General features: G+C 41.6%; 1 protein-coding gene across 1 annotated transcript; it reads left to right on the forward strand.

Annotated features, from left to right (window-relative positions):
* The first annotated feature begins 93,956 nt into the window (after positions 1 to 93,956).
* LOC124786866 (ATP-dependent DNA helicase Q4) lies at positions 93,957 to 239,481 on the forward strand. Its single transcript, XM_047254296.1, has 14 exons — positions 93,957 to 94,328; positions 107,734 to 109,549; positions 113,539 to 113,675; positions 131,430 to 131,565; positions 158,189 to 158,418; positions 158,642 to 158,911; positions 185,849 to 186,148; positions 211,438 to 211,555; positions 218,820 to 218,995; positions 221,387 to 221,830; positions 227,341 to 227,500; positions 236,755 to 236,941; positions 237,121 to 237,250; positions 237,420 to 239,481. Exons 1-14 carry the CDS (start codon positions 94,218 to 94,220, stop codon positions 237,648 to 237,650), a joined length of 4,446 nt encoding a protein of 1,481 aa, XP_047110252.1. The 5' UTR covers positions 93,957 to 94,217; the 3' UTR covers positions 237,651 to 239,481.
* Positions 239,482 to 269,905: the final 30,424 nt, after the last annotated feature.

Below are 269,905 nucleotides of genomic sequence, written 5' to 3' on the forward strand. Positions count from 1 at the left end.
AGTTTCGCACAGAAGCGTCAAGAATCAATGACAAGTACCGATAACGGTCGAATTCTCTCGAGGATCTATGATCTACAGATGACTAATGGCAGAATTCGGCTTAGGCTGGAGGACCCCAGAAACAAGTTTCCGAGAACGCCTGCGTATCACATACTAGCAACAGCACCAGACTGAAACCAAAAATGGCAGGCCAAGTGGCTAAGGTACATAGTGTCAGGATTTCGATTCGAATGCCGAATGTCAGTGTCCAGATACATTCTAGATACATTGGACATTGACTGGAGTAATTTGTATGCAGAATCTGCTTCAAGATGAAGTGGGTACCTGTTCTATACGCTGTACCACTTTACTCTGTGAATGTCGTACACTACTGGAAAATGAGAATTTAATACTTCTGAAGATAAGTCTGATAAAAACCATTTTTGTAAGGAGGCATAAATCGAGGACCGTAAATGCAGTGACTCGAAGTGCCGTAATGCGGAAGGACTAGGAATCGCGCTGGGCACGTAAATATTCTCAGATGTTTTGATTTGCTAAAAGTGTGGTTTTATGTCTGAAATAATAACACTGCACATGTGATATCACTGCGTCGGATATCACAATCTGTGCACTTAAATGTATTTCAGCGAGGTCGTAATGTGGAAGCTTCAATGCCCAACACCGAAGTTGGGAGGTGTCCCAAAGGCATCTATGCTGGCAGGTGTCGGCCAAAGAAGTTGCACAAGTTTCGTCGGTCTGCTTCAGTATGGCAGCGCTTGCTGTCAGCTGACACAAGCATGACTGTCGTTTGTCGGTTTTCCTATCTCATCCAATCGTTATGTAGCCCGCTTCCATGCTGTAGGCACGAATGGCGAAGTGATCAGAGCAGCGTCTGCCAGTGTGAAAAATAACGGTGCCATGACTAGAATCTGGAAAACAAATCCCCTTCGCGATTTGATGCGTGTCCACCAAAAAGTGTTTTGTGTTCAGAAGAAGATCAAATAAACACGGAAATGGTTTAACACAGGATCGCCGTAGAAAGGTGGTGTTACACAAACCCAGATATGAACGGCGCTCCTGAAAGAACAGTGTGTCCGAAGCAGAAATCTAAATGAAGTCAGGCGAACCCAAGAATGCCTGGGAAGAGCTGTGGCAAAGAGCAGCAGCCGCCTCCGGACTGACTGGAAGCGCTTAAGGCCGCCAGCGCGAGGCAGCAGTGAGAGAAGCCTGCGTCGCTGGTTCACGCAGAGCAGCGAATATCGATGCGACACGACCCGGCAACTAGCTGTAGCCCGCTAATGGCTAACGGCCCCTTCTGAAGGACGCACTCGCGGCGACAAGCGGTGCTGCGACCCCAACACAGTGGCAAGAGAGTTAACCTGAAAAAGTAAGTTTCCCACGGCGCCGAAATACAGGGTGTACATAATGTCCGGGAACACTTTCAATTATTTATTGCACAAGAACTAAACATTGTACAGATGTCATACATATTGCATTTAGAAAAGAAACTGATGAAAGTTTTCAAACATTCGATATGCGAACCATGAGTGACCCGGCAGCCGTAAATACGGTAATCGAATTCTTGCCATACCCGTCCCAGAACGGCATCGTCGACTGTGGCAGTCGCTTCCCGTATTCTCTCCCGCAGCTCTGCTGCATCACGTAGTAGAGGCGGTACATACATCAGATCTTTAATATAGCCCCACAGAAAAAAGTCACACGGAGTGAGATCTGGTGATCGGGTAGGCCATTTCATGAAACTGCTGTCGCCTTCTGTAGCACGGCCGTCCATCGATGCGGCTGCTCCGTGTTCAGGCACCCACGAACTTCACGACGAAAATGGGGTGGAGCCCCATCCTGCTGAGAGATACACGGAGAGTCCGATTGCATTTGAGGCATCAGCCATTGTTGCAAGTAGGAATATCCAGTAACAGTGCTCTCGGCAAAGAAGAATGGCTCGTACAGTTTGCGATGTGAAAAAAAAAACACCAATTACCTTTGGGGAATCACGTTCAAATTCAATACATGCGTGTGCATGCTTTGTACCCTAGATTCGACGATTATACCTGTTCACTTTCCAATTAGTGTGAAAAGTGGCTTCGTTGCTAAAAATTGAGCGATCAACAATGCCATCCCTATCCTAATTCAATTGTTGCAACTGCGAACGAAATTCGAAACGCTTGTCTTTGTTGTCGTCATTGCGTTTCTGCACTAGCTCCAATTTGAGTGGTTTCATAGAATCCACAGTCACTTCGCTCAAACTGGGACGTCCGCTTCTCTTTGCCGGGCACACACAACCCGTCGTAACGAATTTGTTCTGCCAGTGGTAAATAACCTTCCTTTTTGGTGGCTTCTTACCGTACTTGGTTCCAAACACCCGTTGAACAGCTGTAGTACACTTGTTTTTGTCGAACACACAGAAAGCTCGCTCCGCAACTGAACTCGCCATGTTTGCGAATAGCGCGGACTACCTGGACGACAGCTGAACGGAATGGACAGTGTCTTGAAAGGAGGATATAAGATGAACGTCAACAAAAGCAAAACGAGGATAATGGAATGTAGTCTAATGAAGTCGGGTGATGCTGAGGGAATTAGATTAGGAAATAAGACACTTAAAATAGTAAAGGAGTTTTGCTATTTGGGGAGCAAAATAACTGATGATGGTCGAAGTAGAGAGGATATAAAATGTAGACTGGCTGTGGCAAGGAAAGCGTTTCTGAAGAAGAGAAATTTGTTAACATCGAGAATAGATTTAAGTGTCTGGAAGTCGTTTCTGAAAGTATTTGTATGGAGTGTGGCCTTGTATGGAAGTGAAACGTGGACGATAAATAGTTTGGACAAGGAGAGAATAGAAGCTTTCGAAATGTGGTGCTACAGAAGAATGCTGAATATTAGGTGGGTAGATCACGTAACTAATGAGGTATTGGATAGAATTGGGGCGAAGAGAAGTTTGTGGCACAACTTGACTAGAAGAAGGGATCGCTTGGTAGGACATGTTCTGAGGCATCAAGGAATCACCGATTTAGTTTTGGAGGGCAGCGTGGAGGGTAAAAATCGTAGAGGGAGACCAAGAGACGAATACACTAAGCAGATTCAGAAGGATGTAGATTGCAGTAGGTACTGGGAGATGAAGAACCTTTCACAGGATAGAGTAGCATGGAGAACCACATCAAACCAGTCTCTGGACTGAAGACCACAACAACAACATCGGCAGATTACCAAACTAGGCTGTGGCGCTAGATATTAAAAAAAAAAAGAAAAAAATTTAAGGACCTCTCTTCAAAATGACGGAAGTATGATATCTGTATAATGTCTGATTCTTGTGCTATAAATAATTGAAAGTGTTCCCGGACTTTTTGAACTTGACTGATGTAATGGACAGATCTCTATCACTCCCGGAAGTCCTCTTCTAATACTTCCGGCAATTATCTTGAAAAACTCTATGATATGTTTCTTCATCCGCACAATCTTATCATCCATGGGACAAGTATGTTGTCTGTCAGACGATACGATGATTGAAAGAGAGATTAAGTGCAAGTTTTAAATGTGCCCTTACGCTTTCGCAGGGTTTATCAAAACCGATTATCTCAGTGACAGTGCCCAAATAATTTACTACAGACCTTTTCCTGCGAGCCGGAGAAAGGCAAAAAGCAGCTGGAGATTTTTCGCAGCGAAGGAAGAAATGCACAGAAATATTCTGAACAGAGGAAGAAACAACTGCAGATCACCGTGGGTTCAAATGGATTCTACTTTAAAGAAGATGGTAGATTACTACCAGTGCGACGTACGAATTTATTTACAGAAGTTTGCAGCCAAAACACTCTTTACGTTTGTAAGACCTCTTATTTCGTGGCTGATAAGAACATGTTTGTAGTAAATGACCCGTTCAGTGCCACTGAACTCTGTGTAAACTGCAGCAAAAAAGGGAAGAAGGAAGGAAGATTAGGATTTAACGTCCCGTCGACATCGAAGTAATTACAGACAAAGTTGGATTGTTTCAAGGATAGGGTAGGAAACTGGATGTGGATTTGAACTCTCGTCCTCCCGAATCGGAGTCTAGTGTGCAAATCATTGCGCCACATCGCTCGGTGGAAGTTGTCAAGCGTAAGGCAGAGTTAATCGGAAATAACACACACTAATACAGCATGTCAAATAATTCTAGCTTATGCTCGAAATGAAGTTAATTCACTTCTCGGCCATGCGGTGTTCTTACGACTAGTTCGTGCACCACTTATACGTATCGACTAGTCACGTGTTGACAGCTGGGCCGTGATGGCGCCGTCTTCTAATGTTGATTACTTCCCCTAGATTGCAGAGAACTTTTCCTTCCCAAGATGCCATTACCGGGAAGCATATGAGTTTTACCTAACTCAAAGTGAACTCTGACAAAGACCTGTAGTTAAACCTACAATACTAAACCCTCATCAAACTTAACGATTGCAGTTGGTACCAATTCGCGGTTTCCGTCAAACTGGTATTGTCGGTACAGGGAGTAAAACAGGGCATTTTGCATGTGACATACCATTGGAGACCTGCAATTAACTCATGCGTAAACTATAAATTATGACACCCTTTGAATAAACTATGCAATAGTAAAATTCACGATGGTTTCGTATCAATGTAACATTTTCGCTCCTTTATTGTTCTAGGGTTAACAATCATGTGCATGACGCCAAAAGTCAGGATCTACACCAGTTGTGGAAATAAAATAACTGAAACCACAAGCTATTGCCATCTCGAAACACTGTTTAGTGGTGTGGATGATTGGTATCTTGTCTTAAGAACAATAAGATGTATGACGTTATGCAGAATTAAAAGTCAAACAACACTGGGTATCACTTTAACATAAATTCCGTAGCAGCTGATCAATTAAAGATCGTTAAGTGAGCCGAAATCAGCCACAAACGCTTTTAGAAGAGCGTTATTTCGCGCCATTATGGCCATCTTTAGATGGCTAAAATCGATTTATTTGACTGAAGGTATCGTCAGCAGCAAGTTTTCTGTTCTCATAATGCATGAGAATGTACTGTACGTATGACTTACGTACGTAAAAATACCCTAATGTGTGTACTACGGAAAGCACACAAAGGGAATTCGTTGCGATCGCCCTCATCAAGTCAGTGTCCTACAAATTACAAATGTAGTCGTATTTTTAGGATTCCGTAACTCAGCCGGTAAAAACGGAACCATTATAGGATCCCTTTGTTGTCCGTCCGTCCGTCCGCCGACCGTCCGTCCGTCCGTCTGTCTGTCTGTCCAACCCTTTCAAACCTTTTTTTCTAATTAACTAGTACACGTAACACACCGAAATTTGTGTCACATACTGAGATCTATGGGTCCTTGGCGGTGTAAAAAGTTGAAACTTCTAAGTCAATCAAAAGATGCGACTATATATGTCATATGTTTTGACACTCGCAAACTCCCTCATTAAATCCTACAGGGTACTTCACTTTGGCCTAGAATCATGAAATTTGCCCGGAAACAAGATTTGATGAAACAAGAAAAATATCACAAAATTGATAATTTGCAATTATGTCACATACAAAAAATTTATTTTGTTCTTTTTTATCCGACTTCAGGCTTAAAATTAAAACACACTCTAAATTATTTGAGTTTCCAGACCGATATCTTGCCAGCATCAAAGTCGATAACAGGCAAAAATCATCGGGATTCTCGATTTCCGGGATGGATTAACTATCTATATACCTAATTAGGCTTGTACGGAACCCTCAGAGCGCTAATACAAGTAGGAGCAATTATTACTGTTTCTGTACAGTGGTTGCAGTAGCTGGTGCAACTGACGCATATGGGTCGACGACTGACTACATGGCGCAACGGCCGATCGAAGCAGGTCATTCCAATCCGCTCTATTTCAGGAATGCCATTAAACTTTGAGGGGGGTTTCGCTACGTCGGGCTTAATGCGACCGTTGCCTGCAGAGCACTGTTCCCCACGCCGCTACGGATTTAGCCCACCTCCGGAATGATTGCGTCATCCGTATCGCTTCAAAGAAGTCGACGGTACACGTAAATATGTGGAGACGGTTGAGAAAGGAAAAGAGGTAAAAGGACAGTATTAACGTTTAACCTCCGGGTCGACTACGAGGTCGTCAAAGACAGACTGCAGCAACTCGTCGCAAGCAAATGGCGCACACTTATTGAGAATGTTGAGTCTTGCAAATCGTTGTTATACACTTCACAATGGCTACACGATTATTACTCGTTACAGCGTTATAGTGAGAACATTTCAGAATAACAGCGTTACAGGACACTGCAGTAGCGGCGCTAAGACGCTGATAAATGCCTAAGTACGTCATGGTGAAAACTAAACTCGGTATCATTACAAAACTGATTAGCACACTGCAAAACGGGACTCGAGCCTGGATTTCCAGCTTAAGGGGAGCCGGAGGTGGTCAAATCCAAAAAATTACGATTTTTTTTTGCTACCGAAAATTAATTGGAACATTCCTCTTTAATGTAAACTTTGAATTATTGTTCTACTCGCCCTAGAAGTGGGGTTATTCCCATTTTCCCTCACGCCTGCAGAGGAAATGGGCGGCCGCTGAATGCATCTATCACCCTCTCGTGACTTCCTCGCGAACTCCTTGGGATTTTCTCGGCCTGTTACGCATACAGCGCCTTATGTTACGCATACAGCGAGTGTGCAAGGGTTGGCTACATTGTTTTCTGTGACAAATGAAGCGCTAAGAGGGCGGAACATCGTCTCTTTGCTGTTTACCGTTTCGAATTGGTTCAGTGTTGCGCCTGTTGTTGGTAGTATTATACTTCTTGTGTAAAGCGTTGTCCTGGTTACGATGCCACGTTTTAGTAACCGTGTATATAAGAAGAGGAAGAACGTAGGGAAAAGAAAATTAACACTAATACCAAGTTGTGATACTACAATTACTGAAACAGTGCGTTCTTCTGCTAAGCAACACATGGCCGGCCATAGCCCTGTGACATCTTCTAGCAAGAAGCTGACTGGTGGAAGTGACAGATTTCATGAATATGTTAGTGACAGTGATGGTATTAACGAAGCACTGAATATTGGGTTATTATCTTCTGTGCTGAAAGAAAGTGTTCTGTGCAAAATGTGTTCAAGTGTAGGAGTGGGACCAGAGATAACAAAGCACTTTGGTTTGGCTTGTGAGATGAAGATAATCTGTGCATGTTGCAAGTATCAAGTGACTTTCTACAATTCACATGCCAGTCTCTTTGGTGAAAATGGACGATCTAGAGTGTTTGATGTGAATGTTCGACTTGTATATGGTCTTCGATCCATTGGAAAAGGGTCTGCTGCTGGTAAACTGTTTTGTGGTATTATGAACTTGCCATCGCCTCCAAGCAAATTTGGGTACTACTGTGAACTGGTAGGATCCTCTGTTGAAGATGTGGCTTTGAAAACCATGAAGGAAGCAGTGGAGGAATCTGTAGAAATGAACGGTGGTTCTAGGGATTTGGTAGTGGCATTAGATGGCTCCTGGCAAAAGAGGGGTCATAAATCCCTGAATGGGGTTGTAACTGCTACTTGTGGTGATAGTGCAAAAGTGGTAGATGTTGCAATATTATCAAAACATTGTAGGTGCAAAAATAAAATCAAAGGAGAGCACAGTGGAACCTGTGAGGCAAATTTTAGTGGATGGAGTGAAACAAATTTTTGAACGTTCAGTTCCCAGATACAGCGTTAGGTACAAATACTACCTTGGGGATGGTGACTCCAAAGGTTTCAAGACTATAGAGGAACTGAAACCATATGGAAATAAATTTGTAGTTGAAAAGTTGGAATGCATTGGGCATGTGCAAAAGCGTATGGGTGCACGGCTTCGAAGGCTCAAACAAACTTTGGGTTCAAGTAAGCTCGGTGATGGAAAGACAATAGGAGGGAGAGGCAAGCTTACTGATGAGGTGATTGAACGTCTACAGAGATACTATGGGTATGCTATAAGGCAAAATACTAGTAATGTTAGTGACATGCGAAAAGCAGGTGATTGAACGTCTACAGAGATACTATGGGTATGCTATAAGGCAAAATACTAGTAATGTTAGTGACATGCGAAAATCAGTGTGGGCATTGTTCCTTCTTACTGCCTCTTCCAATGAATACCCTCAACACAGCCTGTGCCCAAAAGATTCCTGGTGCAAATATAATGCAAAAAAGGACTATGATCACAAACATGGTTTGCCAGCAGCTGTGATAAATGCAATAAAACCAATTTTTCATGACTTAGCACAGCCAGAATTGTTACACAAATGTCTACACGGAAAGACGCAGAATCCTAATGAGAGCGTAAACAATTTGATTTGGAAAGTGATTCCTAAAAGGGTGTTTGTAAGCATAAAAACACTGCACTTTGGCATTTATGATGCAATAGCAACCTACAACCAAGGGAACAGTGTGAAGTGTGAAGTTCTGAAGGCATTAGGATTTACAGCTGGGGAGAACACTGTACGAGCACTAAGAAATATTGACAGAGAAAGGATAAGAGGAGCAGAAAGAAGAGAAAGGCATATATGATGGAACAACAGGCCAGAAAAGAAGACAGAAGAGGAAGCTTTTGGAGGATGAAGAAGAAGACCCTGATAATCCATCCTATAGTGCAGGAATGTATTGAGAAACTTTGATAGCCATTTCCCGTAAATTAGAATTTTTCGAATATAAGGAACATTTTCTCAAAATCCACTCACGCTAGAGAGGTGAAATTTTTATACAGCACTCCTAGTGGTCAAACTTACATTGTAACACAGCCATTTGGCAATATGTTCAGTAGTTTCATTTCAGTTTAATTATAAAACAATTATCTGTAAAAAATGTGGGTCATTAATAAATAAATAATTGGAAGGAAACTAGAAAAGATACTCCAAAATCCCTGTGTCATAACTGCAATACTAAACCACTCTATATGTAAAAAAAAATTCAAAATTTTCTATTTGGTAGTTTATTCATAAATGTTCCTCAAACTTAGTGATTTTAACATGAGCAGCATAAGCACCTCCGGCTCCACTTAACGCGAGTGGTCTCCACAAGAAATTCGGCTATCATTGCACGCAGCCTCGACTAATCCAAACCTCCAACCTGCGAGTAAGTTGCGTAATATTTATTGTAGCTGTGGATCGTCACAGCTGTAAAGCATGTCTGAAGGACATTGCATAACAACATATTGGCGCTGTAACACAATATTGTAATCTAAAATGTATAATGGTGAGACTGTCATTGAAAAGCGTCGAAAATGCGTTTTGGTTTTTTTTTTTATCGAGTGCTGAGGAACGCATATTGGAGTCCGAATGAAACGAAAGAAGCAGCATTTACAAGTCGGAGATCTCGACAGACTAAAGAATTACACGTATGCCCAACAAAAGGTGCATGCACAAAAGAGTTTGCAGTAGACATTTTAGTGATAAAAACATTCCTGTAACAAGCTTACTTCCTTGTGGAATTACAGTCCGTGTCTGCTGTCCGAACTAAGGAAGAAACGAGGCCGGTAAAGAGAAAGACGGAGAGGAATAGGGATGGGGATGGGAGAGGGAGAGAATTTCTAGTATTTGGAGAGAGTCAAGGAAATGAAGTCATGCCATACTCCGAGGTGACGAAAGTCGACGGATAGCTATATCAACATATACGGAAGGCGGTAATATCACGTGCACAAGGTATAAAAATGCAGTGCATTGGCAGAGCTGTCATTTGAATTCAAGTGATTTATAAGAAGGTTTCCGACGTGATTACGACTGTATGGCGAGAATTAACAGAATCTGACTGCGGAATGCTACATGGAGCTAGACACATGAGACATTCCATTTCGTAAATTGTTCAGGAATTCGGTATTCCGAGATCCACCGTGTCAAGATTGTGCCAAGAATACAAAATTTCAGGCATTACCTCTATCACAGACAACATAGTAGCCGATGGCCTTCACTTAACGTCCGACAGCAGCGGCAATTGTGTAGAGTTGTCAGTGCTAACGGCCAAGCAACACTAAGCGCACTAAGCGAAATAACCCCAGAAATCAATGTGGGACGTATGACGAACGTATCTTTTAGGGCAGTGCGGCGAAATTTGGTAGTGGTAATGACTATGGGACCAAATTGTTGAGGTCATCGATCCCTAGGCTTACACACTACATAATCTAATTTAAACTAACTTACGCTAAGGACAACACACACACACACACGCGCGCCCGAGCGAAGACTCTAAACTCCGACGGAGGAAGCCGCGCGGACCATGACAGAACGCCTGAGACCGTGCGGCTAGCCCGCGAGGCGAAATTTGTTGTTGAGGAGCTATGGCAGCTGACGACCCAGGCGAGGGCCTTTGTTCACAGCACACATCGCCTGCAGCGCCTCTCCTACACTTGCGACCACATCGGATGGACCGTACACAACTAGAAAAACGTGGGTTGATCAGCTGTATCCTGATTTCAAATGGAAAGAGCTGATGGTAAGGTTCGAGTGTGGCGCAGACCTCACGAAGCCACGGGCCCAACTTTTCAACAAGGCACAGTGCACGCTGATTGGTAGCTCCATAGTGGTGTGGGTTGTGTTTACATGGAATACACTGCGTTCTCTGCTTCAACTGAATCGGTCATTGACTGGAAATGGTTATGTTTGGCTACTTGGACACCATTTGCAGCCATTCATGGACTTCATGTTCCCAAACAACTACGGAATTCTTGTAAGTACTATGTGTCATGTCACCGTGTCACAACTGTTCGTAGCTAGTTAGAAAAACATTTTGGACAAGTCAAGCGAGTGATCTGGGCACCCAGATCGCCCTTCCTGAACCCCATAGAACATTTATGGGACATAATTGAGATGTCAGTCAGATCCTGCACCGGCAACACTTTTGCAATTATGGACGGCTACAGGGGCATCATGGCTCAATATTTTTGCAAGGGACTTGCAACGACTTGTTTAGTCCATGCCACGTCGAGTTGCTGCGCTAAGCCGGGCAAAAGGAGGTCCGACACGATATTAAGAGGTATCCCATGACTTGTCACCTGTGAGTATATTGTATGGCATGTTTAAACAAACAAATGTTTTCGATTTATGTCATTTTCAGTTTGCCAGTGTCGACATTGTTTCGTTTCCTTTGGTTTCTCATTTATTACCACGAAGTGAATTGTCGGGCTTTTAAGGTTGACCTGGGGACACGGCTGCCACCTACTGACAAGAATATGCCTTTTAACGAGGGGGATACAGCCATATTTCACAGGAACGTCTATTACGGCACAGAAATGCTCCCGGTGACAGCAATAAAATACTACACAGAACACGGCACTCAAAGTAGTACCATCGCTCCTAAGCGCAACAAATTGTTGTAATTTACAACACAAAAATAATACGGCGTGTCTTCCTTTGGCTTGTAACATTGGACTGTAACCAGTAATTCTCAATACTTGCAGAACTACTCTTGTCTTTTTTTTTATCGTGCTTTAAATTCGGGACGGCGGAAGTTAATGCAGCAACTATCGATCTACTTGAAATGGACTTATTGGTGAGTTTCCAGACTCTTCTAACAGCAGGATGAATCACATTCATTTCCCGTTTAAACTTTAGTATTCACAGTGTGCTCTGGTGTAGTCACAATTCTGAAAAATGATCCGCAAGTCAGAAGCACGTATGTAGTCACACCTTCATAACAGATTAAATTAATCCATAGCAATAACGAAGACAAGGAATCTACATTTTACAGGTTATACTACGACAAGTACAGGCAATATTAACACTTTTTATGAATTGTTGAATGTTTTGAAACTGTTTTTGACAAGTGAATGTATACAACGGTCATAGTTTGGTATTTCACCGCACATGTAATGCTCGTGTTTTCTATCTCCTTGAATACAACGGCAAACAAGGTTCTTTTTACAACTGCCGGGGATGAAAGAAATAATAAGTGCAGAGAAAGTCCTACGACTTGTAACCTCCGCCTTCCTAATCGGCCTACTCGATATAACTGACCGTGACCGCATATGCCTAATGAAATTTTACAGTGAGTAAGGCTGTCTCTGGGAAAGACTAATTCGGAAACAGTACACAACACTCAGTCTTCTTTCCATTTGTAAAAGTAGGTAGAAAAACTTATTCTGCATATACTTTGGTCTGTAACAGGCACATCAACGCTCCCTCTGTGGCGGACGAATGTGACGTCACACAGTGGGTGGTGATGTAACTGCTCGAACAACCAAAGAATTCACCAGTGCTGCGTTCAGCAGCCATGAACCATGGACCTTGCCGTCGGTGGGTGCTTGCATGCCCTCAGCGATACATAGTCATATTGCAGGACCTACTGAAATGGAGGAGTATCCGTGAGAGGCCAGACAAACGGGTGGTTCCTGAAGATGGGCAGCAGTCTTTTCAGTAGTTCCAGGATGACTGACTGATCTGGCTTTGTAATGTCAATCAAAATGGCCTTACTGTGCTGGCACTGCAAACGTTTGAAAGCAAGGGGAAATTACAGTCGTAATTTTCACCGAGGGTATGCAGCTCTACTGTATGGTTAAATGATGGTATCGCTTTGGATAAAATATTCCGGAGGTAAAATAGTCCCCTACTCGGATCTCCGGCCGAGAAGTACTCAGGAGCATATCGTCATCAGGAGAAGCAAGACTATCATTCTACGGATCGGAGCGTGGAATTTTAGCTCGTTTCATCGGGCAGGTACATTAGAAAATTTAAAAAAGAAAACGCATATTTTGAAGTTAGATTTAATGAAGTTCGGTGGCAGGAGGAACAGAACTTCTGGTCAGGTGAATGCAGGATTATCAATACAAGATCAATTACGGGTAATGCAGGAGTGGGTTTAATAATGAATATGAAAATAGAAATGCGGGTAAGCTACTGTGAAAAGCAAACTGAACGCATTATTGTAGCCAAGATAGACACGAAGCCCACGCATACCACAGTAGTACAAGAAGAGACTGAAGAAATGTATGATGTGTTAAGAGAAATTATTCAGATAGTTAAGGGAGATGAAATTTTAATAGTGATGGGAGACTGTAATTCGATATATGGAAAGGAAGAGAAGGAAAAATAGTATGTGAATATGGACTGGGGAAAGGAATGAAAGAGGAAGCCGCCTGGTAGAATTTTCCACAGAGCAAATTTAATGACCAACACTTGGTGTAAGAATCATCAAAGAAGGCTGCATACGTAGAAGAGACCTGGCGATAGTGGAAGGTTTCAAATTAGTTATATAAATGTAAGAAAGATTTCAGAACCAGATTTTAAATTATAGGACATTTCCAGGTTATGTACTGCAGATTAAAACTGAAGAAACCGCAAAAGGTAGGAAATTAATGACTTGGGACCTGTATAAGTTGAAAGAACCAGACGTTGTTGGAAGTTTCAGAGAGAGCCTTGGGCAACGATTAATAAGAGTAGGAGGAAGGAATACAGCGGAAGACGAATGGGTAGCTTTGAGAGACTAGTGTGAACAGGAGAGGACGAAATACGTAAAAAGACAAGGCCTAATAGAAATCATTGAGTAACAGGTGATACTGAATTAATTGATGAAAAGAGAACATATGAAAATGCAATATATGAACCAGGTGGAAGGGAATACAGATGTCCAAAAAGTGGAATTGTGAGAAAGTGCAAAATGATTAAGCAAGAACAGCAGGAGGACAAATGTAACGGTTTATACGCATATATCACTACCGGAAAGATAGATACTGCCTACAGGAAAATTAGAAAGGCCTTTGGACAAAAGAGAAGCAGCTGTATGAATATCAAGGACTCAGATGAAAACCAGTAGTAAGCAATGGAGGGAGAGCTGAAAGATGAAAGGAGTATATAGAGGGTCTATACAAGGGAAATGTATTTGAGGGCAATATTATAGAATTGGAACAGGATGTAGATGAAGATGAGATAGTAGATATGATACTGCGATGAGAATTTGAGAGCACAGAAGAACCTGAAACGAAACAAGGCCCAGAGAATAGAGGACATTCTGTCAGAGCTACTGATAGCCTTCGGAGAACCAGTCATGACAAAACTATTCTGGTATACGAAATGTACGAGACAAACGAAATACCCTCAGACTTCAAGAAGAATATAATAATTCCAATTCCAAAGAAAGCAGTTGCTGACTAGTGTGAAAATTACGTGACTATCAGTTCAATAAGTCATTGTTGCAAAATACTTACACGAATTCTTTACAAACAAAAAGGGGGAAACTGATAGAAGCCTAACTCGGAAAACATCTGTCTGGATTCTGGAGAAATACAGCAACAGGTGAGGCAATAATGACGCGACGATTTTAGAAGGAGTGTTAAGCAATGGAAAACGTACTTTCTAGCATTTATAGACTCAGAGGAAGGTTTTGACGATGTTGACTGGAATACTCTCTTTGAAATTCGGAAGGTAGTAGGTTAAAATACAGGAAGTGAAATCCTGTTTACAACTTGTACAGAAATAAGACGGCAGTTGTAAGAGACGAGGGGCATGAAAGGGAAGCATGCAGTGGCTGAACAGGGAGAGAGACAGGGTTGCAGCCCATCGCCGATGTTACCTCTCAATACGTACATTAAGCAAGCAGTAAAGTAAACAAAAAAAAAAAAAGTTTGGAGTAGGAATTGATGTTCAGGGAGAAGAAATAAAAACGTCGAGGTTTGCCGATGACACCGTACTTCTTTCAATGAAAGAACTTGGAAGAGAAATTTAACGGAATGGACAGGGTCCTGAAAGGAAGATACAAGATGAACATCAACAAAAGCAAAACAAGGGTAATGAAATGTAATCTAACTGGCGCAGGAGATGCTGAGGGAACTAGATTAGGAAACGAAGCAAAGTAGTAGATTAGCTTTGTTATTTGGACAGCAAAATAAATGATGATGGCCCAAGTAGAGTGGATATAAAATGTAGACTGGCAATGCACGAAAATCGTTTCTGAAGAGGAGAAACTTATCGACATCAAGTAAGTTTTTAAGTGTTAGGAAGTCTCATCTGAACGTATTTGTATGCTTTTGAAATGTGGTGCTATACAAGAATGCTGAAGAATAGAAGGATGGATCACTAGCTAATGAGGTGGTAATGACTTTAAATGGAGATGAAGAAGTCTGTGACACAATTTGACTAGAAGAAGGGATCGGTTGATAGGATACATTCTGTGACATCAAGGGATCACCAACTTGGTCATGGAGGGAGGTATGGGGGATAACAATCGCAGAGCCAGATCAAGAGATGAATACATTAAGCGGATTCAGAAGGATGTAGGTTACAGTAGTTACTCGGAGATGAAGAGGCTTTGACAGGAAAGAGCAGCATGGAGTGATACATCAAACCAGGACTGAAGACTACAACAGCGAATGGGACTTTACTGGACATATAAGGGCAGTTTATCATCGAGGACGTTAAAGTATTTTTCCTGCCCTTATTTTAAAAATTTTGATTAACATCATAACCCGACACTGTCTTACGGAAGTCCAGGGTACGAGTAAGTTCCATATATCTAACACAGAAAAAAACGACTCTCGCGGAAGCTGTGCCGACTGATGAAAAGCATTTGGAACACACTCGGTGAATATGAGTGATGGCTCTTTTCTATTGTGTGCTGTACAGCGGGCCGGCGGCGCCCGCGGCTATTCCGGCGCCGCCAATCGCCGGCAGCATTTCCGCAGCGGTGGTAATGGCTGGCGGTAACGAGCTCCGCCCGCCGGAAGCGAACAGTGGCAGTCGGTCCGTCCGCCCCGTCACGCGATCGCCGCCGATTTGCGCTTCAAGCCAGTCGTTTTGCGCCGCCATAACAATTGGATCACATCGTTCACAGAAACATTTCACCATTTATGAGCCCCGCTGTCGAATGTTTTTCAGGATAATGCCTTGAGTACTTTCCTATGACCTGAAAACGAATTCACCCAAATTCACCCAAGACCGAGACGTTACTTACAACCAGCTGGTATTTCTACTGTGTTCTGCATTCAAGGAAAAATAGTACAAAAATATTATAGCAATATTCTGTGTGATGAAAGGTCAAAGTGTAGCACGCGCACACGCACACGCACACGAAAGAAAGGAAAATAAAATACCCGGAAATAAGGACAGAGATATGGGACTTACGCTGCAACGTAGAAAATACTATTCTGCAGTTGAGTGGTCTGGGTTCTGGGCGGATGACTGAGATGCGGGGGACCCGGGTTCGAGGCCCGTTACAGTCAGGGACACTCTTTTTCTAGGGGGAAGGACTGGAATAGTGTGCACTAAGCCTTGTGAGAACTATCTGACCGTATGGTAGCGGTTCGAGATCACGAAAACTGACGACGTCCGGGAGAGTGGTGAGCTGACTCCGCCCCCCCCCCCTTTTGCCATCCAATGAAACCACTGGCGTAGGATGACGTGGCGGTCGGTCGGTGCTGTTGGGTCCACCAATATCCGTGGACGGCGTTTACGCTACATAAAGGTGGAAGCCTGTATTACTATAGGTTTACGTCTGCGAAATTTTACGATGATGTGTTGTCGCAGCAGTGTTGCCATCAATACTTCCGCTATGTTGCCGCGATACGTGGTTATGTTACAGGATTGGCGGTAATATTACAGATGAAGCTAGATGTTGCATTTAGTTACCTATGTGTGGCACAGGTCTGCTGGTGGTGTGAACAAGGGTCGAGATTACTCTGTATGGTCGTAGGGCCAGGTCGTATCTACCACTGTCCTTGTCTACAGGCTTCCTACGTCAACAACGCCGCAGTGCGAAGTCACGTACTGTGAAACATTAATTCGCCGTAATTCGAAATTTAGCGCGCGGACGTAAAGGGATTCTATTTGTTTGTTGTCTACAAGAATACATAACATGGCAAACAAGAAAGCCACGAATTTCATAAATGTTATTCGTCAATTTACATCCAGAGTTCTGGAACACAGAAAGTTGTACATAGACTTTCAAACAGGTTATTTTCGCTCCGACCGTCGTTGAAGATCTGCAGTGAACTATAATCTTATTCTACATACACTATGTGATCGAAAGTATCCAGACACACCCAAAAACATACTTTCGTCATATTAGGTGCAGTGTGCTTTCATCTACTACCAGGTATTCCGTATCAGCGACCTCCGTAGTCATTAGGCATCGTGAGAGACCAGAATGGGGCGCTCCGCGGAACTCACGGACTTTGAATGTGGTCAGGTGATTGGCGTCACTTGTGTCACACGTCTGTACGCGAGATTTCCACACTCCTCAACATCCCTACGTCCACTGTTTCCGATGTGATAGTAAAGTGGAAACGTGAAGGGACACGTACAGCACAAAAGCGTACAGGCCGACCTCGTCTGTGACTGTCAGAGACCGCCGACAGTTGAAGAGGGTCGTAATGTGTAATAGGCAGACATCTCTCAGACCATCACACAGCAATTCCAAACTGCATCAGGATCCACTGCAACTACTATGGCAGTTAGGCGGGAGGTGAGACAACTTGGATTTCATGGCCGAGCGGCTGCTCATAAGCCACACACCACGCCGGTAAATGCCAAACGACGCCTCGCTTGGTGTAAGGAGCGTAAACATTGGACGATTGAACAATCGAAAAACGTTGTGTGGAGTGACAATTACGGTACACAATGTGGCGATCCGATGGCAGGGTGTGGGTATGGCGAATGCCAGCGTGTGTAGTGCCGACATTAAAATTCGGAGGCGATGGTGTTATGGTGTGGTCGTGTTTTTCATGGAGGGGTCTTGCACCCCTTGTTGTTTTGCGTCGCACTATCACAGCACAGGCCTACATTGATGTTTTAAGCACCTTCTTGCTTCCCACTGTTGAAGAGCAATTCGCGGATGGTGATTGCATCTTTCAATATGATCGAGGACCTGGGTTCATAATGCACGGTCTATGGCGGAGTGGTTACACGACAATAACATCCCTGCAATGGACTGGCCTGCACAGGGTCCTGACCTGAATCCTATAGAACACCTTTGGAACGCTGACTTCGTGTCAGGCTTTTCCGACCGACATCGATACCTCTCCTCAGTGCAGCTCTCCGTGAAGAATGGGCTGCCATTCCCCAAGAAACCTTCCAGCACCTGATCGAACGTATATCTGTGAGAGTGGAAGCTGTCATCAAGGCTAAGGGTGGGCCAACACCATACTGATTTCCAGCATTACCGATGGAAGGCACCACGAACTTATATGTAATTTCCAGCCAGATGTCCGGATACTTTTGATCACATAGTGTACGTTCTCGACACTGAACTATTCTAAAGCTTCATCTTACCTCTTTCCGTGTTCATGGACAATAACTTTCCAACTGTCTCTTCGTCACGGCCATCATGTGACAGTATAGAAGAAAGGGCTGGTTGGTTTTTAGGAGTAAAAGGGACCAGACTGAGAAGTCATCAGTTCGTTTATTCTATATGTATCGAACAACGAATAATCTTCACAGGAAGGATGCAGAAGGCAAATCCTTGGAAGCCCTATTGTAACCAAGCTGCAATAAGACATAAAAACAAGTAGAAGGACAGGAGTAAGATCTAAGATGGGCGAGTCGCTCAGTCCAGAATGCAGTGGGTCTCTGGTGGATGGTATACGGTGGGAGATCCACCTTCCCTCTACATCTGACCAGCACTACGTCGCCCCCTATTTCGCCAAGGAAACGAACAGCACACACGAGATAGTAAAATGTTATGGAAGATAAAACATTAAAAACAACAAATATAAAAGAATAATGAAATAACAAAAATGAAAAGGGTAGAAGCCAGGTCGGACCATCGAGCAAAGGCTGCCGTTGGTGCGCTGGGCAAGAGCCGGTTAGGGGTGCCCCTGCACCCCTCTGGCGGTCAACGAGGCCGAAGTGCCCCACGCAAAGACGAGTAGAAACAGCCTACCCGGGTGAAATGTAGAACCAAGTAAGCCGCTTTGGCGTCGTCCGCGAGCACCAGGGGTAACGTCTGAAGAAGTTTAACGCATCACCGCAAAGCAGTCGAATTTGGGCAGTCTAGTAGGACGTGGGCCACTGTCAAGCGGGCACCACACCGGCATAAGGTAAGTACTCACATCGGAGAACGTGGTCATGGATAGCCAAGTGTGGCCAGCGTGTAGCCGACGAAGGACGGTGGATCGCCTGCAAGAAGGGCGAAGGGAAGGTTGCCACATGGTCTTGTTCTCTTTTATAGCCTTTAGTTTGTTTGGGGAATCCAGGGCAGACCATTACGAGAGCGAGACTTCAAACAACTGATGGCGTAGAGTCGACCGAAAGTCCACTTCTGGAACCCCCCCCCCCCCCCTTTTTCCAAAATCGGCATCCTGTTAGACACCTTTGCCAACCGGTCAGCAACCTCTTAACACATCCATTCGGCAAATAAAATGTTCAAATGTGTGTGAAATCTTATGGGACTTAACTGCTAAGGTCATCCAGTCCCTAAGCTTACACACTACTTAACCTAAACTATCCTAAGAACAAACACACACACACACACACACACACACACACACACACACACACACACACACACACACACACACACACAACACACACACACACACACGAGGGAGGACTCGAACCTTCGCCGTGACCAACCGCACAGTTCATGACTGCAGCGCCTCAGACCGCTCGGCTAATCCCGCGCGGCCGTCCATTCGGCAGTTAGCGTAGTCCACTGCATCTTGCATGTGTGTATGCAAAATCGGTTCAGTCACAGACAAGGGCTGTTACAAGCGTGTTTGATATTTACTAGTAATGACTGTTATGCATGGCTAACAATATTAAGAACCGAACATTTTAAGGTTCATTGGGTATTGCAGTTGTGTAACGCATTTCTGAAAACCTTTTTTATGACCTGAAGACGGTCAGTTCTACGACCTTGTCGCTTTTAATAAAAATACAGTTGTATATTATATGATGCAATTTTTAACCTTTATCAAACCTCTCCAGCAGCGCCTAAGCAAAATATTGCATTTGATTCTTATTTCATACTACCTTAACGAATTCCTGGAGCCCTTCCAAGCCCTGCAACATCTGGTTCCTATAGTACATCAAACTTCAGTGCGAATCACCAGTGGCCAAAAATCTGAAGGGTTATCGCCTATCTGCTTCTTACCTGATACACAGTCCTTGATCTTGGAATTGTTCTTATAAATTTTCGAGTCAATGCTTTAGCAAAATTTTCAAAATCGTGTCTCAACTTTCTCGAATAGGCGTGTATCCAGCATCCGTACATGAATTGTAAGTTTCGGAAGCAGTTAGCTAACTTAAAAAAGAACACATCCACAAAGATCGATTTCCCTTTTTCTTACTAACTTTTTTCCTTGTGGAGCGCAAATGCAGGAAGCCGCACTCACTTCCACTATATGGCTAGATTTCGTGTATTTCTCGGCCATAGCGTGTCCCAAATAAACACATAGCTGATAGCAACGGAAATACTAATACAAATGTGACATGCAACTTCTGATGTTAATTGTAGCATAAACTTTCGAAGAGTTTTGTAAAACAAATGGGCGAAATTAGTTACATGACAAAAGGATTTTGACAATATGTCTGCCTCAACGCCTTCAAAATGATATTTAAGGAATGCAAACACTGAACAAACGCAACCTTGAGAAAGATGCGGCGAAGTCTGCAGTTCGTATCATTATCAGCAGATCGTGATGTGATGGAACCATGGCCAAACGCTGAATATGACAGCTACACGTAGTTGTATCTTTGAGGAAGGATAAAATACTTCATTCAGGGAAAAGTATGTTTTACTGAAAACAGCAAAGGCATGATGCAAATATGTGCTTGTTACATTTCAGTGACAATTTCCCATACACAGATAAAAATGGTGAATAATAGTTTGGCGGAAGCAACTGCAAGATAATTACAATATGGGCACATTACAGTATGTAGCAATCTTCGATACCGACCCAACGTAGAATTTCTGACAAAATTTCCACGGCAACTCAAGAAAAAATCTCATCACTAAAATAACACTGAAAGAATAGTTTGCCACAAGGGTGTAAAATACAGGACTCTAAGACGATATACAGTAGATTCTTCTACAATACAGGAAGAGGGGATGTAAACAACTAGCGTTATTGTTTATGCTATCTTGTCGAAAACTATACATAATCATGGTTGAGTGAAAGTACATGTAGTCCGCTCTATTCATTTTAAGGAAATAGAAGACTAATAAACATGTACTGCAGCTAATGAATCTCGAGGTTCAGAATGATAAAACGTCCTAAAAAATGAGTGAATGATAGTGGCTGGTTGCTAACTTACTGTCAACCTGTAGTCCATATTTGTAACGTGTAAAATTTTGAAGTTCTTGTCATATCGTAAGACAGGTTACTGTAGTAATAAGGTAACGTCGCTCGGGAGGAGAAGGCTCGAAGCACTTTCATTCCGAGGCTCCTCCTTCCCAACGACACATTGCATAGTGTTTAAAGTATATTGTACACAAGCAGCAATGTACTGTTCGTCTTATTGTGTGTAGACAGAAGTATATTCTCTTCTCTATTCAAAGCTACAATCAATAAATGTTATTTATCAAATGTATTCTCTGTATAATGTATGTATAAAACTAAAAATGTAATGCATTAAGTTATTTAAAGAGTAAGGCATTCAAATAGCGATGAACTACAATATATTTTCACTAACAAATTTACGAACATAAGTGTATTTCTTATGTAAAGCTAAAATTCATGTATTCCATGTATCAAATGCTCAATCAGTATTTAATCTGTATAATACCAGGTGTTTGTATCTAAGCTATCACAGAGAATATACCACAACTACCAACAACAGAACGGACAAACAGCTTCTGAATATCCTGTAGTGTCCTGACTTGCAACACTCCCAGTTATATGCCAACACACATAAACACAGTAAACATACGTAAGCACAAACCATTTCAGATGATAATAGCTCGAGGTTATAACGAGAACTCACCTGAAAATGGTAGAAATAAGCCATTATCAACCAACATGCTAGTACATAGACTGTTTTACGCATCTAAATACAGTGTATCACTTCCCTCTACATACTGCCGAATTATTTTCACCACACTCATTCTATTACATTTTCTTTTTTATTTTTCTTTGAAATTTGCATTATATAAATTATATTATCATCAACTAGGCAGAGACAAATTATATCGACCCATTTTAACAATTGTTAAGCATTCAATTCGCTGCAACCTTTGAGAAATCTTTATATACGTTTCATGTTCTTTACAGCCTTTAAAGAAAAGCATTAACAACTGTATACCAAGAAGACTGTAACAATCAGAAGTCTCTGCTGTTAGATTTAGAAGCACCCACCTTAAATTTCAAGGTGGTGGATTACTCTGTAGTGATAATGAAATAAATAAATGTAGATTGTCTCAGGAGAGGAAACAGTAGTTTAGTAAGTGGAAGCAGAGTTCATGTTGTACACACGTTAATAAGTTAATCTTCTCCGGATGCTGCTTATACGCTTACATTGCACTGTGTGAAGCAGCCTTCGGAAGAGCTGACATCTGGCCGTCTGCAAGTCTCGCAAGTGCGCCCGCGTCGTGAAAGAGGCACGCTGTAGTATACGCGTGTCTGACAAGCCTTAACGAGCCGTCGACGGAAACAACGTCGTTCCAGAGAGGCACACTTGAGACTCTTAACCGGAGGCAGTCAGAAATATCGCCCGCAATGTGAACGCTTCCTTTTGTAGGCAGCGTGAAATACCAGCGAGTTACAGGAACGCAAGGTAGCATTTAACGTCGCCGCGAAACAAACGCGCGCCCGATCCGGAAGCGTCCTGTCACACTGCGCCGGCCGCCGGACTCTGGCGGAGAAACAGAAATAAACACCAGAGCCGGGCGGCAGGACTGGAAACGTCACCCGGCAAGCAGTGGCGAAACAGCGGTCAATTTGAGACGCGGGCTGCGGTCCCAACGAGCTTCCTGTAAGTGCACAGAAAAAATACAGTCTGCCGGACGCAACAAAAGTGTGTGTGTGGGGGGGGGGGGGGGGGGGAGTAAATAAATCTCGCTAAACCATTTCAGACTCCAGCGCTCTCTCGCGGCAACTGTCCGCTACATGTGACAATATTCACACAGTTTGTTTACAAAAATGGACGAGTGTAAAATTCCTACGTCATTTCTATTAAAACGCACTCTCTTGTCCATATGCTAATCATGCTGTTCTGTCTGTAGTATATATAAATAAAAACTTCAGTATGCATGAACACGTTATAAGTTTCACATGTCCATTCAGCAAAGACAGCAGTTATTAAACGTTTGATTCCAAACACGCCGATACGAATTTACACAGTCTTCCACATAACACTGAATTTTTTTTTTTACAAAACAGCCATTGTCCACTGTCAGCAATTTTTCTGAAGATACAAAAATACCATCTAGCAACTCACAGTTTCCATATAGTTAAATTATCTCCGATTATACTCTAACTAGGCTATCAAATCTATATTCTGACCTGTGAATAGATTTATTCTTACTTTATTACGATGAAGATATACTACAGTAAACGCAACTACTACGCAAGGATATGGGCTGTTTTTGTACGAAAACCGTGGAACGAATGTTCTTTTTTGAATGAGAATGAAGTTATATTACTAGTTTAGTTCACTTGTATTAATTTTTAATAGTAGAACATAAATGATTTACTTACAGCTTTCTTTGTGTTAATTTTTAGTAACAAAACATAACTGAGTAATGTTAAAACAACGAAATTTGCTTCCTATACTTTTCCTCCAGGCTTCAGTTCATTGGACTTCGCCGCTACTATTATTATCTGACTGTCCAGAGAAAATTTAGTCCCTTCTCTGTCAATATGGGATATGGCTTTGCGTCATCCATTTTTGCAGCACCAATACGAACTGGTCCTGTATACAGACAGGGAAAGTGAAGTTCTGGTGTCTGTTCCTTGTTTCGTATGATGCATGCCCTCCATGTCCCAGTACAAGTGTCACGCACCACCACAAATGGATTATGCCTGTCAACCCTGTACATTCTGAGCTCGTTCAGCACAAGAGGTGGTTTTGGAGTTTCCAGAAGCGAAGGATCTACAGATTTCTTTATGCTGAAAATATTTTCTTGTGCAACGCTTACAAATGTAAATGGGCTTCTTTTTCGACTTTTGCTATTACGTCATTCCACTGGAGACGAGTGCAGTCTTAATATGACTTCGTCCCCTTAATTTCGCATCTCTAATACTTTCTTCTTTGCATGCTTCTAAACGTCCCTTGCACCATTCGCCTCATTATCCATACTGAAAAGGATGTATGCACATACAATGCACAACAGAATAATGTAACAAAACAATGGAACTAACTCTTGAAATGGAAGTCAGAATAACCAACATTTCCACAAAAAAACAGCCCCGGACAAGGGGCACTCTTGTAGACAAAGAATGTAAAAGGGCTGTTTTTGTAGATTATGGAATTATTTGAACAAGTATTTCGTAGCGTGGGTTTGTTTTGCCAAAATTAATACTAAACGTACGTAGCTCATCGTTATTTCTATAAATTCTGCAAATATCGTAATTTTTGTAAATTTTGGACAAGCGCCGTTTTTGTAAGAAACCCTTCAACTATTTGATCATACTCACTTTTTTGTAAAACCCTAAGTTTATACTCAATTAGATCAGTACTTCTGTTCAATAGCAGCATTTTTAGATCTGTGAAGCACAAGACTTGAACAAGAAAGCGCAAATATCCTGAATTCCGTATCCAAAAATCTAGACCTTTTATGGACAAAAAAATAAATGCTGTTTTGTGATAGAGTCAGGTAGAAAGTAATCTTGCAGATCACTGACCTTTGTTCCTAGACATGTTCACAAAATCGAACAAACTCTCTCTATAAAGACTTACATTTGCGTAACATCGAATATTACAGGATATTATTCTATTAAAGTAAGACGAAGTATTCCATATCTTTCAGATGCGAAGTTATTTTATTACAGCAAATCGTATAAATAACGAAGTGCTTTCCAGAGATAATCAATATGTTGCTGCTGCTTCCAAACAGCAATATTTGTAAGACGTGAAGTCATAATGTAAAAACGCCAAATATGAGCAGCTTAATTTATTGAAATAGTTTGTATTTATTGCAAATTTATGCATTTTAAACATTCTTGCATTCCGATGTGATTATAATGAGCAATATTCCATGTTAGTGAAAAATGTTGTAAAAAAATGTTACCTTCTGAACGTTAATTTTTGTTAAAACAAGGCTGACTATTGTGGCATTTCGAATTACACTATATGGAAGACGATTTACACAAACATTTGTTAGTTGAGCACTTTTTTAAGCAATTGCACTTGTTGAACCCCTGTCCCCCAACAAAATATTGTTTGCCAACCACTCCCTATTGACTAATTTCTTCTCTTGATACTTCTTCGACGTTGATAAAATTTTCCTTGCAAAACGTAAATTGGTTTCTAGTGTACCATGACTTCAGTTTGCCAGCTTTGTCACGAAGTTGATAAAATTCATCATCCTGAATATTTATCACTACTGCTATTATAGAGCTTGCATCAATTTTTGCCCTTTCTACATCCGGTACTTTCTAACATTCTGTCCAACTGAAGGTTTTGGAATTTTGTTACATGAGGCTGCTTTCATTTTCTTTGCCTGCAATTGAAACCTTTAGGAATGGAGTGTAGTAACATATTGCACAAATATATGTGTCGAAACATGAGGGAAAATGTCATTTTTTGCTGTTTTCCGTCGTTCCTTAGTTGCTTCAAAATTCATGGAGGTATGTTCCGTCTATATAACTAACATGAAGGCAGTTTCTTTACTGTCATACGGGTTTCGCTTTTATTTATGAGACATCAAACTGCCTTCAGAGAGTGTCAAAGAATAAAAACATGCATAGAATGTGATTGTGCCTCGTTCCTAGAGATCCAAATGATGAAGTAGCTTACTTCCCTGTATGATACACCACCGTTTTGGTTCATAAAAACGAAATTTTTTTTAAAAAAGAAAACGTCTTTTCGAGAGCGTGTGGCGAGCGCAGCTATAGAAGTTCGTAGTAGTTTAGAACATGCCTCTGAAGAATCAAAATGTTTCATATATGGTGGTACAGTCTAAAAATATTTGGGCGGGAATCTTTCATCTCTGTCTATAGTTTGTTAAGGATTCAATCACAGAAATACTTTTGACAAGCTAAAGTATAAAGACTGCTACTTTCATTCGCAATAATTTGTGCTCTTAGATTCCTGTCTGACCACACACTCGGAAATCACTATATATTCAGAAAAAAAAGGTGAATTATTTGTGACAAGAAAAAGTATAAATGTCACACTCAGTTGTTTCACGCACAGCAATTTCATCTTTCATTTCTTAAACATATGGAAGTCACGAAATCGAAGATACTCATTACTCAGAAAGCGCGCTCTTGCGTGTAAATAACAAAGAATATATCACAGAAAAATGCTTAACTTTGACGATTAACGAAGTCTCAGAATGTGTTACAAACACGAGGAGGAGAAAAAATATTTTGGTATCCGGCGGTATGCAAACATACGACCTATGACATAGAAGTTCGTTGCCATATCCACTGTGCTACAACATTGTGCCGCACTTTGTTTCATATAATTCCAGTTGAGAGACACGTAGGCTGACTTCGTTGCCGAATGATGCTGGCTGGTGTAAGCCGTAAATGCACGAAATTTTGGAAGGTTTCCTCTATCAGGCTTCACAAAATTCCTTTGCATTGTTACTTAAAAGTTTTAAACGTATTTCGATGATTAATACGTAAACCATTTGCCGAAAAGAGTACGCGAATTCACTAGTGGTATACGTAAGCTGAGCTGACCTTTTGAAATTTAATGACTTTTTAAACTCTTAATTGCGTAAAAATAACAGGTATTTTGTGAAAATATTGACCGAAACTGTTTTTTTATGTTATAATAATTCACAGTAACAACAATACAAACCATATTTCTAACAAAGGAAAATAGTCTATTATGAAGTCACTTTCCACCTGGACACGTCCTGGTGATTGTTCGCCGGCCGGTGTGGCCGTGCGGTTCTAGGCGCTTCAGTCTGGAAGCGCGTGACCGCTACGGTCGCAGGTTCGAATCCTGCCTCAGGCATGGATGTGTGTGCTGTCCTTAGGTTAGTTAGGTTTAAGTAGTTCTAAGTTCTAGGGGACTGATGACCACAGATGTTAAGTCCCATAGTGCTCCGAGCCTTTTTTTTTTTTGGTGATTCTTCAGTGACACAATACACTAAATCCGAAGCTAAAACCGCTCAATATGTTTAAAATAAATTCTAGGTGTAAAGAAACCACACTGGACCGAACTAGAGGGCCATACCGAAATCCCTGTGTGGAGTTGTCAAAAAATAGGCAGGAGGACCGATCGGTAACAGGTCTCAGCAGCTTACTGAATAGCAACTTTGGATAAAGAACCGAAAACGACGTCACTACCGAGGCTGAGCCACTGCACCGATCGGTACGAACGATACAGAATAGGACACCTGCTGTCCGTGCCCGCTGACGCCGGCGCTGATGCCCAGGGAGGGATCCAGCGTCACGACGCCAGCCTCCGCACGCCGCCTGACCGAGGGGCGCGGGTCATGACCCGCACACAGCTGCCTCCGCCACGGCAGAGCGAAGAGCAGCGGGTCCACCGCCTGGCCTGTCACTCTGCCGGGAAGCGCTGCTGTCGCAACTGGCCGTGGCCTTGCCTTCGCCGCCGAGCCGCAGTCCTGACGCAGCATCGCTGGGCGCTGTTGGTTGGTTGACTTGGGGAGGGGATCAAACAGCGAGGTCATCGGTCTCATCGGGGTAGGGAAGGATGGGAAAGGAAATTGGCCGTGTCCCTTGGAAGGAATCATCTTGGCATTTGCCTCAAGCGATTTAGGGAAACTACGGAAAAATATCAGGATGTCCGAACGCGAGTTGGCGGGTCGTCGTCCTGAATGCGAGTCCAGTGTGCTAACCACTGCGCCACCTCGCTCGGTGCCGGGGGCTGTCCTAGCAGTCGTGGCCAGATGCACCGTCCAGAGCTCAGGCATGCCTGCCCCATGTAGAACTAAAGATATAATATCGCTATATTGCTGAATTGTCCCCACTACTCACTGCAGCACCACACACGTACTATCCCCTACAGAGGTGCCACTACAGAGTGGTCCATACACAATGTTTCGGAGCGGTGTTAGGCCTGTTTTATACTGTCAATCTTCTTTGACTGACAAACAGTAGCTAGAACCACGCTCAAACTTTTATAAAAAATATGAAAAAAAGAATCCGCCGCTCGTGGTCTCGCGGTAGCGTTCTCGCTTCCCGAGCACGGGGTCCCGGGTTCGAGTCCCGGCGGGGTCAGGGATTTTCACCTGACGGGGATTACTGGGTGTTTTGTCGTCTTCATCATCATTATTATTCATCCCCATTACGGTCGGAGGAAGGCAACGGCAAACCACCTCTATTCGGACCTTGCCTAGTACGGCGGTGCGGGTCTCCCGCATCGTTCCCCTACGCTGTGTCAAGAAGCATAGTTCTTCATTTCATTTCATGAAAATAGATTTTAAAGAAGTTGATTAGAAACATCTTTTGCGCTGTAATACGGGCATTACTTCTGGCGTCATGGTGTGACGAGCCATCGGGTATTACTTCAGTTCAAAACTGGTAGTAGTTGTGGGATTCTTGACGTCACAATGGTGCGTCAAGGACATCCTACGTCCTCGTGTGTTACCTCTAATGTGACGGTATCGTGATGCCATTTTTCAACTGGACAATGATCGTCCACACATGGCACACATGAACTATGAACTGTTTGCGTGATGTTGAGGTACTTCCGTGACCAGCGAGATTCCCGTATCTGTCCTTGGTAGAACGTGTGGGACCAACTCAACGTCAACTCCCTCCCAGTGCAATTATGCAGGCTATCAGGGACCATTTGCAGCAGCTGTGGGCCACCTTGCCTCGTGAGAGAATACCACGTCTTTATGACACCGTACCCAACCGAGTGAGTTCATGCATCCAGATTAAAGGGAGGTGGGGGGGAGGGGGGGGGGGGGGGACTGCAACTTCCTACCAGTAACTGTGCTCAGACAGCAAAGTTATTTGTAATTGGACTCGATTTTGTTATCACTGAAATAATATCACATACCCTCCCGTTCTAGGGTGTGTCACTTCTTTTTTGTAAAGCAGGGTAGTTCCAAAGCCCTGTAAGTTAAGATGAACGTATATAGTCGTCGTAGGAATAATCCAACTAGTTCACAGTGGATTGTAATAGGTGATATTCACTAACGAAATGGGTCTCAGCAGCTCCGTAGCACTTCTTAGTCGACAAACATGCAGCAAACATCAAAGCGTAGGGAGTTGAGTTGAGCCGATAGGGACGGCCCAGCAATTAGGTCGTTCCAGATAACGATACAAACCCACGAGATCCTCTTCTGAGGGCATATCCGGGTCCGTGTAGCTATCTGTGCTACGTAGTTCACCTACAGTGGTGGTTTATATGAATTCCTGGTACCGTCTACAAGAAACTACTGTCTGTGATATCCAACGGCGTATCTCAATCACTACCAAAGGCACTGCACAAGTACTTTTTCCTGTACTTCGTCCCCACAACCAAAATTCACATTGCGCGCTGCATCGTCTATCCTCTATGTTAAAATGGGAGCGCTGATTCCCATGCTAAATAGTTAGCTGTAACGTTTTGGCTGAACAGTTTTGCGGAAAGGAATTCCCAAAGTTTAAAAACAGCATACACTCCGCTGCAGAGTGAAACATTCGTTCTGATTAAAATATCGTTTTTCACTCTGGAACTGTATTTTTGTATATTTTAGTTTAGTCTGTACACAGTGGCTTCTACTGGTCACTAACTTGGGGAAATGCTGCGTTTCCAGGAAGTCTTCGCAGAAAATTTTAAATAATTAGACTTTAATGTAGTACCAAGACGAGACAGATACCACAACAAGCGTAAATGTTTGTATAATTGTTTACTACTGTAATAACTATCCGGATATGTTCCAAATTTTTGAGGTCATATACGTCACATTATGTTGGCTGATCGAAGCGAGGATTATTATTACTGGACGGATGTCCAAAAACTTGTGAAATTTCAAATAAAAATGCGTAATGTTAAGGAACTGATCTCCCACTCACGGGTGTTAACGAAAGCATAACTCGTTTACGTCTATAAAAATAAGAAGAAACAATTATCTTACATTTTAACAAGGAGGCTTAACGAGTAATTTTAGGCCGACTATACACTTACGTTCCGAAGAGCAACGAGATACGTAGTGTTGGAGATTGGCAACTGAACGGTGTAGTGGTGCCACGTAAAACTTGAACGAAAGGACGTTGAACAGCACTGAATAAGAAATCGAAAGTACTTTGCTACTTTGTGGCCAACACAAAAAAAACAACATAATGGTAACAACAGAACGGATTCGAAATCTTTTCCTTTAACGATCAAAAGCTATAAACAAAAATACGACAAAAAATTAAAAAATAGCTCTAATATGTTCGAGGAGACAGCTTTTGTGAACATTCCACGATAGCTCCCGTTTATTAGAAATACAAAGAAAGAGACGAAAAAATTACGCTTTGTCAGTTGATAATTTCACTTTTTGTTTAACAATATATTTTCAGGCATCAAAAATTGCTAACCAGGTATAGAACGAGGGGTTGTGTCACGCTTGTGTCCATGCCGCGCATTTACATATTTCGCAAGAGACTACGTGAGCGCATTTGCTGTAAGAACCGGCTCCTTTGTAGAACCTGCACAAGTTATCGGCAGGTCGGTCAACACGCAAACTGACGCAATGCAAGCGACGAGGGAATTCATTTGCAACCCGCAGTTTCTATTCTATCTAGCACTACAGTATTCGCACATAAAATATCAGACTAAACAAGAACTCGTACGAAACAGCTCTGAACGGGAAAGCAGTACAGTTATTATACTTTATATCATCGCAAGCGAACACGTTGTTGAAGTTGCTATAAACTATTCCAATGTTAGCTCTTTTCTAGCTGAAGGTAAAAAAATACCATGACGCCAGCTTTTTGAAATATCATCGCTTACTATTCAACTGGAGCAAAACTTCCGCCTCTGGAAAAACCGTTCCGTGAGGAGAGCTAAAGTAGATGTACATAATACGTGATGCTAACGACGCTACCCGTTAAGAGCGTTGGTACAAACCAGGTGGTCGAACTGTTAAGCCCACTGCCGGGCTGTTCTTGGCTCGTGCAGCTGCGGCCAGCCGAGCAAGTGTTTTCGTGGTGAAAGTGATGCTCGGGCGCCACATGGTACCAGCTGGCTAAGCCGCTCAGCCGCAGGGGGAGGCGCCGCACACCGGCGCCATCTCGTTCTTCCCGCTGGAGGATTTACTACACGGTGGCCTATCGTATAACCTACACATTGCAATAGAATAATGGCGCTCAAACCTGCTCTCTGCCTAACACGCAAACACTTTTTTTGTGTGTGTGTATGGGGGGTGGGGGGGGGGAGGGAGTGAGGGAGAAAGAGCTCATGACACCCTGCTTTTACATGTCTTGTGTCTACTGTGGCTGGAGCAGCGTGATGATGCCACTGTAGAACGATTTTATCACTCCGAATACCTGTTCAAGAGTTTAATCATTTGCAGACAGAAATACAGTACGGATGTAGGCGAACTTTTGCGTGTATTTCTTTCACGTTAATTTTCCTTAACGTCAATAAAAGGATAATTTTTAAGTCGAATCTGCAGCGATGGCTGTTGCATTAAACGTTCACGCCAATTTTTGTAAACTGAATTTTGATGGTGGTGGTGGTTGTGGTGGTGGTTAGTGTTTAACGTCCCGTCGACAACGAGGTCATTAGGGACGGAGCGCAAGCTCGGGTTAGGGAGGGATTGGGAAGGAAATCGGCCGTGCCCTTTCAAAGGAACCATCTCGGCATTCGCCTGAAACGATTTAGGGAAATCACGATTGAGGATGGATTTAATGAATGTAACTAATATAAGGCGTAAGTAATTTTAATGGGCAATAAAGGGTATTCCATATTGTTCCACCATTGGGTGTAAAAATTATGGTGACAGTGGCTAACATTTCTGAAAAATTAGGGAAGACAAAATAAAAATCAACAACATTCTTTTTACCTATTATTGTTTCAAGATATTCAGTGTTGCAGTGTAGAATTTAAAAGTTGCGAGCACAAGCTCAAATAGTAAGACCACATTGTCACTACCAAAGAGTTGTCCCACAATGATTTTAGTAGTTGGCCTAAAACATTATTAAAATTATTCATTTAGGGCACAACACACAGTGTCTGTAAGTATTTAATCATTTTCTGTGTGTCTTGGTGGCTAAGTGACATAACATTGGAATACGAGTCTAAGGACCTAGGGTTCAGTCCTCAGTCAGTTACATTTTATACTAAGGAGTGCTGAAAAGTAACGCCTCCCATTTTCTATGTGAAAACGTTTGTTCTATTTAAAAACCTACATCTTTATTCTTAATGTCTATATATCTGCAACCCCCTGCCGCTAGAAGGCTATGAATTGTAGCATGCAACAAGGCAGTGTAACATCAACAATCCGACACCTTGGTTTCACTCTGATCAGTCATCCTCCATACAGTCCTGACTTGGCCCAATCAGATTTTCACTTGTTTCCAGAGCGAAAAAGAACACTTCCGAGGACTTCACTTTGTGATGAAGCGGTACAAGCAGAAGTAAGGTTGTGGCTCCGTCAACGAAGATTTTCTGCAGTGACGGTATCAGCTAACATATCTCTCGTTGCGAAAAACGTGTTCGTCGCCAGGGTGTCTACGTTGAGAAACGAATATGGAAATACGAAGAATAAAGATGTAGAATGTTAATAACGTTTGTTTTATTTAAAAAGCTGTAAGAGTTTCCAAATAAATTCTGAGCCATTTTGGTACTGATTTTTTAATGTGAAACATTCGACTTCCACGCTATGGGTGATGAGACTTGGGGTTATCAATACGAATCAGTCACAAAACGACAACGTGCAGAAAATGACGCGAAAGGTCAACGCTTTGACGACATAACCGACATTCAAAGTCAATGTAACGCGGAAGAAGACTTTTCTAACAATTTCGTTCCGTGCGTTGTACTCAAGTGGGGGTAGACTGTATAACACCAGAAGCACGAAAGTAACGATGTAAACTTTTTTCTATTTTTTATGAACACAGTATTGAAACTTTTTGCACTGCACTTCAAATGTATAACCACACAGGAATGATATTCGCTTTAGTCACGTAACAAATAACAAGCGAGAAGAACTGCTTTGGTTTCACTTGACAGATCGATGTCTCGTTATAGCCAATAGACGAGTGCATTTCACCTCTAGTGGGAACAAAGTAACCATGTTTTGCCAACTTTCGGACGAATAATGTCACGCGTAGTTTAACTTCCAAATTTCGAGAATTCTACACAGATTATAGAGTGTCGCTCTGTGGCTAAGTGTGTGTCAGATTGAAAATCTAAACTTCGGAGCTCGATGTATAGTCAATTCTGGAACTTACTTTCCGTCACTTGTCGTTTCTTTTGTCTTTCGCAATGATTTTTATACGTGTCAAACATCAAGCTGCACCATGGTCTGGGATTCACATTAAGTTGGACGTCTCCCTAACAATGGCTGGGTACGTCAGTTCGGAAGACGGCCAAGCCATACCACCACCAATCCAACCACGGCTCTGCAGCCAAGTGTGCGCTGGTTTGAAACTTCCTGGCAGAATGAAAGCTGCATTCGTCCTGGATACTTTCCTCTGGGCTGTGTCTATACCATTTCTCCGCGGTATTCTTTCTTCCACTCCAGAAGCGCTAGCGCAAAGGCATGGAGGAGAGCTTCTATGAATTTTGAGAAGTAGGAGAGAGGTACTAGCAGAAGTGTAGTTGTTCAAGCGAGTCGTGAGTCGTGCCCGGATAGATCAGTCGGCAAGATAGTGGCTTGCGATACCCGGTTCTACAAACAGTTTTAATCTGTCAGAAAGTTGCGGGGCTACTACCAGTAAAGCAGTGTCGTGTTCCAACCACCCATAAGGTTGAGAACAGTTTGGCTTTAAAACTGGTCAATACGCCGACACTGCCAGGCATTGTATTAGTTGCGTATGTGTCTGAGGGCTTTTACACCACTTTACAGCTTTGTGTGATTACCAAGTATTGCTTACAAGTACTGGCACAGAACTGTTCGCGCTTTGCATTTCCATCAAGTTGCAGCAGGCGTCCATGCGTCGTTTGTGTTCAGGGGTCAAGGGGTGAGGGACGCACTTCGCACACACATCTTTCTTCTTCGAAACATCCTGGGGGGTTTCTTGAACAATTGACTTAGAAATGTTGCTCCACTGCGATTTGTAACACAACAATGTTGACACAATGGTCGCACGTCCAGTACTTGACACTGCCAGCTTACAATCAACTGGCCGAACGCACATTTGTTGTTTACAGTTGTTAGTTCAAGCTGCCACTGCAATTAGTGCGCGGACGCCCACGACAATGTATTCGACAGAGGGCAGTTATAACTAGCCGTTAATATAGGTAAGCTACCACACCAAACACGACAGAAGCACCACCTGGTATCTCGTAGCAATGGTGATACAGTAACTTCAAGTCGCACAGGACAGTGACGTGGGCTGTTTCTCACAGTTCTTTGTCAGTATTTCGCCTTCATCTTCCAAGTACATAACCGTTCTGGAAAACTCAAATTTTCTTCGAACAACACTGACCAAACGGCGCTTTCAATAAGAATCAAATAACGGTCTAAAGCGAACAGAGAGTTGCAGGGCAGTCTGTACAATGGGTGCGGATCCACCGGACCAGTGTAGTGTCGGCAGGTAGAGCAGGCGTTCCATGGATAACGGGCCTAACCGGCCCCTTTGTAATGCACAACCCAACTCTCGGGCCCGTACGCACAACCGCTCGCTCGGGTCTCTGCAACAGCAGAACAGTCCGTTATATTTGGAGTGTTTTTCTTTTTATTACTGCCAACTACATTCGTGCGTGATGGTGTAACAACATATTCGAACAATATGCGCATATATTCGCAGGCATTTAGTTCTCACGATGATTTGTAACGGTATTATTCACAATTCTACATTGTGCAACAACTCTACATATGCGTGACACTATTTTGTGGCAAGACAGAGAATTCGAAATCACAGATGCAGCCTCACATGGGACGTCTCAATATCAACGTTCAATTTATCACTGTCGTTTTCCTTTAATATCCACATTAATATCCTTCTAAGGTCTATTACAATGCTAACTTAAGAACGTAGTATAAAGGTTGTAGACACGAGACAGTCTGTGAGGATGATTCCTCTATCGAGGCAAGCAAGCAGTCGCTTTCACAACTTCAAAAAAGTATGGTATTAATATGTACCATCGGCTAGTACCCATTGCTTATATTTTTCTTGTAGGAATACTTATAACTGTTTAGTTTTGTTTTGCTTTAGGGTGCAAAAAACAACTGGGGTCATACGCGACCAAGTCAGAACTATAGAAAACGAAGACAGGGAGGACTTAAAAAACGACTTATATGTTACTCTCAATTGACGTAAGAGACGACAGGTGAAAGCAGGCACGTGGAGAAACAGCTAAAATGGACACCGTACATAAACGGAGGTCCAAAACTAAAAATTACATGCCCTTCGCCATATTGCTTTGGCGGATAAAAAATAAAACGAGTTCGACAGCACGCGCGTCATTTGCTAAAACGGCTGATACTCAGACGGTAAACCCAAGCGGGAACGTAAACGGTTAAAAAAAAAAAAGGCATTCCTTCAGGAAGTGGCGGACAGTTAAAACTTGCACGCAATGGGTAGCGCCACTTATCACATGACAATGGCTAAAATGGCAGTGCCTAGTTAAAATAACCTCCTCCAGCCGGGAGGCAACAGAGAGATCGTCGGAAGGAATATATGAACTAGCGTGCTAAGGCACGAAGACAGCAGCCTTGGCAGCAGCGTCACAGCCTTGTTTCCTGGCAGACCGACATGACCAGGAACCCACATAAACATCAGAGTGGCTCCATCAAGAGTGAGCAAGTGACAGTTTTCCTGGACCCGCTGCACTAAGGAGTGGGCGGTGAACAGCGCACATAGACTTTGAAGGGCGCTAAATGAATATGAGCAGAGGACACAATTGAAAAGGCTATGTCGCCGGATGTACTCCGTGCCCTGATACAGGGCGAAGAGCTCGGCTGTAAATACTGAGCTGTATGCCAGACGCCGATACTGAGAGACAAGGGCGCCAATAACGAAGGCACTCCCGACAGCCATCAGTGTATACGAAGGTACTGTAGCGAAGTTCCATGCGAAGGTCGTGAAACTGGAGGCGATAGAGCGCGGCTGGAGTAGTATCCTTAGGAAGCGAATGAAGGCCAGGGTTAACATGGGCCGCTTCACGAAGCCTAGTTGGGAAGGCTTCACACCCACCGTGAGAGTTGCAGCTAGTGAGAAGTTAAGCCGCCGTAATAAGAGTCGAAAGCGGACTCCAGGAGGTAACAGAGATAAGGGACGCGCCCGATACTGGCGATCAAAGAAATCATCGAAGAGGGAGACGTAAGATGGTTGGCCACGCATGGCAGACAAACGGCATGCATACCAGCTGGGGAGAAAGTGACGGCGGTGGGGCAGTGGTAGTTCAGCAGCTTTAGGATACAGACTGTCACCTGCGCTAGAGTAAAATGCACCAATGGCCAAATGAATGCCACGATGGTGGATAGTGTTGAGACGGCGTTAAGAGGAATGGACGTGCAGACGCAGAAACAAAGCACCCATAGTCGAGTTTCGAAGGACAAGGGACCAGTACAAACAGAGGAGGGTGGTTCGATCGGCACCCCAGGAAGTACTATTAGGACACGTAGTAGGGCATTGAGGAACCGTGTACAGCGGGCTGCCATGTAAGACACATGGGAGAACCAAGAGTGTTTCCTATCGAGCCCCAGGAGTTTCGTAGTTTCAACGAACGGAAGGGCAACGAGCCAAGATGTTAAGATGGTGGGAGAAACCATTTGCGCCGCCAGAAATTCATACAAACGGTTTTGTCAATGGAGAAATTAAAGCCATTGTCGATGCTCTAGTAGTGAAGATCAAGACATCGCTGAAGACCGCTCAGTGAGACAGGCCCGTGGAGAACTGCAATAGATGCCAAAATCGTCAACAAAATAGGAGCCGGAGGTGCCTGGCGGGAAACAGGCCGTTATACAGTTAATGGCGATAGCAAAGAGAACGACGCTCAGGACAGAAGCCTCAGGCACACCGTTTTCCTGGATAAAGGTGTCCATCAAGACAGAACCAACACGCATCTTGAAAACCCGATCTTTTAAAAATTCCTTAAGGAAACAGTGCAGGCGCCCATGGAAGCTCCACGTGTGAAGAGTACGGATGATACCAGTTCTCCAGCACGTGTCTGAAGCCTTCTCCTAATGAAAAACATGGCAACAGTCTGGGATTTCCGCACAAAACCATTCATGACCTGGGTGGACAAAGTAACGAGATGGTCAACTTCAGAACGCCGTGCTCGAAATCCACACTGTACATTCATTAGTATATTGTGAGACTCGAGCCACCATACGAGCCGGACATGAGTCATACGTTCCATCACCTTGCGACCGCAGCTGGCGAGAGAGATGGCGCGGTAGTTAGGAGGAAGGTTTTTGCCCTTACCGCCTTACCGGCATTATGTATAAGTATGACGGTGGCTTCAAGCCAACATCCGGTAAATGTGCCCTCTGTCTAGATGCGGTTGTACGTGTTCAGCAGAAAGATCTTGCCCACAAGAGAGGCGCTGCAACATCTGAAGGTGGACAGCGTCTGGCCCTGGGGTGGACGATTGGGATGAACTGAGAGCATGATCTAGCTCCCTCATAGTGAAGGCGGTATTATAGCACTCCCGATTCTGAGAAGAGAAGGGTATTGCCCGAGCCTCCTTTGCTCCTTGGAGGAAGGCAAGGCGATAGCGGGAAGAGCTCGAAATGTCCGCAAAATGGCAGCCCAAGGTGTTGGAGATAGCAACAGGGTTCACGACATTGTCTGCTACTGACAGGCCGGAAATTGGAAAATGGACCTTGGTCCCAGAGAGCCGTCGAAGGTTGGCCCACAAGACAGAGGAAGGGGTGGAACTGTTAAAAGAACTAGTGAATGAGATCCAGCTAGCTCTTTTGCTATCCCGAAGAACGCGACGACACTTTGCACGCATCTGTTAATAATGAATACAGCTCGCCATCGTAGGGTGACTGTTAAAAACGCAGAGCATGTGCAAATTGTGTTGCGGCATGCCACAGTCCACCGAAGGGCTGGGACACGACGTGCTAAGGAGGAATTGCGAGGAATGGAACATTCTGCAGCAGTAATGGTAAGGTTTGTGAGATATTCCACCTGGTTATCACAACTGTGGGGAAATATTGTTCTTCGAAGGTTGCCAGAGAGGAGTAAAGCTGTCAGTCAGCCTTAGTAAGCTGCCATTTGGGTGTGCACACAGATGGGGTAGAGTCAGCTAACTGATTGCACACGGGAAATGGTCGCTCGAGTAGGTGTCAGAAAGAAAGGATCACTCAAGATGATGGGCAACATGGATAGTGCAGAAGGATAGGTCCAAATGGGGATAGGTGTGCGAGAAGTCGGAAAGGCAAGTGGGTACCCCAGTGTTAAGGCAGACGAGGTTAAGTTGGTTAAGAAGGTCAGCCAAGAGGGCACTCCTCTGACAGGTCCTGGCAGAAGCTCAAAGGGGATGACGTGCATTAAAGTCACCGAGTAGCAGAAATGGGGGAGGTAGCTGCCCAATAAGCTGAAGGAAGTCTGCCCTGGTGACATCGAATGATGGAAGGACATAAATGGTACACAGGGAAAAAGTCAGGTGGGGAAGGAAAAGCCGAACTGCAACAACTTGAAGATGGGCAGTCAGTGAGATGGGCTGACTATGAATGTCATGGCGTATGAGCAGCATGACGCCCCGATGAGATGAAATGCTGACCTCTGGGGTAAGGTCAAAACAAACCGGTAAGAAATGTGGAAGCTCAAAGCAGCCCTGAGGGCGCAATTTCTTTTCCTGAAGGCAGAGTACAAGGGAACGCTGCGATGCTAAAAGCAGCCATTAATCCTCTTTGTGGGACCGAAGGCCGCGTAAGTTCCATTGAAGGAGAGTCATGATGAGGAAGAGATGTTCGGGTGTCACCTCAGCAGCTGCCGAGGGACAGCCTATGAAGAGTCGTTACTACAGGGCACAGAAGCAGGAGGATCCTGCTCCATGGGGTCCACAGAAGCATTGGCTTGCTTGTGCAGTCAGCCTGTGGAGTCCAACAGCGAAAAATGGTTGGTGGTGTGCACTAGTGACACAGAGGCCGGCCGGGCTAAGGTAGTACGTGGCAACACCGTCGAAAAGGATCTTTGAGTCAGTGAAGGAGAAGACCGTTTGCCTTTGGTGGACTTCTTTGAGCCTTTCCGGTTAGAGGAAGACTCGGGAGTTGTTTGGCTTGGGGGATACCAGTTGTGTAGTTGGTGGCGTCACCCCTTGAGGCGAGAGTTTGATGGTTTGTTACACAGCTGGACGGGGGGATGGCGATGCTACCTTGACACTGGGCGATTTCACAACGTCGGAGCTAAATTGGAGGTCGCATGTCTGTGTGGCCATGTCCTTCATGGAGCGAGCTGTAACAAGAAGAGAACTATAGGTGGCAGACGGGAGAACACAGGGTTTGCGACTAGCCAATAACTTGTGAGCAACTGAGTAAGGCACTTTTTCCTTTATCCACACCTCTTGGACAGCCCGCTCGTCAAGATACACGAGACAATCCCGAGAGGAGGCGGCATGGCCGCCATTGCAGTTGATACAATGGGGAGGAGGAGGAAGGAGGTGGCAGACAATCGCCTTCGTTTGCATCCCTACCACAGGTTACACATGTGACTGGATGTCAGCAAGACTTTCTAGTACAGCTGAAACCATCACACTGGTAGCAGTGCATTGGGTTCAGAATGTAAGGCCGGATTGTGATAATTTCATAGCCTGCTTTAATCTTGGACAGAAGCACCACTCTATTAAAGGTGAGAAAAAAGAGTGTGGGTGGGCACTAAGGAGGAATCTATTTTTTCATTATACGATGGACGGTAATGACATCCTGATCAGAGGGGTACGACTGGATTTCGGCCTCTGTTAGACCATCGAGCAGCCTAGTGTAAATAACGCCACGAGAATTCAAAGTTCCATTGGCCTCGACATGAACAAGGTAGCCGTGGAGAAGCGAGGTGGCAAGCATTTGTTGTGCTTGAGAATCAGAAGTAGTCTCCAAAAACGAAGTGTCATTCCGTAAACGAGAACAGGATTTCACAGGGCCGGCAATTACATCAAAACGTTTCTGAATAATAAACGGATTTACTGTGGCAAAAGACTGACTGACTTCAGTACGTGTGACCACAAGGAATCGTGGTGCAGCGGGAAGGGTCTTTGAATCGTTAGGCTCATTAAGTTTACGTTTTGTAGACGTTGATTGTGAAGATGATTGAGTCATTGCGAGAAAATCCCCCACGACTGCCAGCGTCTCTGATGGCGCGCTCCTTCGAACAGGGAGTCCCCCTTCACAAGGGGGCACACCCGCCTTAAGTGATTGTTCACGCCTCCGAAACACCAGACAGAGGGACCAACTGGCAATTTGCGAAGGTTACAGCTCAGGCAATCACCCTCCCCCATGGGCCTTGCCTGTGCCAGGGGGAATGTGCGAACCGCACCTGTCGACCCAGGACCGGGAATTACGTGTTACCCAGTCACCTGTTACGCGTCAGACGGCCTTCAGGAGCGCACAGGGAGAAAGAAGATAAAGAGGTATCTCAAACGCCGAAGCGGAGGAACGAGAGGAGAAGGGAAACAAAGGAAGGGAAAGGCAGTGAAAAAACAGTGGCGAGACTGTTCTTACGACAGCGACAGCGACAGACAATGCAGAACATCCCAATAACGCCGGCCGCGGTGGCCGTGTTGTTCTAGGCGCTCCAGTCCGGAGCCGCGCTGCTGCTACGGTCGCAGGTTCGAATCCTGCCTCGGGCATGGACGTGTGTGATGTCCTTAGGTTAGTTAGGTTTAAGTAGTTCTAAGTTCTAGGGGACTGATGACCTCAGATGTTAAGTCCCATAGTGCTCAGAGCCATTTGAACCATCCCAATAACACCCCAGACATGTTCCCCAAGGCAAGGGAAAAACAATACCAAGAGGATAGACATGCAGCACGGAAGAGAAAAAATGCTGCTAAGGCTGGGGCCCCGTGGTAGCCAAGCACGAACCCGCCAGAGTGCCGAGCCCCCTGGGGGGACTTCTAACTGTGAACTTCATAATACTCATATCTTTACTATCTTAACTAGCTTTCTTTACGTGTCTTAAAGCAATGAGAACTGATGAGAATACTGATCTTTATCAAAAGTGTTTCCGAATCGAAATGTTCGCTGGAGAACAAGGCAACTCAGTCTTTCCCACCTAGTAACTACACTCCTGGAAATTGAAATAAGAACACCGTGAATTCATTGTCCCAGGAAGGGGAAACTTTATTGACACATTCCTGGGGTCAGATACATCACATGATCACACTGACAGAACCACAGGCACATAGACACAGGCAACAGAGCATGCACAATGTCGGCACTAGTACAGTGTATATCCACCTTTCGCAGCAATGCAGGCTGCTATTCTCCCATGGAGACGATCGTAGAGATGCTGGATGTAGTCCTGTGGAACGGCTTGCCATGCCATTTCCACCTGGCGCCTCAGTTGGACCAGCGTTCGTGCTGGACGTGCAGACCGCGTGAGACGACGCTTCATCCAGTCCCAAACATGCTCAATGGAGGACAGATCCGGAGATCTTGCTGGCCAGGGTAGTTGACTTACACCTTCTAGAGCACGTTGGGTGGCACGGGATACATGCGGACGTGCATTGTCCTGTTGGAACAGCAAGTTCCCTTGCCGGTCTAGGAATGGTAGAACGATGGGTTCGATGACGGTTTGGATGTACCGTGCACTATTCAGTGTCCCCTCGACGATCACCAGTGGTGTACGGCCAGTGTAGGAGATCGCTCCCCACACCATGATGCCGGGTGTTGGCCCTGTGTGCCTCGGTCGTATGCAGTCCTGATTGTGGCGCTCACCTGCACGACGCCAAACACGTATACGACCATCATTGGCACCAAGGCAGAAGCGACTCTCATCGCTGAAGACGACACGTCTCCATTCGTCCCTCCATTCACGCCTGTCGCGACACCACTGGAGGCGGGCTGCACGATGTTGGGGCGTGAGCGGAAGACGGCCTAACGGTGTGCGGGACCGTAGCCCAGCTTCATGGAGACGGTTGCGAATGGTCCTCGCCGATACCCCAGGAGCAACAGTGTCCCTAATTTGCTGGGAAGTGGCGGTGCGGTCCCCTACGGCACTGCGTAGGATCCTACGGTCTTGTCGTGCATCCGTGCGTCGCTGCGGTCCGGTCCCAGGTCGACGGGCACGTGCACCTTCCGCCGACCACTGGCAACAACATCGATGTACTGTGGAGACCTCACGCCCCACGTGTTGAGCAATTCGGCGGTACGTCCACCCGGCCTCCCGCATGCCCACTATACGCCCTCGCTCAAAGTCCGTCAACTGCACATACGGTTCACGTCCACGCTGTCGCGGCATGCTACCAGTGTTAAAGACTGCGATGGAGCTCCGTATGCCACGGCAAACTGGCTGACACTGACGGCGGCGGTGCACAAATGCTGCGCAGCTAGCGCCATTCGACGGCCAACACCGCGGTTCCTGGTGTGTCCGCTGTGCCGTGCGTGTGATCATTGCTTGTACAGCCCTCTCGCAGTGTCCGGAGCAAGTATGGTGGGTCTGACACACCGGTGTCAATGTGTTCTTTTTTCCATTTCCAGGAGTGTATTTTGCAAAAATGGTTCAAATGGCTCTGAGCACTGTGGGACTTAACTTCTGACGTCATCAGTCCCTAGAACTTAGAACTACCTAAACCTAACTAACCTAAGGACATCACACAAATCCATGCCCGAGGCAGGATTCGAACCCGCGACCGTAGCGGTCACACGGTTCCAGACTAAAGCGCCTAGAACCGCACGGCCACACCGGCCGGCACTATTTTGCAAATATACTGCCAAGTGGTAACTGTACTTCCTGTGCTTTGCTCGCTTTGTGCACGTTTCTGAGGCTTATTCTTTTCCTAATATTGATAGGACATTTTGTTTCGGGTCCATAAAACATTTTCACCTAATAGGAGGATATCATGTGTAAGTGACGTGACGGATGGAACTCAAATAAAAACTATCTGAGCTTTGCTTTGTTTCTGTATGGCATTGTCGAATATACTCATCCCGTTTGGTATGTGTATTATTCTCACTTTTACATGTGTGTTTCTTTACGCCGTTACACTGTGTATTTTATAATTGTTCAACATCAAAATTAGCCAATAGTGGAAATCAGTTACGCAGTTCTATTTGGCAAAAATATAAAAAATAAACTTAATATATCTTTTTGCAAGGCCATCTTCCGCAGCGGCTGTTAAACCTATTTTTATTGAACGCCCTGTCTGAAGCTTACTGCACTTACTTAAAGGTAGTTTTACACCAGACTCGTTTCGGTTTTATTTACAAATCATCTGTGGTCATTTTGAAAATACGGACACCTGGTAGACACTGCGCCCACACGAGGCGAATTCTATCGTTTTATGTCACCAACGTGGGCAGACGCACTTTTGTCACGGCACGGGACAGAGGGTGGAAAAGGAGGTGGGGTTTACGGGGCTGGGTGTACGCATGGTGACGGATTCACCGCTTCCGCCCGTCGCAGCACCTCAAAGCGACTAGCGTTGGAACGCCGCACATATATAGAACGGCCACAAGTGTTCCTTGCCACACCAGTTCGCGGATCCTGTTCAAACAACTTAAGGAACTGCAACCGGGTGACGTCTTCGACAACGCCGATATTTCGACAGGTAGACGATCAGTCATTTTCAAGGCCCTAATGCAACGACAGAACCTTGCGCAAGGCGATATTGAACCTTGACAGGCGGTTCTACGGCGACCAAGAAACATATTGGGGCTGACTGTTGTCACCATCTGGCTCAACACGAAGGGGTACTTCGTACCTTGGTTCATGGGGCCCAAGTCATCTCAGACTGTAAAAGTCCTTCAGATGAGTTAGCCCACTTTGAAGTCATCTTTTGTCAGAATGATTACAGTGAAAGACATACCAGACGCGCATTGCGCAATCAACCAACCGTAGTCGGACAAGTGATGAAAATAATGACGTAGCTTCTAAGTCTACGGCTTTTTTGCTTGACGTAGGTAGCATTTCCAACAGGTTTCGTCGTATTCAGTGGAAATACGGTGTGAAGTGTGTTTACCGACAACCATCCATCATTACGGCCTTTTAGTCTGTCAGGGATGAACTTGATATCCTTATTATCCGTGTAGATGGCAGTTGCGGCAATGTTGCACAGCTGAGCAGACGAGAAGGACTGTGGGAGTGAGATGTACTGGAGCATAAACGTCACACCTATTTACAACAACCGAGCAAACTCCTATCGCACAACACTGCCTTGGTACGGGTCATTCTATGGCGTATAACTACAAAGAGATCCTGGCGTGCACTTCCAGCTATTGGAATATCATTAAGGAAGCAGTTCACATTAAATTAACAAGTGACCTTATTAATACGAACAAGTTTTCGCTTAAATTCTGCTTGGAATTTTGCTCTCCCCCATGTGCAAACGACAGAGGGACAGAGTTCGTGCTGCTGCTCACCCGTTGGTAATTAATATTCACTACGGCAGTGTCTGTGTAGTTCGATGCAATGTTCCTTATACTGCATCGAACTTTACACTGGAAAATACAGACACTTCCCTACTGCATTTCCTGCCAAAGCAAGGCAATCTGACGAGCGAAAACAATGTTTCTCACGGTGCGGGAATCATACGAATTGTGTACGAGCACTATGGGACGTGGCCACTAGGACTTACGGAAGTTTGGGTCTCGCCATGAATCATGCACGGATATCCAAAGCGGTTAAGGCGACAGCTTGCGTAAAACGGGGAATCCGGGTTCTAGTCCCAGTCCGGCACATATTTTCATATGTTGCTAGTAATTCTTATGGCCGGTGTATTTGACATACAGAAATTCTTCTATGGAGTAAAAGGATTGTCAAGCAGATGTGATTCCAATTTGTGTTTGAAGTTGATTTTATTACATTATTTACATCGCTGGGTAAATGACCAACGATTTTTCGCCTTTTACCTCACTCATTTCTCAAACACGCTAATGTTAACAAGGAAATCAGACGCCGAACAGGTAGCGGATTTGATCTTCCACACTACTTTAGTACCTGTTTACATGTCATAAATGTTACACTAGTACGGGTGTTCTTTCTTAAGTATTTTCGAGTAGACCAGGCTCAAAGGCTGATTTTCTTTTTCCTTTACGCTTCTTTCAATATGAAAAATGGTAGCACAGCGATATGGGTACAACGTTAAAATGGGTGACTGTTCCAAATTTGGAAGGTAGGGGCGACAGGACCATGCACACTAAAGCACTGTAGCGCTAAACCAACCTTCAGGACGACAACTTCTCTTTTTTAGGTCAAGGATTTGGGAAGGATTTGTCTTAACAGTGGAGAATTCAATAGCAATCTTCATCCAGTTCCATACCAATATGACAGTTTCGTCCACTTAGAAAACAGAACTTATAATTATATGTTCTACTAAACCTAAAGCTAGTTCTGAACGCAATTAGTGAGCCACACCACCTTTGCAGAGGTAACACTCAGTATTGGGTTGGTGCATAAGTTCGTACCGTTTTTGTTTTACATGTTGTTGATCCAGTTGGTATGAGCTTATTCATCGATTGTCATTTTTTATCTGTAGTTCACTGTTGCTATTGGAGTTTACGTACTGTCATTTTGTCATTTGAAGATAGTGAGTGGAGCTGTGGACGCTAGAAAATTAAGTTCCAAGTGGAAAAATCGCAACATTTCCGATAAAATCTTCTGTCAGAGTTCAATAGAGTGGTGACAGCAGCGGAGGCTGCCAGTAACATTTGCGCTGTGTATGGCTGTAATGCTATTGTACAGAGCACGGAAATAAAATGGTTTTCTCGTTTTAATAAGGATCGTTTTGACATTAGTGACTCTCCGGATCATTGCACCAACGTGCGACATTTGCACGCAATGGGGGAGGTTAAAAAATCGGGTGTATTGGTACCGCATGCTCTAAGCCAAAATCACAAAAATCTGAGGGTGGCCAAATGTGCATCTTGTACCGTTACTGCTAACAAGACGTGTGCTAACTTAAGGGGGAAAAAAAAGGAATGGTTGAGGCCAAACAAAGCAGCAGCTCTCCATACGAAGACCTGTGTGCATCCACGAAAAATAATCCTAAGCATCTGGTTGAAAAGCGACGGTGTGGTGTACTACTAATTGCTTCCTTTAGGTGTAGCTAACAGTGCTGAAGTTTATTGTTAAGAACTGAGACGTCTTGCAGACGCAGTCTAAGAACAACGACCAGAAAAACTGCGTGAAGTGATGCTACTCCACCATAACACCCGCCCGCACTCTGCTAGACTATCAAGAAACTCTATACAAGAGTTGAGCTGGGAAGTCATTCCGCACCCACCTTATTGACCCGATCTTGTTCCCTCAGATTTTAACGTTTTCCGCTCTCTATTGAACAACCTTAAAGGAACTCTCTTTCCGGATGAAAGTGCGCTCCGAACATGGCTCGACGAGTTCGTTGTCTCAAAACCACGTGATTTCTCCAGTTATGGACTGCAAAAGTCATCCCAGCGATGGCAGAATATTGTAAATAGTGAAAGAGAATATATTATTGGTGACTGAAGTCTCTGTTATGGGTATCTCTTATGTTTAATAAACATAAACTCGTGGAAAAACGCTACGAACGTATGCACCAGCCCAATATCTATGGCCGGACGACTTGTTTATACGATGTGATCTACACTATCTATCAGTGCAAACAGTATCAAAACCCCAACAGTAGTTTCTGATCTAACATTTTACACAACGGCATAAAAATGCGGTGGGAGACTTTAAATTATAAAACATCGATTAGCTGGTATGAATTTGGACGTTTTATTCCGATGCCATCAAAAGATAGCAGTATATGTTGTGAACGTCGTAACTGAAGGTTACTATTAATTCAGTTCGACATCCACAGTAGCAGAAAATGGTTTCGTTGCTATTATTCTATAATAGGAGCCCTTGCACCCTATTATTATCAAACACTTCTCTTACAAGGCACTTCGTAACAAAAAAGGTGACGAGAAAATAAGAAATAACAAACAGCACGTATTTAGCGTACGTTACAAAACAGTACTTAATTTGATGCGTAGTACTTGACGTCTTAAGCTAATACCTCTTGGCAGTCCTATCACCTATAACTGATAGTAATGTTGCAGACACTACGTACAGTCCAAGTTCTCCATAAATAGGGACTGTCGAGTTGGAAGATAGTGTTCACAATACTGTGCTGAGAGAGTTAGAGACGCTGAACTAAACCGAGTGTCCACGGCGCGTCGTCTTCTGGTGCTTGCAGGCGGATGGATTCCCAGGTCCGCCAGTACAAGGCGGAAGCATGTAGTCCGCGGTTGACAGCACTTCCTATGGCGGCTGTCAGCACTGTCGGCGGACATAGACGACGCCCTGGAGGAAGCGGTGCGGAAGCAGGAAGAGTTTTGGCACTGTGAGCTGCACGGAACTGAGAGATGCCAGGAGAGGCAGTTCTGTTGTGGCGGTCTATCGCGGTATTTGTTGTGTACCTCTTGCTTGGTACACAACAGAGTATTCTGATCCTCTGCACCTCTTTTTCCTTTGAAGCACACACAAATACGGCAATTTCTGAAGATTTTTGTGTTCAAACTTCTCACGAAAACTCAAGGCCGGCAAGATCGATCCAGCGATTTGAACTTCCCGCATTTCCTTTATCACGTCAGAGTCTCTCAAAGAAGTGGCGTGAAAGCTCCTGCTCCGGGAAACTCGTTCCATGGCCAGCGATAGGTGGTTTTCGGACCACATGTCGATTCCTACATAGGTGGTTTTCAGTCTCCAGGAATGTCATCATATGGGAGCATTAAACGTGCTCCAAAATTCTACAACAGATCGACATCGGAGAGACCGATATTTCTCCTACATGGTGACAATTAGTGAACTATATTAAATAAAATCGTCATACTTTCTGAACGGTTTTCTTTCAGACGTTCAAACTGGACGGCTGGCAGCCGGCATGATGGGAATTAGCAAGCGCATTATGGTTTGGCTTAGTGACGACGCCCATTTTCATTTCGATGGGTTCGTCAATAAGCAAAGTTGGGGCCTTTGGGGGACTGAGAACAGGCGACCGCGTAGGCCCCACCTGTGCATAGTGCGGAGGATACCTCCTCTCCAACAGGTATCATAAGCCTTCTCCAAATCGAAGAACACGGCTACCGTTTGGCGCCTTCGCAAAAAGTTGTTCATGATGAATGTCGACAAGGTCACAAGGTGGTCAACAGCGGAGCGGCGGCGACGAAAGCCGCATTGGACATTGGTAAGTAGCCGTCGAGATTCAAGAATCCAAACTAACCGAGCATGAACCATGCGCTCCATCACCTTACAGACACAGCTTGTAAGAGAAATGGGGCGGTAACTAGAAGGAAGGTGTCTATCCTTCCCGGGTTTGGGTATAGGAACAACGACGGCGTCACGCCAACGCATGGGGACCTGACCTTCGGTCCAGACGCGATTGTAGGTACGAAGAAGGAAGCTTTTGCCCGCCGGAGAAAGGTGTGCCAGCATCTGAACGTGAATGGCATCTGGCCCCGGAGCAGAGGACCGGGACAGTGCAAGCGCACGTTCGAGTTCCCGCATAGTAAAGGGGGCATTATAAGTTTCCAGATTCAGCGAGTGGAAGGAAGGTCGCCGAGCCTCTTCTGCCTCTTTCCTGGGAAGGAAGGCAGGGTGGTAATGGGCGGAGCTTGAAACCTCCGCGAAAAACCGGCCGAAGGCGTTGGAGACAGCCACAGGATCAACGAGGACCTCATTACCTGCGGTCAGGCCAGGTACCGAGGAGTGGGCCTTAATGCCCGACGGCCGGCGCAGGCCACCCCATACGACAGAAGAGGGAGTAAAACTGTTAAAGGAGCTGGAGAAAGAGGCCCAACAAGCTTTTTTGCTGTCTTTGATGACTCTACGGCATTGCGCTCGGAGTCGTTTGTATCCAATACAATTCGCCAACGTAGGATGGCGGCGAAAGGTGCGTAAAGCACGTCGTCGAGCACGGATAGCGTCCCTACAAGCCTCGTTCCACCAGGGGACGGAAACGCGACGTGAAGAAGAGGTAGTACGAGGAATGGAACGTTCGGCAGCATTGATGATAACAGCCGTGAGGTATTCGAATGTTCCTCACGAAGAGGACGGCCACAATCGCCGCAAAGGGGCTCAGCCTCACACCGTGACGACGTGTGCCCAAAGCGCAAACACCGAAAACAGCGCATAGGAGGCGGGACGTAAGGTCGCACGTCGCACCGGTAGCACATCACCTTTACCTTCTCCGGGAGAACGTCCCCCTCGAAGGCGAGGATAAAGGCCCCGGTGTCGATGCGACGGTCTTTGGGGCCGCGCTGGACTCGCAGGACGAAATGCACGCCTCGGCGCTCCAGGTTGGCCCTGAGCTCCTCATCAGATTGCAGCATGAGGTCCCGATGAAAAATAACCCCCTGCGTCCTATTTAGTGCCAGATGCGGGACAATGGACACTGGGATGTCCCCTAGGCGGTCGCACGCCTGGAGCGCCGCCGACTGTGTGGCGGAGGTGGTCTTTATAAGAACGGACCCCGAACGCATCTTACTGAGAGCCTCGATTTCCCCGAAGATGTCCTCAATGTGCTGAACAAAGAACATGGGCTTGGAGGTGGCGAACGTCCCCCCATCGGTTCGAGAACAGACCAAATAGCGGGGGAAGTACTTCGCCCCAAGCCGGCGGGCCTGTCCCTCCTCCCAGGGAGTGGCCAAGGGGGAAAGGGCAGGAGAACCAGAACTAGAAACAGTACCTTTCCTTTTGAAAGACTCGGCCGCAGAGCGACCTGATACGTGTTGACGTTTCATCTGCGAAACGTCCGCCCCGATACCACCCACTCCGACCAGGGGCTCTCCCCACTGGCGCCACCCAGACTCAGCAAAGGCCACCTGGCAGGATGACCGTTGCCGGGAGTCCTGATGCCCCAAGGAGACGGGCTTCTACTCCTTGGCCGACGTGGGGAGGGTGCAGTTCAGGTATCGGCAGTACGATCCCAGTGTTGTCAGGGGGCTACAACCTAGAGGGTACATGACGACCCCACCACAACGGGCTGGCTACCGTGCTGGATTTCTGGTGCCATGGAAAGTCCATCATGATCGTAGGTGCAGATGGGGACGCACTATGGGCGTAACTTGTACAACCCATCAGCCGTTTAGGCCCAATGTGAGGAATACTGGGTATGGTTACAACGCCGGTACAATGCTGAGTGCCAAGGTCTTAGTGCACTGAGGACCAGTGGTACACCATGTAAGGCGTCCTTCCCCAAAAGGCTCGTACTTCTGTAGAATTTTGAAAAGTGGAGGTCAAACCCCAAGGGGGACCATCACATGGAAGGTCGAAACGGTTGAAACTCCTTTTAGTCGCCTCTTACGACAGGCAGGAATACCTCGGGCCTATTCTTACCCCGGACCCGCAGGGGGTATCGAGCATGAGTGAGAGGGGTTTTGTTCACAGTTACAAGAAATCAACCCATCGTTCGTCGCGAGAGCTTGGAGTTCCTCTGTCAACTATCAGGAGAGTGTTACGAAAAAGACTGCACCTGAAGCCATACAGACTGTCATTGCCACATAACCACACAGCAGACGCAAATAAGGAGGCACGCAATGCATTTTGTGTCTAAATGTTACGACGAATCGAGGAAGATGAGACATTGCATACTAAGCAGTTTTTAGCGACGAATGAACATTTCTTATTAGTTAAAGGGAGAGTGAAAGTATGGGGTGAAACTTGCAGTATTTCGCTACAAGATGACACCTCTACTACCTGTATAAGCCACCTCAATAATATTGTGTGTGTCGAAAATTTGTGAAGTCCTTTTAGAATCACACATTTCTTCTTCGCGACATTAGGCTCTATTTTACTATCTTTGTTGACTGCCAGCAGAGGTTTTGTCTCGTATACAGTGTGATTCAAAAGTAACAGTACGCATCAAAATAAGTGTAAATGTTAAATAAAGTCTTGTCTAAAACTGCTTAATTTCCGAGTTCTGTTGTAGAGTAGTGCAACACCAACAAGACAAAATTAATTCTTCTCAGAAAGCAACGAAGGGAAGGGACCCAAAATCCGACACAACTACGTACTGTACACTTACCCTAGAATATGTTCCAAATGGTGTCCATGTAGATGAGGACGGTGATGTGCTCGACGTCTTACCGCTCTCGGGAATGTTTCAGGCTCCATTGTCTTATTCTGCACAGTTGCCCAGCCAGTTTTACTTCGCTGCTGTTGTTGTATTATATTCTTAGTTGCCGCGACATACACGAGCTACTTGAGATGACCCCAAAGCTAGTGGTCCAGACGCTTAAGATCTGGAAGTCTGGCGGTCCAAGCAGCTGGTCCTGCTCAGCCCGTCCACTTACTGGGACGAGCAACACACTCTCTCTTGCCTCCACACTGAAATGTGCTGGGGCATCGCCGCGCATAAACCATTAAGTTGCTTCGTGTAGCGAGTGGGACAGCATGAAGAAGACCACCGAATTCATGTTCCAAAAACTGGCGAAACGCTCTGCCAGTCAGGTGCTGTGGAATAACAAGCAGTCCGAGAAACTGACCGTCCACTGTAGTACAACAAGCGTTCACTGCAAAGCGATTTTGATGTCCTACTGTAATTACGCGGGGATTCTCATACGCCCACACGTTCGGGTTACGAGCGTTCACGATACCCGCAGAGAGTATCATCTGTAAACAGTGCCCCTGACGGAACTGTGGATCAGTATCATGCCGCTCAAATAACCACTGACAGAAATTCTGACGTCAGGGTAGTCTACAGGTGTCAGTTCCTCTACCTTTTGCAGGTAAAGTGCGTAAAATTATTGTCTCCGAATCAGGCGCTGTACAGATCACTGAGGGACCCCTACAACGGCAATTATACGAAGGGTAGCTATAATCGGATCTTCATCTACCATTTCCAGGATGTTAACATCAACACCATCCAGTTGAGGCCGACCTGACAGTGGTTGGTTGGTTGTTTGGGGGAAGGAGACCAGGCAGCGTGGTCATCGGTCTCATCGGATTAGGGAAGGAAGTTGGCCGTGCCCTTTCAGAGGAACCATCCCGGCATTTGCCTGACGTGATTTAGGGAAATCACGGAAAACCTAAATAAGGATGGCCGGACGCGGGATTGAACCGTCGTCCTCCCGAATGCGAGTCCAGTGTCTAACCACTGCGCCACCTCGCTCGGTCGACCTGACAGTGGGGTACCACGAATGCCATATCTCCTGAAACGCCTATCCACAGCTATGAAAGTCTGATGGTTTGGTACATTTCCATACACAGTCGTCTTGCTGCAGTGTATTGCCTTCTCCTGCACCGTAAAAGAGGTGCATACCCGCGTGTCCACCTTTTGAGTACGCCATCGAATGGTACACAGCGACTGCAGTCTATGAATTAGCGACAGAATTAATGTACGTAGTATGTCTGGTGCCGCTACACTACAACAGCGCTATAGAGTACAACGGACCACACCCAAGTAAACAAAGGCCAGAACGAACCGAGCAGTGTAGAGGGATGAACAAAGCAAAACCAGTCGATATGCAGGCGAACACGACACGCCAAAAGTCTGTACTGGCCCATGATGTAATGCCTACCACAAATGACATTATGCATCATAGCTGAGAAAAAAGCAATTTAGACAAAGCTTTATTTAACATTTTACTCTTATTTTGATGCATAGCCTAGGTAACATCCACAAAGTACAGTTACTTTTGAATCACCATGTGTATACCAGCAGACCGAGGGACGTTTAATAGTGTGTGATCAACTTGGCGATGACACCAGACGTGGGAGGCTGGGCTGAGTGTTTACGTTAGGGAGGAGCCACAGGTTCCGCGCGCTGCCACCTGTTCCCGATTTAGGCGGGGCTCGGGCCGGCGCCTGCCAGGTGTGCGGCAGATCGCATACCACCACGCCGTTCCTGGCACCCTGCCATTCGCCGCACCAACACAGCCGCCTCGTCACCACACAGCTGCACGCACCACCACCTTGCAACTGGCGCACCCTCGCCCAGCGATGTCTGATGATTACCTGCCAAGAGTGGCGCACTTTTAACATTCACTGGCGGATTCGATGGTAACGCACAATATATTTTTTTTCTCTCCTGGTACTGCTGCTGGAATGTTGGAATCTCCCGACGAAATAGTTTGAATTTTATGCTACAAAAGGTAATTTGTTTTCATGTGCAGCTTTAGTGACGCAAGCCTCAACTACCAAACGAAAATGGAGTGCATGTTACTGTCGCTGACTTGTGAAGAGCAGGGAAGTATATTTGGACATTTGTGGGCCAAAGCGCATAAACCGAGTGCAGTTCATAGGGACATGCGTGGCGCGGATGGAGAAGCTGTACGGACAGTAGCAATGTCTCCAGGCGGTGTGCATTCTTCCAAGAGGGTCGTGAGAATATTAGTGATTCGCCACGCTCCGGTCGGTCGGTAACAGCTGCAACCCCGTAGAATGTTGGGGTCACTGAGGCAACAATTTTGATGACCATGAAACTGCGAACCTTGTCGAGGTGGTTCAACATTTCCTGTGAACGCCTAGCGTTGCAAAGCGACATGAAACGCCAAGCGTACGTTAGATGGAACGTCGGCTTCGGTGTATTGGGAAAATTGAGTTAAGTGTAAGATCATTAACGTAACCCATTCTTGAGTACTACTTCACTGTTTAGGATCCTCCACGAGGTCGGATTAAAGCAGGGTTCACCACACAACAGCTCGCTAGACGGATCAGGACGGCGACATCAGTTCATCCGGTCGGCCGACGGTACTTTAATTTGCTTGATGAGAAGTATGGTACACGAGAGGTACCTACCTTACCCCTGGTGTTACTACGAATACGTTCAGCCGATAAACACGATACTGGAGCTTCGTTTAAGGTGAACCACTTAGATTCCTTTCATGACTTTTAAAGCGATAACATGGCAACCTGCCACGAGAACCTCCGTTACTATTGCAGCAAGTCAGAAGTTGGCTCTCTAAATTTCGCCCGCTGCCTGCATCCCGACACAGAGAGGTGTCTTCATGTCAAGTTGCTTATAGCCCCTGTCAAACCACCGTGTACACTGGTCCTTGTCCCTTATTGTCTAGTATGACATTCGTTCAGAGACATGCACTCAAACCTCAAGGGTTTTCTTGAAGACATTGGTTCTGACTTCTATGACATGCGTTATCACACAGCACCGAGGTGGCCCAGCTGCGGTCAAGTCCTGTTTCGTTTTTACAAGCTCCGAAAAGAAAGAGATATTTTTCTCACTGAAAAACGAAGCTGATCTACAATTGTCAGATACTGTCAAAGTTGTGACTTTTAATCGGCAGCACGTCCCACTTGAATGAACTGAACTTGAAACTTAAAGCAAAGGATAACCTCGCCTGTGCTCTCTACAGAACCATCTAAGGATTTCGGAGAAAGCTGTCATTGTTTGAAGCGTAACTGGAGAAAACTTTTAACGTTTTCATTTCAAAGCCCTTCGTGCTAGAGTCCTCGAAGCCGTCAATCTTGATTTTCGCAAGAAAATTTAATCATGACTTGAAGCATTTTTTCGAAAGTTTTCAGATCTTGACGGAACTGAAAATGACGTTCTTCTGTTCCAGATTGTAATCTGACAGTTGAACTGCAGTTGGAGCGCACTAATTTGCAAGCAAATGGCTTGTTGAAAAGGAAGCACAGAGATGGAATTGATGAATTTTACAGATGCTTACCTGATGTTGGGTTTTCTAAACTGAAGAAATTTGCTGCTCTTGTGACATCAATATTTGGAACTACTTCTATCTGTGAGCAAACATTTTAAAAAATTATCGTTTGACAGCACGTCGAACGAGATTGAATGATGTACGTTTTAAACGGATGCTCTTGACTGCTGTAATACCGAACAAAACACTGATGACGTCTAGAAAACCGAACGTTTGATTCACCAATCTCACTAACGTTTATTGCTGCAACATTGGTGAGATTTGGATATGTGCATATTACATATGAGCTATCTTTTTGCTAACGTCGTCTTCTTTCACAACTTTTTAGTAAATAAATGTGCTAGTCGTCGTCGCTTTCTATGCATAGTATGCCAATCATCCATGATTAACACGGAATGGTGACCTCAGTTTCTCGTCTTTTTTCGCCACAGCTTTCGTGCTCTATTGCAAATACTGTACAACAATGATGATGCGACCCGCGCTCGTAATTTTGTCAGTTGACTGGCCAGCTGTGGAAAACGTTAGCTGACCTCTGAATTGAAGACATAGAAGAAACTCAGCGGTCCAGCGGCAGGTTGTACCAATACGCGACTATTGCAGAGATGTTACATTAACACAAATAGCAATCACTGTGGGAAATAAGATGTTCTTTTCGGAAAACACTCTTGAAATGTTTAGAGAACTATCCTACTGCCACCAACACACATCTTCCGTAAGAAAGAGCGGTGACAAAATACGAGAAATTATGACTTGTACAAAAATATTATAGACAGCTTTTTCCCCCAGCTCCGTTAGCGAGTGGAACTGCAAAAGGGAATGACTAGCTATGGACAGGGTACCCTCCGTCATGCACCTTATGGTGGCTTGCAGGGTATGTTGCTCTATTCTTCTATGAATGTATGCTCTCGGCACCTGGTGTAGGCTGAGCATGTCCGTGACACTTTCGCGCTCACTGAACGTACTTTCGGCGAAGCGCGCTGTTCCTTTTCGTGCTTCTGTTTTTGATGTATTAACCCTATCTCGCACGGCTACCAGATATGTAGTTTCTTCCAATGAATCTAACGCTGCATCTGCCTTCGTACGACTAGTCGTTCGTAGCTGTTCCAGTTTAAATCGCTCTGCACGCGTACTCCTAACAATGTAATGAATATGGCTATTTCCAGTGATTGTTCAGCAACCGTTCGTGACTCTTGACAGTGATTGTTCTGCAACGTTCAAACCGTTCCACACCGAGGCCAGCCGTTATCAGGAAGTGCAAATGGCGCAGTATGACAGCACCAAATGCGTCATTCTGAAAGCCTTGCAACACGGAGCCTTAACATGTAACCACCGAGCTCAGCAGCTCCACGGCAACCTAGCACTGACGTGAAGGCAAACATAAAGGGAACTCAAACTTCCTGGCACATTAAAACTGTGTGCCGGACCGTGACCCGAACCTGGGGGTTTTGCCTTTCGCGGGCAACTCTTCTACCAACCGAGTTACCCAAGCACGACTCACGACCAGGCCTCACAGCTTTACTTCCGCCAGTACCTCGTCTCCTAGCTTCCAAACTTCACAGAAGCTCTCCTGCAAACTTTGCTAAGACTAGCACTTCTGGAGAAAGGATATTGCGGAAACATGGCTTAGCGACAGCCTGAGGGTGTTTCCAGAGTGAAAATTTCACTCTGCAGCGGAGTGTGCGGTCATATGAAACTTCTTGGCAGATTAAGTGTCTCGGTCCGGCACACAGTTTTAATCTGACAGGAAGTTTCACATCAGCTTACAGTCCGCTTCAGAGAGAAAATGTCTTTTTTTTAAAGGGAACCGATAATAACTGAGACAACACTGTGAGGCCAAGTGCGCTGACACCTTCGGATAATGAGGGAAAATAACCGCATTACCGGGTATGATGATGTTATGTCCAGTTTAAATACGAACGTTTCCAAAGCCTCAGGCTCAGTGACTGGTCATCCCATGTACATGCCCCAGTTCCAGGGTAACTTGATTGGGGAATCGTGACGTGCCGCCTGCAGCTGATAGAAGACTTCGCCTACGAGCCAGCTGACTGTAGAAGGACGTAGCCGTTGCAAGCTGCCACTGCTACTTGGCAGCTACCGTGTTTGACGATGATGTGGACGATACGGGGCCTTCCCCTGGTAAAGGGCCATATCAAGTGACTGCAAATTAGTACCTGTAGCCCTTTGGGCGAGACACCTGAGTACTGCCGCCCTGGCTATGCACAGTACCGTCTCCCTGGTTTTACACAGCGTTGCTGATTTAGGTCCTGGGCTTCCGTCTCCACAAAGCCCGCTGACCGTGACATGCTGTTGCCACCCGCTTAAGAGCACGTCCAACCTCGAGAGTGCTGAGGCGGGTCGCACTAGCTCCCAGTGAGCCACAGTAGGCCTGCGCCTACAGACTTCTGTTCCGGCCATCTGGGCATCTCCACCGTGGATCCTCATGCGCACGACGGTAGAAGCCGACACGATGTGTTCGCATTTCTTGTCGCATGCGAGTGTGCGAATCAGCTCGCCTTCCCCCGTACTCGAGAAAACAATCCGTACTCTAAATTACTAATAATAAATATGTTTCAAGGCAGTGCTGTTTCACTGACCCCTGAAGTCGTATGACAGCCACCAGCATCAGCTCCCGAGTTCGGTCTCCTCCACCAGTATCGTCGCCACCTCACCTGCTCAGCTTCCACGCCCACTAAAATCCTGATACGAGGGGTGACTGATAGGCCTTTCCAACTAGTTATGCACAATACATTACATCTGTTTACGCCGATGATCAAGTGCCAATGCTCGCATTAAAGTCAATAGTCTGCAGATTTTCCTGTCCTCTGCTACAATTTTCTAGCGTTGTAATTTATCTGTAGACAACAGTATCATGTGCGAAGTCTTATTTTTATAAGCATTGAACGATAATGATACTGAAACACTGTTGGGTTACGCCCAAAGCTTCTTTTACATCTGATTTCTCTCCGTTAAGAATGATGTTCATAAGCTGTGGCTTACCACAATTATGCAACTGAAACGCGTCCGTGAAGTTTGGAAAGTAGCAGAGACGTACTGGTAGAACAGTAAGTTGTGAATACTGCTTCGACAACTAAGCCAGTAAAAGTAGTGAGTGCGAAAACCAAGGATTGACGTTCCATTCCCAGGCTAGCACACAGTTTAAACTGTCAGGAAATATCATTTCCAGTAATGCACAGCTGCATCTTGAGGAATAATCTATCTACAGTAAAAGCTTTCTCTCAGTATGGATAAAAATAAATTTCTGTATTTTACCAAAGTTAAAGATGAAATAGTAACGCCTGAATACATGGTTAACGTGTCACAACTGCAGTCGTGACATACAAGTTCTTGATTGAAAAAATGTGTGGAGCTGTGGACCGCAAATATCACAATGAACCCGCTGCATGCGAACAATTGTACATCAAAATTCTCATATCGCTCCAGTGCGTGTGATCCACACTGATCAGGAACATCTAGCGTGTATGATGCCGGGCAACGCGATCTGTGTCAGGCTTGTATCATTGCCGCGACTGGGGAAGAAAAACTCGTTTTCATGGCGCAATTCTCTTCAGCCCCAAACAGTACATTCAGGAGAGGCCATGAAGATAAAAATAAATTAGCCTAATAACACCTGACACAGATGTATGTAAGCAATCAATATTTCGAAGCTCCATGCACGAATGGAACTGAAGAGATAATCAATGATACAATAAAACGTACGTTCTGCTATCCTCTTTACAGCGATGGACTATATAATGTACCTGCAAATGTATAAAAAGTGCTAAGAAGGAGATATACCAACGACAATTTTTACGCCCTTCATTAGATTCAATTTGCAACTATGTATGGAAAGTAGTGTAATCATTTTCTGGTCTATTATTTAATTTTTTAACTGTCAGAAATTCAAGTTTCATGGAACGTCACGGATCAGTTCACCGGGCAGGACGTAGTATCGCCTGATAATGGACAGTTGTTCGACTACCGCAAGTGCATAAACCGTCCCGTCATGAGGATTACACTGAAAAATAGGACACAGATCTACGTCCCTGCTGCAAACCACACTTGGACGATACACTTTTATGTGCCCTAACATACTGGGAAAAAATGGAAACGACACCGACTCAGTTTCTTTCTGGGCACCGTTCTTCCAATCACTCGATGCGATGACTAATCCCTGTGAACTTTACAATGGATACGTTGCTTTTTTCAGTCAAAACGACATACTCGCATAAATCGTGCCTGAAGAAACTGATTTCTCTGCCTGGTTCTTGACGCCAAAGTAGTGATTCTTAAGAGATCTAGCAAAATAATTTCTGTAACATTCACTTCTTCCTTGTCGCCTCTTTCACAACAGACAGAGCATTAGTCACGTGTTTCTTTACAAAGGCTCAATTCCACAATTTTGAAATCGCACGAGGTACGCACAGCACGTCTGCCGAAGCAGGAAATAAACCCAGTCTTCCCAAACCAAGTGTAGCGTAGTGACCTCTCCACCGCATCGCACCGTCATTAAAATTTCGGGCAGTACGGTAAAATAAAGTATGTGCACTTCCGGTAAGTGGTCCAAATTAATGGGAGAACATAGACGTCCCCCCGCAATGTTTTATTTACAGGCTCAATTTCCATTGTTGCATTTACCCTCTTCGAAACTATTTGCTTCTCTCCATTAATTGCTATCAACTGTCTCCATCTAGTGCCCCGTTTAATGGCCATTTCTTGTCTACAGCCGTTTGGCAACGAAGTTTAGTTCCGTCGTAAACCTACAGCAGCAGAGAATGAAGTGAATCTTGCAGAAACAAAGACAGGCCTTTGAAGTTCCGTTTTGCCGACAGTACGTGCGCAAAATAAAACCAAAAACACGCTGACAACTGCAGCCATCCGCCTGTGTGACTTAATTGCAATTTATAGCCTCCGAGTGAACTGTCATCTCATTACACTTGTTAGATGAAGTTTCTTGGCACTGACTCGCCGATACATCAACGCAGTAAATCTACAATGATTTACGTTACAACTAAATAAGGAAAATTTGTTCTACTAGGTGTTTCAGAAGTCCTACTACAGGCTTCTGTTATTTGTAGACAATGTTTCAGATAAGGAACCCACGCCTGGAAATGCATCTGTTGGATGTAGAATAAGTTACGACAACGAGAAACTGACGGGTTTGCTACTAATAGCAGGATTGACTGTGGTGCTGCAAGTGCGCCCCACACGTGACTTTGAAGAGGTCGCCCTTCATCACGTACAAGAGAAGTCGACGACAAGAATTCCAAACATGGTATGGATTCCTGTAGAGCACATAGGTCAGAGGGCATTGTCTCCCCTGTGTGCGTACCGTGAAGCGGGAATTCTGAAGGTGGTCCGACCATCAAACCTACTTCAAAATATACTAAGTCGCTTCTACAATTCCTAGAAGCATTGTAAAAATTGCTACATATATTAATACGTGATACAGACAAATCTGCAACGCAGCTAAGCACATCTACAAAAACGGGCACCTAAGGTAAAAAATATGATAACACGCCTCACGTAATAAAAGTTAAACTGTATTAGCCAGGTCCAGCGATTATTTGACAGAATTAGCATGCTTGACTAATAATTTCGATAAACATGTAAGATGCTTATCTATGTTGCAAATAGGAAACTATATCCGCGGAATGCGATCTTTTCTCACAGAATAAGACAAATATGTATAGAACGTGTGGACCTCACTCCCTACATCCCGCTTTACTCTGATTAGACGTAGAAGCTTTTTTATGAAAACACTGACGTTATGTTGCCGCAACGCAACGATACAGACGCACAATAACTGTGCAAAGGAAAATGTCCCGACAGCGACTGACTTTAAGCCGTCGTTGTGTTATTTGCTTTGTTCCGGCAACAATACCGTGGAATGAAGATTACCTCAAGAAGTTTCCTGTCAGGGTACCAGGTTATATCCTCCTTGAAACGAGTGGTCTTTGCCCGTTTGTGTTCAAGTAATATTCGTCAAGTCAACAGTCAAGTGGGATACTTGTTTCACCTTCTGCAGTACAGCGTGCATTAACTGGTACGTTTATTCACGAGCCGTGATGCACAGTGACTAAGCAGCGAATGGATTACCGCAAATCGCACGCCTAATTCAGAACAAGAATTTGTTGACGTTCCTTTACATGCCTGTCGTGTCACTTATAAGTTTGAGGACAAAGTTGTGCTTAAAATATTTAGTGGCTACTTCTAGCTTACTCGATACTGTAAGCGTGTCATGTTTAGATCTTCCGCAGATGCATTTCAGTAGTCTCTGACACTCCTAGCAACGCCTGTTCCTAACTGCTGCCATTACCTTACAGCACTACACATTATGTAGTGTTTCTCGACCTCGGAAACGCATCGGACACGATACCACAATAATACTTGTTATCGAAAGTACTACCTTATGGGGTAGCAAGTGAGATTTGTCACTAGACTATGGATATTTCGGCGGGCAGGACATCATGTTATCTTCGATGGAGAGTACAGATGTATTTCAGATGTGCTGCAGAGAAGTGTGCTGTCTACCTCATTGTTCACGTTGTATATTAAGGACCCTGCAGACAATATTAATAGTCACCCCAGACTTTTCGCAGATGATACAATTACCTACAGTAAAGTACAGTCCGAATGAAGCTGCGCAAATATTTAGTCAGATATTGATGCGATTTACAAGTGGTGCACATATTACACCTAGTTTTAAATGCTCAGAAATATAAAACTGTGCACGTTACTAAACAAATAAATAAATAAATAAAAGCATTCTCCTATGACTATAATAACAGTGAATCACCACTGGAGCTGGTCAAATAATGCAATTACCTAAGTGTAACACTTCGTAGAGACATGAAATCGAATGATAACAGAGGAGTAGTCGTACGTAAAACAGGTAGCAGACTTCGGTTTATTGGTAGAATACTAGAGAGATGCATTAAGTCTACAAAGGAGACTGCTTACAAACCACTTTTGTGACCCATCCTAGAATGGGGGGATCCGTACGAAATATGATTAACAGGGGACATTAAAAGTGTACAAGGAAGGGTAGCGCGAATAGTCACAGGTTTGTTCGAGTTACGGGAGAGCGCTCCATTCCTTTTTGGTTCTGAGATCTATAAAAAAACGTGCAAGAGCTTATCTTATGATTGCAGTTGAGATTTATTATGCCCACTGTAAAAAAACTGTCAAGACTGCAGACGCAAAGTCAGCAGAGAGGAAAGGAAACAATTCTCACGTTTCTGTGAGTCTGCAATGGAGATGGAGAGAGAGAGAGAGAGAGAGAGAGAGAGAGAGAGAGAGAATTTCCAGGAAGGAGCATTAATTGCCTACACGCTCGACGATAAATGGACAATAAACACGTATCAGTACTGACTCATAGCTGATATTAGAACAAAAGACGTTGAGCGCAGAGACAAAGCTGGTATTATACGATGACATATTTCTTTCAGAATTTTACAGGTGATGTCGAAGCCGTCTATTAGAAACGTAATCCGAAAGACGTTCGTGTCAACAAGGAGCAAAATTTGGGGCTAATGTTACTGAAAGTTTTAAATAAGGGTGAAATATTCCAGTTTAACGTCCCGTCGATGACGAGGTCATAATAGTTCGGGATGGAGCTAGCACTGGACGAGTTCTACTAACGAAATCAGAGGTTTGCTCATGGAGGGAACGTTCTGCTTAACAGATTTAAAGGAACCACAGAAAACCCAATTCTGAGCTGCCAGACAGGGATCTGAAGCCCGCTCCTCCTAGATCAGACACCAGTTTCTCGACTATCTTACTCAGTGCGTAGGTGCGAGTGATTTTCTGTTCGAAACTTCCCTGCATCGGCGAGTACAACTTTCAAAGCCAAAAGCGCGATAATTTGGCCCAAGTGTGTGTTATTACTCCTTGGCAGAAGGCTTTTAAGCAGTACGATGAAAACTTGAGATCAGTTATCTGTCATTGTCTTTCTGCCAGGAGAAGATGTAAATTTAGCGAACCCGACTAGAGATTCTTTCGTGTACTTTTGCCATCGTCCCCCCGTCTCGACTAAATGCTGGTTCTTACGTTCACTGAAGCGGAGAGCCCCAAAGACGGTCGGAATGTCGGTTTCGTTATATAGTCGGTTTAAATCTGGAAATGACTTCATTCAAACTGATACTGGCCGTGGAAGCCTGTCGGCTTATTAAGACTCTACGTAAACCACCGCACGTTGCAGTATACTCTCGTGGTCTTCAGGGTCTGATCGAGTTTTTTGTACGTCTGCTCTAGCGTTCTTCCGGGAAAGAGTACCCATTCCTCCGGTCCTCCTCCCCCCCCCCCCCAGGCCCATAACACCGCTTCTCATTCTTGGGCATACCGGCAAACTGCAGTACTTGAAAGTTATAGCATTGTTCGTGTAACAGTACAAATGCTCTGAAAGCGGTAGCCCAGCGGGGCCCCCTGTGTCGCCGGTTCCCCGCCGGAAACGGGGATACCTATCTGAAAAAGTGCGAGGGTGAAGGGTGAGCAGTATCGATCTAACGAGACTCGTCAGAGAGAGGCGGGCAGGCGCCAGTGCGAGGGTGGCGTCCTCTGGCTCTTGTTTACGTCGAGCGTCAGCACACCGCGGCCACAGCCGGCTTAACGCTACCCTAGGGGGTCCGCGACTCTGCTGGCATGCCTCTGCGGCGGTACATCCCAACACACCGGCACCCACATCCCAAGAGCCTGTCGCACGCGGTTCGTGAGTGACAGTTAACATCCCCAATGGTCCCTCTAAAATCTTGGATGAAGCGGCAAGCTGACTTGTAGCCCGTCATCTAAGGTGACACTGACAGACTTGGCCGAGTCAATAAAAGTGGTAAAGACAATACGACTGATCTCTGGCATAACACAAGGTGAACGTTCGCCTCATATTTAAGGGGGGTAGGACGTCTAACGGGCCGACTTGGAGCAGAGGAGGCATCACAGGACATTTTAATTTCCAGTGTCTATACTTTTACAAATAAATTCATAAAACTTTGTCAGCATCACCAAGAAGGATTCAGGATTCACACCCACTGCAGTGGAAGTTCGAAAACATAACAAAATAAATTTTTTTACGTGCGAAATGTCATTTTTTCACTTACTAATGGCTGTATTTGTTGCTATAGGTACACTTTTCTTCATAAGTTAGAGAGATTCTTCGATGAATTTTGCACAGCATACATACCATACTCACAGGTGCATGAAACTCTAGAATTTATTTAATTTATGAAAAAACGAATGAACTGTTATATTTTAAACTTCATGTTTAAAAAAACAATTTTATAGTTAATTACCTCAATTTTTGCCACAGTTTTTAATAGATTTGGAAAATTCTAGAGTTTAATACACCTTTAAGTATGGTTTGTATGCTGTGCAAAATTCATTGAAGAATCTCTCTTACTTATGAAGAAAAGTGTACCTACAACAACAAATGCTGCCATTAGTAAGTGAAAAAAAATGAAGAAATTTCACATGCAAAAAAAAATTCTGAATCCTTCCTGGTCATGCTGACAAAGTTTTATGAATTTATTTGTAAAAGTATAGACACTGGAAATTAAAATGTTCAGTGGTTCCGCTCATGCAGTCACCTGCTGATGCGTCCAGCTCACGCTGGCGACTACGCTTCCCTCCATTCGTTCCGTGGTGCTCCAAGTCGGCCCGTTTGACGTCCTACCCCCTTAATAATGAACGTTGTCTGCCTTTTTCCCATTACCATTATATTCTGCAACTATGTACATTTCGAAGTCACAGTTTCAGCATTAGGATTTCAGCCGTTCATCTACATCTATATCATACTCCACAAGCCACCTCGCGGTGCGTGGCAGAGGGTACTTTTGGTATCACTAACTGACGTTCCTTTACGTGTTCCACTAGAGTATGGTGCGTGGGAAGAATGATTGTTGGTAAGCCTCTGTATTAGCTATGATTTCTCGAATTCTGTAGTAGTAGTTATTTCGTGAGACGTCCGTGGGAGGAAGTTATATGGCGTCCAACTCTTCCCGTAAAGTTCTCCTTCTAAATTTCAATAGCAAATCGATCCTGATGCATCTTTTGTAACTTATGTCACTGGTGTCTACTGAGCGTGTCTCTAACGCTCTTGACCGAGCGAGGTGGCGCAGTGGTTAGCACACTGGACTCGCATTCGGGAGGACGACGGTTCAATCCCGTCTCCGGCCATTCTGATTTAGGTTTTCCGTGATTTCCCTAAATCGTTTCAGGCAAATGCCGGGATGGTTCCTTTGAAAGGGCACGGCCGATTTCCTTCCCAATCCTTCCCTAACCCGAGCTTGCGCTCCGTCTCTAATGACCTCGTTGTCGACGGGACGTTAAACACTAACCACCACCATCTAACGCTCTTGTGCCAGTTAAACGACCCAGTGACGAAACGCACCGTCCTCGTTCGATCTTCCCTGTCCTTTCTATCAGTTCTACATGGTAAGGGACCTTTACTGTTGACCAATACTCAAGAATCGGTAAACAGGCGCCTTATAAGCCACTTCTTTCTTGTATGAGTCACATTTCCTATGAATTTCAGTCTGGCATCTGTTTTTCCCACTATTTGTTTTGTGTAGCCATTCCTCTTGAGGTCGCTCTGGATAGCTACTCCAAAATACTGTACGGTGAGAGAGTTTCCAGAAATTTGTCATCATCAGAGTAGTTGTACAGTAGTGGATTTTTTCCTATGTATGTGCAATATGTTGCATTTATTTGCGTTCAGGGTCAGCTGTCAGAGCTTGCGCCATTCATCAACCTTCTGCAGGTCATTCTGCAAATCGATACTGTCTTCTGCCGTGTATCTCGCTGCCTCCATATTGTAAAGAATAGCCACTACGGCTACAATGAAGGTCCTTTACGTGACAACCTGGGTCCTGATGATGAAGCTGTGACTTCGAAATGCACGTATGTATATCGGTAAGTGAAACAGAAAGGGGCTACTAAGGAGCTTGGGAAGGTGCGCAGATTTGCCTGTCTAGTCGTAACAGGCAGAACTACAGTGCTTTTAGAATGAGTTGCGACTTTTGACAGTTGAGTGCGGAACGAGTGGAGGGAAGCGTAGTCGCCAGCGTGAGCTGGACGCATCAGCAGGTGACTGCACGAGCGGCAAGCCGCGCGAGCTGGCCAATTTGCAATCTTTCTCAAACGATTGTAAAGAAACTATCAGATAAAAACATCTAACTCTCGCACGTCTTAGAGGTTAATTCGTTGTCGGCTTCATGATGAAGTGCTTAGCAGTTCGTTAATTCTCGTCGTTATTGTGATATTTCCATCTTACGTAAACTACTGCAAGAAATTCTTAAAGTTTGCAGCGAACCATATGGGCCGCTATGAATTTGCGTTTCGTGCATGTTGGTCATATAATGCTTCGTATGTAGAAATGTAGAAAACATACTGAATTATTCTTTAAACTTGAAGGGATCTGTCTGCAGTCTCGAGAAAATTGAGCGTATCTAAACCACTCAGTCATGAAAGCACGCGCCAGCGAAAAGGCCAGAAAGAAATTGTCATAAATCTCACGTATCTCATAAACGGTTAGAGGTATCGAAACAAGATTTTGGCAAATGATAGCACACAAAGAGCAGAATATTTTGCCATATGACCAATGTCCGAAACTTTCATATCCGCCGCGATAGTCAAGCAACTACTGATGTTTTTAAATGCAATAATGTAATTTGTAAGGACCATCGATAGCTGGTGAAAGGTGAATTGCTGTGGGTTTTTTGGCAATATAAGTGAAGAATTCCCACGTTTATTTTATTCTGAGAATGGGCTGTTTCATAATTTGTTGCCCTGACTTGCCCCCATTACAAGTTTAATAACACACTATTTCATGATTCTATCGCAATTTCAACTGCAGTGGAATGTTAGTGAGAGGAATATTTGTAACTACGCAAAAGAAGCAGATTTTAACGTGGCAACATGAGAAGTTACGTATCACTCAAAACTCGTCATAGTCCTTTGTGAATCCATCTCTCCTCAACTATTTTCTTGGTATGGCTGACAACTCAAGACCTGTCCTGTGGTGTAACATTTCCAATGGCTTCTTCTTTCAGCATTTTAGCTTCGCTGAGCGTATTCTCAGTCGGATTTAAATTAGCGTGATAAGGACGAAGGCTGATCAAACGAAGTCCTTTAGCGTCAGCCAGTTTGTCGACTTGATACCGGGGGGTTTTTGGCTTGTACAGCACTTCACGCTCCACTAACTTCGCCTTATACATGCTACGTTCAACTTGATCCAGTGGAACATTTCTTTGTACTCAGAACCTAATATCCGCTTGCATCCAGTGCATTGTTGTAGCTTTATCTGTACCAGCAGGGCACAATGTCCATAATTATGGTCGAATTCGCAGGAATATTTTGCTGCAGAACATTATTTTCACAGCCAATGAATGTGTTTCTGAACGCCCACTTTTATTGCGACTCTTGTGTTTTCAGACGTACTGCACTGTTGTTGTTAATGCAGCGCCAACACGAAACACTCGTTCACAATACCTGACGACTGTAGAGCACTTCAACACCAAAAAATACCACTTTACAACGTGACGTAATGTACGCAGGTGCATCTGATGCGCGACACCACGTCGTACAGTTTACACACGGCGTGGCATCAGGGGCGCTTTACCGACCGAACGTGGTAGGGCGTGGGCGTGGTAGGGAAAACTGGCTCGCCATTAGTGTTACATGGGCAACGGCGTCACGTCCCCGCCGTTGAGCCAAACATCAAAAGTCGCAACTTATTTTAAACGAACTACAGTAGAACATCCACTGCTGGAATGGAGCAATGAAGGACATGCCCCCATCACATCGTTGAGTTACAACGGAGGCAGCCGCAGAGCATACAGGTTAAAAACTGGAAAATATTGGAAAACTTTTAGATACTCCAATCCCACACTAATGTAATGAATATGGTAAACATAAAATTGTCGGGGAAATTCTGGCTAATTAAGCAACTTCCAGCAGTTTCACCAAACCTTTTAGTGTCACAACTGGTTGTAGGAAGGAGTGGAAGAGTTAACAAGGATACAGTTCAGGAGACACTGTCTGGTATACTGACGCATCGAAAAGAGATTAAGGTGTTGGGGTCGAGGTATACCTGATACAGCCCAGACTAGAGAGGGCTATCTCTCTAGGAAAGCTGTCAACGGTCTTTCAGGCTGAAGAGAATCTGCGTAGGTCCTACAAGGATCGAGGCATCTACATTCATTCTGACAATCAAGTCGCTCTGAAGTCTTTATCAGCCCCTGCAATTATATCGAAGATCGTCTCAGAATACGATGAATCCCTAGTGAGGCTAGAGGAAAGCAACAGCGGAAACCTCCTGTGGGTCCCTGGGTCACTCAAGAAGGGCGTAGCTGGACCAGGAGGCAACACATAGAATATTGGACTGTGATTCGAAAACAAAAACATGCCAAGCTAATGACGCCGAAACCAGGTTTTAGGGGAAGTTCTGCAATCCTGGGCTTGAACCAGATGCACATTAAACTCATGGTATGTCTGACTGCCTACGGGAACGCCAGGAAACGCCTGCACATGACGGGTATAGAGAAAGAAACCGTTGAGTGTAGGACATATGGTGTGGGGAATGAAACCGTGCCACATTTAATCTTCCCATGTGAAACACTGAAACTAAAAGACAAAAAAAATATGGGTCATTAATTCGTGAAGGGATTGTGTCTAACAAAGACCTAGTAAAGTAAGTATAGTCTGGATTTATTAGGATAACGGAGGAAAAAAAACCTCACAACGAACTTAGTTTTAGTGCGAGCAACTGGGAACCAGGGCCATTGTTGTTTTTTCTTCCTGAGTAAAGAAAACTGATAATTAGTCAATAGGCAAACAGGTGCGAAAAAGATATTGGGAAAATAGTTTATGAATTTTATTATAAAGTCTCAAATTGGCAATGGCTCAGTTTTGCCAAGAATAGTCACTTCGGCTACCTGCTGCTGTTGGATGCTTTCCAGGTGGCCAATCTAGCGTTGCCGATTCTGTTCTCATCCTTCGGCCAATGATCGAGTGTTACCCCTCCAATGATCACGATGTCAACAGAGTGGCAACCTTAAGTCCCGTCCTTCCTCTCTTACTTAGTCTGCATCTTACGATATTGTTTATCAAACTCTTCCTTCTCCCTCATTTTTCTTCTCTTCTTGTTGTTTCAATGCAGTTATAATACGGCGAAAATTGATTTACAAATGAACATGTCGATCCCATATTCCATCAAAAGCGAATTTCGTCCTATGCTAATGAAAGTACACTCCTGGAAATGGAAAAAAGAACAAATTGTTACCGGTGTGTCAGACCCACCATACTTGCTCCGGACACTGCGAGAGGGCTGTACAAGCAATGATCACACGCACGGCACAGCGGACACACCAGGAACCGCGGTGTTGGCCGTCGAATGGCGCTAGCTGCGCAGCATTTGTGCACCGCCGCCGTCAGTGTCAGCCAGTTTGCCGTGGCATACGGAGCTCCATCGCAGTCTTTAACACTGGTAGCATGCCACGGCAGCGTGGACGTGAACCGTATGTGCAGTTGACGGACTTTGAGCGAGGGCGTATAGTGGGCATGCGGGAGGCCGGGTGGACGTACCGCCGAATTGCTCAACACGTGGGGCGTGAGGTCTCCACAGTACATCGATGTTGTCGCCAGTGGTCGGCGGAAGGTGCACGTGCCCGTCGACCTGGGACCGGACCGCAGCGACGCACGGATGCACACCAAGACCGTAGGATCCTACGCAGTGCCGTAGGGGACCGCACCGCCACTTCCCAGCAAATTAGGGACACTGTTGCTCCTGGGGTATCGGCGAGGACCATTCGCAACCATCTCCATGAAGCTGGGCTACGGTCCCGCACACCGTTAGGCCGTTTTCCGCTCACGCCCCAACATCGTGCAGCCCGCCTCCAGTGGTGTCGCGACAGGCGTGAATGGAGGGACGAATGGAGACGTGTCTTCTTCAGCGATGAGAGTCGCTTCTGCCTTGGTGCCAATGACGGTCGTATGCGTGTTTGGCGCCGTGCAGGTGAGCGCCACAATCAGGACTGCATACGACCGAGGCACACAGGGCCAACACCCGGCATCATGGTGCGGGGAGCGATCTCCTACACTGGCCGTACACCACTGGTGATCGTCGAGGGGACACTGAATAGTGCACGGTACATCCAAACCGTCATCGAACCCAGCGTTCTACCATTCCTAGACCGGCAAGGGAACTTGCTGTTCCAACAGGACAATGCACGTCCGCATGTATCCCGTGCCACCCAACGTGCTCTAGAAGGTGTAAGTCAACTACCCTGGCCAGCAAGATCTCCGGATCTGTCCCCCATTGAGCATGTTTGGGACTGGATGAAGCGTCGTCTCACGCGGTCTGCACGTCCAGCACGAACGCTGGTCCAACTGAGGCACCAGGTGGAAATGGCATGGCAAGCCGTTCCACAGGACTACATCCAGCATCTCTACGATCGTCTCCATGGGAGAATAGCAGCCTGCATTGCTGCGAAAGGTGGATATACACTGTACTAGTGCCGACATTGTGCATGCTCTGTTGCCTGTGTCTATGTGCCTGTGGTTCTGTCAGTGTGATCATGTGATGTATCTGACCCCAGGAATGTGTCAATAAAGTTTCCCCTTCCTGGGACAATGAATTCACGGTGTTCTTATTTCAATTTCCAGGAGTGTAATTAGCAATGTCTCCAAGTGTCAAGAACGAAAGAGGCAGGCAGATCAGGTTATCGGCAATCGCGCGCACGCTATATGAAGAAAATATTACCCAGAAGGTCACAAACTAAACAGATCTGATGTCACACCGACATTTCACGGACATTTAGAGAACAAGATTTTCTTATGGACTGGGTTTTTACGGGCAATTTAACGCGGATAATCAAGAGATGGTGTTAAAAAATAGCGAGACAAAAGTTGGTTTTTGTCAATGCGTCAGTGTTTTGCTTCTATCTCCTGAGAATTTCACTAAGTGGGCCGATAAGACACTGGATGCGCATTCGAAAGTAGTGGGATTCAAATCTGCGTCCAGATTCAGGTTTCATGTGATTTGCGTTAACTGCGTACAGTGAATCCATTCGATTCTTCATCATATCTTGTGCTCCGTGCTCAATGACTTCGTCATCGACGGGACGTTAAACCTTAATTACCCCATTTACACCCCCCTCCCCCCCTCGCATCTCTCTCTCTCTCTCTCTCTCACTCTCACACACACACACACACACACACACACACACACACACACAAACTCTCTTTACTACGTCGATATTGTGAGCACTTCCTGTAAAGAGAGCTTAGGTAAACAATGACACGTCACACACCATGATGGTGGCCCAGGTTCCTGAATTATGATCTTCCCTTAATTGTGTAGTGTGGCTTTGCAGCGAAATTTTACGTGGAGCACCTCAGCGTAACACGAGCAGGGTGTCTCTTGGTGAAAACGCACAAAATAGTAATTTTAGATTACAATCCCATGTCAAATCTACAATGGCAGCAAAATCACCGGAGGACAACGAACAGAGTTCATCTTGTTACCTTGATTCATAGAGTACTGAGAGGTTAACGTAGCCACTTCCGAATGTGACAGACGTTCAGGTGTCACTAACTTCGCTTCAAAAAGGCTGCAATTTGCGGTCTTCCATTTTCAATCGAGAGAGTGTTCGCTCTTGCTTTGAGGGAAGTATTCGTCCGCTAACGGTAAGAACAAAGTAGGGTAAAGAAAAAGAACGAGCATGCTGGGTCGCAAGTGAAAGTCGGTTACTCCCGAAGCAAAGCAGTTTGATAGAAATTCGTTTCAACATTGACTAGGAAACAATGGTCTCGAAAAACGCGTGGGACAGGCGGGAAAAGAGAGAGAGAGAGAGAGAGAGAGAGAGAGAGAGACGTGCGGAAGCTTCCTGCCCAGTCAGTTGTCTTGGCTTTCGAAGGTGATCCTCAAATCTGAATGTATGCGAAAGAAAGCAGTAAAAGTTAATCGTAGTGAACGTGTAAAGATAAGCACATGTATCATGTATATAGGCCTGAACCACATGGCAGCCACAAAAAAGAAACATTACAACCTGTATTACAACATCCCGTATGGAGTGTTACTGTCAAGCACAGAGGCGTCCACCACGTCCTAAACAGCAGTTCTTCACGGGTACAGTCGTGCCGAATGTCTTTTCCATCAGAATATCAACGAACATAACTGTTTTACGAGGCATCTGTTTTTAAAAAACAGCTCACGGACGTTTTTGCTAGATTAGAGGATTGATTATCCGAAACAGCTGGAGCCGAGGGTTATTTGGGGTAACCGATTTTTCGAATAAACGATCATTTAACGGAGAACACTGTTTGTTAGAGTTATAGGAATATTAAACGATGAAACACGTAATTCGGCAGAAAACTGTACATATAAAATGGTGTCTAAAACTAAAGCAACAAACCGCTTTTCCCCATCCTGCGTTTAATTCACGATACAATAATACAAACTGTCAACATATGCCCGTACGATCGTGTTCTGCACGGAAGATGACGTTTCGGTCACCAGAAAACCACGCCAACGACGACGTCAGGTCACCTTTCAAACGAAGTAATGTTTGTCGGGCAGTCCCACATCCACAATCGCTGTGTGCACTCACAGACGGTGCAGTATGGCACAGAGAAGACGCCTACCAGACTCCCTACGGTGGAGGGGCAAAGGGAGAATGGAAGCAGAACAGTCGAAAACCCATATGGCCCGATGGCTTAACGTGAATCGTTCTGTTGTTTCTCGGGTGTGGCGACATTTTATAGAGACCGAAACTGTATTCCGAACACCAGGGCACGGCTGACCACGTGTACCGTCAGGAAGAGAGGATCGTTATTTAGTGTTCTTTTTAACATCTGATACTGAGACTCCACATTTCCGAACTGAACTTGTTTCACTAGGACTTATCTTCAACTGGTGTACTACTTCAAAATTAGCGGAAATGCTATGAACAACGAGTTTACATTTAGTCGCTTATGAGAATGGTACAACAATAACAATGATGGTTGACAGGAAGGGTGGAGTGGTGGGGTAGGGGGCGGGGTAAAACGCCGATTGGCCGGTCCAGCGCCAGCGCAAATTTTCTGCAATTATACATGAGGTTTGGTTTGTGAAGCACTCAACTACGCGGTCAGCAGCGCCCGTACAAAGTCACAATGTTTACACAGTCCAATTTTTTTCACAGTCCAATCTAGCCACCGTCATGAATGATTATTATGATGATGAAATGACGAGGACAACACAAACACCCAGTCCCCGGGAAGAGAAAATCCCCACCCAGCTGGGAATCGAACCCGGACCCCGTGATCAAGAGGCAGCAACGCTAGCCACTAGACCACGAGCGGCGGACTGCAATTATTCATGCTGTTCCATGGGAATTGGTCAATATCGAGCGATAGGACAGGAACGATCATTCGAAGTAAAACGTCTAACAAACATGACTCTAAAACGCATGCGGTCTTAACAGTGTTTTCAACCTTTTTTCCTTTGGGGAAGACCAAAGTATTATTTAAACATTCGCGACACCCTTACATTTGATTTTTTTCCCCTAAATGCAAAGCAGCACACAAATTACAAACTTTTGTCATTATCGAACGACTATGACATACAAATTTATTACTCCACGAAATGATGTGGCGATTATTTTTTAATGTTCTAGATATTCGACCTGCGGAAGATTGTAAGACGTTAAAAATCTCGCATTATACCTGCCACGGATTCGCGACGCTCCAGTTTGTCGTGACACAGTGGCTGAGAAAAGCTGCCTTGAGAGCCAGCTATCAGCATCTCTGATTCTGTGGAACGAAACTCTTCTGCTGCAAGGTATGTGCTTTCCATACTCTGAGAGGTGGTATACGACCCAAAACAAGAAAAAACTGTCCAGTGAACAAGAGCTCTAAAGCGCCTACCTTAAGAACTGTGAGCAGTCGTTCCTCTTCGCTACTGTAAAGCACGTCTTCTACTGACCAAGTGATCATAGCTCTTAATGTATCCTTTAAGAGTCCGTGTTTTCTAGACTATTTTTGCTTCGAATGATCGTCCCTGTTCACCAGCGACACCTCGTACATAGTATTTATTTGGTCTCCAGATGTCCAGATATTTATCCCACCAGCGAAACTTCCACATGACACGCGCTAAAATCTAAAATTGCTGATTGCAGTTTCTTCCGTTAACTGTTTCGATCGATCGGGGTTCGGATGCTTTACGGTACACCACTGCTAGTATAAAATTATTTCATGGATACATATCTCCAAACAAAACTCCAATTTCTACTAACATAAATACGATACAACGATCTCTTTTTTTAAAAAGAAAATTCCCACCTGCTTCATTACGATCTGTTTGTACACTAGCTGCAAGGGCAGATTTGGCGCCGTTATAGGGAGTGAGTCGTCGTCCCGAATTTCGGTACACCTTATTCCATCAAGAAAATGCAACATAGTTGGAAGCGCAAGGTCTCGTTAGTCAGCAACGAGCATTTTTCTCCATTGGCACCAACCTTCGAGCGTCGCGATTTAAATTGGGGATCAGCGCGTCTTCTGTGACCACGTTTTTATTTGTCTTAATTATTCGGAATGAAACAGGGATGGTATGATTAAATTGTTTACGTCCAATGAACAAGAGTTAAGCCAAATGAGAATGTTTGCCACCGGTATCGCTGGGTGCCTACCTCTGCGTGAAAGCATTTTTGACGAAGTACGTACAAGGAGTGCTATACAGCATACTCTGATTTTAAAGAGTGTTATATATGGTGTTTAAAAAACATCAATGCGCTAAATAACATGAGGCCTTTTCAGCGCAGCCATGAGTCTGCTGAATTACTCTCTCCTTCCGCTCTCTCTACCTTCTACCTTCCACCTGCCCCCCCCCCCCCCCCCCCCGCCCCACCCATACGCTAAAGATGTAGTAATTACAAAGGAAAATTCATTTCCGACAAGGAAACTAAAGCTTTACGACAATTTCAAACAGTAACCCATGTATGGCTGGCTAATCGCCCACCAGCTCCTCGATAGGATTTTTTTCGAATGACTCCAGTAGAAATTTCAAATCAGCACTACACGCATTTACACTGAGGTGACAAAAGCCATGGGATAGCGTTATGTGCCAAAGGGCACCGCACTGGCAGAGCTGCCATTTGTAATCAGGTGATCCATGTGGAAAGGTTTCCGACGCGATTATAGCCGCACGACGGGAATTAACAGACTTTTCAACGCGGAATGGTACTTGGAGCTAAATGCATGGGACTCTCATCTCGGAAATCATTAAAGATCTCAGTATTCCGAGATCCACAGTGTCACGAGTGTGCCGACAATATCAAATTTCAAGCATTACCTCTTACATCGCACAACGCAGTGTCCGACGGCGTTCCCTTCACGACAGAGTAGTGAGTGCTAACAGACAAGCAACGCTATGTGAAACAGCAGAAATCAATGTGGGACGTACGACGAACGTGTCCATAACGACAGGGCCGCGAAATTTGGAGTTAAACGGCTATAACACCAGACGACCGACGCGAGTGCTTTTGCTTACAAGCAGTGCCTCGCCTGGGCTCGTGACCCTATCGATGGACCCTATACGACTGGAAAACCGTGGCCTCGTCAGATGAATTCCAATTTCAGTTGGTAAGAGTTAATGACAGGGCTCGAGGGTGGCGCAGACCATGGATACAGATTGTCAACAAGGCACTAAGCAAGCTGGTGGTGGCTACATACTGGAGTGGGCTGTGTTTACAAGCAATGGACTGAGTCCTCTGGTACAACTGAACCGATAATTGACTGAAAATGGTTATGTTCAGCTACCTGGAGACTATTTGCCGTCATTCATGGACCTTATGTTCCCAAACAACGATGCCATGTCACCGTGCCACAACTGTTCGCGATTTGTTTGAAGAACACAGCTCGAGTGAATGATTTGGCGACCCGGATCGCCCGAAACGAATCCCATCAAACATTTACGGGGCACAATCGAAAGGCCGGTTCGTGTTCAAAATCCTGCACTGGAAACACTTTCGCAATGATGGACGGCTGTAAAGGCAGCATGACTCAGTATTTCTGCAGGTCGCTTCCACGACTTGTTCAGTCCATGCAACGTCGAGCTGCTGCACTACGCCGGGCAATAGGTCAGACATGGTACTGTGAGGTATCCCATGACCTGTCACCCCAGTGCATAAAATATTTGTAAATAATCTTTCAAAAAAATTTTTCCACCACGACTTGCGAAGTTTACGTTTTTTTGATCAGAAACCCCTTCGGCGATACTCTTGAGCACAAGAATTACGAAGTGTAATCAGGATAAAAGATAATGCACAGTCATATTACACCTCCCTTGTCTGTGACGTAAACTAATCTGTTTGGTTTCAAAATTTACAGTTACGTTCATATTTTTTCGTCTTGGCGGAGGTGAGCCAGTCCCAAATCGAATCCGCCTCGTGGATTGGTAAGGTAGCCAGCCTGGATGTGGTTTTCAGGCGGTTTCCCACATTCACGTACGTAAATACCGAGCTGGTATCCAGGTCCCGCTACAGATACATACTAAGCAAACAATTAGAATACGTTTTGAAACTTGAATTTCCTCTAAACGCAGACAGATGGGGTACACCTGGGGGAAGTGGTGGCTTCAGGAAGGAGATCCGGCCAGCAACTGCCACTAGCATTCCTTCAGTCTCTGAAGAATGTCGACTCGTGGAAGAATGGGAAAAGGTAAAAGAATAAGGTGAACAAGAAGAGATTTAATGATACCATTCCACTTTTACTCTATCCAGAGTCGCGTCGCAGAATGGTTGGTTTAAAACAGGGGGGAAGGGACCAAACTACTAGATTATCGGCACCTTGTTCCTAATAAAACAATGCCACAAGTGTGAGAATAAAAGAAACGAGACATATAACACAAAACGGAAGAAAGGAAAAACCACAAGAACGAAGGAAAGGCAACGAACACTAAAAGAAACAAAAGAGGGCAGGAAAACAACAGAGACGCTAGAAACAGAGAGTAAAACATGAAAGCAGATTACAGTGGCTGGGCGACCACGAGAATAAAAAGGAAAAGCCAGCCACTCTGCAACACATTAAAACTTCCACCCTAAAAGCACTAGGGTGAAGCACACAGAGGGACTAAGGACATTTGATAAAACCTGCATAGAAGAATATAACTCACTCTCACGGATAAAACGTAAAACTAAAGCTGCTGCTGAGGCACTGTCGCCCAACACCGAAGGTAGGGAGCTGGAAAAGTTAAAAGTCCGCCGAAGAGCGGCTAAAAGTGGGGAATCCAGCAAGAAGTGGACGACTGTCATTTGGGAGCCACTGCGACACAGAGGTGGGTCCTCGAAATGGAGTAGGTAACCATGCGTTAGCTATGTATGGCCAATTCGGAGCCGGCGGAGGACAAAATGGCTCTGAGCACTATGGGACTTAACATCTATGGTCATCAGTCCACTAGAACTTAGAACTACTTAAACCTAACTAACCTAAGGACAGCACACAACACCCAGCCATCACGAGGCAGAGAAAATCCCTGACCCCGCCGGGAATCGAACCCGGGAACCCGGGCGTGGGAAGCACGAAGGCTACCGCACGACCACGAGATGCGGGCGGCGGAGGACAACTGACTCCTTGCGAGAGGACCGCATTGAAGACTTCCACACATTCGTCGTCTCCTTAATGATACGCAGCTTTTTCTGCTTACTGTTATGCAATCCTGTCTCCCAAAGCCTGAAAACTCTGCGGCGTAAGACAGAACGCAGGTCAGCTTCGGAGATGCCTATCTCCAGAAGCCACGAATGGTCAATGTGGATCCGACAAAGGACAACTGATTCCCTGAGAAAAGCCTGCAGGGAAGACTTCCACACATTCGCAGTCGCCTTAATGACACACAGTTTATTGTGCGTACCGTGTTTTCACCCCATCTTCCAAATCGAAAAATCCTTGCGGCGTAAGACAGAACGCACCAATGACGGGACCGTTCCAGGGCATAGATGGACCCCTGGATGGACGCTACCAGAGGATGGCGAGAGTACCACTGGTCGATAGCTTGTAGACTGCTCAATGAGTCAGTACACAGGAGAAATGATGCGCCAGCGCATGATCAGATGTGCTCAAGAGCACGAGATACGGCCGTAAGCTCTGTAGTGAAAACACGGCAGCCACCTGGCAAGGAGTGCTGTTCAATATGTCCTCCATGAACAAACGTAAAGCCTACGTGACCATCAGCCATCGAGCCGTCGGTGTAAACCACGTCAGAGCCCCGGAACACGTCAAGAATCGAGGGGAAGTGACAGCGGAGAGCGGCGGTGTTAACGGAGTCCTTAGAGCCATGCAAAAGGTCCAGACGAAGCTGCGGCCGAGGCGTACACCATGGAGGCGTACGTGAACGGACCGCAAGTATAGGTGGTAAAGGGAAGACTCCAGTTTGGAGAGAAGGGACTGCACGCGAACCGCAATCGTTAGCCCCGATCTGGTCCGCTGATGCGGGAGATGAACCGCCGCGCGGGAAAAGGAGACGGTAATTCGGATGCTCGGGAGAACTACGAATGTGTACAGCGTAACTGGCGTTCAGTTGTGCACGTCTGATCTGCAATGGAAGGACCCCAGCCTCCATCAGTACGCTGGTCACCGGACTCGTCCTAAAAGCTCCTGTCGCTAGTCGAACCCCACAGTGGTGCACAGGGTCGAGAAAATGGAACGCTGAGGGCGCTGCCGAACCATAAACCACACTCAATTCGGGAATGGACAAGGGTTCTGTAGAGTTGCAGCAGCGTAGAGAAATCTGCACCCCAACTGGTGTTACTGAGGCAACGGAGGGCATAGAGATACTGCCAGTACTTCTGCTTAAGCTGACGAAGATGAGGAATCCACGTCAATCGAGCGTCGAAAACCAATCCTAAGAATCGATATGTCTCCACTACGGTGAATGGATCGTGATGAAGGTAAAGTTCTGGGTCCGGATGAACGGTACGACGCCGACCGAAGTGCATGGCATACGACTTTGCGGCTGAAAACTGGAAGCCGTGGGCTACAGCCCATGATTGCACCTTTTGGATGGCTCCCTGTAGACGCCACTCAGCAACACCAGTGCTGGAGCAGCAGTACGAAATGCATACAGTGGTCTGACGGAGGGCCCGACAGTTGCTACTAGACCGTTAATGGCCACTAAAAATATACACACTCAATGCAAAGCCCTGCGGGACTCCATTCTCCTGGATATGGATGGAACTATGGGACATGGAAAGTACGGAGCGGCAGGAAGTTTAGCATAAAAATCGGGACCGGGCCCCGGAGACCCCACTCCCAATGTGGCAAGGATATGATGTCGCCAAGTCGTGTCGTATGCTTTACATAAGTCAAAAAAGATGGCAACCAGGTATTGCCGTCTGGAAAAGGCTGTTCGGATGGCAGAATCGAGCGACACAACATTATCAGTGGTAGAGCGACCCAGGCGGAAGCCGCCCTGATATGGAGCCAGTAGGCCACGTGACTCCAGGACCCAACCCAACCGCCGACATACTATTCATTCCAGGAGCTTGCGACTAACGTTGGTGAGGCTGATGGGCCGATAGCTATCCACATCAAGCGGGTTTTTACCGGGTTTGGGCACCAGAATGGTGGTGCTCTCCCGCCATTGCGATGGAAAGACGCCATCGCATCAGATCCGGTTGAAGCTGACGAGGATATGTCGCTTGTAGTCAGATGAGAGATGTTTCATCATCTGGCTGTGGATGCGATCAGGCCCAGGAGCTGTGTCGGGGCAATGTGCAAGGGCACTGAGGAGCTCTCACTCTGTAAATGGGGCGTCATAGGGTTCACTGCTTGGCAATCGCGTTTGCGTCGGTAGATAATACGCCATCTATGTAAGACTGGGAACACCTGTTGGGGTCTGGTACCCGAAAAGACGTTTGCTCTTTGTCCAGACTTGGGACGGTGACATATGGCACCCAATGGTCGAGAGGTATCTCTCCCAACACTTCTGCTTCCGTCGTTTGATAAGTAGGCGAACGCGGGCACGGAGCCGTTTAAAGGCTTAGAGGTACTCCAGAGAAGGGTGCCGCTTATGCCGCTGTAGAGCTCGCCGACGCTCCTTAATTGCTTCAGCGACTTCGGCGACCACCAAGGGACTGCCTTACGCCTCGGGCACGATGAAGAGCGAGGGATCGCGTTTTCTGCAGCAGAACCCATTGTGATAGTCACTTGCTCAACCATCACATCGATGTTACCCTGTGGGGGAGATTCAATGGTGACATCAGAGGTGAAAGTTTCCCAGTCCGCCTTGTTTAAAGACCATGTGGGCAGGCGTCCGTGGGCCTGACGCCGGGGCAGTGACAGGAAGATGGGGAAATGATCGCTACCACACAGGTCGTCATGTGCTCTCCAGTGGACAGATGGGAGAAGTCCTGGGCTGCAAATTGATATCAATGGCCGAGTAACTACCATGAGCCACACTGAAATGTGTGGCGGCCCTAGTATTTAAGAGGCAGAGGTCAAACTGAGAAAGTAAAGTTTCGACATCTCTGTCTCGACCAGTAAGCACGGCGCCACTGCACATGGGGTTATGGACGTTAAAATCTTCTAAAATTAGGAAAGGTTCAGGGAGTTGCTCAATCAGTGCAGCTAATACATTCAGGGTACTGCACCATGTGGAGGAAGATATACATTGCAGACAGTTATTACCTGCGTCGTCGTCATTCTGACAGCCACTGCTTCAAGAAGGGTTTGAAGGGGCACAGTGTCACTACAGACTGAGTTTAGGACATAAACGCAGACTCCACCTGACACTCGCTACGCTTCCCTGTAATATCCCTTATAGCTGTGGAGAGCAGGAGTCCGCATTGCCGGGAACCAGGTTTCCTGGAGGGCAATGCATATAGCAGGTGTAAAGCGTAACAGTTGCCGTAGCTCAGCCAGGCGGTGGAAAAAACCGCCGCAATTCCACTGGAGAATGACGTCATCGTGAAACTGGGAAGGCATGGAACATTCATTGAGGCAGTTTACGCCTCAGGGTCACCTGCTGCCACCGACTTATTGCCTGAGCAGTCTATATCCATTTTTCTGAGAGTCCGGCGAGATCTAAGTCCTCAGCAGACGCCAGAATCTCCACCCTATCCTCAGACGCAGAGCTTGGGTTCCATCGCAATTTCCTTTGCCTCAGAGGTCTTTTTAGATTTCTCTCGCTGCTCCTTGGGTTCCTCTGGCTGGGACGACTTCACTGGCTCAGTCTCCGGAACTGAGGATGAGCATTAAGCCCTAAGACCAGCTGCTTTTGAGCTCTTGAGACCCTGGTGGATATCATCTTTCTCACAAACAGAAACCTGCGAAGCGTGTGACCCAAGGGACCCCTTCCTAGCGAAAGAAGCCGAAGAAGACTTCGAGGCCTATCGCGAACAATACACCGCAACATTGTGGGAGCTCTATCTTTACAAAGCGGAAGGTCATGGTTAAACTTGTGGCTATCCACAATAAACAGACAGACCATTCTCCGTGCGATAGTGAAAAAAAAAGAACGGTTAACAGACTAGTTTGGCGAAAACATTTTAAGTAAAAAAATTCTTTGCGTTTTATTCTACTCACGAGTCTGGTGCAAGTCTATCAAATGGACGCCACTTCGGCGACTAGCCTTAGTAATCAATCATTATGGAAGATACTTCTTAAACGAGGTTTCACTTTCTTTTGATTACGTTGCAAAATACATACAGAATGTGCAGTGATATACTTTTTGTACGGCTTAGAAGTGAGGACATACGTCCCCGACGGTTGGGGGCGGGGGGTGTTGCTCCCGAAGTAGGTGGCGCATGAGCAACAGGGAAGGAAATGCCCCCCACCATCAAGGGGGCAGGTGTAGTACTCCGGCTCTGAGAGGTGACGGGGATTGGCAGAACTGATGGTGTCAGAACTGATGTAGTGGCGGCGTAAGATGTCATACGTAAAGGATGCAGGCGTTCAAATTTTCTCAGCCTCATTGTAGATCAGTCGGTCCAGGGTCTTGTACGCAATGATTTTCCCTTCTTTCTGGAGAATCCTGCAGTCTGGCGAATGGTGCGCTTCGCAGTTGACACAGATGAGAGGTGGGGCACATGGAGTATTTGGATGTGATGGGCGTCCGCAATCTCGACCTGTGACACTGGAAGTACAGCGGGAAGACATATGGCCGAACTTCCAGCAATTAAATGTGGATCTGGGTTCCATGGGGCTTGTGAAAGTAATGGAATGAACCGTGACGGTTTTGGATTACGTTAACGTTATTGCGGATCACTTTCATTCGTTCTCCCTTGATGTCTTCCTCGACGGCGATGGCATCTTCCAGCTGTCCGTGTTAAAAGGCCATAACAGTGTTGCGGTGATTTCAGGAGCGCAATAGTGAACTCATGCTAATGTCTTGAGCATCAAATTCGTCTGCATGGAACGCAATGGGAAATTATCGGGAGCTAACTCCGCGCCCACAAACCGCTGGCTCATATTTCACGGGAATTACGTAAACCGTACGTAGACATCTGGTGTCACATATCGCCGGGACCCTGCCACGGACTTACAGAATCCATACCACGCAGAATCGCTGCTGTACTGCGTTCGAAGGACGGACTAACCCGCTATCAAGCTAATGGTCATAATGTTTTGGCTGTTTAATATATTATCACATGTGATAGGTTACAAAAATATAATTTCTACTGGTAAATTCCCTGCAGACGTGTTGGATGAGACGGTTCTCAGACCAGAGGAAGGCAAGGGCACAAACTTCTGACAGCAGTGCGCCACGTAAAGGCCTGCAGCGTTCCAATTAACCCTCTGGTTGCTAGCAGCTCTACTTAGTTCCCTAAATTCCAATGAAAGTAGTGGAACATGCAACATTCCATCGAGTAAGCAGTCTAGAAGCGCGATAATGCAGCACAAGAGTTGTGGATTCGCAGAGAGGACGCACTGCTTAGCGTGATGTAACAGAGAAATAGCGTCATTCCTGGCGGCAAAACACGGCTGCTCAGCCGTTCCCGCCTTTCTGCCTTTGCGCAGGCGACGTCTCCTCGGTACACTTTAACATCGTCGCCGGAGGCTCATACAACAACTAACTGCCGCTCGTCCGGACTGATAACGTGCATGCGTTGACCAGCACTTGGCTAATTTCCGCCCGCATTTTCTGCCTCATACATTTCCGTCTCCATCCTACACGAGTCCAACACTAATCACACCATTCCCGCAGTTTTGTTTGCAGACGGGGAAGAAATCGCGATAGACTCGAAGGAATCCTCTCGGCATTCCCTATGGCTAGATTTAAAATAGTCGACATTTGAGAGAATACCGGCTGGGCCGTTCGCGCTCCCCACATACCAATGAGAAACTGACACCATCGGCTTTCTCGAGACTGCCGTTTCCATTGCGCAAATAGTTGTGCCTTCTCTTCTCACGTAAGCAAACATTAGTGCGGAAACTTCACCTCTTTCAAAGGACAAACGTTGCTTCAGCACTTAACAACAGATTTTTGACACGCTTCGAGACGTTACAGGTATCTATCTATACCTTGTGTGAATTTGAGAATTTTTACGCGATTTTCTAGGAGATAGAGGCAATATTTCATTTTTGTTACGAATTAAATGTACACAAAAGTAAAAAATGTACCTTTACCGACGCTTATATATAGCAAACGCAGTGCCATACACAACTTCGAAAGATCAGTTGCCAAGCGAAGTATTATTTAAAACAATCAGTGGGTTCAATAGTTTCTGCGATGTGACATGAAAGCTTGAAGCTGTTTTCTCGACGGGAAAATGGCGCAAGTTTTAAAAAAAATTAACAACAATGTCCGCAATTAATAACAGATTTCTGGCATGCTTTGGGACCCTATGGTGATCTATGCTATATATGAATTTCAGAAAGTCTGCGAGATTTTTGTACGATACAGAGATTTTAAAACGATTTTATGACGCCTAGTGATGCAAAGCGCTACGGTGGCTGCCCACAGAAAGGCTTTAGGAGGGTTTGATAAAATTTACTGACTGTAAAATTGAAAGCACTCTGTCTTTCTTCTCCGGAGATTTTCATGTTTACACGATAGTTCGAAGTACAAATCTGAGCACCACCTCCGCCTCTCGGAAAGTATTCAGGTGGTAAGCCCAGAACTTCGGCACAATTGGGCACACTATCAAATTAGAGGCTGTCAGCAGATGCGGTTAACTGACAGATCAGAGACACGGAGCGCTACGCCTCCAGTTATCTACGACAGGGGTCTCCAAACTACGGCCCGCGGGCCGAAACCGGCCCGCGTTAGCTGAACGGACATCCCTGTATCCGGCCGGCCAAATATTTGAGGTGGTACCTATACTGCCAACAATTGAGTTTCGAGGCCTATCGCGAACAATACACCGCGACATTGTGAGAGCTCTATCTTTACAAAGCGGAAGGTCATGGTTAAATTTGTGGCTATCCACAATAAACAGACAGACCATTCTCCGTGCGATAGTGAAAAAAAAAAAAGAACGGTTAACAGACTAGTTTGGCGAAAACATTTTAAGTAAAAAAAATTCTTTGCGTTTTATTCTACTCACGAGTCTGGTGCAAGTCTTTCAAATGGACGCCACTTCGGCGACTAGCCTTAGTAATCAATCATTATGGAAGATACTTCTTAAACGAGGTTTCACTTTTTTTTTGGTTACGTTGCAAAATACATACAGAATGTGCAGTGATATACTTTTTTGTCGGTGAAATTCGGCAGAATAAAATATGCCAGAATTTCGGTCAGGTACGTCCACCAACCAAAATTATGTAATTAAATAAAAATCGTAGTTCGTTTCAGTGCTAGCTATTCCCACAACCTTAGATTTTAGCGATTTCATCTTTCCTTTAGCCTTACATTACGGTGATCATGGAGTGCTAGTGTGCTTTAATCCCACTAGGTAGATCTCGGCCCTTATGATTTCGTGGAGGAGTCAATGTGGCCCGCGGAAAAAAAAGTTTGGAGACACCTGATCTACGATATCGTCGTACTAGACGGTGAGAAAACGGAGGAGGAGGTCGTTTCAGCAAAGACAGCGGGCGGACCTTATGCTGCGGTATATATTGCGTGCACCACAGAAAGCTTTTCCTCTGAGAGCACTGTTACGTTCGCAATCGGAAAAAAAATTGTATGTAGCAAGATGAATGATGTATCGCAGTTTCCCGGAAGAGTGGAGGTCCTAAAACTTCCTTTTTTAGTTTTAATGGCAGTAACCTACTTTTAACAGAAATTACTCAGAACCAATAACATTTTAAATTTTGTATTAGGAAGAAAAAGAAAAATACTACACTGTTCCCAATTTGTTTTGGTGCCTATCACTAGAGTATATTTCCACGTCAAAATTAGCAGTATTACTGTTCGTATCGTGGACAACAGGCTTCCCACAACATTATACACTGCTGGCCACGAAAATTGCTACAACACGAAGATGACGTGCTACAGACGCGAAATTTAACCGACAGAAAGAAGATGCTGTGATATGAAAATGATTAGCTTTTCAGACCATTCACACAAGGTTGGCGCCGGTGGTGGCACCTACAACGTGTTGACATGAGGAAAGTTTCCAACCGAGTTCTCATACACAAACAGCAGTTGACCGGCGTTGCCTGGTGAAGCGTTGTTGTGATGCCTCGTGTAAGGAGAAATGCGTACCATCACGTTTCCGACTTTGATAAAGGTCGGATTGTAGCCTATCGCGATTGCGGTTTATCGTATCGCGACATTGCTGCTCACGTTGGTCGGGATGCAATGATTCTTAGCAGAATATGGAATCGGTGGGTTCAGGAGGGTAATACGGAACGCCGTGCTGGATCCCTACGGCCTCGTATCACTAGCAGTCGAGATGACAGGCATCTTAATCGCATGGCTGTAACGGATCGTGCAGCCACGTCTCGATCCCTGGGTCAACAGATGGGGACGTTTGCAGGACAACAATCATCTGCACGAACAGTTCGACGACGTTTGTAGCAGCATGGACTATCAGCTCGGAGACCATGGCTGCGGTTACCCTTGACGCTGCATCACAGACAGGAGCGCCTGCGATGGTGTACTCAACGACGAACTCGGGTGCACGAATGGGAAAACGTCATTTTTTCGGATGAATCCAGGTTCTGTTTACAGCATCATGATGGTCGCATCCGTGTTTGGCGACATTGCGGTGAACACACACTGGAAGTGTGTATTCATCATCGCCATGCTGGCGTATCACCCGGCGTGATGGTATGGGATGCCATTGGTTACACGTCTCGGTCACCTCTTGTTCGCATTGACGGCACTTTGAACACTGGACGTTACATTTCAGATGTGTTACGACTGGTGGCTCTACCCTTCATTCGATCCCTGCAAAACCCTACATTTCAGCAGGATAATGCACGACTGCATGTTGCAGGTCCTGGATACAGAAAATGTTCGACTGCTGCCCTGGCCAGCACATTCTCCAGATCTCTTACCAATTGAAAACGTCTAGTCAATGGTGGCCGAGCAACTGGCTCGTCGCAATACGCGTCACTAATCTTGATGAACTGTGGTATCGTGCTGAAGCTGCATGGGCAGCTGCACCTGTACACGCCATCCAAGCTCTGTGTGACTCAATGCCCAGGCGTATCAAGGCCGTTATTACTGCCAGAGGTGATTATTCTGGGTACTGATTTCTCAGGATCTATAAACCCAAATTTCGTGAAAATGTAATCACATGTCAGTTTCAGTATAATATATTTGTCCAGTGAATACCGGTTTATCATCTGCATTTCTTCTTGGTGTAGCAATTTTAATGGCCAGTAGTGTAGTAGTTTTATATTCTTGCACATCAGAAGCGTGGGTATATTCTTCTAAATACCGAATGAAATGAAATGATCGCATGGCATTATTGGCCAGGTAGCCCCATCTAGGAGTACTAAATATCAAGCCACTTTTATACATTATTCACTATCATCAATTTGGGCATTCTATTCACACCATTTCTGAAGATATTTAAGGACTCTGAAGTACAAATAAACAAAACTACTTCTGAAGATAGTTGTACGAAAATTGTCAGAACAGCCTGACGGAAACAGAGAAGGCAATCAGCTACGCCCACCTATTTGAAGACACCGCGCTCCCGTGGTCGGACACTACGATCGAAACGGCGCGAATTCTCTTCCTGCGGAAACACCATTCCCTGACCTTCATTTTGGGTTTATTTCTTCATGCGGTTAGCTAAACTCCGGTAGTCAGTGAAAACAGTGCTCCGCTCAACCTAGTCACTTCATCAAACCAAACCCCTTGCAACGGAGGTGCGATGGGCTGCAGAAAACTATTCCATGGCAAATTCTACCACCATCGCCACCAACTGCATGTGGACTCAAGATGTTTGAACAGCTGGCTATCGAGGGAAGACCTAAATGATTCACAGCGATGAGTAAGGATGAGATGCTCCCCACCGAAAAAGCAAACATTTATCCATATAAAGAAAAATTGGACGATTGTTGAAGACGATGTTCCGTCTCCGAAAAAGGAGAAAAAAAAGATTACATCCTTCTGCCAGTTGGTTACTCGCTGACGTATTCTGTACGAACACCAACCATTTGATTAGCTTTCACTTAGGACGAATGGTGCACACAAAAACTAAACAAACTGACGTGATAATTGCTGTTAAACGAATATGCTTTTGAGAATCGAACAAATCCGCAGCAACCGTTGTTCATTCAAATCAGCACAACGAAGTATGCCGCCAAGGAAAAAGGTTTTTTGCTGGAAAGAAAAAGAACTCTGCACTGGAAGTAATAGTAAATGCAAAGTACTTGATAAGTAGACCGCTTGGTACAGCCATTTTTCTGTCCATGCACTACATGTGATTGGAGAAGAGAGCTACTGGTCTTGGCTGTTGTGTTCAATCAACGCTATAGCGTCACGGAAATGGTTAATTGTCTTAAATGGCAGGCAACGAAGGAAAAAAGCCACAGGGAAAACTGAATTGTTAGTCCCCTGAAGAGAAGTGGCTCACCTTGCCACACAGAAACAAATATGAAATGTGAACGTGATGTAAATGGGAACACGTACCGAATTAGATATAGATCGAGGCTGGAGAAATACATATTGCAGGAACCACGTCTCTCTCGCCACTGAAGTGACTAAGGTTGACACAGGAAACGTGTATGGTACGCCCGTTTGCTTGCTGTACAATACTTGTTCTGGTGTTGGTGTGAACAGTGTGGAAAATTCTAATCTGTTTTATAAACAAAAACCGTATTTTCATGCTGAACTGTACTTTACTTCTCCCAGATGCGTTTCGCCTTTTTCACTTTGAGGCATCATGCCTTAAAGTACGCTTTTTATTCACCAAACATATATTTCTGTTTTTGTACTTTCAACATTGCAGCACAGTCAGCAATCGTGATAGTCTAATACATAAGAAACTATCACGCTGTTTTAGTTTTATTTCTAGACCATGCCCTCCTAGACAAATTATAGATTCAGGTGCATTTTCTGAAGAAGGCTCAACTATTTGGGCTGAAACCTAGATAAAGGTTGGTTTAATTACCGAAATCAAGGCTAATCGTTTTTTTATATTATATATTTCTGTGCTCGCTGCGGAGGATGGCCATGCCTACAGTTCTTAATTCATAGAGAGAGAGAGAGGGAGGGGGGGGGGGAGAGAGAGAGAGAGAGAGAGAGAGAGAGAGAGAGAGAGAGAGAGAGAGGGGTGTCGAAATTTAGGCGTCACGTTTTCTTTGCGCACCATTCCATTTGGCAGAAAATATTCCACTTAGTGCTAAGGGTAGATTAAACCTTTCCTCGCACGGTTTATTTAGATACGGCGAAAGCGCTGCTGATGTTCGGCGATAAATCGGAGTTTCCCTTAACATGCAGCAGCATAAGAAATTTAAGGGTCAGCTGAATGAGAATTTCACTCTGCAGCGGAGTGTGCGCTGATATGAAACTTCCTGGCAGATTAAAACTGTGTGCCCGACCGAGACTCGAACTCGGGACCTTTGCCTTTCGCGGGCAAGTGCTCTACCAATTGAGCTACCGAAGCACGACTCACGCCCGGTACTCACAGCTTTACTTCTGCCAGTACCTCGTCTCCTACCTTCCAAACTTTACAGAAGCTCTCCTGCGAACCTTGCAGAACTAGCACTCCTGAAAGAAAGGATATTGCGGAGACATGGCTTAGCCACAGCCTGGGGGATGTTTCCAGAATGAGAATTTCACTCTGCAGCGGAGTGTGCGCTGATATGAAACTTCCTGGCAGATTAAAACTGTGTGCCCGACCGAGACTCGAACTCCCGAGTTCGAGTCTCGGTCGGGCACACAGTTTTAATCTGCCAGGAAGTTTCTTAAGGGTCAGCTGTTTAAGTTACTGCTGCGTCGCAGCTATAAGGTTCTTGACTATTCTCAGTTCACGTGAAAAACGTCGCATTTCATCCAGAAACTCCGATTTCAACTCCCCGGGAATCACTGTTTCACTTTCGTGTCGGCTGTGCCGATCTGTTACGATTCTGGCGATGTCTCTGAATTCATTCAATGTCGCTGGAAAGTCTACTTGATACAGTGAAGTCGTATGACACGAATGGCTGAAAGACCCCGGCGGGCAGGTTCATCAATGTAACTGCAAAGGTTTTCCTTATCTTTCACAAAGTATGACAGCTGTGTGCGTATGGGTATCTTAAGTGTAGGCGAAATGATATATACATATGCCGGGAGCGGCACGTTGCCTACTACTCTCGAAAAGCATCAAAGCGGCCGCCGAGCTTAACGACCACGTCCGACGGAAGTATCATCGTCAGCAATGTCAAATGCCTACACTTCATGGGACACTGTGGAGAGGTTTGGATTTAATCCACGGCATTGGCCCAAAGACTGGTGATAAACTTCACGCCAGAACCTAGTGACGGGGGAAATTTCATTCACCACCAGGACTCTAACCGGCCTACCTTCACGCCGAGCGCCACCCCACAGGCGTGTGTTAGCGACCTCGGCTACGGAGGCTGGTGGTCTGTTTGGCAAGGACTTCCAACGTACTAGAATTATTATCAAGTAAGTCACGCTAGCGTGTTCCCGTAACAGATGTTTTGCATTTTAAAAATTACCTTACATTATTACACATTCAGAGTGGAACGAAATCGGCATAGTGGTGCCAGCAAGCTTGACAGGTACAGGAAAAAGTCTATACAGAAAAACGCTAAAAGTTGTTTAAAAATATTGGTATTTGAACCGATATAAATTCCTAAAATACGTCTTTATGACAGAGATGACTAGTGTGTGAAACTACTAACTGAGGAAAGAGTGATTTTCTGTGACTTCGTTTACCTAAATGAAATTGGGCAACAAATTTTACTTTCTGTTTGCGACTGTTCTTCCTGTGTCTGACTCTACCTTTTCTCCCAAATCAAGAACACGGTTTCAATTCTGGAGAGGGTATTCTATGTTTTTTCATATTTTTCTCAAAATTTGCCAACAAATAAAAGTTGTTTTCTGGAGGCCAAAGGAGTCAGAAAATACTAACGAAACAAAAAAAAGGCTCAACATTTGCGTGTACTGGTTGCTTATCTCGTATCCATATGGGATGCGTACAAGAAAGGAAAATATAATTTGGAAAACTTTGAAGCGGCTTTTTCTTTTGAGTCAACAGTCTTCTGACTGGTTTGGTACGGCCCGCCACAAATTCCACTTCTGTGCCAACCTTTTCATCTCAGAGTAGCGCTTGCAACCTCCGTACTCAGTTATTTGCTGAATATATCCCTCTATCTGTCTTACTTTCGAGTTCTTACCTTCTACTGCTCCCTCTAGTACCATGCAACTTATTCGTATCATCGTGTCCCTTCTTGTCAGTGTTTTCCAGATGTTCCTTTCCTCGCCAATTCTACACAGAACCACCTCATTCCTTACCGTATCAGTCCAGCTAACATTCAACATTCTTCTGTAGCACATCTCAAATGCTTCTATTGTATGCGGCTATAGTTTTAAAAGTAATCAGACTTTTATACATAATATTACAATACTGGTCCTAAAACTTGTTTTAGAATGTAAACTGACAAAAGGGGTGGGTACACTTATAGCTTTTATAGACTTACGGTTACTTATTACTTGTAAAGCAACCAGAATGCAGTTTTTAAGAGTTGAAGGCCATGAAAAGCAAGTAGTGGACGAAAATGGAGTGAGACAGGATTGTAGCCTACTGCCAACGTTATTCAATGTATACAAGGAGCACGCAGTAAAACAAACCGAAGAGAAATTTGCAGATGAGATTAAAGTTTAGGGAGAAGAAATAAAAACCTTTGGGTTTTCCGATTAAATTTTAACTGTCAGGGGCAGCAAAGAACTTTAAGGAGCAGCTGAATGGAAGGATAATGTGTTGAAAAGAGGTTGCAAGATAAACATCATAAGTAAAACAAGGGTCATGGAAAGTAGTCGAATTAAGTCTGGTGATGCTGAAGGAATTAGCTTAGGAAATAAGACACTAAATGTCGCAAATGAGTTTTGCTATTTGGACAGCAAAAAACCGATAATGGCCGAAGTAGATACAATGTAAAGTGTAGACTGGCAATGGCAAGACATGCGTTTCCGAAGAGGAGAAATTTGTTAATATCAAGCATAAAAGTAATTGTTAGGAAATATGAAGTTCTAGGATTAAGTGCAAGAGGTACAAACACAATGCGGTGGTTCAATAAAAGAAAATGAATGGAATCCGTTCCCATATACGATGTAGGATGCTCGAAACACAAATCAACATGTTTCTTTTCCTGATATCCCGCATTCACACCACTATGAAGGTACTTTATTACAGTAACTAAACCAATACCCTCCCAATTACAAACCTACCAACTTTCATTTACAATGCAATAGCTTCCCCTGTCTAAAGTCCAGAAAAAAACCGAAGAATCCAGCAGATAACTGTATGTAATCTCTGGACCACAGCAAGGGTCGCTCACTACCCGGACTACCTGTTATGCCACTTCCATTTGCGGACACGGCGCGGGAGGAATTTGCTTCGTACTGTCTATTGTGCTGTTGCTATTGGACAGTACTGCCGTAGTTCTCCTTACAGTACTGCTGTACAATTTCCAAATTAATGAACACTCAATCTATGCGAGACCGGGACTTTAGCCCGCTATGTTTCATGTTTGGAAAGCACAGGCGTAAACATCAGTGACTATGAAAAGTTCGATTCATGCCCGAAAGCGTAGTTCGTCTAGTGGCTAAGGCGATTCCTTACGATATGCTGTAAATCTGGGTTCAAGTCGAGTCTGGCACAAATTTTCAATTATTACTACGCATTTATCACAATGCACTGAGCAAATTTCGTCATGATACTGCCTCTTCAAGATATCTCCATTTCAATGGATTGTATCTTTTCGCATTTCTTGTTTATAAGCAGTCTCATGTCGTCTGATTACCATGTAAGGAATACGCAAACTATATTCCAGTGTCTGATAAAATACATTTTCAAATGTTTCTCGCACACTATAATGACAAATTTGTATACCACTCTTAAAAATGTATCTTATGAATTCGACTGCAGAGAATACTTTTCAAAACACTTTTTTATTTCTGACGTTTTCTCCAGTAGACGACGTCTTTGACCATGCACAAATAACAGGAGATGATGTAAGCAAGAGGTTTCTCTACAGGGTTGAATGGCAGGGGATGAAGACTGTCTTTCATCGACATCCATGTGAAAGTACTCGATCTACTGAGCGATTTTGTGAACCCGAGTCATGATTGGAGTTGATACAGTATCATCGATGGAACAACCAACAAACTACAGCACGAAGTTATTAAATAAAAATGACTGACGACAGTTTTATCTGTGGTGCATTTGGTCTGCAATTTACCATAAACATGATAGTTTGCCACATGTCTTTCGGAAAGTATGATCCAAAACGCTTTCTAAGCTGATACTGTAAGCTTCTTTAACGAACAAGGAGAAGGCTGACAAGTGGGCGGCAATATGACACGTTGATATACAAACCGTTCCTGATAACGCCACGAGGTGTGTGTTGTGTTGTGTGTGTGTGTGTGTGTTTGCGAAGTCTCGCTGGAATGCCTTGTAAAGTTGCAATCGCAGATACAGAGAGATGTTATGGATGACGCCAGTGTGGAAATCTAACAACATTTGCCGATGCAAGAAAATGTTTGTAATACGCCGGCATGGTTTAACCAAAAAAGAGTGAGCTTCCAGCAACAGTACATTAGGCGTGTTTTTCGCGGCTAATCTTTCCGAATCTACAGTACGTTACACGAGAAAGAAGGGGAGGTAAATTAGCTAATGAGAGCTGTAAATCCCATGTTTAGAAACTTTGTGTACACTGCAAACGAGCATACAAAATAAATATAAAAACTGGTTTAACAGACCATACCAATAAACAGAGAAAAGAAGCCGGCATATGGGCACGAAGTTTATGATAAACGCTCCACCGAAGAACTGCATATTGCAAAGAAATTACACTAAAATCCTGTAAGACGTTCTGTAGAAAAGATGTAGCAGGTGAGCGGGTGCGGCGTCTGTGTATGATTTTCGAATGTTACAGCTTTCATTACTGTCACAGTTTAAGGAGAATAATCGCTCCACATGCCAAAGCAACACATCATCACACACAACAAAAACTATACACTCTGTATATAATCAAACAGAGTATTTTTGAGAAGCAAATAAACAGAAACACACATTGTGTGACTCATAGATGCTACATGCTATTACATTCCTCCAATTTTTTTACAAGTATAAAATTATTCCGACACTAAAACCGAAAATGACAAAGATGCCTGACTTTCGCTATTTTAAAAGGTATCTTCACCGCAAATTTTGCAGCGTGAACATACAAACTATCGATTTGTGATAACTTGTGATAGCACTGCAACATTTAAAACGATGTAAATATACATTACCTTCAGATAGTTCCAAATCCAGCTCTGCTAGTTTGTCCCTGACGTCTTCAGGAAGCTTTGATATGTCTATATTATACTCCGCCATGGTCAATCCATTCAACTACACTCATAAACAATACAAAACCCTCATTGCACACACCACCCTGTAACAACTTTTGCCATCTTGAAATCTCGCGAAGTATTAAACCAGATGTCACTACCTGACAACAACTGAAAATCGATACCTCGAAGCGACTCGTATAACCATGCGACAGTCGACTTTTCAAATCAACGCGGTATATATCGAAAGTTAACAAATTTTGTGCGAAAGTAGTTAACTTAAAACTTTCGCTTCCTGCGAGATACGGGTTTGCATTGTTTTTTATGTTGCAATTCTGCAAATAGGAACGAAGTCAATCAACTACTGCTGCATATTCTTAAGAGTTCTTATTATTATTTAACAGCTGTCAGATGTGCGTGATTACCTGTGCCTCTGTGGCGTGGTGTGAAACGCGGGAAGTGGCGAAGTAACGTAAATAGAATAAGTGTGTACACATGAAAAGTTAGTTGTGTAATAACACATATTAGTACCAGAAAAATGGGTTTATTAGACGATCCAGGCTTCCAGTCAAAATATCAAAAATCAAAGCGGCAAGTGAGGCTCTGGGAAAGTGATTTTGTGAAGAAAAATGGATGTAATCCTACGAAGGTTAGTCCAGCAGTTATGTCAGTTTTCAGTTCTGATTAATTTGTTATAAGTGAAAAGGGTTGCAGTTCTAGAAGGAAGCAGAACTATCAAGCAAGTCATTGTAGGTTTGATAATCCATTTTCATACAATATGTATAGGTTTTTGTACAAATGCCGAAGACTTTAATACTCGTGGGACATTTAAATGTGTTGGTTTGAGTGAAGATGCAATTGAGATACGAACATTGGGGGATTCTATAAATGCGAAAATTTAATTGTAACTCTAGTTCTCAAGTTAGTAGGTGTACCCTCTTTACATTATTTTATGTGAAAATATTTTGCTACATGTGCTGATTAGCCCAAAGCAATTTGATGTTCAAGATGAGTCCTCATCAGTATTAAGTGGAGTGAATGGAATACAACAGCCTCTATCACGTTTGTATCTTAACAGTTTATACTTAAACCTATTGTAATGTTGGATTACAGTGTGGCTTTCTAATACATCGGTGGATGGTAAATAACAACGATGGCCTTCCAATGAGGTTTAGAGCCATAATCTCGTGTAACATGAAGTTACTGCCGTACAGATACCAATGAATTGTTGTCTTATCAGATGTAGAGAGAAACCCTGGTAGCTGCTTCTGATATAGAATTCTTCTCATTACTTTGTGTTCTTTACATTAGGTATCATAGCTTTGTCATATGAAATCTAAGTATTTAATTGCAGGAGATAGATATTCCTTTAACGTATACAATAATATATTGTGATTTACAGCAAAATTTCACTGCTTCTTGCAGCCTACTGGTTTGTATGCGTACTGATCATAATTTCTAGTGAGAAAGATTGTATTGCATCCCTCGAGCCATACCCAGTCACTTAATTATGTTCAAACTAACCTGTATTTACCAGTTCAATTTTTCTTTAGCAATTCACTTTTTCATTGTGTGTGTTTGTGTTACATAGATGCGTGTAGTAGTTAGTCATGATGATAAAAGATGTAATGCAAGGATGTGACTTAAAAAACACACACACAAACACACAGGCATAATCTATGAAAGTGAAGCCTAAGTTACTGATATATATTCCAACAAAGCATGTGTTATTTGGAATAAGTAGACACATTGGTACTTCAAAGTATGATTCTTTGTTGAACTAGCATATAATGCTAATTGTTTCACTGCCTCAACATACCAGTGCATAAATAAAGAAAAGGTCAACTACAATTCATTGGCACCTTCCATTGAAAATAATGAGGAGGGAAGGCTCCATTACATGTTTCAATTTGAAAAGTCTATTGTTCTTTGTTAGGCTTCGGAAGATGATGTGCTGTGCTGTAAAGCCTACATCACTGTTTATCTTTGATATGAAAGAAGAAGTGATCACCATGTGGTGTAGTCAGATAATACAGATGCAAAAAAAATTGTGTTATTTTCTCTTTCTGTTTGCATGTTTACGTTCTGATGTCACATGCCACACTGCCGGTACGTCATGGGATGGCACCAACGTCTGGTATTGTTACATTCATTTGATCTGTGCAGTCAAAATAGACATGGGGGAGGAGGGGGGGGGGTGAGTTTGTGTACATCTGAGGAAGGACTTCATCTGATATCTTAATCTATTACTAAATGTGCCTTTCTGCTGGTCATAATCCAGTTTTACATTGAGATGAAGTGTATTATTGTAATCGGGTCATTCCATGTCAAGTCACCCAGGCCTTGACAACAACCATATCAAATTTTGATGAAACTTGGTACAGTTACTTCTTTTATCATCCTGAAAGCACTTGTAAAATTTTTTTGCTCTGTATCTTATAGTTTTTTTTTATAAATTTTTAAAGTTTTTAGATTTGGCGTTGTTTCAGCAGTCGGAAATCGTAACTTAAACGTGTCCTCACAACTAAAAAAATTTGTATATTAAAAAATACTCAAGATATCAGTATGAAATTTTGGAATAAGTTTGTGTATTATATGTAAATGTTAAAAAAAATTACCATAAAGATATATTAAAATCTTCCAAATGAAAAAAAAAATTTACAAGTTTTTTATTTTTTTTAGCTAGTTTAGTTTTACAAAAACTGCAATATCTAGAGTCTCAGAACTGATAGAAAGCTCAAATTTGTTTTAAAATACTCTTAATTGTATAGGCTATTAGATAAAAGAACAATTATGTTGGCTTTTTAACCTGTTTAATAGTTATCTAATTTTTAAAATAATATTAATTATATTTTAAAAATAAAAAGTACCAAGTGACTTAGACACCGAAAATAAGTTTTTGTCTTCTTGGTGTAACAATGTACGCTTGGATTTTGTTTTGTTACTCCTGTGTTTTGAAGTAAAAACTTATTACAGTGTTAAATAGTGCTTGGATAGTATTTTATTAAGTTTATTCGAACTTTCAGTAAGTACTGTTACTTAGTTTACAGAGATTCTTTTCCGATATCCTATAAAAGTAACCAGAATAGTAGTCAGACCAAAAGTGAAATCAGTATGTCAGATATTCAAACCTGTAACGTAGGGTTATTTAAAAAATCTGACTGTTTTCAAACAACCTACACACCTTCAAAAAGTTACAACCGGTATCTGAATTGAGTGAGGAAGAAAAAGATTTGATCCACTTACGATCTGGAATTAATCTGTGTGAATTTAAGAATATATGTTCACACCACAGCTACTACTTTTTAAATGTTTGGAAAGGTATCAAACAACATGTGTAGACCCACTAAAAAACCAAAAAAAATCCCATCAAACAATCATTGAGAAGTGTAGGCTTGGATCTTTCTAAACAATTATTGACAAAAAATATTAGCCTAAAACCTGGACAAAAGCTTTGCTCAACATGCCGTAACTTTTGTGAGGAAAAATTAAGAGTTGAAGTCAATGAAAGTGAAACAGATGATGAAGTCATGGTTGAATTGGAATCATTGGAATCCAGAAATGAATCCCTTGTACAAACAAACATTGCTCTTGATAATTTAGGTTTAACACCGATAAAGCTTCATGGCTTGTCAGAACAAAGTAAAGGGTCTTATTTTAAAAGGAAGGTTAGCAGTATTGAAAAGACTGCAAAAAAGGTGGTTTCAAAAGCATTAAAATATGATGCACCAAGTTCTGATGATGACGAAGAAGATACAAGTGTGGTTGAGAAAGCAAAGGATTTTGATGTAATGATTTCTCTTATGAAAGAGAAGATTTCATCTGTTGGGAGGTCTAGAAAAATCCAGATTCTGACCTTGGCTCCAGATTCTTGAAGTCGAAATAAAGTGATGAAAGAATTTAATGTGAGTAAGTACATGGTGTGACAAGCTAGAAAGCTAAAATCTGAAAAGGGTATTTTGGAAACTCCTGGTCCAAAAAAATGGTAAAACTCTTTCTGAAAATACAGTAAGACTTGTAGCAGATTTTTATGAAAAAGATGAAAGTTCCAGAGTGCTACCTGGAACAAAAGACAAAGTAAGTGTTCAAAAAAATGTGTACATGCAAAAAAGACTCATTTTGTGTAACTTGAGAGATCTCTATTATTCTTTCAAATAGGAGAATCCCGAGGTAGAAGTAGGATTTTCAAAATTTTGTTTCTTGAGGAGACCTAAATGGTGTATCCTTTCTGGTGCTGCAGGCACACACACTGTATGTGTATGCAGTATCCACCAGAATGTTAAACTATTACTGGATGCTGTGAAAATTGAAGAATCTTATAAAGACCTAATTAAGATGCTTGTGTGCAACATGGAAAACCAAAACTGCATGCTACATCATTGCGACAGCTGTCCTGCAAATACTGCACTAACTGAGTACTTAAGTGAAAAACTAAGTGAAGATTATGATTTAGAAGAAGAAATTGTAATCAGTCGGTGGGTTAACACAGACAGGGCAGAAATGATCAAACAGTCTATCAGTGTTGAAGACTACATTTCTTTATTGGTTAGGTCATTGGAAAAGCTCATCCCGCACTTGTTTATAGCAATATCCCAATCAGCAGCCTTTAAAAGATTGAAAGAAGACCCACCACCCAAAACAGCAATTATTGTGATGGATTTCAGTGAAAATTATTCCTTTGCTATACAAAATGAGATCCAAAGTTACCACTGGAATAGAGGTGGTTGTACTCTACACCCAGTTGGAGTTTTTCTAAGAAATGAGGAAAACAATGTTTTTGTTTCCAACCACTGTTTTATTAGTGATGACCAAGAACATGACACTGGTTTTGTTAACTTTGTACAAAAAGAAATTACAAAGTGGCTGTCATTACATCATACTGACATTGACTCAGTTCACTACTTTACAGATGGTTGTGCTGGGCAGTACAAAAATAGAAACAGTTTTAAAAATTTGACTGAACACTTGAGAAACTTTAATTTGCAGGCCCAACACACTTTTTTTGCAACAAGTCATGGGAAGTCAATTTGTGATGGCCTAGGAGGAACTATTAAAATAATTTTAAGGAAAGCCAGTCTACAGCTTTCAGACGAAGAACAAATAATGACAGCAATCGATGTGTACAAGTTTTGTGAAAAAAAATATTGAAAACATTCATTTTCACTTTATTGACAAAAAAGAAGCTGATTTGCTACGGTTAAAACTAGAAAAACGTTTTTCAGCAACCCGAACCATTCCTGGAACAAGAAGTTTTCATAACTTCAAACCACTTCCAACAAAAAACCTTGAAATTAGGACTACAGATAGTGTAAAACCCTCCTTAGTCTTTTCTTTCCATTCTTCTTCTGATTGAGTTTGTGTTGAACCATCAATAAATAGCTATGTCGGTGCAAATTATGATGGTAACAGGTACTTTGGACTGGTAAAAACAATATTCAATGATAAAGAAGATGCAGAAATTCTATTTCTACATCCTTCAGGACCAGCTGCATCATTTTATTGGCCTGAAAGAGAAGATTCTTGCATAGTGCCTTTGGAGCACACAGTCTGTGTAGTAGACGCACCTCAATCAAGCGGCACTGGAAAAATGTATTACTTCAAAAAGACTGTATCAAAAGAACTAAAAGCTCTTGGATGAAGTGGAAAAACAGTTTGAATCAGCATTAATGTTTATTAAAAAGACAAAATTACTCAAAAAATTCAATGTTTCAAGCAATCAGTTGGGTTATACATAAGTGTCGTAAGTACACTATCTTTGTACATAATTCTAATGTAATCTACTATAGTTAATAAACATGTTAAAAAGCAATCATTATTTTTGTTTTATCAAGTAGCCTATATGTTTGAGTAAATTAAAACAAATTTGAGCATTCTATTGGGTCTGAGACTCTAGATATTGCAATTCTTATAAAACAAAACATCCGTTAAAAAAAAGAAAAAAATACATATATATTTTTTTTCATAGAAAATATTAATATATTTTGATAGTATCATTTTTATCTTCAAATATGTATAATAAATAAACTTGCTGCAAAAATTCATAATGTTACCTAAAAGAGTTTTTAAGATAAGCAATTTTAAAGTTTTGAACACAAATTAAATTTACCATTTCTGAAGGTTCGGAAAACGCAAAACATAAAAACTTTAAAAATTAAAAAAAAAAAGAAAAGAGATACAGCAAAAAAAATTTGCGGGTGTTGTCAGGATGGTATTAGAACCATTTGAGCCAAATTTCATGAAAATCTAAGGAGGTGGGTGTAAAATTTATTTTTTATTGTGTGATTTGATATGGAATGACCCAATCATACTTTTAATAAATAAGATTTTGCAGAATTTCACAAATTTGGGTGATGCGATAGAAATGTGTGGAAAGTAGTTTTGACAGTTACTGTGATGCTGTGAAATGTTTATAATAACCTGCCCACCTAGATTTAACTTTATATTTTTATTAATTACATTTATATTGGCTTACATTTAAGGCATTTCCGAATTTTAATGCTTCTACAGATTTACTGCAGGTTGTTAACTTGAATTGCTGTCTGCTTTTACTTAACATCATAAATAGGGAAAAATCAAAGTTTGTTTTAAGAGCTATCCTTTATGTAGTCTATTAACACTTAATACATCTAAATCTGCATCCATACTCCGCAAGTCAGTGTGAAGTGTGTGGCAGATGGTACGTCCCATTGTATCAGTTATTAGGGCTTTTTGCCGTTAACCTACGGAATGCGGGAAGAATGAGTTTAAATGCCTCTGTGCATGCCGTAATTAATCTAATCAGGTACTCACAATCCCTGTGGGAGTATTATGTAGGGGTTATAGTATATTCATACAGTTGACACTCTCTCACAAGTTAAGAAACGTGTGACCATTTGTTCTGCCCTTGTCTGTATACGTTCAATTTTCCCTGTTATTCCCGTTTCTTAGAAATCCCACACACTTGGGTAATGTTATAGGGCAAGCAGTCTCCTGTGCAGACTAATTGCAATTCCCTAGTATTCTATCAATAAACTGAAGTCTGCTACCTGGTGTATCTATGACTGAGGCTATGTGTTTCTTCCATTTCATGTCCCTACATAGTGCTACACCCAGGAATTTGTATGAGTTGGCCGATTCCATGTGACTTGCTTGTATTGCAGTGACAGAATTATGCTTCTTTATTTATTTATTTTTTAAGTGCACAATTCTACTTGATTCTGAACATTTGAAGCACATTTCCAAATCTGTGCCACTTTGAAATGTTATCAGGATCCGACTGAATATTTGTGCTGATTCTTTCGGACTGTACTTCATTGTAGATAATAGCATCATCTGTCTGAGACTATTGTTAATGTTGCAAGGGACCCAACACACTTCCCTGACACACACACACACACACACACACACACACACACACACACACACACCTGTCCATTAAAGACAAATTGCTGTGTTCTCCATAGCAAAAAATCCCCAGTCCTTCCACAAATTTTGCTTGATACCCATAGGATCATATTTTTGATATTAAGCATAGGGGTGCTACTGAGTCAAAAGCTTTTTTGCAATCGAGAAATACAGCATCTACCGGACTGTCTTGAACCAAGCCTTTCAGCATGTCGTGAGAAAAGTGCAATTTGAGTTTCACATAGTCAATGTTTTCAGAATCCATGCTGTTTGGCATGGAGAGGATTATTCCATTACAGAAATCTTGTTGTGTTTGAGCAAAGAAAATTTGCTAAGAGTCCACAATAAATCTCTGTCAAAGACATGGAGTTGTAGTTTTGTGGGTCACATCTGCTATCATCATGTGTTCTCTGAGACAGATCATTTAAATACAGTGTTCTGCATGGAGAGATGGATATATTCTGCCACGTGGATTTGCCAAGCGGTTTGAAGTGCCATGTCACAGATTGCACTGCCCCTCCTGCTGGAGGTTCAAGTCCTCCCTCGGGCATGAGTGTGTGTGGTGTTCTTAGCGTAAGTTATTTTAAGTACTGTGTAAGTCAAAGGACCTATGCCCTCAGCAGTTTGGTCTCTTAGGATTCACATACATTTGAATATTTTTTGGATTTACCTTTGTTTTCTGGGTATAAATATGTGTCCTGTAGCCTTCAGTCTCAGAACATTTACTTCATTGTAATTTTATTTGGCTTCTTTGGCAAGTGTTCTTTCTGCCTAGTGCGCCACTGTTTTTTCTGCATAGTGCGCCTTTGACTGCTTGTCCCAAATTTTCACTGAGAGGAAAACACGTATGTCACATTTGTAGTTCTGAACTTCATTTTCAAATACTGCTAGGTCACAGTCACAATCACAAAAATTAAATTGTACAATTACTGTCACTATCATCCTTTGTACATTTTATATTTAAAAAACCTAAGCCTTTGATTCTGCTCTTTTCTGCAATTCCTCTTCTGTTTGTTTTTCAGTGTTGAAGGTATCTGTCAAAATTTGGGCGTTTCCTGGTTTTCTTCCTCTGTCCCTAAACTTTCTGCTAGGTTTAATAACTTTGAGAAAAACAACTGAAGGCATTTAAGATGTCAGACCTTCACTAGGCGAAGTATGACATACGGGACTAGTACCAGCTGAAATTCAGTGTGAGGCAGAAGGGTGTACGGTCTATTCAGTTAAACTTACACCTTCTGCTGACTGATAAGGTGAGCCAGAAGGCATGAGAATCTGTGTAGAGGAAGTAGGCCTACAGGTGTCATTTTTGTCAGGGGCTTCTACCACAACTGTACAGTCAATTACATAAGTAAATAATGACAACTTAAAAGAATAAATTCAAGTATTTTAAATACAATTTAATATGTTTTGTGTTGTCATTGATTGGACACTAGTTTTTCTATTGGTTCCAAATGTCTTGAACTTGTTTAGGGTGGCTAGGATTGCTCACTACGAGGGTAATCCCAAAAGTAAGATGTCCTATTTTTTATAAGTACATAGACCTATTTATTTCTACAATGGTTTACATCAGTTTACAGCTTGAACATTTAGCTGTTTTTCAACATAATCACCATTTCTGTCAATGCATTTTAGTAGACGCTGTGGCAGTTTTTGTATGCCCATGTCATACCATCTTGCTGCCATGCTGTTCAGAAAGTTATGAACCTCTTTTTTCATCTTGTTGTTGGAGCTGAATTGATGGGACCACAATTAATGCTTACAGGTACTGTGAGAAAAAACTCTAACGGGCAATTCAGAACCGGAGAAGAGGAATGTTGAGCAAGGATGTACACATTCTCCATGACAACGCTCGCCCACACATCGTTTGGCAAACTGTTGCTCTCGTGCAACAGTTTCAGTGGAACACAATCACCCACCCACCCTATTGTCCTGACTTGGCACCCAGTGACTATCACCTGTTCCCTAGGTTAAGAAAAAACTAACACAGCGTCTACAAAAATGCATCGACAGAAATGGTGATTATGTCGAAAAATAGCTAAATGTTCAAGCTGTAAACTGTTTTAAACTGTTATAGAAATAAACAGGTCTATGTACTTATAAATAAATAGGAGACCTCACGTTTGGGATTCCCTTTGTATCTATCCATCAGATGCTTGACTGAAGATACCTTAAACGAGCCAAATACTCCATCATCCAGAGACTTATAAGTGGTGAAATACTCAGAAATATGATACTACTTTCGTATTTATGTGAGAGTTAAGTGTTGATCGCAGGTGTCTGACATAACTAAATAAGGGTTTTCTTTGGAACATGTAGTGTACTTCAAAACTGGCCTCGGTAAAGTTCAAAATTTTTGTCAGTCATCCAACTTCTTGCATATGCAACAAATCTGCATCCTGAAGGTGGGATCTTTGGTGGTGAGATCAGGTACTCTCACTCTTAGATATAGAAAAGAAATTAGAGGTTCCAATGGCAGATATATCACAAAAAATAGTTACCAAGGTACATCTATATCCAAAAGTAACTTCTGAATACTTTTTAGCAATAGATTTTCAAGGTACATCTATATCGAAACGTAACTTCTGAATACTTTTTAGCAATAGCTTTTCAAGGTACGTACACTGTTGGTACCTCGTTTTTGTCAACATTCAAAATTCATTAAAGTCAGTTTTTTTAAGTTTTTGTCTAGTTTACAGCTCTTTCATATTTTTAAAAAACTCTACAACAGTTGGTCCATTGAATGCAATAGCTCTTCTTATGATTGTAGATTTGGGTTTACACAGTGACACTTATTCTGCTTGTGTAGAAAGAAACTTCTCAGCCGGACGTAAGATGCTTGTTTTATATTGTACTAATTAGACAGCATTTTTACCAAATGTTGTCATCTTCTCCAAAATAGTAGTTTTTGGGCTTAAACTATAATGATTATCTGTCGTTTTCAGATAATTGACCAATGGCTTTTCTGAGCGCTACAGGAAACGTGTTCTGAATTATAATTAGGTGTTACACCATGCTGTAAGGTCTTTCTGTTTGAACTGGAAGTTTTTGAAGCACTATGCTTTTATTTTCATTTATCACAAAAAACAGGCCAGTTTCATTTCGCCATCAGTATAAGGTCTTCTTCTTATTACTACAGTGTTAAGATTTCCAAAACAGACACACTGGAACTGAACAACTCGTAGAATTTAACAAAGTCTAGGGGGAAAAAAAATTGTAAAAAAGAAAACTGCGTTCTTTAATAACCAGGAAAAATTCGTAACATATAGTTTACAGTAACTCTGAAGATGTTAGTTATTGTTGTGCTGGCTTGGCCATAAGGCCAGTACCCATATTTGTTAGTGACTGATGTGGATAGTGCTAGAATAATAGGGAAGTGTAATCAGTTAACAAAGAAGATTGCTTACAAACCACTTATATACACTTCCTAGAATATTGCTGAAGTATGCGGGACCCAAAGCCAACGGCCTTGCTGCAGTTGTAACACCAATTCCCGTCAGATCGCCGAAGTTAAGCGCTGCTGAGCTGGGATAGCATTTAAATGGGTCACCTTCCAGTCTGCTGAGTGCTGTTGGCAAGTGGGATGCACTCAGCCGTGTGAGGCAAACTGAGGAGCTACTTGATTGAGAAGTAGCAGCTCCAGTCTCAGAAACCGACGTATGACAGGGAGAGCGGTGTGCTGACCATATGTCCCTCCATATCTGCGTCTGGTGACGCCTCTGGGCTGAGGATGACATGGCGGCCGGTCGGTGCCGTTGGGCCTTCATGGCCTGTTCGCGAGGAGTTTTAATGTGAGACCAAACCAAATATAACTAGCAAGGGATATTGAATATATACAGAGAAGGCAGCATGAATGGTCACAGGTTTGTTTGACCCATGGGAGAATGTTGCAGAGATATTGACAGAACGGAACTGGTAGACTAATGAAGATAAAAGCAAACTGTCTTAAGAAAGCCTGCTGACTATCAAAAAGTGGATTCAAATGCTCTAGGACTCTACAATCCCCTACATAATGCTCCTGTAGGGATTGAGAGGATAAAATTAGATTAATTACAGTGTGCATAGTGGCATCTAAATAGTCATTCTTCATATGCCCCATACATGAATGGAACAGGAAGAAGCCGTAATAAATTGTACAATTGAAAGTGCCCTATGTCATGCTCTTCACAATAGTTTGCAGACTATGGATGTAGTAGTAGAAGTGGATGTTTAGTTCAGCATATCCAATGAAATTACTTGTCAAATAAAAATTTGTATGTTCATGTGGTACTGTGTTTCAATCAGTACCCTACAAAGGGAGACACAATACAAAATTAGTGAAGAAACAAAAAAAGTGTGCATCATGGGCAAAACTTTCATTTTCCACTCTTAACTGTCAACAGAGGCATGGCTGGGTTCCAGTGTAACTCTTGATCATTGTTTTCCCATATGATCAGGCCCCTCCTTGGCTTCACCCTTTACATGTATAAATTTCATTTGTATCTATGAATAGATGTTTTCCTAATATATCTGGTGGAAACTGTGAGCAAATCAAAGAACATGTTGCAAGAAGAACAAACCAAATTAGGCTGTTCGGTTGTTAAGACACAGACCTTACATTTGGGAGAGTGAAATTTTCTCTGCCCAGCCGTCCTGATTTAGATTTTCCTTGGTTTTTCTAAATCATTTCAGGCAAATGCGGGGATGGTTCCTTCATGAAGGCCACAGTTGATTACTTGTCCTATTCTCATAAAATCATATTTATGTATTCTCTCTCTCTCTCTCTCTCTCTCTCTCTCTCTCTCTCTCTCTCTCTGTGTGTGTGTGTGTGTGTGTGTGTGTGTGTGTGTGTGTGTGTGTGTGTGTGTGTTGAGCTATTTATTTTCATTGTATTACAATGACAAATCTTATATCATTGTTAGATGGTTTCTGGATGAATAAATCAAATCAGTCGTGAATGCTAATGCGAAAGCAGATCACACCTCATAATGTTTATCATGATTATGGCTAATTTTTAAAGTGAATGAGCAGCAGTTGCTGCACAAAGGAATTGAAAACGTTTTGTTTAAGTAATTGTGATATTTTGTACATATGCAAATCTCTTATAGGCCCATCTATGTTGTATGAAGAAATTAAACCAATAAGTTAATACTTGTTACTAGAGATTGTTAAAGCCAAGATAGACAGTGTTCACATTTTCTAGGGTAGTACTGATTATTGTTCTCTTATCAATATGTTGACTCAGGTACTGGGCCACACATTTGTAACTCATTCTTCAACTGTGTTCTTGCTCATTTGCAGTTCACACACTGCATGACATGTACCTTCACTGCCTCTCAATGTTATACTAATTGTTCTACTCCTGATTATCTTGGCAAAATTACCTGTTTCAGAATTTCTGAACAAATTGTGTTATTCTATAAGATGTTAAAATGGTTCAAATGGCTCTGAGCACAATGGGATTTAACTTCTGAGGTCATCAATTCCCTAGAACTTAGAACTACCTAAACCTAACTAACTTAAGGACATCACACACATCCATACCTGAGGCAGGATACGAACCTGCAACCGTAGCAGTCGCGCGGTTCCAGACTGAAGCACCTAGAACTGCTTGGCCACACCGGTCAGCCATGAGATTTTAGTTTAGTACAAATAATCATATTGAAACAAAAGAGACATACTCCAGTGGAGAGAGAAACTTCCACCCCGTATTTCACGACACTATAGTACAGAAACGAATGCCTGAACACATTATGTACCTGAATTGTAAGCTGGCGGATCTGCAGAAGGCATGCATTATTACGATGTACAGGGGGGGTGTTGCTTATAAGGGTTGTCAGGTATATTTTCTCTGGTGTTTTGGCAGATATTTGCAATTTTGTATTTGCAGCGTGTAGCTGGAATCAGCTTAAACGAATTCTGCTTATCCATCTGTCATGCGACACCCAGTGTCAACAGAAAGTGTCAGTTTGTTTCCCATTACAAACAAAATGATTTTTAAAATGTAATTTTGTGTATCCATTCAGTAGAGCAGACCCAGTTCAGTCCAGTATGATATTCATTTTATTGATGTGTATTAACAAGGACTGTAAAAGACAGAATAAACAGCACTCCAGCTGTGACTAAGCAGCACTGCAGCAGTTAGCGTGGTCCAGGGCGGAGTCGTCGTTGGAGTATTGGTTACACTTCATTTTTTACTGCACCTGTTAAATAATTTTGTTAGTAACAGGAAACAAACCAACGCATCCCATTGACAATGGACGTTGCACAAAAGATTTGTTGACCAATATTTGTTTAGGCTGAGTTTTGCTACACATTGCTAATATGAAATTGGAAATGTCTGCCAAACATCAGAGAAAATGTACTCGACTTGTAGGGAGGGTCACTCAGTATACACCGGTATCAAATCTGAAAGTAAATGATGTCATTTGAAAAACGATATTGTGGCTGTTGTTTGAGGACTAGGGAGTTTAGAGGCAGTGAACACTAGTCTGGGTAGTATTCTTAAATAGACAATCAAGATCCCACATGTTTTTCTTCTTGTGGAATAATTCATACTAAGGTAGTGTAACGTTATTTATTACTTAATGTTACAGTACAGAATATGCACTCTTGTTAAAATGAGATGTCTAATATAGATGAAGATATTTTATTTATTACTTTGTAACTAATAATTCAATATTTTGTTGTTGCAGGCAGACATCAAATTAGCACCGACACATGTAAGAGATGCATACAAGATATATTACAAACTAAAGACTCTAGCTCTAGAAGAATCTTTAAGAGAATCATTTTCAGATGATATTGAAAACTCTGTGTCGGTGTCATGTGACAGCAGCTTAGAGACCACGCTGCCTGTAGCGGAGTTTGACATTCCCAAGTGTTCCGTAAAGTCTCTTATTTCTGATGAAAAGCACAAGGTATTCAGACCTGCTCTTAAGGACATTCAAAATGAAAATGATGATGCAGAGAAAAAGAAAACTTTGTCAGAGGAAAAATGTAGTTCAGCCTCTTTTGACACGGGCTTTGTATGCAATACTGAGACTGTGTGGGGTGCACATCTTAATAAATCTCAAAATCAGTCCATTGATATCGGACAGATAAGTACGAAACCTTCATTAAAACGTTCCTCTTCATTTGTACTCTCAGAGAAACTTTTTTCTGGTTCAAAATTTTCGAAACGCAATCCTAGAAAATCGCTCTCACAACGCAAATCAATTGCAGCTTGCAAGCTAAGTGACTCAGTAATGGAGGACCAAGAAAATAAGGAACCTGTTGTTGTGGCTGCAGGGAATCCAGACACCCCTGTACATGAAAATTCATTGAGCATTGACTGTAGGACACCAGCTTTACAAAATGTTGAAGAATGCAGGTACAGAATAGTAACTGGAACCCTTCCAATTAATTGCCAAGCCACAAACATAATAAACAAAGCTCTCATGGAAACATGCAGTATGAAACCTGTGTTAGTGTCCGAAAGGAAACTTGACAAAGGTTGGGTGGAAAGACATACTGATTATGATAGTGGTGTGTCAAATCTCAGCTCCCAAGATTGTGAGAACTCTTCATCTTCAGAAGATACTAGGATAGTTGGTTTAACAAATTGTTCTCCACCAGAGTCCCAAGAAATGTGTATCAGCAATTCCATAAATGCACACAGTCAGGCATTTTACAGTGATGAGGATGTTGTCTACAACAGTGAATCTGAAGATGAGACGGGGATCAAGCGCAAAAGGAAGCTAATTTCCAAGAGAAAATTTTCATCTAGCATTAAAAGGTCAGATGCTGTTGATGTGTCCATTACTGAATCAAGAGCAGTGAAGAAAATGAGGCTGGAGAATGATTTGATTTCCAGTTGCAATTCTGTGGTTAATCAAATCAGTAGTTTGGCCTCATGTGTTACAAATGCAGATGATTCGCAACTCACAGGAACAGAGGTTCATTTTGGACTGCGTGATAGATGTCAGGAAGGAAACTATGTGGGAAATATGATACAACCTGAAGTGGAGAGTTCGAAAATCTCAGACTGTGGGGTGCCAAAAAATATAGAATTGAGCATTCAGAGTAAACATTTTTCAGATGCAGTGGATGTTCATAAAACTAACCAAAGTTCTAAAAGTACTGGGAGTGAGAGAACAGACTCAGAAACTCGGAAATCAGTAAATAATGTTAAAGAGATTGATATTGATGCTATTGCTAGCAGTATTGTTGCCAGAGATAGTGCCCCTTCACAATCAAAAAAAGTTACTAAAACATGCAGTAAGAAAGAGCAGTTTGAAAATAAAATTGTCTCTGGGAAAGGAAATGAAAACTTTGTAAAGATAAACATAAAGAAAAAAGTATATGTTCGAGGAAAGAAGACAATGAATTTTGCGAAGTATAAGAAGATGGAATGGAAGAAAAAGAAGAAGGCAAATGCCAGTAATAATGATTATAGTGGTTCATCTCTTTCCACCTGCTTCAAGTGTGGAGACGTTGGTCATTTTGCAAGGAACTGTAACAATAGTAAAGGTATGTTAAAATATATTATCATCAGTATGTTGGTCACATTTTCTTAAGTACATAACATATTTTTAGAATTTAACAGAAGTCTATGACAAATAAATTGACACAAAAAAATAACGTCACCAAGAAATAATTAATGTAGAGTAGTGAAATTCTAGGCATACATTTGTCTAGGTAATGTATTTAAGTAACACTGAAAGATCACAGTTTAATGTAAACGCGAGATAAGCCATTGCAAATGTGAAATGCTGTTACATTAATAACCTGTTTTACTGCTATAATGTTAAATGCAAGCAAGCAGATATGCTTGCTTGTGTTGCACAGGTGCTGGATGTCAGTTTGTGGGATGGATTTCATGCTGTTGCACTTGGTTGGTCAACACAGAGACAGTTAATGCTGTTTGTGGGTGATGCTGGAGTTGTTATCCAACGATGTCCCATATGTGCTACAACAGTGGTATATGGGTGAGTGTTGTCCTGTTAGAAAACATCCCCTGGAATGCTGTTCATGAATTGCAGCACAACAGGTCGTATCACCAGATTGATGTACAAATTTGCAGTCCCAGTGCACGGGATAACCACAGAGTGTCACATGCTGTCATATGAAATCACACCCCAGACCGTAACTCCATGTGTGGGTCCACTTTGTCTAGTATGTAGACAGGTTGATTGCAGGTGTAGACAGGTTGATTGCAGGCCCTCAACTGGTCTTCTCCTAACAAACACACGGCCGTCACTGGCACTGAGAGAGAACCAGCTTTCATCACAAAACACAACAGACCTCCGCACTGTCCTCCAGTGAGCTCTCACTTGACACTACTGAAGTCGCAAATGGCTGTGGTTTGGGGTCTTTGAAATGCATGCTTCAGGATGTCTGGCTTACAGGTGTCCTTGAAGTAACCAATTTGTAACAGTTTGTTGTGTCACTGTGGTGCAAACTGCTTCTCAGAGTGCTGTTGCAGATGCAGTATGATGCACGAAAGCCATACGCTGAACAGAATGGTCTTCCCCCTCAGTAATGCCATGTGGCCGTCCAGAGTCCAGTCTTCTTGTGTCCATACATTCTCGCTACAAGCAATCGTAAACAGTGGCTACATTCCTGCCAAGTCTCTATGCAATATCACAGAATGTACGGATCACAGGCTTGGACCCAGCCACCACATGTGAGTACAAATGTGAGCTGGTGTTATCGTGGAATGTTGACGAACTGCGGTGTCAGTATATGCTGGCCACAGAGCACTTCCACACACTCGGTAGCTGTGTCACGTCGTTGTGCGCCTGCTTGGGCAGAACTGTTTCCAATGGGTGGGGTTTCGAGATGGAATTTATGTCTTTTCCGCCCCACAATGGAGTCTTGATAAATTTGTATTTGTTCTCGGTAAGACATCAGACACAGTTATGATGGATTGGCATAGTGAGCACATTATTATTAGCATAAAGTGGTGGTGGTTAGTAACATGTAGTTCATGTACTTCTGTGCTTCGTGGATCCAATGCCCTCAATAATACTGACAAATGCCAAGGGAGGCCCTCAGCTGAGGACACAAACCTCATTATCGCCTATGGGAAGGAATGTCCAGCATCTCATAGCCCTATTACATGATCTCGTTCAAACTCAGTAAGGCATCTTTGTCATCTTAAAGGCATTCTTGACTAAAATCAGCTCACCATGTTCAATCTCAAAGGTAACTAACACTCATGACTGTCACTGCATGTATTTTAAGCAAACCTGCTCTGCATCCTCATTGGGCCACTCGCATGCGACTGATACAAAACTTGAATAGTAGAAACACACCTACCAGTTTTCATTTGTCACACAGCTCCTCCTTGGTGTTTCAATTTTTTTTCCTGGCAGTGTTGACTTTCTGTTTTATGTTTGAAATAAAGTTAGAGGAAAAAATATCTGTTAGCTCTGGCTTATCAACATGGACAGTGTGTTGTTCAAGAGCTGCCAACACATGCTGAAAACAGTATTCGCTAATAATATGTGAAATATATCTGCTCTTTCTCCACCTCACACATTGCTAGGCACTAGAGATGTCACTTCCCTTCATAAAGACATTTCCATTGTGTATGGTTGCTCTGCCACGGACCAGTCAAACACCATGGGAAACAAATCTGATAATATACTTTCCCTTTGGTCTTGTCTGTTCTATACTCTTCAGTAATTATTTCATCTTTGATGGGCAGATATGCAAAAGAGGATGGCAGTTCTGTACTTGTACATCAGAAAAGTAACGGCCAACAGCATCTGTGAATCGTGCAAGGATTCATCTTCCAGTATGCTGATTCTTGTAGTTTACTTTCTTCTCATTTATAACTTTGCAAAGTGTAAATCAACAACTGGCAAATCCTGTGAAAGTCTTCTGGCCTAAAATCCTAAGTGAAAGGATGGAAAAATTGCAAAATGGAAAAAGTCATGTTATTGACAGTCAAGTACTTTGACAGTGGGAAAACAAAGGCATTTGAAGTGGTTTCTTGAGGAACTTCCTTCTTATCCATGACATTTGACACCTCTGACTTCCACAAAGAAAGTTATGACCGAGGAAACTGTTCTTGAATACAACGAAGAGGTTATCACATCTGCGGTTGGTTACTTCAGACACATTTTAGAACAAGACTTGTCATGGAATTCATACCCTGTTAAGACCATGAGCAAATTTGTGGACATAAAAGAAGACTACTTCAAGAGCAAATATATTTTGGGCCTAAAAATCCAGTCTCACAGACAGGCTGAGTATTTTTTACCTTGACTTGCATACATTTATGTGTTGAAAAGTAAGCCATTATTCAGGTTTTGTAGACATACACAGTATTCCTGTGCTTTTAAATCTCAATACTGAACCACTGAGTATGTTCTGTGATGCTGACCATAACCTTGATGATTGTTTTGCTTTTTGTGCAGTTAAAATTCTTCCTCCAACATCCGCCTGAGTGGTTACTTGCTTGCCTCCCATGCAGCGGGCCCGGGTTCGATTCCCAGCTGGGTTGGAGATTTTCTCAGCTCATGGACTGGGTGTTGTGTTGTCCTCATCATCATTTCATCCTCATCACTGGCACGCAAGTCGCCCAGTGTGGCATCGACTGAAGTAAGACTTGCACTTGGTGGCCGAACTTCCGGGATGGGGCCTCCTGGCCAACAATGCCGTATACTCATTTCATTTCTTCCTCCAGCATCTGAAGAAAATGAATTCACATGTGTAAAGTTTCTGTACAGCACCTGTTATATTCCTGACATTCTTTAAATTTCCGGCTGTCTACTCAGTGAACTCGCTTGACTTTCTGTGCCTTTGCATTGACATGGACATTGTTTTCTTCCGCTTTCCCTTTCCATCACTGTTTCCTGTTAACACCAGTGGATTCTTCTATCTTTCCTTTCTTTGGTGCTTTTTATTTGCTATTTGTTTATTCTTTCTTCCCCCCCCCCTCCCCCCCCCGCCCCCGCCCCCCCACACCGTTGCAGCTTGCCCATTTTTCTCATGCCTGTCAAGTACGTTTTATTTGCTGTGTTGTCAGGTGCCCACATATAAAAGGTTCCAACTTTGAGTTGTGTCGTTTTTTTTAAATTATTTATTTATTTTAATCTGTTGAAGGGTTTTCATTGTTTTGTCTCTCATTTTGTTTCCCAGGATCCTTAATGACACTCATGATTTTTCTCTAACTTGATCTGTTTCCTGTAATCTGTTTGCGTGTGCTTCTCTCTGCTGCTATGTGGTATCAAGTTCTTGTAATTGTCATTTTGTTTTGGTGACAGTTTTCATGATGATTATTGTTTTCTCAGAATTTCATACTGACTAAAGTTTAAGTTTCATATTGACTAAAGTGTAAGTTTGTTTAATGTTGTCAATGTCATATTCTCACTGCCTGTTGAGAAAAAATTTTATTGCAGCTCCGTTGTGTGAATCAAACAATAATTTTACCTTGAAGTTAGAGAAGTAGCTTGCAGATACTTGTAAATAATTGTTGAAAAACTCTCCAATTTCTTGGCATTTTGCAGGAGACAAGCTTTTGCCATTAGATGATATTGATGCTGATGATGACAGCCCATTCCCCACTATTGATGAAGCAGCGGCAATGGCTGAAAAACCAGAGTATAGTAACAGGAGGAGGACAGACATTTACAATTTCACTGAGGCAAGTACCTATTGTGACATTTTTGTCAGTTTTTGCTTTGATTTTCAGTACAACGACTTAAATTATGTCATCTAAAGGTACATGCAGCATTTTATTTATTATTTCTGTGTGTGTTCAGTAGGAACTACCCACAATATTTTAGATTTCCTTTGCAAATAAAAACTTGTCAGTGTGTTTCTTTGTCAGCAGTATCAGAAATTGAGTCGTCCTTTATGCAAAACACCTTGTTATTTGTTTACTTATTTATTTTCCCGGACTAGTTTTGGTGACAAATATCACCATCATCAGTGAGTTTTTTTAAATCTAAAACATGCAGAAAAGTAGCACAGTTATATAAAACACAGTAACAAATTTTTACGTTTGTACTGTTCGGTTTTTGACGTATAGTTTTCTGCGGATACTTGCATACTATCTTATTTATTGTATGTTATGGAATGTGTTTAAGAATTATTCTCACTGTTTGTGGCATATTTTCTGTGCTTTTTTCTGTTGCCGTTTTTTGTCAGTGTACATCATGTCATCTGCAGCTGTGTGAGTGGCTGTTAGTAAACAAATACTAAAAGGTGAACTTAGCATGTCGGCAATATTCACTTGGGGTTGCGGTAGTGTTGTGGAATCCAGTTTCGGAATGTACTGGGCTGTTAATGAGTTATTCGTGTTCTCTCGTTCGTTGGATGGCATTTAGCTGATTCTGTATACAGAAAAACAAAACTTTTGCACTTTGCTTATGACCGAGAACATTACGCCATCTTGCTGTTTGCGCACGTCTTCCCGAGAGGTGTATCGCATGTTGCGAAAAGGCCATGAAAACTGGAGCGGGACTTATGATGACTTCTGTGCCCTATTTATGTCTCTGTGTGTGATGGGGAAGCGGTTGTATTGCGTGTGCATGCTTTTTGTTTTGTGTCCTTGGTCAGTGGAACCTTAGGCAACATTTTCTTCGATCATATAGAGACCACAATAGGCAATAACATTGGTAAACAAGGTGGGTACAAAATAATCTACTGGTACTGATATGTGGATGACATATGGAAATAGGAAAAAAAAGAAAAACAAACAAGAAACTAAATGTTTTGGATCTCACAATCACTAGGAACAACCACCAACATGAATTCTTCATCTATAGAAAACCCACATCCACAAGCACTGTTATCCACAGCTCATCCAGCCACCCAACAGTGCATAAATATGCCAGTTTCACACACATGCTCCACAGGATAAACAGAACACCTCAAAATCAGAAAACCACATACAGTTGTATAAGGCTTACTCAGGCAAGCGGGGCTCTGTCTGAGTGGACCCTTATTTACCTAGCTGCTTGTGGGACCAAGATGGAACCCTATCTTCTTCTCCTCCCAGCGGGAAGGTTGTACCGCCTGGGAGTATTCGCACCCATTCATCCAGAAGAATGAGAGAGGCTAGTCCTCCTGATAATAAGAAAACTTTGGACTGCAGTGACAGTGCTCATGTGGTCATGAATAACAATGTGTTTCTGGTTATAAAGAGGAAGGAGGGGACATTTGAAAAAGGTGTTCCCCTTTTTTATCCATAAGGGTGTGGAAGGCCTTGCTGGAACATTAAAAATCTATAAAACAATAGCGTAATGGCTCATTGTTGGTCAAAATTAACAGGTCAAAGCAGGTAGACCTTCTTAAGAAATCACAGAAAGTGGGTGACTATGGTATCATTGTTGAGATGCACACCTTTCTCAGCTCCAGTAAGGGCGTTATCACATGCCGAGATATCATGGACATGAACATAGCAGAACTGAACCAAGAATGGGCATCCCAAGGAATAGTCAATGTGGAGCAACGAACGTGCAGCAATAATGGAGCAACTGAAAAAGCTGCCACTTTCGTTGTCACATTCAATCTTTCGACACTGCCTGAACATCTTACGGTGGGGTTCCTTCGACTTAATGTTCGACCTTACATTCCAAATTCTATGCGTTGCTATAAATGCCTGCGTTTTGGCCATGCAGCCATGAGTTGTGGAGGTGAAGTGGTCTGCAGGAACTGTGGAAAAGCTGCTCATGACACTGGGACTGACTGCCCATCTTCGGAGATCTGCATCAACTGCTGTGGGAACCACCCAGGCTGGAGCTGAGACTGCCCTGTTTTTGCTGAATAACGTAAAATACAGGAGATAAAGAACTACAGAGGAATCACCCTGCTATGCCACTGTGGAAAAATCTATGAAAAGATCCTGGAGAAGAGAATAAGAAGCAGTATTGAAAGTAGACTGCAAGAGGAGCAGTACGGTTTCAGACCGGGAAGATCAACAACGGACCTCATATTTGCGGCAAGGCAAATGCAGGAAAGGCACTATGAGTACGGGAAGGACTTAATCATGGCCTTTTTAGATATTGAGAAGGCGTATGACAGTATCTGTAGGGACAAGCTCTGGGATGTGCTGAACGCAAAAGGGATAGATGAAGAGATAACACGAAATGTCAGAAAAATGTATGAGGGAAGTGAGAGTTGTGTGAAAGTGGGGAGGGAACGTACTGCATGGTTCAAGCTGGAAAATGGGCTGCGACAGGGAAGTGCACTTTCGCCTTTATTGTTTATTATTGTTATGGATGAAATCCTACAGCAAGTATCAGATGCAATTGGAGATCATAAAATGAAAGCAGTGCTTTTTGCCGATGACCTGATGTTATGGGGAAATTGCGAGAAGGAGGTGCAAGAGCAGTTAGATGCGTGGGAGGCAACGGCAGCACAATATGGAATGCATTTCTCTGCAAAGAAAAGTGAAATAATTGTCACAGCAAGGAAGAAGAATAGGCCAAATGTGGATATAACTTGTGGAGGGGAAAAACTACAAGTGGTAGAGAACTTAAAGTACCTGGGAAGCATGATTGAAAGTAAGGGGGGAAACGCAATGGAAATAAATGAAAGGTGCAGAAAAGCAGGGTAGTTCTACAAATGCATTAGGGGGCTTATTTGGAGCAAGGAGGTGCCACAGAAATCCAAGGGAATTATATACCGAACCTACTTTGTCCCCATATTGGCATACGGAAGTGAGACATGGGTAATGCACAAAAGCGACAAAAGTAAAATACAGGCTAGTGAAATGAAGTTCCAGAGGAGCAGGTTGAGTGTAACGAGACGAGACAGATTGCGAAATGTGTATGTGAGGGAAAGACTAAAGGAGGAACCAGTACAGGACAGGATAGAAAAATCAAGACTGCAGTGGTATGGACACATGAAGAGAATGGATGAGGGAAGAATTCCAAAGAGGATGTTTGATCTGCAACTGGAGGGGAAGAGGCCCAGAGGAAGACCAAGAGATAGATGGGTGAAGGGAGTGAAGGAATGTGTGACGAGAAGAGGAGAGAACTGGACGAAGGTGGAAGAGGGGGAATGGTGGAAAGACAGAACACGATTGAGAGGCTTGTGTTCCCGACAGACCCAGCCAGTGGCTGGAAACTGTCCAAGATGATGATGATGACAGGAGATAAAGGTGACCAAGTGGACCCCTATGCCGCAGCCAAAAGAGAATATTGCATGGTGCAGAAACCTATTCTCAAGGCGGACACTTCGACACAGACGATGCCTAGTGTACTAGTATCCACCACATGCACTTGTTCTTGCATGTGTACATGTCAAGGGAAAAAGAGTAAGGACAAAGCAATCCAGGCAGCTGCACTAGGAAAGACGAACAACAGTTCTGCAGCGAGCATCCAGAAGGTACAAGGAAAGCAGAGTGCCTCTCAATGACCACTTTCCCCCTCATCCTCAAAGGGACAGGCTGCAGGGAAAGGCTCACGACTTTTGGGTCAAAATCTGTCCCGAGCGCCGTTAGACGTCATTCTATCCTGTCTGACTAATGAGGAAGATATCAAGGAGTTAGATGCCTTGGATCTAGGGAGTCCTCCAGTCCCCTTCGCTCTTCAAGTGCTTCACCTCCCTGGTGCAAAGATTAAAATTTAAACCACTTCCATAATACAGTGGAACATGAATGGTTTCAGGACTCGTGTGGAGGAACTGGAACTCCTAGCACAGGCATGTCCCTCATGCTTTTGTTTACAAGAAACACATTTTAAAGATATAGATGTCCTTGTGCTACAGGGATATACGCTATACCACAAGGATGACCTATAGGGGGAAAGGACCAAGGGAGGTGTCACAATGTTTGTCACTAATGTGCACCACTCCTCTGCCCTCCCCTTGGCTACTGACCTGCAAACAGTTGCAGTTCAAATTCATGTGTGTCGAAGGATCATTGTTTGCTCACTGTATTTACCTCCGCAATATGCACTAGACTCTGAGGCTTTCACGGATCCGCACAACTCCCGCGACCATTCCTCCTCCTGGAAGACTTCAGTGCTCATCGTGTCTGGTGGGGCTCTACCAATACTTCCCCTTGGGATTGGGTTTTGGAGGGCCTCATGATGTCTCAAGAGTTGTGCTTCCTCAATATGAGTACTCAAACATATTTCTCTGCTACTGGGTCATTATCATCCATCGACCCCTCTTTCTGTTCTCCTCCCCGCGCTGACTCCGTTCAGTGGGAGGTCATTGACGACCTTCAGTCCAGTGACCATTTCCCAATCCGCCTTCACTTACTAAATGGCTAACCACCTGAAGTTAAGCCCCCAAAATGGATGGTCAGGAGGGCTAATTGGATGTGTTTCAGCCAGCTGACTGTGTTCGAACGCTTCGATAGTGTCCAAGGATGGGTGGACCACATCACACGAGTGATCATTGTGTCACTGACCTCTCCATCCCACAGTCCTCAGGTCATCTTAGGAGGCGACCAGTACCTTGGTGGAAAGATGAGTGCCGTTCCACGATCCGGGAGAGGCGTGCAGCTCTTCGACATTTTAAATACCGACCAACAGCAGACAACCTTAGGGCCTTTCGAGTCTCGAGGGCCAAGGCTTGACACATCATTAGGGAGAGTAAGAAAAGGTCATAGCAAGCGTTCCTGGACTCCGTCAATTGTTCCATTTATTCTATAAAAGTATGGGAACCCATCCGGAGGATTTTCGGTAAACACTGCCAATTATCAATAGCAGCAGTGCTGAAACAGGGATGCTTCCAAACGACACCCAGAGATGTTGTTCAGATGCAGGCCAAACATTTTGCACAAACTACTGCCGCTGCAGAGAGGGAAAAGTTGCACTTCAGGTCCAACAGTTCTGAGGCCTGCAATTCCCCTTTCTCCATGAGGCCTGCAATTCCCCTTTCTCCATGTGGGAGCTTGAATCGGAACTGAATGAGATTCATCACACTGCACCCAATCATGATAAAATCTGGTACTGCATGCTTCAACATTTGCCAGCGGCATCAAAGGAAACCCTCCTTGAATGTTTTAATCTAATATGGCAGACAGATAACTTCCCAAACTCGTGGAAGGAGGCAATTCTGATCCCTCTCCTCAAACCTGGAAAGGAATGCACGTGTCCCAGTAGTTACCGGAGTATTGCCTTAATGAATTGTGCAGGAAAGACCCTGGAGTGAAAGGTTAACAATCGTTTGGTTTGGTTGAGATCAGGCAACTCATTAGCCACTCTCAGTGTGGATTCTGAAGATTTCGGTCCACTGTCGGCAATCGGACCCCCCGCCCCTAGAAGCAGCTATTCAGTAGGCTTTCCTCTGTAAGCATCACTGTATTGGTATGTTTTTCAATATAAGGCATACAATCTTCATATGGTCTTTCCTGTCTCAGCGGATTTTTATGACACGAGTTGGTGTCAAGCTGTCTGATCGATTTAAGGCATACAATCTTCATATGGTCTTTCCTGTCTCAGCGGATTTTTACGACACGAGTTGGTGTCAAGCTGTCTGATCGATTTGAGCAGGAGAATGATGTACCGCAAGGCAGTGTTTTAAGTGTTATCCTCTTTGCCATAGCCATCAACAGTACCATATATAAAGTAAGGAGTCCTGTACAGTGCTCCTTATTTGTAGATGATTTTGCTTTTTTCTGTTGCTCCTCCAGTGTTGCAGTAGTGAGCCGTCAGTTGTAACTTTTAATGTGGAGGTTAGAGGAATGGGCTGCAAAGATGGGATTCCAGTTTTCTGCAGATAAGTGTGTGTGTGTGTGTGTGTGTGTGTGTGTGTGTGTGTGTGTGTGTGTGTGTGTGTGTGTGTGTTCATTTTAATCGTTCTCCTCGTCTTTTTAATTTGCCTGCTTGAATATGGGACATACCGTCGTACATTTTAGAGACACAGTGCGGTTCCTGGGCCTCATTTTTGTTTCTCAATTGTCATGGTCACCACATCTGAGAGACCTGAAACTCAGCACTGAACATCATCAAGCGCCTTAGCCACAGGTCTTGAGGAGCAAACAGGGTGCATCTCCTTCAGTTTGATTGGGCTTTTGTGCGTTCGTGGCTGGACTGTGGTAGCACAGTGTATGGGTCAGTGAGGCCTTCTTACTTACAGATCATTGATGCTGTCCATCATGAGGGAATTTGGCTGACCATGGGTGGTTATCAGACCAATCCCATACCTAGCATCTGTGCTGAGGTGGGGGAGCTGCTACTTACCATCCGGTGCCATCTCCTCATTGTGTATCAGGCGTGTAGTTCCTTGCAGCTCTGACCTTATCCGCACCCCATACTATTGCTCGTCCACCTCTGGAACAACTGTTTTCCAACTGTTCACGACGAACGACGCCATTTGGGATCCATGTGCAGTGTGTGCTGGAGTCACTTGGTCTGGAGCCAGTATGATCCCAAATCCAGGGTTTTAACCGTCTGCCATCCTGATTACTGGAGAGGCCCAGAGTGATTTTAGATTTGGTGTGATACAGGAGAGATAGCACTCCTACTCTTGTTTTTAATGTAATATTGTCTGATATTTTATCTGAGTATCACGACCATGTAGCTGTTTTTACGAATGGGTCTAAGCAGGGGGACTCTGTTGGTTGCTCTATCGTTTTCCCGGATCATGTTGTCAAGGTCAGACTGCCTCCAGAATTTACCATCTTCATCGCAGAACTATTTGCAATCTTGCGAGCACTGGAGCAGATGAGACGTTCTCCCGGTGTTAGATTTCTTGTCTGCTCAGATTCTTTGAGCACCCTTTACTCTCTCCAATGTTTGTACCCAGCAGATAGAGTAGCCCAGAATATCTAGGATGCTTTCCTACAACTACAACGACTGGGGAAGGTGGTGTCTTTATGCTGGGTACCTGGCCACATTGGATTTGCGGGGAATGAAAGGCAGTCGAGCAGCCAGGGAGGCGTGTCATGATCCTCTGGTATTTTGCTGTGCTATCCCCCTGCATGCTATCACCTCGCTGTTGAGGTACGAAGTCATGTGTCAGTGGGAAGATGGGTGGCTGCCAGTGACCGATAACAAGCTCCGTGTTGTTAAGCCCACAACTCTGCTGTGGAGTACCTCCTTTCAGCCACGTCGGCGAGGCAAGGTCCTTCTTACTCGTCTTCGCATAGGCCACAGCCCTATGACACATGGATTCTTACTCCAGTGAGAGGACTCTACAATGTGTGGTGCTTGTTGAGTGCAGATCACGTTTTATTGGATTGCATTTTATTTTCTGACCAGCGGACTGCGGTGGATTTGCTGGCGGATCTGCTATCTACATTTATATTGATACTCTGCAAATCATATTTAAGTGCCTGGCAGAGGGTTCGTCGAACCACCTTAACAATTCTCTATTATTCTAATCTCGTATAGTGTGCAGAAACAACGAATACCTATATCTTTCTGTACAAGCTCCGATTTCCCTTATTTAATCATGGTAATTGTAGGTAGGTGTCCACAAAATATTTTCGTATTCGGAATAGAAATTTGGTGATTGGAGTTTCGTGAGAAGACTCCATCACAACGAAATACGCCTTTCTTTTAATGATGTCCAGCACTAATTCTGTATCATTTCAGTGACACACTCTACCATATTTCGCAATAATAGAAAATTTGCTGCCCTTCTATTTTATGTAATGATCAATCGAATGTGGTTAGGGTTTTAAAGTTTTGTGAACTGTCCTACATTTTTAACAAGATTTTAGGGAGATGTTCTTAAGGTGTCAAAGGGTGGCTGGCCCACCCTAGTTTTTTGTAAGTGGTCAGCCCGTCGCATTTTCCTGTGCTTTTCTTTTAGTTCTGTGTTTTGTTTTCTCTGTGTTTTAATTTCTTGATTAGCTCTCTTCCCTCCTAATTGATTTTAGTGCATGTGATACAGAGTGACTGTGGTTATTTCGAGTGCTTGTGTGTGCAACACTTTTAGGTCATCTCCACATTCGTTTGTTTTCATAAGTGGAAGGGCACTGATGACCTTGCTGTTGGGCATTGGGCACCCATCAGATACACACACACACACACACACACACACACAGGGTGCAGTAGGATCCCTTTCCATGGGGAACCATCTCCAACACTGCTGAACCTGAGAATGTGTTCTTCCAGGTGTCTAAAGTTGTATTCCGATGGCCCCAGTGATGGTGATGGTTCTCTCAATGTGCAAGCTGCGGTATGGACATAGAAGGAGTAGTTGCTTGTCATTGAGGAGCATCGAAGCTCCTGGCAATTTTCTGCCTTGGCAGACAGTCCTTGCTGTGGCTGGATGGTGCCCACAGGAATTGCTCTTGATTGGTGTGAGCAATATCAGGGTGGACACATAGTGTATGAAACATATTAAACTCCAAAAAACGGACACGTTTTTCTATGTCCTTGTCTTTAGTTGGGAATAGATCATTTCATGGTGCTTCTTATGGCCCTGTGGACTTCCTTTCCCTGGCTACCTCTCGGAGGAGGCCCAGACTCGCTGGCTTGAGGTGAAACCCTTTCCCAACTACCTGTTCTACACCAGAACTGACGGGGACACTTCAACTGCCACTGAGCCATTATTTTTCATGGAAACTATTGAAGGCAGGTTTGGTGAAGTAAGACTCTCATAGTAAGATGCGGCCAAGTTTATTGTTGATTACAACTATTTCTGCCACCCAGTCTACAGCCCTTCATGCCTCTGACCATCCTGGTGACATACTGGTGTTTATTACTCCTCCCCAGTCCCTGAATATGGTTCAGGGAGTCGTTTTTCGTTGGGACTTCAAACTGATGGGGAACTCTGGGCCAAAGTGCAGCAGAGGGGCTTTCATTATCTTTGCATGTTCAGAAATTCCATAAAGACAATAACATTGATACTGGCACTTTTATTTTGGCGTTTGAAGGGGTGGCCACCCAGAGGGAGTCAAGGTGTGAAGTGAAGCCATATGTCCCACCACCAATGAGGTGTTTGCGTTTTGTGCACGTCTTTCTGCTGTACAGTGGACCCCCTGTGGTGAACGTGGACACTCACCCCACAAGAGGAGCCTCTGTATTCTGCTGTCCATGTGCCTTAATTGTTATGACCATCACTCTCCACACTCGCCAGATTGCCCGGTTTATCAGAAGGAAAAGAACACTGAGACCCGTCTGAAATAGGCTGTCTTCACCCTATGTCTAAGACATCTAACTTTGCCGCTGTTACGTCCTTGCCTTTCCTTTATCCCAATCCCACTCTCCTCTCCTCCTTCCCCGTGGATCCCGTGCCTTCCCTTCTGGGTGTCTCTCACTTTACCGGACCAGAGAAGTGTCCCCCCCCCATCTTCAGTGCCTGCTGGTGATGGGGACACATCTCGGGACCCCTCCCTCTGGCTTCTTCCAGGCCAGAGGCACGTTGCTACATATTGGCTGTGGAACTCACAGACCGTGCACCCCGAGGTTGCCCTCTCTTTCTCTGTTCCAGATCTCACTGAAGCTTGCTCTCACCTCAGGCACTCATCTTAGTAGATGGATTCCCCTTTGTGTCACAGTTGCTGTGTGGGTCTATTTGGACTCAACAGTCACAGTTTGCAGTCTCGTCTCTCTCCTGATAGGCCGCCTAAGGCTGCTGCCCTAACTGTTCTCCTTCAGCAACACCCCCTCCCTTCCTCCTCTTTGGGAATTTTAATTCCATCACCCCTTGTGGGGCAATGCTTTTTCATCTAATTGGGGTACCCTCATAGACCAGTTTTTTGTGGACCGCGACCGCTTTTGGCGCTTTCTCAGCATTAATCTTTCACTCACTTATTTTCCCCATCTGCCTTCATTACACTGGTTGCCACTTGATAGCCTTTGCATTAGCAACCACTTCCCGTTGATTCTTTTGTTCCCTTCCCGCCTCCCATTGGCCATGTCACCCCTTTGAGCTTTTCACTGTGCTGATTGGCCTCTATAACCTCTCAGATCATGTTTACACCCTCTTTGTCAGGTTATATTGATGAAATCATCTGTGAAGTGTCTGATACGATTATTCACACCACCAGCATTGCTGTCCCCACTTGAATGGCTTCTTTCATTGCCGGTTTGTCCTGTGGTGGAGCACGGCCATTGCTAATAAAACATTCTCGGGTTTCAAGCCGCTTCAAGTGGTTTACTGCCCACGAGCTTTCGGCAGAGATCTCCTCTGCCATTGTCAAGTAGATGACTGTCATGTGGTTGTCATTGCCGTGCTTATATAGCCGCGCCGTCGCTCGTGACATCACTGCTGCTCGGTCCCACACCTTATATGGTAACATTTTGGCCGTGTGACTGCCGGGCCTGCTTCAACTCCCTCAACAGCGGATCCCACACTGTACTCAGCTGCAATCCACTGTCTTTATTGAAGGTGTAGTCAGAAATTATAATTTTGATGGCCTCGTTTATCACACTATCCCAGAAGCCATTAGTCCGTTCAGTAATAGACGTCTCATTGAATGCAATTCGGTGTCCGTTTTTACAGCTGACTTTCAGGATAGCGCAGACAGTAACATCTTTCATTTTCTATGCAGCGCTGTTCAGTAGTGTGAACAGTCTGGCCGATATAGAACTGCCCACATCCACATGGTAAGTTGTAAATTTCTTGTAATTCGAAGACCTCTCTTTGGACATGGCTCCTGCAAAGCCAAGCTGTTTTTATCGCTACGTCGACGATACCTTCGTCATTTGGCCACATTGACAAGAAAAGTTAGAAGAGTTCCTGGAACACCTCAACAGCATCCACGACCACATCGACTTCACAATGGAAGTAGAGAAGGAGGGTTGCCTGCCATTCTTGAATGTGCTTGTCTGCCATAAACCCAATGGGTCTCTGGGTCATAGCGTTTACCGCAAGCCCACCCATGTGAATCGGTATCTGCACGCCACCAGCTTTCATCACCCAGCACAGAAACAGTCAGTTCTGAAGACCTTAGTACATCGAGCTGGAACCATCTCAGACGCTGAAAACTTGCAGAGAGAATTGAGCCACTTACGAAAAGTTTTTAAGGAAAATCGTTGCAACGACAAACAGATGTCACAAACAGTGTCATCCAAGCCTCAAAGGAAGAAGACCTTGGAAGAAGACAGCAAGCAGGTTGCGTTCTTACCGTTTTGTGGTTCGACAACAGGGAAGTTTAGTCGGCTCTTGAAGAGGCATGAAATAGACACAATCTTCAGACCTCCGGCAAAGATCTGGCAACTAATTAAATCTGTGAAAGACTATGTAGGCCTCAGAATGCCAGGAATTTACAAGATACCGTGCGGATGTGGGCAGTTCTATGTTGACCAGACTGTTCGCACTATTGAACAGCGCCGCATAGAACATGAAAGGTGTTACTATCTGCGCTATCCCAAAAAGTCAGCTGTAGCAGAACATGCTCTGGAAAACTAACACCGAATTGCATTCGATGAGACGTTTATTATTAAATGGACTAGTGGCTTCTGGGATAGCATGATAAACAAGGCCATAGAGATTGGAATTTCTGACTACACCTTCGATAAAGGCAGTGGATTGCAGCTGAGTACAGTGTGAGATCTGGTGTTGAGGGAGTTGAAGCAGGCCCGGCGGTCACGCAGCCACAACATTACCATGTATTGTGCAGGACCGAGCACCAGTGACATCACAAGTGACGGTGCGGCTATATAAGCATGGCAGTGACAACCACATGACAGTCATCCACTTGACAATGGCAGAGGAGATCTCTGCCGAAAGCTCGTGGGCAGTAAACACTTGACGTGGCTTGAAACCCTAGAATGTTTTATTAACTGATATCACCGCAAGAGCATGTATTTGTACACGGCCATTGCTATCACCATCTGTGAGTGCTGTTGAGCCTTAGAATATGGCACCTGTCCTCTGCTGGTCTTATTATCTTTAAACATCTTTACACCAAAACCTGTTATTTAATCAAACGGAGCGAGTGGGTGTGTTGGGAACTCTTTATCTCTTCCTTAGATTTATCTATCTCATCACCATGGGTGTGGGCTGCACTGTGCACCTCCCAAGGCTGCTAATGGCTGCTGTCTCCCCTTCCAAGCCGTGTTATCCCAGGTGGTCTTCGTATGGATCCATTGGTGTCTGGTCACCTGCCTCCTCTGGAATCCGTGGCCTGGAACTTCCCACTTATGTCTTAGCCTTGTTGGGTGGAATCCTACAACGAACCTTTTACTGAATGGAAACTGTTTCCTCTTCCCAGGATTCAACCCCTGACCCCAATTCCATCCATTATTAATCATTTCAACACTTAAATCCTCCACAATGACAATATCTCCTGTGGATATTCAACTGTATGTGGCTCTGAGGTGTTTTGCACTCTCGATGGAGAGAAAGTATTTTGGTTCCTGTCCTTAAGCCCAGTAAAGATCTGTCGTCCCTTGATAGTTACTGGCCGGTCAGCCTGACCCAAGTCCTCTGCAAGTGGCTACTTGGCTATGGTGAGTCCTCCTTGCCATTGAAGCCTTTGGGAGGAATGATCTCTGATGCATCATCTGCTTAGGTTGAAAACCACAATTCAGCAGGCCTTTTCTCAGCGAAGTCATGTTGTTGCAGTTTTCTTTGATCTATGTAATCCCTAATACATTGCTTGGTGCCATCACATCTTACTTACACTCCCTGAGTGCAGTCTTCGGGGCCCCTTCCCAATTTTTGTTTGGTGGTTCCTGTCCCACCGGTTGTTCTGACTTCATGTTGACTCTGTTCTCATCTCTCAGCAGACACAATATTCCACATTTCACAAGATTCTCTGCTAAGTGTCATTCTTTCCCTCATCACTATTACTGGGCTCGTGGCCTCTGTCAGGCTGTTGGTCAACCCTATTCTGTATTTGGTTGAGTTCTGTAACAGGATTAGTCCCCACTCGGTGGCCTGTGCAGAGCAGCAGCTCCAGGATGCCATTTGGATTCTCTCATATGGTTTTCAATTCTCCCCCCTTGATTTGTAGGTGGTGCATTTATATTGCTTTACTGCAGTCCATCCCGGCTCGCAGCTCTACCTCAATGCCCAATGCCTGACTGTGGTCATCCAGTTCCATTTCTGGGTCTCGTTTTTGACAACAAGCTTGCTTGGTTGCACCATATATTCCTTATAAAGAGTAGCTATTATCATAAACTCGATTTCATTTGCTTCCTTGCCTGTGCTTCTTGGAGCATGGATTGTCCAACTCTTCTGTGCCTTTATCAGTCCTGTCTGGACTACGGCTGTCAAGTTTATGGCTTATATGCCCCTTCCACATTGCTCTTGTTGGACCCAGTCCACCCTTGCAGTATCCATTTGGGCACCAATGCCTTTCACATTAGCTCTGTCGATAGTCTTCTCGTTGACCTGTGATCCCCCGTCCTTTTGGTTTGGCGGTCCCACCCAGCTCCTAGATTCATATGTCATCACTATCCGCTCTTTCCCTTTCCACCTTAAATATCTCCACTGCGATTTGCATCTTCCTTCTTTGCCTTGTTCCCTGCCTTCTCTCCGGAATCCCCCTTCCTGTCCCTCTTACCCTGTGGTTAGTTTCTCAGCCCTGGATTTGGCTGGATCTCTACCAGGGTCTGTAAGCCTCCAAGCTCTGATGTTTTTCCATTGTTTGTTCCACATGCTTTTACAAGAGTTTCAAGCTGCTTTCATTTTCTACTTCAGTGACTCTAAATCCACCAATCACATGGGATATACCTTCACATCCTCTGCTGGCATGGAACACCATCTCTTGCCTGCCATGTGTGGGGTATTTACCAAGGAATTGATGGCCATTTACTAGGCACTCAGCTTTATCAAATGGTCCTCCCTCACCCATGTTTAATTATGTACAGACTCGATGAGTGGCCTTCAGACTCTTACCTGGTGTTTTTTCTGCCACTCCTTGGTCTCTGCCATCCACGACCTCCTCATCAATCTTTACTGTGCCACTTGTTCAGTTGATTTCCTTTGGGTTCCTGGCCACGTTGATAAGCCGGATAACGAGCTTGCTGATTGTCTGGTCGTGTGGTGGTGGTGGTGGTGGTGGTGGTGGTGGTGGTGGTGGTGGTGGTGGGGGGGGGGGGGGGGGGGGGGGGACATATTTGCTGTTGTGACCCTTCTGGGAGTCAATTACCGGCTTCACATCAAATTCTTTTTCACTCAGTTGTTGGCCAACTTATGGGTGCTGCACTCCCCTGTCTAATAAACTGTGTGTGATTAAGGGCACTCCCACCATGTGATGTTCTTCCCTCAGCCTCTTCTGACAGGAATCTGCCATCATGCACTGTCTTCGTATTGTGCATAGCAGGTTGAACCATGGTTTTTTTCTCTGTAATGAGCCGCACCACCCTTTGTGGGGCTTCTCTCACAGTGATCCGTATTTTACTGGACTGCTCCTGCCTTTTGGTCCTTCGCACTAAATGTGCCCTCCAACTCTCCTTGTACCAGATGTTAGCGGACGACCCTCACATGGTTACATCTCCCCTTGGTTTTCTTTGTGAGGAGTGTGCCCCTGTATCACTGTCGTCCTGTATTATGAGGCCAGGAACTGGGTCAGGATCCCAGTCTTGGGTGCGACTGACAGCTTCTGCAACTGAAGGGTGTGGACAAATCACTTGGCTGGTTGGAACAGTGCTGTCGTCAGGTGCATTATGCTTTTCTGAAAGCAGAAATGTACCAGATAAAAATTGAGGTCAGTTGTCCAAAATTAATGTGTCTGGAACCTCTTCAGTGGCGAGTAGTTCATACAGGACATTTACAGTTACCCATTGACTTTTGAACTACATAACAAAGCTTGGAAAATGAATTTATGACGATGAGATACATCTCCCTGAGGAAGGAGTTGATGAAGTCCACATGGTCTTGTTCCCATGGGCACTACTGAGCTGGTTAGGCACTGAGCCATCGCAAAGGTGCTGATAGAGTCAACATGCATATCTTGCATGAGGTGGATGCCCTATCGAATGTCCTGCATGATGGTGGGGCAGTAGGCATGCCATCTTGTGCCTTCATGCATGCCATTCCTCAGTGGTCAGCATGCAAGAACTGTATGACACACACTGATGCAGTGGCAGGAGAGTGACCACCTGGCAGTTGTCTTCATCTGATGTCATCCCTCCCCCCCCCCCCCCCCCCCCCCCACACACACACACACACAAAAAACCATCTCACTGTACCATCTGGGTACTATTTTTAGGGGAAAATATGTGCAGAGTTATGGAGAGGAATGGGGTAGGAGTCATTCTGGCCAGCCTTGGTGAACATGTTTTGTAGCTTGTTTGTGAGGGTACCTTAGCTGATTCCTTCACGATTACAGATGCAGTGGCAGGTAACTCTTGGAGGGATTTTTGTTAGAGATCTGTTGGAAGCACAGTGTTTCTCGAGAGTCAGATGTGAGATTTGGTTCCTTAGATAGTGTGGATAGGACATCGGCATTAGCATGTGTTGTCATCAGACAGTGAGTTGAATATCTGCGGAGAAGGGTAAGATGTTTTGATGGATATTAGGTTGTCAGAAAAGGAGCAAACTTCTAGATACTGTTTTAACTTGTGAAAAGCCTCCTGGCGCTGCTGTGACTGTTCATATTTTGTACCAGTCTTAAGTAGATTTGTTGGGCAGCATTTGGTATAAACTTTGTTCAGTAATTTATTTTGGTGGTAAATAAATGGAGGAGTTAAATTTGTAGGCACTTGGATTTTTCCTTTGGCTTCCACATGTTGCTGAGTCAGTTGTAGTTCTTTACAACTGAATATGTTGCCAAAATACTTCATTTGATCTTGAAAGAATTCACATTTTTATAGGTTGTACCTCAATCGATTTTGTTTTAGTGCATGGAACAGCAGATGCAAGTTCGCTAATTATTGCTCTCTTGTAGCGCAGCTTACTAAAAGGTCATCTAGATAACTGACTGAATTATCTGCTCCAACACCTATTGGAAAATCACTGGTGCACTAGCAATTATAAAACGCAATGTGGTTTATCTGTACAATCTAAATGAAGTGTTGCTAATCATAAATTGGTGCTAATTTTAAATATGCTTCAGACAGATCAATTTTGCAGAAGTACTGTCTGTTGGTGATAGTCTTGACATGAGCCCTTCTGTTCATGGAATTGATAGACTTCACTTTCTGAGTCTTCATTTATAGTTGATGTAAAATCAGTAAAGACACTTAGGGAGCCATGTGATTTTCATAGCACTACCTGGTGTTGTCCATTGACTGGAAGTGCTGGGTGTGAGGAAGTCTTGTTGCAGTAGATGGTCTGTTTTGGACTTGAGATCATCTCACAATCCTACTAACACTGGGCTAGTTCCTAAGTAGTGACATGCTGCAGAAAACTTTAGCTGACTGTGATTCCATCCGAAAGGGCCTTGGGAAGCCCAGTGGTACCAACCGAACACTGTGTCATCCTCAGCCAACAGGCTTAGAGAGTGAACTATGGATTTTAGACAAATATAAACACTCACGTTTATTGAGAGGACATAATTTTTGTAGAAGACATAGTATTTGAGGGGGAGTAGAAGAAGGGCATTCAGTTTAGCAACATTGATTATGCTGCCCACTGCGAAGTGGAGCTACAAACGTCTGTAGCATGAGTTTCAGTCTTAGTCTTTTCTATGGCTTGATTGGTGGTGGTGGTGGAGGAGGATACTGTTCTGGCTAGATTAGCTGTAGTAGTAGTAGTAGTAGTAGTTGTTGTTGTTGTTCCTGCTGCTGTTGCTGCTGCTGCTGTTCCAGAATTTGCTTTTGTAGCTCTACTTACCTTGTCTAATATTACATTTCAAGTTTCAGCTGTTGTTGCTGTTGTTCTCCGTGTCATGCCTGGTGTTACTTTTGAAGTTGCAGCTGTTGTGTTTGTTGTTCTTCTTTTCGTGCCTGTGTTAGATTTGAACTTGTAGCCATTGCTGCCACAAGCCCATGAATTCTGTATCCATGATCACTGAACTTAGTCTCTAGTCCTCACACACACTCTTAAGTTTGAGTCCTCATCACCAATATTACACCTGCTACAGCGCAGCACACTCTTTATTATACGGAAAGAATGGATACACGGAAATCATTTGATAGTTCACAAGTCCAGTCCCCACTTGGTCATTGTAAATTGTAAAACACACCAAGAGGACAATCCAGACAGCCAAGACATCTGTCAGTAATCCGTAGAACAGCAATCCAAAAGTTATTACAATTGAAATACAGTAAACATTCAGGTCATGCAGGAATGGTGTAAGTGAGGTAGAGATTTTAGCAAATCACAATTCAAAGTGTCTTCCAGTGACATGGTGCCAAGTTTTATCTCTGCCTTGACGTAGTAGCCAGGCGTCTTATGATGGTCCACTGATAGCTCTTACTGGGCTGCCAGAGGCATTTTTAACGGTGAACATTGCAGGGTGTCAACCTTGCTATTGAAGGCTAGAGATACAGCAAATACCTCTTAGTTCTTTATAATTTTTTTTGTTTTGTTTTGTTTTTTGTGTGTTTCTTTGGAGGAGGGAGGGCCTTTCATATTCCTGTCCTTAAAGGTCTGCAGTAAGTGGTATCTTGATAGTCAATTTTAATTATGCTTTCATCTCTTACAGGATGGGCAGATAAGTGATGGGAATCCAGCTGGTAATTTGCCACCTGCTGCTGTAGAAGAGCTAAACTTATTTAATAACGTAAATTCATGTACTGTGCCTCCTTTGTATGATTTGAAAGAAGATGGAACTGTAGTTGGTAAGTATTTGTTATTGTATTTGTTTTGTTTGTATACCATAGTATGTTGCTAGTCTGAAGACTTGTTTGATGCAGTTCTCCACACTAGTACATTTTTTGTAAGTTTTTTCATATCTGTATGGCTGCTCCGCTCCACATCAGCTTACTGTATTCAAACCTCACCCTCTATGTACAGCTTTAACCCCATATGTCTCCATTACCAACAAAACTGTTTCTTGATGCTCAATTTGTGTCCATTCACCATATTTCTTCTCTTAGTGAAGCCGTCCCATAAATTTCTTTTCTCTTCAGTTTGATTCAACATATTTTCATTTGGCACTTGACCTACCAATGTAATCTTCATCATTTTTCTGTAGCACCACATTTCAAAAGATTCTTTGGTGTACTTTTCTATATATTTCGTTTATGTACTATTCATGCAGAAATTGTTTCACAATGAAACAGGGTTTATGACTATAATACAACGAAAATAAACAGCTCCGCTATACATACATACATACGTACAGGATATATGTATATGAGGATAGAGTAGGTGGCCTCCCATGACCACATTTGTCTGAAATAATAAATCAAAACAAAGGTGGCCAGACAGAGTAAACTCACTCCTTCTGAATATGAAGTCAGTGCTGTGTCGTCCGAACAAGACATGGCCAGGGAAAAAGCACCACAGCCTCAAAGATGCTAGCTGGCCCCAGTGCCATGGACTCCCCACTTGCACAAGCTCCAAGAGTGCTAAGGGCGGCACTGAGGATGAAGATATTGACTTCTCTTCGACCAATTGCTGGCTGAGTACAATCTGCTAATGACCGAACGACAACGGACAGAAGCCTATTCAGAAGATAGAAGAGCAACTCCTGCCCACTTGGTTATAGATCATGTAAATGTTGCAGACTAAATCATTTAACTAGTCACAAAGATAAGTAAAGCCTTTTAACTTACTCGTGTGACTTTGTTACTAATTTGTTGTTGTAGAACCTTTGTTCTTCTGTCTTGTTACCTGACCCTGGGCATATGTTTGTGATAGTGGCAGGAAGAAGTTATCTTAGCAGTGTACTGCACCAGAAGCCGTTTCACGAACTCACAATCTCAGCCTACCATAACAGCAATGGCAACTCGGCCTCCACAGCACTAATGATGAGGCCTTTATCAAAACTGGCGATGAGGGTTTACAAAAGTCCTCATTTTGTTGGTTCCTACAGTGCAATGTTCTCTTAGTCAAAGATGTTTTGCACCAAATATCATAAAATAAAAACATAATTTTGCGCTATACCAATGCAATAAAATAAAACCATAGTTTTGCACTGTACCAATGCACACACTTTGGACACTTCTACATCTATATCTACATCCATACTCCGCAAGCCACCTGACGGTGTGTGGTGGAGGGTACCTTGAGTACCTCTATCGATTCTCCCTTCTATTCCAGTCTCATATTGTTCGTGGAAAGAAAGATTGTCGGTATGCCTCTGTGTGGGCTGTAATCTCTCTTGATTTTATCCTCATGGTCTCTTCACGAGACACACGTAGGAGGGAGCAATGATCGTGACCGAGCCAAATATCTCATGAAATAAACATCAAATGAAAAAACTGCAAAGAACGAAACTTGTCTAGCTTGAAGGGGGAAACCAGATGGTGCTGTGGTTGGCCCGCTAAATGGCGCTGCCATAGGTCAAACGGATATCAGCTGCATTTTTTTAAATAGGGACCCACATTTTTTATTACATATTCTTGTAGTACGTAAAGTAATACGAATGTTTTAGTTGGACCACTTTTTTCGCTTTCTGATAGATGGCACTGTAATAGTCACAAACATATGGCTCACAATTTTAGACGAACAGTTGGTAACAGGTAGGTTTTTAAAATTAAAATATAGAACGTAGGTATGTTTGAACATTTTATTTCAGTTGTTCCAATGTGATACATGTACGTTTGTGAACTTATCATTTCGGAGAATGCATGCTGTTACAGCGTGATTACCTGTAAACGATGTCTGTCAACCTCACTGCATTTGGCAATAAGTGTAACGACATTCCTCTCAACAGTGAGTAGTTCGTCTTCCGTAATGTTCGCACATGCATTGACAATGTGCTGACGCATGTTGTCAGGCATTGTCGGTGGATCACGAAAGCAAATATCCTTCAACTTTCCCCATAGAAAGAAATCCGGGGACATCAGATCCAGTGAAGGTGCGGGCCATGGTATGGTGCTTTGACGACCAATCCACCTGTCATGAATTATGCTATTCAACACCGCTTCAACCGCACGCAAGATATGTGCCGGACATCCATCATGTTGGGAGTCCATCGCCATTCTGTCATGCAGTGAAACATCTTGTAATGACATCGGTTGAACATTACATAGGAAATCAGCAGACATTGCAACATTTAGATTGCCATCGATAAAATGGGGGCCAATTATCCTTCCTCCCATAATGCTGCACCATACATTAACCCGTCAAGGTCGCTGATGTTCCACTTGTCGCAGCCATCGTGGATTTTCCGTTGGCCAATAATGCATATTATGCCAGTTTACGTTACTGCTGTTGGTGAATGACGCTTCGTCGCTAAATAGAACGTGTGAAAAAAGTCTGTCATCGTCTTGTAATTTCTCTTGTGTCCAGTGGCACAACTGTACACGACGCTCAAAGTCGTCGCCATGCGATTCCTGGTGTATAGAAATATGGTACGGGTGCAATCGTTGTTGATGTAGCATTCTCAACGCTGAAGTTTTTGAGATTTCCGATTTTCGCGCAATTTGTCAGCTACTGATGTGCGGATTAGCTGCGACAGCAGCTAAAACACCTACTTCGGCATCATCATTTGTTGCTGGACGTGGTTGACATTTCACATGTGACTGAACACTTCCTGTTTTCTTAAATAACGTAACTATCTGGCGAACGGTCCGGACACTTGAATGATGTCGTCCAGGATACCGAGCAGCATACGTAGCACACGCCTGTTGGGCATTTTGATCACAATAGCGATACATCAACACGATATTGACCTTTCCTGCAATTGGTAAACGGTCCATTTTAGCATGGGTAATGCATCACCAAGCAAATACTGTCCGCACTAGCGGAATGTTACGTGATACTACGTACTCAAATGTTTGTGACTATTACAGCGCCATCTATCACAAAGCGAAAAATGTGGTCCAACTAAAACATTCATATTTATTTTCGTACTACACGAATATGTAATAAAAAATGGGGGTTCCTATTTAAAAAAACACAGTTGATATCCATTTTACCTATGGCAGTGCCATCTAGCCGACCAACCATAGCGCCATCTGGTATCCTCCTTCAAGCTAGACGAGTTTCGTTCTTTGTAGTTTTTTGTTTGATGCTTATTTCGTGAGATATTTGGCCCGGTCACTGTCAATGGAGCACCCTGTATACTGCTTGACTTCTTGGTGAAGGTATGTCTCGAAACTTCAACAAAAGCCCATACCGAGCTACTGAGAGTCTCTCTTGCAGAGTCTTCCACTGGAGTTTGTCTATCATCTCCGTAACGTTTTCACGATTACTAAATGATCCTGTAACGAAGTGCGCTGCTCTCCATTGGATCTTCCCTATCTCTTCTATCAACCCTATCTGGTACTGATCCCACACCGGTGAGCAGTATTCAAGCAGTGGGGGAACAAGTGTACTGTAACCTACATACTTTGTTTTCGGACTGCATTTCCTTAGGAGTCTTCCAATGACTCTCAGATTGGCGTCTGCTTCACTGATGATTAATTTTATATGGTCATTCCATTTTGAATCACTCCTAATGCCTACTCCCAGATAATTTAAGGAATTAACTGCTTCCAGTTGCTGACCAGCTATATTGTAGCTAAATGATAAAGGATCTTTCTCTCTATGTATTCGCAGCTCATTACACTTGCCTACATTGAGATTCAAATGCCATTCCCTGCACCATGCGTCAATTCGTTGCAGATCCTCCTGCATTTCAGTACAGTTTTCCATTTTTACAACCACTTGATATACTACAGCATCATCTGCAAAACGCCTCAGTGAACTTCCGATGTTACCGACAAGGTTTGTATATATTGTGAATGGCTATGGTACTATGACACTCCCCTGCGGCACACCTGAAATCACTCTTACTTCGGAAGACTTCTCTCCATTGAGAATGACATGCTGTGTTTTGTTATCTATGAACTCTTCATTCCAATCACACAATTTGTCTGGTAGTCCATATGCTCTTACTTTGTTCATTAAATAACTATGGGGAACTGTATCAAATGCCTTGCGGAAGTCAAGAAACATGGCATCTACCTGGGAACCCATGTCTAAGGCCCTCTGAGTCTCGTGGACAAATAGCACGAGCTGGGTTTCACATGATTGTCTTTTCCGAAACCCTTGCTTATTGCTACAGAGTAGATTTCTGGTCTCCAGGAAAGTCATTATCCTCGAGCATAATACGTGATCCAAAATTCTACAACTGATTGCTGTTACAGATATAGGTCTATAGTTCTGCACATCTGTTTGACGTCCCTTCTTGAAAATGGGGATGACCTGTGCCTTTTTCCAATCATTTGGAACGCTACACTCTTCTAGAGACCTACGGTACACTGCTGCAAGAAGTTGGGCAAGTTCCTTTGCGTACTCTGTAAAATCGAACTGGTATCCCATCGAGTCCAGCTGCCTTTCCTTTTTTAAGTGATTTTAATTGTTTTTCTATCCCTCTGTCATCTATTTCGATATCTACCATTTTGTCATCTGTGTGACAATCTAGAGAAGGAACTATAGTGCAGTCTTCTTCTGTAAAACAGCTTTGGAAAAAGACATTTAGTATTTCGGCCTTTAGTCTGTCATCCTCTGTTTCAGTACCATTTTGGTCACAGAGTGTCTGGACATTTTGTTTTGATTCACCTACTGCTTTGACATAAGACCAAAATTTCTTAGGAGTTTCTGCCAAGTGAGTACATAGAACTTAACTTTCGAATTCGTTGAACGCCTCTCACATAGCCCTCCTCACACTACATTTCGCTTCGTGTAATTTTTGTTTGTCTGCAAGGCTTTGGCTATGTTTATGTTTGCTGTGAAGTTCCCTTTGCTTCCGTAGTAGTTTCCTAACTCGGTTGTTGTACCACGGTGGCTCTTTTCCATCTCTTACGATCTTGGCTTGGCACATACTCATCTAATGCATATTGTACAATGGTTTTGAACTTTGTCCACTGATCCTCAACACTATCTGTACTTGAGATAAAACTTTCGTGTTGAGCCGTCAAGCACTCTGAAATCTGCTTTTTGTCACTTTTGCTAAACAGAAAAATCTTCCTACCTTGTTTAATATTTCTATTTATGGCTGAAATCACCAATGCTGTAACTGCTTTATGATCTCTGATTCCCTGTTCTGTGTTAACTGTTTCAAATAGTTCGGGTCTGTTTGTCACCAGAAGATCTAATATGTTGTCGCCACAAGTTGGTTCTCTGTTTAACTGCTTAACGTAGTTTTCAAATAATGCACTTAAAAAAATTTCACTGGATTCTTTGTCCCTGCCACCTGTTATAAACGTTTGAGTCTTCCAGTCTATATCTGGTAAATTAAAATCTCCACCGAAAACTATAACATGGTCGGGAATCCTACTTGAAATATTTTCCAAATTTCCCTTTAGGTGATCTGTCACAACAGCTGCTGAGCCAGGGGGCCTATAGAGACATACAATTACTATGTTTGAGTCTGCTTTAACCGTGACCTTCACCCAAATTATTTCACATTTCGAATCTCCGTCAATTTCCTATGATACTATTGCGCTTTTAATCGCTATAAACACGCCTCCCCCGTCACTGTCCAACCTGTGTCTGCAGTGAACATTCCAATCTGAGTTTAGAATTTCATTACTGTTTACATCTGGTTTCAGCCAACTTTCCGTCCCCACTGCTATAAGGGCATTGTGACTATTGTCTCTATAGACTTTCCTGCAGTTTACTGTTACCATATTAATATTGTCATTCCTTGTTGCGTGTTGCCTATTGCTACCTTGTCGTGTCTCAGGAGGCATCTTGTCGGGCCTAGGGAGGTAATTCCCTAACCTAAAAAACCCACACGTGCACTCCACACGTACTCCACTACCCTTGTAGCCACTTCCTGCGTATAGCGCACGTCTGACCTATTGAGGGGGACCCTACATTTCTCCACCCGATAGCGGAGGTTGACAAATTTGCACCCCAGATCTCCGCAAAATCGTCTGAGCCTCTGGTTTAAGCCTTCCACTCGGCTCCAAACCAGAGGACCGCAATTGTTTCTGAGAACGACACTACAAATAGTTAGGTCAGTTTCCACCCTTCAAGTGAGGCTTTCCACCTTCACCAACTCCGCCAACCACCTGTATGATCTGAGGATGGCTTCTGAACCCAGACGGCAGGAGTCATTGGTGCCGACACGAGCAACAATTTGTGCCAACATGATCAACAATTTGCAGTCGGGTGCACCTAGTGCTCTCTGTTGCCGCCGTCAGGGCTTCCTCCACATCTTGGATGAGACCCCCTCGGCAAGCAGACAGAGTGAACACTGGCCTTCTTCCCCGACCTTTCCGCTGTTGCTGCTGACTCGGGGATCTTGAACATGCATCACCCCACGTCCTTCCTCCAGTCCATCTGGAAAACGTATTCATCATCCTCATGGTGAGTGAGATATTGAACTTGAGAATGGCAAGAAATTACCATCATACACATTTGCTTGTAAAAGCAGTACATTTTAATCACATATAGTAATATGAACAATGGACCTCGCTGTTGGTGGGTAGGCTTGCGTGCGTCAGCGATATAGATAGCTGTACCGCAGGTGCAACCACAACGGAGGGGTATCTGTTGATAGGCCAGACAAACGTGTGGTTCCTGAAGAGGGCCAGTAGCCTTTTCAGTAGTTGCAGGGGCAACAGTCTGGATGATTGACTGATCCAGACTGTGTATATACATGGAAGAGGCCTAGAGACACTGGGAGTTTTCAAATAAATTACATAATGGTAAGACAGAGCTTTAGGAACCAGGTTTTAAATTGTAAGACATTTCCAGGGCAGATGTGGACTCTGATCACAATCTGTTGGTTACGGGCTGTAGATTAAAACTGAAGAAACTGCAAAAAAGTGGGAATTTGAGGAGATGGGACCTGGATAAACTGAAAGAACCAGAGGTTGTAGAGTTTCAGAGAGAGCATTGGGGAACAGTTAACAAATATTGGGAAAAGAAATACACTAGAAGAAGAATGGGTAGCTTTGAGAGATGAAATAGTGAAGGCAGCAGAGGATTAAGTAGGTAAAAAGATGAGGGCTAGTAGAAATCCTGCCTTAGGTAACAGAAGAGATATTGATTTTAATTGATGAAAGGGGAGAACATAAAAATGGAGTAAATGAAGCTGGCAAAAAGGACTACAAATGAGATTGACAGGAAGTGCAAAATGGGTAAGTGGGGATGGCTGGAGGACAAATGTAAGGATGTAGAAGCATGTATCACTAGGGGTAAGATAGATATTGCATACAGGAAAATTAAACAGACTTTAGGAGAAAAGAGAACCACCTGTATGAATATCAAGAGCTCAGATGGAAAAACAGTTCTAAGCAAAGAAGGGAAAGCGGAAAGGTGGAAGGAGTACATAGAGGGTCTATACAAGGGCAATGTACTTGAGGGCAATATTATGGAAATGGAAGAGGATGAAGATGAAATGGGAGATACGATACTGCGTGAAGAGTTTGACAGAGCATTGATAGACCTAAGTTGAAATAAGGCTCCGGGAGTAGACAACATTCCATTAGAGCTACTGATAGCATTGGTAGAGCCAGCCATGACAAAACTCTTCCATCTGGTGAACAAGATGGATGAGACAGGTGAAATACACTCAGACTTCAAGAAGAATATAATAATCCCAATCCCAAAGAAAGTAGGTGTTAAAGACAGGTGTGAAAATTATTAAACTATCAGTTTAATAAGTCACAGCTGCAAAATACGAACACGAATTCTTTTCAGATGAATGGAAATACTGGTAGAATCCGACCTCAGGAAAAATAAGTTTGGATTCCGTAGAAATGTTGGAACGTGTGAGGCATACTGACCCTACGACTTACCTTAAAAGATAGATTAAGGAAAGGCAAACCTACGTTTCTAGCATTTGTAGACTTTGAGAAAGCTTTTGACAATGTTGACTGGAATACTCTCCTTCAAATTCTTAAGGTGGCTGGGGTGAAATACAGGGAGCAAAAGACTATTTACAATTTGTACGGAAACCATATGGCAGTTGTACGTGTCGAGGGGCATGAAAGAAAAGCAGTGGTTGGGAAGGGAGTGATTGTAATTCTGTCAGACACAGCAAAGGACCTGGAAGAGCAGTTGAAAGGAATGGACAGAGTCTTGAAAGGACGATATAAGATGAACATCAACAAAAGCGAAACGAGGATAATGGAATTTGGTCCAATTAAATCATGTGATACTGTGGGAATTAGATTAGGAAATGTGACACTTGAAGTAGCAAATGAATTCTGTTATTTGGGGAGCAAAATAACTGATGATGGTCGAAGTAGAGAAGAATATAGACTGGTAATGACAAGGAAAGTGTTCCTGAAAAAGAGAAATTTGTTAACATTGAGTATATATATATAAGTGTCAGGAAGCCTTTTTCTGTTGTGGAATGTAGCCATATATGGAAGTGAAACGTGGACAATAAAATAGTTTAGACAAGAAGAGAGTAGAGGCTTTCAAAATGTGGTGCTACAGAAGAATGCTGAAGATTAGATGGGTAGATCATTTAACTAATGAGTTGGTACTGAATAGAATTGGGGAGAAGAGAAATTTGTGGCGAACTTGACCAGAAGAATGGATCAGTGATAGGACATATTCTGAGGCATCGAATGATCACCAATTTAATATTGGAGGGCAGCGTGGAGGGTAAAAATTGTAGAGGGAGACCAAGAGATGAATACTCTAAGCAGATTCAGAAGGATATAGGTTTCAGTAGGTACTTGGAGATGAAGCAGTTTGCACAGGAAGGATAGCATGGAGAGCTGGATCAAACAAGTATCTGGACTGAAGACCACAAAAACAACAACATAGTAATGTGACTGGTGTTGTAGTTATCCCCTTTTGTCATTAACCTCTACTCTGAGTCCTCTAATAACCTTCAGTTGTGTAGTCCGTGTTACTGCCGAAGTATATTTTAGCTGCCAGTTTTAAGTAGACATATTTTAATAAACTTTTCATTTCTTTGGGAAATTTATTACACAATTCTATTCTCTGATATAGAACGCCTTTTTGAGTTTTTTGTTTGTTTTTCCATGATAAATACAAGCCGAAACTGGCTCTTGTTTCATGAATATGTGTAGAACTATTAGTGAAGAACTCATTTGGTGCAGTGAGAATACCCAGGTTTTGAAAACAGTTGTTTTAAAAGAGCCCTGCTGATAGTTTTAGTTATTACTCTTATGGCCCTTTAAGTTTCTAAACTGTACCCATGTTCTACATCTACATTTATACTCCGCAAGCCACCCAACGGTGTGTAGCGGAGGGCACTTTATGTGCCACTGTCATTACCTCCCTTTCCTGTTCCAGTTGCGTATGATGGTTCGCGGGAAGAACGACTGCCACAAAGCCTCTGTGCGCACTCGAATCTCTGTAATTTTACATTCGTGATCTCCTCGGGAGGTGTAAGTAGGGGGAAGCAATATATTCGATACCTCATCCAGAAACACACCCTCTCGAAACCTGGACAGCAAGCTACACCGCGATGCAGAGCGCCTCTCTTGCAGAGTCTGCCACTTGAGTTTGCTAAACATCTCCATAACGCTATCACGCTTACCAAATAACCCTGTGACGAAATGCACCGCTCTTCTTTGGATCTTCTCTGTCTCCTCTGTCAACCTGACGTGGTATGGATCCCACACTGATGAGCAATACTCAAGTATAGGTCGAATGAGTGTTTTGTAAGCCACCTCCTTTGTTGATGGGCTGCATTTTCTAAGGAATCTCCCAATGAATCTCAACCTAGCACCCACCTTACCAACAATTAATTTTATATGATCATACCACTTCAAATCGTTCCGTACGCATACTCCCAGATATTTTACAGAAGTAACTGCTATCAGTGTTTGTTCCGCTATCACATAATCATACAATAAAGGAGCCTTCTTTCTATGTATTCGCAATACATTACATTTGTCTGTGTTAAGGGTCAGTTGCCACTCCCTGCGCAGCAAGTGCCTATCCGCTGCAGATCTTCCTGCATTTCCCCACAATTTTCTAATGCTGCAACCTCTCTGTAAACTACAGCATCATTCGCAAAAAGCCGCATGGAACTTCTGACACTATCTACTATGTCATTTATATATATTGTGAAAAGCAATGGTCCCATAACACTCCCCTGTGGCACACCAGAGGCTACTTTAACGTCTATAGACGTCTCTCCATTGAGAACAACTCTACAATCCAGCCACACAGCTGGTCTGATATTCTGTAGGCTCTTACTTTTTTTATCAGACAACAGTGCGGAACTGTATCAAACGCCTTCCGGAAGTCAAGGAGAATAGCATCTATCTGGGAGCCTATATCTAATATTTTCTGGGTCTCATGAACAAATAAAGCGAGTTGGGTCTCACACAATCGCTGTTTCTGGATTCCATGTTGATTCCTACAGAGTAGATTCTGGGTTTCCGGAAATGACATGATACGCGAGCAAAAAATATGTTCTAAAGTTCTACAACAGATCCATGTCAGAGATATAGGCCTATAGTTTTGCACATCTGCTCGACGACCCTTCTTGAAAACTGGAACTACCTGTGCTCTTTTCCAATCATTTGGAACCTTCTGTTCCTCTAGAGACTTGCGGTACATTGCTGTTAGAAGGGGGGCAAGTTCTTTCGCGCACTCTGTGTAGAATTGAATTGGTATCCTGTCAGGTCCAGTGGACTTTCCTCTGTTGAGTGATTTCAGTTGCTTTTCTATTCCGTGGACACTTATTTCAATGTCAACCATTTTTTCATTCGTGCGAGGATTTAGAGAAGGAACTGCAGTGTGGTCTTCCTCTGTGAAACAGCTTTGGAAAAAGGTGTTTAGTATTTCAGCTTTACACGTGTCATCCTCTGTTTCAATGCCATTATCATGCCAGAGTGTCTGGATATGCTGTTTCGATCCACTTACTGATTTAATGTAAGAGCAGAACTTCCTAGCATTTTCTGTCAAATCGGTACATAGAATTTTACTTTCGAATTCACTGAGCTTCATGCATAGCCCTCCTTACGCTAACTTTGACGTCGTTTAGCTTCTGTTTGTCTGAGAGGTTTTGGCTGTGTTTAAATTTGCAGTGTAGCTCTCTTTGCTTTCGCAGTAGTTTCCTTTGTTGTTGAACCACGGTGGGTTTTTCCCGTCCCTCACAGTTTTACTCGGCACGTTCCTGTCTAAAATGCTTTTTACGATTGCCTTGAACTTTTTCCATAAACACTCAACATTGTCAGTGTCGGAACAGAAATTTTCGTTTTGATCTGTTAGGTAGTCTGAAATCTGCCTTCTGTTGCTCTTGCTAAACAGATAAATCTTCCTCCGTTTTTTTATATTCCTATTTACTTCCATATTCAGGGATGCTGCAGTGGCCTTATGATCACTGATTCCCTGTTTTGCGCTTACAGAGTCGAAAAGTTCGGGTCTGTTTGTTATCAGTAGGTCCAAGATGTTATCTCCACGAGTCGGTTCTCTGTTTAATTGCTCGAGGTAATTTTCGGACAGTGCACTCAGTACAATGTTACTCGATGCTCTGTCCCTACCACCTGTCCTAAACATCTGAGTGTCCCAGTCTATATCTGGTAAATTGAAATCTCCACTTAAGACTATAACATGCTGAGGAAATTTATGTGAAATGTATTCCAGATTTTTCTGAGTCAGGAGGTCGGTAAAAGGAGCCAATTATTAACCTAGCTCGGTTGTTGAATATAACCTCCACCCATAATAATTCATAGGAACTATCCACCTCTATTTCACTACAGGATAAACTACTACTAACAGCGACAAACATGCCACCACCATTGCATGCAGTCTATCCTTTCTAAACACCGTCTGTGCCTTTGTAAAAATTTTGGCAGAATTTATCTCTGGCTTCAGCCAGCTTTCTGTACCTATAACGATTTCAGCTTTGGTGCTTTCTATCAACGCTTGAAGTTCCGGTACTTCACCAATGCAGCTTCAACAGTTTACAATTGCAATACCGACTGCTGCTTGGTCCCCGCATGTCCTGACTTTGCCCCACATCCTTTCAGGCTGTTGCCCTTTCTGTACTTGCCCGAGGCCATCTAACCTAAAAAACCGCCCAGTCCACGCCATACAACCCCTGCTACCTGTGTAGCCACCTGCTGTGTGTAGTGGACTCCTGACCTATCCAGCGGAACCCGAAACCCCACCACCCTATGGCGCAAGTCGAGGAATCTGCAGCCCACACGAGGGTCGCAGAACCGTCTCATCCTCTGATTCAGACGCTCCACTTGGCTCTGAACCAAAGGTCCGCAGTCAGTCCTGTCGACAATGCTGCAGATGGTGAGCTCTGCTTTCATCCCGCTAGCGAGACTGGCAATCTTCACCAAATCAGATAGCTGCCGGAAGCCAGAGAGGATTCCCTTTGATCCATAGCGACACACATCATTGGTGCTGACATGAGCGACTACCTGCAGATGGGTGCACAGTGTACCCTTCATGGCATACGGAAGGACGCTTTCTACATCTGGAATGACTCCCCTTGGTATGCACACAGAGTGCACATTGGTTTTCTTCCCCTCCCTTGCAGCCATATCCCTAAGGGTCCCCATTACACGCCTGATGTTGGAGCTCCCAGCTACCAGTAAGCCCACCCTCTGCAACCGCCCAGATCTTGCAGACTGAAGGGCAACCTCTGGAACAGGACAAGTAGCGATGTCCGGCCGAAGATCAGTGTCAGTCAGAGACAGAGCCTGAAACTGGTTCGTCAGACAAACTGGAGAGGCCTTCTGTTCAGCCCTCCGGAATGTCTTTTGCCCCCTGCCACACCTCGAGACAACCTCCCACTCTACCACGGGTGAGAGGTCATCCTCAATGCGGGCAGTATCCCGGGCAGCCACAGTCGTAGTCCGATCAGGGGATGCGTGGGACGAGCTCGCCGTCCCCAACAAACCCCCGTCTGGACCTCCACAGTGATGCCCATTGGCAACATTCTCAAGCTGTGGGACTGAAGCCAACACTGCCTGAAGCTGGGAGCGAAGGGATGCCAACTCAACCCACATCCGAACACAGCAGTCACAGTCCCTATCCATGCTAAATACTGTTGTGCAAAGAACGTCTGAACTAATTTACAGAGATCACAAACAATTAGACACAAAATTTAAACGGCTATTAAAATACAAGACTGCCTAGTAAATGCAGTAAAGCTGCTACTTGTGCACTGCTGACACACTGCTCGGCGGCAGAAGGCTAACCTTTCATCCCCAGAGAACAATCCCATAGCTAAGAACTCAGTGGCTTTAGGAATGTTATGTCACCACAAACTTTTGCTGTTACGAATGACTGCAAGAAGCATATGCACATAACATCCTGATGACATCCTTTCTGCTAGTATCTTTGTGTTCATTCAGTGTTAATCGACAACCAATGTTCATCTCCAAAAACTTTGTATTTGTTACATAATCTATAGGTTTATCATCTGTGCTCAGTGCCACAGAGCTGGTTTCCATCTTTTTGCTGAGGTGTATGCTGTTTGTTTTTTTTTATGTTCATTGTTAATTTACTACATACTGCCCACTTGTAAACATCTGTAATGGTTCTGTTTGCTTTCTTTGTTAGGGGTTCTGGTGTTTTATCAGTATGTTCTTGGTGTCATCAGCAAAGAACTTCTTCTCCATGTCTTTCACTGTCTGAAAAATCACCGAAATACAGTGTGAACCAGAACTCCACCAACAAACTTTCACAGATTGATCAGAGATACTTTCTTTGTATTTTGGTATAAGGGTCCCTCAGTATCCATCAGCACAGATGGAATTATTGCATTTCGTTTGATCTCTTACCCCAGTTACATTTGTATCTGTATTGCAGTGAATATAGTATATGGCAGTGCATATGTCAATGTTTGAATGTTTTGCAAAAATACAGGAGACACTGTGAGCAAATGAGGTAAATGAACAGGGATACTACTTAGTAGTGTACGATAAGCTGAGAATTTGGGTTGGCCATAAAGTGTCCATAGATAGCCAAAGCAGTTAAGGCAATTGCTTCCAGAAAGTGTGAAATCTGGCTTCGGGCACCTCCCCTGTCAGACATGTCTGACAGAAACACACACACACACACACACACACACACACACACACACACACACACACACTCACTCACACTCTTAAATGGGCTGTTTGTGTTACCATATTTTTTACATTTTATGCGTCTTTGGTTTAGTTACATCATTTCATAGTATACTGTCTGAGCTTATATTTAAAGCTCAGTTTCTTGTAAACAGCCAGGCTAGTCGCTTTCACTATACTTCGTGGTTGTCCTATTATACGGCTGTAGCATCGACCCACTGATTTAGTAGCCTGCTTATTTACTTTCCTTCTCCATGTGTGTCACTTTGTGCCCTGCTCTAGCTTGTGGTGGTCACCTCTACTATATCCAGTTCTGCGGTGATCAGGGTTGCAACACACGCTGTAAGATTCAACATGCTGTTCTGTATTATGCCTTTCCATCTATATACGCTCAATTTCAGTTACTGATTCCTCAGTCGCCATTGTTATTCGACGTTTCTCATATTTTTCACCCCAATTGGCCAGACCGCAGGTTGAATTTTAGTTAAGATAGTTCTTATTAGTATTCATTGCCATGACGTTTGGATCACAGCTTCACAGCAAATTTTGTGCACTTTTAATAGCCCATAGGACAACATAATATGCAAGTAATAAGGCATACTATATAGACAATTTGAGGAAATTGCAAGAGAAGTTTTATGCGTTAGTGATGTACTGATGCATTGCGACTCTGAGCACAGTATGGCAGCAGTAATGTGGTGATTGTTCAAACTCCATAATGATGGATCATTGGCTCGGGTCCCGCCCATCTTTTTTTAATTTATATTTTTTTCAAGACTTGTCATCGTATTTTGTACATATTTGATTAGAAAAGTTGTTTTTATGGTCTTCAGTCCAGAGACTGGTTTGATGCAGCTGTCCATGCTACTCTATCCCGTGCAAGCCTCTTCATCTCCGAATAACTACTGCAACCTACCTCCTTCTGAATCTACTTAGTGTACTTGTCTCTTGGTCTCCCTCTATGTTTTTTACCCTGCACACTTCCCTTCAATACTAAATTGGTGATCCACTGATGCTTCAGAACGTGTCTTACCAACAGATCCCTTCTTCTATTCAAGCTGTGCTATAAATTCCCCAGTTCTGTTCAGTACCTCCTCATTAGATACATGATCTACACATCTAATATTCAGCATTCTTCTGTAGCATCACCCTTCGAAAGCTGTTCTGCTCTTGTCCACACTGTTTATCGTCCATATTTCATTTCCATACTTGGTTACACTCCTAACAAATACTTTCAGAAAAGACATCCTGACACTTAAATCTATACTTGATGTTCTCTTCTTCAGAAACTCTTTCCTTGCCATAGCCAGCCTATATTTTATATCCTCTGTACTTCGATTTATATCCTCTGTACTTCGACCATCATCAGTTATTTTGCTATCCAAATAGCAAAACTCGTTTACTACTTTAAGTGTCTCATTTCCAAATCTAATTCCCTCAGCATCACCCGACTTAATTCGACTACATTCCATTATCCTCGTTTTGCTTTTGTTGTAGTTCACCTTACATCCTCCTTTCAAGACACTGTCTATTCCATTCAACTGCTCTTCCAAGTCCTTTGCTGTCTCTGACAGAATTACAATATCATCGGCGAACCTCAAAGTTTTTATTTCTTGTCCATGGATTTTAATACCTACTCCGAATTTTTCTTTTGTTTTCCTTTACTGCTTCCTCAATATACAGACTGAATAACATCGGGGATAGGCTACAACCGTGTCTCACTCCCTTTTCAACCACTGCTTCCCTTTCATGCCCCTCGTCTCTTTTAACTGCCATATGGTTTCTGTACGAATTGTAAATAGCCTTTCGCTCCCTGTATTTTGCACCTGCCACCTTCAGGTGGTATTCCTGGGGGCATGCAGCTTTACTGTATGGTTAAATGATTATTTGAAAAGTAACAAGATGAAAAGACATGTGTATTTGCATGAACTTTCATTGATTTCCAATGCTATCCTGCTGTTTACTAATTTTAATTATTACAACAAATATTATGCAACTTTTATTTGTATAGGAAAGTTAAAAACTTTATACAGCACAGTCAATTTTGTCCATATTTGATTGACAACGAATGAGAAATTGCTTCGCATTGCCAGTTTTAGCCACCAATAATTTTTAGAACATTGCATAACACACAGTTTGCTTCAAAGTTGCCAGAAGAAAGAGAAATTTTTCAAAATGTCAATGAGCTTTGATTTTTCTTAGAGGCTTTGAAGATTCTCTGTGTGTGTGTGTGTGTGTGTGTGTGTGTGTGTGTGTGTGTGGAAAAATTGCATTCATTCGATGTAGTAGATGCTATTTGTTTTCCGCGTCTATATGAAAAATATTATCCTGTAAATTGTAATGTTGAAAGCACATTCGAGGGTTAATTGACGTTTACTCTCATGTTCTGGCCTATTTTAATTCACTGTGTTATTGAATAAAGTTATTTACACCTCTGTATACCAGTGATTGACTTGGTCTTTCTTAATCTGTCCCTCATCCTTGAAGCCTGTGTCTGCAGGTCGAAGTATCCAGGTGTGTAGTGGTTCTCAATACTGGAGTGCAGATGTAAGGGATTTCAGAAATCTTGACAGGCTTATGTTTTCAGGAAAACATTATACATTTGATTATTTACTTGACAATAATTATAAATATAATATTTGTAGTGTTAATAAATTTACCAAACAACCAGATAATGTTGGAAATTCAATAAAAGTTCTGGCAAATACATGTGTCTTTTGGCCACATTACCTTTTAAATGTAATATGTATGAAATACTATTACTAGTGTAAAACACTGTGGCCTCCCTGTATGAGTTAAATGTCACACACATATTTAGAAACACTGAACTCCATAAATATAGCTTTAATTATTTACTTGCCTGTTGGCAGCATCACTGCATGTGTAGTGAACAATTACTTAAAATATTGTTTTAAAGATGTTCCTAGTGACAGCGGAAGCACTCGAACCAGGAAATTATGATAAGAATTAAGTAATTTGATAGGCTCAGAAGTCAAGTTACTCAAAGAATTATGTAAATCCAAAGACTATAAGTTAACCAATTCATCTGTAGAAGCAGCAGACTGAGAATTTCTACTTGAGTGTGTAGATTTGGTGCTGCTATAAAAACTAGATATTGACACCATACAACTACAGAATTTATTATTATTTATTTTTATTATTATTTATTTTATGGCCTTCGTTGGACCACTCTAGTCAAAAATACAAAGTTGTAAACAAGTTGTTACACAGGGATACAATTTGGTTCAACAATAACTTAATACGATATTTAGGTAATGTAATTATTAGAGTCTATTCTTGTATGAAAGGTGTTTTGCTCTTCTGTCTGCCCAGTGTTTCTTCATTCTTTCAGATATTTTCTTTCTTTCTTCATCTGAGACCACTCTTCCTGTACTCCTTTTATTGATTTTCATTTGTAGTCTGGTTTGTGGGTCTTGCAGTATTCTGGTTTTCTCTGTCTTGTTTTTTAGGTCATCTACTGTAATTTGAAGTTCTTTTATATCTTCCTTAATTTCTGTGATCCATTTAATGTTGCTCTTGTTATTCCACAATTTTTGTATTATTTTTTTACTATTTCTGTTTTCTGGAGTTCTCATCAGATGTCCAAAGAATGAGAAGTGTTTCTTCCTGATTGTGCTCATGACTGGGTCTATTTTCTTATATACTGTTTCATTTGATGCTATTCTCCACTGTCCATTTATTTTATACTGTTTATTTATACATGTCCTAATTATTCTTCTTTCTGTTTTTAGTATTCTGTCAATTTCTGCTGCATTAGTTGTTTTGAAGATAGTTTCAGCTGCATACGTAATTTCTGGTTGTGTAACTGTTTTATAGTGTTGTAATTTTGCATCTATAGATAGGCTTTTTTTGTTGTATGTAGTTTTGGTAATGTAATTTGCGTAGTTCAGTTTTTTTATTCTATTCTGCCAAGATGGCTTCTCATTTAGATTGTATGTTATTATTTCGCCTAAATATTTAAATTTATCAACAATTTTGATTTCCTGTTCTCCTATTGTAATTTTGTTTACAAGTGGTGGATCAGTTAGCATAATCTCCATTTTTTCAAATGATATTCTAAGGCCTACTTTCTCTGCTATTTCTTGTAGTGATTTCACTTGTTGCCTTGCTTCTTGAACGGTGTTGGCTAGGAGAGCAAGATCATCAGCGAATCCCAAGCAGTTTCAGCTAATATCATCTTTTGCACTTCCAATTCTTATCATCTTTGGATTGTCCTTGTACCATTCTCTTATTATGTATTCCAGTGCTCAGTTGAACAGTTAAGGTGATAGGCAGTCACCTTGTCTTAAGCCTGTTTTTTCGAGGAATGGTTCCGAAATTTATCCTCTAAACTTCACTTTTGATTTGGTGTTGGTTAGAGTGAGTTGTATTATTTTAATTAGTTTTGGATGGAGTCCTAGATTTCTTAAAATTTTTAATACTGAAGGTCTCTGGAGACAGTCATATGCCTTCTTAAAATCTACAAATGTTATTGCCAGAGGTTTGTTCCATTTCTTGTAGTATGCCATAATCAATTTTAAACTAATTATCTGTTCTGCACAGCTTCTCCATGGTCTGAAACCTCCATGATATTCCCCTAACTCCTGTTCTAATTGCTCCTTGATTCTTTCATATAGGATCTTGGATAGAATTTTGTATGTGCAATCTAGGAGAGAGATTCCTCTGTAGTTGTCTGGGTTGCTCTTATCTCCCTTTTTGTATAGTGGGTGGATGATAGCTCTGGTCCAATGTTTGGGAAATCGTTCTGTTACCCAAATTTTTGTTAGAGCCATATGTAAGGAGGTCTTGACTGTGTCACTTGCATATTTCCACATTTCCATAAAAACCTTATCTTCTCCACATGCCTTATAATTTTTTTGTTCTTGAAGAATTTTTTCTACTTCTTGGAAAGTTGGAGGGTCTAGTTCATTAGGTTTGGTTTTATTGGGGTATTTATGTTGATTTGTAAGGGTTCTTTGGGTTCCACGCAATTCAGAAGTTCGTTAAATGCTTTTGCCATGATTTCTGCATTTTCATTGTTACTGTGTGTCATTCTTTCATCTTCATCTTTCAGTATTATTGTAGGGGCCTCATATCGTTGTAGTTGTTTCCCAAAGATTTTATAGTAGTTCATGGAGTTGGTTTTATGGTAATTACCTTCTATAGAGTTTATAATATCTTTATGAAATCCTCTCTTGATTCTTCTAATATTTTGTGTGAATTTTTTTCTTTCATTTTTTAGGTTGATGGCATTTTCTTCAGTTTTATGTGTTTGAAACTTTAACTATGCTTGGTGTTAATCTTCATGGAATTTTGTCACATTCTGATGTCCACCATACATGTTTCCTTCGTGGATTCAAGGGAGCTAGATTCTCTGCTTCTTTTTTAAGATTAGGCACTAGTTGTTCTAGATCATCTGTTAATTTGATGGTTTGTGTTATTTGTTGGTACTTATTATTTTTAATTAGCTGATGTGGGTCAAACCTCCTTTTTATTTTATTAGTTTTTCTGGTCCTCTTTTTTAATGGAGTGAATTTGATTTTAATTTTAACCATATAATGGTCTGAGCCTGTGTCTACTCCTCTCAGTACTTTAACATTGTGGATCTCCTTATGAAAATTTTTGTCCATACAGACATGGTCTAGCTGCCACTCACCCTTCCTCCAGTCTGGATGTTTCCATGTTTTAAGTTTACTTGGCTTCCTCTAAAGTATGTTGATTTAGATATGAGGTTGTTTTCTCTGCAGAGTTCTACAAGTCTTTGACCGTTTTTGTTCGTAAATTTATGTAGACTCCATTTTCCAATTATATCTTTATATTTCCGTTCTTTTCCCAACTTAGCATTGAAATCTCCCAATAAGATTTTTACATTGTTTTTATTTACTCTGTTCACAGTTTGTTCTAGAAGGTCCCAAAATTTATCTACATCTTCCTTTGTTTTTGTTAGACAATTTTTTTCATTTGTTGGGGCATGAGCATTCATTATTGTATAAGTTTTATTCATTGTTTTAAAGCTTAGATTAGCAATTCTTGGTGATAATGCTTGGAAATCCGTTACTGAATCTATTATTTTTGTGTTTACTAAAAACCCTGTTCCAAACTGGGGACATTGTTTCATTGCCCTCGGTCCTGGTTTCCCATTATAAATTCTGTATCCTTGTGATTCGAATGGGTCCTCTGTGGTGTTTCTCATTTCTTGGATCCCTGTTATTAAAATTTTTTGTTTATTTAGTTCATCTGTGAGCTCCTTGAGTTTTCCGGTCTGAAGTAGTGAATTTATGTTGTGTGTTGCTATATAATTTATTTGCTCATGTTTACTCTTCTTTTAGTGTTTTAGTGTGCATTTGGATGGTTGCAAACGCTCCGATTCGTTGCTATCTTCTAGTTGACTACCCACCGAATCCGATGTAGCCTTTTCCTGTCTTTTTGAGCGGGATGGTGGAATTTTTTTTTCCTAAAAGGCCTTTCCGTTTTTTACTTTTGATGGTTGTCAATTTTAGTTGGAGCAAGCTCCGATCTACAACTATGGTTGTTAACTGCAGAGGGATTTTTTAACACTACACATTCTGTTTTCAAAAGACCTGAGGATGTAGGTATTTGTGTGCTAGAAAAAGAAAAAGTTTGTTAGAATGCTATGGCATGCAATCTTGTTGTGCATCACTTACTGTGTACAGGTGTAAGTAAAGGACTGTATAACATGATTTGCATTTGATAGTTCTTGTGCTCTGTATTATTATTCTGTAACCTCACAGTTTTAGAGTGCATATTTTATTCACACGTGCTTCACGGTACTAACTAACATAATTAATGGCTTACCATTAGAAGTGAACTGCGACATGGATTCAGCTGATTAACCCTTTTGGGGCTGCGAGGGTTGAGCGTCCTGCTTGCCTGTCTGGCTGACAGGGGTAAACATATCGGGTATCGGACCAGCCGATGGCTGACTCAGCTGACAAGCACTGCTGGCTACAGCCATTGTCGGCTAATTGCAAGTTCAACACACTAAGAACCATTCTTTGATAATACTCTTTATAAAATCTGTATCACTCTGTAAGGTCACTGTGGTTCAGTTTCTGAGAACGATGAAAGAGAAGTTTGAAAACTAACACACACTTTGTAGTATAAGCTTATCCTGAGCTGAGAAAAAAGTACTTTAGAAAAATGAAAAACTTTTGTGTTTATTACTGAAAAATTCTGTAACTTGCTATTTAGACTACCAATGTATTTGTCTGTAACCCATTAAAATTTCATTGACACCAGGCGAATACATTTTAAGATGTATATGTTTAAAGTGAGCAATTCCTAGTGAAGGTGCCCGAAACTTGGGCCAACGGTTCTTACTATAATCATAAATAAAGAATAACTATTGAACTTTAAAAGCATATTGTGTGTCACACTGAATTAAACATCAGAAACTTCAGTACAACTCATTTTGCGATAAGCATATTGCTTTGTTTATAATTGAAGTCTAAACTCGATTCTCCATAATAAAAAATTTGAGAATAAGATTCTACCTTCTTCACTGTTCCCTCTTTCAGTTTGTTGCATTCTGTAAAATTTAGTTTTGTGGTTGCTCATCCTCATTTTTGACGCAGGCTGCTATTGACTGAATAAAGAACCTTTTCTGGTACTTTTTCTTTTCAGTTTTTTATTCTTTTTACTTTCCTTTTCTTGCAGCATACTCAGTCACTGAAACATCCTAATATTTCCTTAGTGTGTGATATTTTTCAAAACATGGCACCATGAAAAGAGCAACATGACAATTTTTGCTCTTTATCTGCCTTTCTTTTTTTGTGGTGAATTAGCAGTACATACTACATAGAGCCTCTGGGGAACTTGTTTTTTGTCTATTGCTCTAAGGAACCTCGAGTAAAGCCCTTATTTATTTTGCAGTCAAAAGGGAGTCTTGTTTTGTCCATTAAATTTATATAGCACCTGGCACGAATTCTTTACAGACGAATGGAAAAACTAGTAGAAGCCAACCTCGGGGAAGATCAGTTTGGATTCCGTAGAAACACTGGAACACGTGAGGCAATACTGACCTTATGACTTATCTTAGAAGAAAGATTAAGGAAAGGCAAACCTACGTTTCTAGCATTTGTAGACTTAGAGAAAGCTTTTGACAATGTTGACTGGAATACTCTCTTTCAAATTCTAAAGGTGGCAGGGGTAAAATACAGGGAGCGAAAGGCTATTTACAATTTGTACAGAAACCAGATGGCAGTTATAAGAGTCGAGGGACATGAAAGGGAAGCAGTGGTTGGGAAGGGAGTAAGACAGGGTTGTATCCTCTCCCCGATGTTGTTCAATCTGTATATTGAGCAAGCAGTAAAGGAAACAAAAGAAAAATTAGGAGTAGGTATTAAAATTCACGGAGAAGAAATAAAAACTTTGAGGTTCGCCGATGACATTGTAATTCTGTCAGAGACAGCAAAGGACTTGGAAGAGCAATTGAATGGAATGGACAGTGTCTTGAAAGGAGGATATAAAATGAACATCAACAAAAGCAAAACAAGGATAATGGAATGTAGTCTAATTAAGTCGGGTGATGCTGAGGGAATTAGATTAGGAAATGAGGCACTTAAAGTAGTAAAGGAGTTTTGCTATTTGGGGAGCAAAATAACTGATGATGGTCGAAGTAGAGAGGATATAAAATGTAGGCTGGCAATGGCAAGGAAAGCGTTTCTAAAGAAGAGAAATTTGTTAACATCCAGTATTGATTTAAGTGTCAGGAAGTCATTTCTGAAAGTATTCGTATGGAGTGTAGCCATGTATGGAAGTGAAACATGGACGATAAATAGTTTGGACAAGAAGAGAATAGAAGCTTTCGAAATGTGGTGCTACAGAAGACTGCTGAAGATTAGATGGGTAGATCACATAACTAATGAGGAAGTATTGAATAGGATTGGGGAGAAGAGAAGTTTGTGGCACAACTTGACCAGAAGAAGGGATCGGTTGGTAGGACATGTTCTGAGGCATCAAGGGATCACCAATTTAGTATTGGAGGGCAGCGTGGAGGGTAAAAATCGTAGAGGGAGACCAAGAGATGAATACACTAAGCAGATTCAGAAGGATGTAGGTTGCAGTAGGTACTGGGAGATGAAAAAGCTTGCACAGGATAGAGTAGCATGGAGAGCTGCATCAAACCAGTCTCAGGACTGAAGACCACAACAACAACAACAACAGCATCTGGCAGATTAGTTCCAAGTGAAATTTTGCTGGTGGTGTGTTCTGTTACCTTTTTATTTAAAAATTGTTTTTGCACTCAGTGCACAAAAGTCAGTCAAATGAAAGAATAGCCTCTTTTGCAGTTCATTGTATTTAAGATGCACTGTGCATTACATAATGCCTGTCTTAGCATTACATAATGCCTGTCTTATCAGCAGCACCCACTAACTTATTATAGTTCACTACACAAGTGTATTTCAATTTATTTTGGCCTGGTTCGTGTTGCTTTTTTTAGGTTTCAACAAAATATGGTCTATTTATGGTGGAAACCATCCACATTTCTTTGTTGTCTATTCATTTTGGTACCGACAGTGTTCCAAAGGACTTAAATTGTTTTTCCCCTTTTTTCATTTTGCCAGGCAATGGTGGTAAACATTTCCCTTTCTTTCCGTACTGTTCCAATGTTGTTGTACATTTCTCCTGGAGCCATAGGAATAATTCGGGGCTTGAATACCAATTGTCTAAATAAATGGTACGACCTTCTTTGAGGTATGGCAATAACAAACTTACAACAGTGCCTGATCTTCTCCCGTTAGCATTTCCGCCCTCTATTTCCATGGTGGCATCATTGTATACACAGTAATCTAAATGTGATTATTTTACACATCACAAAGAACTAAAATTTTCATACCAAATGGCTATGTTTCTTTATTACGTACAGCTTGAATTGGAGCTTTCCTTTGAAAAGAAACAAACTTTCATCTATTAAAATTTTTCTAAAGAGGTATGGCTTCTTTGAGTTGTTTTCCTTGTATGTTGTACAATCAGCTGCATTTTCATCAAAATAACTTGACATGTGGTCAAATTGTTACTAAAGTGCAGTAAATCAGTTTCTACCAGTCTGTGGACATTATGTGAGAAAATATTGGTGTTTGAAGTAAAGAATCTGTTGAAAATATTTGTTTACTTCTAGCTACTTAGTTCTTGGTATAAGCCTGGAATGTACCAAGAAGCAATATAATTCTGCAGGCTCTATGTGCTTCCAACATGCTAATCTGCTGGGCGCTGTCTTTATTTTTTTCATTAAGAAATATGTAATAATTATTTATCTTTTTATAAATGGCAGAAACAAATTCAAATGACAAAGTACAAAAAATGACTTACTGAATCTTCAAAGCCTACATTTACATGTATGCTAAATATGTTCACGAAACGGTGGCATTTCATCATAGGACGATTCTCTGACCAATTATCATTCTTTTTCATAACGAATTTGCTCCTACTGCTTCATCATCTTTTCCTTCTTCAGGAGAAGAATCTTCTGAAGAAGTTTCTTGTGATGTTGAAGAATCAGCAGTATGCCCAGACACATCCAAATCTTCATCTGAAAAAAAGTCCGAAGTATCACTACCATTTATGAGGAATTCCATTATTTCCTTGTCCCGATAAATTACATCTCGACATTGCTAAGGCAATGCAGGCAAACATTGTTGGCTCACCAAATATGGAAATAGGACTGGCCCAGTGCAAGGCTCGTAATCAGAAAGGACCCAGGAGCAGGTAGAAACAGTACCACTTTCTGACATAATGAAGAAGAGCCATATAATGACAGCACTCGCAGAAATGTTGAAACGTGGACAGCAGTGAGTCACTGATTACCTGTAGCTCCCACACCTGGGCATACCTGAATGCCCTTAGCTGTCAGACCTTCCTGCCTATGTCTGTAGATGTCTGTACATTCTAATTGCTGGGCATACATGTTTTCCTGTCGGTGCAGAATGGTTAAGAAAGAGAAGGAAACACAAATAATGTCATTGTTGAATAAAGCTTGAGTTTGTGTGGAATTATGGAGTAGTTATTCACCATGTTTTCCATTTAGTTTGAACTGCTAAACATGATGCAAAATGTGTACAGTAAGAAAAAAAAAAAAAGAGTATTATGAACATGTGGAATGAGAACTGCTGTACATTTTTCCTGTAACGTTTTAATGAGTATTGTCAGTTTTGTTTTACATCTTTTTTTAAAGTGCTTTAACTTTACCATGTCAATATATAAGGCAAGTACTTACAAATTAGAGAAAAAGGAATAATATTAATTATTCAGAACCAAATAACATAATGTAAAGGGAGTTACGTTGAATTATCTTTACCTGAAATCAAAACTGTGGTATCTGTTGTTCGTCATTGATTCACATATTGTCTTCTTCTAAAAGAAGCAAGTAATTTCTTTTTCTTTCAGTTGTGTTTGATAGTCTGTTCATCGTAATATAACGCCACCCAGAGTGGCCACGCAGTTGGCAGCACCATGTCACTGATTGCGCAGCCTCTCCCGCTGGAGGTTCGAGTCCTCCCTTGGGCGTGCGTGTGTGTGTGTGTGTGTGTGTGTGTATGTGTGTGGTGGTCTTTTTTGCATAAATTAGTTTAAGTAGTATGTAAGTCAAGAGACTGATGACTTCAGCAGTTTGGTCCCTTAGGAATTCACACATGTTCATAATGTACCAGATATATGTAGTATATCAATGAAAATAATCAATTTTTTGAACTATAATGTAATTGGATAGATAGAAATCCACTCAACAAGCCGTGGCAGGTCAACACACATGTAAAAGGTATTACAGTTAGCAAGCTTTCAGAATTGGTGGTACCTTTTTCTGACAAAAGGTTTGAAAGAAACGAAGAGGGGTGAAGGAACAGAACTGGTGAGGTTCACAAAACGGGGTAGAGTCTGAAAAGGTTGCCCATAACCTCAAATCAGAGGTGACTTACTGGATGGGATGAGAAGGAAAGACTGCTTGTTAGGGACTGCCAACAATCAGTTTTCCCTCCTCATCTCGTCTGGTAAGTCTCCCTTAGCAGGGGGTTCTGGGTGACTTCCCTGAATTCTACCCCTTTTCCTAATGCTTACCAGTCCTCTTTCTACAACCCTCTTCCTTCCCCTTCACCCCTTCTGCCAGAAGAAGGTGCCACTGGCTCTGAAAGCTTACAAACTTTAATTCTTTTTATATTTGTGTTCTACTGCTGCCACTTGGGGTGAGAATTTTTTTTATCTGTCCACTTAAAAATGTATGGTATGTTGTGCTATGATTAGAAATTTAAACTGTTTGTTGGTATGTGTGAAATCATTACAGCTGCCTTAAACTGCAAATTTTTACTGTTGTCAGATACGCCAGAGGAAGTTTATGAAGCCCTAAAACTTTTTGGACATGACAGTTTTCGTCATGGTCAAGAGGAAGCAATAATGAGGATACTTTCTGGGAAGTCAACTTTACTAATGTTGGCAACAGGTTCGGGAAAAAGCTTGTGCTATCAGTTACCAGCTTATATGTTTGCTCAGCGTAGCAAGTGCATAACATTAGTTATCTCTCCACTAGTTTCATTAATGGAAGATCAGGTGTGTTCTGGAAATTAATTATTTTTGTTAGTGATGATTGTTTACAATGTAAAAATAATGACACTACTTCACATTAATTTGACAACATAATGTGAAAGAAATTACAATCAATAGTTTTGGTGAAAAATTGTTCCTAATATACCATTATTTTATTTTATAAATATGTTCTCGGACATCATGTCAGCTGGAATGAAATTATAGTTTTCACTCACTCTTCTTACAGGTGATGAGAATATCTTCCTGTTTACAAGCAGCGTGTCTACATACCAATCAGACAGAAAAACAAAGGGAAAAGGTCACTGATATGGTGAAGTCAGGAAAACTGCAAATATTGTTAGTCTCCCCTGAAGCAGTGGCATCATGTGTAAAATCAAAAGGTTTTGGTGGCCTTCTGAAACTTCTACCTCCAATAGCATTTGCATGTATTGATGAAGCTCATTGTGTGTCTCAGTGGTCGCACAATTTCAGACCATCTTATCTTTCAATATGTAAGGTAAGAAGTATAAGATTTCTTCACCTGTAGATGATAATCAGTCATTGTAAACTGCCTGTTGTTCATTCAGCTGTTGTGTTCCAGCATACAGTTACTCCATTGACTTAAAGTAATGAAATTTGAAAATAAATATGGTAATGGAAAGTCCTTGATACTCTATAAATAGTGGAAGAGGTAAAAAGTTGAGGTGCTGATTGGATGATAGCCTCGTAAACAATACTGAAAATGTTGCTCCATTTTCCAGCAAGTGTGTAGTACGCCCTGAAAAAGAATTGGAGCTTTCTGCTAGAGCCAGCTGGAAGGCATTGTCTGAAAGCTCAACATTTTCAGTCTTACTCGTGTCTGTCTACCTCAACTACGTGCTGAGTTGTTATTTTTAAGGGCCCTCACATGCTCAGCATTTATTACACAGTGCTAAGAGCGGTATCTGACACTTTGTACAATATATTGGAGGAGACTGCAGAACTGTAGAAATATTGTCACTCACTCAGTGTATTGCACAGCATATTGTACTGTGTAAGGATGATATGATGTTGAGACTTCATGATTTATGTGTGAGCAAACAAGTGACGCAATGACGCTGTGGTTATGAATACATCAGGAAAGACTGATAGAAGGAATTGTCTATTGAAGTACATTCACGGGAGCAGTTTCATTACACATTTAATACTTCTTCACTAACTAGCTGTAGTAACATCTGGTGAAAATTTCACAACCTGTACACGTTGTTTTTATGTAATGTAGAAATGTGGCAAAAGAGTGGTGAAACCTGGACTCCCAGTACCAGGTAACCTCAAAACACTAGCTGAGTAATGTTTCGATTTTGGCGAGAGATCAGTTACATAGCTACTTTTGTGATCAACATAGACGCGCATTTTTAAAACATACATACTAGTCAATCCCCCCCCCCCCTCCTCCCCCAATGAACCGTGGACCTTGCCACTGATGGGGAGGCTCACATGCCTCAACTATACAGATAGCCATACCATAGCTGCAACAACAATGGAAGGGTATCTGTTGAGAGGCCACCAGACAAACATGTGGTTCCTGAAGGAGGACAGCAGCCTCTTCAGTAGGTGCAGGAGAGACAGTCTGGATGATTGACTGATGTGGCCTTGTAACATCAACCCAAACAGCCTTGCTGTGCTGGTACTGCGAATGGCTGAAAGCAAGGGGAAACTACAGCTGTAATTTTTCCTGAGAGCATGCAGCTTTACTGTATGGTTAAATGATGATGACGTCCTCTTGGGTAAAATATTCCGGAGGTAAAACAGTCCCCCATTCAGATCTCTGGGCGGGGACTACTCAGGAGGACGTCTTTATCAGGAGGAACAAAACACATTCTATGGATCGGAGCGTGGAATGCCATATCCCTTAATTGAGCAGGTAGGTTAGAAAATTTAAAAAGGGAAATGGATAGGTTAAAGTTAGATATAGTGGGAATTAGTGAAGTTCGGTGGCAGGAGGAACAAGACTTTTGGTCAGTTGAAAACAGGGTTATAAATACAAAATCAAATAGGGGTGATGCAGGGTAGGTTTAATAATGAATTAAAAAATAGAAATGCGAATAATCTACTACAAACAGCATAGTGAACGCATTACTGTAGCCAAGCTAGACTCGAAGCCCATGCCTACCACAGTAGTACAAGTTTATATGCCATCTAGCTTCACAGATGATGAAGAAGTTGGAGAAATGTATGGTGAGATGAAAGAAATTATTCAGATAGTGGAAGAAGATGAAAATTTAATAGTCTGGAAGGTTTTAGATAGATTATATAATGGTAAGACAGAGATTTAGGAACCAGGTTTTAAATTGTAAGACATTTCCAGGGGCAGATGTGGACTCTGATCTCAATTTATTGGCTATGAGCTGTAGATTAAAACTGAAGAAACTGCAAAAAGATGGGAATTTAATGAAATGGGACCTGGATAAACTGAAAGAACCAGAGGTTGTAGAGAGTTTCAGAGAGAGTATTAGGGAGCAGTTGACAAATATTGGGGAAAGAAATACATTAGAAGAAGAATAGGTAGCTTTTAGAGATGAAATAGTGAAGGCAGCAGAGGATCAAGTAGGTAAAAAGATGAGGGCTAGTAGAAATCCTTGGATAACAGAGGAGAGATTGAATTTAATTGATGAAAGGAGAAAATATAAAAATGCAGTGAATGAAACGGGCAAAAAGGACTATAAACGTCTCAGAAATGAGATGGACAGGAAGTGCAAAATGGCTAAGCGGGGATGGCTAGAGGACAAATGTAAGGATGTAGAGGCTTATCTCACTAGGGATAAGATAGATACTGCCTACAGGAAAATTAAAGAGACCTTTGGAGAAAAGAGAGCCACTTGTATGAATATCAAGAGTTCAGATGGGAAACCGGTCCTAAACAAAGAAGGCAAAGCGGAAAGGTGGAAGGAGTATATATAGGGTGTATACAAGAGCGATGTACTTGAGGTCAATATTATGGAAATGAAAGAGGACATAGATGAAGATGAAATGGGGTATATGATAATGTGTGAAGAGTTTGACAGAGCACTGAAAGACCTAAGTCGAAACAAGGCCTTGAGAGTAGCCAACATTCCATAAAACTACTGAAAGCCTTGGGAGAGCCAGTCATGACAAAACTCTTCCATCTGGTGGGTAAGATGTATGAGACAGGTGAAATCCTTCAGACTTCAAGAACATAATAATTCCAGTCCCAAAAAAAAGCAGGTGTTGACGTGTGAAAATTCCCGAACAATCATGAACATCACAGCTGCAAAATACCACGAATTCTTTATAAACGAATGGAAAAACTGGTAGAAGCCAACCTCAGAAAGATCAGTTTGGATTCCGTAGAAATGTAGAAACATGCGAAGCAACACTGGCCCAATGACTTACCTTCAAAGATAGGTGAAGGAAAGGCAAACCAATGTTCGTTGACTGGAATACTCTCTTTCTAATACAGGGAGCGAAAGGCTACTTACAATTTGTACAGAAATCAGATGGCAGTTATGAGAGTCGAGGGGCATGAAAGGGAAGCAGTGGTTGAGAAGGGAGTGAGAGAGGGTTGTAGCCTATCCCTGATGTTATTCAATCTGTGTCTTGAGCAAGCAGTAAAGGAAACAAAAGAAAAATTTGGAGTATGAATTAAAATCCAGAGAGAAGAAATAAAAACTTTGATGTTTGCCGTTGACATTGTAATCCTGTCAGACACAGCAAAGGACCTGGAAGAGCAGTTGAAAGGAATGGGTAGTGTCTTGAAAGAAGACTATAAGATGAACATGAACAAAAGCTAAATGAGGATAAAGGAATATAGTCAAATTAAACCAGGTGATGTTGTAGGAATTCTATTAGGAAATGAGACACTTAAAGTAGTAGATGAATTTTGCTATTTGGGGAGCAAAATAACTGATGAAGATTGAAGTAGAGAGGATGTAAAATGTATACTGGCCATGGCAGGCAAACTGTTTCTGAAGACTGAAGGAGAGAAAATTGTTAACATCGAGTATAGATTTAAGTGTCAGGAAGTCTTTTTCGGAAAGTATTTGTGTGGAGTGTAGCCATGTATGGAAGTGAAACAGGGACGATAAATAGATTAGACAAGGAGAGAATAGAAGCTTTCAGAATGTGGTGCTACAGAAGAATGCTGAAGATTTGATGGGTAGATCACGTAATTAATGAGGAGGTACTGAGGAATTTGTGGCACTGTTGGACTAGGAGGAGAGATTGGTTGGTAAGACGCATTCTGAGACATCAAGGGATCACCAATTTACTATTGGAGGGAAGCGTGGAAGGTAACATTGTAGATGGAGACCAAGAGACGAATACACTAAGCAAATTCAGAAGTTTGTAGGTTGCAGTAGTTATTCGGAGATGAAGAGGCTTGCACAAGATAGAGTAGGATGGAGAGCTGGATCAAACCAGTCTCTGGACTGAAGACCACACCAATAACAACTACTTCTAGTACACAACAACAGAATTACAGACATTGGCTGAAAGAGGTGTGGGGTTGAAATCAATGGGGGAGGTTGAAAATTTGTGCTGGGCGGGGATCTGAACTCAGGACTCATGTTTACTAGGCAGATGCTGTTACCACTGAGCCATCTGGACGCAAGTGATCAGTGCAACTGCACAAATTACCATAGCATGCCTCTCTTTCGACTCAAATTCTCAATCTATCGACACACTACTAATGTAGTGTCTATTGCCCAGTATACTCATTATTTGCGGCATTTCTCCGATTACCGTAAGAGTACATCGACACACTACTAATGTAGTGCCCATTGCCCAGTATACTCATTATTTGCGGCATTTCTCCGATTACCATAAGAGGCACGCCTGTTGTGCATCTGCACTGAAGAGATCATTGTCCATCTCACCTTAACACACACACACGCACACACACACACACACACACACACACACACACACGGTGTCTGTTCTTTCAGACATATCTGAAAGATCTCACACACACACACACACACACACACACACACACACACACACACACACACACAATGTGATAAAAGTATCCGGCAACTGGCTGAAAATGACTTACAAGTTCGTGGTGTCCTCCTTCGGTCATACTGGAATTCAATATGGAGTTGGCACACCCTTATCCTGACCCCTTCCACTCTCACAGGCATACGTTCAGTTGGGTGCTGGAAGGTTTCTTGGGGAATGGCAGTCTATTTTTCACAGAGTGCTGCACTGAGAAGTGGTATCGATGTCGGTCGGTGAGGCCTGGCACAAAGTCAGCGTTCCAAAACATTCCAGAGGTGTTCTGTAGGTTTTAGGTCAGGACTCTGTGCAGGCCAGTCCATTACAGGGTTGTTATTGTTGTGTTACCACTCCGTCATAGGCCATGCATTATGAACAGGTGCTCAATCATGTTGAAAGATGCAGTCTCCGTCCCCGAATTGCTCTTCAACAGTGGGAAGCAAGAAGGTGCTTGAAACATCAGTATAGCCCTGTGCTGTGTTAGTGTCACGCAAAACAACACGGGGTGCAAGCCCCCTCCATGAAAAACACGTCCACACCATAACACCACCACCTCCGAATTTTACTGTTGGCACTACACATGCTGGCAGATGACATTCACCAGGCATTAGCCATACCTACAAAATGTTGTAATTCACTGGAACATTCTATATTTGTACAACTAGGAGTACACTTGGCTGAGGCAGGCATGTACTTTGTACGTATTTGCTCACTAAGTATGCCGTCACTGTGAAGTGTTAGTTCTTGGGGACAAGTTTACTTTCATAACAGGTACTTGGTTTCATGTGACATAGTTTATTGGAGACACTGGATAGCTCGGACATGAGTGTTGCTGTAGCTCCATTAATGCAGTGTGAAAGCCATTCCAGTTGTATCCAGGATCCCTAATACAAACAGTACATTCCTCAGATGGTCTGCATTGTCAAGGTACTAAAGGCACTGGTGATTCAGATGCACATCAGCCATCTGGTATTGCTTTTGGGAGACACTGGCCAGGACCCAACTGAATGGACAAAGGAATTTGAAAGTGTGCTGCATACTACAAATGAGATGACAGGATGTCTTGCCAACGTGTACTTTTACTGGAATAGTACAGTGATTCATGAGTGAGGGAGATGCCTGGACAGGTCACACATTTCACTCGAAAATTAAGAAGACATTTGATGACAATCAACAGCGGATCCCCAAAGGTGAAGAAGTGAAGAACAGGGCCCAACACCAGGGAGGCAACATGATAATATATATTCTGTTTTGGGGCACTCACATAGTAATCCCGCATAATATGGAAATTAACAAAATTTCACACACAGTGAAACAAGTGGCAGAGGATGTATACTGAGGACTTTTTGAAATGTGTCTCAGGGATTGTCATCATAGCAGAGGACTTAAATATGTGATCTCAGCACAATGAGGCAATGTACCAGAAAAGAGTATATTGAAAGACATTGGACAGATTTATGAATTTTGTACAGATGGCAGTCGTGGAAGACCATCAGGACCTTGCAAAGTCATAGACGAGGTACGAGGGTATATGTCACCTGTTAATGTTGAACCTAGATGGGCAGAAGTAGCAGCATTGAATGTAAAATCCAACCAGGAGGAAGTAGTATTACTGACTCAAGAATTAGTACTGATCTTTTCAAGGCAGACAAATGTGGGGGAATTATCAGAAACCATAGACTACTGCCACAACTGTTGGACAACATACACAATTCTTAATGACACAGATACAGTCCACTCCCTTGTCAATTTGATCACCACACAGATATGTGGACGTACAGATGAAAACAAGCCTGTATGTTTGTATTGTGAATGCTCTTGCCATGCCATATAGTGCTTTCAAAAAATGAACAGTATTTGATGTCTATATGCTGTAAGACATCAAACAATGTGGCATTTTTGTGCATACGAGGTGACTTCAGCCAATCCATAGGATGAAGCCAGTGGTCATATCAGCATTGACATTGCTCTCGAATACAACACAGTCATTCCCCAATGCTGTCCAGAGGTTCAATCTGCTTGCTGTAGTGGTTAATAAAAAAAGAAGAGAGAGAAGAAAAGAAAAAGAAAAAGGTTGAAAATGTGGGAAGAAATCGTAAGTGAATTTTTTTTTAAAATAAAAAAATCGTTAATGACCGTGAAAAAAGGGAAAGAAAGAAAGGAATGCAAATCGGACTTCGTATTACAGAAAAGCTATCGGACTTCGTGATTCAGGAAAGCTATTGTTGGGGTGGTCCTTGTGGCGTTTTTGAGCAAAAGTTAAACCAATTTCAACTACAAAAATTATTGAAAAGAAACAGAGAATAACAAAATGTAACTGACAGGGGGAAGTGGCGTAGAGAAGAGTTCATCCTTTACCAGGTTAACTTGTCTTCTTTCGTGCGGCGTCCAGGTCTTCAAAAATCTCCTTCATTTCTGCGTGAAAAGTCTGCTCCGAAATCTTGCAATCGTCCAGAAATCACTAATTTATACCAATTAAAATCATCTTGATACTGTATGCAATTTAATTTACTTTGCTACTTCCATCCTCCGAATTTCTTAACAACTTCCACAATGTGTCTACACATTAAAATCAGATCAAGACTAGCTAATAAGTTTTTTTTAACGTCTTCATCAGATTACGTCTGCCTTAAGCTTCGGCTATCAAGAGACAATCAAGAAACGGATAGAAAACAAAAAGAGAGTTACAATTTTAGTATTTTCTCTGCCGTTGAGCTCTCATACCGCTGCGACGGGATATTTTTTTATCTGAGGGAACGAGTGTAGCGCGGCGAAATTCAAAGTCCCGCTACATCGCCCCCTCGACTGTCACGCTAAAACATTTAGCGTGGCAGGCTAGCAAACAATAGAATAGATATACCTAATGTCATAGGAAAGGCCACTTGCATTCGTAGGGGATTATCTTTGTCAATACTTACTTTCTAAATCTATATATTACATACAATTGTTACTGTTTTGATTCTTTTTACACAATTAATATTATTTACATACAGTTTGTCTGAACAAGCTGCTCGCCAGCTTCCAGCGTTGGTTTCCCAATGCATCTCTGGCAGCACGTAATCTTTGCGCATGCGCAATAGTATCACTGAATTTCGCGTGTGGCAGTTTCAAAATCGCTGTGTTATGACAATCTTGCACAGTATTCACTTTCACATAGTGTTCATTACAAGTTGTTGTTATTATTATTATTATTATTATTATTATTATTATTCCACGAATTTCAGCGGTTGTTCCTACCGTCATACACGTTTCCATTTGAATATGTTTCACGCGCAGGCATCGTACTGCCCCGCGGCGCAGAGGGATGGTTCCACCAACCACCGTCACTACGGTTCCTTTGGGGTGGGTGCTGATTTTGGTTACTAATACGAGTAAAATTTGAATGGCGTGAATTGCCTCTGTAAACTACGTCCATTTGATCTAAGAAGTTTAAGAAAGTCTTAACGTCATTCTCCGGTACTCCCATTAATCTGTCTCGGTATGGAAAGGGTAAGTGGCTCTTTAAAGTGTCAATTATCGCTGGCAAGTCAGCTGGTTTGGACCAGTACAGTGTCTTGTCTAGGTACCTCTCAAAGTATTGTCTTAATGTCTCTTTTTTAGGGTTATAGGCCTTGGGGTTGCACACTTCTCTCCTTAGACTCTGTTGCTCATTCTAGGACCAGAATTCGTCCAAGAAGGCTTGTTCGAACTTTTCAAATGTAAGGCACCGCCGCTTCATAGCGGCACCCCACTTAGCTGCTCGTCCTCTCATGAGATTGGTGACGTATCTGATTTTATCAACTTCTGACCAACTACATGGAAAAACACCGTCAAATGATCTAATAAACACAATAGGGCGGACTTTGTGCTTGTCCTCACTGGAAAATGTCTGGAAATACCCATGCCTTACAAACGTGTCATTGGGCATGCCGGTTGGCATAACGGTATTGACGTGGTTTGTGTCACTTGCTACTCTAGGTGTCGTACCGTAACATTGCTCGTTTGGTGGAAAAGAAAGCGGCACATTGTAATTTTGATTGGAAGTAGGTGATTCCACAATAGGTGTTCTGTCTGTGTCATTAGCCATGTTTTAGCTGTTTTGTCGTTCCCCGACGATGCGTTAGCACCAGTCGCCAAACACGGCACAACATTGTCTCGTAATTTTGTCACTTCATCTTCTATGTGTTTTGTCTCGTCTTTAACATGTGTCTTTGTTTTTGAAAGTATGTCCTGTGTAATTGTTTCAAGTTTTTTGTCCAGATAGTCGTCACACAATTTACATTCATGTACAATTCTTTCGGCCATGTTGGTGTCGTTGTTTAGTGACACGAGGTCCGCTCTGTCTTCTAATTTTTCTATCTTTTCTTTGAGGTCGGTTTGTTCAAGAACTACCATTGTGAGCTGTTGGGTAATATTTCCCACTCCTTCAGTCAGCTTTTCTTGGGTGGAGCTCGCTGAAGTGTGGGCCTGAGCTAACTCTTCCACACGGGTGTTCACTTCCTGCTGCACATTAACTATTTGAGTTAACTGATTTTCACATCGGGTGATATTGTTTTTTGTTTCATGTGTGAATGTAACCAAAGTTTCTTCCTGTTTAGTGACTCTGTCGGACAATGACTCAAATCGCTGGCTGAGCTGTTGAGTGATGTCATTTAATTCTGTCATCTGTTTTGTCGTTCGTTCAAAATTTTCGGTCATAGTATGGTTTAATATGTCAATTTTCTGACTAACGTCTCGTTTCATGTCTGCAAATAACTCTAATAGTCGGTCCAGTTTGTCAGTTTCCTGTGTCTGATTTGTGTCACATTGCTGAATTTATCTCATATTCGGTTCTGACATTGATGTTAACAATGGCGCTGATGGTATAGTCTCGCGTCCATTCCACATTTCGTCATTTAAAGTCGCCATCTATGTATTACAAATGTTGCGAGTGTGAGGCAAAATCATTGCATTGATCTGTGAACTCGTAACTATCTCTACCTTACCGCGTTCCATTGTAATAGGATGTATAATCGTAAGTCAAAAAGGGAATAATATAAGTCTAATTAATAAAGATTTGACTCAAATTTAGGATGAAATATTTTCTCGTCAATATAAATGATTGCTCTATTGCAAACAATGGTTGAGAAAGATGCAGCAGGGCGGACAAAATTTTTCGTAACAAATGGCTGTTTGGCGGTCAAATTCACGATCTTCATATGCTACAACAATACTATAATTACCACAAACTACAATAGAGATAGATAATTTTGGAAAAATCTAGAAGAAAACTACAGGATGCGTGGAAAGGGAAAAATGGATTCTGCAGTTGGCTATTGAATGTTTGAATGAAACATAGTTGTGTTACTCACCATTAAATTTTCTGTCCTGCAGCAGCTGGTCAAACACTTCTGCGTAAATCGTATTCGTCAAAATATGGATTTTCTTAATACATCTCCATCAGATAATCACCCAAAGGTCTCAAAATAACAGTTTTGCATCAATATATGCCATGAAAAGAAAACAGATTGAATTAGTTACAAAAATTCTTTACAATATTGTTGTATAATCATTTGCTTAGGTACAATAAAGTTGGTGTTTTCGTTACCCTTTAAACTTCAGGATTTTTGGTTATTCTCAGTTGGGAAAAAATACAAATTAAAGTTTCAAATTTGCTCAAAAACGACACATCCAAAAATTTCGCCCTGTCGCGGGAGCCAGTTGTAGTGGTTAATAAAAAAAGAAAAGGAAGAAGAAAAGAAAAAGAAAAAGGTTGAAAATGTGGGAAGAAATCGTAAGTGAAAATGGTTTTTTTTTTAAATCGTTAATGACCATGAAAAAAAGGGAAAGAAAGAAAGGAATGCAGATCGGACTTCGTATTACAGAAAAGCTATCGGACTTCGTGATTCAGGAAAGCTATTGTTGGGGTGGTCCTTGTGGCGTTTTTGAGCAAAAGTTAAACCAATTTCCACTACAAAAATTATTGAAAAGAAACAGAGAATAACAAAATGTAACTGACAGGGGGAAGTGGCGTAGAGAAGAGTTCATCCTTTACCAGGTTAACTTGTCTTCTTTCGTGCGGCGTCCAGGTCTTCAAAAATCTCCTTCATTTCTGCGTGAAAAGTCTGCTCCGAAATCTTGCAATCGTCCAGGAATCACTAATTTATACCAATTAAAATCATCTTGATACTGTATGCAATTTAATTTACTTTGCTACTTCCATCCTCCGAATTTCTTAACAACTTCCACAATGTGTCTACACATTAAAATCAGATCAAGACTAGCTAATAAGTTTTTTTAACGTCTTCATCAGATTACGTCTGCCTTAAGCTTCGGCTATCAAGAGACAATCAAGAAACGGATAGAAAACAAAAAAAGAGTTACAATTTTAGTATTTTCTCTGCCGTTGAGCGCTCATACCGCTGTGACAGGATATTTTTTATCTGAGGGAACGAGTGTAGCGTGGCAAAATTCAAAGTCCCGCTACATTGCCCAGCCACTGAAATCAGAAAACTAAGAAGTGCAATCATCTATGGAGGATGAAAATCCTCCATGGATGAGAGTTACCGAGATGTAAGGGACTTGTATTGATGTCACCATTGACAAGCAGACTACCCTGATACTGGTTGATTCTGGAGGGGGTCTTTCTCTATTGTGTCAGACACACACTGAAACAGCTGAAGATTACATTTGAGATTCAAAGGTTCTTGTGCTGAAGGTTGCAAATGGAAAGTACATCCAGGAGCAGGAACTAATGTTCTGAGAGTAACTACCAGTGATAGAACAACGCTCTTCGAATATGTTGTCTTACCGGAATGCAGTCATAATGTTATACCAAGCAGTCATAGACTCATAGGTCAAAGCTCCAGTTTTATGAAGCTACTCTGGCAAGTTCTTGTGCAACCATTGCTCTTGATGATCACCAGCTGTTGAAGAGGCACACATTCCACCATCACCAGTGAGACTGTTTCAGGTCTGTAGTCTGGACATTCAGTTAAACTATGAAGCTGCAATCAAAAGCAAGAAAGTACTCAGTCTCATAAAGCAAATATATATGCTAGTGATGACCATAATACATAATTATCACAAGTGGACAAGGAGATACCTCAGTCACCAGTTGCTGTTGACATCTACTAACTCATCCATAAGGGTATGTGCATAGGGACAGCCAAACTAGTCCAGGAGGGACTGTCAATGTAGAACCATGCTAAGCTACCGTTACAGATTACATACAAAGGGAATCTACTACCCATCTTCCAATAAACTCTATCTTGACTGAGGCATGATGTCGGTGAGTTTTTTTGCACTGAACATCAATTTTTGGACATGTTCAAGTGGAGAAAAGGCATTTCAGACAACCCAGGGCAAAAAAACTCTATACGCACTGGATGGTAATTACCAGCATCTGCCAAAATTATGAAAAAGAATGTATTCCCATAGACACAAATTGCTAACACCTTGAACTGTCGGAAGGGAGTGCTATAGATATGCAGACTGACTACTGCCCGATTTAGGTTGATGAGGCTGACTGGGAAGAGACAGATTTTATAGCTCCTGATGGCCTCTGTCAAAGCAGTCCTGTTCATAATCATCTTGGGGTGCAGTTCTTCTTGTTGTCTCCATGCTTGTTAAGAAAATGGGATGAGAAGTTCCACCTTATGCAAGATACCTTTTTTCTTTTGTTTCACCCATACATGTTTCAGCACTTTTGTGCTATCATCAGTGGGTTCTATTTTTATTTTTAACTGTAAATTTGTTGTTAACATATTAACATTTTCGTTGTTTACAACATTATGTAAAGGTTGCATTTATAACTTAATTGGCGAAAAGTAACATACCTTACATTATATTATTGTCCTCTTGTTTTGGTAGCTGTTATGCTACACAATATACCACATGTCATCTGCAAAATTACGTTTTGCTGTTTGCAGATGACATGTTGTATATTGTGTAGCATAACAGCTACCAAAACAAGAGGACAATAATATAATGTAAGGTATGTTACTTTTCGCCAATTAAGCTATAAATGCAACCTTTACATAATGTTGTAAACGACGAAAATGTTAATATGTTAACAACAAATTTACAGTTAAAAATAAAAATAGAACCCACTGATGATAGCACAAAAGTGCTGAAACATGTATGGGTGAAACAAAAGAAAAAAGGTGTCTTGCATAAGGCGGAACTTCTCATCCCATTTTCTTAGCAAGCACGGAGACAACAAGAAGAACTGCACCACAAGATGATTATTTCTACACCAAGCCAGGTATTCCTATCGCAGCTCTTCAACAAATATCAGAACACAACCATCAGACTTCATAAAACCATACTCAACATTAAGTTCAATAAACTATGTTTGGCATATAAAATTGTACCTAACTATGTAACAATAACTGTAAACAACATGTCACCAGCAGCACAGCAGACAAAACGTAAGGCAGAAATCATGTGGATAAAGCAAGAAATCCGGTCTTTGTATTCAAAAAAACAGACTCTGAATATTGAATTATACAGATTGCATTTAGAATTAGCTAATCACATAACATACCTACCATTTTTTGACGAACTAATATACAGGGTTAGAACATACACTGAGACCATAATAGGCAGAAAACAGACAATCCAACAAAAGAAACTCACAAAAATGTTAAATCACACAAACACCCACCAATCCCACCACCAATACAACCAACACACCTTTCACAAAAGAGTGATTAATCTAACAGACATAAAATTATCTGAACAAGAAAGCAGCCTACTTGAAAAGGGTCCCAAACATAACATTAACACAATGGTGTCACATAGGACAGTAGAAAATATCATAACAGAAACTGAAAACATCATAAAGCAACAAGAAACACTAAACACACCTGAATTTAATGCAAACCTAACAAGAGAACTAGTTGCTGAGGAAATAAGAAATATAATCAAAGAGAACAAAACCACCATAAAAGAAAACACTAGGACTCCTGAAGAAAAAACCTACATAAAACTACAAAATAAATTAACACAAGAAAATGCCATCATCACAAAATCTGACAAAGGTAATTCAATAGTAGTCATAAACAAACAGGAATACATTCGCAAAACATTAGAATTCATCCAAAGCAACAACATCACTGAATTAACAAGTGACCCAACAAACCGATACCAAAGTAAGTTACAGAAAACCCTGAGAAACATAGATACAATTTTCACAGAAACACAGATTAAAAAAATGATACAGAAAAATCCCAAGGCCCCCACCCTAAAATCATTGCCTAAAGTTCACAAACCCGGAATACCCATACATCCATTAATTAACTTCACCAAAGCACCAACATAGCACTTAGCCAAACACACACACTCTCTGCTACAGACAGTATACAAATACACTGACAACAGAAGTCTAAAGAACTCAAGTGACTTAATAGAAAAAATAAAAAATGAAAACATACCAAACACAGCAACATTGGTTTCATTTGATATAATTTCAATGTACACACACACATCCCAACAGAAGAAACCATCAACATAATAGAAAGAAACCTCCAACTGCAAGGAAACATACCCACAACAAACATACAAGAAATATTAGCCATACTCAGGCTCATCACAGAACAGAACTACTTCACATTCAACAACAGATTTTACTCTCAACAAGATGGACTACCCATGGGATCCCCAATCAGTGGCCTCCTAGCTGACATTTTCCTCAACCAGATAGAAAAACAAATCTTTGAGAAAATAGTAATACCAAAACAGTACAAAATAATATATTGGTACAGATACGTAGATGACATAATTTGCTTAATAGATGAACCACTGTCCCGCATAAAAGAACTTCATGATAACATAAACTCCATCCACCCACAAATACAATTCACCATAGAAACACAAACAGATGAAAAACTTAATTTCTTAGATCTCACTATACACAAGAGAAACAACAAACATGAATTCACAATCTACAGAAAACCCACACTCACCAGCACCATTATTCATAACCAATCCAATCACCCCATAACCCACAAAGAAGCCAGCTTCAGATATTTACTTCACAGGCAGAACAAAATACCCATGAATAAGCATGACTACACACAAGAACTGAACACAATAAAACAAATTGCACAGGAGAATGGAAATGATGCAAAGAGAGTAGACAAAATAAACCACAAAGTACAAAAACAAACAGCACATAACCATGAAACACACACACATACAAACACAACTCATCACACAACAAATCGGCAGACTGTAAGCAACGAATGGCACATAATGACTTACAACAACAAAGTCACACACAGGGTGGGTAATATACTAAAGAAACAAGGACTCAACATAGCATACAGAACCAACAACACAATACAGAGCAGACTTGGAAGAATTACCACCAACACTGACAAATACAGCCAGTCTGGCATCTACCAACTTACTTGCAACTGCTGTCCATCTGTATATGTGGGCCAAACACGCAGGACCTTCAGAACCAGATATAATGAATACCTCAGAGCACTGAAAAGCAATAGCACGCACTCAACATTTGCAGACCACCTGGTAGCACACAACCGCCACCCAACAAAAATTGAAACTGACCTTCACATCCTAAAAACTAGCAGCAGCCTATACCAAAAATTAACTATAGAAGAAAACTACCACATCCAAAAATCAATAGCCCAAGGAAAGAAAGTACTCAATGAATACACATCACTCTGCAACAAAACTCTCTTTGCCACAATAGAAGAACTGTACAAGTAAAACACACACACACACACACACACACACACACACACACACACACACTCTCTCTCTCTCTGCCCCAGTACTCATCACACACAGGCAAACCCACATAAACCACACACAACTAACACCAAATACAATTCAAACTCGCGCGCCTCAGCCAGCAGAACACGCTACGAAACAAATGAACGCCACACAGCCACAACAACACGTAATGGCAGCGAAAACTCCGCCTATGTTTTGAGTAATCGAAAAACTGCATTACCACACGAACACAGGCAAAGAAGTAAGCCCATTTACTTCGCCAACAAAACAGGAAAACGTACCACATCTTCAAAACTGTAAGTTACAGAAAGAAAATGTGATACAGTCTTATTTCTGTTCGTAAATACATAACAAATAGAAAATAAATTACGTTTTGCTGTTTACAGATGACATGTTGTATATTGTGTAGCGTAACAGCTACCAAAACAAGAGGACAATAATATAATGTAAGGTATGTTACTTTTCCCCAAATAAGTTATAAATGCAACCTTTACATAATGTTGTAAATGACGAAAATGTTAATATGTTAACAACAAATTTACAGTTAAAAATAAAAATAGAACCCACTGATGATAGCACAAAAGTGCTGAAACATGTATGGGTGAAACAAAAGAAAAAAGGTGTCTTGCATAACGCGGAACTTCTCATCCCACAGTCCTGTTCAGTCTGTGCAATGTAATAGCAACCTTTAAATGCATGATGGACATCTTGCTTGGCATCTCAAATAGAAATAACACCTCTTACATCTTGATGACACTGTTTTCTCGAAGACATTTTAGGAGCATGTAAGCCCTTGACAACTGTGCTAAAATATGCTCACAACTCGGGTATTACCCGAAAACCAAGAAAGTGCCCTATCATTGACCAAGAATGTTCACAGTGCTCTGACATCAGGTCATCTGGGATTTGCAATGGCTGTTGATTGAATCAGAAACAGTTGTCATGGAATGGGTCTTTACCAGTCTGTTAGACATGTAAGCCACTATAGGACAGTCCAGTGACAGAAGCTAGTGCCTCAGTTACTCCCAGACATCTGGTACAAATTTGTCCTGCTCTTGCTCAGTTTCATCTGATTAGAAATGACGTCTTGCCTAATATAAAACTTCCTGGCTAATAAAACTGTGCCAGAATAGGATTCGAACCTGCGACTTTTGCCTTTTGTGGGCAGGTGCTCTACTGGCTGAGCTATCCAAGCACAACTCATGACCTGTCCTCTCAGCTTTACTTCCGCCAATACATCATCTCCTAGCTTCCAATCTTCACTACCAGCTGCATTACCCAGCCAAAACTTGTGACAAGTCCTCGCAGCTTTACTTCCATTAGTACCTCATCTCCTACCTTCCGGGATTCATAGAAGTTCCTCTACTAAGCTCACAGGACTAGCAGTCCAGGAAGAAAGGATATTGTGGAGACAAGGTTCTTGATTAAAGCATTAATAGCATGCCTCCGAGGAAAATCAAACTGATTTATGTGAAGTTGTAAAGCAGTGTGACATTAAATGAACATTTAAAATCAATAACAGGCAAGATGTGCTGAATACCTTAGTTTTGATGTTGAACTCTGAGGAAGTGTGTGTAAATGAAAAAGATAATACAAAAGATTCTTAAAATACCTGTACTTAAGAGGTCAAAAAATACAGGGGCTTGCTGCTTAGGGTATTTATTCAGTCTCAAGATCACAGTATTGCGATCCTGATTGTGAGTGATTACAGCAGGCTCATCCAAGAATTGCGCCCGGCGGGCGCATGACAGTGTAGTTCAGCGCCCCGTCCGCAACCGTGTGTCACTAGCGTCGCCATAGGGGGGAGAGGGGGAGAGAGAGAGAGAGAGAGAGATAGAGAGAGAGAGAGAGAGAGAGAGACTGCACAGCACTGCTCTGCGCTGGACTGTCCCGCAGTAAACAAAATATTCTGTTTTAGAATTAATTTTATGTAAGGGATATAGAGTCTCATTCTTACTGTTAGTTACAAGTAAGTATTTTTTATTATACTTCGTGCTACAATTTTTTGTATCCCTTTTCAGAGTTTAGAAATCGGATCCTTAGTTTGCTGTTTTGTACGTAATAGTTTTAACTGACCAAGTTTGAAAACTTATTAAAATAGAATTAAGGTTATAAAGCTCCTTAATTCTTACAGTCAACATTGTTAAAGAAGACAATTAACATTTTACACGTTTTTCTTTTTCGAGGAAACGATGTTGTCTAGGCTTGGTACAATATTCTGTGAGGCTGCTAACCTCAAAGAATTGGTCAAATTTTTATCGCCAAGGAATGAACGGTTCTTAGTTTTAGCAAGCTTTAAAGAGAGAAAAAGCACTCACAAATATACGTGGAACCAATCATTGAGAGAACTTTGACCGCATGTTTGTGCAATAGAGGATATTTCTCTCGTGCAAGACAGCTGTAAAAGTCATCCAAAGTTTTACACATAAGAAAGCGGTCCTTCAGGCGGATATGGCACTGCAGGTCAATCAGCTCTAGTTGAAGCTCTTGTGAGATGTCCTCTGCCCGAAGGGAAAACGGGCGAACAAATATATCTATCGGCTGGCGTTCAGGCGGCTTGGCCACTGCAGCAACATACGAATTCGCCCGGGGCGTTGGCCGTGGGCGATCGCGGGTGCTAGCGCCCCAGGGGGACAGTTTGGACGAGCCTGGATTACAGCGTTAAAATGAGGAGTGATCAAATGATCTAAGAGAGACATCGTCTTTTTGCATTAAAAAAATAGCATGCTGCTAGGTTTGTAACCAAGCATTTTAATCTCTTGCCTGTTAAGAGAATGCTGTTATGGGATGAAATGAAATAATCTCTGACTCGGCTGCAATTAGGCATTGAAACAATTTCGGTGGTGACAAGTGAAAATTTGTGTCAGACAGAGACTCGAACCTGAATTTCATGCTTCTTTCGAATGGTCGCCTCAACCACCTTGGCTATCTGGACATGGTTCCTGTCTGACTCAGATTTTCATCTTGTTTCACATTACTGACATGGCACTCCTATCTATCATACTCATTGCTTGGCTGCATTCGCTGGAGCCCCACAGGAGTTCAGGAGAGAGAGAGAGAGAGAGAGAGAGAGCATGTGTGCGTGCGCAGCCACATTGAAGAGACATTGTGGCCGTCAGTGAGGTGTCACCATTCATGGTGGTCCTGCAGCCTCACATTTTTGTCATGAAATGAAATGGAATAACCTATAACTCTGCTGCAATTAGGCACTGAAGTAATTTCAGTGACGAAAAGTTTCGAGTGAAAATTTGTGGCGGATCGGGACTTGAACTCATCACCATTGAAACAACTTTGATGCTTTATACCAGTCGAGTCTGAGATTATTTCGTTTCATTTCACTTAATTTGATTTCTTTTCATCATGTATATGTATGGCTGCAGGATCATGAATGGGGTATCTTCTTTTGAACATGTTGAAAACAACAGACACCACTCATGTGTAAATGTATATACAGCTTGACGGCCATAATATCTTTTCAGTGTGCGACAAGCTGGGGATTTGGGTGGGAGAAGTGGGAAATGTGAGTTCAAGTTCTGGTCTGGCTTAAATTTTGACTTCACATTGAAATTATTTCGAATCAGTGATTATTTCATTTCGTCATGGATATTTACAGCTGCGGGATCGTGAATGGTGTCCATATTACTGATGTTGCAAGTGGGTCCCTTTTGTCCTTTGTGGACCTGAGACACTCTTTGATCCTCTGGGTCAGTTTGTAAATAATCTTTACATTATATTTCCTCAAAATATGGCCAATTCTGTCCATCACCCTGTGGATGTTTGGCAGAAAGGCACTACTTGAAATTTCTTCTTCCAACATACCACTTCGCTGAGTGTTAGATTTAATGACACTTCTCTTATGCGACTGGTAGAGTACATGCTACATGCTACTTGTCAGAATAATTCAAAGCGTTGTATCTAGCATCCAAGATGATGCAGCTAACATATTTGTCTTGTGTGTTACGGGCATATTAATCGTTTCTCTTTCCTGGCTCTCGTGATGACTTGATAGTTTGTGCAAGTATCAGTCCGTGTGGGTTTTTGATACACATTGTGTACTAGGTTATCGTCATTCCTCATAACCATCACTGAGCTGTTCCTCAACATTGCTCCACATGATGAAGGTGCCATCGATGTACCTGTACTGTACTTTTAGAGTCCAGGGCCTGTCTTTGAAATGCTGCGTGAAGAAATTGGCCTCCACTGGACTAAGTAGACTGCTCATAGCAACACCTTCCAGCTGTTCGCTTAAATTGACGTTCCATATGAAGTCACTCACGGTAAGATGTGCATGAAAGAGGTTGGTAATGTCATGTGGGAATATGGAATGAATATGCCAGATAATCATTTAATGGCACTTTTGTAAACAAAGAAACATCATCATAGCTGACCAGGATGTCTTTTGGTACAAGTTTTAGTTTCTTCAGCTTCTCAGTGAAACGTAGCCAGGCTCTTCCGTATGTTCCGGTCTTCCCCACATGTGGCTGAAGCAGAGATGCCAAGCATGTCACTGAGCCGGGAACACCAATCAGTCTTAGTGATACATCATCATTATGGATTTTCAGTAATCCATACAGCCAAGGAGTTCTGTGTTCTGCAGGTTCTTCTGTAGGTCCGCTGAAAGAGACGATGTCTTGATTAACGAATTTGTATTTTGTGTGATCTGCTCCATCATATCTGTGTTTACATTTACATCTGCGTCTATATACTCTGCAAGTCACAGCACGGTGCTTGGTGGAATGTACCCTGTACCACTACTAATCATTTTCTTTCCTGTTCCACTTGCAAATGGAGTGAGGGTAAAACTGTGGTGTCACCGCCAGACACCACACTTGCTAGGTGGTAGCCTTTAAATCGGCCGCGGTCCGCTAGTATACGTCGGACCCACGTGTCGCCACTATCAGTGATTGCAGACCGAGCGCTGCCACACGGCAGTTCTAGAGAGACTTCCTAGCACTCGCCCCAGTTGTACAGCCGACTTTGTTAGCGATGGTTCACTGACAAATTACGCTCTCATTTTCCGAGACGATAGTTAGCATAGCCTTCAGCTACGTCATTTGCTACGACCTAGCAAGGCGCCATTATCAATTGCTATTTATCTTGTGATGAATGTACCGTCAGACCGATGTTCACCAATTATGGATTAAAGTTAAGTATTCCAGAAGCTACGTACTTTTTTTACTAGACTCAACTCCTTTAACTGTTCCAGACCTCACGCCAGCCTGCGTGAGCATAAACGCGTGCCTTTCGGCTACCTCATAGTGGCTTGGCTGTCTTGTCAAGTCACAACAAAAACAACTGTCTATATGCCTCTCTTACACCTTATCTTCATGGCCCTTATGTGAAATGTATGTTTGCGGCAGAATCATTCTGCTTCAAATGCCAATTCCCTGAATTTTCTCAATAGTGTTCCTTGAAAAGAACACTGTGTTCCCTGCGAGGGTTCCCATTTTGACTTCCTGAAGTATCTCTGTAATACTTTTGTGTTGTTCAAACCTGCCAGTAACAAATTTAGCAGTCAACCTCTGAATTGCTTTGATGGCTTCCTTTAATCTGACCTGGTGCAGATCCCAAACACACGAGCAGTACTCGAGAATAGGTCATACTGGTGTCCTATATGCGGTCTCCTTTACAGATGAGCCACACTTTCCTAAAATTCTTCCAATAAACCAAAGCTGACTATTCGCCTTCCCTACTACAATCCTTACTTGCCCATTTCATTTCGTATTGCTTTGCAGCTTTAGGCCAAGGTATTTGATCAGCGTGATTTTGTCAAGCACTACACTACTAGTACTATATTTGAACATTACTGGTTTCTTTTTCCCACTCATCCCATTAATTTGCATTTTTTTGCATTTAGGTTTAGCTCCCATTCATCAAACCAACTAGAAAATTTGTGTAAAGTCATCTTGCATCCACCTACAGTCTCTCAACAACATCTTGAACACCATAGCTTCACAGCAAAGAGCTGCAGATTGCTGCTCACCCATTGTGCCAAATCATTTATGGATATAGAAAGGACTGTGATCCTAACACACTTCTTGTGGCTCTCCTGACAATACCCTTGTATCTGGTGAACACTTGCTGTTGAGCACAACATACTGGGTTCATCAAGCCGTACACACATTTAGGAATATATTCCGTTCGCTCATACCGTCATTAACAGTCTGCAGTGAGGCAAGGTGTCAAATGCTTCTCAGAAATCTAGGCATGTGGAATCTGCCTTTTGCCCTTCATCTGTAGTTTACTGGATAGCATCAGATAAAAGGGCAAGCTGAGGTTCACACAAACGGGGCTTTGTGAAACAGTGCTGATTTGTGGACATAAGTTTTTCCACGTCAAAGAAATTTATTATAGTTGAACTCAGAATATCTTCAAGAATTCTGCAGCAAATCTTATGTTTAAGATATTGGTCTGTAATTTTATGCTTCCGTTCTTTTACCCTTCTTATATAAAGGAGTCATCTATGCTTTTTTCCAGTTGCTTGGGATTTTCCACTGGGCAAGAGGTTGCGATTAACGCTAACTAAGTAAGGAGCCAGAGTGGTAAAATATTCTTTGTAAGACCAAGTTTGGATTCCATCTGGACTGGCAGCTTATTCATTTACTATGCTTTCAGTTTTTTCTCTTTGCCAGGGGTGTGTGACATTATGTTTGTATGATTCTCCTCCACGAACAATTCCTTAAACGCAAAATCTGAAACTTTATTTTTTCTTCTGCTATCTTCTGTGTCTTGAAAGGAGGATATAAGATGAACATCAACAAAAGCAAAACAAGGATAATGGAATGTAGTCTAATTAAGTCGGGTGATGCTGAGGGAATTAGATTAGGAAATGAGGCACTTAAAGTAGTAAAGGAGTTTTGCTATTTGGGGAGCAAAATAACTGATGATGGTCGAAGTAGAGAGGATATAAAATGTAGGCTGGCAATGGCGAGGAAAGCGTTTCTGAAGAAGAGAAACTTGTTAACATCCAGTATTGATTTAAGTGTCAGGAAGTCATTTCTGAAAGTATTCGTATGGAGTGTAGCCATGTATGGAAGTGAAACATGGACGATAAATAGTTTGGACAAGAAGAGAATGGAAGCTTTCGAAATGTGGTGCTACAGAAGAATGCTGAAGATTAGATGGGTGGATCACATAACTAATGAGGAAGTATTGAATAGGATTGGGGAGAAGAGAAGTTTGTGGCACAACTTGACCAGAAGAAGGGATCGGTTGGTAGGACATGTTCTGAGGCATCAAGGGATCACCAATTTAGTATTGGAGGGCAGCGTGGAGGGTAAAAATCGTAGGGGGAGACCAAGAGATGAATACACTAAGCAGATTCAGAAGGATGTAGGTTGCAGTAAGTACTGGGAGATGAAAAAGCTTGCACAGGATAGAGTAGCATGGAGAGCTGCATCAAACCAGTCTCAGGACTGAAGACCACAACAACAACAACATCTTCTGTTGCCACACTAGACTGGCGAATAAGTGACTGGCTAGAAGCCTTAGCCCACTTATAGTGAATTTATCTAGCACCTTAATTTTCTCGGGTTCTGCTAAGGTATGACTGTCATATTTGTATGCTTTGCGCATCGACGTTTTTACAGATGGACAAATTGCCCTTAACTTTAGTCTTATCATCATTTGTGCTTTCTCTTTTGAACTGAGAGTGCAACAGTCTTGCTTCCTCAACATTTTGCAGTCTCTTTGTTAAAGTACAGTGGGTCTTTTCTGTCCTTAATTCACTTACTCAGCACATACTTCTCCATCGTACAGTTTGTAATCCATTTTGACTTTGCCCGAAATTCCTCTATGTCCATGACTGGAACTAAATAATGTCAGTTCATTCTCCAAGAGGGATACTGACAATTGCCTGTGTGCTCTGTCTAGCAGAAATATTCACCTACCCTTCTGGATTGATTTATTAACTTCACTAACAATCGTCACTGTGCTGACATCATGAGCTCAAATTCCTGTATCTGTACGACGCCATTGATATGGCAAGGCCTGTTTGTATCTGCAAGGTCTAAAATATTTCCATTGCACATGGGCTCTTGGTCTAGTTGCGTGAGACAGTTTTCAGATAACATACACTGAAGAGCCAAAGAAGTTCATACACCAACCTAATATGTAAGGCCCCTGTGAGCATGCAGAAGTGCGACAGCACAATACGGCATGGATTTAACTAATGTCTGAAGTAGTACTGGAGGGAATTGACACCATGAGTTCTGCAGGGCTGTCCATAAATCTGTAACAGTGCGAGGGGTGGGAGATCTCTTCTGAACAGCATGTTCAAGGCATCCCAGATATGCTCAATAATGTTCATGTCTGGTGAGTTTGGTGACCAGCGGAAGTGTTTAAACTCAGAAGAGTGCTCCTGGAGTCACTTTGTAGCAATTCTGGACGTGTGGGGTGTCTCATTGTCCTGTTGGAATTGCCCAAGTCCGTCAGAATACACAATGAACATGAATGGATGCAGGTGATCAGACAGAGTGCTTACGTACATGCCACCTGTCAGAGTCGTATATATATGTATCAGGGATCCCATATCACTCCAATTGCACATGCCCCACACCATTACAGAGCCTCCACCAGCTTGAACAGTCCCCTGCTGACATGCAGGGTCCCTGGAATCATGAAGTGTCTAAATGACACTAATAATTGTAAATACTGAGTATTGTAGACTGAATTAATTGATAATTCCGCATATTTAATGTCAGTTAAGAATGTAAACAAACGTTTGCGTACAAGCGAAACTGTCCTAAACAGAAACTTTGCTTTTCCTATTCAGGCGCAAATAAAAACTGAAACCTTCCATTTATCAAATCTATCTGACACTAATACACGTAAATACTATAGAATATACAGCAAAAACAATTAATTACTGGCTAAATTTCTTATCTCATAACACAGCAAGCGAAAAGCGCTTGTAGCCGGCATCAGGGCTGCAAATCAACAAGTTGGTTCGTACCCTACAGACAAATCATGTGCAAATGATGGATGGCTGAGAAAGTGACAGGCTGACATAGCAATTATTTGATGAACTTCAGTAAAGAGGGAAGATACAGGCTTTTAATGGCTTGTTACCAATGAGCTTATTAGAGATTGAGCTGAAAATTGGATTTTACGGGATATAAAAAAATCTGATATCCTTTGTTGGCAAGTTTCTGGATCTTTCATTTCCTTATGAACAAATTAACTGTCTATGATGTGTGGGTGTGAAATGATGGCATTCCATGAGAATCATAAGCTCTTCACAGTGTACACGTTGTTTAAATAAATTGTGGGAATGTGGCTGAGTAAATTTGTCAGGTCATGCTGATATTTGGATATGGAAGCATGTCTTCATTTTCAAATGACAGGGTTCACCTACTGAAATATCATTGGTGTTCGACAAATTTACCTTGCCACATTCCCGCAGATTATTTGAAGAAGTCATTGTATGCTTACAAACCTGTTAGCTACAGGTAATAAGGCGAACACATAGCAGTTCTTCAGACTTTTGTGTGACCTTGTTTTGATCAGTATCATACAGGAACTGTTCCTTGATACATATGATTCAGAACATAACAACACTAGCCATCATAATAGGTTTGGGCTCATCAGAGATCCCTTTAAAACAACATTCACACTATAATTCTGCACTGAAGCTGATGAACCACTCTGAAAAGCGAGGAATGTAATGTGTACATGAATTTAAAAAGCAGCCTGTGCTCTGCAAAATACTGATTGTCAAAAAGGACCATGCACACAGAATCAACAGTTTTGATACATTAATCTGGTTTAATCCACTTGACGACTGGAGTTGATATACTGTGAAAAATGTTATAGAATCATAAGCAAAGTGACTTTTCACAGATGCATGTATTTTAATTGACTGGAAAAATAATTAATTTCAGTATCCATTTCATTGTAACAGTCACAATAGATTCCTTATATTACAGTACCTACCATACCAGTTATCAAGATGCTTAATTTAATTATTTTGGAATGCTATTATTATTGTTCATAGGCACTTCTGTATGTTTTGTCGTTCCTATTTTTATTCTCATATATGTCAGGCTTGATTGTTCACTAATAATGTGTACACTGGTTATGAGTCTTAAAATGCAGAAAAACCGTTTACTTTTCAAAAGAGTCACTAGTCCTTCATTTACACTATTGAGCTGTTGACTGTTAATGAAGGTACAAGCGTACAGAATAGGTTGCAAGCTAAGTGAGTGACTCAAAGACCTGTTAGCTAGTAAAGCCCACTACATTGTCCACGGCAGCGTGTTTATCAGAGACAAGAATATTGTCAGCAGAGGCCAAAGGAAATGTGATATGACCGTTCTTATTCTCTAAGTTCATAACTGATCTGACAGACAGAGTGAGCAACAGTTTGCAGCTGTTTGATGATTGTACGGGAAGGCATCATCGTTGAGTGACTGTAGGAGTATACAACATGACATAGACAAAATTTCTAGTTGGTGTGATGAATGGCAGCTTGTTACAAATGGAGAAAAATATAAGTTAATGCAGATGAGTAGGGAAAACAGTTCCGTGAAGTTCAAATGCAGGACTGAAACAGTCACATTGATCAAATATCTACATGTAATGTTACGTAGCAATATGAAATGGAAGGAGTCCATAAGGACAGGGTTGTAGAAAAAGTGAATGGGCAACTTCATTTTATGTGGAGAAATATAGGAGAGGGTGGTTCATCAGTAAAGGAGACTGCATATAGTACATTAGTACGACCCATTTGTGAGTGTTTGGTATAAGCACCAGGTCAGATTAAAGGAATACATTGAAACAATGTAGAGGCAAGCTGCCAGAGTGGTAGGTTTGATCTACTTGTGAGTATTATGGAAGTGCTTTGTGATTTCAACTGGGAATCACTGGAGAGATGATGATGACCTTTTTGTGGAACGTTATGCGGGAAATTTAAAGAACCGGCATATGAACCTGATAGCAAAACAATTCTACTGCAGCTGACGTACATTTTGTCTAAGGACCATGAAGACAAGAGAAATTAGGGCTTGTGCAGAGGTCTATTGACAGTCATTTTTCCCTCTTTCTATTTGAGGGTGGAGAGATGTTTTTATCTAATACTTTTGTTAAAGCATTTGCTGTTCTGCAGAACGCTATCAGCTAACAATATCCTGGCTGCTGTCCATTCAGTCCGTTCGCCCATTTTCTAGTTTCTCTTTGTTTTCTGCTGTTGTGTTTACTTTTCAGTACTTTTTTCATTGCCTTTTTCACACTATGTTTATACAAGTACTTTACATTGATTGAAAATGATAATCTTTGGAGCAGTCACTACTTTGAAAGGTCCACAAGTCATATTCTATATTACATAAGGGGTGTGTTCATATTTATGAACAAGAACTACTTCATAATCTTTATTTAATGTAATTTACTTTTAAGTGAAAATGTTACTTATAAAAACATTTTAGAACAATTGAAGGGGTGGGGAGAAAAGTGCTAACCTTCAGTAGTCGGATTTGTCTGATCACACTGTGTGTTGTGATTTTGAATGCATCACATGCTGATTACAAGAAGTTCAATTTGTACAGGCACAGAGGGATGTCTGTATAAATTGTTATGTTCTTGTTGCCAAATTAACCAACTTATGTGTGATAGTTCTAACTGATGGCATCGTCAGTTAGCACTTGCTTCCATTGATCCCTTCAGTTTTCACTAATCTCCGCATCACATTAGTAAATTTCCTTCTGCATGTAGTTACCTTCAGTTTTATTATTTTACATTTTAGGTGTTACGAGAGAAACTCAAAGTCCGTACTATCTTGGGACTGACTGCTACTGCAACAAACTCGACGTGTGCTAGTATAGTTCAGCACTTAGACATTCCAGATGGAGAGAAGGGGGTGATCAAGGACATTCCTCTTCCCAACAATCTTGTACTGACAGTTTCTAAAGATGAGAACAAGGATGAAGCACTAATCAAACTTCTCACTAATACCCATTTTAAGGATTGTCAGTCTGCTATCATATACTGCACAAGAAGAGAGGAATGTGAGAGACTGGCCACTCTCCTCAGGACATTCTTGCAGGTAGGTTGTACATTTTGTGCTGTATGCCAGCGATTACATTTCACTCTTTTGAGATTTTGGTTCATTTTGCAGTGTTGTCTTGATGCAGTACGTAAAAAATGAATCAAGCAGTTATACCTTTACTATACTGTATAAGAGTGTAGCGGAACATGTTAAAGCAAAAGTTTACACCATTAAAACTTAATTCTGGTCGGTTAAAACTGTGTGCGCGACCAGTACTCGAGCCTAGAACCTTACCTTTTGTGGGCAGTGTTTTAAACATACAGAATCTCTTCATACCATGCATGCTTTGGAGGAAAGAGCTAGCCACAGCCAAGGGTATAGTTTCTGTAATGTATCTTTCAGTCTACCACGAAGTGTGTGCTGTTTTGAAACTTACGTTGATGATTTTCAGTGTTATATGATGTTTATTATTTTATTTATTTATTGTTATATTTTGTTTGAGGCTCAGTGTGCAGTTACCTAAAGTAGGCAGTATTACATTGAATATTTTTATTTGTTACTGTCAGTTTACTTAGTAACGATACAAATCCTAGGAAATCTCCAGAAATCATAAAACTAAATACATCTGTGAATAAACTGAAGAAGCTGGTGCAACAAAAGCTGTTGTTGGATATGAAAGATGGATGGGAAGAAAGGGAGAAGTAACAAAAAATAACACTAATTTTCCTTTTTCTTCTTTTTCTTGTGAATAGTGGCTTTGGCCCTGTCATGTTATTATCTATCTCTGTTTACCGTAAACAAGACATCTCAAGTTGCAGACAGGCACAATTACAAAACACTTTTCCTATATTGTCGATCTTCCTACCTGGAGTTTCCATTGTTTGGTATTATCTATCTCTGCCAAACTAACTGAGAATGAAACAAGTTAATATACTAACTTTTTTATCATAAAATAAAATAGACAGGAGGTGGGGTGGGTGACAGAGCCACTTAACCAGTCAGAGTGTGGAATGCCTTTGTGACACTAATTTCTTGAAACTTAGAAGTATTTGTCCAGTTTCTGCACAAGCTATATCTACAGTTTATTAATATTTCCAGACGGCAAGTCTTTGATATTATTCTCATGTTTGGTATTGGAAGGGACACATACAGGCTTCCGTCTAGTGTTTGTGATATGTCTGTAGTATATGTTAATACTATATCTAACTATGTTTGTTGGTTGTTACTTTAGTCTAAGTCTGCACTGTTGTGTAATGTCGTGTTACCACTTGGTATTGAGTCCTCTGCATCATTTCGCATTCGGGAGGACAACGGTTGAATCCTGCATCTGGCCATCCTGATTTTGATTTTCCGTGACTTCCCAAAATCACTCCTGGCAAATGCCGGGATGGTTCCTTTGAAAGGGCACAACCGACTTTCTTCCCCGTCCTTCCTTAATCTGATGAGATCGATGACCTCACAGTTTGGCCTCTTCCCCCTACATCCCAACCCCCTCCTCTGCACCATTGTAAATGTTGGGTGAAAATTCTTTGTCAGCTGATACGTTTGTGATGTGCTAGCTGCATAATGCTCATAACTGACTGCATTACTTTGCTCACTATTTGCACGTAGCACTTGCGCTTCACATTACTCACTAATTTAACTCGTTTGTCACAATTTGTCACAGCAACTAGTCCACAACAAGCCCTGTTGTTATATTCTGTTTACATTCTGTTAGATACAGTGTCAGCAATGGTGTCAATCTACACATACAACTTTACTCTGCAAGCCACATGATGGCATGTGACGGAGTGTACTTTTGATCCCTCCTTCCCTATTCCATTCACGAACGATGCATGGGAAGAATGATTATTGGTAAATCTCATTTATTGTAGTTACTTGTTGTGCTCATTTTGGAAACGTGTGTGTGTGTGGGGGGGGGGATATACTGTCAGATTCTTCCAGGAATGTACTCTCTTGGAATTTCAGTAGTAAACCTTTCTATGATGCACAATGCCTACTTCGTTTCAACTGATGAACACCATCATAATGCTCTCACAGCCACTAAATGATATGATGAAATGCTCCACTTTTTGTTAGATCTTGTTGATCTCTTGAGCAATACCCAAGAATCAGTGAAACTAGAGTTTTGCAAGCCACATCTTTTTTGGACAAATTACATTTCCTAAAGATTGTTCTTATGTATCTCAGTATGCTGTATGCTTTTCCTACTGTTTATTTTATGTGGTTGTTTCACATAATGTGACTCCAGATGGTTATTGCTAGGCATTTTATGGTGTTACTGCTTCCAGCAGTTTGTCACCAATAGTGTAATTGTACAGTAATAAATTTCTTCTCCTGTGTAGGTGCAATATGTTACGTTTTATTTACATTCGGGATCAACTGTCTCTACACCAGTGATTAATCCTTTGGAGGTTGTCTTGCAGTTTGCAAGTCTTCTGATATTGCTACCTTCTTACAGACAGCCACATCATTGGCAAACAGCTTCATGGTGGATCCAACATTCTCCACAAGATCGTTCACATATTTGTAAACAGTAATGGTCCTATCATACTGTTGTCAATTTACCTTTACACTTATTGATTTTCTTCTATTAAGAGGGACGTGCTGAACTCTATCTGCGAGGAATTTTTGACTCCAGGCACAAAACTCATCCGGGGTTTATTAATGGCACTTTTAAATTTTATTCATTTGTGCTTCACATCTTTGTCTGCAACACTAAATTCAGTTGAGTACTCAGATTCTCTGAAATTTGCATCTTGTAATTCTTGCCAAGGAAAAAAAATGTGTCTGTCTTTCTTAACAGTCTTTATAATACCCGTAGTCTTTGATGCTACCACAGCTTATTGTAGAGAACGGTCATTCGTGAACTTACGGGTCCAAACGAATGGTTCACCAACATGAACGCAAGGAGTGAGGAACAAATTCTAAGGAACAATCGTTCACTTTGGTCGCGGCTTTCTACTTATAGTTCCTGAGAACGAGAAACGGTCAATCTTGTTCCAGCCACATTCCCAGTCCCATTCCCGACTCAGTCTAGGTTCCGATCCCAGTCCCAGCCTTCTTCATGTGGCCACTCATCGCAGTTCCACTGCCGACTGCTCCTAGTTAGTTCAGTATTGAGTTGTTGCTCGTTTCGTTCGCAGCGCATGCCCATTATAGAGCTGTTCCAAGCCTATTTTGAACTCTGTACTTCTAGTTCTTTTTGTATTCTATTCAGCGTCCACGACCGGTAATTAAAATGTGTTATATAATTACGTAAATTACATAAAAATTACATGGTATGTAATACATAAATCTTTTCAGGTAACAAAAGGGCATATCAGCTTACTTTACTATTTTGATAAACAGCAGAAGACATACTTATAAAAAGGCAAGCTTTTTTTGGGGTGTTACACATGCAAAGGTAGTTGGTATGGCACTTATGAGTGGCCATTTTCGTTCTTTTTTTGATCCAAGGTAAAAGAGCATGTTCATTGTTATGGAAGGCACACTGACTTACAACCGAATGAAGCCCGCACTCCGTAATCGAGTGTCTGGTGTCACATTTTATAAAGAGTGTATGATAACTTCTACAATATTATTTCAGTGGTGCAAGGCGGCGCACGAAAAATCGGCACTGAGTACTAGACTGCTGTATTATTTTCATCATGGCAGCGACAACAGCAACCATTACGAAATTGTCTCAAATGAAAAACAGCCCACAGTTGCACTAAATTATGTTTATTTTAAACCTTGACCATGGTTTCTGCTATATTAATATAGCCTTCTTCAAAAGTCCTAAAAATGATCAAAGTAACATCTAGACCAGTGATACAATCTACACATAAACTTCAAAATTAGGTAAGTGATAACGTATTACTTACATAAACACTAATAAATGAAAAATGAATTAGCCCAGCGGCTGCATCAAGACCAATAAAATAACTTCAACAGACATAAGCCTGTTTCGAACGTAAGTAAAATTACATATGGCACCGTATGTCCTCTGCCACTACCTCTGTTATTGCACAGTTGTCAAATGTGCTGCACTCCTACGCACCATAGGTGGCGCTCACCACAGTGAGCTACGTTGCACTGTTTATCAGGCAACTAGTCACTATGTATGACAATAAATTAACAACATGCTTATATGTGCAAATGAAGGGCCATATACTATTAATAGGAATGTCCAACAGATGAAATACTGTTGCGTACGATCACTAGAGTGGTAGAACATTAATAATTTCATATAAAAAAAAGTTTGTCATATCACTATTTGATGCATGATTCAAAAACGAGACTATCATATGCAAATAAAACTTCAGTTTACTTTATACGCTCTAGTAGCTTATAGGGCTAATTCTACCTGCTGACTGTAGTCGTCATACATAGCCACACTACCAATGATTGACATTATTTCTATGACTAGCACCCTAGTGCATGAGTGCGGTAACACGATACAAGATAACAAAGGACACATTAACATATCTGTCTCAACATAAACCACTGTTACCATAAAAGCAGCTCATGACTCTTTATGACAAATTCCTACTGGAGCACTGTCCTAAAACACTAGTTTATCTCAAAAGGTAATCCTACAATCATGTGGCACAATCGAGTAACCACTAGTGCCTATCTGCTATGCCCAATACGGGCTGAAAACCTTCAAGGTAGCTGGAACTTTTCAAATAACAATGATCATTTAGTAATTTCATACCCTTTGCTTCATTACACAATAGTTCGGAGTCATTAACAGGTTGGGGCATATGTCCTTCTTCAGCGATGTGTTCAGCAAACGTTAACCCTTTCTTATTCATACCCATCCTCGATGGCATATATTATTTATATCTTATGGCTATAGACCTACCTGTTTGCACTATGTAATATGCCGAACAAACATTACACTTCAGTTTATTAACTCCTGATTGCAATAGCTTATTATAATTGTTATTGCTGAAACAAACAAAATTCCGTTTTAAGCTATTGCTGTTGGAAAATGCTACATTACCGTCATGTTCATGGAGCACACATTGCATTTTATAAGATATGTTTCCTAGAAATGGAATAGCTATAAATCTCTTACGTTCGTCCCTGTTGTTCACAGACCTCATTAACGTGGAAACTGTCTTTTTCGTTTTGTGCTCAATTATATTATCGACTATGTTGGAGTTATAACCATTATTACCGGCAATCTCTTTTAGGGTACACACTTCTTTTTGAAAGTTAGACAGATTGCGTCATTCACAACATGTCCTCACATCAGTGGGTGCAGAGTTTACACAGAGCAATAAATTTACCTCTCACCCAGTCAATAGATAAGACAGAACTTAAGAAATCACATGATCTTACATACTACATTCCTGACAAACAAAAAACAATTGTGTAGTCGTATGAAGCTGCAAACATAGTGTACATTTTCTTCCAGACTAGGGATCATTATGCATCCATGTTCAAAGGTCTTTTTTTCTATACTAAATGTTAATACTTGAGATTTTGCCAATTTGCTTTGCTTACCTGTAGCTCCTCTAATCTTTGCACCTACAGTGATCTTTTCCACAAAATTCTTCCTATACCTAATCGTATCTCTAAATTGTTCAGATATACCACAAATTCGGGGGGCTTCCTGTATCAATCAAACAGATACCTTCCCACTGGTCAATCTTAATCTTAATGTAAGGACACCCAAAATCTGAATCATCTTCTCTGTTGTCCGACACTTCATGCAAAAGATCACCTTCAATTTGATCAAATGCTACATCCACACTGTTTTTGTAGGGTTTTATCAACTTTACTGGTATCATAGCATTACTTCGGTTATTCATATTATCAGGTAAAGACTGAAAACAATGGCACAACTAATGTCACTTGTTACAGAAGAGACACAAAATATATTGCTGTCAAAATTAAAACTCCTGCTTAGATTTTCTTTCACTTCATTCCACCAATTTGGATACAAATTCTAACTAACCAGAGCTAACTTATTTCAGAATGCACATTTATCTATGTTAGCATCAATCTGGTCTCGAACAAACTTTAAGAAGTTTTCACCTTTATTCTCTAGACTCACAGATAACTCACCTTTACTGTTTGGATCATTATTCTACTTGACATTAGTGAAAAACTGTTTTGACTGGACTGATATTCTATGACTCGCACTTGCAATATCACATATATCATTTACCTTACCAATGTTGTCAATTTCATTCACAAGTAACTCTGAAACTTCATTATTCTTAAACTCCACAAACACCTGATCATCATCATCATCATCCCCCAAAATTACTTCAACAACAACATCACTAACAACACAAGTCTCATCACAATCAAAGTCACTTACCTTGCCTACATTCATTTGCAATAAGTCACCAGTCTCAGACTTACCAACCTCAGTTATTTCACAGCTCCGATTTACATACATCAATACCACTATTTTCTGATCAAGAGAAGAAATCATTAGTACATACTACATCAAAATCCTCACTACTTTCACATTCTGGTTTGAGATTAGCACCTTCATCACCATAATTAAATGTATTCCAAAACTTTTGATCAAAACATAAATGAGAAATCTGATATTCTTTTTGTTCAATTTCAGATACATGTGCCATATCATTATCACTGTTATTGTTGTCTAATTGCAAGTGTAACTGGGGCATCCTGTGCATGCTGTGTTTCGTCACCCCAAAACTGTTGTCCTTCAATGAGGCGAACTGCCGTTTCTTGAGTATTTACTTCTATGATTGTTTCTCCTATTAAAATGGCCATGGTTATCCCCATTATTCCTATCCTGCTGATGTTCAAAATTTTTCTCTGTATTGATACTTTGATCCTGACAGAAGTTACCATTATCTCAGTTTCTGTAGTTATTCCTATTGTGATTTCTATCATTCCAATTATTATGGTACATACTTCTTTCTACTGCTCTATCCAGCCTGTCAACATATCGTAAAAATTGTTTAAGACAGTTGTCAGGCCTGTGTACTAAATCCCACTGTGCAACCTTTATGGCAATCTCCTTTTAAGTGCATCAGTAAAGGTCATTTCATCAAATAGTTCGTCAAGGTCTGCTAATTTTTTAAGTTGATTCTTAAAAAAGTCTTTCAAAGTACCATACCTATTCCTATAATTAGTACCATTCAAAAATTCATCTTTAATCCTCCCCTGTTCAGATTCTGATTAAAATTTGTCTAAAAAGTTTAAGGAAAACTTTGATGTTTCCCAATGACTTAAATTTAAATTTACTCATGATAGAGCTTTGTCTTCAAACATCATTTAACAAATTTAATTTTTTGATTGTCATTCATACCTGACACAAAACTCTCTCTACAGTGGTGCAGGAGGTACACTGGATGTAAATTGTCTGATGGAAAACTTTTGATATGAATGTTGGACCATGCAATACCATTGTTTGCACATAGATTTTCATTCACACATGTTGTGAACTACTGAATTTTTTTGATCTAAAACAGTTACATTAGTTTGCATGTTGTTTCAACATTTAAAATTTTTTGGTCTAAACTGATGATTTTTTTTCTACGGCCTTCTGTCCAACACTGATGTTATTAACATTCTTTGATTGTCTTGCTGATTCAACTACAAAGCCATTTTCCAAAACAATAAATTTATTTTCTGAAACATCAACTATTTCATTCACACTTTTTAACCTCTCTGACAACCCGTTTTTTAGCTCTGAAACTTGATTACTTAGTTGGTCCATTTGATCTAGTACCCTGTCCAATTTACTATTGTTATCTGTCTTCAGTTCCACTGTCTTTGCCAAAATCAACTGCAGAATATCAGTTTTTATTGTTTCTTTAGTGACTACAATTTCACTTGGCTTGGACATGTCGTGACTGTATCCTACAGCTTTCACTTCTACCTCACTCCTATTCTTATCTCTATTCATTTTGTTAATAAGCACACGAGTCCACAAACAAATTAACATTCTGAGAGTGTCACAGATAGTTTGTACTTGTCTTTCTTTTAAGATGTCCCTGGTTATAGTTGTAAAGTCCTTTTTCATTTGAACCGCTCTGTCATTGTTGGTAGTACATCTTCACTCTTGGTACTATTTTCTTTGTTGGGCAGCCCTCGGTCTTTTTTCTTCATGTGATCGGAAATTCTTACATACATAAACGACACAAATCACTCTCCCTTCTTCTGCAACAGACAAAATTTCGTTATTAGCCAATTGATCTTGGATGACACCATCACTTGTAATCTACCTCTCCCTCGCATCATTTGTTAATTAACTCTTTTAATAAGAATGAAATTTTTGCTCTGCAGCTGAGTGTGCGCTGATACGAAACTTACTGGAAGATTAAAACTGTGTGCCGGACTGAGACCTGAACTTGGGACCTTTGCCTTTCGTGAGGAAGTGCTCTACCATCTGAGCCACCTAAGTACGACTCATGGCCTGTCCAGCACACAGTCTTAATCTGCCAGTAAGTTTCATATAAGCGCACACACTGCTGCGGAGTGAAAATTTCATTCTGGAAACATCCCCCAGGCTATGGCAAAGCCATGTCTCTGCAACATCCTTCTTTCCAGGAGTGCTAGTTCTGCAGGTTTCGCAGGAGAGCTTTGTGAAGTTTGGAAGGTAGGAGATGAGGTACTGGTGGAAGTAAAGCTGTGAGGACGGGTCGTGAGTTGTGCTTGGATAACTCAGATGGTAGAGCACTTCCTGGTGAAAGGCAAAGGTCCCGAGTTTGAGTCTCGATCTAGCATACATTTTTAATCTGCCAGGAAGTTTCTTTTAATAAGCTTCGAGAGGAGTGAGATTTACAAAAAAACTTTACTCACCTTCTTTTCTCGTAGTTGGCTCCAGTTCTTCAAGTCTGGGGACTGATTCTTGAAGCCAACATTTTTGAAATTGTAGGTTCTCATGGTGCCAGTTGACATAATAAGTTTGAAATAAACCTGCTCTGTATTTTTTGTTTTCTTCACAATAATTTATTCTCCGACATTTTTCTGTAACACACTGTCTTTTGAATTTTCACATTAACAAAGCCGAAATTACATTGTTATTCCAAATTACCAAAACATGTCTAATCACATCGGAGGCATGCCCATTATTCCTTCACTCTGCGGTGCTAACAATATTCCAAAGGGTTTACAAATCCTCTTGACAAATGATTTTCTATTAATTTATATTATTATTTTATAAAAGAACCCAGAGATAAACATAATGAACAGTACTAAATTGCATAATTAATAACAGAAATTTTAAGTGTGCCCAGTATTTCGTATTTTCAAATGTTTCTAAAAGAAAATAATTTCAGCTGTACATTCAGAGCTGGTGCATATTGTTTGTTATAAAGAAAATGAAGTATTTTTTTTTTTTATTTTAGCTTGAAATATAACACATTGTGTACAAAATCATATGAAATGTTTTAGAAAAACAGGTGAGATAAAATTAACCTGTTCAGAATCGAAAGATATTTCTGGTGTTGACTACTTCTGTTGAGGAAAATTAATGCTAGATGAGGGTGTCCCTTTACAACTTTCCAGTGTTTGTTTGAAGTAATTTTCAGAGAAGAAATTCAGAATAATGTCACATGAATACTTTGATTGATTGGCTCTCCCGTTCTATTTCTGACAAATTGAACTGTCCCCCTACTGCTTCACTGTGATAAGGAAACTTATTCATGAAATTTTGTGATTCTACGCTGAAGCACCATGCTATTACAGCTCCTGACACAGCCGGACTATAAAAGCATCCAGTTACCATACCATGTGTGATCCATCTTAGATGCTTAAGTGCAACCCATTTATTTCACATTTTGAATCTGTAATAACTTCACTTAATATTTTCTAATTCTTCACTGCAATAAATATGCCACCACCGTTGATGTGTAATTGTACAGTATATATTCCAGTGTATATTTGGGATTTTGTTGCTATTCACTTTTGGGTCCAATCAATTTTTTGTTTCCAGTGCTATCTGGACATTATTACCTTCAGTAAGCAATTGTAATTATAGTATCTCACCTTGAATGCACTTGCAGTTTACTAATACCATATTGATATTTTCCATTTCTGATTTGCAAGGACAAACGCTCTCAGAAAATAATGTGTCTGATGTGTCTTTGATTTTAGCAGGCAGTTTGTCACTGATCCCAAGGGAGTTTCCTCTAATATGTACAGCAAGTAACTGCTTCCTGCATGTAGTGTACACCTAACCTATGAGGGGGGGATCCTCCAGTTCTCCACCCAATAATGGAGGTTGAGAGATTTGTATCTGATACCATCGCAGAATCACCTGAGCCTCTGGTTTAGACATCCCATTCTGCTCCAAATAAGAGGACTGTGATCGACTTTGGGTACGATGCTACAGATAGTGAGCTTAGCGTGTACCCTTTGTGAGATGGTGCCCTCACCAAATGAGCCAACCACCAAAAGGAACCAATAATGGCCTTACAACACAAGTGACAGGTGTCATTCATGGAGACACAAGCCATGATTTGCAGCCTGTTGCACCGAGTGTGTTTGATGGCCGCTGGCAGAGCCTCTTCCAAAATTCAGACGAGATTTCCTGGCAGATATACTGAGTGCACATTGGCATTCTTTTCTGACCTACCTGCTAATTCCCTGAGGGGCACCATTACCCGCCTAATGGTTGAGCTGCCAATGACTAGCACAGCTGCCCTCTGCACTTGTCAGAATTGGGCAGGAAAATTGGCCACTAGCCGAACAGGAGAGGCAGTGTACGCTGGTTCATATGTGTGATCAATAGAGGATAGCACCTTGTACCTGTTGCTGAGGCATAAGGAGCCATCTGTGCGGCCAGTTCCCAGTTTTGCCCTCTGCCCAGAAATAAGCAAATCTGCCACTGTCCACAACTCACTCCAGGTGAAAACACACTTGTCAGATGATTCACATTGGAAGTCAGAGTGACAGTGGGGTAATTAGGTTTCGCCTCTAGTGCCCCAGTGTTTTCCAGCTTTGAGCAGTAGCTGAAAGCCTGTTGACCCGGTCCAGCATAGTTTCCAGCTGTTTCTGGACAGTGGACAATTCTCCTTGTGTCCGCAAACAAGGAGCAGAGGCGTGCGTTGAGCCTGCGTGGCCTGCCTAGGACCATAGCCGTGAGTGACGGGTGATCTTTGACTTGGGCTGCCTGGGTAGCTGACGCAGCCGCACCGAGACCCATTGGGCTTTGTGGTGCTCTGCCACAGCCCATGTCCGCCTTGATGCCCATGTGTCTTGTCTGCTTGTCAAGTCAGGTGCCAGCCAGAAACTACACTGTAATGGGTGCAAAACGTGATCTCTTTGGCCTGTTCGCAAGTAGTTTTTTACTTTGCCCAATGTTTACCGATACAGTATTTCACCTCTAGTTATATATTAAATTAGTTGATGGCTTTAACATTGGTAACAAGGTGATTCATTAACCCTATAGTAAAAAAGTGTGACTCTCAAGACATACATAACAGGCTGGGATAAGAATTTACCCCACATTTTTCTAAATTATCTCTGTTAAAAAAATGCTTCTGGAATAATATAAAGTAGCAATGAAACAGTATGAACATTCATTACAAAGTATTGTTGATGTTTTACAATATGACAAAACAACTAACAGTTATAATATCAATGTATTTTATTATTTAATTGGACAGATAAAAAAATCTACTAACTAAGCGGCGGCAGAACACACATATAAAAGACTGTTGTGATTGTTCTTCAGGCAGAGGGGTTGAAGGGGAAAGAGGAATGGTAAAGGGTTAAGGAAAAGGACTGGAGAGATCTAGGAAAAGGAGTATATTTTAGGAAAGTCATCCAGACCCATGGGTTAGGGGGGACTTACCATACAGGATAAGAATGTGAATCAGTCTTTCCTTCTCATCCCATATGGTAAGTCTCCCCTGACCCATGGTTCTGGGTGTCTTTCCCAAAATCTACCCCTTTTCCTAGACTACATCAAACATTTTCAAACTAAACTGTTATGGCAACTTTGACAAATATTTTTCCAATGGTCTTTGCACACTGGTTTCAGACACACGCCGCATTCAAAGGAATTTTTCCAGTCTTCTTTCCGACTGCAAAGAAAGCATCATCCACTTTTTTTTTAAAAAAAAAAAAAAAAAGATCATTTCTGGTTGTGCTGCTGAGATTGGAATATTGCTCCCAAAATGTGTCAAAATCTGTTCCATGCTTATGAGGAGGTCTTTGTATAAATTTTTTCTTGTGAGTCTGTCTTTCATTTCTGCTTCAACCACCCCAAAAGCAAATGATTGAGAAAATTGTTTCGGGTGTTTGTGTCGCCATTTTTCTTATACAAGCCATAGGCATCTAAAAGCTCATCAAGTATCGAATTGGCCAGCACCTAGTTTTTCATGCTGTGGTCTTGTTGTTGCGTAGTAAATCAAATACATCGACTCCCCGTTTGTTGTTATTGTAGATAAGTGTTGCGTTAGATTTCTTTGCCTTCTCATCTATTTCACCTATCTCATGCATCATTGACAGAAGAATAAGATTTTTATTTTTCTTCAGAATGTATGACTCCCACATTTTTTCCTCTCCTGTAAATGAATACAAATGAAGAAACTGGCCTATTCTTGGCAGTTTGAAGCAGGAATCCTGGGATTTCTGGTTTGTTTTGGCGTAATGTGCCAACCATTGTCAACCTTCTGTCGGCTGCTAAAGAAGCAAACCTGTTGTCATTGTAATGTTTCGTATATATAGGTTTACATAATTTCATCACATAATATGTAGGAATTGAAACAGATGTATCTCTAATGTCATTTCCCAAATATGGGATGCACCCCATAAAAGTAATATGTCTTCGCGTCACATAATGAAATTATCTTTAGCCCATATTTTTTCGGCTTGCTTGGCAGATAAATTATAAACGGGCATCTGCGTTGGAAGCTGAGGAGTGTCTCATCAATATTTAGGAGAGCAGAGGGACTGTACAGCTTGACAAACATATGCCATAAATCACTAAATGTGGTTAACTTGTCTGCTGCTCTTCTTTGCAGTCTAGTATGTTGGTCATCAAATCTTAGATTATTGATTAAAAAATTAAATTGATTTTTCATCATAATTCCTTGGAAAAATGGGGACCAGTATACTACAGACTACGCATCAGTACAACTGACATGGGCATTTTTTTGAGGTCCACTCATAAAAAGTATACCAAACAATGCTTTTATTTCGTTTTGGTCGGTATCTCCAATATACCGTTGTAGTGATATGAATTTTACCCTTGAATCAACAAGTTTTTGGTTTGTGTATGTAACTATTAGTGAAACAATGTTATTAATAAACAACAGTTCAAATACACTCCTGGAAATTGAAATAAGAACACCGTGAATTCATTGTCCCAGGAAGGGGAAACTTTATTGACACATTCCTAGGGTCAGATACATCACATGATCACACTGACAGAACCACAGGCACATAGACACAGGCAACAGAGCATGCACAATGTCGGCACTAGTACAGTGTATATCCACCTTTCGCAGCAATGCAGGCTGCTATTCTCCCATGGAGACGATCGTAGAGATGCTGGATGTAGTCCTGTGGAACGGCTTGCCATGCCATTTCCACCTGGCTCCTCAGTTGGACCAGCGTTCGTGCTGGACGTGCAGACCGCGTGAGACGACGCTTCATCCAGTCCCAAACATGCTCAATGGGGGACAGATCCGGAGATCTTGCTGGCCAGGGTAGTTGACTTACACCTTCTAGAGCACGTTGGGTGGCACGGGATACATGCGGACGTGCATTGTCCTGTTGGAACAGCAAGTTCCCTTGCCAGTCTAGGAATGGTAGAACGATGGGTTCGATGACGGTTTGGATGTACCGTGCACTATTCAGTGTCCCCTCGACGATCACCAGTGGTGTACGGCCAGTGTAGGAGATCGCTCCCCACACCATGATGCCGGGTGTTGGCCCTGTGTGCCTCGGTCGTATGCAGTCTTGATTGTGGCGCTCACCTGCACGGCGCCAAACACGCATACGACCGTCATTGGCACCAAGGCAGAAGCGACTCTCATCGCTGAAGACGACATGTCTCCATTCGTCCCTCCATTCACGCCTGTCGCGACACCACTGGAGGCGGGCTGCATGATGTTGGGGCGTGAGCGGAAGACGGCCTAACGGTGTGCGGGACCGTAACCCAGCTGCATGGAGACGGTTGCGAATGGTCCTTGCCGATACCCCAGGAGCAACAGTGTCCCTAATTTGCTGGGAAGTGGTGGTGCGGTCCCCTACGGCACTGCGTAGGATCCTACGGTCTTGGCGTGCATCCGTGCGTCGCTGCGGTCCGGTCCCAGGTCGACGGGCACGTGCACCTTCCGCCGACCACTGGCGACAACATCGATGTACTGTGGAGACCTCACGCCCCACGTGTTGAGCAATTCGGCGGTACGTCCACCCGGCCTCCCGCATGCCCACTATACGCCCTCGCTCAAAGTCTGTCAACTGCACATACGGTTCACGTCCACGCTGTCGCGGCATGCTACCAGTGTTAAAGACTGCGATGGAGCTCCGTATGCCACGGCAAACTGGCTGACACTGACGGCGGCGGTGCACAAATGCTGCGCAGCTAGCGCCATTCGACGGCCAACACCGCGGTTCCTGGTGTGTCCGCTGTGCCGTGCGTGTGATCATTGCTTGTACAGCCCTCTCGCAGTGTCCGGAGCAAGTATGGTGGGTCTGACACACCGGTGTCAATGTGTTCTTTTTTCCATTTCCAGGAGTGTAGTTTCAAAGGAGATGTTTCATTTGTTGCCTCACCTAGTGCACCAGATACTTCTACCACTATATTCTTTACTGGCACTCTCAACGCTTTTTATATAAGGAATGTGTGTTTCAACAATACCCATTTCTGCAATATAAAATTTTCCGTACTTGGCGACCACATTTATCTGATGAATCAACCTCAAATGGTTTTAAATCGAATTCGTCATCCTCCTTGTCGTCTGTGATACGACTGTCTTCAGGTTCACTTACATCTTCGTCTGAGTCGCTGTAAGGTACATTTTCAGCCTCTGATGCTCAAATCCTGTCATTATTTCCTCTGGAGTTTTAATATTGTTTCAGAAGACATTTTCTATGTCTACGAAAGAAAGTACCACCTAGTTTGTAAAGAAAAAAATATAACATAAATAACAAGGCAGGGTTATTTTTTACCCCAACAGACAAATTTCGAAGTACTCCTGTTAAAGGATGATGGAGAATAAAGCCTGAGAGATTATAGCCCTCTCAGTGTGAACAATAATACTGTATGGAAAAGTGAACGGTGACTCCCTACCGAGAAGCCAGTAATACTAACATAGGATAAAAAATATATATGGACTGGGATAGTTTTTTACCCCACCTTGTTATTCTAGGGTTAAATTTTCTTCATTTGAAATTGGTTAGTCAGTGTATTGTTACGTGCATGCAAAAGAATTCTGTGCCTCATGATACAAAGAGAGCAATTAATTTTATTAAATGGCAGCTCACTAATTATTGAATTTTTGCTGCAATACTATATGAGGAAATGACAAGTATTCCTAAATTTTTGTTGACACACATGGAACTCAGATGGCTATCTAGTGGCAGAATTGTTCTCATATTGTATGAAGTTTATCTTTTTCTCACTAGCTACAACTTTCCCAAGTCAATGTCTGGCTGGAGACTGTGGTTTATTTTGCAGTCTTCTTGTTCTTCTTTTTACCTCTTGTTAAAAAATCAACAGTTAAAATTTTTTACTTCTGGGACTAAGTCCAAGCTTTCGTACTATGCAAGACTGTATCAAAATGTTTATTAAAAAGACCACAGTTTGAGACATGTCTTAACATTCCAGTGAAATTGAGTGCTTTGATGCCCTTCACAATTATCTAGTAAACATTCATCTTTCTTCAAATGGAAATGTCAAGAACATAGTTAAAGAACATGTGATAAAGGGATTTAGAAAAGCTTTCAAAGAGTATTTCCCTGCTCTGTTTGGTAATACCAACTGGATCCTCAATCTCTTAGAAGAGAAAATAATTTTGAAAACCACGTTAAGTTCAAATTGAAGCAAGTAGCTGCTGTAGGCTTCCAGTGACTTTTAAGTTATAAAAACATTACAAATTTTTATCACCTAGAAATTTCTAGTTAAACTTAAAGGTGGAGTTCCCAATACTATCAAATAAAATAGTAACAACTATACCTGTCTCATCCACTTATTTGTACGAAAAGGCTGTTTCCTCTTACACCTACATAAATACTGAAGCAGATTTCGTGCCGAAAGTAATTAGGGAGTGCGTTTAACTTCTGTGGGTCCTGGCTTCAGAGTTATGTGGTGTAAAGCAGGAGGATCGTTTCACAGAATTCCAAGAAAAAGCCCATCAGGTTAATTTCATAATGAAATTTGCAGGTTAACAGAAAAGTCTAAAAATATTTTAATAGACCAACCCATTGTGTAAAAGCCTTCATCACCCTTTTGATATGACTACAAAAATATTAATGTGACATCACAGTTGTATACAGCCACAAAATGAGTGCAAATAGATTTGTTAAAATTAAAGTGAAAGTAGTGAAGGAACACAAACAGCAGACAAGAAAGGGATATAAAGTTTGCTGAAAATGTGCATGCTTTAAGTAAATAAAGAAATATTATTCTCCTTATGTTGCTATAATAACCTTCTGGATGAATTTATTCCTGAAACGTGAAATTAAGAAGTTACACGCAGACTACAGCTCTTGGCTGGTGTGTCTACAGTGTGACAAGTTAAGTGTTTTTCTTTTTAACTATGCTTTCCTCGTTGTGTGTTTATTAAACTTCGCTTGTTTTTCTGTTTAAGAGGTTTAATCTCGTATTTTTGTATATGAATTCATTCATTCTGTAGGGCAGTAGTTGCTCACTGAACAGCCAGCTCATTAATGCATAAGGGTCCATTGGTGACACATTGGGAGGGTAGCAAATTGCGTATCTGGGATTGTCTGCTTTTATAGTTTACTTCTTCATTTAGTCTTGCTAGGATGGCTAGGATGTGTGCATGCTGTGTGTGGATGCAGGAGGAGGTGGCTGCAGTTCACAAACAGCTGAATGAACTTTTGGCTATGGTCAGTCACCTTCAGCATACAGCCACGGGGTGCAGCAGTGGTGGAGAATCTTGTGCATTGCATGGGACACCTCAAGTGTCGCTTGTTTTGCGCATGGGCTCTGCTTCTGAGGCTCCTTCTAGTGCACCCGTTCTGATGGATCCATCCTTATAGCAGGGTAAGTGGCGAGTGCTAATGCATTTGTGTCACTCGGCGTGGAAGTTAAATGTGGAGACAGGCCACCTGGCCATATCCATTTACATGGAGAGGTGGCCACTCCTTCAGCAGGATCCGAGCAGGCACACTGCGAGAGAGGTTTACTAGTTATCAAGAGCTCCAACGTTAGGCGTGTTATGGAGACCCTTCAGCAGATAGCGCTCAGGGCTGGAAAGAAGGCCAGTGTGCACTCAGTGTGTCTGTCGAGGAGCCTCATCAGAGATGTGGAGGTGACCTTGCCTGTGATTGTCGAGTGAGCAGGATGCTGTCGTCTGCAATTTGTGGCTCACATTGGCACCAACGATGCCTGTTGCACGAATTCTAAGGCCCTGCTCAGTTCATATAGGTGGCTGGCGGAAGTGATAGGACTGCTGGCCTTGCACTTGAAATACAAGCAGAGCTTAAGGAATTTGCCAGAACAGTTTCTTCAGCATCTCTATGACATCCTCTTGTGGCTTAGACAACCCTCTGACCATTTGTGTTGCTGTCCTCTATATGCGTTCTGTATGCTGTGTTACCATTATTCTACTTGGTAAGGGGCTTGCACACTCGAGTCATATTCCAGAATGGATAGCACGAGTTATTTGTATGCAATCTCCTTTGTAGACTGATTGTAGTTTCCTAGTATTCTACCAATAAACGAAGTCTGTCACTTGTTTCCCCACAACTGAGCCTATGTTATCATTCCATTTCATATCCCTACGAAGTCTTACACCCAGGTATTTGTAGGAGTTGGGTGATTCCAGTTGTGTCTTTCATATTGCACTCATAAAGTACTAAATTTTTTTGTTTCCTGAAGTGCACAATTTTGCCCTTCTGAACTTTTAAGGCAAGTTACCAATCTTTGTACTACTTTGAAATTTTACCAAGATCTGACTGAATATTTCTGCAACTTCTTTTAGACAGTACAAGGTCCGACATCTCGTTAAATCGGGTGTACTGCCGGTGGTCTGTGTTTATTTATCTAACACAATATTTCGACGTACCTCAGCGCCTTCATGAGGTGCTTCCTGTGACTGAATGTCAGGCTGTCTTACAGTGGCCAGACCAACGGACGGACGATGGAACACCTGGCGACCAACCGACACGGTCTCACTAGAGAAAGTTGGAGTGATCACCAACAGCAAACGCAGCTTGTCGACAGTGCTAGGAACACGCCTGGTGGGTGCGGACCTAGTAGGGTACGCCTTGAAACGGCCGCCACCAGGGAAAACAGCGGGAGTGGGTGCGGACGGAAGATGGAACATCTGGCGATCAACCAACATGGTTGCAGCGGGAGCGGATAGCGTAGGGAATGCCAGACATTGTCCAGACATAAATACGGGACATGGTCATCCTGTCGTTCAGTTACAGGAAGCACGTGATGAAGAGACCGAGCGAGGTGGCGCAGTGGTTAGCACACTGGACTCGCATTCGGGAGGACGACGGTTCAATCCCGTCTCCGGCCATCCTGATTTAGGTTTTCCGTGATTTCCCTAAAATCGCTTCAGGCAAATGCCGGGATGGTTCCTTTGAAAGGGCACGGCCGATTTCCTTCCCCATCCTTCCCTAACCCGAGCTTGCGCTCCGTCTCTAATGACCTCATTGTCGACAGGACGTTAAACACTAATCTCCTCCTCCTCCACCTGATGAAGACGCCGAGGTACAACGTCAAAATATTGTGTTAGATAAACGCAGACCCCCGGCAATACAATCGATTTAATGAGGTGTCACAAAATTGCCAGGAAAGTCTAAGAAATTACAGTACGAGGTCTGTTCAAACAATTTTAGAAACTTTGTCCATAAAATTCTTCCACGCTTACCTTTTACTTCTCCTTCAAAATACTCCCCTTGACAATTGATACACTGCTTCCAATGGCGTTTCCACTTCCAGAAGCAGTCTTAATACACCTCTTGTTGGAGTGCCCAAAGCACCGTCTGTGAATTTTCATTTATCTCATCTATCATTGCAAATCTTCGTCCTTTCAGTGGGGTTTTCAATTTAAAAATCTACAGGATAAGGTCTGGAGAGTTTGGAGGATGAGGCAGCATAGCGATTTCATTTTTTGTGCAATAGTCATGCACCAACAAGGATGAATGTGCGGGTGCTTTATCATGATGCAAGGGCCATGAATTGTCTCACCACATTTCAGGCTGTTTCCTTGTCACATTTTCTTGCAGGCATCGCAACACGTTCTGATAGTATCATCGATTAACAGTTTATCCGTGTGGCATGAATTCATGATAAACGAATCCTTCAAAGTCGAAGAAGACTCAGCATCATGGCTTTGACATGTGACCTAACCTGATGAACTCTTTGTGATCTTGGAGAACCTTTCCCGATCCATTGCCGAGATTGAGCCTTGGTCTCAACATTGTAACCATAGACACACATCTCATCACGAGTTGTGATTCTCTTAAGGAACATATCTTGTTCTCATTTGTGTGATCTAAAAGGTCTTCACAGATTGCGAGGTGAAGGGCCTTTTGCTCTTGACTTGTGAGCCATGGGACATCCCTCGTGGCAACACGCTCAATGCCAAGAGGCTGTGTTAACATTTCATGACATGATCCAACTGAAATGTTAACATTCTTCTGCAATCTCTCAGACAGTCAATCTTCGACTGGCATCCACAATTTTGTTAAAGTACCTGACATGAGCGTCATTGGCAGACATCAAAGAGTGTCATGAATGAGGATCATCTTTAACTTCTGCGCGGCAATTTATAAACCGTGTGGACCATTCATAACACTGAGTACGGCTGAAACACTCATCACCGTAGGATTCCTGCATCATTTTGTGTCTCTCTGCAAAGGTTTTCTTGAATTTAATGCAGGCATGTTGCTGCTTTATTCGTGCCATCTCGAAATTGGCAAATTGTGCTACACAACGTTCTACTCAGTACAGTACTGAACAATAGCTAATAGACATACAACTAACTAATAGACAGACAACAATTAAATTTTGGCAGTTACACATTAAACACAGGCGTGTGCAGGGATGTCGACCACATTCCGTTCCAAGACACTACTGGCATGAAATTATGAATGTACCGGAATGTTTTGAACAGACCTCGTACATCACTATAGATAAATGTGTCTTCTGCAAAAAGTCTGAGGTTACTATTAATATTGTCTGCAAGGTCATTAATATACAACATGAACAGCAAGGGTTCCAACACGTTTCCCTGGGACACACCCAAAGTTACTTCTACATCTGACGATGACTCTTCATCCAGTAAGCATGGATGTTCTGAATCAAATGCTTTTCAGAAATCAGTAAATACTACATCTACCTGACTGCCTTGATCCAAAGATTTCAGTATATCTTGTGAGGAAAGTGTGAGTTGGTTTTCACATGAATGATGTTTTCGGAATCCTTGCGGGTTGGCATGGATGATGTCATTCTGTTTGAGATGCTTCATTATGTTAGAGCTTATTATATGTTCTAAGGTTCTACAATGAGTCGATGTCAGGGATATTTGTCGGTAATTTTGTGAATCATTTTCTTACCCTTCTTGTAGACAGGTGTGAATTGTGGTTTCTTCCAATTACTGGGGCTCACTGAGCTGCAAATTTAGAATAGAATCTGATAGTAATTACATCGGGTGCTCGAGCTGTGTTCAGTTTTAGGGATTTCAGCTGTTCGTCAATGCCACTCACAGTGATAACTATTTCACCCATATTTTCAGGGGCACGAGAATTAAATTGGGGAGTTTTTCTTTGTAAAGGAACATGTGAAAATAGAGTTAAGCATTTCTGCTTTTGCTTCGCTAATTTCGGTTCCTGTCATGTCCATGGATGGCTGGACTAACTTTGGTGCCACGAGAAGTCTTTACATACTATCAGAATTTCTTTGGGTTTTGGGAAAGATATTTCGAAAATATCTGCTGCAGTAGTCACTGAAGGCTTCACAATTTGCTCTATTGACAACTAAATGCATTTCATTCAGCGTATCTCTAGCTTTAGCCGTATTTTTTGTTTTACACCTATTATGCGGTAGTCGCTGTTTCTTTAGCAGTTTCTTTAAAGTGACTAGACCATGGAGGGTCCCTCCCATTATGAAATGTTCTACTGGGTGTATATTTAATCAGTGCATGGTCAGCTAGTCTTTCTCCTGTGCCGTAGTTTCTCTACATGCTCCTGTCCTGTGCAGTAAATTTTCGGTTCCTCATTCAGATATGACAGGACTGCTCTTTCATCTAGTTCAATGAACTTATATATTTTTCTGCTTGTTTTAATTGTCCTTTGTACTTTGATAATCATTGTTGCCGCAACTGCGTCATGGTCACTGATACTAGTTTTGATGTGGACATACTGAAAGAGGTCAGATCTATTTATTGCCATTAGATCTAACTTACTTCCATCATGAGTGGAGATCTGGACTACATGTTGTAAGTAGTTTTCAGAGAAGTAATAATGTTCCACAGGACACCTTATCACTTTTTCCCAGTTGATCGGTGGGTGGTTAAAGTCTCCACCAATGATTACAGTACGATTTGGGGACTTACGTACACTGAGATTTTCTCTAAAGTTTTTAAGCATTAGGAGGTGAGTCTGGTGGGCGATGAAGGATCCAGTTACCATTTGATGCCCAACTATGACACTGAGTCTTGTCCAAACAGTCTCGCATACAACTTCAATTACTGTCTTGGTGTATTTGACTTTCTTGTCTACTGCTACAAATACACCACCTCTGTTTGCCACGAGCCCAACCTTCCAGCAAATACTTAAATATTCTCCAAAAATCTCACTGCAAGCAATTTCAGATTTCAACCACCTTTCTGTACCTACTATTATGTGAGTTTCTGTGCTTTTCAAGAGCACTTGCTGCAAATGCTATTAGGCCTATAGGGGGAATTCTTTTGGACCTTAGTGTATACTTCTGGGTCTTTTACAGCTGTCGTTATGTGGACTGGATGGAGAGTAGCCCAACCAAAGCTAGATTACATCATGAGAAGTCTGCACTTTTGCAGATTTATCACTCAATTGGTACACTTCCATAAGTTGGAGGGTTTCTGTCTTGGAACTGCTACAGTATACCTCTTGTGAATTTCTCTTATTGCTGCACTGTGTTGTGCTTGGCACTTAACGGGGGCACTCGCTTAGTGCATGGCAAAGGAAACAAAGTTTACAGGCGGGCGACAGTATTGCTTCTGATGCGGACTGTCACCCCTGGTGTGATTGTTGACAATTTTCTCCAGAGCCTTGGAGCAGGTGGGGCTCCACCGGAGGTTATGTGATTCTTTCATCATAAATAAACTGTGGAGTATGTGGATGGATTCAGAGGCCCAAACTTATCGCATTACTCTTCAGAGATAGATCCGGTTTCCTCAGTGCATGGTTCCTCACTTATTATTGAGGAGGCCAAGTCCCATCCCGGAATGTAGTGCCAATGGAAGAAGAAGAAGAAGAAGAAGAAGAAGAAGAAGTTCCTCACTTCCAAGTCAGGTGTAAGATGCACTATAATGTCCCTGATTAGAGTGTTCACGTAATTCTGCCCATGCATACATTTGAAATTGCTATTTCTACTTAATCCATGTAGATTGTCAGTCCAGTCTGCAAGATTGATTGGGACCATTTTTCCCTAGCTGAACATCTAACCTGGCTGCAATACCATCTGTTTTTATTGAAAAATATTCTTGAAGTAAAGAAAATATTCTAGGCAACTCAAAGTTCTGCTGGATCTGTTAATGGTTCTAGATTTTGTAGTGGAGTTCGGGATTTCTGACAGAAGCCTGGTCTTTTGTCTTTCCGTATTGAAGACTTGGCAAGCCAAAAAAGTATAACTGCGAATGTTGGTTCTAAGCATTGCATTTCTCATGTTGTTCATTAAATGGTGGAAAAGCCATGAACATGGGTGGCACTGGAGTTGTTCCTGGTATATTCAGTAATGCTTACACTGCCTGTAATATAGCTATCGTTAGATTCTGTTAACACTGTCTGATTTGCATTAGTAGTTACTGTAGTTCCTCCATGGTTAGGAAACCAACACTTCCCCAACTACAAAAATTTTCAAAGTTCTATTTGCACGTGTCATAGATCCTGAGTTGTCTTCACTTTTGTTAAAGATGAGTTACACATGAAACTTGTGGGGATTTTGATGACAATCATTCATTTGTTAGTGGCACCACAGCAGCCGACAGTAATTTTGCGTCATCTACTCCTTTTCCATAGTGACTTCCGGTGGCATCCCTAGTTCCCTACCCCCCCTTCCCTTCCAGCAGTGACTACTGAATGGAAAGAATGCAGGTAGCCTCTGATTTGGGGAGCCACCACCAGGAAAAGCAGCAGGTTGATATCGATGGGCATTGCTACGAAAGGCCTGGACTGGATGAGACCCCTCTTGGAAGTTTATTGAGCCTCTATAGATCTGGAGAGTCCACCAGGGGCAGAGAAACCTGCGGATGCTGACCAGGCTGATGAAATTGAAAGTGACTGTGGAAGTGTTACCAAAGTCCATGGATTCAGGCCACAGTAAAAATCATGGAGAGATGTTTCCACAGGCATGTATCAGGTTGTGTTTGAGCTTGGGGACCTGCGCTGGGTTGCTCACCCAAAAGGAGTGGGCTAGGCAATGACATGTGCTGGTGGCAGACATAGCTTGTTTAAAGAGTCTGTGATGATGAACAGCCATGAAGCCGCTCCACTGGGCTGTGGGCATCAATCAGGATGATCCTGTAAGTTGCTAGGAAACCACATAGGACATTAGACATCATTTCCTTGTGGGTGAGGGCCACAAATTGGTCCTTTATTGATGTTAACCCAATGACAGAAGGTTTCACTCCAAAATGTGAGAGATGGTTGCATGAAAGCACATTTCTGCAGGTTGCATTTGGATCCTTCTGTTGTCAGTTTTTGGAATGAGGTTTTCCTTTGGAGCTGGTTTTTATGCCAGATTCTGAGTCTCTCATCTGAGGTTGCTTTTGATGATGAACATCTTCTGGGTAGTGGCACCACAACAGTCAACAGTAATGTTGTATCAGCTACTTGATTTCCATAGTTATGTCAAGTGGAGCCCTGCACTTGGCTAGTATACTTTCAATTTAATCCTCCTCTTCCATTAGGTGAAGGAGGAATTTTGTTGTGAAATTCCAGAAAAAGATCACTTTAATGTTTAAGCATCCTTTATCATGTTTGTTTCCTTCACGCATGATGAAAGTTTGGGTGTGAATAAGAAACAGGACTTACATTTGGAAAGAGTGGATTTACAGTCCCCGATCAACCAATCACGTTTACGTTTTCCACGGTTTCCATAAATCACCAAAAGCAAATGGCAAGTTGGTTTCTCTGAAACCTAAAAAGCAAATTTCCTGCTCCATTCTTGAGTGAACTGAGCTTTTGCTCTGTCTGTATTGGGCCCATTCTTGGTAGGATGTTAAATCTTAGTTTTCCTTCTTTCCTTTTTTGACAGAGCATGTGCACTGTCAGGGTATGATGACTTGAAGAATGTCAGAATATTTTGGTTCATTGCACTGCTTATGCCATACATGATTTAAATAGAAGCTACTTTAACCTCATGCTTGTTGACATTTTCTGTAGTAAAATGTTTGTACTACTACAGCAATAAAATCTTAAAACAACAAGGATCGTTCTTAATTTATAACAACCTGATTGAAAAATAAATGTTGTAAAAGGTTGTGTCAATCAACCACAGCAATTTAAGGTTTGTTGGTAACTGAATATGAAGGTACAACATGCAGTACTCATATGTAAAAGAGGCTGATTATCTGCCTTAAAAATGAGGAAGTGAAAATTGTTTGTGATGATTTTTTCTGCGTATTTTCTATTCTTTTTCATCACGTATCCAACCAGTGATTCTGCTCCACACTTTTATCATCATCATCATCATCATCATCATCGTTGTTGTTGTTACTTCTTTCTATGTGAATTGTACGGGACTACGTGAGCAAAGATACAACTCAAACAAAAGTAATTTGCTTTCTAGGCACTGAACTTTCTGGTGCTACCTTGGTTTTTACCATTTTTATTCTCTGTTTTCATCAGTGTATCGTGTTACAGATAATTACTTTGGTTTGTAATTTCTAGTCACAATATTAAAATGAGTCAGATCATTAGAAACATGTACTGTTGGGTTTAACATAACTAAGTGCTGCACAGAGAAAATAAATTACTTGTAATGAACCTAAATTTTACAGGATCCCACCAAACGTGAATCAAATGCGAGGCGAGGCCGTGTTTCTTGGAATGCTGAGGCCTACCATGCTGGCCTTACTGCATTTCGCAGGAAAACTGTTCAGCAAGCTTTCATGGCAGGTAAATGTTCAAAAACTGCTATACAGTACATAGATACTTCAAATAAATCAATAATTTAGCAAGTATTAACTTAGTGATGAGTGGCTTTGGTAATGTTCAGTCCCTTGTCATTTTGTGTGTTGATATTTTGTTGCTGCAGTTCTTCATTGTGATGTGTAGGGCCTTGCATTTTTATTTTTTTAGAGGTGGTATTAAACAGCGACCTACAGTGAACAGTACAGGTCTAGCATGTCGATCACTTGGCTGTAGAAAGGGTGGAACTAAGAGAATCAATAGATATTTCCATGTGCGAAAATAGATGCTGGTTGTAAACTTCCATGAATCTGCTGTACGCGCTAGGCGACGGTAATGCAGACATACACAGAAGGGGATACTCGGAGATTGCTTTATGCTTGTTATTGTTTTTATTGTAACAGTTGACATCTGTGGCCTAACTTCAGGTTTTTGTGCGGGAGATTTTGGCATATATTTGAGTGAGCAAATTTTCATAACTGAAGTAATTAAACAAAAGCAATATTTTTTGCCAGCAGACTTTCTTTATAGATTCTTTGTACGATTGCTTCATATTCTAATAATGGAATGGACCAAACAAGCATTAAACATCCTAGCCCAGGTGTGTAGCAAGTAATAGTACTCTAATGTTCTGATGACTTAAGGTATGAGTGTGGATCTGGGTTATATCAGCTTATTCCCCCAAACCACCTTCCACTTCTTTACGAGATGACTTACTTGGAATTTGCAGCCACTCTTCTTTACTGAATAGCAGGCTGCTGAAAACCCTCTTGACTTCATCTCCATGGAATAACGCTAGGTACAGGAATTTTACACTCTTTCTACTTATGAAATAAGTAGACCTACAAACTTTACTTTTTGTCAACTAATGTATTTGACCTCCATACACAATAAAAGTTTCACTTTCCACATGAATATGTAACTTCCCGCAAGTCTCGCTTACAGTTGTACATTAGAAACAGTTTGAGTTACAGTTAAAAGAAAGTTGGCTTGGATACCATGACCTTTCTTAATAAGAATCATAAAATGAGTCTTGCCCCTAACAAGGTTGCGTCAAGAGTCTACAAGAGTACTTTTTTTTAAACTGTTCTTGTTTTAATAACAATATTCAATGACACAATAAGCACAGAGCTACATATAAACCCCATGGTTCTTCCTTACACACTCAATAAAACATCTATGGATTGCTCGCCAGGTACTTGTTGCTGCCGTCCGACCGCCTTGTCTACTTTCTTCCTGTGACTGATTTTAAACCTGCACACACAAACATGTGATGTGCAGTAGGTAGGATTCTACCATCCCACTCTCATATCCAGAATATTGTGTGTTTGAGACAGTAGAAGGCAGAGTGGTTCTAGAATTTACACAGAAATTTTCGAATCACTACATATCAGCGATAGAAGTTTTTGAATATGGAAAGAGGGAAAAAAATTGACAGGTCCTCAAATGAGAAGTAAGAAAGGAAAAAAAGGAAATCATAGCAACCATATGAAAACGGAAAATGATAAAATATCAGGCACACTTCTTTGTGAGGCTTGTTTGAAAGGTGTGATGTGTGTTTTGTGTTAGTCATGATTTATCTGTTCTTGTAAATTGTGCTTTTAGCTACAATACCCACCACTTTCAAAATTTATACAAACCTACCCATCTGTATCACTTCTCATAAAAGGTATAAAATACTCTATACAAAATGGAAAATCTGTACATTACGGTATAACAGGTGTTCAGCTAGTCACATCTTATTATATTTTCCACAAATATAATACTCTACTCAGTTTATTTCGTTTAGATATCACTTTTTTCTGTGATTCTCTTAGGTTATTCTCTATTTCATAATCATATCCGGTTTTCTAAGCAATAAGATTACAGAATAGTTCTAGATTTTAAAGGAATTCGGTGCAGGAAACTATTTGGAAAAAACACCGAAAACAACTCGGGATCCGACGGTCATTACTCCGCCCTTTAACTCAGAATGTTAACGTCCCTGGGGGATATGCAATTTTACACCCTTTACACTGTATTTCCCCCCCCCCCCCCCCTTTTTTTTTGCTTGTGTTAAATGCCAATCAAAATATTTCCTTATAGTACCCCAAGTATTATTATAATATTTTGGGTCTCATAGATTTGATATTAACTTTTCTTGAGCACTGGCAGACGAGTACTTCTTTTTAAATTTCTTTTGAAAGTCTTCCCAAGAGGAAAAATTCTCAATATTTACTGTTCCCCATTCTGAGGCTTCCCCCTAGAAGATACTCCACAGCAAATTCGATCTTCTTGGAATCTTCCCAATTTGTTGGCAAAGCTTGGTTAAATCCTTAAGAAAGGGGTCGGATGTACATCTCTGTCTGGCTTAAATTTGGGGAATTGTCTAGTTAACCCTGAATTAGCTCCCCTTTGCAAATCAGTCACCACTTCACTAGTTAACATTACCTTAGGTGAAGTTACCTGTTTTTCTACTTTTGTCTTGGATAAACTTTATTTCTCTCCACAGGTCGTCCATACCCTTCCTGGTATCATTAAGTTCGGAAGAAGGAATAGGCAATACATTCCCGGGTGTTATTCTGTCGGTAACCTTTCGATCTATAATTTCTCCAAATTGTTCCCACAAACTAATTACATTTATAATATTGGAGTTAGCTATTTTCTCTTTGAAATTCCTTTCTACATTATCTACCCGTGTATTGACACCTGTAATTTGCGATTGAAAGAGAGTGTAGATAAGCATAATGAGTTAATGCCAATCATTCAAAGTATTCATTCCCTGTCTTACATCATTATATTTAATATTGTACATGTTTTCAAAAGATCCTAACTTTTCGATAAGTTCTGATTCTGCATTATTACATTTGTTCTCAATTTCAAGTTCTAACATTTCTGATAAATTGTGAAAAGTGTCATTCTGTTTCTGACTAAGGTCAGTAAACGTATGATTTATATGAGTGGTCAAAGAATGTGTCAACTCGTTCTTTTAATCTATTTTTAAATTCTCTACTTTATTACTTATGGCGTCAAATTCAGTCTCCAGAACGCCCATGGCTTCGCAAAGATTACTAAATTCCTTGCTTTGAGAGTCGACTTTGGCATTTAATAAACCTAAATTTGTTGTTTGAGTATTTAATTGAGAATTTACCAAGTCTGTTTCTTGGATAAACTCTGAGCATTTAATTGAGAATTTAATGAGTTTAATTTAAGACTCTGAGCTCCTGTTAAATTTATCATCTCAGCCCCGTCAGGCACTTCTTTGCTAATCTTCATGGCTATTGCTGGGTCTTGAGTTTCCCCAACCTGTTGTATATTTTCCATATACTTTTATATGCCTTAGCTCTTCTATGCATTTAAAACTAAATATGATAATTACACAATAACGGTTCACTCAATAGTATCTTGTACCACTTCGTACTAAAGTAATCAAGTTTTGTTTCACGCTCACCTGGCGTAGAATTCTCGTTGCGTAGGTGAGTGGATGTGGAGGCAGGTCAGCATGAGTGAACAGCAGCTGGTGCCGGCAGCATTGGATGTATGTTGGTTTCCGTGTCTGCGTCCCTGCGATGTGTGTGAAAGCTGTATACTCCCTGCACTGAATCTTCTTAGCTGAAGTGTTCTATACGTACTTCTTCGTAGACAAATATGTCGAAATCTTCTTTACTGTTTTTAGCGTTCTGAATTTTTCATTTCTTCAATGCTTTTCCATTTAAATTTTGTTCCATTGGATACTTGAACATTTTCCAATGTCTTGGATAATTCCCTTGTCTTATTATGTTTGGTTTCTATGACAACAGATACCAGCTTCTTCTCTCGTTTTTGACTTAAAATTCCTGTTTTCTCGGTCTTTTCACACAGGTCGCCACGTTTTAACGTTCTGACGACTTAAAGTGTCAGTGTGGTTCTGGGTTATATCTGCCTATTCCCTCAAACCACCTTCCACTTCTTTACGAGATGACTTAATTGGAATTTGCAGCCACTCTTCTTTACCGAATATCAGGCTGCTGAAAACCCGCTTGACTACTTCTCCGTCAAATAACGCTAGGTTCAGGAATTTTTAGATTCTTTCTACTTACGAAATAAGTAGACCTACAAACTTTACTTTTCGTCAACTAACAATGTATTTGACCTCCATACACAATAAAAATTTCACTTTCCACATGAATGTGTAACTTCCTGCAAGTCTCTCGGACAGTCGGACATTAGAAACAAATTGAGTTATACTTGAAAGAAAGTTGGCTTGGATACCATGATCTTTCTTAACGTGAATCATAAAATGAGTCTTGCCTCTAACAAGGTTGCGTTAAGAGTCTACAAGAGTACTTTTTTTTAAAACGTGTATGGATTGCCTGCCAGATACTTGTCGATGCCGTCCGACCGCCATGTCTACTATCTTCCCGCGACTGATTTTAAACCTGCGCACACAAACATGTGACGCACAGTGGGTAGGATTCTACCATTCCACACTCATATCCAGACTATCGTGTGTTCAAGACGGTAGAAGGCTGAGTGGTTCTACAATTTACACAGAAATTCTCAAATCGCTACAGTACCTGTATGATCCTCACGACCCACTGTTTCATAATAAGGTACATTAGCAGTCATTTATTTCTGAGTAAATATGCATGTCACTTTACATGTGTGATTTTCAATTTGTGTATGTAGCACCTTAATTGATGAAAGTTTTTGTTTGATTTGACTACATCTTTTCCTTTATTTCACCATGCTAGGAAGGAGAACTGGCTATAGTCAGTGGGAGTGTCTGCTCACAAGATGAATAAACAAGTGGTTTGATTCTAACTTCCAATCAGATGAAACGCCCCCCAAATTACTGTGTCACTTGAACGAATTCCTTCCTGTATCATTGTCAGCAGCTTGTCTAAACAAGCCACATCCGCTCTCACAAATTTCAGAAATTCATTTGGAGTTTCAGGCCTCAGTTACTTTATTAAGGCCATCTCGCCTTCTTCCCAGCCGGCATCCAATCCAACAATGTCTGATTTTTTGCTTCTCATCGTTCTGCCCTAATCGCAAGAGTTACAGACACTGTCAGAGCAATAGCTCCGAAAATACTGCATTTTCCATGTGCAAAATTCTATATAAACATCAATTTACATCAAATATCCTTGTGGAAACAAGTGTCATCATATAAAAGGAACAGTTGAACCCATAATTAAGAACAGTAATAGCACAATTCCGTGATAGCTTCATAAGACAACAAGAATTGTTTATTTAATAAATAAGAACCTTGACCTCACAGATATTTTTTATTTGAGTGAACAACTTTACAAGACTCGGACATTCTCCCTCCAATTTCGCCCATTATTGCAACCTAGTGCACACACAGATTTGTGCTGTGAGTATCCCGCGTCTATCATGTAATCGGTCGATGTGCACTGATCTGCAGTTCCAAACGTGTATGCTTTTGGTACTGTTGCAGAGGATTACATCTTAGTAGCATTGTGTAATAGGGGTTTAACATGCCAGTTTGTGGTTCCTGTTGTTTTTAGTCTACTATGGTTGTAACAGAAAATACTTCTGAAATGTACATTTTTATTCTAATTTACATGTTTTCAGATCATACCTTTGATTACTATTTCACATTACCGTTACTAATGTGTGATATACATTCATTGTGTGAACCTGGTTAGAGACTCGTTTCAGCACTTTAGAAGCGATCCTCATCCTGCCTTCCGTGATATGTAGTAATAGTAGTAATTTGTAAACATAAGGGGTCAAATATCCTTTCTTCCGGAAACTCAGTACTCGATGTTAGCAAGTCCTTGTTGGTTTTCGGACCAGCTGATTTGGACTCATTTGATGGCAACTGTTGAGATGTAACACCAAAGCCCAAGTTGTGTTTTCTTAAGCCAAGTGTTAGAAGTATCAGCGGTTGTTTCAGACACTGTCAGTGATATGAGCATCCAGATTCAAAATAACATGAATCAAGGTAATAGGTTATACTATGTTTTGCAACTGATATAACGATGCCTTACTGTAACAATACAAATTTTCTTACAATTCTGTTTGCTAGGCTCTTGAACAGGTCTCATGCTTTAATGTATTTCTATCATTACTCATAGTGGGACTATGTTGTTTCTGAATAAGTGTTAGATTTTTGTACATGGTACCCTCATTGACATTTCATGTATTTACATTTCTTTCTTGTGGATGTCCACTACCATCTCTCAATTATGTGTATTTTATTTCAGTATTGTGGGATGTGATCATTTTCTGTTTTGATTTGGTGGTAGTGAGAGCGTCTACAATTGCGCTCTCTCTCTCTCTCTCTCTCTCTCTCTCTCTCTCTCTCTCATCTCTCTCTCTCTCTCACACACACACACACACACACATTACTGGCAAAATAAAAGATTGCCACCTCACACAATATCAAAACAAAATACACGAAAGGATGAGCTAGCAATGGACCTAACAAAAAAACATGAATATATTGCATGTCGGTGAAAGTATTGTGTACAAAATCTCTCACACGTGTGTGAAGAACATAAAAAGGACATTAGTACCACAACAAAGATAATTTAACACTCTTTATAGTAGTAACTTAAAACACGAGAATTGTTCACAGTCATAGCAATAGAATTGCAAGAAAAATGATATTGTTACAGTAACCACTGAAAAGGCTATAAAATAAAGCTAAATGCATATTGTCATAATACCTTAGTAAGACTTCTATTACAGTAGCAAAAGATGCTATAACCTATATAACAGAGGAAAAATAGGCTGAAAAACAGAGAAGACAACATGACCTGTTTACATCGTTCTTTATAGTAACAGAATCTCATGTGAAAAGGTGGTCTGCTTTTCTGAATGTTAAATCCTCTCACACCGAGGCAAGTCACTGGATCTTTCCGTATGACTTCTCTCTGATGTTGTCCAAGTGGTGCTCAGTGATAATTCTACCTACAGTTGGCATGGCATTGACCCCATGTGATGTCCACATGTTTGCGCAGTGGACTACAGGTTCATATTTATTAGTATATGTTACATGGTGACCTGTTATATGTGCTGTTCTACAGATTTTGTGTAGAAGAGTGCAGAGAAACAAGGTTTAGATTATACCACTCAGATTTGTGCTTTAGCCTTCTTTTTTCCCATTGTATTCTCACTTAGAAAAGGGTATCTCTTTATGTCGTCTCTTAATAGTTGCATTTGCTATATTATTGTAATTAGGGAATTGAATAATCTCTTTGGAAGATTTGGGTGATTTTCTGGAAAGCTAGATATGCCTAATTTTTATTCTATTTTTCAGGAAAACTAAGAATTGTTGTAGCAACAGTAGCTTTTGGCATGGGAATAAATAAGAGAGACATTCGTGCTGTCATTCACTACAATATGCCAAAAAGCTTTGAAAGTTACGTGCAAGAAGTTGGTCGTGCTGGACGTGATGGTCAGCCAGCTTTCTGTCATCTTTTTCTTGATAGTAAAGTGAGTAGTCATTCTGTGTTTACCTAAATTAGGAGCCTTTCCTAGTAACTGACTTGCAAGAATTGTAAATAAAACAAAAATTTGTATGTACTTTTGGCTCCAAGCTGAGTAAGTAACACAATTATATCTGTCTTCCTTATTTCGTTTCTTGTATTTCTTTCAGTTTTCTTTGTGTGTTCTGTTCCTATATTTAACTTAGTTCACCTGTTTATTGAGATTGATATCAAATGTTACTGTTGATTTGAAGTGAATTAAAAGTATTCCTATACAAGGTTCTGACAGTGAAAAGGCCAGACTAACAGTAATGCTGGGTGCACTAGCAGATGGAAGGAAGCTCCTCCCATATGTGATTCTCTGCTGAAAAACCGTACCAAAGGAAAAACTGCCTGCAGGATGTATCTTTAGATTCCAAAAGTGATGGGTGGCAAATGACCTGATGTTGTATTGGTTGTTTGGAACAGAATACCGGGCTCTCTGCTAAATGGAAGGAAAATGTTGGTGCTGGACTCTTTCAGGGGGCACCTTGCCCAGGAAGTTAAGGATCTGATAGCAAAAAATGTACAGACTTGTTAATAATTCTTGGTAATATGACTTCACAATTTCAAGTAACGGATGTTGTTGTGGATAGACACTTTAAGGTTTGTCTGCAGTGGATTTTCAGTGAGTCTTCTCCAGGGAGACTGTGCTCTCACTCCAGGGGCGGGGGGGGGGGGGGGGGGGGGGGGGGGGGGGGGGGGAGGGAGTTAAAGAGACCCTCAATATCCATGCTGGGCTATTGGATCCTTAGTGCCTGGCACAGGATCTCAAGTGAATCTGTTATGAAAGGTTTTAAAAAGTGCTGCATATCCAATGCAATGAATGACTCAGAAGAGGACATGCCAAGGGTGAAGGGTCAGAAAGGAAGAAATATCAGTAGGCTTAAACGTGAAGATAATGATATGAAGTTAGTGGTGGTGTCATGATAAAAAATGTGATACCATAGACGACCGGCTTAGATAGTAAGTAAGCAAGAAAGGAAATGAAGATAAAAATTAATGTAAACCATTTCTTTCTGTTCACTTTATTTCCCCTTGTATTAACAAAATGTAGATAATAACTAATATTGTGTAATGTTTACTTTCTTAAGTAGATACTTTATATCAGTAAAACAGTTTGTAATTTTGATTAATCAGAATATTTTAAAAATAAAATCCTCTGAAGCTGAATCTTAAAAAATGGCATAGGCTTCTACGTGGGTAAATATTGTAGCAAGTCTCCAGTTGTTCGGCTGCCTGAGGGTTAATTCTATTCACATTCTTTTAACACATCCTGTAGGAAAATGTTGGGTTCGGATAGATTTGGTGATCGAGTAAGATTCAAGTCTTTGAATATTCTATTTTCCCTAACATACTGCCCATAAGAGTGTATTAAGTTTCACCACTTTACTGTAGTTGTATATCAGTAACTTCAGTCATACAAGTGACAGATCACCCAGTAATTTGTAGAAACACATTTTGATGAGGGCTGGCATATTATGTCCTTGAAGAGTGTAGTGCTCCAGTGTTTAGGAATTCCTAGAAACTAACACAATCTTTGATTTCAAATTTCTTTATGTAATTCAGTTACTGGTTTTAATGATTGTTCCATCTTCAAATGCTTACTAAAAGAACCAAATACAAATTTTAGCAATGATTTTGTTTGCTTATTTTGCTAAGTTTGAGACAGATTAATCTGACAATGATCGTAATGAAACCGGTAACTGAATTAAATAAAGAAATTCGTGATCGAGACTGTTTCGGTTCCTGCAAAATCTTACTCATTCGTTCAGTGATATTATTTTCAGCGGTTTTGGAAATTTACTAAGGCAGATAAATGCCGCCAAACCTTGTGTCTGAACTGCGCCTCTCTTTCAGCAATAAATTGCAACAACTTCTCACAATACACCACATTTTTTTTGACTTCATTTGTCTTCAAATTCTGCACTATGAAACAATGTTAAGTATGCTTCCCTGCATATAGGAAGTGGATGTAAGAGTGTGATGGAACATACCTATATTTTGTCTATAGTCCTTGTGGATTTTACGAGTGAACATTAAATTTTGGTGTCAGTTTGTAATTGTAAATTACAGTGAAAGACGCATATCCTCCCCCCCCCCCCCCTCTCTCTCTCTCTCTCTCTCTCTCTCTCTCTCTCTCTCTCTCTCTCTCTCTCACCCCCTCCCCCCTCCCACTACTACTAGTACTACTACTGCTGCTACTATGACCATCACCACCACAGTTTGCTTGTCTGTAAATCTTTTATAATGCTAAGTAAAACTGTGTTAATAAACTGTAAATTACTTCTGTTTGAGAGGTATTTATTAAGTAGTTTATTTATTTAAAATTGAATTTTTAATGTCATAATTGTTACAGGGTGGTGATAAGCGGGAGCTGCGGCGTCACATTCATGGAGATTCTGTTGACCGTCACACAATCAGAAAATTGTTGCAGAGAGTTTTTATTCCCTGCAGATGTGCAAGACTTTCAGAGTTGTTGGAAAATGTAAACTTTGAAGATGCCAGTGACCTCAAAGATCCAACTCATGATTCTGAGACTGAAATTAGAAATCATGAAAGCTGTACTGATCAGGAAGTTCCCAAAAAACAGACAGGTGTTAAATGTCCTGGTCATGAAGTCGCATTTTCAGTTGATGAAACTGTGAGAGCATTAGACATACCACAAGAAAATATTTCCACTATGTTATGTTACCTGGAATTACATCCCAAATCGTGGATAAAACTCTTGTCACCAGCCTACACAAAATGCAAATTGTTAAGTTACAAAGGTGCAAATGCATTAAAGGCTGCAATAAGGAAGGTATGTGGATCACAGACAAGTGTTTACGTTTATGTCACACAGTTAGCAATAAATACATAGTATGCTCCTAGTGATATAGTCATTTTCCCTACTCAGTATAAAATGCCATATTCCATAACAGTAATATTCACTGAGCATCATCGGTTGCTTGTATGTAGATGTATTTTGAGCTTAACCTTTTTGTTACCCCCTTCCTCCTCCTCTTCCTTTCTTTTATTTCATTTTATTTTATTTTTGTCCTGCAATATGGAATTGACTGAAAAATGAAGCAGTGTCACATCATTAGTTAAAATTAAAAAAAGTTCTGAGCTTTTCTGAACTTCACCAGGGGGACACTACACATATTGGCAGATAAATTAATTGTAACTTTTTTTGTTTCTTAATGTAATACATGAGGATAATGAAATTTTTTTCAAATTGTCCCTTGTATGTCATTAATGCCAATGATGTAGTGCTGCTTTCTTTACTTTGGTACATGTTGTGCAGTAACTGTTAAGTCTACAATCAGCTTGATAAATTGAATTATCTAGCACATGGTTATGTAATGCAAATCTTTTGAACAGTTTATTGCCAACAAAAGTTTGTCAAAAAATAATTAAGCTTTATAAGGAGGAAGAAATTTCTGAGAATGTACGGCTGGAGCACAGCATTTATGGAAGTGAATCATGGACTTTGAGTGAAGTTGAGAAGAAGAGAACTGAAGAGTTTGAGATGTGTTAGTATAGAAGGATGCTGAAGACTATTAGGTGGACTGATTAGATAAAAAATGAGGTGGTTCTCCAGACTTGGAGAAGAATAGAAACATGGAAGACATTGGCAAGAAGAAGGGACGGGATGTAAAGACATGTGTTAAGATATCAAGAAATGACTTCCTAGCTACCAGAGAAATTTGTAAAGAGTAAAAACAGTGGTGTAAGACTGAGGTTGGAATATATCCAGCAAATAATTGAGGACTTTGGATGCAGATGCTATTCTGAAATGAATTTGTTGACACAGGAAAGGAATTCATGTCGGACCACAGCAAACGAGTCGGATGACTGATACTTCCCCCCCCCCCCCCCCCCCCCCCACACACACACACACACACACACACACACACACACACACACACACACACACACACACACACACAAGTATGCCATTGAGCAATCAATAATGAAAATTTTATTTGAGGGCACGTGGCCAAGGAATTTCAGAAGAGATACACATTTGGTATGATTATTTAACTATGAGAAATCTGTGTGCAAAATGTTGCTACTGTTGCGACCTGGGGAGCAGGGGTCATGTTGTGAATAGGAAGCTGAACCTTGGAATGATAGTGAGTGATCCAGTTTACACCTGGAGGCATGAGTGACACAATGCAATAACTTTTATTTATCATGTAAAATGAACAGAGTTATAAGAGTTTTCAGAGTGGTGGACAGCATCACTGAATGTGTCTCTGAAGTCCAAAAACCTTGTTATTTAAAGGCCCAAGCCCACACCTATGACACCATGGCTCTTGTTGTATGAGCACATTTGCCGCCATCTGTCAGTTCCGTCAGTGCTCCTTGCCTCACTGTGGTAATTCGGTAATTATTCTCAGCCGCTGAGGTTGGTTCTTTCTGCATGCATTTGTTTTTGCAGTGGTGCTTGGGTGTTGAAGTTATGTAGTGTTACCTCATAGTTCATTGTTACGTAGCACAGCAACATATGCATTTCTGTCTGCCTCACTGAGGTTGTGTGCCAATGCTCACCTCTTCCTCTGGCATCTCTCACATTGAAGGTGAGGCTTTTTTGACATTCCGATTGGCACACCAACCCATGGCTGCCTTCTGTTTTGAGCTTTCCTGCTAAAATTTCTAAAAAAATTTCAATATATACAATAAAATTGTTCTGATGTGCAAACCCTACTGTTGTTGAATGCTGACCAACAAGCAGTGACTGAATATATTTCTTGGTAAAGCTTGAACTGATTTAAGAAAAATCAAACTGATTTTATTCACTAATTTGTTATTGTGGGTGAGGTGTGTACCCATCTCTGCACTCCTTAAATGATACAGCAGTCAAAGCAGTGAATAGAGGTTATACCCACTTTCATACCCAAGAATCGTAGTGTTTCTGTGAGACATCGGGGTCTGGCCTCTTCAGTGGTAAGCGTGTGTGGAAGATTTTTTGCCACTGTTACCTAATAAAATATGTAGGCCAGATGGGGAGAGATTTCAGATTTAGATTTGAAGAGAACACTGTGATAAGAACAACTCGACAATGGCTCTATTACACATCTATGCGAATGGACAGTGTATTACTAATGTCCACAAATCTAAATATTTTGTGTAATTAATCTAAGGCCTATCTGCTTAACATTTCAGAAGAGGAGGGAATAATGAAATGCCTTAAAAGTATTCCTGAGTTTATCCCTAATGTGCAGATAGAATTATGTCATCTTTCCCCTTTATGAAATTTTGATTGGCTGCACAAAACACGACTGGATTTGGGGGGGGGGGGGCAGGGGGGGGGGGGCATAACAAGTACATTTACCATCTGCTTGTGTCTGTCATGGCTCTGTTTGTATCTTCTTTCTGTTTTGTTTAACTTTTAACTTGGCACTTGTAACGTTGTTTACACCTGCAATCCTGTTCTTTGGTTTGCACACTGATCAATCCGAACTGTGTGACCATTGACCTGTATATAAACCCCTCCAGGTGATAGCAGTGTCATCTTGTGAGAAATGGCTGCTAGTCAGACATGTGAGCAGTGCAAGTAGTATCAGTGAATGTGCTGTCCATGTGTAGAATGGGGAAGGCACGCAATCTATCTGAGTTTGACTGAGAGCCGATTGTGATGACCTGAAGGCTCCACATGAGCATTTCAGAAACTGCACGACTTGTCGGGTGTTCCAGGAGTGCTGTGGTGTGTCTTCAGCATGGGTTGATACCAAGGTGTAACCACGTCCAGATGTTCGTGAGGTTGGGCGGCCATTCCAGATGTCAGCTGTTGTAGGCTGGGCAGCCTGGTAAAAGTGAACAGGTAGCGAATTGTGGCGAAACTAACATCAGGTTTTAATGATGGGCAGAGTACAAGTGTGTCTGAACACACAGTGCACTAGACACTCCCAACGATGGGCTTCTGCAACCGATGACCCATGAAAGTGCCAATGTTAACACCATGACATCAAAAATTGTGACTGAAATGGGCATGTGGTCAGCAGTACTGGATGTTGGCACAGTGGCAGAATATTGCTTGGCCTGATGAATCCCAATACCTTCTTTATCATGCCGATGGGAAGGCGCAAATCCATTGTCTTTGAGGGGAACAGCTCCTTGACACCTGTATTGCAGGAAGGAGACAAGGTGGTGGCAGCTCCCTTATGCTCTGGGGAACCCTCACATGGTCATCCATGGGTCCAGTGGAACTTGTGCAAGGCACCATGATAGCCTAGGAGTATCGTACACTGGTTGCGGACCACAAACACCCCTTCATAATGATGATGTTAACCAACAGCAGTGGCATTTTTCAACAAGGTAATGCACCACGTTACAAGGTCAGGAATGTGATGGACTGGTTCAAGAACCTTGATGGCGAGTTCCACTTGATGTGTTGCAACCCCCCACCCCACCCAATTTACTAGATATAAGCCTGATTGAACACTCTGGGATGTGACTCAATGTGGCATCAGAGTTCACCCCCCCCCCCCCCCCCTCCCCATTTTTATGGCAGTTAGGTGACTTGTGTGTGTAGATGTGGTGCCAGCTACCTTTCAAGGCCTCATTGCTTCCATGCCATGATGAATCGCCACTGTTATCTGCACCAAGGGTTGTTAGGTAGGTGGTCATAATGTTCTGGCTGATCAGTGTACAGGCATTTCCCTTTCTTCCAATGCATACTCACGTATTTAAATTGGTATAGTTGGGCACTTTGTCATTGCTTGTTGCATCAGTTGGTGACTCTTGGCTTGCTGTGTCGATTCTCCTGGTTTCCACACTTATACCATTATGCAGTCTTTGTAGGTTGGGAGTTGCTTGTTCTGTCTACAAGATACTAGTGTTGCTGTCTGCAGCCTGGGAAGATGTGTATGTCTGGTAAGCATGTTTTGAGAGTGGGGGTTGTGTGTTTCCACTATAAATATGCTTGTTATTATTCAGATATTGTTGTTTCTAGGTCTATGTCTTTCTCTGGTTATTTTATTCGTGATGGTTGCATACTTTGCAACACTAATTTCGTACTGGAAGCTGCTATTTTTTATCCTTACAGAATTGTATGGGCATTATGTATTGGAAGGTCCTTATATCTCACACATCAGTAAGAATTTTATCAGTTTGGTGCTTTGTTTTAAATATTTCTAATTACGGTTATTGTATCTTAGGTCAACAGTTTAACTGAAGGTATGACTATAATGTCACAAAACAAGTCATGATTAATAAATCGTTTTGAAGCAGCGGTTTCAGATTTTATCAATTGAAATGTATTGTCACAGCTATAGTTGCCCCTCATACCAATTGATATGTAATTAAGTTGAGTTCTGTGACAGTGTCAATATCTTGTTCCAACATCTGTACTCACGCATCTGCTTGAAATCTCTCTGCTGTAATTTAATTGCATTCTCTTGCCAACGGCTTCCTGCCTGTTACAGTTTCCAAAGTGTTCTTCATATTTTCTCTCCTCAGCCTACTAAATTTCCTTCTTGACTCTCCCTTTGCCCATTTGCAGTGACGGGTGTCCCTCGCTTGCCTCATTGTAGGTAAAATCTTGTTCTCAGTGGAGGCCCATACATTTGACTCCCTACTGGCCTCTTCCACTGCATGCCTGCCATCCATAATGTGAGCAGCATTTCATATAAACAATAACTGGAAAGAAAATATATTCATATTTCTGGATTTCATGGTAGTTTCACATTGCATGAAAGCGCTAAGCTTCAGGTACAAAATTCCTATTGTTCATTTAATTGGTTCAGTTCTATGCACCAAGGAACTGCTGCAGTCGCAGTCCTATGATCAGGTTTCATAGGCATTGGCCACTGAGGAAAATTATACCACCTCCTAAAATTTTTGCTGAACATGTGGTCCAGCAGTTAAGGCATTGGGCTCACATTTGGGTAATGCAGAATTCATGTCCACTTACTAGAATCCATTTTGAAATGTTCTGTTGAATAATCTAGTGCTGACTTTCGTATATTTATCTAACAGAGCATGAGCTTCATCCCTAACGACCCTGCTGGAGCATTAAACCTTGTTGTTTCTCATGTGACTGTGGGTGAAATGCCTTCAAAAACTTTCATGTATGGAATCCAGAGCATTGTCTAATTTCCGTCTGTCGCATTTGCTACCCACCTGCAGAGGCATATGCAATGTGAATTTCTGAGACTGAACTGCAAGCTTTTGCTTTCGTAAGTGTAGCACTAAATTACTATAGCTATCAAGTCACACACACTAGCATTGTATATTCGTTTAAATTGATATAATATTGTGTGAATCATGAATGTAACTTAATATCTCCAGGTGTTAGTACTATTAACTTGTATCATCTTACAGAGTCCAGTCCTTGCTATGGCTGCAGCATTGGACCAGCGCCGTGGCATTTCTCATGCAAACAACAACCGTCTTGAATTTTCTGTTGTTGAAATTTCAGCTGCTCTTGACTGGGACAGTGGAATGGTTAAGAACCACCTGAAGCAACTGGAATGGACAAAAGGTAACTATACCTTTGTACACATTGTTTGTGTTCCACTGATATCATTGTACTTTCAATTTTATTTTCATCCAAGTGGTACCAGTAATTCACTGCTTCAAGTTACTGAATGCTACTGTTGTACCTGGATCAGAGTATCAAAGTGGTCGACAGCAAAGCCCAGTTGAGTGTGGAAGAGGATGGTGATGTTGGTTCACCAGTGTGCATGCGTGTGCTATGGCTGTAGCAGTAACAGCGAAGTGTTCTGTTCTGACTGCCTTCTCATGCTGCCTTTCAAAATGCAGTATTGTGTTCGCTTTACGGGATCATAATATCCCTGTTGCGTAATGAAATGCACTCCTGTGTATAAAATGATACCGTGTTCCTATTATTTTTGTATCTCAACAATAATAGGAATGATTCACATTTAGTTGAGGTATTCATTATAAAAGGGGTGCTGAAATGGATCTGAATAATTCATATAAATACAGTAACTCACACCATTAAAATAATATAAACTGCTTAAGTGTACTGTGCATGGAGTACGTCATACTTGTGCTAAGGAGTACGTCATACTTGTGCTAAGGAGTATTCCTTAACAGCAAGATGAGATTTATTGTAGAAGTGTCGTAGACAGCGTCCAGTCTAAAATATAAAACATAAAAATAAAGAAGAATGATGGCAAAAGGTAAATGCCACTTAGTTCAGAGTCACTTTCTTTCTCAACACTATCGTTATATCTGTGCTCTGGTCTGCGGAACACGCACTGGAATAGCCAAGGGATATAATTATATTTTCAGTGTTAATTATATTTTCGACATTACTTTCTACGCTTACTTCAGTTTCCCATGATTCTTTAACAACTGTTTTGTATGGTATATAACATTACTCCACTTCTATGGTGTTATTTGTGCCACTGTTACCTCTAACAGTTTTTGAATTTCTGTAACAGTGAAGCTTTTATTTATTGCCACATATGTTTAACTGCACCTAGATCATTTTGAGGGCATTGAAGTAGTAGTGGTAAGGTGAAAGCCTAAAAACACTAAGTGGTCTCGGCAGAGGTTCAAGTCCTCCCTCGCGCATGGGTGTGTGTGTTTGTCCTTAGGATACTTTAGGTTAAGTAGTGTGTAAGCTTAGCAGTTAAGTCCCATAAGATTTCACACACATTTGAACATTTTTGAAGAACACTAAGACAATGTTTTTTAGTCTCCTCATCAACAAAAAACTGCTAATATTTTTCTTCCCCCCCCCCCCCCCCCCCCCCACTAGTTCCGAGAGCTCCGCCTAGCACAAATTGTCCTGAACTTGCATGGGGCATTATCCCTCACAGTAACAGATGGCTGATTTAAGCTTTCCTATAGTTTCCCCTTGAAACACTTCAGAAAACTATCTTGGTTCATCCTTTCAGGGTAGTTGCTTACTTTCCTCAATTTGTAAACGAGAAGAGAGAAATGGAACTAAATGAAATTCCAGCATGTAACACAAGGAATCTTCTGCCCCTCCCCACGGAAACAACAGAACGTCCACATTTACTCTAATCTATCCAGTCTTTTCTGACAGAATGACCAGCATTTATCTATGTTTAGTTGAACTCCACAATGTTTTCAAATAGCACTTTGACAATTTTTCTTAAAAATCAACAACACTAAGCTGCGATTTCACCTCTTTCCATACACTTTTCTGTCCACACATTTTTCCAGCTATGACAACTGTTAACAAAGACTTGCTGCCACTGAATAATTCTCACTCAAGCATAGTAACACACAGTTTTTGTATATATTTGGATGTTCTTTTCTCTTGTAATATCCATGCATATGGCGACAAATGGCATCTTGTTGGAATGAGTCGAAGTTTGTTAGTAGTGGTTTTATTCTCCTCTTTTTAGTGGCTTACTTACATAGCTAATATGAAGCAGGCTCTTCTTCCTTACAAACTCTGACAGCAGCGCTTTTTTGTGGGGCATTCTACGAGAGGCATTCAATAAATAACACAACTCTTTTTTTATAGTACGAAACCCTATTTTTCGATGTCATCTCTATTTGATGCGACTGACTTCCGCCACCTTCCTGGGAGGACCTGTACGTCCACATGGTACTACTTACTAGTCAACATCGGAGCCAGCATCTTGCCGCATCAATAACCTCCCCCTCATCTACATACTGTTTCCTGGGCCAAACAAATGGAAGTCAGAAGGTGCAAGATCCAGGCTGTAGGATGGACGGGGGAAAACAGTCCAATGAAATTTTGTAAGCTTCTCTCAGATGTGAGACCTTGCATTGTCATGGAGGAGGAGAAGTTTGTTCGAATTTTTGTGAAGATGAACATGCTGCAGAAGTTTCTTTAGTTTTTTGAGGATAGCACAATATGCTTCAAAGTCGATCATTGCACTATGCGGGAGGACGTCAAACAGAATAACACCTTCAAGGTGCCAGAAGACCGTCACCATAAATTTACTGGCTGAGGGCATGACTTTGAACTAATTCTTCAGAGGAGAGGTGGTGTGCAACCACTCCATGAATTGCTGTTTCATTTCCGGTTAGAAGTGATGAAAACATGTTTCATCACCTGTGACAATGTGCGACAAAAAATTGTCACCATCAGCTTCCTAATATGCAAGCAATTCCACACAGATGGACCGTCATTGCTTGTTATGGCCCTCTGTTAAGCTTTGAGAAACCCTGGGGGCACACACGTATGTGTACCCCAACTGGTGGATGAGTGTGTTAGCAGTAGCAACAGAGATGTCCAATTGAGCAGTGAGTTGTGTGTTTATGATCCATCAATCACTTTGAGTTGTCCGCACATTCCAGCATTGCAAGAGTCACAGCTGTGTGCGGTTGGTTGAAAGCAGGAGAGTTGACAGGTCTGCGGGACCTTGTTGCGATGATGACAGATGCCTCGTCCAACAGCTCAGTATGCTTTTGTTCACTGTTTCCATAAATATTCTGCAAGTGCCTATGAACATCTGTGATGTTCTGGTTTTCCGCCAAAAGAAACTCAGTGACAGATCTCTGCTCAGATGTTAGATGCCATTTTGAAAGCTACGTATAGCCCCTCCACCTATTGGAACTTCGTGAAATTATAGCATGATGTTGCACAATAAATTCCACATTTCTTCAATTGAAATTGGCCAAAAAAGTGCTGCATGACTTACTCAATGCTCCTTGTACTTGGTTGGGGAGTTAGTTGTATCTGTATTGTTCAGGTGCTGGGTTGTCGTTTGATGGTAGCTCATAAGTCCAAGTTAGCCAAGTGCAATCTCCATGGCACTTTCTATTGGTGATGGTGTTTGGTTCCACAGATTGATAAATCTCTTCTTTAACATTCTCTATTATTCTAGACATATGGGGTGAGATTAATGGCCGTTATCTCTTGTGTACTTGTCCGACAGTTCTGGTCGTCATAAAATGCTGTATGTCTTCTCTTACAACATCACATGTTACAGACGTTAGGAATGATAGTCTTTGACAACTGCCTTAGGGACTGCATTCGAGAGTCGCCCACACTTATTTTGTCTAATTTTTCTGTTGCATTTCCTCAATGGGCTGGTACCACTTGATGCAGTCTGTTGTTGCAACCACCTTTACCATAAAAGCGTAGTCTGTCTTCCATGTCTCCTTTTGCCATAAGTGAGATTTTGTTGGCTGCTGTCATATTTGCTTTCACAATGTTGCAAAGCGTCAAAACAGTCCACATGTACGACTGTCATTTTCCTATGACATTAGGCCCTATTCTTCAATTGTTTGTATGCTAATAGGACTTGCCATTGATTGTAACCAAGACAGTTTCTTCACTTTGACTTGGAATTTGTCCCAGTTATTGAAGTCTCTTTGTTGCTCTGGAACCAATGATGGGCTGTGCCACCCAAGTAAAAGTATACATCTATTAAACACATCACCCCATCCCTCCTGTCGTATTTGGTGCCTTGGTTGAATTCTTTAATCTATTTTGTTGAGATATAACCATCACCTGTGGAGAACACTTATAAATGCATGATGTGCAGCTGACTTCATGGTGGCTGGGAATCCATTGGGCTCTGGTCTCCTGAATATATGGACCATGAGAATGATGTACTGCTTATATTCTGGTTCCTGTCCATGTAGGTGACAGTTTTACATTGCATAGCTGGAGTCCCAGGGACCTGTATGTCTTGAAATAGTCAGTGCCTCCACCAAACAGTCTCACATAGTAGCCACACTAAAGTCCAAATCCAAAAGCAGTGTTGTCAGTGAACTACTACTGTTAAAGATGAAAGCACATTTATAACAAAACCTGTGAACAGCCAGAACAGTATTGACCTCCTGGATGGAGATTGTAGCTATTTGTACAAACATTGAATATTCCAGAATGCTGCTGTTTATGCAGATGTCAAATATTCCAGATATACAGACATCAGAAACACAAGATATTTCAAGAAACTTCCATAAATGATAAATACAAAATAACAGATAATTACTGGTGGTGGGATTGAACTGGTGACCTGCAGTATGCCAGCCAGCAACGCTAACCACGAGACTTCACATTGCATGCACTGCAGCTCATGGTAGTATGTGGAATGAGACAGGAAGTGAGCAACTGAGATTCAAAGATTTTATCTTGTCAGTGTTTGAATTTTAAAGTTTTTAAATGACATGCCCTCAGTAGCTGAATTTGCTAATGCTTGTTAGTGCTATGGCACCTGATCAGGAAATAGGTGGTTTGAGTTAAGTGGTGGGATAAATTTTCATCAGCTTGGGTGGATAGTGCAATGCTAACATGAATTATTTACAGAAGACTAGAAAAACTGGTAGATGCTGACCTTGGGATTCCCAAGAAAGGTAGAAACACGCAGGGAAATACTGACCCTGGGACTTCTCATAAAAGGTATGTTAAGGAAAGATAAACCCACATTTATAGCATTTGTAGACTTAGAGAAAGCTTTTGACAATGATGACTGGAATAGTTTCATTCAAATTCTAAAGGTTGCAGGAGTAAAATATAGGGAGCGAAAAGCTATTTTCAATTTGTACAGAAACCAGATGACAGTTAAACGAGTCGAGGGGCACGAAAGAGAAGCAGTGGTTGAGAAGAGACTGAGATGGGGTTGTAGCCTACCTCAGTGTTACTCAATCTGTATATTTAGCAAGCACTAAAGGAAAAAAAAGAAAAATGTGGAGTAGGAATTAAACTCCAGGAAGAAGAAATAAAACTTTGAGGTTCGCCGATTTCATTGTTATTCTGTCAGAGACAGCAAAGGACCTGGAAGAGCAGCTGAACGTAATGGACAATGTCTTGAAAGGAGGATATAAGATGATCTTCAACAAAAGCAAAGCAAGGATAATGGAATGTAGTTGAATTAAATGAGGTGATGCTGAGGGAATTAGATTAGGAAATGAGACACTTGAAATAGGAGATGAGTTTTGCTATTTGTGAAGCAAAATAACTGATGATAGTCAAAGTAAAGAGGATATAAAATGTAGACTGGCAATGGCAAAAAAAGCATTTCTGAAGAAGAGAAATTTGGTAACGTCAGGTATAGATTCAAGTGTCAGGAAAACCTTTCTGAAAATATTTGTATGGAGTGTAACCATGTATGGAAGTGAAACATGGACGATAAACAATTTAGACAAGAAGAGAATAAAAGCTTTTGAGATATGGTGCTACAGAAGAATGATGAAGATTAGAAGGGTAGATCATGTAACTAATGTGTAGGTACTGAATAGGGGAGAAGAGAAATCTGTGGTACAACCCAACTAGAAGAAGGGATTGGTAGGTAGGACACGTTCAGAGACATCAAGGGTACCAATTTAGTACTGGAAGGAAGCATGGTGTGTAAAAATCGTAGAGGAAGAGATGAACACAGTAAGCAGGTTCAGAAGGGTGTAGGTTGCAGTAGTTACTTGGAGATGAAGAGGCTTTTACAGGGTAGAGTAGCATGGAGAACTGCATCAAACCAGTCTTTGCACTGAAGACGATGACAACAACCAACAGTGCAAATTTTCTGATACACATGCCGTTACACAACTGTACAACATAGTGGTTCAGATGATGACATTTCATAGCACGTTGGGAGAAGACCACAATAGACATCGTAGTAAAGGATCTTTCCCGTAACTGCTATGCTGTCCAGTGCTCATCGAGTGTGAGTCTTATTATGCTAAAGACCTGTGCCTCTACCAGTTTTTGTAATGGTGCTGTCACATTTGTTGGTAATTACTCCAACCATACAGTTATAATAACTAATCATAATCACAGTGATTGAAATTTAACGAACTAGTATTCTTCTGAATGTTTGCTGTGGAAGTGATTGTGATCTGTGGCAACAAATACAACCATAAAACACTTGCGCCTAGATGTTTTCAAGCTGAAGCAGCCCATATTTCAAATTTTTCTGTAGTTTCATTTATGTATACAGGGTGTTACAAAAAGGTACAGCCAAACTTTCAGGAAACATTCCTCACACACAAAGAAAGAAAATGTGTTATGCGGACATGTGTCCGGAAATGCTTACTTTCCGTGTTAGAGCTCATTTTATTACTTCTTTTCAAATCACATTAATTATGGAATGGAAACACACAGCAACAGAACGTACCAGCGTGACTTCAAAGACTTTGTTACCGGAAATGTTCAAAATGTCCTCCGTTAGCGAGGATACATGCATCCACCCTCCGTCGCATGGAATCCCTGATGCGCTGATGCAGCCCTGGAGAATGGCTTATTGTATCACAATCGTCCACAATATGAGCACGAAGAGTCTCTACATTTGGTACCGAGGTTGCGTAGACAAGAGCTTTCAAATGCTCTCATGAATGAAGGTCAGGAGGGTTGAGGTCAGGAGAGCGTGGAGGCCATGGTATTGGCCCGCCTCTACCAATCCATCGGTCACCGAATCTGTTGTTGAGAAGCGTACGAAAACTTCGACTGAGATATGCAGGAGCTCCATCTTGCATGAACCACATGTTGTGTGGTACTTGCAAAGGCACATGTTGTAGCAGCACAGGTAGAGTATCCCCTATGAAATCATGATAACATGCTCCATTGAGCGTAGGTGGAAGAACATGGGGGCCAATCAAGACATCACCAACAATGCCTGCCCAAACGTTCACAGAAAATCTGTGTTGATGACGTGATTGCACAATTGCGTGCAGATTCTCGTCAGCCCACACATGTTGATTGTGAAAATTTACAATTTGATCATGTTGGAATGAAGCCTCATCCGTAAAGAGAACATTTGCACTGAAATGAGGATTGACACATTGTTGGATGAACCATTCGCAGAAGTGTACCCGTGGAGGCCTATCAAATGCTGATAGTGCCTGCACACGCTGTACATGGCATGGAAACAACTGGTTCTCCCGTAGCACTCTCCATAGAGTGACGTGGTCAATGTTACCTTGTACAGCAGCAACTTCTCTGACGCTGACATTAGGGTTATCGTCAACTGCACGAAGAATTGTCTTGTCCATTGCAGGTGTCCTCGTCGTTCTAGGTCTTCCCCAGTCACGAGTCATAGGCTGGAATGTTCCGTGCTCCCTAAGACGCTGATCAATTGCTTCAAACGTCTTCCTGTCAGGACACCATCGTTCTGGAAATCTGTCTCAATACAAACGTACCGCTCCACGGCTATTGCCCCGTGCTAATCCGTACATGAAATGGGCATCTGCCAACTCCACATTTGTAAACATTGCACTGACTGCAAAAACCACATTCGTGATGAACACTAACCTGTTGATGCTACGTATTGATGTGCTTGATGCTAGTACTGTAGAGCAATGAGTCGCATGTCAACACAAGCACCGAAGTCAACATTACCTTCCTTCAATTGGGCCAACTGGCGGTGAATCGAGGAAGTACAGTACATACTGACGAAACTAAAATGAGCTCTAAGATTGAAACTAAGCGTTTCCGGACACAAGTCCACATAACATCTTTTCTTTATTTGTGTGTGAGTAATGTTTCCTGAAAGTTTAGCTGTACCTTTTTGTAACACCCTGTATAGTAGATTACCACTGTCACTCCTTACACGAGATGTTCGAAACATATCTATAGGAAGAAACAGAAGTTTAACATTGTCTGATGATGGAATGCCACCACTTGCACCAACACAGAGACGTTAATATATCAACTGCTTTTAATTATCATAACAGAAAACTGGGTCAGTAATTATCGGTTGGTTATAGTTAGTTAGGTAGCTAGTTAGTTTCATATTCCATGGATCATTTGAGCGATAAATCGTAATGATGTGGAACAAGTCACTTTACATTCACATCACAAATAAATTTGAAGTATGATTATACACTGAGTATTTCTAAGTTTTTTTTAAAGATACATACAGATGTGAGTTAGTAATTCCTACTCACTACCTTTTTTACATTACTATAATAGAAATTATTCTACAGTATAAGAGCTGCCAAGTAGAAACTTTTTCAGTTTGTTTTCAGATTTTACTTGGCTGCAGGTCAGACATTTTATATCAGTGGTTAAATGATAACATTAATGTGGAGTAATGAATGTAATTTATCCTTCCAGTATTTTAATTATGTACATCATTGTTCTGTTTGAACCCTAGTGGATTATTTATTCCTTTTTTCCTTGTGCTTCTGAGTCACCAACATAAAGCACAAGAGTCGCAGTTTCAAATTGAAGGTTTTAATGTGTGCTATGAAACATGTTAGGATGTCTCAGTTGGTTTAGTGTTGTTTAAAAGTTAGCAAAAATATGCCAGAGATGTTAGTTTAAGTACACAACCAGTTAGAGAACTAAAGTTTCATCAGGATAGCATATCTTGTCACTCCAAAATAAACATTTTCCTACATTTTTTTCCAGTACTGGTTAAGAGAACCTCTTTCTTCTCATATTAAACAATGGAAACTCCAGGTAGGAATGTCAACAATGTAGGGAAAGACAGGTTGCTATGTACCATAAAGAAGTCACATCAAGTTGCAGACAGGCACAATTAAAAGACATTGACATCTCATATTGTTTCGTTTTATCAATTGTTATGTTTCTCTTGACAAAATCATTTTCAACAGTCTATTCATAATGACAAAAACGTTTTTCCTCTTGAACCGTATTTCTTAAATTCATCTGTAACCTATTTTATTAAATAATTTTGCTGTTGATGTTTTGGCTCTGAAAGGGCACTGTCACCTTTAAAATATGTAAGTGATTAATCAAACAAGATTGTACATGAAATTTTTCAGGTTTGATTCATCTCATATATGTTTTAACGTTTTATTTTCTTGTGATAGTACAGTGTGGTTGATTTTAAGTAATTCATCTTCTTTTCTTTGTAGTTAATGAAAAATGGAGGCGGACTGGTATGAATGTGGAATTCAGTGAATTGGGTTTCCATGTCATTGCTCCTGGTAATCTGAGTGCAACAGAACTTGATGATGCATTAGACTCACTGCATGAAAGAGTTGATAGACAGGAGAAGACAGCACTCAAGCAGCTAGAAGCAATTTTTGATGCTCTTAGCAGGTAAAATAGCTGAAAAAAAAATAAATAATTTTGTGACAGCAATGTTCTGTCTACTCTCTCTCTCTCTCTCTCTCTCTCTCTCTCTCTCTAATGCAGTTTTTTGACTTTTTAAGTCTGGCTGTGCACTACTACTCATTATTAATCTAATATTTTAATGGTTATGTGTATTTTGTTTTCAGTGTGGCATACCCAAGTTACAGTCATATGTCAGATGATACAGACCTTGAAAATAGTAATAAATTGAAGGAAATTATAAGGCGTTACTTTACAGAAGAATTGCAAATTCCCAGCAGTGGAGTTACATCTGAGGCATGTATATGACAAATTTTAGCAAGCATGCTTATTTTTACTAATCTGGAGGCATACTGGTGAATGAATACCATGTTTTCATTTAGCAGATAATTATAACATTCTGCCACCAAAATTATTGCAAATGTAATGTGGAAAATAATTGTTACTTGATATTATTTATTTTTAGGAGATACCAGTAATTGAAGATCAGATCTGTGCTGATGCTCGCCATCTTGTATGTAGCTACAAAGACACCACATTCACAGGCCGCTCTGTAGCTCGAATCTTCCATGGAATTGCAAGTCCATGCTTTCCTGCAAACATCTGGGGACGCTGCAAGTTCTGGCGTGCACATTTGGATGTTGACTTTCACTTACTGTGTAAACTTGCTACAAGAGAAATATTACGTTTGCGGTAGATGCTTGTCAGATGGAAAGTTGTATGTATTGTGGGATATTCTATTTTTGCGTGTTTTAATTAAAATATGACTCGGGATATTATCCGGAGGTGACATTATGTGAACTTGAACATAAACAGAGAGCTTCACCTTGGTGTATTGGAATTACTGTTCCGGTCTGTTTTTCACAGATAACTGTAAGTTAAATACCTATTTTAATTTTGTATTGTGACATTACAGTTATCAGTATCAAGTGATAATTTTTTATTTAATGCTGGGCATATGGTATAGTTAGTTATTATCTGATAAAGGCAACAGTAATCTTGGATGTAACAGAAATTAATCTTGTGCATTTGACAAGTTATAGCAGTGTCCACATCTGCAGTGCTCTTTTTTCATTATTTCACAGTGCAAGTGCAGAAAATGCCTCTATAGTCTCCTGCTGGTGTTAATTATGTCCATTAGAAAAGAAGTTCAAAAGAAATTTGACTGAAAGGTGACAATATTTTTGTGACTACTTTTGCTGCTGTTTGTGCTGACGAAAGAAGAAGATAATTTAAGAAAAATATGTAATGGTTACTGGAATGTACTCACCATGATGAAAAAGAGACTCACAGCACTGTAATGTCACACAGATATTATCATCAGCTGTGACAGAATCGGTGGAAAATAACTCCACAGTCTTAGCTGATTATGATACGATATTTCCGTAGAGCACATGGAGAATTTGTGGGGAATAACGAGCGTTTTATTTGTGTTCTTCTAGTTACTTTGCAGAATCTTATAGTTAATGTAAATCAGACAATGCTGACTTTCTGACCAAAACGTCAGTTAGTCCATTTGGACAATAATTGACTCCAAAGTAACAGTTTGCACTCATAATGAAAGCTTATGAAATACTCAGATCACATTTTACCTATGTTTATAGCATGTGAGCAGTTTTTACCAAAATATTTGTTTCTAGTGAACTCATACAATGTGGTTTTCATTAGTGCAAATTGTATGTTAATAATGTTGTTCAGTTTTGATGGGGTAAAGAAAAGCAACTACTTGGCACCATCATTACAGTGAGATTCACTGTGTATCCAGTGATGTAGGAAATGTCTGCATAATTTATTGTTGAGTTGTAAATAGGGCTGTTGCGTTCATTTTTTTACTGGGTGTGAATGTAATGTATGTCAGATGGCCGAGAATTTCATGAGTAGTTTTCACCTCTGACACTGCCTGGATGAAAAGAATCATTGCCTTCTTATACCTGATCTGTACATTATTTTAATATTGTCTTTTAAACTCATACATAATAGTAGATATAATTTAGGGGTAAAAAAAATGATAGTACTGCATTTAGTGCAGGATGACACAATTGGAAAAACTAGTACCTTTTTGTAATGTTACATTGGAATTTATTACTATCTCCAGAAAACCATATAGAAAAGTCAGAAAACCTTGTTTCTCTGTTCTTGTGTGTTCTGATACAGTAGTTCTAGAAAGGAGAATCAGTTTAGGCAAAACTAGAAGTATCACTTGGAAACTGAATCTTCTTTATGCTTTTATAGTGACAAGTATGATGCTACTGAATTATGAGAAAAGAAGTTGGTGATTGATTGTTTGCAAGTTTAAACTGCACTGTTTAAGGTTTTCTCAAACTCACGGAGCTGAAATTTATATGTTTATATTTTTCACTCACATTGTACTTTGTAAAATCTTACTGTCAGACATAAGGTATGGTTTCCTGGAGATATCACATTTTGTTCAAGGACAAATCATGCTATACATTTCTGTATACATAACTTCATTGACTGCATACCACAGTAAGGCAAAGAAATATGAATAAATGGTATTTACAAACTAATAAATACAGAGGATTTATTAAGCCATGTTGTTTCATCTGTAGTTTATTTTACATACACTTTCTTCCTATTTCTGGTCATCAGCTTGTTTACTTGCAGCATCTGTAATTTTGTCATTCAGTATTTGTTCATTTTTACTGTTGTTGAGTTCATATTTTTGTTTTGGTGTTCCTTGCCTTGTTCCCTTCCTTCTTTTTAAAAGTTTTGTTGATTTGTGTCTCTTTTGTTTAACTTTTTGTGTTTTTTTTGGAATTATACTCACCTTGCTCACCTGTGTAATTTTTGTTAACATCTCTTGAATACGCATTTCAGGATATCCCCTATCATCAGATCTGTGGTACAAACATATAAGCAAAGAAATGAAATTTAGGAATACATACAAGGTGCTAACCAAAAGTTCGTAGACTCTGTGTGTGTGTGTGTGTGTGTGTGTGTGTGTGTGTGTGTGGCTCAAGAAGTGTAACTAGGATGACTTCCAGTCCTGTCACAGCTGTATCCTACACCATCTGTGAAAGCAACCATGTAATTTAACCAGCTTTGCTGCAATCATTGCACAGCTTTTTATATTGATACGACTACCAACAAGCTGTCTACCAGAAGGAACGGCCACGGCCAAACTGTGGCCAAGAGCAAAGTAGACCATCCCGTGGTGCAAAATGCAGGTGAACATAACACCTTTGATTTCATGGCTGCTTCACCACCCAAGCCACGTGGATCCTCCCATCCACCACCAGATTCTCTGAACTGTGCAGATGGGAGTTATTCTTACAACACATCTTCCACTCTCGTAATTATCTCAGCCTCAACCTATGATAACATACTGTCTCCAAGAGGAGAGAAAGACAGAGTAGGGAAAGCTAAAAAGGAAAAGTAGATCACTCAGATCCCAGGATGAGAGGAACCAATCTACAGAGAGAACGAAGGTAGACAAACGTGAAGGAGTAAGCATCAGAGATGACAAATAGGTAAGCACTGTGCCATCTTCATTCCTAAGATAATAAGGGTAGAGTGAGAAATAAAGATGGATTTGGGTGAAAAGAAATAATTAGTGCAATTACAATAGATACAGAAAAGTGGAAAGAGAGGAGGAAAGGAAAATATATAGTGAAAAGGATATTTTGGGATTGGGGGGGGGGGAGGATGTATTAATAAAGATAATGATGGGAAGCTGTCAGGGTGTGTTGGAGGGCATGTTTCCTTGTCAGGGTAATGTACTGAGGCACTCGAGTCCAGGGTGGTAAGGTGTTGCTTCTTAGTTTTCTGGATGTGAGAACTGCATTGGTCAGAAGGGGATACTACCCAGGAGATATATTTGTGAATAAGATCTGTGGAGTAGTTGGGGGGAGAGGAAAGCCTGGGGATGGGGGTTCATTGTAGGTGTTGAAATATTCAGTGGTAGAACAGATAAGTTTGCCATGGATGATTAGGCTGTAGGAAAGAGAGCATTTGATGTGGAATTGCGGGCAGCTGGCAGTGTTTAGGTGTTCTTGCTTATTTTTGCTTTTGTGTGAACAAAGGATTAGATGTGGGCTTTAGCAAGGTATAAGTTAATGTCTAGGGAGGTGGCTTTGGATTTGGAAAAGGACCATGTGAATTTAAGTTGGGAAAATAAGTTACATTGTTGCAGGAAGAAAATTAGTTCTTCTTCATTAGAATTCCAGAATACAAAAATATCATCACTAAATCTGTAACAGATCGGACAGCTAACTTCTGGGTATTGAGGAGCACTATATCCATGTGTGCCATGAATAGGTTGGCGTAGGATGGGGTTATCTTGCTTCCCCTAGCAATTCCTTCTGATTTGTTTCTATATCTCACCCTCAAAACTGAAGCCTCAATGAGTAGGGATAAAAGTGGCAAGGATGACAATAAATGAGTTTTTAAGAACCTTTGAGTTTTCTAGGGATGACAGATCATTCATATGTGGGATGCTTGTGTAAAGCAAGGTGACATGAATGATAACAATGAGAATTTACATATTATTTACTTATGGTAGCTGACTCTGGGATTTCCTCTGCGAGAGACCGCATGTGCCAGAATTGTATGTCAATTCAAAATTATAGATTCTAACATTTAACTGTTCACATCGCTTTTGCATAATCTTTCGTTGATCGTATGAATATTGTGTACCGTGAAATGTCGAACATTTGCGTGTGTCATGATAAACTTGTACTATTATCTATTGGCAGTTGTAGATCTATACGTAAATTATGCTCTCTTAGAAATTTTTGACAACAGTAGTATCCTCATTCAGAAAGAATCAATCCCTAGTTTTTTTGTCGGATTATCTGTGAAACAGGTGTATTTTTTAAAAATTTTAGAGGCTTACAAAATTATATTTTTGTAATTTATTAGTGTTGTGGATAATTTATTTCACAGCAAATCAGCATTTGTGATTTACAGTCACTGTCAAAGAATACTTCACCCAAAATTCCAGTGCATATCAACATGAATAAACAAATATGCTGTTCATTTTTGGAACATAACCTACAACCAGCTTAGAGACAGAAGTGATGACACTTTCTGTAGGACCTGACCATCATTTTGCAGGAGAATGCTCAAGCACGTGCAGTGCTAGCTGTTACTGATTTGTTGGAGTGATGGGGCTGCTAAGTGATATACCATCTACTGCACTCCTCTGACTTAAGCAGTCGTGAGTTCAGCTAGATTTCTTAACTGAAGGAAACACTTCACAGCATTCGCTTCAGAACTCCTACAAATTCGTCGGGCAATAGATCGCGCCATTCGAACTGTCAACACAACTGGCACAGCTAAGAGTATCCTACAACTTCCACATCGCTGGCAATGAGTTATACACATTGCTGGTGACTACTTTGAAGGTCAGTTAAACTTTGAAACACGTATCTATTTTGTACAAGCTGTAAGTAAATAGTTGCCTCTATTAAAGTTCCAACCCTCGTATTTGGTAGGTATGTTGTGTGCGTAAGTTTTTGTAGTAAATCAGTATTTGTGATCTAATTATTGTAGAACATGTTACAATTATCATATTGCAATGAAAACAATCAATTATTGACAACTGATAAGATTATTTAATTGGAGAATTCTGTCTCATATCATATGGTAAGTCTCCCCTGACCCGTGGTTCTGGGTCTCTCTCCGGAAATCCACCCCTTTTCCTAGACCTCTCCAGTCCTTTTGCTTCACCCTTATTCCGTCCCCTTCAATCCTTCTGCCTGAAGGAGGAGCCACGTGCTCTTAAAGCTTGCCAATTACAACTGGCTTTTATGAGTGTGTTCTGCCACTGCTTGGTGAGTAGGTTTTTTAAACACACAATCAAACTTGTTTTCCCTTTCAAGAGAGTGTATTTTATGTATATTTACCATAAATTAATGCTATTTTCAAGTTTTTAGGAAACTAGTAATTTTTACCGTAGGTTTTCTTGTTGCCTTAATAGAAATCTCGTTTTGATCACTCATTATTTCAGTCCTTAAATGCAATTAGTAATATTTTAGCTTGGCAGATAGAAAGTTCAGCATGCATAGTTTCAAATTACTTGTTTACTGGTCTAAAGCACTGCATCCCCACTGCAACCCCACTGGAAATGCGGGTCTCAGACATGGGATGAATTTATTGATGTTCATAACTGATTGTAAATCACCATGACAACTTTCAGACAATTAGCAGCTGCTGTTAATTGGTGTGTTGGAGAGCTCCCCAGATTTATGAACCACAAATAGCAACACTACCTCAATTACTCTCATTTCCTGTGGATCTGTCTTGGCTGTACAGGGAAGACAGCAATCGTATGAACTTGGGGCCTTATACAGTTCCCCTTAACCAACAAGTCTGACTTGCTGTCTTTCACTGAAACTGAAAGTGAGCCAGTGGGACCCATTCTACCTGTTGGAAAGCTGCTGAATTCTATGTACAGAGAATGCAAACACAAAAAGGTAGGGGTCTATTTACTGTTAACAGTTCAAATGTGTGACAAATAGTGGTACACCTTAGGAAAATGGCAGCAAGAGACAGGCACAAACACCAGATGCATTCAGAGTTATGCCTGGGGGCTTCATTCAATAAGTTGAAGAGGCTATTCTGGCAGATGTTGAAGAAACAGGCTGCCACCAATTGCAGATATTGGGGCACGTTGGAACAAATGTCTGTCATATAGACTTGGATAATTCCAGTGGTTGGCAAAGAATGTAGAGAAGACCAGTGTTGTGCAAGGAGTTTCAACAAATTTGTAATTTGCAGCATTGTCCCTAGAACTGATTGTAGACCACCTGGTGTAGAGTGGAAAGACTGAGCAGAGACTTCAAAGGTTCTGTAACAAGCCAGGTTGCAGCTTCCTGGATTTGCACTACAGGGTTGAGAACTATAAAATTCCCAAAAATGGGTGAGGTATGCATCACACACCAGAGGCCACTACCCAACTAGTTGTCTGTGTATGGAGTGCACACAGGTCTTTTTAGATTAGGTGTCTGTCTCTCCAGTCCAGATAACGACAGCTGTAGGAGACCCAGAAGTATTATTGTGAGATTCGAAGGAATACCCTCCACAGATGAGAGTATTAATGTCCTAGTAGTTTCACCACAGAAGCATTTTCAGCAAAGTGCCAGAGTTTGAAACACATCTGAAAATCACTGCTCGCATAATACTATGTACAGAAAACTGGTTAAAACCACAAGTAAAAAGTAATGAGATTATTGAGGAAAATTTAAGCACACATTGAAAGGATAGGTTAAAGGGAAATGGAGTGGTATATTTGTCAAAGTAGACAAGAAACTCAGATCCACCGAGATAGAAACTGAAGCTGCTTGCGAGACTGTTTGGGCAAGACTTAGTATCGGAGGTGAGCATAAATGGTAATTCCATCCTTTATCGCCCACTGTACTCACCTCGTGATGTAACTGAAAGCATTACGGAAAACCTCAGTTCACTTCTACATAAATTTCCAAATCATACTTTACTCATAGGTGAAAACTTTACTCTTCTAACAATCAATTATGAAAATAAAAGTTTTGTTAGTAGTGGGTGTGATAAGATAGCCTGTGAAACATCATTAGGTGCCTTCTCTGAAAACTATTTACAATAGTTAGTTTGAAACCCTGCTAATGATGGAAATACATTAGATCTAATGGCAACAAATAGACTTGACGTCTTTGATTATGTCCACATCAAAAGTGATGTCAGTGACCATGAGGCAGTTATGGCAACAATGATTACTAAAGTGCAAAGAGCAACTAAAGCAAGTAGAAAGATTAAAAGAAAACTGTAGTGTCATATCTCGGTGAGGAAATACAGAAACTTTTAGCACATGACAGGAGCAAATGAAAGATCATATGGGCTCAATCATGGGTAAACCAGTTGTTAGACTTCATGTAATCGGTAGAATACCGAGGACATGCAGTCTACAAAGGATATTTCTCACGAATCACTGATGCAAACCATTCCGGAATGTTTCTCAAGTGAGTGGGATGTGTACCAAATAGGACTAACAAGCAAAATTGAAAGTATACAGAGAAGGCTAGCTCAAATTGTCACAGATTTGTTTGTGCTTTGGGAGAGTGTTACAGAGATACTGAAAAAACTGAACTGCCAGACTCGTTAGGATAGAATTAAACTATCCTGAGAAAGCCTGCTTACAAAGTCTCAAGAACCAGCTTTAAACGAAGACTTTAGGAATATCCTGCAACCCTTATTTATCTCTTCCGTAGGGATCGTGAGGACAAGAATAAATTCATTACAGCATACATGCTCCGTAAGTGAATGGAATTGAAACAAACCCATATAACTGGGACAATGGAATGTACCCTCTGCCATACTCTTCACAGTGATTTGTGAAGTGTAGGTGTAAATGTAGATACCATGCGAGAGAAAGGTGAGTACGTATTTAAGGAGTTTACGGAAGTGATTGATGTTTTTATGTAAGGTGAGAGGCTCAGTGCAATTGCTTGGAGGTGCTGATCAACCAGGACTGTCAATGGGTCTTTAAAGCTGGCTGCCATGGAATGGCTCAGGTGTGTGTGTGTATGTGTGTGTGTGTTTTGGAAGTAGGTAGAAAATGGGGTGCATGGATGGGTGTTGTAATCCTATGGAAGCAGTTGGATGCCTTGTGAGGCCTGGGGTTTCCAGGTTTTTCTGCAGCTTACTCTGGATGGAAAGAATAAGGTTATCATCAACTTTTTTTTGTTTGTTATTTTGGAATCTCCAAGAGCTGATGACACACTCCTTATTTTCAAGTACCACACTGAGACTTTGTGCACATGGAGAATGACGATAGAAAGCAGTCTGCTTTCAGGATAGCTCAGTACTCAGCTTGGGTGTTGCCACCTTCAAATTTTCAGAATTACGGACGCGCAAACTGTATGAAAAGTAATGTGGGGCAGCTATACACCATGTGATACACGTATTTGCCTCAGTATATCATCACCAGAATAATATTTTCAATCTGCCACAGAGATAAATAACATTTTCTTTATTGCATATATAATAATGAAAGCCCTATTTTCATACAATTTGTTGTTTTGCTAAGTTTACATGGTGTCGTCAGTGGAAATTTTTCCAAAGTTTCTTTCTCATTTCAGTTGAAAACTTGTGGTGGAGCAGGATTTGAATCAATGTCAACTTGTTGCAAGCAGTCACCTTGATCAATTCATAGACCCTGGATCACGAAGACTGCATCCAAACCTTTGTTCCCATTGTCTCATTTTATATCTTAAGGTACTACACTGAGGTGACAAAAGTCATGGATTAGTGCTATGTACATATACAGACGGTGGTGGTATCTCATACACTAGGTATAAAAGGGCAGTGCATGGTGGAGCTGTCATTTACACCCAGATGATTTATGTGAAAATGTTTTCGATGTGACTATGACCGCATGATGGGAATTAACATACTTTGATCACGGAATAGTAGTTGGAGCTAGATGCATGCGACATTCCATTTTGGAAATCATTAGGAAATTCAATATTCTGAGAGCCACAGTGCCCAGAGTGTGTGGAGGATATCATATTTCAGGCATTACCTCTCATCACGGACAACGCTGTGGCTGGTGGCCTTTACTTAACAACCGAGAGCAGTAGTGTTTTTGTAAAGTTGCCAGTGCTAACAGACAAGCAACATTGTGTGAAATAACTGCAGAAATCAATGAGAGACTTAAAATGAACATATCCACTAGGACAGCACTGTGAAATTTGGTGTTAATGGGCTATGGTAGAAGAAGGCCAAGCAAGTGCCTTTGCCAACAGCACGACATTGCCTGCAGTGCAGTTTTGGACTTGTGGCAATATCAGTTGGACCCTAGATGACTGGAAAACAGCGGCCTGGTCAGTTGAGTCCCAATTTCTGTTGGTAAGAGTTCATGGTAGGGTTTGAGTGTGGTGCAGAGCCAAGAAAGCCATGGACCCAGGTTGTCAACAAGGCACAGTGCAAGCTGGTGGTGCCTCCATAATGATGTGGTGCTGTGTTTAGATGGAATGGACTGGGTCCTCTTGTCCAACTGAACTGACCAAGGACTGGGAATGGTTATGTTTAGCTATCCAGGAGACCATTTGCCGCCATTCATAGACCTCATGTTCCCAAACGACGATAGTATTTGTGTGGATGACAGTGTGCCATGTCACTGGGACACGATTCTTAGTGACTGGTTTTAAAAACATTCTGGACAGTCGGAGCGAGTGATTTTGCCACCCAGATCACCCAACATGAACCAGATGAAAATTTATAATACATAATAGAGAGGTCAGTTCGTGCACAAAATCCTGCACTGCCAAAGCTTTCACAATTGTGGATGGCTATAGAGGCAGCATGGCTTAATATATCCACTGGGAACTTCCAACAACTTGCTAAGTCTATGCCACGTCAAGTTAATGCATTACACTGGGCAAAATGTGGTCTTACACAGTATTAGGAGGTATCCCCTGATTTTCATCACCTCAGTGTACAATCACAGCTTTTCTACTGGCATATTCAGAAATGGCACCACACAAGGGAAAAGATTGTGATGGAGGGGCTGGGATGTGCCACAGATCAAAATGTGTTAACATTCATGGAACCGCGAAGTCAGTCCACTGACTTGGCTATTACTTCTCTTTGTACTGAAGCATGCTGTGCATGATGGGGAATGATTGAATGGAAGAGACAGGCTGTGGAGCCCAGAGCAAACACTGCTAACTGTTACACATTACTTTTATTGATGCATGGCACAGTGAAGCAACCACGCCTCTCCTCGTTGGCCCTGGTCGGCACTGATGCCTGTACGGCAGCTTCTGCCATTCACTGCTGGGACTGGCAGCCTTTGCAGGCCACAGCCGTGTGTTTTGCCAAGGTGGTGTTCCATTCAGGAAATGGCTCCGCATGCAGCTGTTGTGGCGTATGTGGAGTCTGGTGTGCGGGTGTTCAACCCAGGCCTTCAGACAGGAGAGCTGGACAGTGGCTGGTACTGTGGTGCCACGTACCACTAAGAACTCAATGTTAGTGGTAGCAGGCACAGACAGGTAGTTGGTAGAGCTGTGGCACCACCTCCTATGAAGGATATAGTGCAGACAGCAGGCACCCTGCTGCTGGCAGTGCTGAGTTGTCTCACTGTCCAGTGTTGCCCTGGCATCGTGATGGTGGTGCTGGTTTTCAGTGATGTGAACTGATCCCTGCCTTAAAATTTAGATTTACTTATATGCACCCAGTGCTCATTTGTTTCACTTAATCCCAGCACACTGTCACATTGCCGCAACAAGAGCCTTGCCCTTGTGTGGTGAAACTGCTCCACTTGTTATGTGGTTACTGCTGTGTAGTGCTGTTTTGCACTGAGCTTGGTATCCTAGCTTTGCATTCCAGTGGCACATCTGTTACTGTGAGTCACATGTCACCACATTGGCGGCTACTGTCCCACGGCTGTTAACACAATACTCTGTGGCAGCTTCCAGATTACTTCTCCTTACTTTGGCAAAAGCCTTAAAAATTTTTATCCAGAGACTGGGTAGCAGCACTACATTGTCCTCCCCTATGGAGAAGACCTGGCCCCTCAGGTCTTACGTTGACCAATCTTCCATTAAGGCAACTCCACTCATTATTCTGCAGACAAATACAGTCATTACTAGTCCAGTTGTTCCTATTTATTAGACAATTGTAAGATTTTATGTGAACTTAACAAACCACCCTCCGTCTCCTGCTTAGAGAATCCAGTCTATGGTAATTCAAAATGCCTCTGGATCAGATCTTTGTACGCCTCATTATAGTGCTAGAATTGCGTCACTTTAAGGTCATGGATATTTTATGTCTGCCATTTCGATACTGATGTATATGCTGCAGCAATCGTTCTGCTGTGTATTGCCCTTACTTCGTGGCTATAAACTGACATACTCCCATTTATCAACAATCCACTACCCTGTAACTCTAAGCATTTTGCTCCCATGAGCCTCCCTTGTTCATAGCAACTGGCTACTGCTACAACATTGTCTTATACTGAGTATATCCAGTGTAAACCTGATCTCTGAAAATACAGTTTCAGCTCTTTCCAACACGGACGTCCCTCCGCTCTACCTTTGGATAAATGCATGACACATGCTCTTTCACCTGTGGTGATTTTGTGTGCCAGGCATATGGTAACCATCCCACTCTATCACTACTGAATCTCACTATTGGTCGTCACCAAATGTTGATCCCCATCTTTTGCTACTAGCAACACCCCCTCTTCACTTCCCCAGTACTGCCAAATTCACCAGATAGGTGTACACTGCATAACATTTAAATACTGAAAGCTTGCTTGCTGACACAGTAAAGCATTATCTGTCGTCATGACCACAGCTGTGCTACAGTAGTAAAATAGCGAGTTCTGGCTACTCACCTCTACTACTAGCTGCAGATCCAGCACTAACTCTACCTGAACCTTCCCCAATGCCCTCAACTAATTGTCAGGGGCAACAAGACTAGATTCAGCTGGTGTGAAGTGCCTGAGGCAAGGCTTCCTGTAAATTTGTTGGCTGCACTCTTGCATCCCAAATGCTATCACCTAAAGATTGCAACTATCTTGTCCGTATTACTTCACATCCATTACCTGTATTCATGCTTGTATGGCTTCCAAATCTTCATTAATAGCTGAGGCCCAAGAGTACTCCATGACCTCTTTGGTAAGCTGCAGGAGCATTTGTGTGTTGTTTATTTATGTATTTACATGTCAAGTTTCGTAAGACCAAATTGAGGAGCAAACCTCCAAGGTTATGGAACGTGGCAGTACATGAAATAACAACATAAAAATAAGAACAGATAAAAATAAATGTTTATGAACTAAAAAAAATCAGTCCATAAGTTTAAGTAAAAGCAATCAACAATACAATAAGAATCAGCTTAATTTTTCAAGGAACTCCTCAACAGAATAGGAAATGAGGAAACCCTTCAGTTCCGGTTTGAAAGCACCTGGATTACTGTTAAGATTTTTGAATTCGAGTGGTTTCTTATTGAAAATGGATGCAGCAGTATACTGCACACCTTTTTGCACAAGAGTTAAGGAAGTCCGATCCAAATGCAGGTTTGATTTCTGCCGAGTATTAACCGAGTGAAAGCTATTTATTCATGGGAATAAGCTAATATTGTTAACAAGAAATGACAGTTAGGAATATATATATTGAGAGGCCAATGTCAAAATACCCAGACTCGTGAACAGGGGTCGACAAGAGGTTCGTGAACTTACACCACTTATTGCCCAAACTGCCCATTTCTGAGTCAAAAATGTCCTTTTAGGATGAGAAGAATTACCCCAAAATATGATACCATATGACATAAGCAAAGTAGACTAATTTTCGTGTCGAACGATCACTCACTTCTGATATTGTTAACAAGAAATGACAGTTAGGAATATATATATTGAGAGGCCAATGTCAAAATACCCAGACTCGTGAACAGGGGTCGACAAGAGGTTCGTGAACTTACACCACTTATTGCCCAAACTGCCCATTTCTGAGTCAAAAATGTCCTTTTAGGATGAGAAGAATTACCCCAAAATATGATACCATATGACATAAGCAAAGTAGACTAATTTTCGTGTCGAACGATCACTCACTTCTGATACCATTCGAATGGTAAAAATGGCGGTATTAAGTCTTTGATCAAGAGCCAGAATGTGGGCTTTCCAGGACAGCTTACTATCTATCTGAACACATCCTGTTGCTCTGTTCACCTCAGCGATCTCTTTTGCAGCTCTTGCAGTTTCATTTAAACTATTCATGTCACTTATGTCTGCTATCCCAAACAAAGTTTTTCAGTATTGTATGCTATCCTCTCCCCCCTCCCCTCCTCTCGCCCGCATCCATCCATCCATCCCCTTCTTACCCTTCTGGCCTCATGCATGTGCAGTGTGCCGACTGCTGGCACTGCTCTGATCACTTCTTTCATCTGGTGTTTCGAACATGTATATGTTCTGAGTAACTTCCTGTGCTCCTTGGTGACTTCTCTAAGCATCTCATCACTACGTGCTAACTCTTGCACCCCTGAGAACACTACTTCAAGCCTGCTTACATTGTCCCATAGTTCCCTTACATTAAACACTAAGCTGAGCGACCAACTATGTGTGGACAATTCAACTCCCACATCCAGGTGATAATCCTGCAGCATCTTCACTCCACCTCCAGCAGAGAGTTACAGCACTGCAACACTATCATTCTTCTCCTCTGGTCCTCCTCCATACGGCAACATGAAGCCACTGTCACCCCCCCCCTCCTGAATCACTGGCCTCCCTCCTCTCAGAAGCCTGCTAACCACAACTGCATGTCTCTGTGTGCCATAGATAATCATAACTAACTACTAACACACTCTTTTAAGTAAAGCAATGTCAACCACCCATACTAGACACAAAAAAAAGAAAACAATCTTGTAAAGTAATGCATTAAGATTACTTCCTAGGCCTTAATGCATATCATGCATAAGATATCCGAACCTCCTCCTCTGGCTGTCCAGCCATTTATTTGTTTCTTCTTCTTCCCTGGCTGCTTCTTTGTTTTCATCCCCATTTCATGTGGAATTGCTTCTGGTGCACCCCTTAAATGGTCATAAATGCCCAACATGGGTAATTGTGGACCTTGTGGGTGACTATAGCTTGACATTTTCTGGTGAAGTAGTCTCAGTCACGTGGTGTGGGTCCTGGTACAGTGTTACAAACTTCCTTTTTTCCTTGTCTTGATTGTTTTCTCTAATACTAAGTTAAATAGAATGGGTAACAGGCCATCTCCGTGCCCACTCCTGTGTTGATTTCGAATGGTTTCAAGATTCTTCCCATGTACTTCACTTCAGATGTTGTATCTGTTAATATTTTCTGGATTAGCTTTTTGGTCTTGTCATCCCCCTTTACTTCTTCCATTGTGTTTAAGCATGTTTCTCCATCTATGGAGCCTTGAAGTCAACAAACATTATCATGGTGCTCCTTGACTGCCACGTTGCTAATATTGTTGTCAGCACCAGATTTGTTCACTACATAATCTTCCCTTCTGACCCCTCCGCAGTATTGTCCTGTCTGTGGATATTCTGTGGATATGTATGATGCTGTATCAAATTTAACACAACTTTGGATAGAACAATATATTTGAGAAGTAGCAGTGAAATTCCTCTATAGTTATTAGGATGTCCTTTGTCTCCTTTCTTGTGAAGGGAATGTATTAGTGCTGATTTCCATTCATATGGTACTTTTCCTGTTCCCCAGATGTTTTGGATGAATCTATGTATTATGGACTCAATGTTTCTTGTTCTTTTTTCCAGAATTTTTAAATCAGCCCATCTTCTCCAGGTTCTGTGTTATTTCTTAATGATTTTATTATCTTCACAATTTCTTCACAAGTGGGAGTTCGGAATTCAGGTTAAGTTTTGGCTTTCTGAACAGTAGTAACTGTGTTGGTTTATCACAGTTAAGTAGTGTGTCAAAGAATTGTATTAATATTTCACACTTCTGGAATTGTGTTGACATGATTTTGAGGACAAAATTCCTGTAGAGGTTTATTAGGTTCTCCCCATTTTTGTTTGTCCTCTTTGGGTGATGTGTTTTCCTGTTGTGTGTCTGAATTTTCTTTAAAATCTAGTAACATTTGTATATGCTTTGTGGGGATTTTTTGATGGTTTCTTCCAGATCCTCCCAGAATTCTTTATCATCTGCAGAGCTTTTATTTTAGTTATTTGTGATGCTTGCACATTGAATAGTGTATAGGGTATATTTTCTGATTTTGATGTGAAATCTGTTGCAGAGTCCAGTTTCGAGTTGGGCACTAAAAATCCTGTTCCAAAGAGTTCCAGATTTCTTCCTGGAATGATTATGGCCGGTTTCCCCTCATATATTCTTTAAGTTTTCCAACTAAAATAGCTCTCATCTGAGAATTGTGTTTCCTGTATTGCCAGTATTTTTATACTAAATGTATCCACAGTGTTTGTCAGTTGTCTCCGTTTATCTAGTTTCAGTGGTGTGTTTGTGTCGATTGTTCCTGTATAAAATATTCTCTTGATCTCGAGCGTCTTTGAGAGGCTCCAGTTCTTCTCTTCATGATATGTCTTATCACTAGAATCTTATGATCAGGTCTGGTACTCAGTCTGATTGACTGGGCCCCGGGTAGTGAACTCTGTGCCATTGTTCTGTCATGATTTTTGGTTTGTGATGAGGTTTTTGTTATGAAATCCTGAAGGATCTCACATAATTCAGACTAGTATTCTGTGTTGCAAAAGATTCTGTCACAGGTGAGTTCACAGAGCCAACAGATGCTGACCAGTGAGCAGTTATACCTATTTGTCAAACTGGTTTGCATAGCTTTTATATGAAATTCATGGTTTCTGTATTATTGAATTTAACCACAATTTACCTGTTAGGAGGGGAAAAAAATGAAATATTGTCTCTGCAGTGTACTTACCATCAAGATTTTCGCAGCTGAATAGTTAACTATAGCTGAAAGAATATAACTTCTTCCTCAGAGGTGGAGGGGCTTAAAAAAGTTGTCCACTCCCACACAGTTAAGGGAGATTTCGTTGCTATAAAATAAAATGCACACATTAGAAACTGTGATAATCATTGTGCAACATTTACTTGTATAGAGACAGGTAACCTGTTTCAAGACACACACACACACACACACACACACACACACACACACACACAAAATGACAATGTCTGTGTGTGTGTGTGTACACCTGACTAGCCCAGTGACGAAAATAATATCTAGCATTTTATTTTTTCTTCAATGTACCTGTCTACCAATCAACACGTAATCCATGTGGTTGGTATCAGACTGTCTTTCCCACAATGTTGTTATTCCAACCCAGATTTTCTGTGGGTCATTTGAAATTTTATCCATAAATTGTGCACTAATACTACAATAAAATGTCGATGCCAGTTCATCGCTCAAACTCAGTTGTATGCTTTTGAGCACTGTGTCCCATACTAACTTGGGCAATTTGCAAACAGTTGGCAGGTTCCAGACTGTGTGTTGTCTGACACAGGTCCCATATTTGTTCAGACACATTTTTGAGGAGGTTACATCACTGCCCAGTCATAGCTTGTGTGTGCCCTCCAGTATGGTATGTTATATTCCTGCCAAAATGTTTGTGTTCCACGTTTGCTATGACTTGGGGCAAGACATATATGCAGAAACACTCCAGCAGTTGCACAAAAATACATCGGCGACATATTTTAAAGGAAGTAACCAATACAAAGTAGGAACTCCCTATAGATTTTTACAGGTTATTATCAATTTTTAATGTTAACACCAATGATTTCATCTTGATAATGGCTGTTAGTCATGTCTGTTACAATACATTACTAAATATTTTTCCAAATTCTCTGGAATAAATGACATTATTTTGTTGATGAAAACTTTTTGTTGTTTTTAGATGTTATCTCCACTTCTCATTATGTTAGTTAGCAGAACTTCGGTGCAATAATTTCATTATGAGATTAGTTCTTCAAATTTTTCTCTGACATGTAGCACAGAGTTAACATCATGAATAAAATGTAAACCCAATTTCTTTGTTTCCTCATTGTTTGTTTTGGCAGATATACAGCTCGCTGTTCCCTGGTGATAAGTTGTATACTTCCAGAATATTCCTCCAGCCATTTCTCTGCTGATGCCTGGTTGCTGAGGTGTTATTTCATGTAGACAAACTGCTTCTGAATTCTTATTTTCCTGTATGCTTTAATGGCAGCCTGAACACCTTGTTACTCATGAAAATTAAAGCACCTGCAAGCAGTTTTGGTGTTCCATTACACCATCTTCAGGCCCCGTGGCCAATATAAATTGGGAGGAATCCAATCTGAGATGCAGTCATAACAGTAGTCAATATCTTAATAACCAGTCTCCATAGAGCTCTGGTTTACATGACACTGTCACTTCACTCATCAATGATGACTATCAGGACAACATTCAAACCAGAATATCTAAAGATGACTTCTCTATCTCAAACAATGAAGGGCAGTTGGGTTTTGGTCAACAAACTAAACTATTTTTAAAATTCTTTACTATTATCAGTATTTTGTAAGACACTACTATTTTTCCCTCATTATGGAATTACTTTGAGGGGATTGGCCTTAGGTCACCTAGTCAAAGGGAAGTAACTTATCCAGCAGTTTGAGCCACTTCTGTTTCTGAACAAAAGCGGTCTTGGTTGTGAAACTGTTTAATATCAATGAAGCATTTCACCCTTTTGGGGCGTTATCAGATTGTGTCAAAGTAACTGTTGATGCCCGAAAAGTTTGAAACATATAATTCATATTAAACAGTTTCACATCCAGGACTTTTTTCTGAAATACTTTGAAACTGGTTGCTGTAGAAATCTGCCACAATGGAATGGCATAATTTTTACAGTGTTATCTGTCCACTATCCTCAAATTACGCCAGTCACTCACCCCTAACAGGTATCTATGCTGCCAGCCAGAAACAAGTGAGCTCATTTGCAGAAACACCAGATTTCCAGTGACTGTTGCTCTCATACCTGCAACACTCTGACAGTCTCTCTCTTTCCTTGGTCGCCGGCCGAAGTGGCCGTGCAGTTGTAGGCGCTGCAGTCTGGAACCGCGAGACCACTACGGTTGCAGGTTCAAATCCTGCCTCGGGCATGGATGTGTGTGATGTCCTTAGGTTAGTTAGGTTTAACTAGTTCAAGTTCTAGGGGACTGATGACCTCAGAAGTTGAGTCCCATAGTGCTCAGAGCCATTTGAACCTTTTTTCCCTTGGTTTACATTTATAACGTCTCTGTCTACACTGCTGGGCATTAAATTGAAAACAATATGCAAGAAATGTAAAATTGGTATTTAGTGTACTGTGTGCCTGGGTAACCAAGTGACTAGTATTTCAGCTGAGTCACACGAAGTACGGGTGAATGTAGCACCTTCTACATTTGTATATAAGAAAAGATTACCCAGTGCGTTTCTAATCCATAAATTAGCTTCGTTGTGAGTAGATCATGTTATGCCTCATGTAAGAAGAATATCTACCAGAATGTGTCAGGATTGATCAGTGGCAGGATTGTGGCCTATCGAGACAACATTCCTTTACACTAAGATGTTGCTACTGACATTGCCATGACTGTAATACAAATATGAAATTGATGGGTTCAGCAGGCTATACTTAACACCTTGCAGGACCTCAGCAGCTCCACACTGTTAGTGCCTGAGAAGACAGACGTAATGTTCACTCAGCCATGCAGGATCGTACAGCAATGTTATGTAACTCGAGTGAGGAAATGGTCTTGTGTGATGGAAGACAAGTACTCTCACAGATGGTGGCAGGATATCTGAAGCACCATGGGCTGTCAGTGTAGCGAACATAGTTGCTTCTCTTGGCTTGGCTGAAGAGAGAGATGTGCCGACAGTGGTGTGCCTAAAAATAATACTAAACACATAAGTGACACTATATCAACTTTTAAGTTTGTGTACAGTATCACAATGCATGCATCTGTGTGAGGTAGCTCTGTGGGGAATGAACATTGCCAGATAGCGTTCCTCATTGTCATATTGGCTCAGCACGCACCGTGATGGTAGAGAATGTAATTGGGTACACATCAAGAACTGTGGTTTGCATCTCCGGTAATTTGGACAGTGGTAGCTACATTTCTGACATGTTAAGACCAGTGGCTGTGCTCTACCTTCGAGGCCACCCTGACATCATCTATCGACAAGATTACACAAGACTGCGTGTAGGTCATGCTGTCCTGACCTGCCTCTATTCTGAGTGGTAAAAAAAAAAAGTTCAGTTGTGTTTCAGTCATGAAACGACATTATTCTGAGAATGTCATTACTATGAGTAGCGTTGAATATGTAATGAAATGCATGTTTTTCTTTGGCCAATTTTGACTGAAAAAATATTTCCCCAAAGCTTCAGCCCCTATAGCTTCCCAAAGTTCCTGCAGCTGTAGCCTTCAAAATGGCATCTCCAATGGAGGTACGTTCCAAGCAGAGAGCTGTTGGCATTGGGTTCATTTCAGTAGAAAACTGTAGCATTGCATCTATTTGTAGGTGATTTAAGAATATCTACTGAGACCTGGCACTGAACAAAAGCAAGGTGAGTCATTGGACGAGGTGTCCATCAGTATCCTGCAAGGTTGTACAAACCTGACTGACATCCTGTGTGCCGTTTGGCTGACAAAGCTGTGATTCCTGAAGTGTTGGAATGCGTTGACACTCTCATTTGAGTGATTGACACCTCGCTGCTTGACTGGATGTCTCTGTTGGTAGTGCTGGCATACTTGTCCAACTGTTGGCATATTCAAAGGTGTGTGCCCACAGAGTTTCTCGCAGCCTAACAGAAGACCATAATGAGCAACAAAGAACAATCTGTGTGGAATTGTTTGCACATTATGCAGCTGATTGTGACAATTTTTTGTCACATATAATCACAGATTATGAAACAAGGGTTCATCGCTTTGAACCAGAAACAAAACGGCAATCCAGGGAGTGGTGCCACACCACCTCTCCCACAAAAAAAATTCAGAGTCATACTCTCAGCTGGTAAAATTATGGTGATGGTATTCTGGGACTCTCAAGGGGTTATTCTGATTGATGTCCTCCCTCATGGTACAATGATCAACCTGAAGTGTATTTTGCTGCCCTCAGGAAAATGAAAAAATGATTTCAGTGTGTTCGTCGCCAAAACACTGCAAACTGACTTCTCTTTCTCCATGACAATGCAAGGCTTCACACAAGTCTGTGCATCCAAGAGGAGCTTACAAAACTTCATTGGACTGTCTTACCCTCATCCACCCTACAATGCAGATCTTGCATCTTCCCACTTCCATGTGTCTGTCCCAATGATGGATGCACGCTGCAGGAAGCAGTTCGTCGGTGATGGGGAGGTTATTAACTCATTAAGATGGCTCTGATGTCGACTAGTAGTGTGTTACCATGCGGGTGTACAGGCCCCTCTAGTAAGGTGGCGAATAAGGCCCTCCCATTGTACGCATATTATACTGAAAAATAGGGTGTTGTAACCAGACAGTGGGGAGTAATAAATCAAACCTACTTTCACTTTTAAAAAAAGTGTTAGAATATGTATTGCATGCTCCTTGTATTGTCAGTATTTCATAATACTAATTACATAAATCATTGTTTTTTCAAATACTGGCATTAATGTGTTACAAACTGTGGTGAAAGCTACAGCTGGCTAAACAAATGTATGAGTATCTTCCTTAGCAAGACAGTAAAATTGACAGTAAATAGTAAAATATGTATCACACAAAAATGCTAAAATATCTCATGACAATGAACTGTAGTAGTTGCAGCAACAGACAAGAAATTGCTTCATTACTCAGTTCACAACAATGAACAAAGTTGCTAACAGCACAACACAACAGCATCTACAGTGAAACCTCTATATAACGTTTTTCAAGGGACCACAAATTCTGAACACTGTATAGAGGAAAACACTATAAAGAGGAAGGCTTCAAAATAATAATTATAGGGCATTACTGAAGATCGGGATACCACTAATCAGCTTTGACAAATGGTGCCTTAGGTGACATTTTAAATTTTTACAACACTGTAATATGATATTCATTGCAATTGATCAATGTATCAAATGATTAGTTTTTTGTAATTAAAACATGGGGACCGGTAGGTGGATGAGTGAAAGTAAATGGTGCCAAAAAGACTGCAAGCAGAATGTGCGCCACATGTCTAGTGATCAGGTTCTGCCGCTGACATATGAAATACGCCGAGCGTGGGCTTTCCGAGCCAGTGCAAACTGTGAATCCACAGAACGGAAAACGACACGTCTACATCCAGTCATTTAAATGTTATGAAAAGGTAAATAATTGACCAGGGTTCCAAAAATATGAGCGTTACATGGAGGAAATTGTAGTGTAGAGGAAACGCAGTAAAGAGGAAAATTTAATATTGTTTATATGGGCTTTTAGTTGGGACCGGGGAAAAAAAAAACACAACAGATGTAAATAAAAGGACATCATCATATGGAGGAACATTATAAAGAGGTTTCACTGTATTTAATCGCTAGTACACTGCTGTAGGGCCTACACTTTATTATAATTATAACAACAACAATATTATTTTTATTGTTATTATTATTATTATTATTATTAGTGGCAGTGGTCAGCATAAAGCATAGGCAGCCTGAAGACTTCCAATTTCTGCCTTTTCAGAAGTAACGGTTCAAGCAATCATGTTACTTAGAAACATTAAGTGCTGGTATAGTGTACACATCTTAACTCGGTTGATTTCAAATGGTGATGGAGAGTGCGGGATAAGCAAGTGTTGCTAAGGAGAGGAAGGGCGCAGAGAAAGCATATTTTGTAACAAGTCTCTGAACTAAATGTGGTTATATTTCTATTCAGAGGAGGAGTTGTAGGTAGCAGTTGCAATTTATTTATAACTACTTCCTCTCAATAGGAAAGGGAAGGGTAAACTGGCTGGGATGATAGCAAAATCTTTAAGGGGGGAGGGAGCACTGAAACTCATGGGCGTACTTCTTTTTTTAGGCTAAGATCAGTGTCCAATCATCCACACTGATTGAAATTAAACTTAATGAAAAGTTCAGACAGGCAGGTACTAGAGATGTTAAAATATCACAAGATTCTCAAAAGCACAGTGAAAAGTAATGTTGGTATATTGCATCAGAACATCATGGGATTAAAAAACAAAGTAGATGAGCTTCTTGTTTGTTTAGAAATGGGTGTGGAATAGATGTACTATGCCTGTCTGAACATCATACAGTCACAGGTATGGAAGTGGTAAATGTAGGTGGATATAAGCTTTCAGCACATGTAAGTAGAGATGCTATGGAGAGAGGAGGAGTTGCCATATGTATTAAAATCTGTCATAGTGTGAAAAAATTGGAAACTAAAAAATTTTGTGTAGAGCAACACATAGAAGCTTGTGCATGTGAGCTTAAAACTAAATAAAGGCACTTTTATAATTGTAGCCATTGGGAAATTTTCAACTATTTTTGAAAAAAATTGGGTCCTTTGTTGTGCTATCTGTCAGACAGAGGAAAGCAAATTATTGTTTGTGGTGATTTCATTGTAGATTTTCTGAAAGAGTCCGATAGAAAGCTTGACCTTCAAGTATTACTCGGTTCTTTCAATTTGACATCAGTTATTGATTTTCCTAGTCAGGTAGTACAGGAAAGCGCCACACTGATCGATAATGTTTTCATAGACCAAGATAAATTTAATCAAATACAAACCTTCCCTGTTAAGAATGGTCTGTCTGATCATGGTGCACAGCTCCATACAGTATATGCTCCATACAGTAAGGCAAAACAGTCCTTCAAAATAGTGCATTCAGTTAATGATTTAACAATTGAAAATTTTAGGGTAAGCTTGCAACAATTAGACTGGGATGAGGTGTACAGGGAACCTGATGCTAATTTAAAATTTAACTTATTCATGATGCCTTGGTGGGTATATTTGAAAACAGTTTCCCTAAGAAAACAGTAAAATATAATTGTAAGAAGCCATGTAAAAAGCCATGGCTTACTAAAGGGATAAAAATAATTTGGAAAGAGAAATGAGTCTTATAGCTAGGAGGAGTAATGATCCCGAAACAGTGAAACATTATAAAAACTACTTCAATGTATTAAGAAATGTTACTAAAAAGTGCAGAAGTATGTGCATTATGTCTGAGATTAGCGCATCTGATAATAAAATTACAATTTGGAGTATTGTTAATAGGGAAACAGGGTAACTGAGAGCACAAGAAGACTGTATTTCTATCAAACTCAATGAAAAGTTTGTTAACAAGAAGTCAAAAGTAGAAAACAATTTTAATAATTTTTTTAAGTGCCGTAGAGAAAATATGATCCAGCTATTCATTAGAAAATGCAAGGTGTTATACGGAAAAAGCAATACCTATGCATTTTGATAAAATTGGGGTTGAATCCACCTCCTATTCAAATTAGAAAAATAATAAATTCACTCAAAAGTAAAAGCTCACATGGCATTGAAACATTTCCAACAGAGTACTAAAAGTTTGTTCCCAACAAATAACTAGGATTCTCAGCCACATTCATAGTAGCTCACTAAAAAAGCGCATTGTTCCAGATAGACCGAAATACACTACTGTTAAAGCATCGCATAAAAAAAAGGGATACATCTGATGCTAACAACTACTGCCCGATCGCACTTCTAACAGCTTTATCCAAAATTCTTGAAAATGTAATGTATTCAAAAGTAGCATAACATATTTGCAAAAATGAAGTACTAACAAAATGTCAGTTTGGTTTTCAGAAAGCCTTTTCAACAGAAAATGCTATATAAGCTTTCACTGATCAAATATTAAATGTGTTGAATAACCGAACCTCACCCATTGGGATATTTTGTAATCTCTCAAAGGCTTTTGATTGTGTGAATCATGAAATTCTCCTAGATTAGCTTAAGTATTGTGGTATGAGTGGGACATTGCACAAATGGTTTAATTCATATTTAACTGAAAGAATGCAGAAGGTTTAAATGAACAATACAGGTAGTCTGCAAAAATCAGAAGAGTCCTCTAACTGGGGAGCTATCAATAATAGTGTCCCACAGGGTTCAGTCTTAGGTTCCTTATTGTTCTTAATATAAATTAAAGACTTTCGACTATATATTCATGAAGATTCAAAACTAGTTTTCTTTTGTTCATGATGTAAGTATACTAATTTACCCACCAAACAAGAATCGGCTGAGGCAATTGTAAATAATGTCTCAGAAAACTATTAAGTGGTTCTCTGCAGATGGAATCTCAATAAATTTTGAGAAAACACAGTTTATACAATTCTGTACAGTAAGTGGTATAGCACCATTGATAAATATGGACTATGAACAGCAGTCTGTTGCTAAGGTAGAATATTCAAAATTTTTAAGTGTGTGCATTGATGAGAAATTGAATTGGAAGCAACCCATTGATGATCTGCTGAAACAGTTAGGTTCAGCTGCTTACGCTATCAGTGTTATTGCAAATTTAGGTGATAAACAAATCAGTAAATTTGCTTACTATGCCTATTTTCATTCACTGCTTTCGTATGGCGGCATATTTTGGGGCAATTCGTCATTAAGAGAGAAAGTATTGATTGCACAGAAGTGTGTAATCAGAATAATAGCACCTTGCAAACATTTATTTGAGGAACTCAGGATATTCACAGCACCTTTGCAATACATATATTGATTTACAGAATTTGTTGTCAATAACCCACCCCAATTCAAAAATAACAGTGAAGTGCATAGCTACAACACTAGAAGAAATGATGATCTTCACTCTTCTGTATTAAATCTCACTCTGGCACAGAAAGGAGTGAATTATGCTGCCACAAAAATCTTTGGTCATTTGCCAAATAGCACTAACGGTCTGACGGATAGCCAACAAACATTTAAAAGCAAATTAAAAGAATTTCTGAATGACAACTTCTTCTACTCAATAGTTGAATTTGTAGATACGAAGTAGTAACTGTTAAAAAGAAAAAAAAATAATTTTGTGTAAAGAAAACTTACGTTAAAGTGACACGTTCCACATCATCATGAAATGTCATATTCATGATCTATGGAATAAGGATTAATGTATGTATGTATTCTATAAAGAAAAAAAAGGTTGCTAGAAATAAGCTGTACCAATTGTCTCGTTGTCTGTCCATTGCCTCATTATTTTGTGGTTTAACAAAGTATTTACAAAAATTAAATATCATCTGTCTTATATCATTCTAAATAAAAGTGTTGAAGGGAAATTCTTTTTAATTCTAAAACTCAGGCGTTAATTTTGATGAGTGGGCAGCGGTAGGATTTGTACCTAATATATGGCTGTGCTCGGGGGCAATGGCCTCAGAAACTTTGGGAACCTCTGATATAGTCTCTGTTCTGCTGTCTCCACAGTCAGTGTGCATTCCAGATCGATCATCCATTTAAAACATCTGATCATGGGTTATTGAGAGACTGGCACTACCATTGATTAACTGTGGCACAGAGTTCGAGTAGTGTGGAATAACATACCAATGTATGTCAACCTATTTCAGTTTGACACGATGCTCAGTGGGGTTAAACCCTGGCTTGCCTGGTTATTTTTAATTTTTTTTTTTCGCATTTTGTCTCAGGTGGGGTCTGACAGACCGCTATGTTCAAATAGCCATAAACATTGACTTCAGCATTTTCATTGAGACAGTTCAGTTTATTATGTAAAAGGTTACATTAATAGCTCACAAAAATATATTCCAATAAATTGTAAAGTTTATTTTTATGGAAAAACGGCATTTAAACAAAAAACTGCACAAAATGACAATTTATATAGTAATGTTATTGCTATGAAAACTCAAATACTCTGCACTCTAAATTTTACTTTATGCTATATTTTCATTGTTTATTATACATATAATACCAAAAACAAAAAAATCTCATAAAACATTTTTTAAAAAATGAAAATTACGCTAGTGATTCAGGTTTTCTTTGCACTCTCTGGAAATTTTTGTAGAGAAACCAAACTAGATTAGCTTCTTGCAACAATGATAAATACGAGGGTAAGTCAATTATAATCCGCAATTTAGTTATATTTTTGTTTATTTTGTAGTACTGTCATGTTACGTTGGTGACGCATGCTTTGTTTATTTTTTATTATAACTTTGCAGTTTTCAAGCTGCTAGGTTAGTTTCGTTATCACGCCATGCTGTTAAGCATGGCTGCTCCGCTGTATATTTGCATCAAAGAAAAGCAACGTTCAGTGATCCGATTTTTGTGATCGGAAGGCGTATCAGTGGCCGAAATTCATCGAAGACTTTTGGTACAGTACGGCAACAGTGTTTTGCCACAAGGGAGTGTCTGTGAATGGATTGAAAAATTCTGAAATGGTCGCACAAGTGTTATGCACGAAGAAAGAAGCCGGACGACCCTTTACCGCCACAAATGAAGAAATCATTGAGTGAGTGTCCATGTGAAATGATTCTCCTAGACAGACGATTAACTATTGAAGAAGTGGCATATTGTCTGCAAATTAGTCACGGTTCTGCCTACGAAATCATCCACAACAGACTTGGGTTTCATAAAGTTTGTGCAAGATGGGTCCAAAGACAACTCACAGTTCCATTAACAAACACTCTTGGACATCTGCAAAAAACATTTGGGTAGCTATGGTAACGAAGGGGACAACTTCTTAGACAGGATCATTACAGGTGACGAAACATGGATCCATCACTACGAGCCGGTGAGTAAACGGCAGAGTATGGAACGGAAACATCGAAATTCGCAATGCAAGAAAAAGTTCAAGACCCAACCGTCTGTAGGAAGACTGATGTTTACGGTTTTTTTGGGACGCACAAGTTCCAGTACTGGAACATTATGGGGAAAGAGGCACAAAAATGAACAGTGTACGTTACAGTGAGATGCTTACTGCCTGGCTAAAGCTTGCAATTCGAAGCAAACGCCGAGGATTGTTGTGAAAAGGTGTTGTGTTGTTGGACGACAATACCCATCCGCATACTGCTGCCCACATTGCTGAAACGCTTCAGAAACTCAAATTTGAAGTACTGGATCATCCTCCATATAGTCCCGATCTTGCTCCTTGTGACTATCACTTGTTTGGTCCACTCAAACAGGCCTTACAGGGCCGTCGATTTGTCTCGGACGAAGCAGTGAAAGAAGCAGTGCATTCCTGGCTCGCAGCTCAACCGAGAACCTTCTTTTTTGAGGTCATCAGGAAGCTTGTACAATGCTGGATCAAGTGCATTGAAACTCAAGGAGACTATGTCGAAAAATTGTGTTCTTGTAAGTTTCCTATTTGATTACAATAAAATTTTATAACTTCTTTGCTTATAATAATTGACTTACCCTCGTATAAGATTCTTTCTCTTCTTTTTACGTCAAAGGTGGAGCATGTTTCGCATTTTTCCAATCTTTCTATGATGACTTCTACTCTTGGTTCTGCTACATCCAAAACATGGTGAATGGATACACGAAGTTTACGGGCTATGTGATAGTTGTTGACTCACTTTTTATCTGTGGCGTCACCAATGAGTTTGCAAGTTTCTTAAAAAAATTAATATCGTCTTTGTAGGAAGTGTGAAAGAAAAACGCATTCACTCCACTTCTTTCCAACATACAAAAAAATAGTGCCATTTATCATCGTTGGAAGAGGCCACGATGACCATCGATATTTGTTTCAACTAAATATATTTCTAGCAGAACCTTTAACTAATGATTGAATCTCTCTAATTCTGTTTTCATCACTGTGATCACTTGCTTCATTCAAGGATTTCACAGGAGGCAAAACAAACTGTTCTTCACTTTCACAGTGTTCCTACTCTGAATTATGTTCACTTTCATTTTGTCATCACTATCTAATTCAGCATCACTTCCCAAACTATCGTCAAACCATTTTTAAACAGTATTCTCAATGTAAGGGTCCTTAACACGAACAGCAGATGAAGAATTGGCTACTGAATCCATAACACTAAGTCTCAGGTGCGGTCTCAGAGACCGCTAGCACGATAAAACCAGCAATACTGCAATAGTATAGGTTCATGTCACATTTAAGTGGCTACTGACAAAGGAAATCACTGCAGTATCAGGAAACAACAACTAGATAATGCTGTAATCTACCCAATCCCTGTGCATCAGTAACAGAGTAACAATAAACGTTCACGGTTAAGCCGCGTCCACACTGGCCACATCGCACTGTGCCTTGCAAAACCAAGTGAAGAGGTTAGGCGCAACGCGGCCGATTGGACTTCAAAACCGCGCCGCTCTGCACATCAACAAACAAGTTCCTCGCAGTGTCGCTACATCAGAGGAAATGGTTCGTTTGTGAGCGTCTCTGTTTCGATGGCTTTTTCGTTTTCCATTCTTACAGGTGCACACACTAGAACATCGCTGCTCACCGACGATCATTTTGCACCATTCTGGGATGTCGCAGTTTTGATGTCCAGCAGTGTATCTACTTCTTCTTCTTCTTCTTCCGTTATAGCCTCTATAGGACCACGGGTAGCCCCTTCGTGGACTGCATTTTCCTCTTCTTCTCCCAGAACCTCTTCATTCTTTCTCTTCTTCTTCCGAAATCTTCAGTTTCTGTGTCTCCTGTCGGTTCCACTGCTGACACTCTAATCTTTTCCTGTATTCTTCTCTGTCATTGATCTCCGGCATATTGGTCGGTGTATATTTGTTCCTCCAGTTTTCCTTTCCTTCGACCTTGATCCCCAATTCCAACCACTCCTTCCGAAGTTCAACAACCCACTTGGTTCCTGTCTTTCCCCTTGTCCTCCCTGTTGTTTCACACAGTCTCTTCGCCATTCTGTCCATACTCATCCTAACTACATGTCCAGCAAACCTTGCCCTTTTGAGTCTGATTCCCCCAGATATTGTTCTCACATTCCGGTACAATTCTTCCCTAGGTCTTCGCATCCACCTCTCTCCACCTCTTTTGGGACCTAGTACTTTTCTCTCTTCTTTCTCTAGTTGTTCTGCCCCATTTCTTCCTAGTGTCATCGTCTCAGCAGCATATAATACTGCTTTCCTCACAGTTGCCTTGTAGTGGCTTATTTTTGCTTCTGTGGATATATTCTTTTCTCGTCATGCAGAAGGCTGACCTCATCTTCTTAACCTGTTTGTTATTCCCTCCTTGCTCCTATTCCTTCCTGTTATAAATTCTCCCAGGTATTTAAATTTGTCCGCCATTTGCACAGTGCCTTCCGGTGTTTCCCAGTCTGCAGTGTAGATCTACTATAGCAGTCCAAAAAATTTCGAGACTGGATCAATAAAAAAAAAAGAGATAAGTTTAGATGGTGTTTTTACTGCTTCACATGTTCTACATAATCTCTCCCCACTTGCGTACCATGAACAAAAAGTTCATACAACCACGTGAAGCTGTCAGAAAAGCCCTTCTTTTGGATTTCGTCCAACTTGCGAGTTGCATTGGCTTGACTGTCGGTTATGTTGTCAAGGTGTTGACCCTTCATGTAAATTTATGCACTTTGTCTTTTGTTTGTACTGTATGTTCATGTTGATAATGCGGTATCATGTATCAATACCTCTGTACCAATGCCCTTAAGTTGACAACAGGATTACAAGTTTCCACTTGATGCTTATAATGGTAGTGCGGGATCTGGTGGATCCAATGGTGCTTGTCTGCTGAGCCACTCCTTCAGGAGCTCTAGACTAAAGCACCCTCTGCCGCCACAATACAGGATGGTCGGCAGCAGCCACTCAACCCCACTGACATGTGGAGCCTGTTCAATACAACACACTAAGCAGACCTAATCGCAGCTCTGATTCTGTCGTTCGTGCTTTACTGCAGGGAGCCTCTTCCTTGTTGACGTTGAGAGCCGGACCCTGTTTCTTGCTGCATGATTTCTAATGAGTCTTCATACACTTGGAGAAATACAAGTTAAGTAAATCTTTGTTTAATGTGTTAGCTTGTGTGCTAATTATTTCTGGTCATGTTCAGCTTTCTTATGAGGATAGTTGCACACCCCACTCTGTAGCTCATCTCTCCTTACCATTGTGTACAGTCAAACACAACAGATAACACAGTCTCATCTAGGGTTCGCAGATGTATCAGTATTGCAATGTTCAGATTAAAGAAATCAGTGTCCCAAAAAATACTTTCTGGGTAGAAGTTCGTTCCAGATTTCGGATTTCAGAGGAATACTCTCATACTATCATTTTTTCGACATTCTTGTGTGGATATAGGCTCATGATAAGCAAAAGCGGAACATCTTGAATGACTAAACATAGGACATTACACGCGTTTTACTGCCGGAACACTCTGCCCCGCACAAGCAGCAGTTTTCCGGAGGGATGGATGGGTGGATGGATGCATCACATTCTATCGTGCCACTAATGCGCCCTCTTTCAAACTCACCGACTTGACTGTACGGTTCGCCCATACGCCTGCGAAGCATCCTGTGCATCTGCTCCAGTCACAACGATCCATTACCTTCGACAACGAGAGCCGCAGACACAATTTATCGGCAGGTGGTGTTGCATCGCGATACTGATGTTGACCTTGAACCTGCGGGCCGACATGGTTCAAATGCTAATCATCTTTGCAGAACGTACTCACGTAAATGTCCTGTGAATATGAACGCCCTATCTCTAGTCGTTCAAGGTGTTCAGTTTTTTTCTGAATATGAGTGGATATTTTAAATCCAGGTGTCAAGCTAAATAACGAAAGTTTTCATTAGTACAGCTTACTGCGCGCTGACGCTGCTGAGTTTCCATTATTGTCCCTTACCTCAGTTCAGTTCAAGATTTGCTGCAAGGTGGTTCTCTGTCTCAGTCATATCACGGTTATTTAATTACTAAAGTCTTTGTTTCAAGCGTACTCAGAATACCAAAGAGGAAGCGTTCATTCAAAGAAAATTATTCACAAGAATGGTTCTTCATAAAACGAGGAAGAATTGACTATGAATCTGAATGTGTAATTTGTTATGTTTCCACTGCACATAAGGGAAGACAGGTGTTAAGGCTCATTTGCCTAACGTAGAGAAAATCAAACGTGTGCTCTGTAAGCACCTAAAATGGACAGTATTTCACTTAAACAGGATAAATGAGTAACAGCCGTGGACTAAGCGACGTGCTATGATACCGTTAAACATCATACGTCTTTGAAATCAGTGGACTGTATTTCTGGGCTAAGCTCCAAACTTTTTTAATGATTCCGAAGGAGCAAAAAATGTGTTGTTGTACGGAACAAAATCAACAGCAACCTTAAAATCAGTTTTAGCGCCCGTCACTGTCAGACAAATATATGATGACCTTTTATAAGTGCCTTAGGGTAAATCAGGAAGATATGGTGAACAAAAAAAATGGGCCTCGTAGAAGACAAGAAATTGTTTATTTAAACAAAATAAAAACACTCTCCTTTCACAAAATACATAAGTAACACAATAACAGTATCACATCCTCTTTAAGGCACTACAAAAATTTAAAAAAAAATACTTATTTTTATCAATTTAATCATTTCACCCATGTATGCGGGTGAAATGGCGAATGCCCTTTGGCTGAAATGGTGAACTTATTTCCCCAGCTTTTTGCCATATACGTCACACATAGATTCATATTTTGAACAATCTTCATGCAGCCAACGTTGGCAGCTAATACATTTGATCCAATCCACATCCTTTTTAGTGCAACTGTACAGCTCACCGCACTCTACACAACAACACTCTTCATCCTCATCGTCTTGCAATTGGATATCCAGCGACGAGTCGGATTCGGTGTCAGTGGTAGACGCTTTTCGTTTCTTAGGCTGCTTCGTTTTGATAATTCCTTTGGTAGTCTCTTTGGTTACAGTTTTTCCTTTGGTTACGGTTTCTCCTTTGGTCCTCTTTTTAGCATTTGCTCTACTCTTCACTGACTCATTTTGTCGTTTTCTGTTTCGGAGGTTGTCGATGTTTTCTGAAGAAGTCAAAACCTCAGCTAAAGCTCTGGACTTCTTCCTTGCAGATGCAACTTTATCTAGGATAGGTATCGGCGAAATATGGTCCAAGAGTTTGCCAGGGGTTATTTGAGATTCTTCTATTGCCACTGTCGAGGTCATATCTGTTGCTTCTGATGAAGACTGCATGTTTTCCCGTGGATTTTCCGCCCGTTGCGAACAGCTCAGTTGTGGTGTTCAAGTCCCTGATCGTTATCTACGTCTGCAGTTGCTTCTTCCGAGGGATTAGGAATCTCCTGCCAGTGCGAACAACTTGGTCGAGGTGAAGTAGGTCTGATTTCATGTCGTTCGTTGTTTTCCTGATGTTGATCTGAAGCTGATGTTAAAAACGCGTATTCGGGGATGATATCAGGATTAAACAGGATGATTCCTGTGCTTCTGAACCCCGACATTGCATTCTCTATCGTAGCTGCTTGTACCCATGCCTTTGTAAGCAGTCCTCCGGACACTATTCTGGAAATTTTTCTATTTGGATTCATTTTACTATACGAATTGCACGCATTGTAATAATAGGATTTCAGAGCTTTAAAAAATGCTCTGTCTAGCGGCTGCAGATAGTGTGTGGTGTGGCTGGGTAGACAGAGCAAAATTGTTTTTTTTCTTCTGC

The sequence above is a fragment of the Schistocerca piceifrons genome, chromosome 1 (genome assembly GCF_021461385.2).
Source record: "Schistocerca piceifrons isolate TAMUIC-IGC-003096 chromosome 1, iqSchPice1.1, whole genome shotgun sequence".
NCBI lineage: Eukaryota > Metazoa > Arthropoda > Insecta > Orthoptera > Acrididae > Schistocerca > Schistocerca piceifrons.

Excerpts from the sequence above, each read along its gene's own strand:
- LOC124786866 (XM_047254296.1), top strand. The coding sequence starts at position 94,218 with ATGGGTTTATTAGACGATCCAGGCTTCCAGTCAAAATATCAAAAATCA. Across the intron at positions 94,329-107,733 it reads ATGGATGTAATCCTACGAAG|GCAGACATCAAATTAGCACC; the intron begins GTTAGTCCAGCA and ends TTGTTGTTGCAG. Across the intron at positions 218,996-221,386 it reads ATCTTTTTCTTGATAGTAAA|GGTGGTGATAAGCGGGAGCT; the intron begins GTGAGTAGTCAT and ends TAATTGTTACAG.